This window comes from Gobio gobio (genome assembly GCF_949357685.1).
Source record: "Gobio gobio genome assembly, chromosome: 18".
Taxonomy (NCBI): domain Eukaryota; kingdom Metazoa; phylum Chordata; class Actinopteri; order Cypriniformes; family Gobionidae; genus Gobio; species Gobio gobio.
Genome location: NC_137111.1, coordinates 20,453,015 through 20,741,372, shown reverse-complemented (window position 1 = coordinate 20,741,372; position 288,358 = coordinate 20,453,015). Strand labels below are relative to the sequence as shown.

The following is a 288,358-nucleotide window of genomic DNA, read 5'->3' as shown; positions in this document are numbered from 1 at the left end:
GCATTCATAATTTGTGATTTATGAGAGATGATTTTACAAGTCGATGAAGCTATAACTTCAACCCCATTTCCCTACAGTATACACACACGTACCAAAATGGCAGGACTAATAAAACAACAAGCTTGTATAAATGATTTTCATAAGTGAGGGTCTTGTAAATAATATATGGTCAATTCATATTATAAATGTTAGAAAGTCATGTTGTATGGCACAGCAACTCCAGGTGTCTTGATAAAGTCACATTGATGGTTAATTAATGTGCAAGTGCAACATTTACTAGGCTGTGATTAAACGGCTCATTTCGCGGTTTAACAGCAAATGCCAGGTGACAAAATCTTTTATCCATCCTAAAAAACTCATAATCAGTATAATGGCATTGTAAAATTTAAAGATGCGTCTATTTATAAACCTATGCATGTTTATCTGCATGAACAGTGTCCCCTTTTTATTTCTAGATTTTACAGGGCTCAACAATAAGGATGGTCCAGGGCCAATGTGAGAGAGTTTTGACAAGCCAGCAGAGACGTGTTTGTAGAGTTGTAATAGTTAGCATTTTTCTGCGAGTTTGACTTGTATTATAGTTGTATTATAGCTGAATTTCCAGGAATAATTCTTTACAAATCTGAACTACAGTAAAAAAATTATCTTATTGTTGAGTCCTGTTATATCCATTTTTACTACCGTAACACATTGTACATTTTAAAATAACAAACCTGAGATGTTTCCCCGGGTATAGTTCCCAAGGAAAAAATCTGTTCTTCCCAAACTGTGACTATTTAAGGCATTAGTACTTTATGTAACATCTAATTATTACTGTAACTTGGTTAGATACTTAAAGTGCAAGAAACAGCTGGTAATGACTAATTATGTTGTGTTTACTGAGTACCAGACTGCCAAACAGTTAATTGAGAGTGAGCTGGCAAGAAGGATAGCAAGCACATTTAGTGTCTTTTTTAAAAAGACTCAAAGGTTCCGTCTCTTTCAGAATGGCTGTAATGGCCGTTCACAAAGCTCTCAATCACAGAGCTTGAAATACACATCGTTACAGCTCAGCAAGGTTAATGTACCTCCCATGAACACAGGGGTTGGATGAGCACTCATCAATGTTTCTCTCACAGTGATAGCCCATGAAACCTCTGGAGCACACACACTGGTAACCATTAAGACTGTCGATGCACCTCCCGTTGTTTCGGCATGGATTGGATTTGCACTCATCAACGTTCAGCTCGCACCATTTACCTTTGGGGAGAACAAAATCAAAGCCATATAAATACATTACGTTTAGAATTTAGAAATGTTGATGGAAATCAATGTGATGGATTTATTTAATGCCATGTTGGAAATCAAGAAATTAAAAAAAGGTACTATATAAATAATATTTTTTTGCAAAACCCAGACTGAACTGCTGAAAACTCCATGTGAAAAGCAAAACAGGTAAGGCTTTAAAACAGTTATACAATTTTGAATAAGGTTAAAAAGCACATTTACGAAGAAAGCTCTATTAACCTTTAAATTAACTAGCAGGAATGTGGTTTTCCTACGTAAACCATAACCCTAATTCTATTTCCGATCCAAAATTCAACCTTTGTAACTATTTAATGAGACATTCATGGACCTTGACATTGGTAGCACCATGTTCCAGCAGTCGAGCTACAGGAAAACCTTAAAATGTCTACAACAAAATTAATATTTGTTTTTATTTAGTATTTGGATATTTCTCATAGTGACTCTATAATTGCGGGTAGATATGGGGCCAGATTTACTTACAGTTTGCGCTAGCGCAAACCGTCTTTTGCCGTTAAAAAACGACTGTCAGGATTTACTAAAGACCCGCTGTGATAAATTAGAGCTGAATAGCATTGGATTAAGTTATTTTTGCTGACCTTATTGCATATGTATTTGTAGGAGTTTCCCTTTAAGGTGAAACATTTATGGGAGGAGAGTACTTAAATTAATCACAAGATTTACAAAGGTTTGCACATGTAAATTTACTGGTGTTTGCAGCATTATTTACTGCCCAAAAAAAGCGCATCTTAAACCAGATGCTAACGGGTAGATTGCGTTGGTTATTATGGTAATGATCTGGCTGTGTTCGTGTTCTTTAATTTGCGCATGGTCAGTAGATCACATGCAGAACTGTCCACTCCATTCGGCACTTTTATGGAATTGCACTCTCATGCTATTTTGCCCTGTTTAGTAAATCTAGCCCATGGTGTTCAAAGTCTTTTTTTCTGCTTTTTTAAAATGGTTATAGTTTTTATTATTTTAATAATTTGTCACTCTTTGTCATTGATCACAAGATGTTAAAAGCCATAACAATATAATATTTTATATTAGTCATTTTCCTAATTCTACAACATGAAATTGTTTAAAAATAACTTTTATCCATAAATCTTGCGTCAATTTTGTTACCGTACCATACTTTGCCTTTAAATTGGTGGAGTTATTTCCTACATCTATGTAAGATACAGGAAAGTATGTCACTTTCCCTCACTGATAAGATCTGAAGCACTGAAAGGAATGTGTGATCTCTCTGAGAAAATATTTTAATCTAAAAAGTTCTTACACCCAAGAGTTATTTTGTAAAATGTCAAAATTGCTACTACAATATCAAGAGGAAAACAGAATTTATCACTGATCACACAGTGGCTTGTTTAAAAGCGAGTGGAGTTCCCTTTCAAGGGAACTCGCGCTGCGTCAGCGCTCTGGGAACGCCTCTTCGTGATTGCGTCGTGAAGCACGTATGTCATCAGTCCAATAGAGAGACGGAACGTCATAGGCGGGTGACGTCATAGACCCGGAAGCTCTAAAGCACACCGGCAAACATACGCCGTTAGCTTCTGTTGCCTTCAACAAAAAAAGTATGACGAGCGAACAGAGTTACAGACGTAGTGTGTTCCTCCCTGCTCACGCTACATCACGAGCGGGGATACACACTTGATGTGCGTTGTTTGTTTGGGAGAGCAGCACGCGCAGTCGGCACTCGAGGGTGCCGGCTGCGAGCATTGTGAGGCTCTGCCTCTTCGCGTGCTGCGATCCCGCCGGGCGCTCTTCGAGGAGGGCGTCCCGGCTAGCGCTCCCCACGGCACGGGTCCCGCTGCTGCTGAGGCTCAGCGGCGACTCATGTCGTGGGGTTCCCAAAAGGATCTGACGGAGGGGATGGAGACAGGGCCCCGCCCTATCTCTTCCTTCACCCGCCAGATCCAGCGCTGCCTCTCTGGGATCGGGAGCCCGCTCTGCGGCTTCTCCCGCCCGGGGAGCGGCCGCGATGCTGCTGCTATCTTCCTCCGAGGAGGTTGATGTCTGTAGCATCGATGCAGGGGGTGGAGACTCGTCACTTCATTCCCCTGCAAGTGAGGAGCTCATGGAGGTGCTGAGCAGAGCGGTGGCCAGACTACACATTGACTGGCCACATGAACATCATGAGCGAGCTGCCGTAAAAAGCAGACTCGACGAGCGCTTTCTCCCCGCGCGCTCTGTTCAGCCTCCTCGTAGGAGTCTGCCGTTTTTCCCGGACCTCCACACCGAGGTGTCGAGGTCTTGGAAGCGGCCCGTGTCTGCACATTTTCACCCCGCAGACGTCAGTTTATTGTAATATCTCGGGGTGGAAAAGACACGGTTACGGTCAGCTGCCTCAGGTTGAACAGGCGCTTGCGAGCCATCTGTCACCCGAGTCTGCGTCGACCGTAAAGGCTCCGACTTTGCCCACAAAACCTCTTAAAGTGACATCATCTTTTGTGGGCAAAGCATACTCGGCAGCAGGTCAAGCCGCCGCGTGTCTGCACACGATGTCTATCGTGCAGGCATACCAGGCTGATCTGCTAAGGGACCTGGGGGAAAGCCATGAGATCGGAGTCGATACTATTAATGAACTTCGATCGACTGCCGATCTCGCTCTCCGTGCCACCAAGGAGACGGCCCGATGCGTCGGCCGTTCTATGGCAGCCCTGGTGGCCACGGAGAAGCATTTATGGCTGAACCTTACGGATATCAAGGAAAGGGACAAGAGCTTTTTGCTTGATGCGCCGCTGTCTCCGGAGGGCCTGTTCGGTGACGCCGTCACCACGGTTACCGACAGGTTCCTGGAGGCGAAAAAACAGGCAGCGGCGCTCAAGCAGTTCCATCCCCGTAAGCCCCAGGTCTCGTCTGCTGCTGGGCGGGAGCAGCAGACGCCGAGTACGAGCTCCTCGCACAGGGCGCAGCAGAAAGTGAGTGTCGCCACTCGTACACCCCCGCAGAAAGGGTCGTCGGGTGCGCGGCGCTCACAGGCGCAGCCTTCTAACCCCAGGGCTGATCTGAGGACAGTCATTGTGGCGAGGAAGGCTGCGTCAAAGAAGTCCTGACGCCTCTGGGCCCAGGACAGTGAGGGTGATCCCCTCCGCGGGCGCACGGTGCTTACCGCTGTACACGGTACCCGTGCGTCCGCGGTACCCTCACGGGGTCAGTCCGCCAACCCCGCCCGAGTGCCGGGGCGCGGAGGGGCCCCGCAGGTCATTCGAGGATGGCCCGCACCCTCTTCGGAGGAAAATTATGCCGTCGAGTCAGTCGTTCCCTGCCGGTTCGCCGCTTCAGGGCGCTGCACTCGCGGTGCAGAGTACATCAGAGACCAGCCTCGAGAGACTGGTTCCCTTAGTAGATTTTGTGTCAGAGTGGGAAAATCTGCCTCACATATCTCGTTGGGTCCTGTGATGTGTAAAGTTGGGGTACGCGATTCAGTTCAGATGCCGTCCCCCCAGCTTCAACGGGGTCCTCTCCACTGTGGTGGACCCGGTGCAGGCTCTGGTGATGACTCAAGAAGTACAGACTCTGCTGCAAAAGGGGGCTATAGAGAGGGCCCCCCCCCCCCGGACAGGGAGTCAGGCTTTTACAGCCGGTACTTCATAGTGCCAAAGAAGGATGGTGGGCTGCGCCCCATCTTGGATCTTCGCGTCCTGAACCGAGCCGTGGCAAAGCTCAAGTTCAGGATGCTGACACTCAAACAGATCGTGTCTTAGATCAGGTCCAAGGACTGGTTTGTCACGATAGATCTCAAAGATGCATATTTCGATGTCTCCATCCTTCCGCAGCACAGGAAGTTCCTGAGGTTCGCTTTCAGGGGAGAAGCGTACCAATATCGAGTGCTTCCTTTCGGTTTAGCCCTTTCACCCCGCACGTTCACAAAGTGTGTGGACGCTGCTCTGGTCCCCTTGCGTTTGCAGGGGATCCGCATTCTCAATTACATCGACGACTGGCTGATACTAGCACAGTCAGCGCGTCTCGCGGTTCAGCATCGAGATGTTGTTCTCGCGCATATGAGGAGGTTGGGGCTAAGGCTCAACTCCAAGAAGAGTGTTCTCTCTCCTGTGCAGAAGATCACTTATCTTGGGGTGAGTTGGGATTCGGTCGCTATGCAGGCTCGTCTGTCAGAGCCTCGCGTGGGGTCGATCCTCTCAGCCGTGAAAGGGGTGAAGCTAGACCAGCCGCTCACTGTAAAGCAGTTTCAGAGACTGTTGGGTCTGATGGCAGCCGTGTCCAACGTTATTCCTTCGGGCCTGCTGTTCATGAGGCCGCTACAGTGGTGGCTCAAGACCAGGGGTTTTTCCCCGAGGGGGAACCCCTTTCGCGTAATCAAGGCAACGCGGCGGTGTCTCCGCACCTTGGTTATGTGGAAGGACCCCCGGTTCCTGACCCAGGGCCCGTCGCTGGGGGCACCGTGTCAGCGTACTTCTCTGACCACGGATGCCTCCCTGACGGGCTGGGGGGCGACCATGAGTGGTCGCTCGGCCCAGGGTCTGTGGCAGGAGCACCAGCGTTTGTGGCATATAAATTGCCTGGAAATGTTGGCGGTGTTTCAGGCTCTGAAGCACTTCCTGCCGCATCTCAGGGGCCATCATGTGCTTGTGCGCACAGACAGCACATCGGTGGTCTCCTACATCAACCATCAGGGGGGTTTGAGGTCCCGTCGCTTATACAAGCTGGCGCGCCTTATCCTCCTCTGGGCTCAGGGAAAATTGCTGTCAGTCAGGGCTATGTACATTCCTGGGCGGTTGAACGTGGAAGCAGATATCCTGTCGAGGCAGGGGCCAAGGCCCGGGGAGTGGAGACTCCACACCGATGTGGTGGAGCTCCTTTGGGAGAAGTTCGGCAGGGCCCAAGTGGACCTGTTCGCCACTCACGAGAACTCTCATTGTCGTCTGTGGTTCTCCCTGTCGCCTCCAGCTCCTCTCGGACTGGATGCGATGGTACAGGAGTGGCAGAGGCTGCCCCTGTACGCTTTCCCCCCGATCGCTCTGCTTCTGGGAGTTCTAGAGAGAGTGCGCCGGGACGGGGCCAGTCTCCTGCTAGTAGCCCCGTTCTGGCCGGGCTGGGTATGGTTCTCGGATCTGGTGTCTCTTCTCGACGGCTCTCCCCTGGAGATCCCGTTCAGGAGGGACCTTCTCTCTCAGGCGGCCGGAGTTTTTGTTCACCCCCGCCCGGAGTTGTGGAAACTGTGGGCTTGGCCTCTGAGGGGGCCCAACTCATAAGTTCCAGTCTCTCAACTGAAGTTGTTGAGACCATTCTACACTCCAGAGCTCCTTCTACGAGGAAACTTTACTACCTAAAGTGGAGACTCTTCACCTTATGGTGTCGAGATCACCTGCGGGATCCAGTTAACTGCCCTGCGAGCGTGGTGCTGGAGTTCCTGCAGGAGAGAGTGTCTGCTGGGTTAGCCCCCTCCACACTAAAGGTGTACGTGGCGGCCATAGCTGCTTACCACACTCCTTTGAGTGGAGTTTCATTAGGGCGACACCCTCTAGTAACTCGTTTCCTCCGTGGAACCTTGAGGCTGAGACCTGTGACACGCACCAGGGTGCCGGCCTGGGACTTATCCATCGTCCTTCAAGGCCTTTCCGAGGCTCCCTTCGAGCCGCTCGAGGAAGTTTCTGAAAAATTTCTCACTTTCAAAACTATTTTTCTTCTTGCTATTTCTTCTCTTAAAAGAATTGGGGACTTGCAAGCCCTCTCTGTCGCACCCTCGTGCTTGGAGTTTGCCCCGGGTATGGCTAAGGCCTTTCTCTCTCCGAGGCCCGGGTATATTCCTAAGGTCCTCACTAATCCTGTGAGACCTATTGTGCTCCAGGCCTTCTCTCCTCCTCCCTTTGTGACGTCAGACCAGGAAAAGTTAAATCTGCTTTGTCCAGTTCGCGCTTTAGACGCCTATGTCCACAGAGCTGCCCTGTGGAGGAAAACTGATCAGTTATTTGTTTGCTACGGAACTCCATCCCGTGGGGGTCCGGTGTCAAAGCAGAGGATGAGCAAGTGGGTAGTCGAGGCTATCTCACTGGCTTATGTGGCGGCCGGACAGCCCTCTCCTTTGGCTGTTCGGTCCCACTCCACTAGGAGTATGGCTGCTTCTCAAGCTCTCTTGGCAGGGGCCTCCCTGCAGGAAGTGTGTGATGCGGCGGGGTGGTCCTCGCCGCATACTTTTGTCAGGTTCTATGAACTAGATGTTTCTGCTACTCCGGGGTCTCAGGTGCTCGCCTCGTAGCTGTCTCAGGCGGGCATCCAGACTCGCATGGGGACGTGGGTATTCTCGTTCCCAGAGCGGTGACGCATCGCGAGTTCCCTTGAAAGGGAATGTCTCGGTTACGACTGTAACCTTAGTTCCCTGATAGGGAACGAGACGCTGCGTCACCCGGCCATACTCCTCGCATGCCCGCAAGCGCCTTGTTTCAGGCCTTCTTCAGAAGCTAACGGCGTGTGTTTGCCGGTGTGCTTTATAGCTTCCTGGACTATGACGTCTCTCTATTGGACTGATGACATACGTGCTTCACGACGCAATCACGCAGAGGCGTTCCCAGAGCGGTGACGCAGCGTCTCGTTCCCTATCAGGGAACTAAGGTTACAGTCGTAACCGAGACGTTTTTGGCTAAAAAGTTTAAAAATGTAAATTCTGTTACTGTCAAACTCTGTTATCAATGTTATTTCTACACATTGCATAATTTATCTGTAACAGAGTTGAAAAACAATGCTATAAAGAAATTAAATTTCGTTAAAAGTAAAAAAAAAAGGAAGTAACTTAAAGATACTGGAAAGAATTTCTGTTGGTGAACAGATTTTTTCCTTAACTTCTTGAAATGCAAAAAGCATCTCCAATTATAGAATCATTCATACACTCGTGTTAAGGCGTGTTTTTTTCAATTTATGCTCTATTTTCAAGTCTTCTTAAGACATACAATAGTTTTGTGTGAAAAACAAACCACAATTAAATTTGATAATTGATAAATATGATAATTTCCCCTTTAATTTTGATTTGTTTCAGTGGAGTGTTTTAGAGATTTGTACTTAAATTTGCAGCATATTTTTTAATGTTGCTATGTGACCAGGTAACATAGGGTGCAGTATTCTCTAACCTAGATTTATGACCAAGTTGAATAACGTAAAATCCACTACAAAAAGGTTCAGTAACAAACCCCCTAATAGGTCATAATTTACCTGGAACAAAGCTGTAAATTCAATAAGTTGAGAAGAGCCAGTAAAATCCAGAAGCGAGTAAGACTCCGTAGACACCCAGGGACAGGTTGACAAATGACGGAGATAAAAACGAGAGCCAAAGAGCTGCGATACTAAAGAGCAGACAGCCATTATTCTTCCTCCCTGTAACTACACAAACAAATGGAACCATTTCCAAAAGCCCCGAGACATCTAAATAAAGAGCAAAAGCGATCTCTACAACATTATGAATCATATTACAGGAATGTAAACTTAATTCGCGCTTGACTACACAAATAATTCAGTCACTTCGGGCGAAAGCGACGCCATCAGCCGCAGTTCAGGTCATGCACTGTCAATAAATTAAAGCTTTATTTCAATTACACAGTGCTAAAAATGCAGCCAGTGAGAAAACAAACATCCAGCCTTGGTGTTTTCTCACTAAAGAAGTTTCAACCTTTCTTCACGCTGAAGTGTTTTGGTCTCGAAGGCAACGTGGATAAATAAAAGGAACTAAAACATAATAATGAGGCAGATCATTAACATCTTCTAATTAAAGTGTCTTCCCAATTGCTCATTCACGGACTGTTGTTAATTCCCTTCATATTGACCTCCTGGTTAAGCCATAATGAATTTATTTCCCTGCGGATAGTCATCCACAAACACAACAAAGTGTCAGTGTATCGACTGGGTATGAATTGACTGTAAAAATCGTATTAACCCCAAAACACGAACCATGGTTTTTGATATGCTGTTTATAGTCAGCCATCAATCAAGTACTTCATATCTCACTGCTTCGTACGATAGTATTAAGACTGTAGATTGTAAGGAAGTGCACACCAGCCTCGCTTCATTGACAATGCTTTTACACTGTCAGCGCTCTTAATGAGATTATACAAAACCCTCTTAATCGGCATTTCCTTGTCTGATTTGACAAATAATGTGCTGTCCTATCAGAATTTGTAGAATATGAGAAGCCAAGCAGGGGAGAGATTATAAAGCTGTTGGGTTAATCCTAATGTTGGCTTTCTTAAGGGTGCTCACTGTTCTCATCTGAGAGGAGAAAAAAGACCACATAATCTTCTCCTCCACTCCTCAATTACTCCTCTCTGCAGGAACTTCTCAAACCCACAGCGAGTTATCAGATTTTCTATCCCAGAGACCAAAAAAAGAGGAAGAACTAAAGGAAAGCAAAGAAAGCCAGAAAAGGAAAACGACTGAAAAAAGATAAATAAACACCACAGAGGTTGATATAGTGACGCCTAGGGGTGCCTTTAATGTGACGCGAAAGGCACTTGACCATGCTTCAAATTTTGACGCCTTGGGAGTGAGAATGGGTTGTAATTAAATTATAATTTAACGGACAGACATTGTATTAACTTTATTTGCCTTTTTTCATGCAAAGCTGCTGATCACCATTAAAGAGAAACCAACTAGATCCCAAAAAGATAAAGAACGTAACTTGACTGAAAGAGGCACATTATATGGCGTGCCTGAGCAACACACCATTTCCCAATTTAAAAATCATTTCGCTGCAGATCAGCCATAGAGACACCACGGATGGCAAGTTGCCGCATATTGCCTTTTGTATCTTTGATTCCGCCTTCTCAAGAAATTGCGATCCCGTTACATGTCTTATTAGGGCAAATATTTCCTCTGAGCCCCAGTTGGTTGAACCAATCCAGAATATATCCTCCAGCCTGAGCTCTCGGGGGATGCGTCCGATTCCTCAGATGAGCTCAGAGCTGAGAGGAAAGTAATGACTGGTGCAAGGCAGAGTGGGGCCTGATAATAAAAGAGGTTTCTCTGGGAATTAGGGCCTGTGTGTCAGGCTGAGCTCTCCCAGGAATTTCTGTGCCTCTGAGATTTCCTTCTTTCCCCTTGGCAGGATGAGGATAAATTGATGATACAGTACAATAGACAAATGAAATTAATCTTCAAGCCGGCTGATAGCGATCGAGATTACACATTTAAAAAAAAACAAAAAACATTGATAAGTGGGCTAGCAGCGCAATGTCCTTAGAATTCTTAGGTGTTTGTCCGTAAAATGAGGTTTTAAATAGGTCCAGAAACATACAACGTCTATGTATTGACGGTATCTAAACCGTCAATAGTCTTGTACATACAACTTCAGAGATGTGCAAATGTTTACAAATCTTTGAGAATAGTTTCATTGTATTGCATTTTTATAAAAGAACATGATTAAATATGTGTAAAGACTGTTGGAACAATTGTTGGAACATTTCTCAAAGAGTCTGAAAACGGCTCGCTCGAAGATTCAGTCTCTCTAAGCCCTGCCTTTATGAGAGCTACTCTGTTCTGATTGGTCAGTTGGCCCAGTCTGTTGTGATTGGTCAGCCGCTTACGTTGCGTATTATTACAATAACTGAATTTCAGGTCCGGAGGCTTCCTAAATCCTCAGCGATTGCACACTGTAAAGACAGTAACGATGGCGTACATGTTACCAAATCAATTTGAGAGCGATTCCAATGATGAAACATTGGAAAACCAGTTATTTAACCCGAACATACATTGCAAAGATGACTTGACCAGGACATTTCTCAGTGGTAAGTTTTTCTTGACATGTACACAACAGAAACCAACTACAGTGTTTTTGGGGGGGCGGGTCAAAGTAGTTGTTTTTCACAGGCAGTCAATGAAGACCATGGGCTGGCATTGTGAAACTGTGTTACATTGTTACGCATGAATGTTACGAAGTAAGACTGGAATTGACCTATCGGTAAGCCCCTCCTCTCGAACGCAGATGAGCCAATAGCAGTTGAGTATCAGTTGCGCTGGGACCGGAACTCGGACATCTTTAGGTGTCCGCGCCATAGAGAAACATTGGAAAATCCGAAGCTCTCATCGATTTGATGGTGTTTATGCTACAAAAATGCAAAAATGTCGTGCCTGAGGTACTGTAACACTGATTCCAGGGATCCTGAGAGGATTTTCTGTTTGTCACACTCTCGTTAAGTTACGATTAAAGTCCCTACTAACATACAAACCGAAATAACTAACTGTTCTCACGTCATGTAACGGTGTAGGTCAAAAACATGAAGGTCTACATTTCAGTGCCTCTCCATATTAAACTGGTTATATGTAAATTAATTAAATTTTAGATATGTTTAAAGTCTACATTATCTGTCCTACTAAGGAGGACTCCTATTTTGATGGGAATTATAGTGAAAGGGAGAGCTCACACTCGCAGTATATCGGAGTTGTTTTGCAGATACAAAGTTTACGTTACCAGTTATTAACTGCACCCTCGAAAAGGCATACGCTCTGTGTATATGTTTGTTTACTGTTAGTTGTATTTGTGTAATTTGCTGTGTATGTTAATGGTAATGCAACGGAGAGATAGTTTGTGAATGAGACGTTAATGCGCACTTCTTATGCTTTGTTTGTTCAGCTCTTACGATGATTTTTTTGGAGTGAAAAATTACATAATAAACTTGATAAACCATCAGTAAAGTTTGGCCATCATTCGGATGGGATATACGCTACATTCTGTGTCCAAAAACAGTAGTTTTCACACTTACAACTGTCATTGTAAGATATAGCATCTCCGTTTGTTTGTCCGCGTTAGCAACAGTAACTAAGGGGGGCGGGGCATACCGATAGGTCAATTACTCGTTTAGACTCGATTCCTTCTTTTGGGAGACAATAACTTTATTTGTCATGCACTTTGATCTTTAAAACTTTGCAGACCTTTTACATTCACAAACATCTATATTACACACTGCATGAATGGTAAAATCTGAAAACAATTTAAAACACCTGTTTTTTTATACATTTACATTTTAAAATGCTACTTTTTCCATCAGTGGAAAAGCTGAATTTTCAGCAGCCATTACTTCAGTTGTCAGTGTCATATGATCCTTCAGATATCATTCTAATATGCTGATTTGGTCCTTTAATACTTTGCTGATTAAAATAATTATTCGTTATAATTAAGCTTGTTGACCCTAAACTTTTGATCTCTTGAACATTGTGTATGTTAATTAAATGTATTGATTCACTGAAAAACAAATGGGCTAACATCTAAATGATCAGTTATCTGATATCAGTTATCTAAATTATCACAGTTCTCTGTGTCTCGAGGCTGATGGAGGCTCCCTGGGGTGATCCCAATTCGTCGGTGACATCCGACGTACGTCGAACGTGACCGACTGAAAGGGAACCAAGTTTTTTTTAGCATATTGATTACTATATGTTTAACCATACATTAATTTGTGGTTACCATGGTTAAACTACAATAACCATGTAGTTACCAAAGAAATTTTTTGTAGTAAAACTATGGTCAATTTTCATAAGGGAGTTCTACATTTATGTTTTACATTAATTATGCACCTCTATATAGTACTCCTTAGGAGTTAATCAGAATTTCTTGATTGGCAATAGTTACTAGATATTAATTATGTACTGAATTATATGTACTTGAGTACCATTATCAAAGTGTTACTGGAAATTCTAAAGAGGATGATGTAGCTTACAAGAAATGTCGTCCTTCGGATGAGACGTTAAAACCGAGGTCCTGACTTTCTGTGGTCATAAAAAATCCCAGGATGTCCTTCGTTAAAAGAGTAGGGGTGTAAATCCGGTATCCTGGCCAAATTTGCCCATTGGCTTCTGTCCATCATGGCCTCCTAATCATCCCCATATACTGTTTGGCTTCATCACTCTGTCTCCTCTCCACCAATAAGCTGGTGTGTGGTGGGCGTTCTGGCGCAATATGGCTGCCGTCGCATCATCCAGGTGGATGCTGCACATTGGTGGTGGTTGAGGAGATTCTCCCCTTCTATATGTAAAGCGCTTTGAGTAACCAGAAAAGCACTATATAAATGTAACTAATTATTATTTGTATTATTATTATTAAATGAAGACGTAGAAACTCAAGAAAATAATCAGTCAAAATAATATTCTAAATCAACCTCAACACATTAGGCTACACCAACAAAGCTAAACTTAAAGGGATAGTTTACCCCAAAATAAAAAGTCTGTCATCATTTAGTCACCCTCAAGTTATTCCAAACCTGTATGAATTTCTGTCTTCTGTTGAACATAAAATAAGTTATTTTGAAGAATGTCGATAACCAAACAGTTGATGGACCCCATTGACTTCCATGTTATTATTTTTTTTTATACTATGGAAGTCAATGGGAAATGGGAAACCCATATTCAAAATATCTTCTTTTATGTTCAGCAGAAGGGTTTTTTTAAGGGTTAGATCAGGTACAAATATCTCCTTAAAGGATTAGTTCCCCTCAAAATGAAAATTTCCTGATAATTTACTCATCCTAATACCATCCAAGATGTCCATGTCTTTCTTTGGCGTGACCTTTTCAACGTACGTTACGTAATGCCTGACTCGTTGCAGGCCAGCACAAGACGATCAATTGTGGTTAAAATGTATATACATTTGATTTTTTTTTTTTTAAATGACCGATCGTTTTGCTAGATAAGACCCTATTCCTCAGCTGGGATCGCGCAGTACCATTTGATTCAAAGCCCTTTGAAACTGCATTGATGTTGACGTTCAACATTTTGGTTGCAATTGAAGTCCATTGTGTGGAGAAAAATCCTGAAATGTTTTCCTTAAAAACCTTAATTTCTTTTCCACTGAAGAAAGAAAGACATAGACATCTTGGATGGCATTGGGGTGAGTAAATTATCAGGAAATGTTCATTTTTGAGGTGAATTAATCCTTTAAGGAACTATTTACAATATATTATGAGTGCAAAAAACTTTTGTTCATCCCATCTGGATTTCATTTATAACGTCATTTGTCTTATTGTTTTTAATGCCCCATCCTTTACTAATAAACCAGAGCCTGGATATAGGTTTGTTTCTGAGTAATAAACTTACTCGCCTGTAAGATCAGTTCTAAAAGTTTTCAGGAGATTCGTAAAGATACGTTGGTAAATTGTTTGCATGTTAGATGCTGTCAATATGTTGATATTGTTTAATTCAGTGCCTATCCAAACATAAAAAAAAGGAATACCCAATGAATAAGGATGAGATCCCTCTGGGGAAATAGGAAAATAGTGAATGAAAAAAAAAAAGAACTGAGGAGGAGACAAGGAAGTACTTGATTAAAATGCAGAGGATGAGGGTGTTTTGTTAACTCAAGGTGAATCTGTGTATGTGAGAGTGTGTGTGCAGATTTTGGTGGGAGTGTGTGATCTAATTAAAGTGGTAAATGTGCCAAGGACCTATTTGTGTGTTCTTTCCACTGAGAATCTATCAAAATGGGGGAACGTGGCCCTTGTAGACATGGTAAGCCTTGGTTTCTCCCATTGATTTTGTGTCTCTGGCTCTGGCCGAAGGGGACGTACCTGAGAAGCCAGCACGGCAGACACATATGAATCCCCCGGGTTTGTTGATGCACACAGAGTCATGGAGGCAGGGGGAAGCTTCACATTCATTTATGTCCAGGTTGCAAAGCGTTCCGAAATATCCAGGGACACAGTTACACTGGAAACTGGAAATGCAAAAAGGAACATTCTTAGCCAAATCTTCTTTCTGACTGCACAATTTAAATCGCTGTGTCACAGATGTTTGCCAAACGAACCGTGCCACATCTGCATGGAGAGTTTTTAAGAAAACTGACTGACAGCAAAAAGTCTGATTGACAGCAGAAAGATCTGAAGTGTGTGTGTGTGTGTGTTAATCATGACTTTGGCTGCTGCTATCATTGGACAGAATGACTGACAAGCTGATTCCATTTCAAATATCCTGTCACCTGTCTAAACGGTGAGGACTTGGCCAGTTCAGTGGTTCTGTGATGGAAGGAGTCTCTCGTAGAATATACTCACACTTTAATAGAACATTTTGTTTCTCACTGCGATTTTTTGCTGGATTTGTTTTCTTCACTTCAGTGTTCTTTTTTTCTCTTAATTCGGTGCAGGATGTTCTGATGGGCTTGGTACAGTATGTCTTTAAAGAGGTGATATTATGACAAATGGATATTCCCATGATCGTTTGAAAGAAAATTGTTTGATGTACTATAAAAAACATGCTGTAATTTTAAGATCTCTTCCTTTTCAGTCAAAAAGACCATTTATTGAAACCTATAGGCTCTTTTCTAGCCAAAATAGCTTGAATGTACTTCTGTAAATATGACAGATTTTTTTGAAATGATACAAAATGTCACAAATAGCCTTTGCATGCCTTTTGCAGCCTTTGCGTGTTTTATTTTCAGAAGACAGGGCAGCAGCATATATCAAATCTGACAGCAAACTGCAACCCAAGTAAGCATGGCAAAACACTGTCAGTGCCCGCTTACACAGGACACGTTCTGTGTTGGTCTCTATCATGGATCCAAAGCTTTGTCAACTGAGGCTCTTTGACCTAAATTATTGACTTGAAGTACCCCCTGAGAGAATACTTTTAAACAATTTAAAACCACATTTGCATGTTCACAGATCTCTGATGTTATGTAATAGTCACATGACATGCAGGTAAACAAACTATTTTATCTTTTTATTAAGTTTTTTAGTTTGATTGCTTTTATTTGAAATGTATTAATTTGTTTAAATGTTATGTTTTCATTTATTAGCTTTTTATCAACTCATGGGCATCCTACAGTTCCCACAAAAAAGTCCCAGGGGTTTGTGAACCCCAGTTTGGGAAACCCTGGTCTATAACAACATGCGCTACAGTTGTGGTCAGAATTGTTGGCACCCCTAGTAAATATGATCAAAGATGGCAGTAAAAGTAAATCTGACGCCTTGATTATCCTTTTGATCGTTCATTAAAAAAATGTGCAAAAATTTAACCTTTCATTGAAGTAAAAGAATTGAGAGTGGCTGTGGGGGAGGGGGGTGACATTATGAAATAAATGTTTTTCTCCAAAACATGTTGGCCACAATTATTGGCAGATTTACTCATACATTTTTAAGTAAAATATCTCTGAAAAAAAAACTTCTGGATAATACGTTTCAGTGCTCTGCAAGTGCACTGCACTGCTACAGCAAATGCTGACCAAGTATTTGAAAATTGAGAAGCAAGCCCATTGGCTACTGATACAGCAGGAACCAATCAGCTGTGCCCTATAAAGAACGATGTCATTGCAAGCAAATTAAGGAACTCTCAGTCTGCACCATCTAGAGTTTCATGACAGAACTTTGTATTCACAATTTTAAGAGCCCTCGGGCACAAATCTGAAACATTAACTATAACATAATGAAATATTAGAGATTTATACGTTGCATACACATTAGCCACTTTTCCACAATTGGGCCAAACCATTCTCGTTGCTTAACCGTTCCATTCTGTGCCGATCCGGCCCCAGCCGGTGCGGATATTGTTTAATTTTACACCGTGGGTCTGAAAACAGAGCTTTTTGGAATTGAATATAGATGCTATTTACACTAAGTGCAAATAGCGATAGATACTTACATCAAGTGTAAAAAGCAAAACTAGATTCTACAGGTGCTGGTCATATAATTAGAATATCATCAAAAAGTTGATTTATCAGAAGCGTCTCGCCTGTGCTAAAGACAAAAAGGAAAAAAAGTGGTCCAAAGTTATGTTCTCGGTTGAAAGTAGCATTTCCTTTGGAAATCAGGGTCCCACAGTCTGAAGGAAGAGAGGAGAGGCACACAACCCACGTTGCTTGAGGTCCAGTGTAAAGTTTCCACAGTCAGTGATGGTTTGGGATGCCATGTCATCTGCTGGTGTTGGTCCACTGTGTTTTCTGAGGTCCAGCCGTATACCAGGAAGTATTAGAGCACTTCATGCTTCCTACTGCTGACCAACTTTATGGAGATGCAGATTTCATTTTCCAACAGGACTTGGCACCTGCACACAGTGCCAAAGCAACCATTACCTGGTTTAAGGACCATGGTATCCCTCTTCTTAATTGGCCAGCAAACTCGCCTGACCTTAACCCCATAGAAAATCTATGGGGTATTGTGAAGACGAAGATGCGAAATGCCAGACCCAACAATGCAGAAGAGCCGAAGGCCACTATCAGAGCAACCTGGGCTCTCATAACACCTGAGCAGTGCCACAGACTGATTGACTCCATGCCACGCCGCATTGCTGCAGTAATTCAGGCAAAAGTAGCCCCAACTAAGTACTGAGTGCTGGACATGCTCATACTTTTCATGTTCATACTTTTCAGTTGGCCAAGATTTCTAAAAATCCTTTCTTTGTATTGGTCTTAAGTAATATTCTAATTTTATGAGATATTGAATTTGGGATTTTCCTTAGTTGTCTGTTATAATCATCAAAATGTAAAGAAAAAAACTATTAAAATATATCAGTCTGTGTGTAATGAAGGAATATAATATACAAGTTTCACTTTTTGAATGGAATTAGTGAAATAAATCAACTTTTTGATGATATTCTAATAATATGACCAGCACCTGTATTTACACTAAGTGAATAACATATTTTCTTAGCGATAGACAATATTTACATTAAGGGCAAATAGCTGTAGATGCTATTTACTAAGTGAAATAGCATACTAAGTGAAAATATTCTATTTACACCATGTAAAAGAAGCAGTTCTTTGCAATATGTGTAAATAATAATTAGATGCTATTCATACTCTATTTTGACAGATACATACATACTATTTGCACTTCAGTATTGTTGTACATTAACAAGATGTAATAATAACAGAGTGTAAATTATTATATTTAGTAAAATTATTAAATGGATGCCGCCTTAATGGGACAATAAAAGCCTTCCCTACACCTACCCCTCACCCTACCCAATAAAAGCTTTTATTATTATTTAACATTTAGTTAGGCAATTTATTTCCACTTTTAGAACATTTTCTTCATTTTTATTGAAAGTAAATGCCTTTCCGATGTGATATGTGATGGGAAAATGGAAAAAGGAGAAGAGCGAGCTCAGGAAAAGGCTGATTTGAACCCGGGATGATCGTGTCAAAAACTAGTTCCACCATCCTTATGCTCTACTGACTACGCCACTGAAGACATTGAAATGTGCACATCTTTTTTTAATCTTGTTTGGCCCAAACAGGCATTGTTAGGCGGAGCTAGTGTGAATAGCACTTGCAAACAAGGCACGCTATTTGCACTTGGTGTAAATAGACACTCCGTTGAATAAATATTGTATGCGTCAGTCGTTGGCTTGGTAATGCCTAGAATTTACAGGCGTTATGGAGGATGATCTGATGTTTTTTAATTTTATTATTAACTTGCGTTAACGTTGCTCAAATAGTACGCTTGGCCTGCCACAAAGAAACTGGCAACCAGGCAACAAACAAGTGACAAATCCTGAGTGGCGAAAACACTACATGCATTCTACCAGCACAGTTAGCCATCCGGGCCGAGAACAGTTTGTAATCAAGCTCTAGTGGAAATATAACCGTAACCATTCCTTACCAATCTTAGAACCGTTCGGTGGAAAAGTGGCTATTATTTTTAACTTTATTTAATTTTTGCAGCCAGATGGTGTAGTAACAATATCTACCAACAGAGGGCCATGCTAACTATACTGGGCCATGCTAACTATACCTAAGCCTGACCTCCTGGGCCCCGAATAAAATCATGTTTACTGTAACATACAAAGGTTATCAAAGCAAACATCTGTAAACTACTGTTGCCAGTAAACTGCATACAAACAGACCAACTTCTGACAGGACAAGGTAAAAGAGCTCCGCTGAGAATGATCTCCTTTAAAACAAGCCCTGCCGTGTCAAAAGAGCACTTGTGTGGAGGAGAATAAGTTGTAAGCAAACGGAAACACCTGAAGTGAAATCCCTCAGACGGAAGCAATTCCAGAGGAACGCTGGGAGCAGATGATCACAGGGGAGCCCGTACATGATAGGAGACAAAGTAGAGACAAACCATTTAGGACTCAAATTGGCCTCGGGATTTCTCTGCCCATATGTCGGACTGAACCAAGAGCGGCCCTGAGGCGCCTATTAAAGCACAATGAGGAGAAGATCTAGTAGAGAAAAGCCAATATAGAGTCGTGATGCGAACCTGCTGAACTATTCTCACTTGAGTTTAGACCAGCAGCTTATATATGTCAAGGATGAAAAAAGACCGTTGTTATAAGCCACAGCACTTTAGACAATAATACCAGCATCTCTCAAACGTGTCTCATTTCTAGACTGTCTAGTAAAAACAAACAGTTCAGAGACGATACTTGGGCTCCTACATCATAATCAATTTATGGGGGTTGCGGTATGGAGTGGAAAACGTGCAATTCGATGTTGCCATGGCACTTACCCGTTCACAAGGTCTTGGCAGACACCACTGTTCTGACAAGGGTTGGATGCGCACTCATTGATGTCTTCCTCGCAGTGTTGGCCAGAGAAACCTGGCTTGCAGAAACAGCTGCATAGGGAGGATCATTTTACAGTTGTGAAAAAAACTCCATTGTTTATCTGGAGTTCTGGACCTGAAAAGGAATTTTACGTTGCCATATCTTTGTAACTACATGACATGACAATGAATAATTGTCATAAAATAATAAATGTGAAATTCAACCATATATTTGCTTAATTGCAATGAGAGAAAACTTTTATGACTTTCAGTTTTGAAAAAAATAAGAAATCTTATTCAATATATTACACTAAAACATTAATATTGTGAAATATTATTACAATATAAAAAAACAGTTTTCTTTTAATTTATTCCTGTGACGGCAAAGCTGAATTTTCAGCATCTTTACCCCAGACTTCAGTCACATAATCCTTCCATTTTTTTTAGCATTATCAATGTTGAAAACAGTTGTGCTGCTTAAAGGAACATGCCAACTTTTTTGGACTTTAGCTTATTCACCGTATCCCCCACAGTTAGATAAGTCCATACATACCATTCTCATCTCCGTGCGTGCCATAACTCTGTCTGACGCACCCACCGCTAGCCTAGCTTAGCACAAAGACTGGAGGTAAACGGCCCCAGCTAGCCTACTGCTCAATAAGTGACAAAATAACACCAACATTTTCCATGTTGTGATGTGTATAGATATCCCGTGTACGAAGACCGATGGAAAATGAACATGTGCGATTTTCTAGACCGATATGGCTAGGAACTATACTCTCATTCCTGCGTAATAATCCAGGAACTTTGCTGCCGTACCATGGATGCAGCGGCACAATGATAGTACATAGCGCGTGAAAATAGTCCCCAGCACGCTCTCTGTGCAAGCAGGTTGTCACGTTGGTTATGTTGACGAAGTTAGCCTATTTTCAGGCATTGTGTAATATCAATGCGCCGCTGCACCCATGGTATGGCAGCAAAGTTCCTTGATTATTATGCTGGAATGAGAGAATAGTTCCTAGCCATATCGGCCTAGAAAATCTCAACTTTTGGTCTTAGTACACAATGTAACTATACACATCACAACATGCAAATAGGAAAATGTTGGTGTTATTTTGTCACTTATTGAGCAGTAAGCTAGCTGGAGCCATTTACCTTCAGTCTTTGTGCTAAGCTAGGCTAGCTGTGGGTGCGTCAGACAGAGTTATGGCACACACAGAGATGAGAATGGTATGTATGGACTTATCTATCTCTGGGGTATACGGTGAATAAGCTAAAGTCCCAAAAAGACGGGGTGTTCCTTTAATATTTTTGTGAAAACCATGACAACTTTTTTTGAAGGATCCTTTGATGAATAGAAAGTTCAAAAGAACATAATTTATTTGAAATAAATATTTTGTAACCTTATACATGTAATCGATCAATTTAATGTGTTAATACTTCTTGAACAAAAGTATAAATTTCTTTAAAAAAAAAATCAGTAACACTTTCTATGAAGTCCATGCTTATAATGAATTATAGCCCCATTTATAATTATTTATAAGCAAATATTGCTATTCTATAAATATATTTATAAAGACTCATCAAGAAACATACTGTATTATACGAACAGTTATAATTACATTCATATTATTTTTTAATAATTACTTATAAGTCATGCATTTGCTTTTTCAACGTGCATGCTCATAATCCATGATACACTGGTTAAGTAATAATTAGTCAATCGTATGATTCCATGAATGTATTTATAAAGATGCAGCCTGCATTGCTATAAACATTTGTAAATGTAATGAACAATAATTCCCGTAATAAAATAATGAAAAAAAAAAAACTGAAATCATTAATACAGACACTTGAAAATCTTTTTTAAATGTTGCATACTAGCAAAACACTGCAACATTATTGTTTAAAGTATAATTTCAAACTGCTATAAACAATACCATGCATGGCTGAGGAGATTTTAACAAATTAAAATTACCATTCATGGAACCATACAACTGACTAATTAATACTTAAAAATCAGTGTATAATGGATTATGAGTATGTGCATTGAAAAAGCAAATGCATGACTTGTAATTAATAAAAATATAACTGTAACTAACTGTTATAATGTAGTATGGGTCCTATTATGCCCCAAGATGTAAAATGAGTCTCTGATGTCCCCAGAGTGTGTATATGAAGTTTTAGCTCAAAATACCCCACAGATAATTTTTTATAGCATGTTAAAATTGTTACTTTTTGAGCAAAAATTAGTGTTTTTGTGTGTCCGTTTAAATGCAAATCATGCAGCTCCGATTGCCTCATGCAGACATGCAATGAAAGATCAGAAACTGTTCAGCCTTTTATGTTCAAACCGGAGTCGGACAATGATTGAGAGACTCACAAAGAAGTGACAACATGTAGAATGCAACAGGACGTTTCTGAATGTTTAGTTGATGAATTTATGTAGCTGATGTGGAGTTAACTATCTTCAAGTCCTCTATTATCATATTCTCTTATGATAATCTATAAATCGCTCATGTGGGAACTGTTGTGAGATGTCTACAGAGTCAGAGAATATATGCTGCATGAAGATGTATACAGGTATAGTTTAGTTTAATTACAGTTATAACTTATGTTGTCATCTTGCTTTATGACATGCTATTGCATTTGTGTCACGTACTGTATTGCAATAAATGTGAAAAGACTGATGCGACAACTTGAGCAGACTCCCAAATGTCCTCTTCTACAACAACTCTCCCTCTTCTCTAAAGCAGCCCTCTTTATTGTGTGTTTCCGGGGGTATGGTTTATGTACATTTTAGGGTTAGTGATGTCACCAACCCGTAAAGAAGCTTGTTGTAGTCCCTACCAGCCGTTTGTTGTAGTCCTTAAAAAGTGATTTCTTTGCAGATGTTGTTTATGCTCAAACAGCTACATTACACACTCACTAAAGTAAAAAAAGTGAAATCATAATCAAAGACCCCTTTAATGATTCATTCTAAATATATTATACGTATAAGTATAATAATTCATTATAAGCATGGGATTCATAGTGTTACCAAAAAATCTTACTGACCCCACATTTTTGAATGGTAGTGCATATGACGAGTGCATGAGAATCTACTGCTTATTAAGAGTGACTTAACAAAATGTGAAGGTACCACAGAGGAAACCACTGACTGTTCTTCAATAAATAAATAAATGACTGCCATCTATATTGTGCTCAAACACCTGGATTTCTAAAGTACTACAAAAGGGAAAAAATGTGGACATACAAGCCAAAAAGTGGACCTTTCTGATAAATATAAAACCATATTATATCTGGAAAACGGCAAACCTTGAAAGAGGCTGTGGAGGAAGCAAATTGTCTGCTTTGGGTAGAACAACAACTGAGCTGCAAAAGCAGAAGTCAAGTCAGAGTTTTGACCTCAATCTAATTGAAATGTGATGCCAAGATCTGAAATGGGCCATTTCAGCAACATGCACAAAAAACCTTTAAAATCCATATGGAACAGTTGCTCTTTTAAATAACATTGATTGTTTTAATTTGGTATTACTGCATGTATATTTATTATTAATATTATAATAATCATTACTATTATAAAGAATAGTTTATTAATAAATAGTTTATTTTGTTTAATTTAAAATGTGTCTTCTAATGATTTAATAAGACAGATTTTTTTAAAGAACAGATTATTTCAAATATATATTTAAACAAATGTTTCTCACTGTGTGTTGACATTGTCTTATGAGGTCTTAAAGGGATAGTTTACCCAAGGATAACACTTCTGTCATGCTTTATAGACTGTTTGCACATTCTGTTGGATTTTTATGGTGTTGTTTGTTCACATATTCACAAATGTGAACTGTATTTTTATGGGGGGAAAAAAGTTTTGTGTTCCAAAAGGGTAAAAAAAACAAACACCATATGACTTTTAAACGGCGTGGGGGTGACTAAATAATGACAGAATTTTCATTTTTGTTTTGGGTGAAACGTCCCTTTAACACAAAATGGTGCCAGAGGGCAACATAACTGCTGAAAGACAAACAAACACAATATAGAAGTTAAATTAGAAATAAAAGGCAATAAAACCTGTAACTGTTGACCCCATCCACACAATGGCCTTGGTTCTGGCAAGGTCTGGAGACACAGTCATCGCTATCAATTTCACAGCGCGTTCCCTGAAACCCTGCAAGACAGATGAGATGGTCATGGATCAGTAAGTCTCACTGCTCCCTGAAAGCGTTAGGATCAATGATAACAAAGGCCCTCGGTGAATGCCATCTTAATGGGACTGTGCACCTCCCTATAGCCCATCTCAACTGCCAGGCCTCGCGCTCCTAGCATCTCCTCCAAGGACTCTTACTACTCTAATAATACCTCAGTGCCTCCACAGATTAGACTGAGGTCTCATGGTGGAAGTATGGAGAGGATCTCGTTAAGATGGGAGGGAGACGGAGGAGGTGAAGTTCAGGGGCTCTTTGCTCGTGTTCATTACGAGGATGAAGGAGAGGAGGGAGTGTAATCAGCTCAGGGCTCTTGTTGGGGAAAAGGTCCTGGGAGACGTGAATATTCAGGTTTTTGTCAGCGCAATGTCGCTATAAGCTCATCCTCTGCTCAGCAAGACCATTTGTGCCTGAGAATAATGCTTTAAAGTCAGCAAGAAACCTTTTTACTTTAACACATTTCTGGTCTGTGAAAGATTAATTGTTGCATGATATTTTGAAGGGAAAAAAATATTTGTGCTGTGACCTTAAATTGCTTCTTCCTCTGAAAGAACTTTACTTTTCGGGTTACATACAGTAGGCCACACAGGCTATTAGATAATGCAACATTCAGATGTATAGATGTATATATGTAGATTTATTTATTTTAAAGAACTGGCTTTTTTAGTTTTTTATACTGTTGTCTGAGGTCAACTTATGACATTTGCAGGGTGTTTACATTCAAAAACATCATAATGAATAAGTAATATTTTCTGCCCTGGTTTTGAGGCTCTCTCAAGAAACGCTCGTTTTTATGGGCGTGCCGCACTGAAGACTTTGATAAGATTGGATATGATTTGCATATTTAATGAGCTTCAGCTCCCCTGTCAGTACATGTGGGAATTGTTTTGAAAGCGTGTGGGAAAATGGCAACCGGAATGAATCGCCCACAGGGCTCGCAAAATATCTTTATCAAACAAACACAATGATTCATCTCCCATCCACCAGCGATTGATTGGAATGTTATGTTTTTATTACTTTGCCCGCCCGATCGGTGAATATAACCGTGAACCGCACACACACACACACACACACACACACACACACACACACACACACACACACACACACACACACACACACACACACACACACACACACACACACACACACACACACACACACACACACACACACACACACACACACACACACACACACACACACACACACACACACACACACACACACACACACGGAATCACAGAATCAGGCGTTGTTCTTCTTCTGTTGAGGCGGTGTTTCACCACACGATGACTTCACAGCTTGGCATATTCTGAGATCGATCATTTGCTGGGCCTGGTGTCAATAAAAGCTTTTCTTTGACTAACAAGGAAGTTTTCAGCTCTGAAACTTACAGGATATTTGTATATTACCATGACCTTTTATATATCAAAAGCTCAAGAGAAAGTTGATTTCTCAATTCATTAACTCTTTAAGGTGTCTTTGTTACAGTGTAATTATACATTTAAGTACTGAGTAATATTAAGTTTCTACATGTACTTACTATAGGGTTAGGATTAGGTTTGGTTTAAATTTAGTTGCATGTAATTATGCATTTACAGTTATTACTATATTAACTGTGTGTAACATATGTAACATTGACACTGTAAAATAAAGTGCTATCTATTTTTAAGTTTCATACCAAGTCTCCTTTTATTTGATCAAAAATACAGTAAAAACAATAATAATGAGAATAATTTTTACAATTTAGAAAAAAATCCTTTTTATTTGAATATATTGTGTATACATACATACATGCAGTTTGGTCAAAAGTTTAAAAACATTACTATTTTTAATGTTTTTGAAAGAAGTCTCTCATGCTCATCAATCCTGCATTCATCTTATCAAAAAAAAAAAAAAAAAAAACAGTACAACAAAGCAGCATATTAGAATGATTTCTGAAAGATCATGTGACACAGAAGACTGGAGTAATGGCTGATAAAAATTCAGCTTTGCATCACAGAAATAAATTATATTTTTTTAAGTATATTAAAATATAAAACCATTATTTTAAACTGTAATAATATTTCACAATATTACTGTATTTTTGATCAAATAAATCAAATAAATGCAGGCTTGATCGAGCATAAGAGACTTCTTTCAAAAACATTAAAAAAAGTACAACCTTTTGACCGGTACTACACACAAACACACACAAACGTTTAAAACAGTGGGTAATATATACTCTACATATACAACGATCAGGCATAACATTATGACCACCATCCTAATATTGTGTTGATCCCCCTTTTGCTGCCAAAACAGCCCTGACCCGTCGAGGCATGGACTCCACTAGACCCATGAAGGTGTGCTGTGGTATCTGGCACTAAGATATTAACAGCAGATATTTTAAGTCCTGTAAGTTGCGAGGTGGGGCCTCCATGGATCTGACTTGTTTGTTCAGCACATCCCACAGATGCTTGATTGGATTGAGGTCTGGGGAATTTGGAGGCCAAGTCAACACCTCAAAATCATTGTTGTGCTCCTCAAACAGTTCCTGAACCATTTTTGCTTTGTGGCAGGGCGCATTATCCTGCTGAAAGAGGCCGCAGCCACTAGGGAACACCATTTTCATGAAAGGGCCTACATGGTCTGCAACAATGCTTAGGTAGGTGGTACATGTCAAAGTAAAATCCACATGGAGGATCCAAGATTTCCTAGCAGAACATTGCCCAAAGCATCACACTGCCTCAGCCAGCTTGCCTTCTTCCCATAGTGCATCCTGGTGCCATGTGTTCCCCAGGTAACCAACTCACACATACCCGGATATCCACTTGATGTAAAATAAAAAGTGATTCATCAGACCAGGCCACCTTCTTCCATTGCTCCGTGGTCCAGTTCTGATGCTCAGGTGCCCACTGTTGGTGCTTTCGGAGGTGGACATGGGTCAGCGGCTATGCAGACCCATACGCAACAAACTGCGATGCACTGTGTATTCTGACACCTTTCTATCAAAGCCAGCATTAACTTTTGTTTAAAATGGCAACCGTTGAAAAGAAAAAAGAAAAAAAAACTCCCTTTAAAAGACATTCTTATACGTATATAACGATTTCACAAATCTTCTTGCTTTTAGCATTCTTGCGAGCTTATTGTCTAATTGGCTTAGTGTTGAGAGCAGATGTTGCACAACAGTGAGTGGAAAGACAAAAAAGAAACCTCCTGCATTGCTCATGTCTTCAGAAACGTAATAAGCTTGAGTCACCAATGAATATTTTTACAGTTCCAGTAAGCACACTTTATTTTCTAACACATGCAGCAGAACATCTACTGTACCTTATCTTCTCTGAAGCGTTTCAAATCACAGGCTGGTTTCACACATTAGAAATGACTCATAACAGCAACAACTGAAAGCCAAATGAGTATAAGCTCTATCTGCATTTATGCATGCCATGAATTATTCCCTCGAGTGTAAGAAGCATCTACAGGAGGGTTTGTTAAGGTCAAGTTTGACTAAACAGAATATCATTACCCAGTGATACATTTTTCAAGGTTTTGACAGTGAATATTGGCTAAAAATGAGCTTTTTTGGAGCACAATTCTACCTGTAAACTCATCAATACAGGATTTCTGACTGGAAGTGTACAACTTTTTCCAATGATTTTCAGAGTTGGCTGATTTGAACTGGCATCAACCCCCAATTTCATTCCAGATATCATCCTTCTATTAGATTCTAGCAAACATAAATCGAGTATTGGGTCTCTGCCACTATGGATGCACAGTACAATATCTGCTGTATTATATACAGCTGGCACCAGCCCATGTTAAACTGTCAATCACAGCCTTGCCTGATGTCTCTAGGGACAATTTGCAGTGTCAACATTAATGCATCTGCAGCAAGAACACACAGTGAGACTGGAGTCGTAGAGCTCCAAAACATAGAGCAAGATACCTGTGGCTTGCACAAATGTTCCATCATTCTTTCCCAGCATCCTCTGTGCGCCCCACAAAGCTGTGCAGGTAATCCCTGGGACAACTCATCCATCCAAAGTAAATATGAGACTAGTTTGAAATGTAACCATGTCAACACAGCCATGTGTCTTGGTGTTTGAAGTTCACTGTTAGTCTTGAGACATTGAGAAACAAGTAAGTCTAAGACAAATCTGTGTAGATGCATATACTACTACTACTACTACTACTACTACTACTAATAATAATACATTATACAGTGTGTGTATATATATATATATATATATATATATATATATATATATATATATATATATATATATATATATATATATATATATATATATATATATGAACTTTCTTCATATATATATATATATATATATATATATATTCATTATTTAAATATTATTTATTATTTATGTAAATAAATACATTTAGCTTCATATGACCAAGAATTGCTGGTCAATGTGAGTTCACCATGCACAAACAAGCTAATTCTTTAAGCTTTAAACAAGAGTCATTAACTAGCTTGATAAATTTATCAAGGTGAACTACAGTCATTCCTATTATTAACAATCTTTATAAATAACTAAGATTTATGAATGCAGTCTTAAAGCAACAGCATACTGGTAATTAGCCTTGGCCCATGATCATCAATCTGAAAGACATGAGCAAAACAGGGCCAAAGCTAAATATTTATAATAACCGGTGAACATATACAAAGCAGGATGCACTAAGTGAGAGATTCCAGCTCAAAGGCTAATTGTGATGAAAAACACACACACACACACACACAAAATTATTTATCTGAATCTAATAAAAGGACAAATTGGTTTGACTCAAAAAAAGGCATTGTTCACAAGTTTGAAGTACGCTCTTCCTGACCTGGAAAAGCATTGACAAGTGAGAACGTTGTTTGTAGGGAGCAATTATATATTTTTTCCTCTGCCTATTATTTCGAACTATCATTAATTGTGTATTTGAGACTGGACTAATACAATGGCTCTGTTCCAAAGCCTTTTGAACTTCTAAGGCCGCATAGTAACTGAAATGGAACTTCAGATTTAGAACTTTCTTCATAGTTATTAACTCCCTATGTCACACAAATAACGTTGAACACCGAATCACACTGAAAACTCGACTCTTTACTGTTTTAATAACACTTTAAGAAAGGTACAACTTTGTACCTTAATCTATTCCTTAAAGGTGTAGTACCTTATGCTACTACTATAAACCTTTAAGCATTGTTTATACTTTCGCCTGGCTCCGCAGCGCGAGCCTCCACTGACTGCACACGCTCTTCCCCAAACGGACGAGGCGTTTATACTTGACACGCTCGCCGTTGTGCTATTCTTTGAAACGACAGAGGGCGACTCGGAGTAATTGTTTTATAAACCATCAGGAAAAAGCGTTGAGAAGAAGTGGGCTAATGTACAGGTGATGATATTTTTTTTAGTACACTTCACCGAAAACCACACTACAAAATAATTGTGTAAAACTCAGTAAACCTTGATATTATTACTTGTGACATGAGAACAAAACATATGCACACATGTATACAACTAAATTAACGATCTCTTAAATATTTCCTAATTTCACTAAACATTTTCATTTCATTTCGTGAATTTTTTTGATTAAACATTGATCGTTATTTAAAAGGGCTTATTTCTGCTTTTGTAGGCTCATTTTGTAAATATAAGCAACTAATTTGTACGTGTAAACTGGGTGCCGGTGTGATGAGTCATCATGCTCGGTTAGATTCGCCTAGAACTCGTTCATCTTCGGAGCCGCGCGCGCTGTTACAAAAAAAGGCGAAATGGGGTCTTGCGCACCCAACACGCACGAACGCCCACTCCGCGTTGACGTCATTTTTGCCGTGCGCACCCTTGCTCTTGTGCAGACGCGTCGAGTATAAACAAGGCTATAAAGTGTCCCTATTATGCTTTTTTCAGATATTACCTTTCATGCAGTGTTTAATATAGCTGTTTGTGGAAGTAAAAGGTCTTTTAGATCAAAGTGCACAACAAATACATTTTACGGCAATATCATACACCCGGCACAATGCGACGCCAGGCGCGACACAAGTGTTTTCATTTTCATGTTCAACGCCATGTTGTTTAAATAGCAAATGCACTCGCGCACATCTGTTCGCCCATGGGCATGCAGGTCTGAAAAGGTGTGTTCAACTTCAGGCACATTGTTGGCGCGTTGCTATTTTGAGGCAACTGAAAAGACTGCGCCATTGACCAACAAAAACCACGAGCTGCAAGCGACCAATCACAACAGACTGGGCCATCTGACTAATCAGAGCAGAAGAGGCTCTCAGAAAGGAGGGAGTTTAGAGTCTTCAAACTGACTCTTTTAGAAATTAAGTGATGTGCAATTTATATTATGAGAAAATAAAAGTGTAAATAAAAGTAAGCCTATTGTAGGAGACCTCATAAACAAAATTATGAACCTTTAAAAAAAAGAAGAAAAAAGATTCAATTAGGCCATGTACACACTGCAGCTAAATTCGGTTGTCAGGTCACCTTTTAGTGTTTAATCCTGTTCTGTTCACACACAGCTCAGTAATTTACAGGAGTGACAACCACATTTACAAAAAAATCTATGCAGTGTGTACAGAACCAAAATGAACAACTAGTTGTTAATGATGTAATTTAACATGCATTAGAAATGTTACTCGCTTTTTTAGGTACGGTGCAAGAAATCACAAGGAAAGAGGTACGAGCCTTGACTCATTTGTGTTGCCAGATCTTGCTAAAAAAAACAGCGAATAACAAGCACACAATAAAACGAAATAAATCCAAATGCGTTATGCTGAAAATAATTCCAAAATATCACAACATGCACCTGCTCACTTTAATAACTCCGTAAACTCGATCGCTTTATGAGGCCCAAAAAAGCCTTTCCAAGAATAAGCAAAACACGACGCCTCCGTCAACTGTATTTTAGTTAAAATAGCTAAACATAACTCTTTTGTCGCTGTAATATTTTTGTTTGATCAGAATAGCGGATATTAAACACACGGAATGCCAGAACGTTGTTATGATTACCACGGTGTCAATCATTGCAGTTTTGGGAGTGAATGTGTTCTGTACACACATGGAACGATAATTTGCGGGACTCTCTCCCACATTTAAAAGCGGTTGTCACTCCTGAAACTTTACAGTGGGTAAAGTGGCCTCAGTGCCATTTCTCAGGTCTAGCTTTCTCAATAATGGATGCCACATTCATGCACCTTTTGCACTGGTGTCCTACATGTATGCTCACTTAACATACATGATTCATAGCAGCCATATGTACAGCAGGATAAAGCTCTGAGTAAGACTCACTGCAGTGGGAAGAAATCTAGGTAAGTTCACTCTTACAAATAACCAGTTCTTGCAGATATCCATTTGCCTGGGCTGTGGATTCTTTAGAAATCCTGAAATTTAGAGATCCTGACATTGTTGCATCAAGGTCAATAAGATGAATGACTTCAGCGCAGTCATTTCTGTACTGAATGTCATTGTTTGGTAAATAGACTGTCTGCTACTACATGTCCTGTCATGCACTACTCACATAGTCCCTTTGAGTATCTGAGGTTGGATAACCGATCAATCCGTTGCTGCCATCCAATTATAAAGTATGAAGTCATAACTTCTATTTTATTCTTCTCAGAATCTCACTTCACCACATTCGCATTGATAACAGGGACTGTTTTCTATTGAAATTACCTTGTCACACAAAGAGAAAAATAACAAAAGGATGTACTTGCAACCACACATGTCCAGCCGCACATACTTTTTGCAATGCATTGCAATATAGGAGCAAAGATATAATCATGCAGCAAAGAAGATAAGGCCAAATGCAGAGGGAAGCCGTTTACTGAATGGTTGGAATGGGATACAATCTCAATCTAATGCAGAAAGGAGTGCAAAAAAAGCTGTGTAGGGAGGGAAGAAATGAAAAGACGGAATAAAAAGGAAACAAGAAACACGCCAGAAAATGAAAAGCTTACGTTCTGTGTATGGGATTCCTCTGAGATTTTGCCCAAAAAGCTGAACCACCAGCTGCAAATTGTACTGATGCACAGAGAAGGAACCATTAATGTAGCGGACCAGTGCACACTGTTAAACATTTCTGTAATTTGTACAGTAATTTAGTATATATCACCCAATATAATACAGCTAATTCTTTTTACAGTAAATAACTGTGGTTCCTTTTGCATCACGGGACTTGTATGTGACATCAAACACCACATACAGAGATTTACTGTATTTTTAACAATGGCTGTATATTACTGTATTTGCAGTAAAGGTCTCGCACGGGTATATTTGTGACATTGTATGGGTCAAAATGATTGATTTTTCTTTTATGCCAAAAATTATTAGGATATTAAGTAAAGACCATGTTCCATGAATATATTTTGTAAATTTCCTACCATAGCTATATAAAACATTGGTAACACTTTACAATAAGGTTCATTAGTTAACTTAATTAGTTAACATAAACTAATAATGAACTGCACTTATAAAGTTTCAACATTTACTAATACTTTATTAAAATCTTGTTAACATTAGTCAATGCACTGTGAAATAACAGGAATAGACCATGAACAGATGTATTTTTATTAGCTAACGTTAACAAAGATGAACAAATACAGTAACTAATGTATTGCTTATGGTTAGTTCATGTTAGTTTATACATTAACTAATGTTAACTAATGGAACTTTATTGTAAAGTGCTACCAAAACCTTTATTACTAGTAGTAATATGCATTGCTAAGGACTTCATTTTAAAGGCGATTTTCTCAATATTTAGATTTTTTTTGCACCCTCAGATTCCAGATTTTCAGATCTCAGCTTATTTATGCAGCTTTCAGATGATGTATATGTTTCAATGTAAAAAATTTGACCCTTATGACTGGTTTTGTGGTCCATGTTCACATATGACAGATTTGACAAAAGCTTGACTTGACAGTAGGACTACATTGAGTTGTGTAAATTTAATACACAAACAGTAACTTAAAAAATTAACCTAATTTTAAAGAGTAAAATGTACAACCCCAAATCAGAAAAAGTTGGGACAGTATGGAAAACGCAAAAAAAAAAAAAAAAGAAGTGATTTCTAAATTTTCTTTTTGACTTGTATTTCATTGCAGACAATATGAACACAAAATATTTCATGTTTTGTCTGGTCAACTTCATGTCATTTGTAAATATTAGGGGTTTAACGATTCATCTACTACATCGATGTATCGATTTATTTTCCTATGATCTAACTACATCGATCTGTGCTCGGCAAGATGGCCTTCCGGACGACATATATCGATCTAACATCGTTTTAAAAGGTAATCAATCGATTGTATCGATCATGGGAAATAACGCATTGGATTTAAGCACGTCAGACTTTATATGGATATTTTTTCTTAGCACTTTTAATGATAAAGCCGTTAAACGTTACTCGATTAAGTCTGCCTATCTGTGACATCATTGCCACGCACCAGCAGCAGCGCTAAGAAAACAAAACATAGCATGGCGGATGACAGAGAAGCCAACGTGCGAGAAATTATCAAGCCACTAGGAGAAAGAGCTAAGTTAGTAACGTTTTACCTGTACTTTCAACCCTTGCTAAATGTTACCTGTGAATTCCTGACACCAGTGTGCCTGCAGAGCGAGTTTTTGCACAGAGAAGCGTTCTGCGGTCAGATCATGTTGATATTTTTGAAAAAGAAATCTGTAGAGTCATTGAAGAGTAGTTGGTTACATTTTATCTTTGTTAAATATTGTTTGTTTATTAAACTGAGAGTAGTAGCAGGTTCAGCCAGTTTATTCAACCTGAAGAAATGTTGGTTGCATTTTATTTTTGATATTACTATTGTATTTGTATTATTTTAATGTTGTAAAACAACAGCAAAAGTAGCAGGTAAACCTACTATTAATTAAACCTGAAGAGTAGTTAGTTGCACTTTATCTTTTATACTAATATTGTAATATTTTTATGTTGGAAAACAAAAGCAGAAGTAGCAGGTTAACCTACGGTTGAAATGTTGGTTGCACTTACTGTGCTTTTATTGAAAATGTATTGAAAATTGAAAATGAGAGCAGAAAAGGTTAACTTCCTTTTAATTCAACCTAAACTGTTGGTTGCACTTTATTCAAATAAAATTTGAATGCATTTGCCATTAATTGTTGTTTACTTGTTTGTTTATATCCATAATTAATTGATACCTGATTCCCTTACAAGAAACAACAGGAATCTAGGAAACATCACCTGCATTGAGCAGTATCCAGATATTTATTTCAGTCACACAATTTTTGGCTAAAAAGTTACTGAATCGATTTCAAGTCACTGAATCGTTTCGGATCGTATCTTTCTAAATTAACCAATATCGTCCTTGAATCGTATCGACAACCTCAAATCGTGATACGAATCGAAACGTTGTTAAAACGAATCGTTACACCCCTAGTAAATATGCATCCTTTACTGTCATTCAGACCTGCAACACATTTAAAAAAAAGTTGGGAAAGGAGCAATTTAGGGCTAGTAATGAGGTAAAATGGTTAAATAATTATGTGATTTGAAACAGGTGATGTCAAAAGGTGTTTGTAATTATGATTTGGTACAAAAGCAGCATCCAAGAAAGGTCTAATCCTTTAGGAGCAAAGATGGGCCGAGGATTGCCAGTTTGCCAACAAATACGTGAGAAAATTATTGAAATGTTTAAAAACAATGTTCCTCAAAGAAAGATAGGAAGAGATTTGGATATTTCACATTAAACAGTGCATAACATAATTAAAAGATTCAAGGAATCTGGAGGAATTTCAGTGCGTTAAGGACAAGGGTGCAAGCCTAAGCTGAACAACCGTGATCTCCGATCCCTCAGGCGGCACAACATCAAGAATCGTCATTCATCTATAAGCAATATCACCACATGGGCTCAGGACTACTTTGGCAAACCTTTGTCAAGTACCACAATATGTAGTTACATCCACAAATGCCAGTTAAAACTGTACTGTGCCAAAAGGAAGCCCTATGTTAACAGTGTCCAGAAGCGCCGTCGACTTCTCTGGGCTCGGAGGCATCTGGGATGGACCATCACACAGTGGAAACGTGTACTGTGGTCAGATGAATCAGTATTTGAGGTATTTTTTGGGAGGAATGGACGCCGTGTGCTCCGGACCAAAGAAGAAAAGGATCATCCAGACTGTTACCAGCAACAAGTCCAAAAGCCAGGGTCTGTCATGGTATGGGGTTGTGTCAGTGCCCTTGGCAAAGGTAACTTGCACTTCTGTGAAGGCACCATTAATGCTGAAAAGTACATAGAGATTTTGGAGCATAATATACTGCCTTCAAGAAGACATCTTTTCCAGGGACGTCCATGCATATTTCAACAAGACAATGCAAAACCACATTCTACACACATTACAAAGTCCTGGCTACGGAGGAAGAGGGTATGGGTACTTGACTGGCCTGCCTGCAGTCCCGACCTGTCTCCAATAGAGAATGTGTGGCGCATTTTGAAGCGCAAAATGCGACAACGAAGACCCCGTACTGTTGCCCACCTTAAGACTTGTTTGCAGGAAGAATGTTACAAAATTACACCTGTAACACTTCATCACTTGGTGTCTTCAGTCCCTAAACGTCTTTTAAGTGTTGCGAAAAGGAATGGCAACATTACAAAGAGGTAAATGCTTTACTGTCCCAACTTTTTTTGAAATGTGTTGCAGGTCTGAATGACAGGAAAGGATGCATATTTACAAATGACATGAAGTTGACCAGACAAAACATGAAATATTTTGTGTTCATATTATCTGCAATGAAATACAAGTCAAAGTAAATTTAGAAATCACTTCTTTTTTCTTTTTTTTTGCGTTTTCCATACTGTCCCAACTTTTTCTGATTTGGGATTGTAATTGTTCTTACTTTAGTTAGAACTCTACTCTAATTTAAATTAACCAATAGTCTTTCATTGTATCATACATTTAGATTACCACAGGTAAAAACACACATGGTACCTCACTACCATGGTACAAAAGTAACACTATTGTTTCTATGGCATCTAGAATGGATTTATGGTAGGCTGTTTAGTCTATAAACATTTGATATAAATACAAATGCACAAAACTGCTAACTAAAATTATGTTATTTGGCCTCTACTCATTTAATGCCTTTAATATGTCTACATTAATAATATAATAAAATTTGATATTAATATCCCACATTTCTGCCGCAATACCACGGTTACAGTTAGTGTTACCACAGTAAATCCATGGTAAATGTTAGTGAATTGGGGGTAAAGTATTCTAACTGGATTGTTGTGGCTTGATATTTCGCCTGAATTCTGCATCAGTGTCTAGTTTAAATTACATTTGATGTTATCTGAGATTTCTGTGATGAACTCGAACGCTTCTCACTGGATATCACTGTTTAGTGGTCAAGTGACTGAGACCGGTCAGTGAGTAAACGCAGGCTGTGTCCGAAATCGCCCCTCTACCCTTAAATAGGGCACTATTTGAGGGTACAGCCATTTGTAGTGGTGTCTGAAATCACTATCGACATTATCGAGTGCACACTTTTCAATCCCACAATGCACCGCAACGAGTGTACAACCGATGTGCGCTCAGCAGCTAGAGAATACCCATAATGCACTGAGTCGCATCACGCGGCGAATGAAGTCTTGCGACTGACTAGAAGATGGCGCCACAGCTGAATCATCCATCCATCCATTAATTTTACAAACCGTTGGTCCATTGTGGCAACAGTGTAATGTCATACAGGTATAAATTCCTTTTTTAATTGATTAAATAGTTTAATTGAGGTTTATACATGCTAGTTTCCATGGCATAGTTCAAGGTAAATATTTTCACTACTACTGGAGCTGCAAGTTTGTTACGTTTTAAATGACTATAAAATAGCAAGCAGAAACTATGCAAAAGCGGCAAATGGTGGTCTAGTGGGTTAAACCACTGAACTGATAAAAGGTTGCTGGTTTGATCCCAGCAGTTGCCACCAGTGTGTCCTTGAGCAAGGCACTTTACTCCATGTTATTAATGTTATTTACTCCAAATATTAATGTACCATAAGATGGACGATCTTAGAGCCAGGATAAGTTTTCAGCGGGACATGAGAGACTGCAACATCTATTGTCTGTCCGAAACATGGCTCACGCCAGCGGTCCCGGATACAGCTGTGACGCCGTCCGAGAACTTCTCTGTTTTTCGGATGGACAGAACAGCCGAGGCCGGGAAATCTAAAGGCGGTGGAGTGTGTTTCATGATAAACAAGAAATGGTGCGATCCTAGGAACATCTCCATTCTTTCGCGATCCTGCTCGCCTCACTTGGAACATTTAACTCTCATGTGCCGGCCTTTCTACCTACCGAGGGAGTTTTCCTCGGTCATCGCCACTGCCGTTTATATTCCACCACAGGCAGACACGGGGCTGGCTTTATCTGCCCTCCATGATGTGACCAGCGGCTTCATAAACAAACACCCCGACGCTGCTTTCATCGTCGCGGGTGATTTTAACAAAGCTAACCTAAAGAAAGTATTGCCAAACTTTCACCAGCATGTCTCCTGTCCCACACGAGGAGCAAACACACTGGATCATTGCTACTCTCCGTTTAAGAACGCCTACAAAGCTCGTTCACAGCCAGCTTTTGGCAAATCGGACCATGCCGCCATTTTCCTCACACCGGAATATAAACAAAGGCTCGTTCAAGAGCCCCCGGTGAGGAGGGAAGTCAAACGCTGGTCATCCCATTCAGAGATCACACTACAGGCAGCTCTTGATGACGTCGACTGGGACATGTTCCGCGCGAGTTCTGAAGACGTCAGCGAGTTCACAGAAGTGGCGCTCTGCTTTATTAACACACTGACAGAACAAGCCACACAAACAATAACTATAACGTCCTTCCCTAATCAGAAACCGTGGGTGGACAGTTCAATTCGCACTGCAGTAAACTCGCGCACCACCGCTTACAATGCCGGTCTCCAAACGGGGGATATGAGGGAGTACAAAGCTTCATGTTACGCCCTCCGGCGCGCCGTTAAAGCCGCAAAACTCCGCTATAAAGACAGAGTGGAATCTCATTTCCAACTCAACGACTCCCGGCGGATGTGGCAGGGACTGAGAACCATCTGTGCTTTTGGAACTAAATCCTCTGCAGAGGTGAGAGCTGATCCGTTGCTGGTGAACGAGTTAAACTCTTTCTACGCTCGCTTTGATGGTAATCGCGGCAGCGCGACTCCGGCGAGTGACGCGTCAGAGAGAGTCCCTCAGAGCAGCAACGGTCACGTGATCTCTGTCTCGGAGGACGAGGTTCGGAGGGCACTCAAACGTGTGGATGTCAGGAAAGCTGCTGGGCCGGATGGTATTTCAGGTCGTGTTCTGCGGTCCTGTGCTGATCAGCTCGCAGGGCTCTTTACATCCATATTCAACGAGTCCCTTGCTACATCTGTTGTCCCCACCTCCTTCAAACGATCCTCCATCATCCCTGTACCTAAGATCAGTAAACCCTTTTGCCTAAATGACTATCGTCCAGTGGCTCTCACATCTTTAGTCATGAAGGTCTTTGAGAGACTCATTAAAAACAACATTTGCTCCTCCATTCCTGACACTTTGGACCCTCTTCAGTTTGCCTATCGTCCCAATAGATCGACTGAAGATGCCATTTCTCACGTCCTTCACTCCTGCCTCACTCACATCGACAGCAAAAGTGGGAACTATGTCAGGCTGCTATTTATTGACTATAGCTCAGCCTTTAACACCATAGTTCCCATTAAACTAACACACAAACTCCTGGATCTAGGCCTGAATTCTTCTCTCTGCCTCTGGATTGAAGATTTCCTCACTGGCAGACCCCAGGCGGTGAGAGTAGGCCAGTTCACCTCCACCTCCATCACCCTGAGTGTTGGAGCTCCACAGGGCTGTGTGCTGAGTCCCCTGCTCTACTCTCTCTACACCCATGACTGTTTGTCCACTCACAGCTCCACCTCTATCATCAAGTTTGCTGATGATACTGTTGTCCTGGGTCTCATCTCCAACAACAATGAGACGGCATACTTGGACGAAGTGGAGCAACTGACATCATGGTGCCAGGACAACTGTCTCTCTCTGAATGTTAACAAGACCAAAGAACTGATTGTGGACTTCAGGAAGAGACAGCATCGGTCATACTCCCCTCTCATGATCAGCGGGACACCGGTAGAGAGAGTGAGCAGCTTCAAATACCTGGGTGTGAACATCTCCGAGGATCTGACCTGGACTACACACATCCAGACACAGGTGAAAAAAGCCAGGCAAAGACTGTCCCACCTGCGCCAGCTGAGGAAATTCAGGGTTTCACCAGCCATCCTGAAAACTTTCTATCGAGGGGCGATAGAAAGTGTCCTGACTCAGTGCATCACAGCGTGGTACGGGAACAGCACCAGTCACGATGGCAAAGCCCTGCAAAGAGTGGTGCGCTTATCCGAGCGCATCTCAGGCTCAGCTCTCCCGTCTCTGCAGGACATCTACACCAAACGCTGCAGAGGTAGAGCTACCAAAATCATCAGAGACATTAATCACCCTGCAAACTCTCACTTCACCCTGCTGCCATCTGGTAAGCGCTTCCGTAGCCTGATGGCAAAGACTGAAAGACTCAGGAGGAGTTTCTTCCCCCAGGCCATCAGACTCCTGAACTCAGTCACGTGACTTCACTTCACCCCGCACACGCATAAACATACAGTTTAAACATTAACATCCACATACTGCAATTGCACTGCACTTTACGTTCCTATTGTTACTGCGTAACAACCTGTAATAAACCTTGCACATTATACTTCTTTATATATACATATATATATATTTTATGTTAACCACTTATTTTTAAGTCTACAGTTTATCTCACTTATCATATCCACATATTTTTTTTATTTTTATTTTATCTTATTTCCTATTTTTATCTTTTACTTGATTTATTTATAATTCTACTTATGTTAATACTTTTTATTCTAATTTTATTCTATTTCTATTTTAATTTCTTGTAACTGTTATTTGCACTGTCCATGGAGCGGACCTGTTTACATTTCACTGCCAGTTGTATATTGTGTATATAACTGTGTATGTGACAAATAAAACTCTTGAATCTTGAATCTTGAATCTTGAATCCATGTTGCTCCAGGGGGATTGTCCCTTAATATTAGTTAATAAGTGTCCCTGTAATAAGTTTTTATCCAAAGTAAGTCGATTTGGATAAAAGCGTCTGCCAAATGCATAAATGTAAATATAAACAACCTGTTCTCACTCCCAAGGTGTCAAAATCCGAAGCATGGTCAAGTGCCTTCCGCGTCACAATGAAGACACTAAAGTTACCCCTAGGTATAATTTTTTGATGCGCTAGGTGCTGCATTAATTTCAATGAGAAACCTTTGGCGTCATACACAGACGCGTTGGGCATGGGAATGTTATCGTCATGATGATCATAAATTGGGTTATAATTTTGCCATTATGACATGTTGGTGTGTGATTCTCAATTTAATCAGCCAGCATAATTTTATTTACGCTATTTAGACATGTTTTAACATGTAACCTAACCACATCCCATCCCTAAACCTACCCCTTTGTCTGTTATATGATATAAAACACATATATAAAAGGCAGATACGACTGCATGCAAAATTTATTCAAAAAGTACAAATATTCCAAGTGTTCCGAGGCCAAACGATTGATTTGTGTGAAGGAAATCCCCAAAAGCGATCAACGTCTCCATCCGCCGAAGATCATGAACACATAAAATTAAAAAAATTGCCGCCCGTTACGTCAGTTTTCATAATGAAATTGCATTGGCTCTCGTATGTCTCGTGACCAATTGCGTCATTACGTCAGCTTTGATTGTAAAATGTAATTAGCTCTCATGTGTCTTGTGACCGATTGCGTCATGCTTAAGAGTCGTGTGTATTATTTGAATGAAATATTAATGAGTGCTTTCACGGAGCGGCGGGATCATCTCAGTGATTAAAACATTAAGATCAACTCTGTTCTTTACATGAAGACATCGTATGACTTAAAAAGACTTGGAATGCAACACAAGTTAATACTTTTATACTGTTTTTGGTCAGTTTTTGCAATAAATACCTGTGACTGTACTTGTATTTGCCTGTTACGTGTTTTATATTGTTCAGAAGTGGGTTGGTTTAAGTAGCCTTTAAATAATAATAAAATATTAATAAAATCATGTCTGCTTTTACAAATGCAAAGAATAAAATGCGTCTTGATCTGACGCATTAGTAAACAGCCTAAATGAAAGGAGCACCCAGTGCGTCAATATAGTGACGTCTAGGGTTACCTTTAGCGTCTTCATTTTGACGCAGAAGGCACTTGACCATGCTTCAGAATTTGACGCATGGGTTGTGAGAATGGGTTGATGTCCGTGCAGCACGGTTCAAATGAGTAGAGCTGTTTCGTTCCGCTTTTGCCGCGTTTAATGTGTCCCTGGCATAAAATGTATTGCTGTCACCTTGTGTTGTCATTGTGAGACTACACGATTTGTAAATTATGTGTGGCAGGCCACATATAATGTATTTTAATAGACAGGCCAGCTTCAGGCCAGACTTTGGACACCCCTGCCTTACACCATGTCTACAACGCCACAGCAGCTTAAGGCTGTATACATTGGACACGTCAAAGCAACTGTTGCAAAATGCAAATCCACTTGTCCGTGTCAGAAATATAACGGGGCTTCAGTTTACTGCCAAGCCGCATCCAATGTAGACAGTATCACTGATTATAATGGGTTATATTGTCTTTTGTTGTGTTGTTCGCACTCGGGGTAGCACGGAAGCGCCGCGGTCCATGGGTTTCACCTGGGGATTGAGCGTCCGAAAACTTACACAGTTGACTTGTTGCCTCACTACCCTGTCAGAAAACTAATTTTGGACAGGCTTCTGAGGCAATGTAATGGTTTAATGATCTACAAGAAAGTAGAGAGAACTTTGGTGATATAACTTAGTGAATATTTAATTACCACAATAGTAATTTCTCACCAGAAGTAACATCAAAAGTGGAAAACGTTGGTCAAAACTATTTTTTAGCTCCAGTGTCAAGGAATGGAACGCACAGGATTGTGGGATATCAAAGGCAGTGAAGAATAAATCTATGTTGTCAAAAATTTATCACATGAATATATCTCAGAGGACACGAAGTGAAGCTAGCACCGGATTCAGAAGCCGAATTCAGACACAGCCTATATTTCAGCAGGGGTAATGGGAGCCTTTGAAATGACAAGGGATGGAAATGAAAACATACTGAAACCAAACTCATGTGTCTCTTCTCATGTCCCTCATCATCACGACATCACTTATGTAGCTGATTTGACTGCTTAGTGACTTGTACAGCAAGTCTCTCTCATCATTCATACACGTCTGCCCTCGGGTGAGGGGTGTTAATGCTGGCCCGTCCTGTTCTTGCTGTACTGTACAACTATTTAAAAGCAAGCTGCTGCGTAAACACAAAAGGTTTGTGCCTGCTCAGCTGAACAAGAGGCAGGGTGTGATCTTATGGCTCAACACCTGTATCTCAATAAATGTTGCATGAAAACATCATTTGCATGGAGAGATATGTGCTGTTTCCTGACGTCTCCTATCTCCTTGCCTCAGCTGCTCATTACTGTCACATACTTGTGTCAACCAACAAGTCTAGTCCAAGAGTAATGCATTTTAAGCTGTAAATAAGAATAGATCAAAGCAAGGACACAGTGTTGAATTTTCCAAGAGGGCATCAGAATAACACTGCTGTTTGAGTGCTGTGGTACATTCAGTGAGAGGTGGGATTAATCATGTGCTCTAAACCTTCGATGTGCAAAAACAATCTAGAATGAAAATTATTTACCTCACCCTCTTGGCGTGCCAAACCCATATGCTGTTATTTTTCTCTGTGGTACAAAAAGAGAAATTTGGAACAATATACATACACAAACACACTTAAAAAAAAGAACCATTAAAGTAGTCCTTCTAACGTGTGCTGTATTACAAATCAGTTGAATTCATATTACACGTTTGAGTGATGAACACTCGAATGTTCAACTCTGTCAAACTAGTGCACTGAGTTTGGTTTCAAAATGTGATTTTCTGGTGAAACACATCTACCAAAAAAAAATAAAAAAAAATAATAATAATTATAATAGGCCTACACAATATTAACTTATTTATTCAATTGTTGTAAATCAATATAAAATTTGCACTTGTGCTATTCAGAACAAAAACAGCACTGTGATATTGCAGTCGTTGCTCGTGTGATATTGTTTAACTATATCATATGATAGAAATATGAGGCAAAATACTAAAAAAATGTTTAGCCCAGATATCTTGAATTTTAGGGGCATTCTAAATTAATTCTATAGACTCCATCACACAGTGAGTTGTTGACCTGCTTCATGTTCATTACCAATCAATTACAATGATAGTACAATGAATAGTACAATGAACTATACAGTTCTGAAGCGGGGCGGGGTTGATTGCATTAAAAATCATTTTAAAATGGCATTATTTTTGCATAACTAATTATTTAATTTAACGGAGTAAATCGAAAGCCATGTGTTACATTTCGTTACGTTGGGGTCAGTAATGCTGCGCTCACACCAAACGCGAATAGAGCGTCAAAATCGTGTCTACCGTGTCTAGTTTGACGCGTGAACATTTTGAATCCATTCGCGCGTCCACAGTGAATTAGACGTGCGTATAAATTGAGCATTTGAAGCTAAATAGACGTGCGTTCAAGGCGCTCCAGGAGAAATATGTCATAAAACACCTCTGCCTCTTTTCATTTTCATTAAAAATATTATCTTCACTGCATGTATATTTAAATATCTTTAAAAAGTAAAGTTATGAAACTTCTCTTTGCCCTCAGTCAAAACGATTTGACAGACAACAAATTATAGATTCATGACACCAAAGATCTCCCGTTAGATCCACACAAGACAAACCACTAAAGGACATCACAGCCAGCGGCAAACGTCAGTGGGACTAGCCGAGGAAAGGCTGCTCTTGCTGGGTTAATGAGCGCTGAGTGCCCAGTGATCGCCTGGATTTCACAACTCCAAAAACACAAGATTATTTTTTTTAAATAGGCGCTCTCTTTATAAATAAATCACAGATTTGAGCTTTAAACAACTACGTTCTCACCTGAAAAAGTCTTAAAACTACATTTTGTGACACAATAGTAGTATTTTTAAATTATGCAGGGTTTCTCATTGTAGTAAGGTATGTAGGTTCAGGGAAGCAGGAGGCGGGAACTGGCAAACGGTCAACAACAAACTTTAATAAAATAAATGAACAAAGTGAAAGGAAAGCCCCTCACGGACGACTGCCGCGCACATACATAAACAAAACGAAAACAAAACACAAATTATAATCCAGGCCTGGTCCTCTCTCGTCCTTCACTGTCGTCGCTCCTACTTTATACTCCCGTCACTCCTCCGTGAGACACGAGGCCGACGGCACACAGCTGGCGATTATCATCACTAATGACCGTGGCCTCGTCCCGCTCTCATGGTCCCTCAGCCTCGCTGCCCGCCACACTCATCACGTCACTTTACCACGTGACAGCAGCAAGCAGGCTCCTGATTGGTTAACGCGGCGCGAATTGACGCCAAAGTTCAGATTTTTTAACTCAGGCGTCAGACGCGAATTCGCTTCAAACGCGTGAATGCACAAAAAGCACCACTCACGCATATCACACAAGACGCTCAATTCGTGTCCCTTCGCGTGAATGAGGCGGAATCGTGTCCATCGCGCTGCGCGAAACACGTCTATCACGCCGCAGGACCTCCAAATGTGCGTCAACGCGCCTTTCCAATGACTTAACATTGAAATCACTCGCTCCTGAAGCTCTATTCGCGTTTGGTGTGAACACAGCATAAAGTTTTTTTTGGAAAAATAATACATTTTATTCAGCAATACATGTTGCAAAAGATCAAGTCAATATGCAATTAATTAGTTATTTTTTTATCGATTGAAAGCACTAAAAAAATATAATATTAATAAATCAAAATATAACAAAAGTTATTTTAAATTTTAATAGTATTTTATATTTCACTATTTCTTTTCGATCAAATAAATGCAGCCTTGGTGAGCTTAAGATACATTTTTTCAAAAACAAAAAAAAACTTAAAATTATAATAGTTTTTAAATTGTTTCCATTGAATTTTTTGTAAACTACAGAATTGTTTAGAGAACTGCAAAAGACTATAAACAAGGTAAAAAATACAGCAACTTTGGGGAAAGTCATTTTTGAAGGAATGCTTGATTTCAATGCACGGGTTATGTGCAATAATACACAGTGTATCTGCCAGGCGACTATGTACTAAGATATGAAGAGTGGGCTGAGAATGGCTGTGAGTCAGAGAGTGCGTAGAATGAGAGAGAAAGAGAGATAGTGAGAGAGAAGGAAATAAAGAGAAAAGGAGGTGGCATGTGAGCCTACGCACATCTCTAACTCAGTAATGCATGCAGCAGTAGATGCTAATTTCCTATTTCTCTCCCCAGAAAAGAAATCCGTGGATTACCAAAGCACTCTATTTTTATCCCTCCCAAACATCCTTTTCATTTCCTCCCTGATAGTGTTACAACACCGCAATACAAAAAAAGTCATATTCACTGACTGGCCTCTTGCCTCTCTTATCCCCACAGACTTCATATCATTCAGATGCACACAGCAAAAAAACGGATGCCAGTCTGGTTTGATTGCATTTCGCAGGTCACACCAATGCCATTGAAAGGGGTCCGATGTAAAACACGGAAAAAAAGCATTCAGCCACATCATAGTTCAAAACCACCAGATGCAATCTAGACAGGAGCATAAACACGATTATCTGATTTAAGAGTCATACTGTAACATGGGCTTTCTCTCTGTGGATTGATAAAAGTGATGAGTCAGACTGTTTCATCTTATAATTTCCTACAGCAGAAGGGTAAAGTACTTCAGGGTAGCCACTAGGGATGCGCATTTTGTTAACTGTGACAGATAAATTCAGCAGAATGCTTGGGGTGGGATGATGGGAAAAGGCGTCTCATAAATGCAGCATTTAAAAGCTAATTCACACTGTTTCATCAACTACTGTTAACATTTCAAATATTCACATTAAAAAAACTAAATCTAAAAAAAAAAAAAAAAAAATACAAAATCGAGTTTCAGGACCAATGGCCCATACCCACTCTGTTCCATTCCATTAGCGTCTAGGTATTGCTGAAAGCTACATATTCTGTGTATTGAACACAAGCTACAATTTACATTCAGCTGCTGTTCCAGCTCTAACCAATATAACTGCAAGGTACCACCCAATAAGTAATAATAGTAAATTATAACTGAAATGTAAGCAACTGGAAAAAAAAAAAAAAAATTAAGGCTTTGCAAATAGGCTAATTTTGAAAAATAGAACCCAAACCTAAATGGGTTGTAAAAAAAAAAAAAAAAAAAATCATAAAGAGAAGATAGAAAACGTGCATAATATATAAAGGGTTCATGTTTTTCATTGTATATATACAGGTGCTGGTCAAATAATTAGAATATCATCAAAAAGTTGATTTATTTCACTAATTCCATTCAAAAAGTGAAACTTGTATATTATATTCATTCATTACACAGAGACTGATATATTTCAAATGTTTATTTCTTTTAATTTTTTATGATTATAACTGATAAATAATGAAAATCCCAAATTTGGTATCTCATAAAATTTGACTATTGTGAAAAGGAAGACACCTGGTGCCACACTCTAATCAGCTAATTAACTCAAAACACCTGTAAAGGCCTTTAAATGGTCTCTCAGTCTAGTTCTTTAGGCTACTCAATCATGGGGAAGACTGCTGACTTGACTGTTGTCCAAAAGACGACCATTGACACCTTGCACAAGGAGGTCATTGCAAAAGAGGCTGGCTGTTCACAGAGCTCTGTGTCCAAGCACATTAATAGAGAGGCAAAGGAAAGGAAAAGATGTGGTAGAAAAAAGTGTACAAGCAATAGGTATAACCGCACCCTGGAGAGGATTGTGAAACAAAACCTCAGAAGCGTCTCGCCTGGGCTAAAGACAAAAAGGACTGGACTGCTGCTGAGTGGTCCAAAGTTATGTTCTCTGATAAAAGTAAACTTTGCATTTTCTTTGGAAATCAGGGTCCCAGAGTCTGGAGGAAGAGAGGAGAGGCACACAATCCACGTTGCTTGAGGTCCAGTGTAAAGTTTCCACAGTCAGTGATGGTTTGGGGTGCCATGTCATCTGCTGGTGTTGGTCCACTGTGTTTTCTGAGGTCCAAGGTCAACACAACCGTATACCAGGAAGTTTTAGAGCACTTCATGCTTCCTGCTGCTGACCAACTTTATGGATATGCAGATTTCATTTTCCAAGAGGACTTGGCACCTGCACACAGTGGCCAGCAAACTCGCCTGACCTTAACCCCATAGAAAATCTATGGGGTATTGTGAAGAGGAAGATGCGATATGCCAGACCCAACAATGCAGAAGAGCTGAAGGCCATAAGGCTGCAGGAATAAAGATCTGAGCGACTTTGACAATGGCCAAATTGTTATGGCAAGACAACTGGGTCTGAGTATGTCTGAAACGGCAAGGCTTGTGGATTGTCCCGGGTCAGCAGTGGTGCCAACAGTTGTCCGAGGAGGGACAAACCACAAACTGGCGACAGGGTGTTGGGTGCCCAAGTCTCATCTATGCACGTCCTGTGTGGTCTGAGCCAACAGAAGGTCTACTGTGGCACAAGTTACGCACAATTTTAATGATGGTTATGGGAGGAATATGTCAACACACAATTACACTCTGCTACATATATGGGGCTGTGTAGCTACAGACCAATCAGAGTGACTATGATGACCTCTGTCCCCCGTAGAAAGCACCTACAATGGGTACACGAGCGTCAGAACTGGACCTTGGAGCAGTGGAAGAAGGTTGCCTGGTCCAATGTATTATGTGGACGGCCGTGTACGCATACGCCATTTACCTGGGAAAGTGAAGGCACCAGGATGCACTGTGGAAGGACAAGCCGGTGGAGGGAGTGTGATGCTCCAGGCAATGTTCTGCTGGAAAATCCTGGGTCCGGCCATTCATGTGGACATAAATTTGACACGTGCCACCAACCTAAAAATTGTTGCAGACCAGGTCCACCCCTTCGTGACAACAGTGTTCCCTGGTGGAAGTGGCCTATTTCAACAGGATAATGCACCCAACCACACAGCACATATTGTTCAGGAATGGTTTGAGGAACATGACGAAGAGTTCAAGGTGTTGCTCTGGCCACCACGCAGATCTTAATCTATTTGAGAATCTGTGCGATGATGTGCTGGACAAACACGTTCGATCCATGGCAGCTTCACCTCGCAACCTTGAGGAATCTATATCTGTTCTATATTTGTATTATCGAGGTTCTGATGTGACTAACTGAGTACATCTATTGGTTTGGAACATGCTACTGGTCTGCCAAGCACTTTAATTATCTTCAAGTAAAGTAAAGCTGTTTTTACAGTCACTGTACAGGCACAACCAGATATAATGACAGCAAATTTGACCACAAAGTACTGCCATTGTAACCAATTATGGTCCTGAAAAAGTTGCTGTCATTGTTGTCACTTCCAAGCACTCATCCCTAGTAACCACACAGTGAGATAGACCTCTGCATTATACAGTAGCACAGCATTGTGGTATTCACAACTCTTGAATGAGTAATAGCATCTGAATCGCTATGGAGACACATCAGATTCCCTGTGAAACTGTGGAGTGATCAGCTGAATACAAATGTGCAAAATTTTAAGTCGGGGCAATCTGTGCCGAGACACAGCAGACATGTATTATGAGTAAGTGATCTGGTCTCAACGAGCATAATAATATCAGGAGGGTTTCATATGACAGATGAGCGCGTGCATGTGCATGCGCGAGAGAGTATGCTTCACTGTGATTAAAGAGATTGTGCAGAAACCTCTTTTGCACCCCCTGTTCTGTGCATTCAGCAGACAGGGCTCGTCTTCCTTTTGATGGAAACCTACAGCCAAAATGTAATGAAACACTTGGAACTTGTTCTTTGGCAGAAGTGATAGGGTCTGTTGTGTCTCTGCAGAGAAAGTCATAAATAGGAAAGTGAAGAAAATGGAAAAATCATTGGAAGGGTAAGACACCGTTTAACAAGGAACAAAGTATGATTCAAGCGGTTACAATGGCTTCAAATCAGTGTGTGATCCTTAATAATTCTCTTCCATGCTGAAGACATCAATAGACAAATACTGCAGGGGAGAGCTGGCAGAACAAAACTAGAAAGTCATGCATATCCAGAGAGCCACAGTTTCCTCTCATCAGCCACAGTTTTCTTCTACAGCAATGTGGAGTATTTTGGCATATTTGAAGGTTAGTTGAGCATAATGTTTATCAGAGTGATGCTAGATATGCATTTCAAATCATTGTAAACAAGGAGGAATATAAACATGACTGTCTCTCAACTCATTTATCCTCCCTAACATTCAATTTTTTTTACCTAAAACACATAAACTCTTTCCCCACCAGCATTTAAAAAAAAAAGTTGTCAGCCACCGCCAGGGTTTTTGATCAATTTCAAAACAATTTAATGACCCATAGAATATTTTGTTGTATGAATATCTGAGCTTGTAATATATAAAAAGAAAGAGCAGACAAAAGACATTTATACTAGCATCATGCATTCCTTTTTCAATACTTAAATATGGATGAATTTCACAAAAAAGCAACATTTTGAACAAAAAGCTGAGAAAAAACAAAAAAAAGTTTTTGACAAAGACAACATCACGATCAGAAGACAACATCACGATCAGATTAAGAACAATTATCAAACACAGATGGAGTAGATCGAGTCCATCAATACCCCTTATGCTTGCACAGTCCTATAGCTCATCCTGGGTCGACATTTAATTAAGTAACATTAGGCAGTTTTGATTTATATGATGTTTAAATGTTGATGATCACGTTATTTTAAATATGCATCTGCTTACATGCGATCGCTTGTTTTTTTTGCGACTTCTTCACCTGTGTTTCGATCAGGAGATTCTGTAGTCATTCAGAAGATGCATAATAGCACCCCCAAGCGTCTAACAGTGAAAACACGGAAAACCGGAAAATTCTGTGTTTGGCGGTAGTGTTGTCAAAAATATCAATATTTCGATATGTATCAATACTGAAATATCTGAAACGATATGATACTCATTTTCTACATTATCGATACCAGCTGCGTTCTTCTCGCTCTTGCTCTTCCGACCGACAGCGAGTTGACACGCACCCGCCTCCTCTCATTCAGTCCAGTTAACCCTCTAAACATGGCGAACGCGCGTTCTGCTGGATTTTTCCTTATGACAGCATAAGTTTTGGTGTGACCGGTCTGAATTTTGCTTGGGGTTGCACATAACGATAATTCTACTAATTCCCACGGATTTCGCGCTCGCATCTGAAGCGCACACACAAACCGTAATAAAGCTGCCTCTGACATACAAGTGCAAAAATTAGCTCCTTTTTCCAGCTTATTAATGGTCAAATACACTCAAAAAATGTCTCAATGCCCATCTCGGTGAGTATTAACATAAACACAGTCGTAACCAGCTCACAGGAACAGTGTTTGGGATCCATGCGTGCGTCAGGTCTTAAAGGGACAGAAGTTCACTTACGCTTTAAGTTCAAACGATCACTTACTGCTCTTGACTGATTAACTTGTGTAACTTTAATGGATTAATCTACATTTCATTTTTTACAAGGAAGATTATCCAATGTTATTTTAATTTGCTTGCTTTGTAGTTTTAAATTCAGTTTCTTACCTGAATACTGTTAGACCTACCTGAAAAAATAAAGCAGTCTATTTCATTTGTATCTTTATTCTATTGCATTTATTTGTGCTATTGTTTGTAATTTGTTTATTTGTTCTTATTTTATCACTGTTTACTCGTCTTTTTAAATTCAATTTAATCAAGCTTCCTTGTGCTGTATGTAAGCTATTGCAACACAATTAGTTAGCAAATATCTGTGAGATAATTGTAATGATAATTGATCAACGTTTATATATGAGAAAAAAGCTTTATCATATAAAGGGATCTCTTCAGAAGAAATTTTTAAATGCCTAGACTTTCAATAGATGGACAAAAAAAAATTATATTAAAAATATCTATTTGACAGTATATGCAGCGTTTCCCCGTGGTATCGAAAATGGTATCGAATATCGATACTTTTTTAGGTATCGTATCGAAGTTAGAAATTCCAGTATCATGACAACACTATTTGGCGGGGAAGCGTTTTCTCACAAATAACGGAAAATGCTGTGTTTGGCGGGGAGGAGTTAAAGAGGGCCATTTAATGCAATCAACTAAGTTTCATTGATATTATTGAATAAAAGAGATGCACTGTGAACATAGAGTACTATAACCATTGCTGTATGGTTTGTTAGGATAGGACAATATTGGCCAAGATTTTAAAATTTGGAATGTGAGGGTCCAAAAAATATTGAGAAAATCACCTTTAAAGTTGTCCAAATTAAGTCCTTATAGCAATACATTTTTACTACTAATAATACATTTTTGATATATTTACGGTAGGGAATTTACAAAATATCTTCATGGAATATGATCTTTACTTAACCCTCTCGAGTCGGCGGTCGCTTTTTTTCTTATCAGTGCCAAAAAGACTCAAATAACTGTCGTTTTTTTATCATTCAGGCAAGTGTTATACATCATTATAATCTGTTAAGTTTCTATTTTTTTGTGTACAGTCACAATAAAAACAAATTGTTGTGCTTTTTGCAAAATAAAGAAAACACACATGATGCGCGATCTGCAGCCTCTCTCTCAAAGACGTTCATTCAGATAGTCTTCAGAAAATGACCTCTAGCTTAGTGAATACTTGTCTCACAAACATGAGACATATGTCTAAAGAAACGCTGAAATGTCAGGTTTTAAACACTGTAAACCAAATCAAAAACAAATATTCTGTGTTTATGTAATCTGTTTGAAAGCAGAGGGATGTTAGTCGTTCCTGAGCGGCTCATTACACACTAATGTGACCACGCCCACAGAGCACGCGCTCTATTGTGATTCAAATACTGAGGTTTCCGGAGTCGACGCCCACACACACATCAACTCAAACAAACACATCAAGTACTGCATTCCTACTACAACTACATCATTCTGAGACGCGTTTAATAATCCTGGAATAATTCTACATGAAAAACTGTTCATTTCTGAAAGCAACAATCCCCCACTGTGTGTAAATAGGCTAAATTTACTCTGTAAGCATCTGGATGCACTGAAGCTTTCTTTGTTTAAATTAGCTAAAAATTACTGTCAGATGTAAGTAATTACCTTGACAAACTATACATCATTTAAAACATCTAAGACTATTCATTAGATATCACGCCTCCTCGCATACGGGCTTTGTGAAGAAAAACTGTCTTACAAATTTTAAATCAGTGTATTGTTTTATGTGAATGAGTAGGCTCAATGATTCTCACATCAGTTTAAAGAAAAAACTCTATGCAAATACACATTGGAGTCAAAAGCCTTGTGAACACATAACTACTGTTTTGAGGCCTTATAAAACATTTTTTTTTAGTTTTTTCAAAAACCGTGCATAAACATTTTTCTCTCAAAAATACAAGCATGTACATACATGTTGCTCACATATTATGGTTTGTGCTGAATACAGTGTAATTACACTTTTGCCATTAATGTATTTATAAGCAACTGAAAAAAAACACGAATGTCAGAGCATGTCAAAACTTCTAAAGGGCTCCAAAAGAGCTCAGACTCCAGAGGGTTATATTCTAATGATTTTTGGCATAAGAGAAAAATCGATAATTTTGACCCATACAATTTATTGTTGGCTATTGCCACAAATATACCCATGCTATATATATATATATAGAACCTTCATTTTCAACAGTAAAAATATTTCACAATATTACTGTTTTTACTGTATTTTGATCAAATAAATGCAGCCTTGGTGAGCATAAGAGACAACCATTAAAAATATTTCCAACTCCAAACTTTTGAACAGTTGTGTAAATTCTAAACCAAAGTCAACTGCCAGGAAGGCAACTATGCTCATTGGTATACGACCAAAGCAGTGGTGTTTTTATTGCAGGGTTTTTCTATGACCTTCAACAAATTTCCATGACCTACCCATGGAAAATAGATAAGGGCTTGTAGAACTAATTTCACATAAATTGCTATATGAATTTCCTATTCTACATAAGGTACCAGTCTTTTGAATTAATAACAGAATTAAATAATCATACTTATTAGTTTACAGAATTATAGCAACCCTTTTGTAAGTTACTGTATGACGTTAGAGAAACCAGTCCGGTTCCGTTCACACAGCAGGGCTTTGCAGAGAATGTGGTTTTGTATGAGTTTGGTTACAGAATGCAGTTGTCACTGCTGTAATCTCCCATGGATAAAAAATATTATTTTTGTGCAGCCAGTTGTCCCCTCCCCAGTGTAGGCCCCTAGGCTTCAAACCATCAAAGCATGTGCGTTAATGCTTTTTTATCACAATAAAAAAAATTTTTTAGCATTGGAACCTATTTATTCTGGACTCAAATTTGCATTTAGCAAAAAAAATACATGATTTTAACAACTCAATGGAAGGCGAATGAATTAAAATCTGCAGAAGTGCGAGCATAAAACTACAAATCAGGAAGCCCCTCAGCAAGTGGCTGGGTCAGTAGGTAGGATGCAGTTGGGTTGCTATATCTCACCGACTTGGCAAACGCAGAGGGCGGTTCCATCTGACTGGGCACGGCAAGTAGAGTTGTGCAGGCAGGGGTTATGCCGCAGGTCACAGGGGTCATAGAGCTGTTCACAGAGGAGGCCGGTGAAGAAGGGTGGGCAGGTGCAGGAAAACTCCCCTGGGAGGTCAGACTCCACACAATGTGCCCCGTTCAGGCAGGGAGAAGAAGAACATTCCTTCACATCCTCTCCACAGTCTAGACCTGTCCATCCATGAGGACATGTACACCTATGAGGCAGAGAGGGGATTTTAGTTTTCATTGTTTCCTCACCCTCATGTCATTTCAAGCTTGTATGACTAACTTTTTTGATAAATATCCTGGTTGCTCTTTTTCGCATTAAAAACAATAGTGAATGGTGACCAATGGATATCAAGCTAAAAAAAAAACACTATAAAAGTATAATAAAATTAATCCATATGAATTGTACACTACAGTTCAAAAGTTGAGCTGGGAAGATTTAAATGTTTTTGAAAGTAATATCTCATGCTCACCAACAAGGCTGCAATTATTTGACCAAAAATACAGTAAAAACTAACATTATGAAATGTATTTAAAATGTAATTTATTTCTGTGATGGCAAAGCTGAATTTTCAGCATCAGTACTCCAGTCTTCATTACTCCTATAATTTAGGGAACATTTCATGTCCACTGATGATGATTATATTTTTTTAACACTTTTCTTCAGAAATATCATTAAGAGAATGCATACTATTGTCATGGGTACGTGCAGGCAGGAAGACGAATACAGGTGAGTCAAGTTCAAAACGTTGTTTATTCTCAAAATAAACTAAAGACAGGCAACAGCACAACACATCTATCATAACAGAGATTGGACAGAGACTGAAAGAACGGGAGAAACTTACTATATAGTGAACACAATGAGGATAATGATGACACAGCTGACACAGATTAACTAATATCGATTGTAACCTGGGAGATAGATGAGTGGAGGGAAATGGAACATGTGACAGATACAAACAAACTGAAAGTCCAATCAAACTGAAACTAATGTGACTGTGACAAAATGCCCCCTCCCGGTAGGCACGTCCTCGCGCCGTGGAGACGACGATGATGAGGGGATGGCAAAGGGATGGTTAAGGAGGCTAGCGAAGGTAAGCACAGACTGGTGGACGGACAACCGGGAGGAGGATGAACAACAGAGTCCAGGGTGGTGATGAAGGTAGAGTGAGCCCAGGGTTGGCCTTGAGCAGGGGATGATGGCTGTTCATTCAGGCCACAGCCAGAGTGGTGCCGCACTGGAACCATGGAGGAATACTGATGAGGGCCGCCATGGGGCTGCCTGGAGACGATGGTGAGGGTGGAGCCCACCGCGCAGCCGATGAGCCGAGGTGGTGGAGAGATGGTGAAGATCTTGGAGGCCGCGACAGAGCCGCAGCGACGACCTCCTGAGAGCGAGGTGGGGATCCGGAGGTCTGAGGTGGAGTTGGAGCGATCGAGGGCGGAGGTGGAGCCTGAGGTAGGGCAAAGCAAGCTGTAGCAGAAAGGGTGAAGGACCAGAGAGCAGCGGACAGTCCGCAGCGGAGGTGAAGCGATGTCGAAGGGCCAAGGGAGCACGGCGAGACCGAACGGCCGATGGTCCACGCCGAAGTCGAGGGTGGAAGGAGCGCAGGTGTGGGAGCCAGGGCGACAGGTCGAGGCAGAGTGTAGTGCACCGAGGCTGCAGGCGGAGCCTCGGGCTCCTCATGCCCAGGAGAAGATGGCTCCAGACAGGCCCGAGGTGGTACCACGCTACTGAGAGGCAGAGGTGGTGGAAAGGGACTGAAGGGTGACAGATGACTGGGTGGCACAGATGGCTGGAGACTGGGGGAGAGACTGAAGTCCAATGTAGAAACCCAAAAAAATAGGGGATAATAGGGATAGTTTGGAGAGGCTGGGCTGAGCTAGCTGGGCAACAAAACAGGAGCTAGACAAATCTCCTCTCCAAACTCAAAATTAAAAAAGTGTTCTTGCCAGAAAGGCACTCTCAGTATCTGGGGGGTGGGCGGATCTCTCTTCCGAACCCCCGACAAGTGTTAATTTCGTTGACAAATAATGTCCGTCATAATTTTCGTCAACAACCTTTTTTCACTGACGAAAACGAGACGATAACTAAATAAAAACTAGTGTTAGATGACAAAAACTATGACGAAAACTTACTGTCATTTTCGTCAACAAATAAAAACGAGACGAAAATGTTAGGGAGGGACGATTAGGGAAGAGATCCAGTCAAAACTGATATCCTGTGTAACCGATGCGCACATTTGATTTGAACGTGCTGATCTAACCGCTAGAAAAGGAAAACACGCTTTAGCTTTAGCTTAACCTGATATGGCCTACTTACTAAAACAGAAATACAATGTTATAAAAACTATATAGATGTTTTTAAAAAAAACAAACAAAAAAGTGAATTGTGCTCTCTTTCGTTTTTAATGTCAAAAACAAAATGATGTCAAAATGTCAGTTCAAATGACAGTCGGTAAAGTAATACTTAAATACTTAATGTATTACAATTGAACTAAACTCATTATTAGATTTTAGGAGACTAAATCTACTGTAGATTTAGTCGACTAAAATGTTATGATATTTAGTCGACTAAAACTAGACTAAAACTAAAAACCATTCAAGACTATGACTAAAACTAAATCAAAATATGCTGTCAAAATTAACACTGCCCCCGATGTCCACCAGCACTCCCTCGGTGATGGATGGCTCGCTGCTTGGGCTCTGTGGCGATGTGGTCCTTGGTCACTCTTGTGGGCGAGGGCTCACATATCGCGGCGGTCTCCGTTGTGCTACCTGCGGTGGATTCAGGTCATCAATCCTCGCCGTCCTGGTGGTTCTGGCTGGGCACTGAATGGGGAATGGGGCTGGCGGCATCCGCAACGGTGAACGCAGATCTGCAGGACACCAGCACCCACTCCACTAATGACGCGAAGCTCCCTCGAGAACCCTCCCCGGATAACTGGAGGGGTTGAGTCCGACATCCAGGAACGTGCACAGGCAGTTATCGGGAAGGTGGTCTGATGGGCGAGATCCAGAAATTTGTCTCAAGGCACATGAGTTTAACTGCCGGAAAGTCCATGGTTCAAGCAGGGGTGAAAACGGATCAAAAACATTGAACACAAAAACTGGAAAAAAACAATATTGTACAAACGCGTTCACTTGTTTGGTCCGATCTTCTGTCACGGGTGCGTGCAGGCAGGAAGACAAATACAGATGAGTCAAGTTCAAAACGTTGTTTAATCTCAAAATAAACTAAAGACAGGCAACAGCACAACACATCTATCATAACGGAGATTGGACAGAGACTGAACAAACGGAAGGAACTTATATAGTCTAATCAAACTGAAACTAAACGTGACTGTGACAACTATAATCTCACACCAATATTTCATGCACCCTGTTTTTCAGTTTACTTAAAATTGCCTTTATGCCAGATTTATTAAACAGAGCAAATTAGAGTGAAAGCATCTGGTTTAGGACATGCTTTTTTTGGGTCTTAAATAATGGCGCAAATACCATTAAATTGATGAGCGTAAACCTTAGTAAAATCACCCTGTATAATTCATTTAAATATTCTCCTCCCATGAATTTTGCGCCTGAAAGGGAAACTCCTACAAATGCATATACAATAAGGTCAGCCGCAAAAATAACTCTGTCTACGCCTTTTCAGCGCTAATTTTTCAATGTGTCTTTAGTAAATCCTGACAGCCTTTTTTAATGCCAAAAGAGGGTTTGCGTTGGCACAAGCTATTAGTAAATATGGCCCTATGTTTTTACATGTAAAATATCTAGACTGCTGCTTATGATATTATTTTAGGGTATTATAATTTACATCCATATGGACTGGTGTTTTGCATGACATTCTTAAAATGATCAGAATGATCTTTAAAATAGATTTATGATAAAAAAAATATTGTCCTTAGTGACCGTGCTGAGAATTTTGCACTAATATCTGTAAAAAAGTATTTTAAAAATAATCACTGTACATATGGCAGAATAGACCAAAGAAACATTGAATATTTGAGTCACTTAAAGTGATGGTGTTTGTTTAATGATTAAACTTTGCAACTAGTATACACTGATAAAATAGAAACTGAAACCAAAGCATTCTGTTTTTACACGTTTGTGCTTATGTGAAATGTAAATTATAGAATGATTCATAGTTGTGAATGTGTTTGTGGAAACTGTGACACATTTGATCAGGATTCTTGAAATAGAAAGTTCAAAAGAACAGCATTTATTTGAAATATAAATATTTAGTAACATTATCAAAGTCTTTACTGACACTTTTGATCAATTTCATGCATGCTTGCTGAATAAAAGAATTAATTGCTTTTTTTCTTTTAAAAAAAAGGAAAACAATGTCACACTTATTCATGCTGCCAAGATTCGTGTGATTTAAATTATACTGTTATATTCTCCATGTAAACTACAAAAAAATTTGAATTTGTGAAAGTGGTGATGACATGTGAATAGTTTCTTTACAAAGTGACATCACCGACTATTTGCCAGGTATGTGTAATACAGCATTTTTAGTCGTTTTCGCAAATCCGTGTGAACTGGGATCGTTTTAACAGCATTGTGAAAAACTTTAAGGTCTTTTTTAATACATTGTTGTGTAAATGCCCTACGTTAAAACCGTTTAAGTTTCAGGGAAGACAAATTCATACAGTTTTGAAAGAACATGAGACCGTGATGACAGAATTTTCATTTTCAGGTTGACTATCTCTTTAAGACACAAGAATAGCGTCTTGAAATCTTTTGGAATTCCATTGTGTGAAATTACTGGGGATAATGATATTGTACTGTTAAAATATTCATTCATGTACAGACCGACTGACAGTCCTGGCACACATTGACCTTGTACCATAAAAGCAAATTCCCCCAGGGGCAGACTCCGATTTGGCTTAGCCCTGTGGTGCTTTTCACTAATGAATGTCATACGTCTCTGAAAATCCCTTTTTGTTCATTTTAGACTAGGATTACAATGTGTGCCATGAACTAAACTCTTATAAATTAAACCTTCAACTTAATTTCAGGGAGCGAAAAACCCATACAATAGCTATTTTAAATAGGCCAGACATGCTATTCCTACAGGTGTTATTAGAATAAAATGAGCAATGAGTCTACATGTATCCCATGAAATACCGTATATTATTAACACAAAATATAAGAAAACGACATTGGAGTTCATCCTATCTTAAACGCCCCTTTAAAATAGCTTGACATGCACAATTTTCTGTCCAGTTGATGTATTTCCTGTCAAAACAGGAAACCAAGACAGGGCATATCAAATAGATCTCTCTCTCTCTCTCTCTCTCTCTCTCTCTCTCTCTCTCTCTCTCTCTCTCTCTCTCTCTCTCTCTCTCTCTCTCTCTCTCTCTCTCTCCCTCTCTCCCTCTCTCCCTCTCTCTCTCTCTCTCTCTCTCTCTCTCTTTTAAATTAGTCAAATCGCCTTTATTTATATAGCGCTTTATACAATACAGATTGTTTAAAAGCAGTTTTTCGTTGTAAAGATCATCAGTTATTAAATTAGTTCCTTTCATCTATAAAGCAGTTCTGCAAAAAAAAAAAAAAATCTTCCAGCTCAATTCAGTTCTCATACAACAGCGTCAGTACAGTTAGATCAACGGTGTTGAATATTAAATGGGTCATATGATGGTTCTAAAAAGAACATTATTTTGTGTATTTGGTTTAATGCAATGTGTTTACGGTTTCTGACAGAAATGCCACGCTTCTTACCATGTTTGGAACATCAGCTCCCAAAGCAAAGCAATATTGACAGATAATAATGTCGGTCCTACCTTATCAATTCGAGCCAGAATCTGATCTGGATGATGCAGATGACCAAGCTGATCGATCAACATTGTCAGCGTGACTGGACCAGAAAGTATCAGATTGGTAAGTTTGCATTTGTTATCGTAGAAACGACAAAGACGTAGATACGGTCTGTTTCCTTTCCAGGTGTTAGAAACAGTCCTCCGAAAAATGTGCAGCACATTATAAGATTTGGGTTGTACGGTTCTGGAACAGTGTTGTAACTAAAGCTTAGCCACTGTTTTCTAATTCTCCCCTCTTTTGGAAGGCCAAACAAAATAGTTTGGCTTTCGCAACAAAAAACACAGCGTCTCCACTACATGGCGGCGCCGGCGACAACAATACTAAAGTTAGAATAAAAGTTACGCCCTCTTTCTTTGCGTATACATTTGGGCAGTGTTATGATACTCTAACCCTACATACCGACGTAGAAATGTGGGGGTGTGTTTGAACGAAGCTTTTTAGGAAGGTGTGGCTGAAACTTAATTTTTACAAAGAATATCCCTTTGGGTTTGAGACTTTGAGCTTTGTAACTCTGCAGATCTTATAAATGCACAAACAGCTAAGTAACACTAAAGAGAAAGGAAAATAAGAAATTGCCTGATATGACCCCTTTAAGTCAATAAACTTAGTTTACATCAAGTATGAAATACATTAGCAATGCTTACAAACATGGACTATAAGCCAGAAATCTCCAAATGTTTTCTTTAAAAGCTGTGCAAACTTTGAACAAAACACAGTTTTACTTTGTTTTGGCATTCATAGCCAAAACTGAATCACTGTTGGGAGATTTCTGGACAGCTGAGGAGATTTATAGGTTAATTGCACTATTGGTCTGAGAAGCATTAAATCCCAGACAGCTGGAAGTAGGACACTGGGAGGTTAGAGCAGTGAGCTGGGATTATATTTACCAGAGTGAATCCCAGAGAGTGCCGGAGGTATCTGCATTCCACTTGGTGGCAGTGATCTAACAGCCGTGCTGCCAATCCGTCTTGAACACATCCTCTACTCTCGCTCTTTCCTTTCAGTCTATTTTCTTCCCTCTGTCTCTGTCTCTCTCCTCCCTCCGCTGCCCTTAGCAAGGGGGCACATTAGGTAATACAGAAGCAGCAGCTTTTTTCTCAAGAGAGTCACCGATTGAGAGAAACCTCCTCCTGCTGTGCTCCATTGATTGATTCATTTGTTTTACCTGCCATCTGCAATTCATTATCTCTCACATTTGTGAGAGCACAGTCTGTCTCTACGTGATGAGAGAATAGGTGACTAAACACAGTGCTACTTTTTATATAGCTTTCAACTAGTCAGAGGGATTCCTGAACAACCATCAGTCAGGTTCACATGATCCTGATCGGACGCATATAACGCAGTCTTGTATTCAAAAATAGGACAATACTGGAATTAGTCAGAATGCAGAACACATTTTTTTGAACTACCGTTAATATGACATACCGTACTACAAGCACAAAAATACACTAAATCTCTGTTAAAATGTAATATCAATATCAACATTTTGGAGATGACCTCAAAGCTGACACACTATGGGCCCTATTTTAACGATCTGAGCTCATGGTCTGAAACACATGGCGCAGGCCACTTGGGGCATTTTCTAATCCACTTTTGCTAGACCGGAAAAAAACGGTCCAAAAGGGTTGTAACTAGTCTCTTAATGAGTCATGTGTGTGTTTTGGGTGTAATGTGCACATTACAATTGGTTTATTGCATATCTCCCATTCCCTTTAAAAGCCATTTGCGCTTGCACAATGGTGGATTTGCTATTTGCATTGGCGGAATTTGCAAGCAGAAAAAGTGTATTGCTAACGTGCCCTTTAAATAACACAAAAAAAAAAACACTGCATAGTCGTTTTCAGTTGCCTCAAAATAGCAACACGGCAACAATGCGCCTGAACACACCTTGTTTTCAGACCAACATGCCATGGGCGAGTGCATTTGCTACTTAAAGGTCCCATGGCATGGCATTTTTCTATTATTTTATAATGTTTCCTGAGGTGTACTTATATTGTTAGTATGATTTTTACATCATAAAATGTCATAATTTAGAAATAAAAGGCATTTTTTCAAAACTGATGTTTGCCCTGTGGCTGAATGCCCTGTTTCAAGAGGCGTGTCTATTGTGAGACTTCAGTAAAAACGCCCACTGTTGTGATTGGCTGACATCTTTGCATTTTAAATGAGCGGAGGGGGCGTGGCGTGGTTTAACGAGGTCTACGAGGCACGAGCTGCTGCCAGAGAGATGGATGGACCTGAGTTCACTTCACATCAGTTCTGTCAGTCTCAGTTCAGTGAACGGTTGTAGTTACAGCATATACTTCAGGTTATTAGTCTATTTCTAATTGGAGGGACTGTCACTCATGTCAGAAAGTTAGTAACTTTAGTAAATTATGGATCAGCGCTGACTGGAGACGCGAACCGTTTAGAACGATTCAGTCCGATTTGGTGAACTGATTCGGTTCACTTAAAAGAACCGGTTCAAAAGAAAGATCGTTCGCGAACCGGACATCACTAATGTACCAGAGACTGAGCTCAGCGATTGCTAACAAAGTTATTTATAGTAACTACTGAGTTGTGAGAGCGCTGTCAGTCAGCGCGAGTTTATTGTGTTTGTATCTCAGAGTTCTGAATAAACACGAGTCCCAGTCACACCGAGTCCGTCTTCATCATTATTACCAACTTTGTAACACATGCAATGTACCATTACAGCTGTCGAGATGAACGAGTTACGAGTAAGTGTTGATAATAGCATTATTTTTAGATATGTTCCTATTAAATGAAAAGCGTCAGTGACGCGCACTGAGTACACAGCGCAAACAAAGACACAACAGCATTAATCAAATGTAATCCAGTTTATTGTGGTGATAGCTGGCTAGCCTAGCCGGATACCCTCACGCTTACCCCCCTTCTGCTTAATCTCTGGCTGCGTTTGGTGCCTCCGCTGTGGGCCAGATGCAGTACTGGGGGTCGGGGATGTTGAAGGCCGACCGGTCAGTGTAGCCCGAGCTTCGGCGTGTGTGAGGTTTATCTCTAAAGATGTTACTCTGCTGATGTTGAGCAGAAACGACTGTATGCACATTTTAGAACAGATAGACGCGACGAGGACGTACAAAAACATTGACTCACAAGATAGAAAACACGAAAACACTGTTCTGTCGGGAGAGAGAGAAGCCGCAGTGTGTGCACGAATAATAAATAATTAGCTACACATAAGAAATCACTGATCACAGATCAGAAGGAACTGAAAAAAGACTTCTGTTTTCATTTGTACATCTAAACACTGAGAAACTGCCAGCGTTCACTCGTTCACAAGCAATGATCTCTCGAGCGTTTGCATGGGCGTGCCAGATTCTCTGGGTGGAGGAAAATGAGGTAACTGTTCCTGCTTGGACGTCAAACCAGGAGACTTCAGGATTGGCTAGTCTGGCCTGTCATTTTCTCAAAGGCAGAGAAAGACAGCCAGAACTCGGGTTTACACCGATCAACATTTCTATCCACTTGGGGACAATATTCAGGCTAGGGGAACTCATATTAATGTTGAAAAAACCTCATAAAATGAAAATTTCATGCCATGGGACCTTTAAACAACGTGGTGCTGGATGTGAAAATAACTGCGTCGGGCTGAAACTAGTAAAAAACTTGCGTCGCGCCTGGCATTGCATTGCACTGGGTGTATGATAGGGCCCATGGACCAAAGGCCTCAAAACTCTTTAATGTATTTCAGCTGGCTTTTCACACATGAAATTGTTAACCCATGGTCAGTCCTAATCCAGGTCTAGTGTTCACTAATCCTGTGTTGTCAAGTTTCATGAACTCGCACTGCATATTTGTAAACCCTGGCTTAACAAACTTATTTACATATTTATTAGGTCAGTAAAATAGACAACAACATTCTTATTTGGACCGTGATGTAGAAAGCACATGAATATTTAATCAGGCAAGGATTGTTCATTTTCTGATTGGTTGTCTGTATAGCCATTACATTTTAGTATCATATCGTTTCACATTACACTCTTCTGGCACCCCAATCCTCCTTACTAACCAACTCCAAATTAAAATTTGAAACCTAGAGATACGAGTCTTAAAATTTAAATATAACTCAGGGTTGAGCGCTATGTGAAAAACCCTACAGATGCAACTATGAGTTTATATTTAAATCACATTTATTCATTTAGCAGACAATTTTATCCAAAGTAACCTACAAATGAGGAAAACAGCAAAGCAATAACATTAGAACTGCTAACAATACAAGGCCTAAAACATTGTCTAGAATAGTGTTTAAAGTAAATGGAAGAATTTATTTTCTTTAAAAGAGTCAGCTCTAGCAAATAATGGGAAGAGGTGTTTTTAGCCATTAAATAAATAAAATAACCGGGCAACATCATTAATCAACATGTAGGTTGTTGTTTGAACAACTAGTCAACCACGTGACACATCTCAGCATGTCAGAACCCACCTGTAAGCGTTGAGGAGGTCTGTACAGCTGCCATTGTTTTTACAGGGGTTTGATGAACATTCATCGGTCTCCCATTGACAGAACTCCCCCTCCCAGCCGGGTAGACAGAGGCAGTTGTAACTCTGAAATGCAAATAAAGACAGCCAATGAAAACATAATAAACAGCGGTGTAACTGTTTTATCTAACCCTTGCCTTGACATAGATAAATACAGCATATTCTGCCAACGATCACACGGTTCACCTGAAAATGTCTTCATTAAAAACATTAATTGTAAATGAACAGAACAACAGATGCCAGCAAAGCATTGTGGTGTTAAAGCAATAATAAAAATGTTAATATTCTTATGACAACTCGCGATAATTTGTAGGAGATGCCGAAAATACTTGGCTAGTGTGAAAATGCACATCTACAAATACTATATATACACTGTACACTACCATTCAAATGTGCAGGGTCAGTAAGATTTTTTAAGGATGTATTAAATTATAATGCTACAAAAGATTTCAATTTCAAATAAATGATGTTCTTTTAAACTTTTTATTCAAATAATTCCGAAAGAAATGTACCACAAAAATACTAAGCACAACTGTTTTCAACATCGATAATAACAATAAATGTTTTTTGAGCATCACATTTGCATATTAGAATGATTTCTGAAGGATCATGTGACACTGAATACTGGAGTAATGATGCTAAAAATTCAACTTCAAAAATAAAAATCATACTGTATGTTTTTTTTTAATGAAAAGAAAGATATCTAATATCAGATCTAATAACGAAAGCATAAAAATATAAAATAAATTACATGTTTCTGTATGTACGTGTAGTGTTTTGTACTAACCTTCACTATGGGGATTATTATACTGTATGTGCAGTTTCCAATCCATCTCTCTTTCTCTACAAAATTTGCCTTGTATGTATGCATTTATTCAGTTTAGGTGTATGTTATAATTTGTACTGAGGCCATTCTGTGGGCAGCTTCAACTCTCAACCCACCCACTATTAACTCCAAATGTATTTAGCATGGTTTTCAAAGTTGTTATCTTTACGGAAGAGCAACCATTGCTATGCAAATGCCTCTCACAACCACCCACCACTGTGCATCAGATATTCAGGCATGTCTTTAAAGGCATGCAAACTATTAATTTTGGCATAAATTACTAAAGAAATCTGCATGAGCCACACATTTCAAAGAGAAATATTCAGAATTACACACCATGCTTAGAAATAAACAGCACTTGAAGTGGATGAATGCATTCTTCCTACTTAGTGCTCAAGCAGAAGATACAACTGTAAATGCATTTTCTCCTTTTTTCTTCAGACATGCTGTCCTTTCCGTCTCGGTGAGTTTACGAACGGCTCTCCCCTCCACTTTGCCATTAAAGTTTTCATTATGAAGATTAATCACAGCGGGTGGTTTGTTGTCTGATGTTTTGCATGGCAAAGGTTTATTCGGCCTCATCCCATGCAATGGAAATGAGTGCAGGTTTGCAGAGTCAAGGCATGGTTAGAGTTCTTCATCATGGCTGCCCTGAGGGTTGATCCTGGAGTGCATGCTAATCTGTGCTTCATCCAGACGCAGACACAGTGTTAAGCTCTGCCTAATGTAATTTGAGCACCGCAGGCCTTATTCATAAGACAGAAGAAGCTATGCAGACATGGTGTGATAGATCAGATGCCTCCAGAAGACTTCTGTTTTTCACCCCTGGCTAAGGATAGTATAATCTTATTTAGGCTGCTAAATCATCAGCTGGGATCGTGGCTCTCCCGAGAAACCCGGGGTTATGAGGGGTATTTTTATTTTAACAGAAGTAAATAAATAACTGCATAAACACTGCCAGGAAGTAAACTGCAATCTGTGAGAGGGATTTCCACATTGATCCAGCGTTTTGGGAGAAACAGACACCCTTGCTTTTTCATGTGTACAGCCAATCCGTATATTTTGTGAAACAGTGATGTCATCACACCACGTCCTGCATGGTAAAGACTAGAAGGGATACAACTATGGGCACTGGGAATGCGCATATCAATATTGAGTCATTTAATTACTGTATTTGCATTATTGTAAGGGTAGGTTAAGGGTTGGGGTAGGTGTAGGCTTTAATAAAAATCTGCTAAGTAGCAAATTTATTTATTGTTATTTTAACGTGAGATTTTGCCTCAGTTCCTACCATTGCTGTACCCCTTCTAGCCACAACTCTTCTTCTGCGTTTTTAGTGTATTTCTGTGGTAGAATCACAGTGCCACATACTGGTCTGGCATGTATACTACATAGTTTTGAGTCGGTTTCAGTGGTTTCGTGTGTACGCAGATATTTCTTGAGACGAGGGGAAAAAAAGATTGTTTAGGGAAAGCTCTGGCTTCGTGTGGATGTGGAAAAAAAAAAAAAAATGGGAGGTTGTCCCCAGAAGCTGCTGCTGTTCCCAGTCTTGGCTTTTCATGGAGCTCATGAAAAGGATGGGGAATTTACAACAGAGCCATATTGTCAAATGTACATTTTGCTAAATATGCCAATAAAACAGTTTACTAAGAGTTTGTCTATGGTGTTTTTGACTTAAAGGGTTAGTTCACCCAAAAATGAAAATTCTGTAATTAATTACTCACCCTCATGTCGTTCGACACATATTCGAAACACAAATGAAGATATTTTTGTTGAAAGCTGATGGCTGAGAAAGGCTTCAGATAGGCCTCCATTGGCATTCAGTACATTTACACTCCCAAGACCCATAAAAGGCACTTAAAACGTTGTTACAAAGTCCATCTCACCACAGTGACTCTACAATAATTTTACGATGCGACGACAATAGTTTTTGTGCGCAAAAAAAAATCTAAATAACACCTTTATCTAGTGGTGCAACGGATCACAAAACTCATGGTTCGGATCGAACAACGGATCATTTTTCGGATCAGAATTAAAGGGGGAGGAGACTATTTTTATTTGCTTTCCATTTATTACATGAAAACTTTTGGTGTTAACATAACCTATATGGTTTATAGGTTACCAAGAAACTTTTGGTGTTAACAAAAATAAAAGAAATATATAACCATCTGAATAAATCAAATTTGACTAAAAACAACCTGAGATGTGAAAATGGGCCTGAGCTGCTTCTTTTTTTTTTTTTTTAAGAGATTATGATGTTAACATTCTCAGGGGAGAAAGTAGACCTCTCACACTTGTCAGCATTGCAATTCTCTTTGTAGGCCTATACACTATTTTATAGATATCTTGTTTAAACGCACTACACTTAAACAACGTTTTATTGAATTCAATACTTTGTATTTATATAGCCTAATACCTACTTTAGATGTCTATATTACGTTGCTCATGCAAATTGCAAAACAGACAATAGACTATGTTAAAATAACAAACATTTTAAATTAATTTACGCTTTTCTTTCGTTTTTAAATCTTTTTACAAGAAATCCTGCAGGTCATAAAGAACTATTTTTTTACACCTCCAAGAAAGGACAGGTGCTCTCCCTTATTTATCTTTGTTTACTTAAAGGCCGTTTTCCTTGCTTTACTCGAGGCAAAAAGCCATGTGATGACTTTGAAACCGAGTGGACTTTACATTATATGCATCTGTGGTGGAATCACTAGATTTTCGCATCGATACATGTTTGTTTTCGTGCGGATGCGCTGTCACTTTAATTCAGCGCCAGCATATCAAAAAATAGACTCTGTGCGGAAACGATCGAAGCACAGCTGTATGGCCACGCGCTCCTGAAACGCACTGACGGACTGAAGCCGCGTGTGAAAGCTGTATCCGTTAACAAGGGTACGGAAAAAATACGCACCGCATACGCACGGCAAACGGAGTGTGAAACGGGCGTCAGCAGGTGCCATGCTCGATGTATGCGCCACTTTCATACGGCTTTCTCGTGCCACAGTGCCTACCTACATACTGTTAGAGTTTTGTCCACCACCCTTCTTCCGTCATCATTATATTTTACGGGGAAGCCAAAATGCTCCCATACATGCGATTTGAATGATGCGGGAGGCTTTTCAAGTTCTTCTACTTCTCCGTTAGCCACTGTTGACTGATGAACATGCCCTATTCACGTGAACACATGTGTTTCTCTGAAACTCAGCATCGAGTTTAAAGGAACGAAATCACTTAAAAGCAATATTGGCAGAAAAACTGTCTTTTAGTCTGCGATCGCTAAACAAATCAGATTAATCCACAAGTTTAAAAAAATGCACAATAAATCCGCGGGTCACGTGCGTGCCGAACCGTGGGTCGTGATCCGTACGGATCACAGATCAACTGCGATCCGTTACACCCCTACAGGGTTTTTCCTGGGTCAAAAATGGTCTTCGGTGGTGCCTGACAGACATGGTCATCCATACACACACACGCACGCACAGTAAAAAAGTACCCTACCCACGTGATCTGCAAGCGCAATACTGACAATACATTTGAAATAAATTCAAAGAAAGTTTGTAACTTTTGCTTTTCTTATTTTGATCCCACATAAAAAAAATACTATATTATATTATAGTATATTATAGTAAAAATACTATATTATATTATAGTATATTATAGTAAAATAACTAATAGTAAATACTATAGTGTTTTGAACCGTACTATAGTAAATATACTACAGTAAATTAACAAAGTAAATACTACAATATACTACTATTTACTGTAGTACTTATAGCATGGTTCAAAAACACTAAGTATTTACTAGAGTAATTTTACTATAATATACTATAGTATTTTTTTCATGTGGGATACCTTGATGTTTGTTTTTGTTCATTTTTACACTATTTACTGATAATTGTTTTGGTATATAATCATATCAATATTAAAAAGTAGTATTAAAAAAATTAACAAATAGCCTAATTTTCTGCCATATACAATTTCATAAAATTATCAGCTAACTAATAACAACTTTGTTCTGGGTTCACCTCACTCCAGTCTAAACTAAATGATTTTAGGCCATTTATTTTACTACACATTGTCCACATAAATAAGCTGAAAGACTGTGGATAATTCAAACTAATTCTTACTATCCACTCTTGCTAAATTGTGTAAGCACACTTGTGTTCTCATTTCAGATGTTCAGAGTAAATTATTAAACTGATTGGTGATTTCAGTGTTGGACAGATCAGTTGTTCGTTCAAATGATTCGGTTCAAATGAGTCATTAGGTGGCGAATCGGACATTAGCAGACGCGTTGTGTGTGAATCCCGTCTGTTAGAACATCGCGAAAGATTTGTCAACACACAGAAAACACTTCATAACCGGACAGGATTTGTTTCCCGTTTATTGAAAGTATGGTTTGCCAGCTGGTCAGAGAATCAGTCAACGTTTTTTGAGCGCATTTCACAGCCAGCGGTAATTAAAGGAAAACATCGTCTGATAGCGCCACGTGCAACATGGATTCGGTCTTCCGACCTTTTGATTTTGATTAACGTAATATGTGAAATATTAGAAAGCTAAGAATGCTCATTTTGAAGACAGAGAGCGTGTGAGCGGGGGAGGAGCTCTCTGATCGTTCTCTCTGACACTCAGTCACAAGCGCAGCATCTATTCTACATCATTCATAAATCACAATAACTCATCAAATAAAGCTTTGGCGGGACACAAATTTGTTTTGGCGGCCGCCAAAAAAATTTCAATGTAGGAAAAACCCTGCCCTACCTTTATCCAACTTGTTCTTGTCTTCCTTGTGTGCCTCCACGATGCATGCGCGAGAATATGACGTAGCGCCGGGGTTCGGTAATCCATGAAATGTACACTTTAACCCCATTTTTAGAACTACGCTGAGACCTAAAGCACGATCAATGTAGAATTCAACAGCTTAGATACGCGCGTCTTCCTCTGCTTGTAAACAAATCGCTTCTGGGTCATATGTCCGAACGCCGGATCTGCGTCATATTCTCGCGCATGCGTCGTGGAGGCACACACGGAAGACAAGAACAAGTTGGATAAAGGTGTTATTTTGATTTTTTTTGCGCACAAAAACTATTGTTGTCGCATCGTAAAATTATTGTAGAGTCACTGTGGTGAGATGGACTTTGTAACGACGTTTTAAGTGCCTTTTATGGGTCTTGGGAGTGTAAATGTACTGAATGCCAATGGAGGCCTATCTGAAGCCTTTCTAAGCCATCAGCTTTCAACAAAAATATCTTCATTTGTGTTCCGAATATGAACGGAGGTCTTACGGGTGTCGAACGACATGAGGGTGAGTAATTAATGACAGAATTTTTGGGTGAACTAACCCTTTAAGTGGCCCTGACTGAAATTGAGTAAGAAGTCAAATGGGCTGTTAAAATAAATCACTGAACTGCAAACAGATCATTTGAAAAAAACAACTATTGAGTTCATTGGAATTCCAAGAAGCACCTACTAAATATTACAAAAATAACGATTAGTAATAGTAACAATAATTAACTCGATTTCTGAAGTAGTCCCTTAATTTACTTAAAAACAGCATTATATTATGCATGTTATCTTAAACTATTATTGAACGTGACAAAAGTTGTTGGCAATAAGTCAAAAGGCAGAACCATATTAATTTCTCATGCCCCGACACATGCTGGGGTGACAGTAAACAAAACTATGGAAGAAAAAGAATCCCAAATGTATTTGAAACAAAAAAGCTTGTTGAATTGCAATAATTGAAAAAAAAAAAAATGCATTGCTTGCTCCATTTCTGTAAATCTGTTTTTGTGACTCTCTATATCCATTGCTCTGGTCTTCGTCAACAGCCGCTTGCACCACCTGCTGGTGAGGTCGACTTAAGCTGAAAGTATACTTTATTATGCAAGCATATGCGCACAGTTGAACGCACAGCCTTGCAAAGTATACTTCTTGTACACAGGCGTTTGCCGCATGCGCAGTTTTGAGCAATCTCTCGCCATGAGTTCCAACCCATGTAAATACTGCAAGAAAAATTAAATGTGCAACCTGCGCGTACAAAGTAGATTATAACATTTCCGGCGAGCATGTTGCTGACCCTCGCATACGGGTAAAAAGTGAAGTATTATTTGTCCTTAACAGCAGATGGAGATTAAATATCAGGGTCGCACTTTATATTAGGTGGCCTTAACTACTACTAATTTGATACAATGCACTTATTGTGTACATACATGCTTTTACATTGTAATTGTAATTTTTAAAAATACCTGCATGTACATCTGTAATTAATTTCTGTAATTACAAGTATAATTACACTGTTGACCCTTCCCTTACACCTAACCCTACCCTTAAACCACCACACCTGTCCCTAACATTACCCGTATCCCACCTCAATATCAGCAAATGTGTTTTGCAATACAATATGAACTTATACTTATACTTTGATGTAAGTAACTTGTAGTTCAGGCCACCTAATATAAATATCGTCCAAGATCGGTACTCTATTGCCCTTTCTGCAGTTCCCCGATGTGAAAAGTTGAATTTTCAGTCGAATTTGAACCACTGAATTTGTGGAAGCGAATTTGTAAAGCGAAATACAATGGACCGAAAATTGCCTGTCGAATATTATAGGTTATATTTAAAAAAAAAACCAAAATGAATATTTTAGTTCAATCTGAAAGGTGAATATGGATTATTGAAAATATGAAAATATGTGTGAAATGTTTGGAAATGAAATATAAGTCCTAAAAATACAATGCAATAACCCTTGTGCATCTTATTTATAATTTTGCCTGTGTTAATGCCAGTTGCATATATTTAGGCACAGGTGTGTAATTTTTCTTCCTTTAATACATCTATTTTGCACTAGGTACACAAAATAGTTCCTGTCAGGAACTTTTGGACAAAAATGTTCCCATTGATACCCATTAAAACTACATTTTTAATCCCAGTTCCATTTAAATATAAAATGTTGCAATCTTTGTTAATAGGCTTTCATTCTGTTTGCAAGGCTTCAACGTTTAAATTTGTACTTTTTTACCTATAGAGCAATTAATCACTTTATTCCTGTTTTCTGCTTATGCATAGATCCAATTGGATAAAGTATGCAGCTATAATTGTGTGGGTGTGTTGGTATGGATGTCAGAGTGTGGTCTGTATGTGTGTGATAAAAAAGAATGTGTGTGTGTGTGTGTGTGTGTGTGTGTGTGTGTGCGTGTGTGTGTGTGCTTGTAATATTTGAGAGAGAAAAACTTAACAGCAAATCCCAAATCCAAGCACTGTGTGTACCAGTTGAGCTTTGCTGGCATCTAATGAGGAAAATTTGGCACTGCGCCCAAACAAAATCTTACTGAAAGCTCATTTTTTGAGATATCAACCTCAAACTTTTAACACAACTTGTTTAAATGTATGGCTTTGATTTTCTAGCAGTTTTAGAGTTCAACATGATTCATAAAATATATATTTTATATAAAATAATGTTCATAAATCATTTTCATAAACTTATACCTCTATAACTTTATAACTTTTTTTACTTCAACAATAATCTGCCAAGGGTCTTCTTTAAACTTAAAACTGTGCTCACAATATAAATTTTTATCAGTTTTTTGACATGGACATTTTTGTCCTCTATATGGACCTATGTCTAACTTTTTTTAATTGATGCACAAGGGTTAAAATGCAAGCACGGTTAATGCAATGCTTATTTTTTCAAATAGAGTAAATCAACAAGCTTTTTTGTTTCAAATACATTTGGCATTATTTTACTTCCATATAAAACTGAACCCCAAAACCATAGCTGAAATGATTATGAAGGTACATTTAAAACTCATTTGAACAACAACAACAACAACAACAACAACAAAAAACAGCCTTATGTATTATTGAAAAGTGCTTATTTTGATCATGTTTTATTGGAACTACCTATCATAGCATCTATATTATTTATGAAATTATATTGTGGCGAGCAGCGAGGCTGAGGGACCGTGAGAGCGGGACGAGGCCGCGGTCATTATTATGATGATGAGCGCCAGCTGCGTGCCGCATTGGCCTCGTCTCTCGCGGAGGAGTGACGGGAGTATAAAGGAGGAGCGACGACAGTGAAGGACGAGAGAGGACCAGGCCTGGATTTTAATTTGTGTTTTATTTACGTTTTGTTTATTTATGTGTGCGGCAGTCGTCCGTGAGGGGCTGCCGCTTTTACTTTCACTTTGTTTGTTTATTTTATTAAAGTTTATTGTTTATTGTTCGCCGGTTCCCGCCTCCTTCTTCCCACACGAACTAAACTCGTTACAGATATACTGTAGTGCAAACTGATAATCACAAACAAACAATAAATATAAAATTAAACTAATTTATACTAAAACTATTACTATAACTCAACATCAGCTAACCAAATGTAAAAAAAGAGCATTTCATACAAGCAAATACATCCTAATGAACAACTCCTGTAAAATGCCTCAATATGTGAAAAATGTAGGAGAAAATTGGAAGATTGCCAATGTTCTAGGGTTAAGGAAGATGTTATCAGTGAATTTGACCATTTTAAAAAGATGGAGTGAATACAGCAAACTGTAGATGAGCAGAGGGGACCAGGATTGAGGTGTACAAATGGAGTGATTTGTTATGTCTTAAGAGAACACAGAGGACATTGGGCCATTACACACACTTCACAACACCATTATGCTCATGGGGAATGTTGCAACAGCCCTTTCAACAAAGACACGGTCAGAAAAAAAGGTGCTATGGGGATATAAAACAGAGTGTTGTGTTGAGGTTGTGAAGTGAAAAGAGTGAGGAATGATCTAATGTCTCAAGATCCTCTTCCTATAGCTCCACTGATGCCATGATCCTGGATTCGATTGCCAGGGATCATGTGTACTGAAAAAATGTAAAAGGGATAAAAGTGTCAGCTAAATTAATAATTGTCATATATTGTCATATAGTACATCTATGTTAAAGGAATCAAATCACCCTTGATCTTAGATAAGAGTTAATTGAACTATACTATGGAATATTTGCAATGAAGCTGCTTAGTACATCTGGAAAGTATTCACAGCGCTTTCTTTTTCCATATTTTGTTATGTTATATCCTTATTCCAAAATGGATTCAATTAATAATTTCCTCAAAATTCTACAAACAATACCCCATAATGACAATGTGAAAGAAGTTTGTTTGAAATCTTTGAAAATTTATTAAAAAATAAATAAATAAAAACCACATGTACATAAGTATTTAAAGCATTTGCTCAATACTTTGTTGAAGAACCTTTGGCACAAATTACAGCCTCAAGTCTTTTTGAGTATGATGCTACAAGCTTGGCTCACCTATTTTTGGGCAGTTTCTCCCATTCTTCTTTGCAGGACCCTTTCAAGCTCCATCAGGTTGCATCAGTGCACAGCCATTTTCAGATCTCTCCAGAGATGGTCAATCAGGTTCAAGTCTGGGCTCTGACTGGGTCACTCAAGGACATTCACAGAGTTGTCCCGTAGTCACTCTGAGGTCCAGAGTGCTATGGAGCAGGTTTTCATCAAGGATGTCTCTGTACATTGCTACATTCATCTTTCCCTCTATTCTGACTAGTCTCCCAGTTCTTGCAGCTGAAAAACATCCCCACAGCATGATGCTGCCACCACCATGCTTCACTGTAGGGATGGTACTGGCCAGGTGATGAGTGATGCCTGGTTTCCTCCAGACATGACGCTTGCCAACTCAAGAGTTCAATCTTTGTTTCGTCAGACCAGAGAATTTTGTTTCTCATGGCATGAGAGTCCTTCAGGTGCCTTTTTGGCAAACTACAGACGGGCTGTCATGTGCCTTTTACTGAGGAGTGGCTTCCGTCTGGCTTACCATATAGGCCTGATTGGTGGAGTGCTACAGAGATGGTTGTTCTACAGGAAGGTCCTCCTCTCTCCACAGAGAATTGCTGGATTCTGGGTCACCTCTCTGACTAAGGCCCTTCTCCCCCGTTCACTAAGATTGGCCGGGCGGCCAGCTCTAGGAAGAGTCCTGATGGTTCCAAACTTCTTCCTTTTACGGGTGATGGAGGCCACTTTGCTCACTGGGACCTTCAATGCTGCAGAAATTTTTCTGTACCCTTCCCACAGATCTGTGCCTCGATACAATCCTGTCTCCGAGGTCTACAGACAATTCCTTGGACTTAATGGCTTGGTTTGTGCTCTGACAACTGTGGAACCTTATATAGACAGGTGTGTGCCTTTCCAAATCATGTCCAATCAACTGAATTGACCACAGGTGGACAGAAGTTGTAGAAACATCTCAAAGAGGATAATTGGAAACAGGATGCGTCTGAGCTCAATTTTGAGTGTCATGGCAAAGGCTGTAAATACTTATGTACATGTGATTTTTCAGTTTTTTATTTTTAATAAATTGTCAAAGATTTCAAACAAACTTCTTTCACATTGTCATTATGGAGTATCGTTTGTAGAATGTTGAGGAAAATAATACATTTAATCCAGTTTGGAATAAGGCTGTAACATAACAAAATGTCGAAAAAGTAAAGCGCTGTGAATACTTTCCAGATGCACTGTATTATTGAAGGATGAGGCAGTTAAAAACAATATTGGACACAACAGCAAACCTGTCACCCACTAACAAGTTTAGCACAGCTTTGTATCTCATCAAATGCAAAGAGGGTGTTTAGGGGTCGCAAAAGGTCAAAACTAAATGATGGCTGTATAAATGAACAATAAAATAATAAACAATGAAATATATGTACTACACACAATACCATTCAAAAGTTGGGGTCAGTGAGATTTTTAAAATATTTGTGTGTTTTTGAAATAAGTATCTTATGATTTTATATTTGAAAGAAAGAAAAAAAGAAAGAAAGACCACCACAGAGTGGAACCATAAAAGCTGCAGAACTACTTTGAAAAATGTCCCCACATCACCACGGCTCTCCACATGCTTCTGAATTCAATCAATTTAACAAAGTTCACAAATATTCAAAGCAAGATGATTTGCATCAGATAAGAGTGCCCTAGCTCTGTTGTCTATCATGTTTGTCCTTCCAGAGACCAACGTAACGGGCAGGTGGAGACTCCTGTTGGCAAACCAGCATGACAAAACCCGCACTTTCCCACAGATGAAGAAAGGTCAATCTAATTTACTGACTGTATGGAAGTAAAGCACTCCCAAGTGACATTCTGCACCCACCCTCTCTCCCTGTCCCACGTCCTCTGCTATATTATCAGCACGTGGAAATGTAGAATTTAAGAGCTCAATTACATGGTGGCTAAACCGTTTCCCAATCAGTGATTTCATACCTGTGACAGTAGAACAATCTTTTGAAGCGCTCATGCGGTGACCCTACCATTGAGCATATCGAGGCTATTAACACATTGATGCTATTCTAAAACTTTATTGCAGGCCGTAAACACGTCAGATGACAATTGCTCCATATTTCTTTTAAACCGCTTCCTTTATATTTGTACGGAATTTTAAATATTTGTCTTTACTTTTGAGTGTGACGTGGCTTTGAATGGGCTGTCATGATGACTGCAGTCACCTCATAAGCCTTGCATGAATTTTCTATCTTATGTTTCTATCCTAAATTGCAATTTTAACCTATACACAAAATTGTAAAAATTGCATTTAAAATAATAAAGCACCAAATAAAGCACAGTTCCCATTCAGTCGGTCACGTTCGACGTACGTCGGACGTACCGACGAATTGGGATCACTTCAGGGAGCCCCTATCAGCTTCGAGATATAGAGAACAGGCCAATGGGCCATTGGCGTGCGAGATTTGCATCTCGCGCTCCACCCCGCGCCACGGGTATAAACAGGAAGCGAGAGCGAATGCACGCTGTCATTCACTTCGGAGCCGAACGGCGTTGATGAAGCAAGACTCTTTTCTAAAAGAGAGCCTATCTGCAAGAGAGATGCTCCAGAGAACGAGAAGGACGCTCTGTGTTGGCGAAAAGGCACAATCAGCGCGACCGCATGTTCACCGCTGCATCAGCATAACAAACTGCTGTTCTCACAGCAACTGTCGGTTTTGGTGAGGGCGTTTGTTTCAGTGAGTGCAAACACAGGACTGCACTTACCACCTGTGTGTTGCCGCGGTCTTCCCCTGTGTGCTTCAGCACTGTTTAAAGAGCGTTTCCTCACAAAAGAGCAACACGGTGCGACACTGCGTCTTTTTCAAGACGTCATTCCACTCGTGCGTTTTTGGATGCGGTTGTTTCCTGTCCTGACGGCCACGATCCCTCTCGCATAAACATGTTGAGACTGTGTTCGTGGGTGATCCATGTTCTCTCAGGGGAACGGGATCACGTCGACGCGCTGGTCATCTCGCCTTCCGCGTGAGGGTTTGAGTGATCAGCGCGCCGTGTGCCGTCTGGCTGCCGGGTGACAGCGCGGATTGCCACGGCAACTCTGCGCGCGGCACTCGGCGCCTCCGATGCGCGGTCGAGACTATGATACCTCAAACGGGGTTGAGTCCCGTCGCTTATACCCCGATCTAGTCTCTTTTCTGGTGCACCAGAGGGGGGACTATTTTGGCTGATAAGCCTGGGTGGCCTGAGGATTACAGTGAGGCTTCCCCGCCGCGTACATCTCTGTGGGCCCCTCACTCCTCTATCGCATCACAAGCATGTTGAGACTGTGTTCGTGGGTGGTCTATGCTCTCTCATGAGAGCATAGCCACGTCGGCGCGCTGTTCCTCTTGCCTTTTTCATAGGGGCTTGAGTGTTCAGCGCGCCGTGTGCCATCTCACGGCCATGCCCACTGTCTCACGTGTCTGCTGGTAGCTTACAGATGGGATTGCTGGTCCTTGAAAGGGGACCTAGCGTTTCATTTGGGGCTCTAGCAGAGGACAGATGTCAATCGCTGCATCGGAGAGAGGGCTGTTATGTGTTGAAAATGATGGTGCTGAGATTCCCACCGTAATAGTGGGCGCTCGTGCTGAATCAGATTCATACTTGACAGCCATGCTTTCCCGGATGGCTGAGGCATAGTGCAATGCGTAAATCGCCTTGCCTGCCCCTTGCCTTTTCTCGGATGTGCATTGGAAGGCTTTGGCATTGTGGAACTATTGGTGCCAAAATATGGAACACCAATAGGGCCATAATCTGTATAAAGTTTTCCTCTCTCTCACTACCCTCATCGGTGGGGTGGCAGTGCCACTGGCAGGCCACCTCCGCCCTGCTTAGTGCACGAGGGTAGTTCTGAGCCGAGGTTGAGCTGTGCACAGCGCTGGCCCTTGGCTAGACGATGTCCACCCTGGTCCAGAAACACCATTGACTCGGATTTGGCCTGGAACTGTTCTTCCCCGGAGGAGGGCCGGGTGGAAAACCATTAGTAATTCTGTTCCGCCACTGATGTTAAAAACAGCCCGTGGTACCCAAAAAAAAAAAAAAAAAAAAGAGCAGTTCCAATACCTCTGGGTCTCGGGAGTTCAGGAATGGCAGCGTGTGACGCTACAAAGCCTCGCCGCTTTCATTCCCCTCCCCACAAGAGGGCGAGAATGGCAGTGTGTGACGCTACAAAGCCTCGCCACTCTCATTCCCCTCTTCTCAGCGGTGCGTGGACAACAGTGCACGACGCTATGCCTCGCCACTCTTGTTCCCCGCTGAGGAAGGAGGTGAGGCAGGCCGTGCGCAACGCCACAAAGCCTTGCCACGCTCAGCCCCTCCTTCAGTTGGGAGCGCGCTTGGCGGTGGTCGGCTCCCATGCCTCGCCACCCTCAGACGCCTCTCCCTTCGCCAGCAGGGGGCGCCGGCTGTGGGAACGCACTCTAGCAGCCTCCCCACACTCGCACGCCCCCTCCGCGGACGCAGGTAAGTGTTGCACAACACACTCAGATCCCACTTCGGGCCGCTCCATGCCGTCCGAGTTGGATCCCTGCATTCCGCGTCGCTGCCCCGCTGCGGGTACGTCTGTGGTTAATCCCCTTGCTCTGTGTCTGGAAGCCTGGCTAGAGCTTCCCAGCCCGTCTCGGGGCCGTACCATCAGACTCGGCTATGCGATTCAGTTCGCCCGGCGTCCCCCTAAGTTTGGGGGCGTTCACTTCCCAGTAGCGAAGGAGAACGCCCCCGTGCTCCGGGCGGAGATCGCAGTCCTACTGGCGAAGGACGCTATGGAGCCGGTCCCTCCAGCCGATATGAGGTACGGGTTCTACAGCCCGTACTTCATTGTACCCAAGAAAGGCGGCGGGTTATGGCCGGTCTTGGACCTGCGATTCCTGAACCGGTCCCTTCACAGGCTGCCATTCAGAATGCTAACGCAGAAGCACATCTTCAGGTGCGTCCGTCCCCAAGATTGGTTTGCAGCGATCGACCTGAAGGACGCTTACTTTCATTCTCGGTCGCCATGACAGCGCGCCTCACCGAGGAGTGCGTCCAGTCAGTGTTGAACTGCTTGAATTCGTTCAAAGGCAGGACAGCGGTACCACTGAAACATTTTCAGAGACTCCTGGAGCATATGGCATCCACAGCCGCAGTAACACCGCTCGGATTGCTTCATATGAGACCGCTTCAACGCTGGCTACACGATCGAGTCCCGAGATGGGCGTGGCACAGCGGTTCCCTCCGTGTCCAAGTGACTCCGAGGTGCCGCCAAACCTTCGGCCCATGGTCGGACCCTTTGTTTCTACGGGCGGGAGTTCCCCTAGAACAAGTGTCCAGGCACTCCGTTGTCTCCACGGATGCCTCATCCACGGGTTGGGGTGCCACGTACAACGGGCTTGCAGTTTCGGGTCTGTGGACGGGGCCTCAACTGCAATTGCATTGCCTCGAGTTGTTAGCAGTCCGTCTTGCACTCAGCCGCTTCAAAGTTCCGCTCAGAGGCAAGCACGTTCTGGTCCGTACGGACAACACTGCGACCGTTGCGTACGTCAAAAAAACAGGGTGGTCTACGCTCCCGTCGCATGTCACAACTCGCCCGCCATCTCCCCTTATGGAGTCAGAAGCATCTGAGGTCGCTTCGTGCCATTCACATTCCGGGCCTGCTCAATCGTGCAGCCGACGAGCTGTCACGTCAGCCGGTGCTTCCGGGAGAATGGCGACTCCATCCCCAGGCAGCTGGCCCCGGGAAGAACGCAAGTATGCGTTTCCCCCAGTGAGCCTTCTTGCGCAGACACTGTGCAAAGTCAGGGAGGACGAGGAGCAAGTCCTGTTGGTCGCTCTATATTGGCCCAACCGGACTTGGTTCCCGGAACTAGTGCTCCTTGCGACAGCACCTCCCTGGCCCATTCCTCTGAGGAAGGACCTTCTGACTCAGAGACGGGGCACCCTATGGCACCCGCGTCCAGACCTCTGGAAAATCCATGTCTGGTCCCTGGAGGTTCTAGGTGACCTACCGCAAGCGGTAGTTGACACCATCACTTCCGCTAGAGGTGTTTGGGTTAAGAGCCCACTCCACTAGGGGTGTTGGCTCTTCCTGGGCGCTGGCTCGTGGCGCCTCGCTGACAGATATTGTAGAGCTGCGGGCAGGGCGACACCTAACACGTTCGCTAGATTCTATAGCCTCCGTGTAGAGCCGGTATCTTCCTGTGTGCTCACTTCCCATAGTCAGTAACACCGAAATGCCTGTTCTAGTGTCGGCTTGCTGCGCCATTCCCTCCCCTATGGTAGACAGATGCGTGCGCTTATTCTGCTCCAGTCGAGTTCCCCGGATCGGCGAACCCTTTTGAGTCCTCCGCAACCCACGGCAGTCGGACGTGGGGGAGCGTTCGACGCCAGGTCTAACACTCGTATGCATTGGTGGAACTTGTGTTAGGCTGGGTTCCATATGTAGTGACCCCCATGGTGGTCCCATATGTGTATTCTTCCACGGTACGGCTCCCTACGGCGAGCCCGTGTCTTTCCCTCGGCAGAGTCTCCTCTGCCGTCCCAGGTACGTGTTGTCCCCCTCCACTAATTGGCCGGGGCCACCCCTGGGACTTCCGTATGTTGTGCAGCCCATACATGTATTCTCCACATGGTAACTCCCTCTGGGCATGATGTGGCTTCCGCAGCGGCCTTCACAGACACGCTTTCCCAGCGTTATCCAATACAGTCAGCTGAATGGGCTTTTGCGGAACAGCAGCTTGGACTCTCCCTGCATGAATTCCCCGCCCGCATCAGATCGGGGTCTGAGGGGCTCATCGCTGGGCGCTGGAAGTGGTAGTAACTATGGCGTTTTCCATAAGGGATCCCAATTCGTCGGTACGTCCGACGTACGTCGAACGTGACCGACTGAATGGGAACGTCTCGGTTACGTATGGTAACCCACGTTCCCTGAAGGAGGGAACGGAGACGTACATCCCGTCGCCACAGTTGCTGTACCATCACTGCAGGTTGAGCCACTAAGTTCGGCTCCTCAGTGAAAAACAGCGTGCATTCGCTCTCGCTTCCTGTTTATACCCGCGGCGCGGGGTGGAGCGCGAGATGCAAATCTCGCACGCCAATGGCCCATTGGCCTGTTCTCTATATCTCGAAGCTGATAGGGGCTCCCTGAAGTGATCCCAATTCGTCGGTACGTCCGACGTACGTCTCCGTTCCCTCCTTCAGGGAACGTGGGTTACCATACGTAACCGAGACGTTTCCATCCCATGTGTAGTTGGGGAAACCACTGTGGATCTTTTCTCGTACATAATAAATTACTTGCGTCTTAAAGCGTGCAGACACAAACTCATCTTGCATTCGGAGGCGAATTCCTGGTGTTTGGGAAACGCGTGAGACAGTTCTGGGAGGTAATTATACCCAACCATTTTGATGACATGACTTTGGCTCAGTCATTTCAGAATGACCAAACCAACATTTGAGATGTTGTGCAATGAAATTGGTTCGCTGTTTAGTCTGGCTATCCAATCATATTAACCGTTGAGGCAGTCATGTGAGATTGTTTGTGATTTTGAGGGATTTTTTTTGGTAAAAGCATTTATATCATAGTTTATACGCATGTCTTCTTATCGGATATAAAACAATTTTGAATTTATGCGCATATCGTGGTGTTTCCATTCCAGCGTTTTAATGCAATAATCCAAAATGTGCATACCATAGATAGATGGAAACAACTAATGATAGCGAGAAGCAAAGAAATGCATGTTGTGGACCCAAAATGTAAACGATCCCATAATTTACTTACCCTCAAGCCAACGTGTATATGACATTCTTCTTTCAGACCATACAATTGGAGTTATATTAAAACATTTCCTGACTCTTCAAAGCTTTATAATGGCAGTGAAATGGCAGCCCAAAATTTGAAGACCAAAAAATTGCATCCATCCATTATAAAAGTACTAAAGAAGAGCGAAAAAACAGATTCAGGATGTTCCTTATTTTTTATTTAATTCACCTTATTTAACCAATAGCGTCTCTGCAACAAAGTGGAGTCAAAAGGGTCTAACTCTGTGCCACCTCATAACTATAGAGGTGTTAAAAAATTATGAGAATATATATACATATATTTCCGAGTCCTGATCGGGAGGTACCGTCCGATTCCGATAAAGTCTGAAATCACGTGATCGGGCCCGATTTCCGATCACGTGATCGGATCTGGACATCCCTATTATAAAGTAAAATGTCTAGCTTCCTGCGGGCCACCTTCCATATTCAACTTGCGTAGAAAGTGTAATGCCTCTCGCAGTTCAAAATGTTTACGCTACGTCCAACGTTGAAAAAGTTGAATATGGAAGGCAGTCAGACAGAAGCTAGATTTTTTACTTTATAATGATCTAAATATGGATATCTCACAAAAACCAATCGATTTGCTTGAAAAAGGCCTTTTATTAACACCCCGGAGCCGTGTGGAGTACTTTTATAATGGAAAGATGCACTTTTTTGGTCTTCAAATTTTGGGCTCCCATTTACTGCCATTATAATGCTTGGAAGAGCCAGGACATATTTTAATTAGTGCTGTCAGTTAAACGCGTTATTAACGACGTTAACGCAAACCTATTTTAACGGCGTCAATTTTTTTATCGCGAGATTAACGTTCTTTTTGGTCTAACAAACTTTGTAGTTTTTTCACATGCTGTTGCAGCAACTAGTAACGTTAGAAAAACTACAACACCACTCCGGATGTAGCTAGACCGGAAACAAAACATCAGGCACGCTGCGGCTGCCCAGACTTGTTTGGGCCATTAAAAGAGTAGACGTGGATGGCAAGCGTGAGACGCCGAAATGAGAAACGTATTATGCCATGGTTTAACTCAGGGGTCTTCAACTAAAAGTGCTTGTCTTGAGCGCTGCTTTCTGCTCTGATGGTGCATTCACACCGGACGCGAATGAAGCGTTTTGCGCGAGTGATTTAAGTCAATGCAAAGACGCAAATAGACATTCTGCGGCGCGAATTAAGCGGCGTGCATGTCGCGTCATTCGCGTCCGGTGCACCTGCATGCTTGACCGCGCGTCTGGGTCTGAACGCAACAGTGAGCATTGCAACGTTAACTGTTTCATTAGCCTACGTCAAAAGGCTTCGCGGTCCGGATTTGGACCGGAGTCCGCTAGTTGGCGACCCCTGGTTTAACTGCATTATAGGCGGAGTCCTAGTTTACCTTGCATGTGCACTTTGTAATTTTATTTTGTATCACCCTGTTTTGATCCCTTAGAAAGGGCTGTTGAAGGGGCTGTTTGTGCAACAAAGTATTTTTTTCACCCTTTTATTGATGGACAGTGTTACATTGTGTGAGCGATTATTTGCTCCAAGTGTGAATGACTGCTTCAAGTGAGAATGTTGGTGTGAAATCGAACACTACAGTATGCCAATGTTGTTTTCAATAAAACAAACATTTGAACAAAGCAAGCCGATCCACTTTTCTATGTTGATAAGAGCATTAAAATAAGAAAAAATAATGGGACAAAAAGAAATCAAGGGACATTTAGAATAAATAAAAATGTGCGATTAATTGTGATTAATTGCGAGTTAACTATGGCATTAATGCGATTAATCGCGATTAAATATTTTAATCGTTTGACAGCACTAATTTTAATACAACTCCAAATGTATTCGTCTGAAAGAAGAATGTCATTTACACCTAGGCTTGAAGGTGAGTAAATCATGGGGTAATTTTCAGTTTTGAGTGAACTATCCCTTTAACAAAAAGCTGGTCAAATCAAATGTGTTTTTCTCGATTTGTCAATACCAAAGACATTGGATCATCTTTTGTCAAGGTTACTCTCTATGCATCTCTGAGATGATCTCATCCCCTTATGCAAAATTGCTGCTCAAATCATTAATTAACCCAGCATGAAAGAGGGCTAATATCCCCGCCTGCATCTCTGTCCACAGGACAGCAGCCTACAAACCGCCCACCTCTAGGTTTCGAGGGATGCCGTGAATAGCCCAATTGCATTCTCCATTCAGAAACCATGTCCCTGGGTTGCATTATTCATCATGAATAAATGATAAACTATTTTTGCCCTTCTGCTCTGTTCAGAGAGCTCCTGGAATAAAAATAGAGGAAAAGAAGAGAAAGTCTGTGAGATAAATAAGAAGAGAAAGGCTGGGGAGGGGCAGAAGAGTGTGAAATGAGAGCACAGAGGCTGGTATCTCTCTTTCTGGCTGTATTAGAGTGGGTTTGCTGAAGGGAAGGAAAAGCCGATTTGGGATCAGCGCCAAACAACTGCATGTCACACAGACTTCTGAGCCACTGATTGCTCTCATTGCCCCTCTCTTTGTTCTCAGAGATTGTGAGGTAACACAAGCTTAATCTACAGAACAAAACTGCAACTCAAAGAATAAAGACCCTGGACTTTTTGTCCAGACTGATATGACAGTGTCTGCAATAATAATAATACTAATAATAAAAAAGGATACTAATAATGTTGCACACGGTTATATGTTAGATTTTTTTTTTGAAAGACAACTTGAAATGACATTTACAACATATTCATGTTCAGTAATGCAGCGGATTACCAAGTATCACCAAGATTTGATTGGATTGTGAAAATATGGAACATAAGATTTACACATTATTGCATAATATTATTTTTCCTCATAAATGTGGTTATATTAGCAAAAAATAATAAATGCTTTATATGTGGAGAAAGTACTCAGCACTTTAGGTTTATTGACAGAAATGCAATATAATATACTTGACTGTTTTCGGTGGTGTATAAAGACCTTACATAATGAACCGTTAATGAGCCATTTCTATCTCCATACACAGCGGGTCCCCTTACAACGAAGTCACCATTTTGCGCCACCATGTTTCTACAGTAGCCCTGAACGGACAAACTGCTCTACAGAGCGTTAGCTATTCCCTGCTGTCTCAGACGATGACATCCTTGTCAGCCACCGTAGTTTCTCTATGCGCTCCGAAAGGGAGGGGTGAGAGGTGGGCGGTTGCAATTCGCAACCTCACTGCTAGATGCCGCAAAAATTTACAATGCACCTTTATACAACCATTAAAAACTTTTCTCTACTGATCTTAAAATGTAATTTAAAATCGGACAAAAACACAAAGGTACAGATTGCTTTAATGAGGGAAAGAACTACAATACCATAAAGCTATGTGAATGACAATCAAATTAAACGGGTCATAAATTGAGAAACCAAATTTTTGACATATGAGAGGGCATTGCATTATAAAATATCCTGCAAGTTTCAGAACTCAAAACTTCCTCATTAGTCCAAAAACTGCTTTTATTGAAACCAAGCTCAGGAAACGACTTGACGAAAGACCGCCTCTGAGGAAGATTAACGAATACTTCTACATCATTGCCTCTTTTGCCCCGCCCACCGATTTGTGCATGTCATGTAGTAGTAAATACGAAAGAGACACAAACACAGGATTACTGCAGCAACAAAACCATAGAAATGCCTCTGAGGATTACAAGATGTTTTGAAGTGCCAAGTTGTGGAAAAACACTTTGCATTGCCATCCTTGTGATCCTAACATTAAGAAAGTGTGGATGAACTTTATTTTTAATGAAGTTCCAGTCAGATCGCATCAGTAATACAATGTTTGCTTGTTCACTTCATTTTACTGCAGATACATTTTCAAACAACGCAGGCTTTTCAGAGAGATAAAAGATGATGCAATACCAACTATATTGAATCCGACTGTATTGTTAGGTGTTTTTTTTTTCTGCATTTAGAAGGGTTAATAAGAGAGGTTCCCGAATACAGAAGAAAGCACATATTTTATTTTAACACTGCAATTAACAATGTATACGTTTTTCACTTTGTCGAAAATGGATGAACTATGAATAGCCTATAAGAACATCAATGTGACCAACAATGGAGCATTCATTCATAATTCTGTTTACACAAAGTCTTCCTTTTGTGATATCTCCAAGTACTTAAACTTTATTTGGCACAACTTATAAAGCATAAGCAATATGCATAAATGTTTCACATTGTTGGCAAATGTTTAAACTATTTACAAGATATTTTTCAACATCTGAGGTTTTCAAAACAATTCCACACATGTAATGGCGGGGACGTTGAATAATCATAGCAGTTAATGTTTACTTCTTAGTCTTGAATGTGGCATGTCTATTAAATGTAGTGTTTGAAAGAAAGAGTCAAAAACAGGACAGACAAAAGCTTATTACTTCTAAATTAGGGTGTTTTTTTATGTAAAATCTTGAACATTATAAGAGGATCTCAGAGAACATACCATTTAAAAATACAGGTCATGACCCGTTTAAAAGTGGAAGATAAATATACAACTAATTTAAAGCTGTTATTGCTGATTGATTCTCAGATTGCTGATTTGCTTTTCTTTGCAGAATCATGGCTAATGTAGTTTTTCCACCAGGAATTCCACTGTTAAACGAGGTTTGAGTTATCTTTGAAAATCTGTTCCCCTATTACGAAGACCCTAAAGGGACCATTGCAAAAATAAAAAATGTACAGACTTTCTTTTACGGACGAGAACCTTTAGCATGTGCAAGAGAAACTCATCAATTACAATTTATGTTTTATGCATACTGTCTATATTATATTTGCTTTGTGCGTCACTGACATTTTACTATGAAGAAAACGAGAGTATGGATGCGCATGAATTATTAAAGATTGGCTTTCGTTAAGGCAGAATACAGCTAATATCATAGCCTTATGTCCGCTTTAAAGCATTCTCTGTGATGGAAGAGGAGGCAGGCTGTGAAATGGGTGAATGGCACAATATGGCTGTGTGCAATGTCCTATTTGCCAAGTTCAAAAAAAGGCTGAAACAGGAAGAAATTCTTCAAAATTTGGCTTTTGTTAGGGCAGTGTGTTAGATTTCAAGGCCTTATGTCCACTTTAACTCTGTGGAGGTTGAGAAACCGCGCCGCGAAATGGGCTCAGTGTGCATTGTCATATGCCAAGTTTAATGGTTCATGAAAAAACATTGGTAGCCTACAGTAAAAACAAATGATAAAAATGTGGATTTCTGGCAGTATATTTATATTTTCCCATATAAAAATTATTGGAATAGTACAATTAAGTATTTAACAAGATCAAAACCCCCTTTATTAAACCACTTTGTTGGATTTAAAAGGTCCTAAATTATGATTTCACTTTTTTAACTTTAGTTAATGTGTAAAGTTGCTTTTTGAGCATAAACATCATCTGCAAAGTTATGACGCTCAAACTTCAATGCAAAGGGAGATATTGCTAGAGCAGCAACATGTCTGCAACATTATAACTGTTTATATACTCTACTCTACTGTTTATATGTTATAACTCTTTTTAGGCATCTGAGCCACTGAGGATAAAGTGGATTTATTACATTTGTGAAGGCAATTGTGCCCAAGAAATGAGCTAAATTCATGTTTGTGTGAATTATTGTACACTGGACTGCTTTGCAAACAAGGGTCAGCAAATGCAGGATTTGCACAAAAGTTGCTTCTCAAAGATGGATCAAATCCAACTCTTTGAGATCCAACTTCATATCCAGAACACGCAAGTACTGTACTTTATAATGTGTGTTTGCAAATCGCCTTTCTAAATGTGCTAATGTGGCTAAAGCTACCATTGTCAGAGCTTGTTTTAACCCGATAATTCTCACCTCTAGTACAATTCAGAAGCGCACTTTTATTACTTCTTAAAAATAAAACGATTGACATAGGTCTAGCTCTGATCTCTGTGAATACAGAGACAATGGTAACTTTAGCCACTGTATAATGTCCTAACCAGCACATTCACAAAGGTGATTTGCATACATTCACGTTCTGAAAATAAAGTTATTTATGAAGTATTTATCCATCTATGCGAATTCTACTCACAGTGTGAGGTTCTCCACGCTCCAGTTGTTGTCGTTTATCCAAACTAGCATGAGCTGTAAAGGCTCTGAAAAGGGGGCGGCAGCATTTAAAGAGACACACACGAAAACAGTTTGTTTTTGCTGCCACCCAAATAGGGGCTTTCAAAACATCCTATAATAAATAACCCATGGTGTATTTTGAGCTGAAACTTCGCAGACACATTCTGGGGACACCTGAGATTTATATTACATCTTGTGAAAAGGGCATTATAGGACCCCTTTAACGCAATCTTACAGGTGGTGGAGAAATGCTTATTTTCTTCATTCTATTCTAACAGCACTTATTGTGAGTAGAGCCATGGACATAAAGGATTTGAGATATAATGGGGAGGCTCATGCTTCAAAAAAATGACAATGAAAAATCCTCGTACTAGATGAACTGCTTTAACGAAATCCAAAATTTGATTTTTTTTTTCATAAGCCCAATGGACACAGCCTATTTCATGGCGCAGTTTCACGGCCGCCACAGAGGATGCGTTAAAGGGGACATAAGGCCCTGATATTAGAGGTATACTGGACCTTTGAACTTGGCTTTATGGACCCTTGAACTTGGCAAATAGGACAATGCACACAGCCGTATTGCGCAATCAGCCCATTTCACGCCGTGGTTTCTTGGCCGTCACAGAGGATGCGTTAAAATGGACATAATGCTTTGATATTAGAGTTAAGCCTTATACTGCTCTAACGAAAGCCAAATTTGGACAAATGCAGCTTTATTAATTCATTAATTCAGTATGCATCCATACTTTTGTTTTCTTTATAGTAAAAGGGCATAGACACACAAAATACATTTGTTATAGTATACATAAACTGGAAATTCTCATGCACACACTAAAGTCTGTATATTTTTTATTTTTGCAAAAGTCCCTTTAGGCCGGGGCTCCATACCCTATGGAGAAAATAAATCGAATTTTTACTCTCAGTCCCGACTGTTGCACTCTGGATGCCAGAAAAAAAAGACCAAATCACAATTCAGTATGCAAAACAGCTATAAGAAGACACATAACATACCTACGACTGAAATTATATATAAACAGTCTGAAAAGAATGTCTACATTAAATGGTCATATTTTATGGTATATTTTAAATAATTAAAAATATGGAATTATTAAAAATAATTAATTGCAGAAGTTTGTGGAGAAAAACAGCATGGCTACAATAGGCCAATATGTTTTTTGTACTATGCCAGATATGTAATTTCTCAGGTGGGCCAAGGAATGATTTAAATTTTATTAATTGCTTTGCACAGAGAACAATAATCGTTTAACAACAGATGTTATGCCCCTTTAGTGGTGGTTATACATAGTTCCCATATGAATTATTCTAAGAGCTGCTGTTGTTCTTTCATTAAGAGCTGTATATGGAAACTAAGTTAGTTGAAGATTAATTGTCCTTACCAGATGGAGGTCCACACAAGTCGAATTGTTTTCACACATGTTGCTAGCACAGTCATTGATGTCCTGCTCACATCTTATTCCAGCGTAACCAGGGTTACACAAGCAGTAAAATCCATCCACAGCTGTAGCAGGAAACACAAAGAGACAGAAGAATCAGCTTACAGAAGGTATGAAATAGAGTTTCCTGTTTTAGAAACATTTAACAAACATTTACAGACACAATGGCATGTTCTTACTAACTTTGCATTACAAACACTATACTTCAAGTACAATGTTATTATTTGGCATCTTTTTCAGGGGTGGTTATGAAATGTTGGTGCACTGAATAAAAACATCCACTAAAAAATACAGTAAAAAAATACAGTAAAACAGTAATACTGTAAATTATTCTTACAATTTATTATTGCACTTACAATTATTCTTACAATTTACTCTTACAACTTATCATTTTAATATAGCTTTTATTCTTGTGATGGCAAAAATTACTTCAATCTTCAGTGTTACATGATCCTTCAGAAATCAATTTAATATGCTAATTTTTAAATAATTATCAATTTTTTGGAAATTTAAGAATTTATTTGAAATAGTAATCTTCTATAATAGTATAAATTCACATTTGTGGTCACATTTGATTCATTTATTTAATTAAAAAAACGCACCGATCCCTCTACATTTTGAACGGTTGTGCAAAGTGTCTCCAATGTTTCACATCTTACAGGGGATATTTGGGCACTTTTAGCATCCCTAGCACAGTTAGCTAACCTGCAACTATGATATTTTTGTGATATGTAAATCTATAATAATGTGATGACAATAATCTATCCATGAGCAGAAAACGTGGGATGACATACAGTACATATTGAACAATTGAAAAGTGGAATACCTTGCATAGAACAATCACTTTGCATATGTAAAAATTACTTAGTCAGATTTTTAGACATGACACCTTGACATTTTAAGCACTTGAGACCAGAGGCAGACTTAAACATTAGGGCAACCGCCTTGGGCCCCCGAAAGCCAAGGACCCCCTAAAATGCAAACGTGCTTCTTGTAGAAAATGCAGGGTCCTATGATATCCGTGATTCAGAAAACGCGGACAGGATTGCGGAATCCATTTATAAAAACGGAATTTACTGTGTAATGCAGAATGCCACGTAATGAATGGTGCAGACGTGCGGTTTTGTTTACTACTGAAACACACTCGATGCTCACGGTGTTCGTCTGCCCAATTCATTCACACAGCTATGGGACAAGGTCATGCAGCAGCAAGCATCACAACAGTGAAAGGAGCATCAAGGTTGTAAATGTGTGCAATTGCATATGGCCCCATTCCTCTATTTTGCCTGGGGCCCCCAAATCACTAAATCCACCCCTGCTTAAGACATTCAATTTGTTGAGTTAATTTTTTAAGCTCTACAAACGCCTAATTTTGTACACTATATTTCCCTCCACAGCCCACTGAAGTCAAAAGACTTATATTCTCATCATATTCTTGCTTAAACCTTTGTTTCTAAAAGCTTATCAGTAAAATTGACTTTCTCTGCCTGTGAAATTCCGTGGTCGTTTATATTCATTCCAGCAGCTGGAAACAGTGTGTCCAATTAAATGTAAAATGTGTGTTTGTGTAGCGATCTCTTTTACAAATGCTACAAGAGTGTTGCTGTCCGCCGTCTTTTGCGTTGCATCTGACTAACCCGAAACCTAATGACCCATTCCACAAGTCTTAAATCATTAATGGCGTTGAGGAGAAATGCATCCCCTGGCTTTCTGCTGCAAAACAGCAGCCTGTGACAGAGGTAATTGTGGGTTCTTACAGCTGCAAATTTATTACGAGGCCTGCGCCGAGTCCCAGGATTCTTCATTATCCCTTAGATTTACCACGTAATCTATGCTGCCACTCTGTCTTTGTGCGTGTACTCGCGATTACTCTCATTAAATGCTTGGGGTCCGGAGTGGCACCCGTATTACTCACACCAGCTGCTCAAGAGATACACCTTGCTCTCTCACTCTCTTCCCACACAAAAACAGCAGATCGCAGACCTCCTATATGCCAGACAGGCCTTGAGGGACTACATGTGTGGAGCGGCTTTTGCTGGTGCAGTCTGGGAGGAAGTAAACAAGTAAACTTTGTCTGACAGGGCTTGTTGGAATTGGAGATGATGGTAGACAAGACAAAGTGGCTGCAGGTCGGACTTCAAGTGGTGGATGAGGAATACTTGGTTGCCTGGTTACAAAATCGTCCTTCATCTGTCACCATCTTACCTCAGAGCATAGAACTTAACTGCAGGTTGCTCTGGGAGAGCAATTATTGAACTACATGTCGGTTTGGATAAAAAGCATCTGCTTAATGGCAAGTAATTAGAAGTATAGTTAGTCAGGCTATATGCAAGTGTCAATATTCTAATGTTATTTTCGTAATGTAACAAAATAAAAAGTCTCTCACCTCAGAAAAACCATCCTTGTCCTGTCAGACTTTGCTCATGGCAAGCTGTATATCACTTCACTAAAGAGCAAATTGTCTGTATCTTCTGACTTGGTTTAAAGAAATACATGTTATCTTAACATTTTTGAGAAATAATTTGGTTCAAAATCTTTTGGGTCGTGGCCTAATGACCATGAGAAAATGTGGGTCCCATAGATAAACCAGTTGAGAACACTGGCATTGGAAAACACTGGGAAACCTGTAAAATGCTTATGAAAATGTTGCATTCATGCATTAAAAGTTAGACTCATTGGTAGCACTTTTGAAAAATGTCTTTAAAATGATGTACACTCACACGAGATAAAGTCTTTAGCCAGTATATGGACAAGCACTTTTATATAGAACACACTGAGTTCAGCATGAAACCTAAGATTATTGTTTTACTGCTTGGGGTTTCTGCTTTATAAATGATGCTCTTATTTTCATTATCACTGCTAGTTTTGTGTGGTGTGGTGGTTGATTGATGTTGATTGATGTTCATTGACTCTTACATTACGTTTTCAAGAGGTCTTCTGCTTCAGAGACAAGCAGCATGCCTTACCAAGCAGTCATTTAAAACTGCATTATGAAGACAAATGAACATTTCAAGTATTGCTAATTGAAAATTTGCTGAACAACAGATCTGCAGTTGCCATTACAAGAGCTTGTACTGACTGAAGGAGACATTTAGCATTTAACAAATGCAAGTTGGCTAACAATTACTCTTGTTGAGAGAATCAAGGACATTAAAGAAGCATGCTGCCTTAATTTTCTCGACTTTATTTATTTTTGATTATTTTCATTTTCTGCAGTGCAAAGATAAAAAGTTTAGTTGTCTGAGGCACTTTTACAAATTGAGAGTTCAATGTGTCAAGATCTTTTTTCAAACTATTGTTTAGTCTAAAAAAGTACATTATGTACAGTAAAATTACCTTCAAGATGCACTCATAATTGTACAACATTTCAAACAAACATACCACTTAATTCTTTACTAAAACTACAAAGAACAGATTAATCTGACTGCTAGTGGTTGTCAACCTTTTCGACTTCAAGACCACCAATCGTCAGACAATATTCAAAATTATTTTTTACTTTATTACCAATCTTATCCATCTAATTTAATACCAATTACCTATCTTCTAGATGGTTATTAGCAATTTCTACCCTATACAATATTTTAGAGCTCGACATAACTAGAAAAAATTAATATTCTTGTCCAAAATTTTATCAAATTTATTGACTTTTCCACATCTAGAAATCACACTTTTAAAATGATCTTATTCATACAGACTTTCCAATACAACTACAGCTTATATCCAAATTGTTGTAGCTGTTTTTGCTTACTTTTGTCTTTTAAATCATTAAGTTATGTAGCCCCCCTTGGAAGTTTTTCTGAGGTCCCTTAGTGGGTCCCGGCCCCGAGTTGAGAACCACTGCTCTAAAGATCACTGCAAAAACTTCTGGAGAACAGTAAAACTTTAGAACGGAAGCATTAAAGTCTGTTTATTACAATCCTGCAATGATCAAACGTAACACAGGGTGGTTAGCAAGTTGATAGCAAGAGTATTTAGACAAAAAGGATACTGGACAACATTTGGAAGTGTTTTCTGTTAGTTTGAGGGGACAATTTATAGCCTATTTTAACTGTAAAATCGTGAAAGTCAAGGTTGTCTTTCTCTCACTGCAATGACATTCACCATGAAAATAAAACTTTATCGGCCAAATAAATTACTGTCAACTGGAAAACATCTTTTATGCCTCATTTTAAAGGCCTTTTGCTATATACATCATGTCTTAAATGTGAAGTTGTAAGTGCCTTATGCAATTACAAAGACTGTTTTCAAACAGGTTTCCCGAACACTGTCCGCCATTGGTTAGACGGTTGTGTGCAATAAACAATAATTTAGCCTACACATACAACACCATCAATTGAGTTACAGCTTCCAATTTTAAACTACGTCATTGCAAAGACCTATTTAGTGCGTTGCAATCTGTAATCCTTAACTGACAACATGTATTTGATCTATGGCTTTTGTAATGATTTATGCAGGAGATGCAACACAAAAGGGCAAAAAACTGCTTATTGGATTGCTGAGGGAGAACAACACCCTGCCTTGGGCTTTGATTGTATTAACTCTGTCATTTATCATCCATTATTCAAATTACAAAGCAGCATTTATGCCTTACGGATCCACGCTCACAGCTGGAGCAAGACACTTGTCAAGAGCACCGAAGCAACTGTGGCCTGGTCATACTGAATTGAGTAACTTATATCTAAGAAAACTGTTTATTAAACTAAGTCACGCCAAGACTGTCAAAGGGGTAAACCAACAGTGCATTTGCTACAAAAAGAGTGCTAATGAGAGTGAAGGGAAATGTTTTAAATTCAGGCTGAGAAATAACTAGAGCATTTACCGTCGTAACAGAAGCCGTGCAGACAGGGGTTGGAGCTGCACTCGTCTATGTTGATCTCACAGCGGGCCCCCGTGAAACCCTGGCAACAATGGCACCGGAAGCCCAGAGGGAAGAGGACGGGATCAGCCTCCTCCACGCACTCTGCCCCGTTATCACACGGATTAACGGCCTCACAGGGCAGCAACTCGCAGTTAATCCCTGAAATTCCAAATACAGCATGAGAAATACAATTCCATCCACAACAAAAACAAGAACAACGGAAAATATTCAACTGTTTATTGTTTACTCAACAAATTTTCATGATTAATTACTTAAAAGGCCTCTGTTCTCACATTTAAATTAAAAGCAGCCCAGTCACCTCTAATTAAGCAATTAATATCCATGCCTTTTCCAAAACGGAGGCACAAAAACCCATTGTTTGCTTCCAAAGGAGTTGCAATGTGTTATTTTGATGTACACACACACACACACACATATATATATATATATATATATATATATATATATATATATATATATATATATATATATATATATATATATATATATATATATATAAAAATAAGAATAAGAATTCTTATAAAATAAGAAAATTAGCCAATTTTGTTTAAATGAAGGATTGAAGAAATGTAATGTTCAACAAATGTATAATATTCTAGTATTCTAGTATGTTCTCCATAATTTTAAGTATATTGCTCTGACCCTTCTTGGCACGGAGTGTACAAATTCATGACAAATTGTCACATCTGTCCTGTTTAACTCCTCAATGATGACCTCCTTAAATGCCCTAATCTTTAATAGAAAGTGTTGCTCAACTCGTCTTTACAGAATCCCCCACAGGTGCTCAAAAGTGTTAGGATTGGGTGAAATACATGTCCACAGTAGGTTTTTCACCTTGAAAGAATGCATATCGTCCATTAAAGCCCAACAACGCAGGGAATGAGGAGAGGGTAACATCTTTCAAGTTTTTGTATTACATCACACAGTGGTGTGTGAATTAATGACAGCAATTCCCTCACACCTTCAGCACTCATACATATAAGAGTTGTATTGCTTAACTTCACTGCGGGAACCAGGCACTTCTCACTGTGCTCCTCCTCTAGCAACATCAGAACATTTTGGCTGCTGTAAGATTCAAAATGTTTGACTTGGTCTCATGAGACCAGAATAGAAATACCCAGAAGTCCATATTTTGTAAATTTGGGCCTTGGAAAAGGCTAATTGCCTTTACTGAGCTTTGGCTACAGTAGGTAGTTCCAGTGTGGACAACAACCCTGCATATCACTTCTGCAGGCTCGATCTTACTTTGTGAGATAAACAGTCACTCTTTTCACAGCTTTTGCTGGCTCTGAGACACTCACTTGGTATTTCTCCTGCTCTTTGTCTAGCAAAAAAATCACTTATTACTAAATGTAAGCTTAAAACGAGGCCTGATTATTTCAGGGTCCTTATCACAAGTCCATTTTTTTAATTTCTGCGTTACTTTTGCTATAATTTCACACTTAAAAACAATGATCTGGTAATCCTCTTCACTGACCTCTTTTGTGCGAAGAAATAAGTCTCCTGACAGTTCTCTCCCAAATGGTTCCATTTTTGTCATGAATGATTTAGAATGATTCAGTGGGCTTTATAACACTTTTAAATGTAAGAAATTACTTCTCTTTGTCTTGGTATGCTGAGGCATTAAGAGTTCCTTTCACTGGAACTAAAGGGCCAAGCCCAACCCCTGAAAAACAACCCCACACCATAATCCCCCCCTCCACCAAAATTGACACTTGGCACAATGCAGTCAGGTAAGTACCCTTCTCCTGGCAACTGCCAAACCCAGAAATTTGGAGGTCTGTAGCTATTGACACTGCAGAAAGTTGGCGACTTTTGTTTTTATGTGATTGCTGTTGTTCCAAATTGCTTCCACTTTGTTATAATACCACTAACAGTTGACCGTGGAATATTTGGTAGTGAGGAAATTTCACGAATGGACTTATTGTACAGTTCTACAAAATAGCTTTTTAAAATTTGTATTAAACAGTGGTTTACTGAAAAAAAATGTCTGTCCTTAAATGAATTAAATTATAACTAAAAGTTTATTGAAGATTGCACATTAATATTAAAGGTTAACAACAGAGCCCAAACTATTAGCCTAAATTCAGTTGCTATTTATTTTTAGGTATATAAATACTCAAATAACATAGTACGCAAACATGTAAACTTCACATTAGGCAGTTTTTGCAATAACTTCTAAATCTAATTATAAAATAGTTTCTCCAATTCATTGTTGAACCATAATCATTTATACACAGTGTCTGTCATTTTCATGACAGGTTTATTTAAACATACATGCAATAATAAAGACATCACTAACAGGTTAAGTAGAATATAATGAATATATAGGCTAATATAGAGCATTTAGTAAAGAGTTGATTTCTCTAGTGAATAAAATTCTGTAAACACTGAATGACTGCCTGAGGTAAATGAGATGCTACATGACATTGTTTAGTTTACAAGCAGTTATATTGAAGTCTTTCCGCCGTTGAAACACTGAATGAGCGATTACACCACATATGATACGTGACAGTAAGTTGTAATGTATCCTCAACATACCTTCAGATGTTCATTCATGTTTATTCTTTAGGGAGATGATCGATCGCGTTCACTGATGATTGCGTTCACGCGGGTGCGCGTCGCCCCGGCCGCTTGAACTGTGATCAGTGATCAGTCACGCCACATTAAAGGCATTTATCGTTTGAATTTCATATTAAAATGGACTGAATACTTATGGTGTTCCGCGCTTAAAACAAGCCTTCTGTTAAGTGATAAAGATTGCATTCGGAAACCTGTGTACCGAACCGAAGGCCCTGTACCGAAACGGTTCGGTAAGAATACGTGTACCGTTACACCCATAATATATATATATATATATATATATATAAGAAAAATCTAAATAATTAAAATGAAAATACTTTGTGAACTACATTTTATTGAATCTGATCAATCACAATAATGACGCTTTTTTTCAGTCACAAAAAAACAAAAACTAGTTTGTCTCATCTGGTTTTAGATGAGCAATCTTGATCTGCTTCCAAAATCTTGATCTGCTTCCAAAAATGCTGCTAAGAACTCTTAGAATTTTAATTAACACACGTATAGACTGCACACTGTATTTTAGCCACAGTCTAGACACTAGATCAGTTAGTAAAGGATAGCTGTGTAAAGGCTAGGTTAATGTTCCCAGAATCCCCCCACATAAACACTATGCATGTGTGTCTCAACAGAGCAAGCGAGGCTGTTGGTGCCTTTCTTCCTCGATTTCAATACAGAATAACCGATATCATCATTATCCCTGACAACCTAATTTGCGCGTCTAATGGAAGTGTGATCCGTGCTCTCTGTTTGAATATAAGCAGCGATGACTGAGCCACCTGATCGATTTTAGATGAGCTGCATTCTGTGTCCGGAATTGACCAGCTGAGCATCATGCATGCACAAAAAAAAAAAAAAAAAAAAAAAAGGAGAAAACCTAATAATGCACATAATATAGCAGTGTAAAACAGGTGTATACACAAAGCAGACAGATTTCAGCAGCTCCTGATCTGAATAACATAGTCAAAGAGCACAGCACACTATAGAGGGATTTTATACTGACATTTGGGTCTGATTTGATCCACCTCTGAACTGAACAATTATACCATCATGTGTGTGTATGGGTGCCGGGCTTACTACAAAATTATCCTCATCAAAATGTTTAAAAGGAAATCAATTTTGAGGTTAACATTATCATTGTTATAAATGAAAAAAGGGTGAAATGCATTGAAGAGAGTCTTATTTTACCTGCCAAAAATGCCATCAAAAAGTAGACTAAAAAGCAACTTGCTGAAACCAGATTAAGTCAAGTGTTTCTTTTACAGAATTGTATTTTCTATTTTACAATTTATTTCATATTATTTCGTTCCAAATATATCTTACATTAGACATTTTACTGGACATTAGTACAATTCATTTTAATTTACCAATTTTGTGGACAACGAAGATGTCTTGATGTGTCAATGCTGAGTTCAGACAGGTGAGAGGAATGCTCTCTGAAGTTAATTAACTTTGCTTTTCTTCACCCTTCACCCCACTCCCTCAGTCATCATTACCTTTGAATGGAGCCACACATCGGCAGTAGTAATTACCCGGTTGGTCAATGCAGGTGCCTCCATTCGTACAGGGATATGAGACACACTCATTGATGTCCAGTGAGCACTCAGGACCTTTAATGCACAATATAAAAAAGAAAAATCAAAGTTATCGTGCAAGTGAGATCGTTGAAGGAAGCTCATATCTCTCCAAGAAACCTGAGAGACAGTTTTCCTATCTATAAAACATAAATGACCAAAATAAGACAACACATTCACATTCATTCACATTCAACGGGGCTTGGGCCCCTTGAGAGCAATAGAAAACCAATGGAGAATAATCAATTTGATAATGTACTAAAAAACATTAGACACACCAGAGAAACCTGAAGGGCAAATGCATTTAAAGCCATCTGAGAGGTCCAAACACGTGCCATTGTTCAAGCATGGTGATGACTGACATTCATCAATGTTTATTTCACATAAACTGCCTGAAAAATGAGAGAAAAAGAGAAAGGCACACATAAAGAGGGAAATAAGAATGAGCGTTGTCATAGAAATCCCCATGCCAACCAATTATAAACTCAAGTTTTCACTGCACAAAGAATCTGGAATAAAGGTAAAAACAAATCCAAAATCCCTTTTAAGCCTTCGAGCAATACACCTCCTGGTTTGAAATGAAAGTAGATGAATTTACATTCTGTTGGGCAGAAAGTTCCTAAAATATACTGAGAGCTTGAGTTGACTCATACCGCCAAATGAGCCTATTTCCTTTCCAATTTGCATGAACATGAAAGAATTAAGTGGAAATTACTCTTGAAATAGAAACGTAATGTGGTTGGGTAAGAAATAAAAGTGCCCCCCTGTTTTAAAGAGGAGTTTGTAAACTAAACATGACACACTAAATGATCATAACTCTTCAAGCTGAAGTGTTCATTTTTTCAATATTAAAATATTTCTATCCCAGTTAAAAGTGCAGAGACAACTAGAAGTAAGCCATTTGCAGGCTAACTTTCCTGTGACAATTTAAAAAACATTGCTCTATTTGTTTGAATAGTCTGTCAATTTCTGGCTCAACCAGACGCTTTTCACAAATTCATACTCTGATGATGCATAATTGACAGTTATTAACATTGTATACTTTCATTTTCAAATGTAATGTAATTTATACTAGTTTTTTTCTGGACAAGAAATTGCACACTTTCATAAGTTTAACGTATAAGTTTAACTACTACTACTACTACTACTACTAGTAGTAGTAGTACAACTAATACAACTTCAATATTATAAATAAAAAAATAAATACAAAAACACCCATGTTCCTTGTTTAAAGGGGTCATGAACTGCATTGTTTTATTGTTTTATAATGTTTCCTGGGATGCACTTTTAATGCTAGTACGATTTGTACATCAAAAATTGCCATCATTTTGAAATAAAAAGCTTTTTGAAGGGATGTGTCTGATGTGAGACTTCCGTTTAAATGCCCACTGCTTGGATTGGCTGACATATTTTTATATGAAATAGCTAAGTATAACATGTTCATCATACTAAGATAAACAATGTGAAGCTGATTGTTTAGTCACTGGTTTGATTTGCTGACATATAGACAAAGAACATCTGACTCTACATGAATCATTACATATCAGAAATCACTGATCACAGATCAGGCATTAGAATTAACATGGTTACTTACATGTTGTCGCATTACATGTTGTCGTAAAAGTCTGTTTACAAAGCCTGTGTCTAAATTGCGACTGATTTACCAAAGAATCCACAGTGAAATGTACTGAATACAAATAAATAGTGCTCAACTGAGACGTTCACATTGTTGAAAAAAAAAAACATTAGGATGCTTTGGAAGGTAATGTTATTTGTAGTCCATCTGTATCTCTGTCCCCTCGTCATCTCACTAACACACCAGTGGGCGGGGCCAAAGTTTCAATGATGAAACAGGCATTTATTTTTTTCTATTCTATTACAGATAGGCACATGTCACAATGGGCTTGGTAACAATAAAAAAATGGGACTAACAAGGAAGTTATCAGTTCTGAAACTTACAGGATAGTCTTATACAGTAGTATGATGACCTCTTTCATGTCAAAAGCTCAAGGAAATTTTTATTTTTCAGTTCATGGCCCCTTTAAGACTGCAAGAGGCCATAATATTGCTATGGTTATTACAATTGCAGGCTCAGGTGTGACTCCTAGTTTACAGTCTGTAAACTCCCGGAAATATAATTTAAAGGATGTAATCCCACACTTAAATGCGGTTGTCAATTTCAAAACGTAACTGTGTGGCCTATGTAACCCAAATTCAGCCTGTGAAACTCTGATGACAGGAAGGAATTATGTACCTGTGGTCCCGGCAGGGCAGAGACAGCTGTAGGAGTTAAGCTCATCTGAGCAGGAAGCTCCATTCTGACAGGGTTGACTAAGACACTCATTTACTTCAATCTCACAGTTATTACCTTGAAAAGAGGGGCAAAGGTTCATTTCATTAAGGATTTCATTGCAAATACAGGGGCCGTGATGCCGCTTCAAATAAAATAACCCACAGCTAATGATGAGTTGCGATGGAAGAGAAAAAAAAACCCAACCCTATCTCCTTGGTCAAATGGATGCCAGAAAATGTGATGGCAGGGTTATGAGGCTTAGGAAATTCTCCTTGATAAGCAGACGGTCAACTAATGTCTTACAATACAGGAGCAGATTTGAGGCCACAGGGCTTTTAAACACAGCTCAACAGAGGGGAATTGAATGTTAGAAAACTGGGCAAAGGAAAAAATGCTCTAGGAAATTGCTTGTGGTGAACTTACCAATGAACCCAGGTGCACAGAAACAGTCGTAGGCATTGATACCATCTTTACAGAAACTGAGTGCACCACAGGGCTTATCCAGACAGTCATCAATGTTTACCTCACAGAATCGTCCTTGCAACCCTGAGAAGAAATGAAAATAGGGTGATGGTTAAATGGATGCTTTAGTGAAAGTGTGGACAGAGGGACTGGCAGGAAACAGACTGTAAGAAATCACTCTTACCAGGCAAACATTCACACACGAAGCCCAGAGGGAGATCCACACACTTTGATCCGTGATGACACAATCCCTCGACGCAGTGACTGATGGAAGTTTCACAAAACAGGCCCGTATAGCCATAATGACACGTGCATTTGAAACTGCCCCGCCGCTCTTCGCACATGGAAGTGCCCTCCGTATCACACGGGTTGGAAGTGCAGCCCGTAGCCGGCATGGAGCAGTCATGTCCTGTGAATCCTGTGTGAAATGGGATGAAAGCGTTGATTGATGTGGACTGGGTTCAATGGAGACACTTCAGCGTTAGTTATTCAGCTGACACTGTTGCCAAATGCTACTTCATGCATTTACATCCTCTAGAAGTGGTATAAACAGACATAAAAAACAAACATAATGCCAGTCAATTAACATACAATAGAAAAAAGAAACGCTGCAGGATGCAGGTTACATTCACTCAAAATTCAACTCAACTGCTCAATTCAAACAGGATATTTTGTATTTTGGGACCTTGACAGCAAACGGATACATCCTGCCAATAAACGTAATGAAGTAAACCCAATAAAACTTAAGTCAACCTCACTAGTAAACCGGTTTACACAAAAATCGAAATCTGTGATATAGTGACCGTATTTCACCTGGTGGCCATTTTCAATAGGTCTGTCCTCTCACGGACTTTAGCAGGTATGGGCAGACCTTATCCAGAGATGTGCAATCAGTGTCAGCCGTGGAACACTTCTTATCTTGGAGAGGCAGCAGATAAAAACCACAACAACTCAAGAGATGCAGAGGTCACAACCAAAGAACACGTCCTGTCATCAAAGTTCCAATCAAGTGGCATGTAATTGACATTGCTAATCTGAGACAGCCAACAACTGAAGAGTAAACAACACCTTGGATTGGAAGTGTTTACTTCTTTATTAGTCTTTTTATTGCATCCTATTTTCCCTCCCTCTCTCTACAATGCTTGATATAGACTAAAGTAGTTCATGTCAAAAAAGCAACCATAATTGGGGGGGAAATATTGATAAATTCAATAAAAATGGTGTAAATGAAAAACTAAACTAAACAAACAAACATACATAAATACAAACAGACTTTTTGTAATTTCACATTTGGGAAATTCACAAAAACAATATATGAATATGATTATTCCCCATGTTTTATCTTTCTCAACATCAATATTTTACATTTATCATCTTCATTTAAATAGTCCTTAAATGTGAAAAATGTATTTTACAAATGCTCCCTGTAGTCCTTTTAATTAATATGATGCCATAAAAAGTGCATGTACAGTAGTGGCCAAAAGTGATGTCCGGAGGCGATATTTGTTAATATCTTTAATATATTTTATCTTAAAAATATTTTAAATATGAGGGGAAAACAAAGCATGAAACATGGTTGAGGTATTTATCTGACAAAATTATTTAGCAAAAAAGGAAACTACAGATACAGGTTTTATTCTGTGATGAAAAAAAAGCATAGAAAACAACATCAGTTATGGTTCTCTCTTATTTTTGTATGTATTCATAATTTCTTTGTCTGGCAGCCTGGACAAAAATTATGTGCGCACAATTTGGCATTCATTGTGTTATAACAAAAAACTAAACAAAAAAACAATTGACTCCAAGCATAACTATACAATATGTTATGTTTTTCATTTTTCCAGCCGGACATCACTTTTGCCCATTACTGTATAATGTTAAAAATAGGAAGTCATACAAATACCCAGAATGACCCATATATTTTTTGTTTACGCTCACTTTATTTTTACTTTTACTTATGTTTTTCATTTAAATTATTATATAGTTACATAAATCAAAGACTGTAATATCAATATTGTTTTTACACATGTAGAGATACAACTCCCAAAAATTTGTGATCATGCCCTCAAGGGCTTTCAAAGGATATACTAATACTAATACTAATGTTCAAACTTCTCTTCTGTTTGAGTGGGGCAATGACATTGAGGCAGTTGTTTAGAAAAGAGAAGGACTGTGAATCTTTCAGTACAATCAATGGGACATCTGAACTGCCAACATCCCTCTTTCAAAGCATGTTGCAGAGACATTGATGTCTATTTAAATGTAAAGAGGGATTGCTATGCTGGCACTATTTAGAGTTTAATCTATGCTCCTCTTTTAAAAGCCTCTGGTATTCTCCTGTGTGTTAACTTGTACTGGTAACTAAGGCGATTCTGGACAATACATCTGCAAAAATTACAACCCTGAAAAAGATCTTGGGTCCATAGACTCTTTAAAAAGATCACAGGTTTGTCTAAATGTTGACAGAAAACTGTATGATGCCTTATAACTCCAGCCTTATAACTTACAATGCCTCATGATGTCCCAAGATAATAATAATAATAATAATAATAATAATAATAATAATAATAATAATAATAATAATAATAATAATAACAATAATAATAATAATAATAATAATAATAATAATAAAGTATCTCCTAAAATTCCTTAGGAGAAACGAAACGAAACATAAAATACAACTGTTGTAATACAGTGGATTTCCTAAAAAGAACTAAAAGACAAATGATTACTGCAGTATTGTGTCAGAAGAAAAATCGGAAAAGCAGCAAGTCTAAAACGTATCCCCCTTCAATATAATGTAGAAGCAACTGAGATGTAAAAGATCTCATTATGATTTTTCCAATTACCCAAATTAACAGCTATTCTAGTCATGCAAGTACACATCAACAAGGAAAAGTCCAAAATCTCCAAAACTGTGTGTTCCTGTAAAAAAAGTTCCTGGTACAAATTGGTCCGGGTAATTTCGGTGGGAACGGGGCTATTGACAGCCTTAGTGATTTCATAGGAAATCTCACTTTCTGTTTACAACCCATATACAATTTGATGGGGGAAAAAAATGATATAATGTATGTCAAAATAGATGCGTATTAAGTCTTAGGGCCCTATCATACACCCAGCGCAATGCGGACCCAGCATTTGTGCGGATCCAGCACAAGTGTTTTTTGCTAGTTTCAGCCCGACGCAGTTATCATTTTCACATCCTGCATCACGTTGTTTAAATAGCAAATGCATTTGCGCCAATGGGCGTGCTGGTCTGAAAATGAGGTGTGTTCAGGCGCATTGTTGGCACGTTTCTATTTTGAGGCAACTGAAATCGACTGCGCCATTGATCAACAAAAACCTGGTCTAAAGTCAATGCCGCAATGTTTTTTGTGTTATTTGAAGAACGCGTTATTAATATGCGCCTATAGGCAGGTCCACAATGCGCATACACTGTTCTTGTTACACACACATGCACAGCAGCACATAAACATTTTTTAATATTAAAAATAAAAGGAATCCTCTCTGGAGAAGCGTTCAGTTTTTACACTTGCAAATTCCACCATGTAAATAATGAACCTGCCATGGCCCAAGCTCAACTGGCTTTTAAATGAAATAGGAGATGAGACTCTGATTGGTTTATTGCATGTTACGCCCAAAACACACCCATGACTCATTAAGAAAATGGGGACAACCCTTTTAGACCATGTGCCGGGCGCGCCAACCATTTTTTCCATTAGCAAAAGTGGATTCGGACATGCCCCCTAGTGCACTTACGCCATGCAGTTTAGACCATGCACTTAGATTGTTAAAATAGGGCCCTTAAAGTGTAAATGCTAACTAATAGTCAAGACCTGCCACTTGTTCTATGTAATGGGTATGTGTTTTTTTGTTTTTTTTGTTCCTTATTTTATAAAAAAAAAAAATTCCTAAAAAGAACTAAAAGACAAATGATTACTGCAGTATTGTGTCAGAAGAAAAATCGGAAAAGCAGCAAGTCTAAAACGTATCCCCCTTCAATATAATGTAGAAGCAACTGAGATGTAAAAGATCTCGTTATGATTTTTCCAATTACCCAAATTAACAGCTATTCTAGTCATGCAAGTACACATCAACAAGGAAAAGTCCAAAATCTCCAAAACTATGTGACAGACACTTCCATTACAGTAATGATCAAATCAACAATTAAATTTTGCCTATTCAGGTCAAATCATACACAAAAAAAGAAAAAGATGTGTGTTGAAGAGTTAACACTACTGTAAAGATGTGATGGCTTTGCCAATAAGAGAATTGGCTTTTTTTTAATTGAAAGGTGAGAGTTCATTTTCTTCAGCCACCATGAGTAGTGTTGTCAAAAGTACCAGTACTTCTGTACCAAATCAGTACTGAAGTTTTTAAAAAATTTGACTATACCAGAATTTCTGCAGCACCTAGTACAGATTACTGAATATATTCGGTACCCGCTGATAGGCGGCTGCTTTCAAACACTCCTATGTGTATCTGTGTAAGTGTTGCATTCCGAAATGAATGAAGTTCCAGGCATGCTTAATTTGATGGGTTGGTTTTATGTTGTTCACTGTTTATATTTATTCGCAGTACACCAAAATCTCTGTGTGCCTTCACAACCATAGCCAAAACTACTGCTTCTCTGCCACGCCCGCACCTTTTTTCCGTGGGCGCCTTCTCCTGTAAGGTCACTAAAACAACATGTCTGCTTGAGCATTACTCACAATAATTTAAGCAGGATTTTATGCATTTACAACAACATTTTATGCATTAACCCCATCATTAGTTTGGAACACATAACTATCCAAATGAACTATACAAAATAAAAGCATATGGGGGATGAGGGCTACTCTCGGTATAAACCTTACCTTTAAAATTTGCAGGGAATGTCATTATGAACCCCATATAAGCGCTCTGTGAAGAGTGTGTATATGCAACATGCTTTTGAGGTGCTGATAATTGCAGCCAATCACAGATATATCTGTTGAACGCATGAACGCAATGGCCAATCAGAGGTGTTTAAGTTAGTCAGAATCCGCTCAAAACAACAGTTTTCATTCACTGCGTGCTTTAGAGTTCTCCACACTCGCAAATCCTTTCATTATTACCAACATAGTGTAAATAAAATGTAAAAAAGAGATTCATTGTGCAGTGTAGATGGCTTTTTTGATTATAGCGGGAGTTTCGCAGGACTGTAGATCTCAGAGAGAAGGCGCTCACAGTGATTAGCCGCGTTTCCACTGCAAGAACTTTCCCCAGGAACTAGGAACCTTGGGGTGGTACTTGGTGTGTTTCGATTGCAGGAACCAGGGTCTAAATTAAGTTCCAAAGTTTCAACCGGCATTTTTAAAAGTCTTGCAAGGTTGGTTCTGCGTTCAGTAAATATAAGTCTTGCTCTTTCTGTCCGATGGCACGCGTTGTCTCAGCAATCGCACGGTCAATGTTCGTAATAGCTGATTATAATACACGTTGTCTTATTTTAAATCTAGCTTTCAGAATACGCTTTAGTATCAGTGCTCATCTCTTTTCCGCCGTTTTGTTAATTACATCTTTAGTAAACCAATACATAACTAGCAAAAGCAGCGCAGCTTGCATCTCCTCCATACTTGTTATTGTTGCAGACAGTATCGCACAAAAAATTATTACTGTCTGTCGCTGACAGGGAGGAACTGTTGCGCGCAGTCCCACGTCTCTGGACTAATTTGCCTAATCTTCACAGTACTTTAGACCGCAGTGGAAACGCAGTCAGTATAAGGTCTGGGGGGAAAAAAGTTCCTGTAAAAAAAGTTCCTGGTACAAATTGGTCCGGGTAATTTCGGTGGGAACGGGGCTATTGACAGCCTTAGTGATTTTATAGGAAATCTCACTTTCTGTTTACAACCCATATACAATTTGATGGGGAAAAAAAATGATATAATGTATGTCAAAATAGATGCGTATTAAGTCTTAGGGCCCTATCATACACCCAGCGCAATGCGGACCCAGCATTTGTGCGGATCCAGCACAAGTGTTTTTTGCTAGCTTCAGCCCGACGCAGTTATCATTTTCACGTCCTGCATCACGTTGTTTAAATAGCAAATGCATTTGCGCCAATGGGCGTGCTGGTCTGAAAATGAGATGTGTTCAGGCGCATTGTTGGCACGTTTCTATTTTGAGGCAACTGAAATCGACTGCGCCATTGATCAACAAAAACCTGGTCTAAAGTCAATGCCGCAATGTTTTTTGTGTTATTTGAAGAACGCGTTATTAATATGCGCCTATAGGCGGGTCCACAATGCGCATACACTGTTCTTGTTACACACACATGCACAGCAGCACATAAACATTTTTTAATATTAAAAATAAAAGGAATCCTCTCTGGAGAAGCGTTCAGTTTTTACACTTGCAAATTCCACCATGTAAATAATGAACCTGCCATGGCCCAAGCTCAACTGGCTTTTAAATGAAATAGGAGATGAGACTCTGATTGGTTTATTGCATGTTACGCCCAAAACACACCCATGACTCATTAAGAAAATAGGGACAACCCTTTTAGACCATGTGCCGGGCGCGCCAACCATATTTTCCATTAGCAAAAGTGGATTCGGACATGCCCCCTAGTGCACTTACGCCATGCACTTTAGACCATGCACTTAGATTGTTTAAATAGGGCCCTTAAAGTGTAAATGCTAACTAATAGACCTGCCACTTGTTCTATGTAATGGGTATGTGTTTTTTTTGTTCCTTATTTTATAAAAAAAAAAAAAGTGCTTCTTTTTATAACAATGTTTAATTATAAACATTTGAAGACTACATGCTGTTTAAATATATTATTTATTATGAAATTAGCTTATTGTTCATGATGATAATAATTATATTTTAATTTAAAAAATAGTTCAATAAAAGAGTAGTTCGAACAGTTTTTGCTATGGTACCGGAATTGGCACAGAGAACTGTGAAATTTTTTCTGTTATTGGTCTCGACTACTAGAATCTTGGTACCGTGACAACCCTAGATTATCCTGAAATATTTTATGTTTATCTATGTATTAGGGCTGTCACTTATTCGATATTCGAATATGCATTCGAACATGACGTGAAATATCCATAATCGAACTATAAATAAACTATCCGGTTTTTAAAGTGCCATGCAGAGTCCTGCACGGGTGCGGGTACCCGCGAATATTGCTGAAACAGGTGAAAAACATCCTAACTGTGACGGATACGGGTGCGGGTCGGGTCGGACAAGGGAGAACATGGGTCTAAACACGGGTTTTAAACAGTCACGTGCAAACGAATATATATAAAAAATATATGCATGTATATTGTAGATGTACAAAATCAACTACAATACATATGCCTTGCCTGTATTTCAAGATGATTGGGACGCTCGTGGATATTCGAATATATTCAAATACATTGCTTGATATTTGATATCCGTTCGAATTAGATTTTTCTCAAAAATGACAGCCCTACTATGTATCATCTTTTACTCTTTTAATTCCTTTTATAACCGTTTTAATTTTCCTTACTTTTATTTTGTGATTATTTTAATTCCCTTTTCTGTGTAAAGCACTTTGAATTACACTCTAAAAAAAAAAGGTTCTATATGGCATCAAAAATGGTTCTTGGCTCGTAATCATAGGGGAACCTTTTTTAGTGCTATATAGCACCAATTTTGGTGCTTCAGTGGTTCTTCAGCGGTTCTTCAGAGGTGCTATATAGCACCTTAGTCAAAGAACCGGTGAAGAACCTCTGAAGAACCGCTGAAGAACCACTGAAGCACCAAAATTGGTGCTATATAGCACTAAAAAAGGTTCCCCTATGATTACGAGCCAAGAACCATTTTTGTACCACAGTGTATGAAATGTGCTATATAAATAAACTTGCTTTGCCTTGCCTAATGGTGAGGGCTCCAATTTTCCCCCATTCTCTCCTTATTCTGCCTGTTATTATTCCAAAAGGATTTCAGTGTAGAAATACAATGAGAAGGCATGTGCTATAGGGGAGGGATCAACTGAAGTTCACCAGATAATTTTACTATAGAATAAAAACATTATTTCCCTGCAAGTTGCTGGACACTAGGGTTGGGAACCGAGAACCGGTTCTTATGCAGAACCGAAACTGATTTTTGAAAAATACCAGAACCGCGCGAAATTCCTAAGTTTCGGTTCCGAAAACGGTTCTGGTGCAATGTGTGTGCGAAGCGCTGGAAGCGTATCCTTTCATAGCGAGTGACAGCCAGTGTTGCCAACTCCGTGATTTTCCCGTTTTCCACTGTTGCCGCGGGCTGTGTTTCATGTCCGCGGGTTGAAACGATTGTGCAATTGTGCGGGTTTTGTTGTGAAAACCTGGCAACCCTGGCTCACCTCATCATGAATATTAATTACGTTGCCTGCCGCTTCCAGGAGTGCAGCAGTTCAGCACTGAAAGACCTCGCGCTACACATTTACGGTTTTGCGTCAGATATTTTCTCGTTGACCACCAGCATGGCGAAGAGAAAGTCACAAGTATGGATTCATTTCCAAAGAATGAATGATAATGAAGCAAAATGTAACACGTGAAAAGTTAATAACATGCAAAGGAGGCTGCACTAGCAATTTGACAAAACATTTGCTACAGCACAGAATGCCACAGGGCTTATACCAGATTTATAGTGAAAGGCCTATATATATATATATATATATATATATATATATATATATATATATATATATATATATATATATATATTTGTCAACCGTTGAGTCACCATGGTTTAGGTAAGCGTTTAGGCACAATTAGGCTACCTTTGTAATGCTGAATTGCAATTTATTATTTACAAGTTCACTGAATAACTGAATTACTATTAAATTAATATATAACTAATTAATAAATATAACTAATAAATATAATTTATAACTTGGTTTTATTCAGAGACAGAGAGATAAAATGTAATAAGACAATTTCAGAGGTGTTCATTTGAAAAAAAATGTTTTGCAAGAATGGCTTAATTAATACTGTAATATATGTACAGTACAGGACTTTTTTGACATTGCCAACCTGTAAATACATTTTAGAGCAAGTAATAAACACAAAATGGATTGTTTGAGTTGCGTATTGTGCCTTTTTCCTTTACCACTATTTGTTTAATAATTTTAATGGAACCGGAATCGGAACCGGAATCGTTAGGCGGAACCGGAACCGGAACCGGAAAATTTCTCACGATTCCCAACCCTACTGGACACAACGTGCTAATTCTCTTGCGTTCAAATATTTGCATTTCAAATAATACCATTAATGATGTGACTCAACACTGAGTTAACAAATTTCCTCTAGGAGATGGGCATATTTTTAGATCTTTGTTGTTTTGCTTCTTGCACTCTAACAAGCCACATACAGTATTGATTAGTTTGGGTCGCAGTAACATAATAGGAAAATCTGAATAAATCAAAACATTCTTTACAACAGCTACTTAGCAAAGAATCCCCGAGGGCACATGCATGCATAACCCCCCTGCTAGATCAATGAAAGTAAAATTATTGGTGCAGAAGACAGAACCACAGTGAATATGCTCACTTCACAGTAGGTGCCCTTAAAACTTACAGAACATTTGAATGACATGAAGTAAATATATCAGCCCCTCTGTAAACCAGACACCCCGCTGGTACACTACATGCACAGAAGTAGAAGCGAACCCTTTTAAATTAGTGCGTTTAGCTATTCCAGACCCTTTTCGTTGTACACGCAGACACCGAACTGACAATCTCAATGGCTTTTATGATAGTTTGCAAGGTCATAAAATGCCTAGAGGAAAGTCAAAATTCCAGCCCTTTCTTGGGTAACTGAAGGTGTTATTGCAAAGAAAACATTTTCAGGATTAACAGCGGTTCAGCTATGAAGTGGTGAACCACACCAAACGTACATGATCCCCGACTACTGAAACATGTAAGATTGCAAACAGTGTTAGTATACAACGCTGAGCACCTAGAAGCAAAATCAGCTCAACAACTGTTCATGGGAAACTACATGAAATGAGTTTCAACAGCTGTGCAGCCACAAACCAGCTCATGTGTGGGCTGTAGAAGTGCGAAGCTCACCATTACTGGACTCTTGAGCGGTTAAAATCCATTCTCTGGAGTGATGGATCACTCATCACCATCTGCCAGCCTGAAGGATGAATATGGATTTGCCAGGAAAACTCTACCTGCCCAAAATCACAGTACCAGCTGTACAGTTTGGAGAAGTAGAAATAATTTTTCATTAAGGCAATTCCCTTAAGATTTACATAGAGGAAATCTTAAAATTATTCTAAGAAAAAAAGTTTGAAAAGAAAAAGCATTCTGGTTGCTCTTTTTCTATTTAAAAAAAGGTTTGTTATGTCTATGAATGCCCTGACCTCAACCCCATGAAGCATATTTGGATGCAACTGGATTCTCTCAATGTCAGTGCCAAACATCAGAATTGCTTGCAGCTAAATGGAGGAAAAAATGAGACATACTGGCTCTGTACCAAAACCTCCTGAGCGGCCTCGCTGTCCACACTAGAAGTCATCATAATCGAAGTGGAACATCTTAAAAGGTGCTTAGAGTAACTTTCACATCACACCTAATATGTCCCAACTACCTGACATGTATCATTGCATTGGGTGTCCTGAGGTATCACATATCTCTATGACAGTCCAAGATTTGAAAAAGAAAACGTTTAATTAGAGTGGCTAAATTTATCAGACATTAAATTTTTTATGTTCAGGTTTACTGACTGTCTTGAATAGCTAGGCTTTGGAGAGAGTGTGTGTGTGGTAAAAAGTTAGCAAAAGTCAGATGCTATCAAAACAACTAACAACACTTAAAGCACCTATACGTCATTTAAAACAATATTTATATGTAGCAGCCATTATGCTGCCTTCAAGTGCACTTCAAGTGCAGCTTGTACCTGCAAGCCATTTTTTATTACAACAGGTCACGTGTTCAAATCAGAAAACAAAAAAACACAGAAGGGGCAGAGCAGTCTGGTGCAGTCTGGTGCAGCCGCTCTAGAGAAACTGCACCGGCTGTATTAGCCGACTGCTCTCGAATCGCTCTCGTGGTACTTTGATGCCATACGTCACTGTCACATTGCATCGGCGCCGTCTTAAAGGGTTAGTTCACCCAAAAATGAAAATTCTGTCATTAATTACTCACTCTCATGTCGTTCGACACCTGTAAGACCTCCGTTCATATTCGGAACACAAATGAAGATATTTTTGTTGAAAGCTGATGGCTGAGAAAGGCTTCAGATAGGCCTCCATTGGCATTCAGTACATTCACACTTCCAAGATCCATAAAAGGCACTTAAAACGTCGTTACAAAGTCCATCTCACCACAGGGGCTCTACAATAATTTTACGATGCAACGACAATAGTTTTTGTGCGCAAAAGAAATCAAAATAACACCTTTATCCAACTTGTTCTTGTCTTCCGTGTGTGCCTCCACGACGCATGTGCGAGAATATGACATAGCGCCGGGGTTCGAGAATCCATGAAAAGCATACTCTAACCCCATTTTGAGAACTACGCCGAAACCTAAAGCAAGATCAATGTAGAATTCAACAGCTTAGATACGCGCGTCTTCCTCTGCTTGTAAACAAATCGCTTCTGGGTCATGTGTCCGAACGCCGGATCTGCGTCATATTCTCGCGCATGCATCGTGGAGGCACACACGGAAGACAAGAACAAGTTGGATAAAGGTGTTATTTTGATTTTTTTTTTCGCACAAAAACTATTGTCGTCGCATCGTAAAATTATTGTAGAGTCACTGTGGTGAGATGGACTTTGTAATGACGTTTTAAGTGCCTTTTATGGATCTTGGAAGTGTGAATGTACTTAATGCCAATGGAGGCCTATCTGAAGCCTTTCTCAGCCATCAGCTTTCAACAAAAATATCTTCATTTGTGTTCCGAATATGAACGGAGGTCTTACGGGTGTCGAACGACATGAGGGTGAGTAATTAATGACAGAATTTTCATTTTTGGGTGAACTAACCCTTTAAGTCGGACACAATTTCTAACCGGCATGCACTGCTTCAAGTCAGCCGGCGATCGGTCTGCGCAATGCTGCATCAAGTTGAACAAGCCTCTCATGTGTTCTGTTCTCATTGGTTGTTTTAGTCATGTGGGTTCTTAGTTCAGTCCTGTCATTGGTTCATTGTCTTGATTGTTCATAGGTGTGTCTTGTTTAGTCATTATTCTCTGTGTATTTAAGCTCTCATGTTTGCCTTGTTCCCTTTGTCGAGTATTGTTCCCTGTAACCACTGTTGGTGAGTGTTTCTTCATGTGTCAAGTCTGTTCCAAGTCAAGACTGTTCCAGTCAAGTTCCAGTCAAGTTCCAGTCCTTATTTTGTATCACTTCATGTTTATCAATAAAACTGCACTTGGGTTCATCACTACAACGTCTCTACAGTGGATTACCGTTACAATCATACTCCTGGCGCAATGCGACACCAGGTGCAACGCAAGTGTTTTTTGCTAGTTTCAGCTCGACGCAGTTATCATTTTCACGACCAGCGCCCCTTTGTTTAAATAGCAAATGCACTCACGTCCATCTGTTCGCCCATGGGCATGCTGGTCTGAAAACGAGGTTTGTTCAGGCGCATTGTTGGCGCGTCGCTATTTTGAGGCAACTGAAAACGATTGCACCATTGATCAACAAAAGCCTGGTCTGAAGTCAAATGGCGGGTGCACGATGCGCCTACACTTATTACACATGCAGGGACACACAGCAGCACACATATAAAAAATAAAAGAATTTCTCTCTGGAGAAGCGTTCAGTCTTTCCACTCGCAAATTCCTCCATGTAAATAACGAATCCACCATAGTGCAAGTGCAACTGGCTTTTAAAAGGAATGGGAGATGAGACTCTGATTGGTTTATTGCACGTTACACCCAAAACACACCACACCCATGACTCATTAAGAGACCAGATACAATTCTTTGGACCATGCACCTAGCGTGCCGACCGCTTTTTTTTTTTTCATCGCTAAACTAGCAAAAGTTGATTCTAAGCGCACATGCGCCATGTGCTTAGATCGTTAAAATAGGACCCCTGATGTTCGCATTTAGCTAAGCTAGCCTGATAGTCAAATAAGAAAATAAAAACACTGCAGACTAGGTGAAATTACACATGTTCATTACATTAGGGACCATCTCTTATCAATACTTTTCTCTTTTTGAAATCTGCATTTGACTACTGCCTAAAAATTATAACCCAGATTGATTTTGGGATATGTTCTACGTTTAATGCTAGCATATGAGGAACATTTGAAACAGCTGATTAACATGTTTTCATTAAACACATCTTATTCTGAATTATTCTGCACATAGCTTATATATGTATTTTTTTTTTTTTTAAAAAGGTAGAAAAGCTAAAAGGCGTGAAGTGGAGGAAAGTGCAGGACTCAAATTTTCTGACATTTTATGCAGCCATAAATGCTTTCCAGCGCATGGTCACGCTACAAAATGACTATCATTAGCTCTGTCACAGGCTAAGGCTGCAAGAGGCCCGTGACTAATGCTGGGCCATCAGCACCATCGGTGTGGGCAAATTCTCATCATTCCTCAAACTGACCATGGAACCAATTTCTACCTCTCCTCATGTCATAAAATCTGACAATTATCCTGACTTCATTAATAATGCATAGCAGTCCTCGCCCGCAATCAAGGTTTAATCAGCAATGTGTCTCACAGGTAGGGCATTGACTGAGCCAAGAAATTATTGGCAAATTGTAAGGATTTATTTCCCCCCTCAACTTAATGATATAAATGACTTGGGGTAATTTAGTTGGTTTAACAAGCAGGACGACGTTATCAAACCAGAGACGCTGTTTGCATATGGGGCTGCTGCCATGGCAACAATGCAATTAATCAGCATTATTGATTTTTGGGTGCATTCAGATTCAATCAGGCAACACAAGAAAACAAAAACACATAGCTAATAAACTAAATAAATAAAAGAATGAGAATAGAATTAAATTACTAAATGGATTAGCTACTGGTGGTGTTGTGTGTAATTTCTTCCGATGTTAAGATATTTTCTCCTGTCCCATCTTAATATGCTTAATTTTTAGGAAAGATTTTCCCTGATTTCCACTGTGGTCCTATCAAAACATTGCTTAATTGACCATTCCCATACCTGACATACCTTGCTTAACTAATGTCTTGATGTCTTGTAGGGCGGGACTATATCCTTGTCCGACCAATTTGTTAGCTCTGTTTGGTGCCACTATAGGCACATAAATTTCACACTTCACCTTTAAAAGGACAAACTTGTCTTACATTGAAACAGAAACGGTACTATATTTCGTACTCGTGTATAATTTAAAATCATGATTCCTTGCAAATAGTGCCCAATTCATCAATTTTTTTCCACATGGATTCAACTCACACTAAATCAAATCTAACTAGTTTGATTACATTTCTGTGAATGTTAAGCTCCTTTATAATAATTTAACTAGCAGAGGGCTTCATTCAGTCAGTGTTGTTTGACTAAGAGTAATACGGCGGAGCAATTGTGCAAATTACTCATTGTGCAAATTAAATGTTTAATCGCTGTCACTGCAACAGCACTTTTATGACACCACAACCAGATCTGCACCATAACATCCAAATGAAAAAAAGATTGATTTTACCGACTAGAAACTGCATTGCATCTCATCGGACACACACAAAAGACAGTAATACATTGCATTGGACATCATATTAAGAGTCACCTGTACATGTTCTGCTCTCCACACAGTTACATTCTAGCAGAACCTGATTTATATCTCTTTTGATTTATCTCATAGAGATGGCTGCCAAAGCGTGCACAGCAGAACAGAGTCATTACTACAGTCCCCTTGGTTAGTTTAATCCCACAGGCAATTAGGATTTGTAGGACTTTGTTTTCCACTCAAAAGAAGCTTTACAGGGTTGTTATTGATTCTGAAAGCTCCGCGGGCACACACGGACTCAACCCACTGGATCATTTAATCATGTTTAATAAGAGGCAGTCATTGCCTCTCTGATTTATTGCATTAAGCAAGCCAGTGACAAATCCAAGCACAGCCCAGGTCAAAGCAAAATCATCTTCACATTGATACACATGCATTCAGATTGCACCACACACACGCACACACGCACACACACACACACACACACACACACACACACACACACACACACACACACACACACACACACACACACACACACACACACACACACACACACACACACACACACACACACACACACACACACACACACACACACAAACAAGGCCATCTAAAATCTATCTATGCGACAGATAAGGTTTGGGGTCAATACAAATTTTTGGGGGGATTTGCAAAAAGTTTATACTTTACTTTTATACTTTAAATTGATCAAAAGTGATGGTATAAACATGTATAGTGCTACTACAAATGCTTTTCTTTTCAACTTTCTATTAATCAAAGAATCCTGAAAAAAATCATCACAGTAGCAGCAAAACCATTTTGAACACTTTTATAAGAACAAGTGAGCAGCAAATCAGCATATTAGAATTATTTCTAAAGGATCATGTGATACTTAAAACAACAGTTTTCTATTTTACTAAATTTTAAAGTAATATTTGACTTACTGTATTACTGTATTTTAATCAAATAAATGCAGCCTTCACAATCTGTCAGGTTTTGTAGTAGAGTATTTGCTCATTTTCTGTATATTCTGAATACAGTAGGCGTAAAGTCCCCGGATGACGTACTACTTCCGCCAAGATTCTGAAGTGTGCATTCAATAGACATTTGCTGCATCCAAAATCTAATACTTTCCTACTATATAGTATGCGAAAAACAGCGCCACAAAGTAGTATGTCCGAATTAGGGATGGCGAAAACTAAAAATTTTCTTGACCGACCACCCAGCCTCATTAGCCGGTTGAAACCGGTTAACCGATTAGTTTAAAATATGCTGCGCTATTTGAAATAACAGCCGTGAGCCGTGCCTGCAATTTCACAACTCTGTCGCATCTCTCTGCCGCTCTGCCTCCCGCTCTCACACACACACTGTCTCGGCGCCGCCGCCTCCCTTCCACTCACGTCACTTTTTTAAAATCCCCTACAGCGCGAAACATGAGTCCCGCAAACGCGGTGCCAAGGAGCTTGTTTGTAATCAGAGGACAAATGGCTCCTTAGTTTCGAAATGGTTTGGGTACAAGGTGATCGCGTTGAAAATAAAGGCATTTGTCTAGCGTTAGAAGCTCATTTGAAACATTGCCGCGGCTCATTTAAGAAAATGACAGCTCCGAAGAGACGCCGCTTTAGTTCGAGGTAGTGCTAACAATAATAAAGAAAGATGATGATCAACACCTTATGTGTTACCACTGAAATGTAGATGTAATATATTTCCAAATGTAAGCCCATCTTATGCGGAAGGTTTTCTAATAGACTGCAACACGATAAAACCAATGGATAAAACAGGCACCTTCAGAATGCGTAAAAGACGCACCGGCCAAGGCAGGTCTAACTCACTGTGTGCCTTCTAATTAAGCACTGTATCACACAAGTTGCAACTTACATCTGTGTCGTTCTTTTTGGTGAAATGGTCCCACACACTACTTTTCTTTGCACGCTTCATACTGTCGTCTGCCCTGGCTCTAACCTCGAGTGTTTTAGCCTGTTTACTTTTTGCAAACCTTGTGAGCGCGCAAACCCAAACGCTGTGACCTCGAGCCAAATGTTTTTATTGGTTTATTAAGTACAAACAGGCGAGTTATGAAAAATTGAGTGTGAGGGATTTGTTCACTTCACACAAAAAGATTTTGGAATGAGATGGCTAACTGTAGTAGCGTTTAGTCCACTGTCTATAATAGCCTAATTTAGAGATCACTTTTTTTTTTTAACCGACAACCGACAACTTTGATCGGTTAACGTTGATACGGTCAACCATCGGTCAAGCGGTCATCGGTTAGCATCCCTAGTCCGAATTCAATAGTATTCGAAAAACAGTAGGCGAAAAGTACTCTGATGATCTACTACTTCTGGCAAGATTCTAAAGTGTGCATACGATGGACACTTTACTATTCCATGAGGCCACAGGAAAGGATTTATGAATGGAGGTGAAGGGACGCAACTGACGCTGGTAGGTTATGTGATAATGACAACATGGCGGATGTAGTATATCCGGATTACATTCATACTATATAGAACGCACTTTTTTAACGGAGACACAAAGTTCAAATTCAAATTTAGTACCTACTTGCATAGTACGAAATTTCAGACACAGCAATTTACTATGAGGCCACAGGAGAGGATTTATGAATGGCAGTGAAGCGATGCAACTGGCACTGGTAAATCACGTGACAGAAACAACATGCCGGATGTAGTATGTCCGCATTTCATTCATACAACCCATTTTCATCCAATAGAGGGTATGCACGTGACGTCACCTTCAGCTGGAATGACTGCGGTTACACCACATTGAGTGGCAAAATGACTGAGAGGCAGCATTGGTTTACAGCATGAATGCCACGAAAAACCAACAAAACAAGGCCCGGCTTGGCCACAGACCCCATGGACATCCCTGAGCCCCCCTCCGGCCCGAGGGAGATCCGGACTTGATAATAGCGTGTCATTTTCACACTCAAACCACTGCCCAGGCAGTGTACTGGCACTCAGGATTACTGCTTCGGCGTATTGCTTTTAGAGGGAAAAGCTGCCCAACACTGCTGATCTAGGATCTGTAATCCACTGTAAGAAATTGTAATAATTGCATCTTATTAGCGATGATTTGGTAAAAGAGCCAGTGCGTTTCTGTATTTGCACTCGTCAAATGATTACATTTCCAACGTGTTTGCCCTTCGGTGAGTAATGTAGCCAATCACAGACATGTTTATTGATTTCTAAAAAACGCAATGGCAGGTGTTGAAGTTAGAATCCACTCACCGTTCGAGTTGTTGTCCAGTACTGCATACGCGCTAATCCTCTCTAATAAAGTGTAGACATGTAAATAAGATTCATTGTGCCGTCAGCTTCACTGATTAATATAACGGAACTTTGTGAGGTCGCGTTCATTGAATGAGTGACAGCTTTTAGTGATTATAAAGGGAGCACTATTTGCGCGCTGTCCAGGCGATATATAAAAAATATATTAATAGGCCTATAATATATTCAGAATTTGAATAAAACTTTTGTTTTCCATTCTTGACAAGCGGCCACAAACAAATTTTAATACATAGACCCATATCCGCATATACATGCGGGATTCATTCTCGAAATTGTGATGACTGACAGTAATATTTATGTATCGAAATCAGGCTCAAATAAATGTCAGGAAAACACGATTTCTGGCTGCATGTCAATATTCATGGATCACTGGATCTTTGCCAAGTTGTAAGGAACACTATATCGAGTCCAACCTTTAGTTTAAACTGATAACTGTTTGTTTTACTCACGGTTTCCCCTATTAACTCCAGTCACGCAGCAGCTCTACTGCCACTCAGTCCCGGCTGAGGGGGCGTGTTCCGGCGGGAAAGTGAAGTCGATGCATACCCTCTATATAGAACATACTCTTTTTAATGGTCGCAAAGTAAATTCAAATGTAGCATTTAGAAACAAATACATTTGATAAATGGCATATAACTATAGCGATACGCTCTGCCCATAGCAACAACTTTTAGAAAGTCAGACACAAGTCAGAGGGCTCATTGTTAAAAACCTTTGTGTATCTTCTTTAACCATGAAGAAATGTGATCCCATTAGAGCTCTGCAGGAGATCCAGCATGTTATACAGAGAGGACTTTGTCATTCCACCCAGAGATCTGTCATGACTGAGAAACCTAACAACACCGTCACCACGGCTCTGGAAGCAATACGAGGGATTACTGAACAGCCAGAGGGCCCTTCGTTATTGTCAGTGTGTTTTAGATAACAGGTGTAAACATCGTGTAAGAAGGTTCACCCTCAGGATTACAACCTTTACAGATGAGGACAGATGGTTTCTTTGGAAAGCCATCTATGACAATACAACTGATTCAAGATGCTTCATCAAAGTCCTTTTAAAGGCAAAACAGTCATCTCGCTAGCCATCTTACTAACATCCCAGCTATTTTCTATGCAGGCATACGAATAAGAAAAATATCCAAAACTGTTCGTCAAGATAGGTTTCAATAATACACTTCAAATCAGGGGGAGAAAAAATACTTAAAATACTATATAAAACTAGGTTCTATATATACCCTTAAAAATAAAGGTGCCAGGAAGAACCAAAAAGGGGTTTTCACAGTGATGCCATAGAAGAACCATTTTTGGTTCCCTGAAGAACTGTTTTATGAAAGGTTCTTCGAGGAAGAACCATTTTTTTCGAACCATTTTATAGTCTAAATAACCTTTCTGCGCTACAAAGAACCTTATGTGCAATGGAAAGGTTCTTTGGATATTAAAGATTCTTCATGAAACCATACACCCCGCCAAAGAACCATTTAAGACCCTGTATTTTTAAGAGTGTAGATCATTGAAGGGTTCTGTCAGGCACTTCATATATAAAGCCTTTTAGAACCATCATATTTAGAACCATCATGGGATCAGTTTATGGATTTTGTTTGAATTAATTTTCCTTTTATTTTTTTGATCAGTGTATCGAAAAGGCTCACAACTCCAATTTATTCAGCTGCCATATTAGGGGGTGCAGTTTCTTCCATTCATTTTTCCCACGAATGGTCCATCTACTCCAACTTACACTGTCTCTATACACACAATTAATCATGACACAAGTGATGACAATCATCAAGATTTGAGGTAAACAGCCTTTAGCTGATACATTATCAAGCCAGTCACCTCGTTGTAATTTTTTTTTTAATTGGCTTAAAACGAAACTATCATGTAATTTAAAATAATTTAAAGTAGTATAAATTCTGCATCTGTCATAGATTTGTGTAACACTAAAACATCATAATGGCTAGAAGCATCCTGAAACGTCTACACCTCTGTCGTCCTTGAAGAAGTGTAAATGAGGTTCTCATTTGCATAGGACATCACTAGCAATCTCTCATTTAGACATGTCAAGAATAAGTGGCTGTAGACTAATGAAGATGTGCTTATTGATATAGTGGCATGAAACGCTGTAAAATCATCAGCCACAGATGAAATTCACACTAGCTGCATAGAATAATGATGCAAGGTAGCTCAGCTCTTTAATCTCTGGCACTTGTGGAAAACACCACTGTGGTGCAGGCAGTTCAGACAGTCAAGGGAAATAATTTGTTTGAAACTTTTGCTATTAATATAAAGGAGACAAACTTTGTCTCGTAGTGCGCACTCTTCAATTAAACACGCAAATGTGGAGGCGCGCACTATATAGGCTATACCTTCATTATGAATAAAGTGCAAAATAAATTATGAGCTTGCATAGTTATGAAATTACCAAGAAGTACCAATAAATTACGGAACTGGTACTTCGTGTGTTAGCTGTGAAGGATTTGCAAGCAGGTATTCATTCTATTCATCAGGAGCAAATATGTTTCATTAACAGTTCATGTTAGTATAATGTATATTTACCATGTAACTACAAAATCCTTCCCATAAACTACAAAACTCCAACTATGGCACGAGACAGAAAGTGAAACAAAATTCCAAAGGCAAAACAGTTGAGAATCACTGATATAATATAATATAATATAATATAATATAATATAATATAATATAATATAATATAATATAATATAATATAATATAATATAATATAATATAATATAATTAATATAATATAATTAATATAATTATTCAATAAATGTAAAATAATATACTGTTCAAAAGTGTTCAGCATGATAATTATTATTATTTTTTAAATTCAAATAAATGCTGTTCTTTCTAATTTTTTATTATCAAATAATCCTAATGTACAATGGTTTCCAAAAAAATATTACGCAGCACAACTGTTTTCAACATTGATAATGTAAAATGTTTGAGTACCAAATCAGCATATTATAATGATTTATGAAGGATCATGTGACACTGAAGAATGGAGTAATGATGCTGAAAATTCAGCTTTGCATCACAGGAATACATTTTAAAATACATAAGATAAATATAAAATAAATATTAAAAATTTTTGTTTAAATAATAATTTCACAAATTACGTAGTTTGACTATTTTGTATTAAATAAATGCAGTCTATGAGATAATAGGCATATAATATAATATAATTAATATAATATAATATAATATAATATAATAAAATAAAATAAAATAAAATAAAATAAAATAAAATAAAATAAAATAAAATAAAATAAAATAAAATAAAATAAAATAAAATAAAATAAAATAAAATAAAATATAATATAATATAATATAATATAATATAATATAATATAATATAATATAATATAATTTAATAATGGCAGGTATTATTATTTGGTATTGTTCTAAACATTGAAACTGACCTTTCTTACAAATGCAGATGATATTCTTTCTATTCTATATATCCCCACATTTCAGAGTGTTTCTGGCTCGGCTGTAGTTCACTGAGGTCCACGTCCCCTGGGCAAACCTTCCCCTCACAGAAGCCTGAAATCAGGACAGATTAAGACTCCCAGAGATGCATTTCACTTTCTTTTTTTCAACAGCAATGCCAAACAGAACAATATTGCACTCCCTTTATAGGCACAACTTTGAAAAATTTCTTAAAGATTGTTAGCCGAACTGCAAAACGGCACATTTTCAGAGGATGTTAATGGCTTTTATATGCTTTGTGAGGAGAAGACACCCTTCCTGACTCAGATTTATGAAGCCATCGATTCCTCTGGCAGACTACCTGCTGGCCTGTATGCTAATAGACTGAATCTGCACATAAAGCCCTGTTGTGCCGATCTATATCACATTTGTCTGCTGGTGCAGATACAGTGTCCACATGCCACTGATAGATGAGCATGTCGATAACCTTTGTTATAAATAAAACACACCCACATGCAGTAACTAATATTTGATCAATACCTGCTGAAAACGTGGCCAACTGATGCACAGTGCCAATAATTAAACAAATTACAGCTTTAATAACCTCACCTGGCAATGCGCGTCAATGAACATGTTTACATACCAATACGCTCCCAAAAATCACAAGTGGTGCTCACTGCAGTGTCAAATGCCATCCAGCTCCTCCTCTCTGGACGTCTAATAGGGGTGGAGGGATAGAGTTATGGGTAGGGTGATGCTGCTTTCACACAAAAACGCGAATAGAGCGTCATAATCGCGTCTACCGCGTCTAGTTGGACGCTTGAACATTTTGAATCTATTCGCGCATCCACAGTGAATTAGACGTGCGTATAAATTGAGCTTTTGATGTGAAATAGACGTGCGTTCAAGGCGCTCCAGGAGAAATATGTCATAAAACACCACTCTGCCTCTTTTCATTTTCATTACAAATATATATTAATCATTAATAGCCACACAAATGTGGTCCAGGCAACTCCTACATTATCTTCACTGCATGTATATTAAAATATCCTTAAAAAATGAAGTTATGAAACTTCTCTTTGCCCTCAGTCAAAACGATTTGGCAGACAACCACATGACACCAAAGATTGCCCGTTAGATCCACACAAGATGAACCACTACAGGACATCAGAGCCAGTGGCAGATGTCAGAAGGACTGGCAGAGGAAAGGCTGCTCTTGCTGGGTTAATGAGCGCTGAGTGCCCAGTGATCGCCTGGATCTCACAACTCCAAAAACACAAGATTGTTTTTTTTAAATAGGCGCTCTCTTTATAAATAAACCACAGATTTGAGCTTTAAACAACTACATTCTCACCTGAAAAAGTCTTAAAACTACATTTTGTGACACAATAGTAGTATTTTTAAATAATGCAGGGTTTCTCATCACGTCATTTTACCACGTGACAGCAGCAAGCAGGCTCCTGATTGGTTAACGCGGAGCGAATTGACGCCAAAGTTCCAATTTTTCAACTCTGGCGTCAGACGCGAATTCGCTTCAAACGCGTGAATGCACAAAAAGCACCACTCGCGCATAATGCGCATATCACGCAAGACGCTCAATTCGCGTCCAATTCGCGTCATTCGCACGTTGACGCGCGTCTGGAGGTCCTGCGGTTCGCACGCCGCGATGGACGCGATTCCGCCTCATTCGCGCGTCAACACGCCTTTCCATTGACTTAACATGGAAATCACTCGCGCCAGACGCTCTATTCGTGTTCGGTGTGAACGCAGCATTAGGGTGTGGTTAGATATTCCATTCATTAGGCTCAAATTACATTTGAATGGGTGGAAGTTAAATGTATAGCTCCCCCTCGCTGGACGTCTAGTGAGGGGGAGCTAGATGTAAGCTCTACCCATGGCTCTGTAGTGAGCAGCCTCTCATCTTATTGAATTAACTCATTGTTCCAGATGACATGGAAACCAATAACCCAGCAACACAAGTAAACCGCGATTACAAGTCTTTATTAATAAATCCGTTTTTTCCCCCGGTAGTGATGTCAAAACCTAATTTGTTTTTGACAATTGTTGTCATGTACCGTAATTTGGTTAATTATTACTTCTACTTTGACTGCATGAGATAAGAAAACATTTTTATAATTTCTTTGGTCAAGAAAAAGTCCTCCCCACAAAGAAATGCTCACTCTGTCTGGGTACGCCTAAATCCGCAGTAAAGGTGCGATTACATTTATCGTTGCGCAGCGAAAATTGTGGGTGAAATCCAGTCATTTCAATTGGAATCCGTGCGTGTGCGAGTGAAAAAGTTCTGGAAAGATCTCGGGTCATCACGTAAAATCGTCGCTCTGAGCAAAAGAAAGCTGCTGGTTTTAAAAGTGACGTCTTTGAGATACATCGCTACACTATAGAAAATGGACCTTATTTGCCCTCATAATTTCACTGGAATATAGCTGTGATGCAAGGACACTTTCCTTTCACATAGCCAGACATGCACACTTCAAGCTGACAGAAAGCAGGTTAATGTGTCTTCATGCTGGGCGAAATCGGGGTAATGGGCAAAAATCTAGATGTGTCGAATTAGAGGTTGACCAATATATCGGTCGGACGATATATCGGACCGATATTTGTCGTTTTTTAATATATCGGCATTGGGCGATTACCATGTTTAGTAGCACCGACTTAAAGTCAGGCACGTCCGCAGGCAGCCCGGTGTTATTGGTGCAGCAGTGGAACTGTCTTAATGCTACACTTGGTTGAAGGTTCGCTTACTTGCAGTTAACTTTAAAGGTCCCATGGCATGAAATTTTCATTTTATGAGGTATTTCAACATTAATATGAGTTCCCCTAGCCTGAATATTGTCCCCAAGTGGATAGAAATGTTGATCGTTGTAAAATCGAGTTCTGGCTGTCTTTCTCTGCCTTTGAGAAAATGACAAGCCAGACGAGCCAATCCTGAAGTCTCCTGTTTTGACGTCCACACAGGAACGGTTACCTCCCTTTCCTCCACCCAGAGAATCTGGCACGCCCATGCAAGTGCTCGAGAGATCATGGCTTGTGAACGAGTGAATGCTGGCAGTTTCTCAGTGTTTGGATGTACAAATGAAAACAGAAGTCTTTTTTCAGTTCCTTCTGATCTGTGATCAGTGATTTCTTATGTGTAGCTAATTATTTATTATTCGTGCACACACTGCGGCTTCTCTCTTTCCCGACAGAACAGTGTTTTCGTGTTTTCTATCTTGTGAGTCAGTGTTTTTGTACGTCCTCGTCGTGTCTATCTGTTCTACAATGTGCATACAGTCATGAGTTTCTGCTCAACATCGGCAGACTCACATCTCTTTAGAGATAAACCTCACGCACGCCGAAGCTCAGGCTGCACTGACCGGTCGGCCTTCAACATCCCCGACCCCCAGTACTGCATCTGGCCCACAGCGGAGGCACCAAACGCGGCGCGAGATTAAGCAGAAGGGGGGTAAGCGTGAGGGTATCCGGCTAGGCTAGCCAGCTATCCCCACAATAAACTGGATTACATTCGATTACTGCTGTTGTGTCTTTGTTTGCGCTGTGTACTCAATGCGCGTCACTGACGCTTTTCATTTGATTGGAACATATCTAAAAATAATGCTATAATCAACACTTACAAACTCGTTCATCTCGCTGTAATGGTACATTGCATGTGTTACAAAGTTGGTAGAATAATAATGAAGACGGGCTCGGCGTGACTGGGACTCGTGTTTATTCAGAACTCTCAGATACAAACACAATAAACTCGCGCTGACAGACCGCGCTCTCACAACTCAGTAGTTACTATAAATAACTTTGTTAGCAATCGCTCCGTCTCCGTGATGTCCGGTTCACGAACGAATCATTCTTTTGAATCGGTTCTTTTTAGTGAACCGAACCAGTTCACCAAACGGTTCGCGTCTCGAGTCAGCGCCGATCCATAATTTACTAAAGTTACTAACTTTCTGACATGAGTGACAGCCCCTCCGACTAGAAATAGACTAATAACCTGAAGTATATGCTGTAGCTACAACAGTTCACTGAACTGAGACATGCTGAGAACTGATGTGAAGTGAACTCCGGTCCATCCATCTCTCTGGCAGCAGCTTGTGCCTCGTAGACCTCGTTAAATGACGCCCCCTCCGCTCATTTCAAATGCAAAGATGTCAGCCAATCACAACAGTGGGCTTTTTTACTGAAGTCTCACAGCAGACTCACCTCTTGAAACAGGGCATTCAGCCACAGGGCAAAAAGCAGTATAGAAAAAATGCCTTTTATTTCTAAATTATGACATTTTATGATGTAAAAATCATACTAACAATATAAGTACACCTCAGGAAACATTATAAAATAATAGAAAAATGCCATGCCATGGGACCTTTAAGGACTGTAGTCGAAAACTATCAGCAGTTTGCTTGCTAACATATTAGCCCCAATGTTAAACGGTACGGTACGTTTTGTTTTATTTTTCCTGTATCGGAGTCGGAGAATTTCACTCTGTGCGTGGGGTAGAGAAGGCGGCAGCTCTCACAAACACTGCAGCGTAATTGAGGGCTATGCTACTCACACACCGTTCTCAGAGACACAGAGCTGTCCTGGAGCAGCCCAGAACAGTGTATGACATTTGTTCGGAAGTATGGTTTGATGCAGGCCCAGTTCTACGGGGGTGCTAAGCACCCTCAAACGCACGCGAAACAGATTGGGCAGATTTGCACATTTGTGTTCGCGCTCTGGAAAGCGCCAAATGCATCTATTTACAGTGTGTTTTTGCAGCGGTGAGTAATGTAAAATCACAGATTTGTTGATCTCTTGAACGAGATCAGCATCTCACCGCTCAAAATGGCAGAGTTTTTATTCAGTGCTGAGTTAATGCAGGCTCGCGAAACTCAAGGCTATACAGTCTATAAAATCTATTGAATAAAAACATTGATTTTCATGCTGCTAAGAGGACTGACTGCATACTGCAGTCAGTATGGCTAATGCACTGCATACTGCGCAGTTTCGGAAGTGAAATCTAAATATAAATGCTGGATTCACTCTGCACAAGATCGACAGAAATATCCTCCCATAATTACACATATTTTTAAATTATATATTGTCCCAAAAACACATTACTATGCAAATTAGATATAGTGTATAAATGCATTGCACATTGATGGCCATGTTTATCATTAATACTACCTGGTAAGTTTATTGATTTGTTTGGTTAACTTTGGATAAATATTTTATTCTAAAACCATGCAGTGCACAAAATTAAGATTCGAGAGATGGTGCAAGTCAGTGTTCAATAAATGATGATGTTAAGTTTAAAAATGTTGTGCATCCACTAATTATTAGTGTGACATTTTAGCATGCAAATGAAGGGGACAACTTCAAAATATCAGCCCTAAAAATTGGCAGCACATATCGGCCATCGGCTGACCCTGACCTCTAAACATTGGCATCGGCATCGGTTAGAAAAACCCATATCGGTCGATCTCTAGTGTCGATCAGTGTATGCATTAGCCATTTATGACTATACTCCGATAAAGGAAAAGGGGTTAATGGGTTTACATGACCACACGCGTTGTCATCTTATTAAGCATAATTGGGTTAAGAAAGTAAGAAAGATGTTCCCATGCGTTCAATCATTATCAAAGCGGAGGAAATGAGAGACACCATGGAAACACCCCAGGTAATATGTGCCCTTCTATGCAGATGATAGCATCAGTTTCTCCAACCCGAACCCCAAGCATGACTCATCTGAAGTGAAGTTAGATCAGATCAAAAAAGACAAGCACTGTCACAGGTACAAGATGTTCTGAAAATCATTATAAATCCTACGCGTGCGGATGCATAAATCAACCTAACAATCTCTTCAACTGCCACATGTTTGGAAAAGAGTCATTAATGGACAGCCAGCACTTCTGCCAAACCACGTAAGCGGTATTTAACAACCAATTGTGCGTGCAATTCACAGAGAAGTTAATGTAGCATGAAGGAATGTCACACGTACAGTGCTGCCTTTTCCAAATGGGATTTCTGACACATTCCAGGGCTGTGAGCTATTCTCACTCCTACGAAGCATCTAAGTGCCAAACACTCAAAAAATACCCACTTTTTAAAAAAAGCCCACTTCAAGGTGGTCCAAACTACAGCCCATGGGTCATGTGCTGCACCTGTTCTGATTCAGCCTGTGAGATTAATGTAACAGAATTTAGAATTTCGCTACTAAAAAAATAGTAGTCTGAAAACTAGATGTACAACCAAATCTCACAATGAACCACCTCCACTAGTGCATTCTCTTCGAATAGCTCAAATTAGCAGTCGCCACCATCTTCATCCACATCCACAAACTCCTAAAAGGAAATCAGAAATCCACTGAAGTGCCAAACGAAAAGAATGATGCTTTTGTTATAGGGATGCAGGTACTGCCTCAAAAAGCATCCAATCATTTCAGTTTTATAATTATTCGAATATTTCATTTTATTTAGTTTTGTTTGATCAAATTTTACGCTGCTATTAGATCTGTTTGCCTCTCGTTGTTTTCCTACCTGACCTGAAACAGGTTTGAGTTGGTATGATTATTTTTGTTTTTGCAAGAAGCCTCGTGCATTCGCTAAGGCTACAAAAATACAGTAGAAACAATAACAGAAGCAGTAATTTTTTTAAATGTTCACATTTACAAGTTTTCTATTTTAATATATTTTATCACATGATCCTTCATTATTATCATTCTAATTTCGGTAACACTTTCTATGAAGACCATGCTTATAATCAATTTTAGCTCCATTTATACCTATGTATAAGTAAGTATTACTATTTTTCATAAACATATTTATAAAAACTCATTAAAACATAATACTGCATTATAAGAACAGCTATAGATATGTTTATATTATTTATATATTATTATATATTATTTATATATTTATATATTTTAAGTCATGCATTTGCTTTTTCAATGCGCATGTTCATAATCCATTATACACTGATTTATAAGTATTAATTAGTCGTATGATTCCATGAATGTATTAATAAAGATGTAACCTGCATTGCTATAATGTTATTATTATATTATAGTTACAATTATTTTTTAATAATTCAGATTTATTTCTGTCAAATAACTGAATATATTGTTATTAATAGCCGTGTTTTTATAAATACTTTGTGAGTAATAATACAGTTACTAATCTATAAATATAGCCTACTCTATAAATGCATCATTGATGGCTTTGTGAGAACATAGGATGCAGTTTTTCTAAAGCAAATCTTAAAGATGTGCTCATTATACATTTTATGTTGTTTATTTGTAAATGTAACTAATGAACAATAATTCCTGTAATAAGATAATGAAGAAACACAGAATTAATACAAACAGTTACGTACTAGCAAAAAACTGCAACAATATGTCCCTTTAAAGGCAATTATGAGATTAGTTTCTAAACACATTACAGTATAAATGATAGAAATGTATTGCTGAAACACGTTACAAAGACTGTGAACTGTGTAGTACAGAATTGTGGATTTAGACCATTTAGACCGTTAAACAGTTTCTCATTATTCCTGTGTTCAGGATTTTTTGGGCGGGGCTAAAACGGTGGCTCGATGACGCACTGGAGCCACTGAGCCTGGCCCCTCCCCCAACACTATCATAACTAGAGCACATTCGCGTCAGTTCGCCTGCTCGATCGCGAGTTACTGTCAATACAGTTTAACTACAGCCTACAACTTACAAAACAGCTTTCAAAACAAAAACGATGATATCAAGAAGAGGTGGATTCATTTTTTGAACAGCTACCTTGAAGGAGAGCTGAGGATCACGACCAACACCTGCCTCTGCAGTGACTTTACACCGGATAGTTTTACAAACTTTCATCGGAGACAACTAGGATTCACTGATAATCCACTGCAGAATGGGGCGAACCGATTATCTCCCGCACCGACCTTCATCCTCCCGTCCCGCGGACAATGACATCTGGTGCCTTGGTAAACTTTACTGTACGTGAGTGTTGTCTTGTGTGCTAACGTCAGCTTTCCCACGAGTGGGCGTGGTTTCAGCGCCGACACAGACACGCCCCCAGCGTTTGAGAGCAGAGAATGCTGCTTATTTTTTAAGATTTTGATAAGCTATTTTATTTACTTACTAGATTTTTTTATGATTCAAATTTGGATGGGTGGTTAATAACACATTTGTCTGTGGTGTTACATACTCAGAACATATTTAATTTTAACTTTACAGGGACTTTAAAGTATAATTCCAAACTGCTATAAGCAATACGATGCATATGGCTGAGGAGATAGATTATAACAAATGTACCATTTATTCAAAATGACCATTCATGACCGCTAATGCAAACCATATTAGCCATTAAAGACATTGATAATTGATAACTAATTACATCAAAGTGTCTCTGGAACTATTTTATATTTGATAAGTTATAAATCAGTGTAGGCTATAATAGATTATGACATGCACATTGAAAAAGCAAATGCATGACTTATAAGTAATTATAAAAAAATAATATAAATGTAACTATAACTGTTCTTATAATGCAGTATAGGTCTTAATGAGTCTTTAAATATATTTATTGAATTGATAATTGATAACTAATTACATCGAAGTGTCTCTGGAACTATTTTATATTTGATAAGTTATAAATCAGTGTAGGCTATAATAGATTATGACATGCACATTGAAAAAGCAAATGCATGACTTATAAGTAATTAAAAAAAATAATATAAATGTAACTATAACTGTTCTTATAATGCAGTATAGGTCTTAATGAGTCTTTAAATATATTTATCGAATAGTAATACTTAATTATAAATAAGCATAAATGGGGCTATAATTCATTAGAAGCATGGGCTTCATAGAAAGTGTTACCCTAATTTCCTATCATCAAAGTTGAATACAATTTGCTTAATTTTTTTGTGGAAACATGTGATACATTTTTCAGGGTTCTTTAATGAATAAAAAGCTCAATAGAAATCTTTTGTAACAAATCAAATGTCTTTATACGGTCACATTTGATTATTACTTTTATTCAGCAAGGAGGCATTAAGGCAATTTCTTATAGTGTATATAAAAATTATTATATAACATATCTAAAAAATCTATGAGGCAAGTAATGACAAATACCTTTAAGACTGATGTTAAAGGGTACACTGGGTGCCTTTGAGTGGACTGTCTTGAGTGTCAGGCTGTTGTTCCCTAAAAGGTACATTTATTTTATTTCCTGACAGAATAAAGCACAAAATATAATTAAAACGCAGATATTAAGCATTTTAAAAACTACTACATTCGGTATCTGCCATTATGATTAACTTCCTTGGTATTTAACTACTCTATAAGAGAGAATACATGTTTCAGTGACTTTCAATGCATTTTGCAACAGAACGTAGACACAGACAAGTAGCTCACCTATTGAGGCAGTATTCTGAGAAACCAATATTTTAATCCACACCGGATGACAAAGCCCATTAAAATATAATTACATGCATAGCTCCATACACATACAGGTCTGCTGAAGGATTATAAGAACAAGTATTTGTATTTATTGGCTTTCTGAACCGTGAGGGTAATGAGAACACGTTCGCTCTCAGGGGCGAGCGGTATGCCAAGAGAATATAGATGTGAAATAATTAAACGAAAGACCTGACATTGCAGTTCACAGAGGATGCCAGTAATAAAATGTCACACTGCACTCATAGGAGAGAGACACAAAAATTATATAGAACACAAATAGTAGATATAAAGCTATAAACATATACAATTAAATCACAAATAGGCTTAACAGAAAGGAAAAAAAACTGAAAACATCAGGCTAGCAGGGAGTCATTCAATGTTTTATACATAGTGCATTCAAGAACAAGACGGCAAAATCTCCCGCTATTCTCAAATGTATGTGGAAACGCTGAGAGTAATGGTTTAGAAAATGACGCTTTGGTATGATCACACTGTAGCATCATGAACAGACTCCTCATGCGTCCTTTCAGACAATTTCGGTTTAAATATAATCTGCCATTATGTGAATCTGAAGTTGTTCTCGGTACTGTGAGTAACTCTTACCACCAAATAACGTCATCAAATAACCATACTCTCATGACTACCTCTTATCTAGGAATCATTCGTTTCCGCAGCAGGGTGGCAGCTTATATCCTTTTATTTTCCTGGGGGCTATGATTCAAACACTTGCTGAGGGATTATTGAGACTGTACTTATTTCCTGTCATTTTCTGATATGCAATATGCATACTTGTCAGCTTTGTAGGAGGATGCAGAGACTAAAACTAGCTCCATTTTTGCCAGAAAGCCCACTCAGTTCACCCAACCTGTTGCACATCAACGGCCCAGCAGACAGGACTGAGATGAAAAATATGTGTGAGTGAGAGTGTGGCACATTTTATAATCTGCATTCATGTTAAAGGGAGAGTTCACCCAAAATTGAAAATTGGCCCATGATTTACTCACCCTCAAGTCATCCGAGGTGTTTATGACATTCTTCTTTCAGACGAATAAAATCTGAGTTATATTAAAAATGTTCTGGTTAATCCAAGCATTATAATAGCATTAATAGTTGCTCTGTGTTTGAAGTCCATAAAAAATGCATCTGTCCATCAAATAACGTGCTCCACGCGGCTCCAGGGTGGTAATAAAGGCCTTCTGAAGCGAATCGATGCGTTTGTGTAAGAAAAATATCCATATTTAAAAAGGTATTTCATATTTTTGTATGGCTCTGCATCAGCCGTTCCTGCGCCATCACTTCCGGCGAATAAGGTCAAAATACATGCAAAATACCGGGTTGATCATAGATATATACATAGATTCCTCATTAGTGCCTGCGCGGATCGGTCGAATGAGGCATCTATTATATATCTTTGATCACGCCAGTATTTTGACCTTATTCGCCGGAAGTTATGGCGCTGGGAATACTAGATGACGTTCGTCTGATAAGAGGTAAAAAAATAACATAAATACTGTTCGGTTTCTCACAGAAACCGATCGTTTCGTGTCTTAAGACATCAATGGTTCGCCACGAGCCGCATGGTGTAATAAGGTTTTGCATGTCTGTGTTTTTACTCTCATTGCTCTCATACTCTAAAATATCCCCATTGACATGCATTATACGACTATCACACTGCAACGGTTGGAGTTAAAAATCTTCATTTGTGTTCTACTGAAGAAACAGAGACACCTACATCTTGGATGCCCTGGGGGTAAGCAGATAAACATAACAAATTTGTTTTTGGGTGAACTATCCCTTTAAGGTTCTTACTAAATTGTGTTGTGCTACACGGTTTTGTAATTCATTGTTCTGTCCTAAAAAAATACTTCAGTGATTTGTGTTATATTGACTTGACTTACCATGAGTTACTGCTAATATAAAAAAACACACACACAATATAATAGATAATCATCGTCATATTCTATTATTTCATCGATTTAACTAATATAATATTTGGCAGATTTATTACATTTTAAAATAAATGTAAATGCTAATCAATAAAATTGCTTTGTTATCAGAGTTCGTATTCACCATAATAGATTATATGGAATTTATGTAATTATATGGATTAAACCATCAAAAAGTCAAAAGTAAAAGTCAAAAGCAAAAGTCATAGTTATTAGTTAGTTAAAAGCAGAGGTGGACAGTAGTAAAGAATGTTTTACTCTGCTCAAGTACATTTTCACTTCGCAACATTCTAAAGCATGATGTCGTACTTTTTACTGCACTACATTTCATATTGAATTTCAGTTAATACTGAATTACATTATAAATCTAGTACTCAACTAAGAGTACAATTAAGAAAGTACTACATTTTTTATGTACTTAAGCATTAAAGGTAAAAAAACCCACAAACTTTTATTTACAAAATGTAGTGCAGTAAAAAATACGACATTATGCTTTAGAATGTAGTGAAGTAAAAGTTTTCCAAAGAAAAACACTTAACACTGATAAAATACTTTTAACATTTACTTTAATAAAGTACAAATATTTAATTACTGTCCACCTCTAGTTAAAAGTGAGAGTTGGACCATAATCTATAACCAAGTCAAGTATAACTCCAAGCACAAATACACAATATGCTTACAAAATCTTTTTTTTTAAAAGAAAGGGGTGAAGATGTCAATTTTCCTAGGCTGCACATAACTTTTGGCCATACAGTATATAAGTGTCTATGGCAGTTGCAGCCTTGGTAGTTGGTACTCCTGGGATGCGAAAATAGGATTTCTGGAAAGAAACCTGCAACCCTTTAAAAAATGAAATGCTGAGATTTTCAGGCATTGTTTCCTGAGAACAGGCCTTCGAAAATGGCTTCCCATCACTTATTATTTTAAGATTCAATCTCGAATGTTGAATTTTCGAAATCTAAATGAATTTTTAAGGTTCTAACCTGATCACATCCTCCAACACCACACCATCTCCCGTAAGAACCGTGCCCTCTAATGAGACCTGTCCTGACAAGATGGAGGTCTGTTTTCTGTCACCATCATGTTTGAGAGAATTAAAGAGAGACCGTTTTAATAAACACTAGAAAATTTACACTGATGGATTCTCTTCCCCTTGGGCTGGTAGATTATCTTGAAAACAGGGAGCATGAGTCACACAAGACATGTTTCTTGGGACCCAATAAAGCTTCACATCTACAGATGCATGTGAGCTGCGGTGATAAGATCTTCACTAAAGTCTAGATGGTCTAAAGTCTAGATAATTGCCTACATGGACCTGTGGCTCCTTCCCAAGAACAATGATATTTTTCAACATAATCTGTACTATATATCAAGTTCTTTAAATCATACATGGTGTAGCACAGCTGACTGCTCTCAGCTCAGGATGTATTTGTTGTTTTGGAACAGTGTGCTAAGACTTTACTTACCGAGTGGACAGATACAAATGTAGTAATTGACCAGATCAATGCAGGTGCCACCATTAAGGCAGGGTCTGGACCAGCACTCATTCATATTCTCGGAGCATGTTCGACCTGCATGATGGACATTAACACAGACAAGAAGTCTGTCTCATATCATGTTATACTTGTAATTGTGTAATTTTGTTGAAGTCAATATGAATTACCATTTGAAACATATTTTACTTCTATAATGATGAGAAAAACAAAAGTAGGACGACCACAGGAACATTTTATTCATTGAGAATTGGAAAAAGAAATGAATAAAGTCTTGCTTATAATTTTCATATAAATTTAAATATAATTATTATAATTTAAAATGATAATTTAGATTTTTTATTTTTTTCAAATAACAAATCATGATTACTTGCCACATTTTCTTTTAATCTTAGGGTTAGTTCACCCAAAAATGAATCGTTCATCTTCAGAACACGAATTTGTCACACCACGGTCTGTCCAGCAGAGGGAAACCAAGAGCACGAGATCTTCCTAATTCATTGCTCGTTATTGGTTCAATGATATCACCTGTACCTAGCTTGTTAGAGGGTTAACAGGTGTATATTTAAAGACTTGCATTTTTTTGTACCTTTGCTCAGTCTTGAAGTTTTTCTTGCCTAGCCTACGTTTTTGTGTATACCCTTTTGGTCCACCCTAAAAGACTTTTGCTCAGACATTTTTGACCAGCTTCTCTGGTAATCTTTGTGTTATGTTTTGGACTCTTTTGCCTGCATCATCCAGTGTGGATATGAATCTTGCCCTACCAAGCTCTGATGCTAGATCTTTTGTGTTCGCTCAAGATTACAAGAATTACAAGAATAATAAGTAAAGACTTTCAGTTTTCCTTCTAAACCTGCCTCTTGTAATTATCTGCCAATTGGGTCCACACTGCCCCAATAGAACAGTGGTTAGAACCTTGGGTTTTCCAGCAACACACTCTGGGTTCGAATCCGGACCTGACAGAATTAAGATTTTTTTTTTTATTAAATCTGAGAGTTCTCTGTCCCTTCCATAGACCGCAAAGTAAATTGTTAAAATCATCCATGTGACTCCAGTGGTTCAACCTTAATTTTATGAAGCGACGAGTATACTTTTTGTGCACAAAAAACTAGCAAAAATAACGACTTTATTGACACAGTGTAAACAGTTCCGAAGATGAACGAAGGTCTTACGGGTTTGGCACGACATGAGGGTGAGGAATAAATGACAGAATTTTCATTTTTGGGTGAACTAACCCGGAGTTCAATGTTGCTATTGAAAGTCAATGCCTAACAAAGGGCCAAAGACTGTCAGTGGCCACTGAGTAAAACATTTAGCTTACCCTTAAATCCTGGAGCACACAGGCATTGGTATCCTGCCACCAGATCAATGCAAGTGGCACTGTTGGCACAGGGTGCACTTTTACATTCATCTGTCTCAAGCTCACAGAACATTCCCTCATATCCCAGCATGCAGTGACAGGTGTAGTTGTGCTGTTGGTCCAGACAGACGGCGTGTTCTGAACACTGATGCCCAGAGCAGAAGTCAATGTCAAGTTCGCAGTGGACTCCAGTGTATCCGTGACCACAAAGGCAACTTGGAATGCATAAAACAGTATCTCTTAAATGGAATCACAAACAAAACAGCCGGACACAGTATGAAAATAAATGGCTGAGTCATGGGGGAGGACGATGTAATTTGCTTTGCTTTCTATCACAGGAACATGCTATTTGTTTTTGCAGCTATGGGTGGTTTAATTCTAGAATGAGAAGCAAACAGCTGCTGAACCTGAACAGAATATCAATTTTAATTCTATACTGCTAAGAGAAGCATCCTGTTTAAAATGGTTAAATCCATCTCAATCACTCTTTTGGGGGAAAAAAGCAGCACATTAGGACAACAACATGCTATAATTAATCTTAAAATTAAAACTTTGTCATTTACTCACCCTCATGTAATTTCTGAACCCTTATGCTGTTAGTGTATCTATGAAACACACAACACTTTTTCCATGAGCAGACACTACAAAATAATATAAAATTTACAATTATTTTCATTTATTTTGTTCATTTATTTTTATTTTCTCAACTGCAGTTTGGAAATCTAATTTAGGGCCTATGGCAGTACTTAGACGCAATGACATTTGGGTAGAAGAGAACAAAAATCATCGTTTGATGCTTTTGACATTCAAACTGCACCAGGTGCCATATTTGATTTGAGGAGTATATGTGAGGGTTATCAACGAATAATGACTACATTTTACCCTGTTTCTAACACCAAGCTATCGTATGGCTTCAGAAGATTTAAAAACATAGAACATGTGTCATATGAAATAATTTTTGAGTGTCCATTTAGGGTGTGCAAGAGTGTCTTTTTTTGTAGCCTGACAGTAGTCAAAACAAACTGTCAGTTTAAGGGGGAAAATCTAGTTCTTTAAGTTTTTGTTCAGTAGAGAAACAAAGCATACAAGTTTGCCACAACATGAGGATGAGTAAAACATTACAGCTTTTTTATTCTGGGGTAAACAATCCTATGGTGTTCATTTTAGGACATCCTCAGACCTCAGTCTGATGAAAATGCCTCATGCCTCAGGCTAAAAGGCTCAGTCATTAGACAAAACGGCATCGCACCTCAGACTAAAATGCTTCAGGTCTCAGGAAAAACATCCTCAGGTGTCAGGTCTCGTACAATTAGGCATCGGACGAAAAGGAGTCAGACTAAAAGGCATCGGACGAAAAAGTCTGCCTTTTAGTCTAATTCCTTTTCGTCCGATGCCTTTTAGTCTGACTCCTTTTCATCCGATGCCTTTTAGTCTGACTCCTTTTCATCCGATGCCTTTTAGTCTGACTCCTTTTCGTCCGACGCCTTTTAGTCTAACTCTTTTTCGTCCGATGCCTTTTAGTCTGACTCCTTTTCGTCCGATGCCTTTTATACCCCTTTTCCACCAAGGCAGTGCTAGAGCTAGATCGGAGCCAGAGCCTAGTTTCAAATCGGTTCTTTGTGTTTCCACACCCAAAGCCCCAGCTCCGAGCCAGGAAAAGTGGTTCTGAAGTAGCACCAAAACATTGCTGGGCTAGAACAGGGCTAGAAGTAAGAACCGATTACGTCAGGCGCTAGGGGGCGGGGTCAACAAGACCAACACAAACTTGAGATCAGATTGTTGAAATAGCAGCTAATAGAGCTAACAGCTGCTGCTCGTTTGTAGTCTATACAAATTACGGCAAACTGCATGAATGCGTTGGATTCGCTGTGTTTTCGTTGTGTTTTGATGCCGATGTAAGATCGTAAAGCCATGTGAATCAATAGTAACGCAACATTTGCATTGTTGATGGAAGGCTTGTCCGCAGCGGTGCTGTGCAGAGACCGATCGCCGTATGATAACTAGTCCAGCAAGAGCATATGACTCCTTATGCTTTTGATTCACTCATGCGGTTTTTAATATATATATCATACGTGGATCGGTCTGCGCAGCGCCGATGCATCTCGAACAAGCCTGGTGTGTTTATGTTTCCTGCTGCCCAGGGTTGCCAGGTTTTCACAACAAAATCCACCCAATTGCTACTCAAAACAAGCCCAATTGCGTTTCAGGGGGGCTTCCCCGGTAAAAATCACATTTGGGGGTAAAATATATGTTTTTTTGGCATGGTTGCCTACTAAAATTTGCATTCCCGGGGCTAAATATCACATAATTGGGGTCGCTTCAACCCGCGGACATGAAAAACAGCCCGCGGCAACAGTGATGAAGTAGCCCAATTCTGCGGGAAAACCGCGGACTTGGCAACACTGCCGCTACCTCGCTAGTGTTTCTGAGAAAGATGAGACATATACAGTGACGTAAGACCTGGCTCTGTTGTGTCTCTCAGCCCGTGGAAAAGCAAACGGTTCTTAGAAGGCTCCTCAGTCGTACCAACTATGAACTGGGACTAGCTCTGGCTCTGAACTAGCTCTAGCACTGCCTTGGTGGAAAAGGGGTATTAGTCTGAGACTTTTTCGTCCGATGCCTTTTAGTCTGACTCCTTTTCGTCCGATGCCTTTTAGTCTGAGACTTTTTCGTCCGATGCCTTTTAGTCTGACTCCTTTTCGTCCGATGCCTTTTAGTCTGACTCCTTTTCGTCCGATGCCTTTTAGTCTGAGACTTTTCCGTCCGATGCCTTTTAGTCTGACTCCTTTTCGTCCGATGCCTTTTAGTCTGAGACTTTTCCGTCCGATGCCTTTTAGTCTGACTCCTTTTAGTCTGAGACCTTTTCATCCGATGCCTTTTAGTCTGACGCCTTTTCGTCCGATGCCTTTTAGTCTGACTCCTTTTCGTCCAATGCCTTTTAGTCTGAGACTTTTTCGTCCAATGCCTTTTAGTCTGACTCCTTTTCGTCCGATGCCTTTTAGTCTGACTCCTTTTCGTCCGATGCCTATTAGTCTGAGACTTTTTCGTCCGATGCCTTTTAGTCTGACTCCTTTTCGTCCGCTGCCTTTTAGTCTGAGACTTTTTCGTCCGATGCCTTTTAGTCTGACTCCTTTTTCGTCCGATGCCTTTTAGTCTGAGACCTTTTCGTCCAATGCCTTTTAGTCTGACTCCTTTTCGTCCGATGCCTTTTAGTCTGACTCCTTTTCGTCTGATGCCTTTTAGTCTGACTCCTTTTCGTCCGATGCCTTTTAGTCTGAGACCTTTTCGTCCGATGCCTTTTAGTCTGACTCCTTTTCGTCCAAATCCTTTTAGTCTGACTCCTTTTCGTCCGATGCCTTTTAGTCTGAGACCTTTTCGTCTGATGCCTTTTAGTCTGATACCTTTTCGTCCGATGCCTTTTAGTCTGACTCCTTTTCGTCCAATGCCTTTTAGTCTGACTCCTTTTCGTCCAATGCCTTTTAGTCTGAGACTTTTTCGTCCGATGCCTTTTAGTCTGACTCCTTTTCGTCCGATGCCGTTTAGTCTGACTCCTTTTCATCCGATGCCTTTTAGTCTGAGACTTTTTCGTCCGATGCCTTTTAGTCTGACTCCTTTTCGTCCAATGCCTTTTAGTCTGAGACTTTTTCGTCCGATGCCTTTTAGTCTGACTCCTTTTCGTCCGATGCCTTTTAGTCTGAGACCTTTTCGTCCGATGCCTTTTAGTCTGACTCCTTTTCGTCCGATGCCTTTTAGTCTGAGACTTTTTTTCGTCCGATGCCTTTTAGTCTGAGACTTTTTTTCGTCCGATGCCTTTTAGTCTGACTCCTTTTCGTCCGATGCCTTTTAGTCTGACTCCTTTTCGTCCGATGCCTTTTAGTCGTCCGATGCCTTTTAGTCTGACTCCTTTTCGTCCGATGCCTTTTAGTCTGACTCCTTTTCGTCCGATGCCTTTTAGTCTGAGACTTTTTTTCGTCCGATGCCTTTTAGTCTGACTCCTTTTCGTCCGATGCCTTTTAGTCTGGCTCCTTTTCGTCCGATGCCTTTTAGTCTGACTCCTTTTAGTCCGATGCCTTTTAGTCTGACTCCTTTTCGTAAAATGCCTTTTAGTCTGAGACTTTTTCGTCCGATGCCTAATTGTACGAGACCTGACACCTGACACCTGAGGATGTCTTTCCTGAGACCTGAAGCCTTTCAGTCTGAGGTGCGGTGCTGTTTTGTCTAATGAATGAAGCCTTTTAATCTGAGGCATGACGCCTTTTCATCATATGACTGAGGTCTGAGGATGTCCTAAAATGAACACCGTACAATCCCTTTTTATTGCTCATTTTGTTTGCATTATATATAACCACCTTTGCATTAACTAAACAGAATCCTATTTGAATCCACTTAATTTCTAAGCAAGTAATTTGCTGTATTCTAAGCAAACCAATATATATACTGTATATAAAACTTCTCACCCAGACTCACCTGTACCCACCATCCTCATCCACGCAGGTGGCTCCGTTCTGACACCTGTGCTGGACACACTCATTTATGTTGACCAAGCAGGTCGGCCCAGTCCATCCAGGTGCACAAACACAACCGTAACTGGTGATGTTGTAAAGAACACAATGTCCTCCATTGGCACATGGCTGTCAAAATGAAAATCAACCATTATTCCAGAACAATCCTTCATTTAAATACGTGTGTAAAGGTAATTCTGGTCTTTTGTAAACAGGATTGCTTGGTCCCGATGTTAAATAAAACATGCTGGTTAATGAAGGAAAGCTAATGCATTTTAATTGCAATTTACGTTGGTGATTATCAACACAAGTAAAACAAATACGAATGATCAAGCATGTTCAAAAGGGACATGCAATTTGCCTTTGGTATAGTTCAGAGACAAAGCATGAAAACAGCGTCACACATCTTCAAAAGAATATGGTGTGCTAAAAACATAATTTTTTTAACCTGCTCTTTTCATGTGCTTTAAAGGAAATGGAAGAGGGTGGTGAATGCATTTTAAATGAGTGCATGCACTAAAAAAAGTGCATATGCCTTAATAACTGTTTATACTGGATCTGACTTAAGTTTTTTTTTTTTTTTTGTCTGTAAGTCTGGTAAAATAGTTTAGTTGACTGGGAGTTCGTTGGTGAAATCATTTGCCCAAAATCAATTGGTCATTTTCAATTCCGTGCAAGCTTTGTCACCACTGATGTCATCATGGTTTGATTTGCGAATTTCTGATCAGCGGCCATCTTTTGCAGCATGAAGACCACGGCTAACATGCAATTCTATAAAATCAGTGCATAATTATACAACTAAGTTTGAGTTTATTGTTACTACAGTTGATATTACATGATATTAAAGTTTAAGTAAACCGATTAATGCATGCATTATGTCAAACGTTCATTTAATTTTTAAAGACAGATCAGAGATATTGGAACTTTCCAGTTTATCAGTAAATTATATTTTTACATGTGTAGTCTTTTAATTACAAAAAAATGGTTTAATACCTGTAAACGTCTGTATTTTTTTTTTTACTTCCCATCACTAGATTTTTTTTATGAATTTGAACATGAGACAGTCCAGTTTGCTTGTTTGTTTGTTTGTTTTTTATTTAATTTATTGTTACTTTTTTGGAATTATTGTAAAAATTGTGTTAATGCGCATAAAATCACATTTCCTAATTTACAGTAATAGTTCAGAACATTGCAATGGAAATTTTTTGAATTAAGACGGACTAGAAGGCGCTGACCAATTCTGACCTACCTGTAGATCACGAGGGCACTGAGTGTGACATGCATGGAGCTGGTCACCTGGCAAATCCACACAGAATGTTCCAGGAGGACAGGTGACATTGGAAAATGCGCAGGCATTTATGTCAATCTCACAGTCAATCCCAGCGTATCCTGCAAAGGGAGGTGAGGAACGCAAAACAATTTGAAGAATTGCTTAGCCTTTTCCATGGTTGCCTCCTTGATTGGGAACCAAAGGAAATCTTGTGCAAAACTAGAATTTAAAAGATTAAACAAGATTGAAACGCCTCCGCTCTTGTTAATGCCTTTGAGAACGCACTGCACATATTCGTTGTGTCATTGTGCCTCAATCAATAAGGTCAATCAATGAACGTGATGCAAGCTGGAAATCAAATTTCTTCCCCCGACACCTTTGTTTCTTGGAAAAAGAAAGAAAAAGAAAATGGCAATCAATTTTTGAAAGCTTATTCAAAGCCTAAAATCCAGTCAGTGCAAGTGAAAAGAACAAAATTGTAAAGGTCAGAAAGAGGCCAGGCTAGTTTGTTCAAGGGCTTTTCGAGTGAGAGAAAAAAAAAGAAAAAACCTTGCTTACTTGCATTTGGTTTACATAATGAAAACCAATAATTTCAAAATACATTCATATGGAGGCTTAAGCAGGAAGATCACACTTATGAAAATTAAGGATGGGGTCGACTATGGTCGATTAGAGACGTCAACTAGGTTTGAGATTTGGAATGGCATGGCATAATTTGCATTTTTTGGTGAACTATACCTTACATATTTTACATTTACAACAATTTCCCACACTCAAATTACATTATATCCACTATTTCACATTGGCCTTGACAAGTTTTTTATTATTAAAAAAGAAAAACAGCATCTTTAGTCCTTTTATGAGGAAGTCCTTCAAATGATTCTCCGTTTTGCATGTCTTTCTCGGAGCGGTGAGCATGCGTGGGCAGGTTTAGGGAGGGGGCGTTTGGGACTCTGGGTCTTCTACTCATCGAGCGGAAGGGAGCAGCTGGCAGAGAAGCATGCTTGTAACCCCGCCAGTGAGTTGCCAATCTCTAGGGTGAGCCATCAGGTTGCATCAGTGAATGCAAATCATGCCTCAGAAAGAGTGAGCAGAACCAACAATTACGGGAGGAAACCATATCAATGCGGTGGCCTCAAAAGAGAAGAGCATTTCATAACACAATATTGACACAATTCTGCAGTACTAATGAGCTCTGGCAGTGTGAGAACGGGAGTGATTTGTTCAGCTGTCAGTCAGAGCCGCTGGTGCTGGCACGGTGGGGATTTGTGGCACAGACAAAAAAAAAAGTTCATTCTCACGAGTAAGAGAAACTCATACCTGAAGGACAGGCGCAGTTGTAGTATCCAACAAAGTCAGTGCATGTTCCCTGGTGCTGACAGGGACTGGAATCGCACTCATTTACTTCAGCCTCACAGTAGTGTCCTGCAGGAAGACATGGGTGTGAATGGAGTGTTAGTTAAGCTTTTACGCTCTGTCTCCCCTAAAGATATTGACTTCACTTTTGACATTTGGGATTTAGAAGCAAATTTGGAAACTTTTTTCCCCCTATGGCTCACCGTGTGGTGCACGTCACAGAGAAGACAGGCCAAATCATATTTCTGTCAGGACCACTGTCGTCAAAAATGATTGATTGACTATTAGCATATAGTTTGGATTGCCAGTATGGTTCTGTTCTGGGCAAGAACTCCCTGCGCAGAATCAACATAATGTATGCAGATATCATTAATGTCATATTAAATGTACAAAATAATTCAAGAATTTAGTCTGATTCAAGGGGAATTAGAATACCAAATCCTGACTGGACAAGATGAGGAGCTGGGGGTGGAGGAGGGTAAATGAGCTCTGGAGAAATGCGATAGCTGCTGCTAATACTGTATATGTATACTGTGATAGACGTCGTATTCCTATAGGTAGACATGATTAGCTGACAGTCAGCTGATGCAAGCTTAACGTTACCTGCCAGAACTGACGCTATATGCTTGATTTTACATACTGAAACACCCACAAGAAACAAATTTAGCAACTGTTCAAAGTGTAATTTAGTCAGAGTTCAGACAGTTAACACAGACAGAAAGTATGCAAAATGATGGAACATATGGAACTAAGAGAGATGCCAAAGAGGGGCAATATATAAGTCACTCAATGTTTATGTGAAGAAGAAAAAAAAAAGAAGTGAGGAGGCAAAGCTGTCAGACTAAATAAATAGTTAAGTCTAAAAGGTGAAAATTGCATTGCTAACTCAAGCTCATATTCCAAACTGGCATGATTTTCTTAGTGTTGATATTTTATTTTTAGTGTTCATAAATTAATAGGGCCAGAGCACCGATGGTATGAATTCCCTTGAAATTGCTGTTTATTAAAAAAAATTGCTCATTGAAATAAAGCTGAATTAAATAAAATATAACTGATGAAGACAAGATGAAGAACTTAAAGGTTGGGTAGGCCATTTTGGGAGAGGTTAGCAATAGCGAGTTAGCTCTGAAAGCATAAGATCCCACCCACCCATGTCCAAAGCCACGCCTCCTTCAAAACAAATGAACATGTACAGCAGGGGGCAAACAAGAGTGTCACAAGAGACACTATCTCATGTCTCAAAGCACATAACATTACAATAATAACGAACATAAACAACTTACAGAGCTCTTACTTGTACAACCTGACTGTTGCAGATTGATTTCGGCATTGATAGTGTTGCCATTGAAACACATACATTCGAGTCAAGGTCTATTGTACTTATGAAGTAATCAATTTAAACTCTTTGCAAATATGTTATTTTTAAATTGGCACCCATTCACTCTTATTTGTATGTCCAATATGTAGAGTTCCCTTTCGTTCAGTCACTACGATGTACGTTAGTGACTAACGAATGGGTGTTTCGCCTAGAAGTCAATTACCTTCGAGGTGTTTAACAGCGCCCAATGGCGTGCCAATGCCATGGGCATGCGTAATTTGCATGCGTAACTCCGCCCCACCTCGTGGGTATATAAGGAAGTACGCTAACAACATCGCATTATGTTTCTGCTTTGGAGCCAAGAGTATCTCTTCACTCCTTCAAGCCTGCTAACTGAGTCTTTGTCAGCCTTCGAGACGAACAGCTTTCCAGAGGCGTTGGTGTCTACGGCGCGTTCCAGTGATCGCATACTGCCTGCCTGCTGATCTGCGCAGTGGTCCGTCTGACAGCTGGTGTGTGGTCCCTGGGCGCTTCAGCGTTCTCTGCGAAGCTTCCTCTCCTAAAAGAGCTTACACGTGGCACGTCCTTTTCAGGATGTCTCGCCTGTGTACTTCTGGGTGTGGCCGGTCGTTGACTTCTTCTGATGGGCACAATCTCTGCTTGGTATGCTTGGGCGTTCAGCATGCTCAAGCAGCGTTTGTGGATGAGTCATGTTCCCACTGGGGACCCCGATCTACCGTTCCCCCCGTGGGCGGTACTTCGGCTGGTGGTCAGGGTGATCTGAGGGTGACGGTGTGGAACAAAGCCCCGACGCTCATGCCTCGGGCCACACCCCCCTCTAGCACTCCGCAACCCGCGAGTGTCCAGGCTGAAATCGCGGGGCCTGCTCCGGCACCCCCGCGCATTTCGTTTGGCGCTCCAGAGGATGATGCGATGTCGGTCACCGCATCGCAAGGTGGGCTCGAGTCCTCTGAGGATGATGACTCAGCTGTGCTGCCGCCTTCGGGCGCGCCAGTATTGCCCGAGTCGGACCCAGAGCTGACAGCCATGTTGTCTCGGGCAGCCGCGAGTCTAGGGTTAGAGTGGAACCCTCCACCCTGTCCCGAACGCTCGCGGCTCGACGATTGGTTTTTGGGGACCCGCGCTGACTCACGTCAGTCCCCGCCCCCAATACCTTTCTTTCCCGAGCTGCATGAGGAGATTGCCCAGTCCTGGAAGTCCCCGTTGTCTTCCCGTGACCGGTCTGCAACCTCCTCCGCCTTCTCCACCCTTGATGGGGCCGCGGCCAAAGGGTACACTGGGGTCCCCCCAGTTGAACATTCTGTTGCGATGCAACTGTGTCCGCAGAGCTTTAACATGGCGTGGTGATCCTAAGCACCCCTCCAAAGCCTATCGATTCACATCAACCTTGGTGGCGAAATCGCACAGAGCTGCGGGGCAGGCTGCTGCCTCTTTGCATGCCATTGGGCGACGAAGGTGACCGCACGCTCCCTGGGTCAAGTGATGTCCACAAATGTGGTCCAGGAGCGACACGTGTGGCTAAACCTGGCCGATATGCGGGACAGCGAGTGGACACGTTTCCTCGATGCCCCCATATCCCAGGCTGGCCTCTTCGGCGGCGCGGTTCAAAACTTCGCCCAACAGTTTTCAACCGCCCAGAAGCAGACTGAGGCTATCAAACACATACTGCCCCGGCGGCCAGCTGCTGCCTCCACCCAGCCACCGGCACAGTCGCCTCAGCCTGCTGTTTGCCGCCGAGGACCCCCTCCTAAGGCTCCCGCCCCTCCCGCCCGGCCCAAGCAGCAGCCATCACCCGGGCCGGGTCGCGGAGGAAGCCATAGGAAGGCGTCCCAGTCCCCTCAGGTCGCACAGCGCCCCGCTAAATGCCAGGCCAAGCGGCGTTCCTGACACGGACAGCTCAGGGATGGGAAATTCTTTCCAGGAGATGGTAGCAGGACCACTCCTTCCCCCGGTGGAGGGCCGGGGGAGAATTCTTTGTTCAGCTGCTGGCCCCCGGGTCAGCAGCACCCTAATTTGGTCAAAGAAAGAATTAACACTCCCATCCCAGAGCCCCCAGAGATCGGTGATGACGGTGCGCGCCACCCACGGGTCCCGCCACTCGCATCCCTCTCTGTCGCCAGCCCCCTGGCAGAGCAGACCCCAGTGGAACGTGCGTCCTTCCCTGGTCTCCTCTGTCAGGACGCAGCCGTTAACCGCACCCCCACACCGGGACGCCCAACAGCTTCCCTTGTCCGGGTCGGTAATGCTGCATCGCTGCCCCACACCGGGTACGTCTGTAGTCCAAATGACCCCGCTGGTGCAGTTCCTGGGAGCCTGGCTTCAGATTCCAGGGCTGTCCCGCTGGGTCGCGAAGACAATCAGGCGGTGACGCCGCTCGGATTGCTACATCTGAGACCGCTTCAGCACTGGCTACGCGATCGAGTCCCGAGATGGGCATGGCGGTCTGGCACGCTCCGGGTCCAAGTGACTCGGGCCTGCTTACAGACACTCACCCCGTGGTCGAACCTCAGTTTTCTACGGACCGGTGTGTCCTTAGAACGAGCTTCCAGGCATATTGTTGTATCAACAGATGCCTCCAGCACGGGCTGGGGTGCCATGTGCAATGGACAAGCAGCCGCGGGCTCCTGGACAGGACCCCAGCGCCTTCTGCATGTCAATTGCCTCGAGTTGCTGGCAGTACGGTTCGCCCTGCACCGCTTCCGAGCGTTGCTGAGGGGTCAACACGTACTTGTCCGGACAGACAACACGGCCACTGTAGTGTACATCAACCACCAGGGCGGTCAACGCTCCCGCCGTATGTCTCAACTCGCCCGCCATCTCGTTTTATGGAGTCAGAAGCACCTGAGGTCCCTTCGTGCTGTCCACATCCCGGGAGAACTGAACCGTGCAGCCGACGAGCTCTCACGGATTCAGCCACTTCCTGGAGAATGGAGACTCCATCCCCAGACGGTCCAGCTGATTTGGGAACAGTTCAGCGACTCACAGGTAGATCTGTTTGCTTCCCACGACTCTTCCCACTGCAGCCTGTACTATTCCCTGACCAAGGGCACGCTCGGCACGGATGCACTGGCGCACAGCTGGCCGCAGGGCCTGCGCTTATATGCATTCCCCCCAGTGAGCCTTCTCGCACGAGTACTGTGCAAGATCAGGGAGGACAAGGAGCAGGTCATGTTGGTCGCCCCGTATTGGCACGGCCAGACCTGGTTCCCAGAACTGCTACTCCTTGCGACAGCGCCTCCCTGGCCTATCCCTCTGAGACCGGACCTCCTCTCTCAGAGACGGGGTACTCTATGGCACCCGCGTCCAGCGCTCTTGAAGCTCCACGGGTGGCTTCTGGACGGGACGCGGCAGGTTTCGGTGGCCTCCCACCTGCGGTGGTCGCCACCATCACTTCTGCTAGGGCAGAGTCTACACGACACCTCTATGCGTTGAAGTGGAACCTCTTCGTCACCTGGTGCTCTTCCCGCCAAGAAGACCCCTGGAAATGCCCGATCGGGTCCGTGCTTTCGTTCCTCCAGGAGGGATTGGAGCGAAGGCTGTCTCCCTCCACCCTGAAAGTGTATGTGGCCGCAATATCTGCCCATCACGACCTCTTGGGGGACAAGAAGGTAAGTCAGCACGACCTGATCATCAGGTTCCTGAGGGGGGCGAGGAGACTGAATCCTCCTCGCTCTCCTCCCGTACCCTCTTGGGACCTCTCAGTAGTCTTAAGTGCTCTGCAGAGGCCTCCCTTTGAGCCTTTGTGGTCGGTCGAAATTAAGTTCCTGCCGATGAAGACGGCTCTGCTGACCGCATTGGCCTCCCTTAAGAGGGTCGGGGACCTGCAGGTATTTTCGGTTGACGAAGTGTGCCTAGAATTCGGGCCGGCTAACTCTCACGTGTTCCTGAGACCCTGGCCTGGATATGTGCCCAAGGTTCTTACCACTCCCTTCAGAGATCAGGTAGTGAACCTGCAAGCGCTGCCTTTGAAGGAGGCAGACCCAGCCTTGGCATTGCTCTGTCCAGTACGCGCTCTCCGCGCTTCCGTAGACATGACGCAGTGTTTCAGGACCTCAGACCAGCTCTTTGTCTGTTATGGTGGAGAGCGGAAGGGAAGAGCTCTCTCAAAGCAGAGGTTGTCTCACTGGATAGTGGACACCATTGTTTTGGCTTACCAGCAGCAAGGTCGACCATGTCCCCTTGGTGTGAGGGCACACTCCACTCGGAGTGTGGCCTCCTCTTGGGCTTTACTGCATGGCGCCTCGCTAACAGACATCTGCAGAGCTGCAGGCTGGGCCACACCTAACACATTCGCCAGATTCTACAATCTCCGAGTGGAGCCAGTGTCCGACTATGTACTCGCCCCCCCGAGGAGCCGGTAATGGACCAGGCTCTGGTGTCTTCGCTTGCTCGCCACTCCACTCCACGGACTGGATACCTGCGATATTCTCCTCAGGTGAGCTCCCCGAGAGCCCTGAGCTCCTCCAGCACTGTCGACGCCGACATCAGTTCAGTCTGCCCTTTCGAGCCCAGACCCTCATGTCCGGCCAGGTGCCCCGTGTGCATGTTTGCCCTCCGGCGACCCCCACACCAGTATTTCCACCGTAAGCCTCCTCAGTGAGCAGGTGTCTTTCCCTTGGCAAGCCCCTGCCACCCCTAGGGTTAAAAATCCACCTTCGGCTGGTACCCTAGAGTTTCCCATATGCAGCCCACAGCGGGTCATATGTGTACTCTTAAGTCCTGCCCACGGGTAGGCATCTTGGCTCCCTCACTGGGATATGCTTCCCAGTGTACCTTGGTAATCCTGTGTTAAGTGGGAGTCCTACAGCCTTAAGTGGCGGGATCTCACACTTACGCAGGGCACTGGATGACAGCTGAGTGGCGCGGTTATATTGGAACCCCCATTCGTTAGTCACTAACGTACGTCGTAGTGACTGAACGAAAGGGAACGTCTCGGTTACGTATGTAACCCTCGTTCCCTGAGGAGGGAACGGAGACGTACGTTCCTCTGCCATGTCAGCTGTGCTGCTGGAACGCGGAGTTCAGATCTTGGCTCCGCAGCAGATACGTAATGCGATGTTGCTAGCGTACTTCCTTATATACCCACGAGGTGGGGCGGAGTTACGCATGCAAATTCCGCATGCCCATGGCATTGGCACGCCATTGGGCGCTGTTAAACACCTCGAAGGTAATTGGCTTCTAGGCGAAACCCCCATTCGTTAGTCACTAACATACGTCTCCGTTCCCTCCTCAATTAACGAGGGTTACATACGTAACCGAGACGTTTAGATTCTCTACCCGAGCCCAAAGGTCGGGCCGATATTTCCCGGCACTATCCTCGGGCCGGGCCCTTGATCAAGCATTTGTGGGGTTTTTTATCATTACTTTATTAGCCTAATTGGGTGGGCAGAAATCTATGCCATAATCAGAAATAATATATATATATATATATATATATATATATATATATATATATATATATATATATATATATATATATATATTATTTCTGATGAAATAATATTCCGATCGGTCGATAATCGCTTTGGGATGATCTCATGAACCGATCGCATGCTGACGACACATAAAACCCGCACCTGCCGTGAGAGCTAGGGCATGATATGCAGCGACACCGTCTCATTCTCTTTCCAGCGCGGGTAAAATAATTATAATGCTGAAGGTGAGGTACAATTCATATTTCTATATTAAATAACTTACGCAGTCATTTGAAAACTTTCTGTGGGACGTAAGTTCACAAACAGCGCGCGTGAATCACCGCGTGCGTGCACTCTGTCTCTCCCTTTCAAAATGCTTAAATGGCTTCACATCAGCGCATCGCATGTGCACTAAAATCGAGCTGCACAGTTGACACAGGATTTGCCACTTTGCACAATCGAGGCAGTGTCGCATCGTCACTAAAGTTTATCATTTGCATTTAATTTTAAGTCTTGCCAGTGTTCAAACCACTCAGCACTCGTGCGCACGGTCTGGAGACACACACACACACACACACACACACACACACAGGCCATCTCACAAAAAGCTTGCGAGTACAAATTGCACTGAAATGGTCAGATACACACAAATGTATGTACTAAATTACAGTCTTGACGAGTGTGCACGTAAACCACGTCGTGACTCGCGAGTGAACGTTTGTGCAACTGCATGTAACCGTATCCGTGTTTGCTCTTAAAGTGACAGCTGTCGAATAAACTGCTGCTGTCTCTGAGTTTCTCTTTGTCTTGTGTTGTTTGATGAACCTTTAAGACACTCACTGCTCTTGAATGACTAACTTTTGCAACCTTAAGTGTAAGGATTAATCTAATTTAATTTATTCAGGGAAGACCAATATTAATTTACATTTGATTTCTTATTAAATGTCTTTAGTATTTCTTACCTCAATACTAATGTTAGACCTACCTGAAAAATTGTTTTTAAAAACAAAAATGCACTGCATGATCAAATATTTAGGTGAGATAATTATATACATTTATTGTATACATTTATTTGGGAAAGATGGCCTACAGTAGCCTTAAGTTATCTCATTTTCAAAAATAAACACTTGGTGGTTCTTCAAGATCTTGAATCAGTTAATTTAGAGAGTTAGAGTTAGTTTCATTTCTACAAATGGTGCAAACTCTGCAAGATTATAGATAAAAGATTGCCATTCCCCTGCCATTCTGTGATCGGCAGTGATCGGCAATCGGCAGATCATGATCTTGGTGATCGGTAACCGGTGATCGGCCCCAAAAATGCTGATCGGAGCATCTCTATATATATATATATATATATATATATATATATATATATATATATATATATATATATATATATATATATATATATATATATATATATATATATATAATTAGCAAAATAAGAACTAATACTACAACTAAGAAACAAAGGTGTAAAAAGTTGCACAAGTCAGGATTAGTCTAAAAATGCGTGTTAAACTCACAGCACATGCAGTGATGAAGTGTAGCATTCTGAACAGAACTGCCAGTCATGAGCTGCGCATTGCTTAACTAGCCTATTTCTTTTCGTTTCGAATTGTTTCGTTTAAAAGGGGACATTTCAAGCTTTCTATACACATATTTCTCATGTCTGTGAGGCAAGTAGCCTGCTGAGTTTTGGTTTATTTATGAGACAGAAAGTGATCACTCCGGCGCCTTCATGTCACGATTATTGTCTGCTATAGTCTATTTGCTTCTTATTTATTAAATACAGGCAATTGGCTGACAAAATCTTGATTAAAATAAAGATACAATTTATACAAAATGAAATTCACTTTAAAGAAAACTTCTTCTACAAAACAAAACTTTATATTAAACAAAATATAATAACCACCAAAATCATTTCTGACCCACTCGCATCTTTGGACTTTTCATAATCAGATGAAATTTAAAAATAACATTATAATATTTAAACATAAATATGAACCAAAATACATTGTTTAATGGCTACAACAAGTCACTCTAAAAAATGCTGGGTTAAAAATAACCCAAGTTGGGTTGAAAATGGACTAACCCAGCACTTGGGTTGTTTTAACCCAGAATTTGGAATGTTTTAACCCAGCGGTTGGGTTAAATGTTTGCTTAAAACAACCCAATTGCTGGGTTAAAACAACCCAATCACTGGGTTAAAACAACCCAATTGCTGGGTTAGTCCATTTTCAACCCAACTTGGGTTATTTTTAACCCAGCATTTTTTAGAGTGAGTAGGCTGCTACAGTACAGATATATATCATGTCTGAGTGGGATTTGAGTGAACGTCATTTTACCGGTGAGGGTTCATGAGTGGAGCGCTGGCATAGAGCGGATTATTGAGCTGGGCGTCACACCGGTCCGCTTCGCTCATCACAGGCTCGTTCTCGTCAGAACACACACGTATTAAAAAATGGTCGGGTTTAAATTGGGCACAACGTGCACGGGCTCGGGTAGGGTCGGGCTTGATTTTTTTGAGCCCGATCTAAGCTCTACTAATATGTCAAAAACGTTTCTTGTCTCGCCGCATTCCATTATGAATTACACAAGTCATGTAAATGATGGCGAATTTTCATTTCAAAATGGTGAAATTTCATGAAAAAAGTATTTTACATCTGGATATTACTGTCAGTCGTTGAACATTTATGTTGTAAAACAGTTATTTACATCTACTTGCAACTTACCACACACTCCTTCACTGCAAAAACAAAAACGACATGTTGAAAGGGACTTTGGAATTCGCACTCGTCTTCTGTGAACAGTAAGCCCTGCCTTCTTTGATTTGATTGGTCATCTCAAACATTTTGACATCAATGAGTGCTGTTCGACTGCCATGCTAACAACAAACAGAGCAGTGCGTAATGGAGTGCAGCAGAGAAACATCAAGAATATCAAATATTGAAGTCTTTGGTAACACTTTACATTAAGGTTCCCTTTGTAAAGGGTTTATAAAGGTGTTAGTTAATGACTAATAACTCATTTACAAATACATTATAAATCGTTGATAAACAGTTATAACAGCATGAATAAAAAGAGTGACTTATGCCGAGTTCACACTGCCCGATTTTAGCCCCGATTTTGACTCGCCGACAGGTTTTGCAGAATCGCCGACAAATGCCCGAAATCGGCAAAACGGTGCTCGTGCATGTCAGTGACAATCACGCAGTGTGAATCAAAGACGCGATCAGAGAGAATCGCAGATGAGTCGCCGACGCCCGTGAGATATTTGGCATGCTAAATATCTGGACCTATCGGCGATTCAAACTCCTTCTGTGTGAAATGTGTTCTGACTGAAAAATACATCGGCGATGACCGACAGCCAATGAGAGAGTAAGATACAGGGCATGAGTTATAGACCAGAATGTCAGTCTTTTAAAATATATATTTAATTTATATCAAACAGAAACAAAGCTCAAACATTTGATTGACCAGCCACAACAGCAGCACATTGCAAAACTATGTATTTACCTCAACTCTCTTTGCAGAACACAATCCTTGCTCCCTGTGTCTCCCCAACCATTTCCTCTGCCATAATCTTTTTTTCTTTTCTCCTTTTCGGTGCAAATCAGTGCACAGACAATTTGGATCTCAAACTTTCCGCAGTCTATATTTTTAATAACAATTCGCGAGATTTGCACGTGATCTGATGCACGTGTGATCTCGCATTGTTTCCTTGTCACTTCTCGCGTATGTTTGGTTGTGAAACGTAGTTAGCGGACGGGACAGAGCTGTCGGCAATTCTCCCTCTTATACAGTCATGCAATGTGAAACCCCCTGTCACCGATCCATTGTGTAGTGTGAACACCGCAGCAACTGAATGCTGAATGCCCAGATAGTCATGCAGTATGAAAAGAGCAGTGATCCGACGAGTTTGAAAATCGTTCAGTCTAAACTCGGCATTAAACTCAATACCTGCTAAAGGTGAGCCATTTTTACCTTACACGTTATACATGCTTAATAAATGTATTTATTCACTATTTTTGCTGTATAATGAAATAAATCAGGAATCTGGTTTTGAGTAAAACATTTGTGTGAGACTGAAGGGTGTTGTATTTGTGGTTCTCATTAATATCGCATGACTCCCACTTTTTTTTACCTTACCAATGATACTCTGCAAAAAGTTCACGATGCCTATACACAGTAATGTGTTGTTTATCAAGATGAAATTATGGAACTTCATTTTTTTTTGTTAATATTTCACTTTCACAGGTCCTTAACGTTAATTACTCATGAATAAATGGTTCACAGGTGTCCACCCTACTGGAATTACATTTTTCATTATTAATATCTCATCAGTTATGCTCCTATGTTTTTGTTTTTTTTTTGGTTTTCAAAATAAATTTTGAATTTCATCTTGATAAACAAGAAGTCGGTTTATATACATTGCTGTGGGAAGGCATCATGACCTTTTTTGTGCAGAGTATCATGGGTAACTTCTGGTAAGCAACATAGTAAGAAAAGTGGCAGTCATGAGATATTAATGAGAAAACCACAAACACAGCACAGCCATATTCAGCCTCAGTATTTTTGCTGAATCTTCTGGTTTTGAGTTAAATAAGTGTGAATAAATACATTTATTAACATTTATAACGGGAGTTAAAATGGCTCACTATTTAGCAGATATTGCGTTTAAGTCGCCCTTTTTATTCATACTGTTATAACTGCTTATCAATGATTTACAATGCATTTGTAAATTAGTTATTAGTCATTAACTACCATCTTTATAAACCCTTTTGTTACATTCCATGTGTGTCTTGTATTGTTTTGGGGGTTTCTCTTATCTTTCTTTCTGTTTCATAAGTTATTTGGGATCATCGGACTAACACGGCTGTTAACACTCCTTTGGGTTTAATCACCGTTGATGTGTAATTGTTTCACTATTTCGGCCTGAGAGAATGCGTGCTCATCTCCCGTGGCTTTGGTCAGTCCTTTAAATCCAGATCACCACACTTGTATGTAAAACGTTTGCGTAGTGGTTTCCGAGTTAACACTCCTTTGGGTTTGTTCATCGTTGATGTGTTATTGTTACACTAGTTCGGAATGAGAGAATGCGTGCTTACGCTAGCTTTATACTGCATGCAGGTGTGTGTGTGTACGATTGACGTGCCATGCACTGATGTTCAGAGACAAACGCGGCGTGTTAACTACTCTGCAATGTTTTGAACCCTCTTGCTTAATTGTCCGTTGTTGTTTTGAGTCTTTTTGTTTTGTGCCATTTTGTTAATCTTACTGATCAATTGGAAACAGCTTTGCTGGTTGAGCTTGTAAGCTTTGTCTAATCATGGTAGATAATCTTTTCAATGTTAGTTAGTTAAAGAGTGATCACCCTCAATTGTATTTTGTTTACTGTAGTCAGTGTAGTTTATTTAAGGCGTCGTATATGCTGAAGATCTCGGTTTTGTTTCTGCATTTTTGTTTGTTAGTTAGTTTAGTAGCCTAGAAATCTAGACACACCCTAGCGGCAGAAAATGTATTTTGTCGCGAGTGTAGTCTAGAAACTCTCTGTAGACCTGAGAGCTGGAAAAACCAAACTCTAGTCAGGCCAATCACAGCATGTGTAGAGTCGGTGGGCGGGCTTAACATAATGACGGCACGTCACGGCAGAGTTGCAGAGGTTCTGCGTGCTACTCGTAAACAAAGCTGACGAACAGCGGTCTTTTGAATCGGCTTTGGCCGTGACTCTGGAAGACTTGGAGTTAAGCTTTTCTTTGAGAAAAGAACAAAGAACGACACTGAAGTCATTCTTAAGAAAAGAAGATATGTTCGAAGTTTTGCCTACCGGATACAGCGAAAGTCTATCAACTAACGTTAGCTGGGCTTCACCTTCTTCTTCGCTCTGGTTGTGGCGCTCATGGCGCTATCCAATTGCATGCAGAGGGAATTTGAAAGACAACCATTTATCCCGCCCCTCAGATTGAGCCCTGTCAATGGTGAGCTTCCAGACCCAACATCTTGATGTGGGTCTGGCTTGTCAGGCTATTAGTTTAGAGGTCTGGGTTAACAATCATTGGGTTTTGTTTTGATTATTTCACTGATTTGGGCGACCCTCTTGCTTTCATTGTTTTTGGTTTTCCTTATCTTTTCATATGTTCATGTTTCTGAGATTTGTTTTGTAAATTCCTTACACTTACTTTAATAAATGAACTAAACGTTAGCTGTACATTGTTTGTTGGTTGTTTCTGTTACCTGCACACACCGCAACAGTTATATCTCACCTAAATGTTGCGTCATCATCCCTTTTACATCTTTAAGCACGTAACACCTTTACAAAAGAAACCTTAATGTAAAGTGTTACCAAGTCTTTTTATGGTACTTCTATGATTTTTTGTTGTTGTCTAAAATGAGCTTGAAATACATGGTTAAGATTGTTAACCAAGATTCCACAGAAGAAAAACGAAAGCATATGTAATGAATACATATGTATATAATAATGTATCTTAACCATTCTTTTAAGAAACTTTTTTGAACTAAATGTACTTGAATATTATGGATGGCAGCATATTATAAATTAAGCTGCATATGTACTGCAGTTAGTAATCAGCAGCAGCTCAAGAACTGCTCTGAAGGCCGTATTCCCAACTGATTGGCAGATCTGAATCTAACTTCTGAATCTGTTGTTCATCCACACACTGTTTCATAACAATTAACGTAACATGGAGTCAAATCAATCAAATCGTTGCATGGAAAAAGCAAGGCAAGCTGTAGAAGAAAAAAAAAAGATTTGAATGTCTTATCCAGTGCAAGATCTGCTTCACCGACGCTTTTCTCTGCTGGAGAAGTCACATAATCTTCCCTCAACATGTCGTCTGACTTTTGGAGGAAGATTATAATGAAAGCACTTGACATTTCACATTGGCCTTCTGGCAATACTGTGGTGAGAAATGGGACAGGGACGGTCGTTTTTAAGTCTCTGGGGTCATTAATCGATAGAGATATCGCTAGAATCATCCAGATGTCTAAATAAAACATTGAGGTTTGAGCTGTGACATGTTTTCTCCTAGTAGTATACTAATCTATTATACAGCCCTGAGAGAGGCAGAAATCATCAGGTGCCTTTTGTCGCTGACAATTGGGATGTGGAAAGATGGATTTCTTCATCTGCTAAGAAGGGAAATAGAGCCATCAAGGAGACTGAGAGGTGATAACAAGGACACAGAAGCATTGGCGATTATCCCGTTGACAATATGAGATCTGCCATGTAATACTAAAAGAAATCTCTCAGGGAGGGCATTTTTCAGACAATATAACATTATACTGTTTATAGGTGTCATGAAATGTAGATCATCTATAATTCATGTAAACTGCCTATAAAAGACTTTGCATTCGTATTCATATTTTCCTATGCAAGAGCATTGAACTGCAACGCATATCAACGAGATCAACATGTCATGACTGATGAAATCCAGTAAATCATTTCTCATTTGTTTATTTGTTTCTGGGTTGTTTAGGCAAATAGCTCCTCCTGTGCTCATGCGCTGGTGGCCAAGCTAATGAAAGATCTTGCTTTCCCAGTTAGATTTACCGATTAAGTGTTCTCCAACCTCTATTTGCCCTTCATTTAGCAGGCATGATGAAACAAATTACAGAATAATCCAGTTAGGAGGGCAATGTGCAAAGATGAGTTACGGTAAAGAGATGCCTCAGGGCAAGGGGACTCGTCTCTGTGGGACACACACTCTGAGTCACATTACAGCGGATGATATAGATGTTGGACATGAAACTGTGTCATTCAGGCTAGGGCAAAACTCAGAACTGGCTCCTTTTCAAATTCGTGAGTTGGAATTTGAATAGAACTGGCCATGCCCACAGGATGTTGAATGACAAGAAGAGTAATTTACTGAACTGCAATTCCAAGCATTAGCCTAACACAAAACATTTTTGTATTAAAACATAATTACATAATTCATTTTGACTAAATTTGCCTATTTTTTCCCCTGATAGGTAGAAATTGTCCAAAAAAAGAACAACCATTTAATGCCGTTTTTTTACTGCATGATATGGCTTGGTACGGCTCACTTTTGGGGGGCTTTTGCACTGTGTACAGTACCTAGTACCTGGTACTTGTTTTTTGTACAACCTAGGTTGAGGTTTCAAGTGAGCCATACCGATACTAAAATATGACGTGTAAACACTGTAGATCACCGATTGGTCATTGAGAATCGTCACTACTAGTATCACTGGATTTGCGACACGAGAAACTGCCCTTTGTCACCGGATCTGTTCATAATTTTTATGGACAGAATTTCTAGGCGCAGCCAAGGGCCGGAGAGTGTCCGGTTTGGGGACCACGCGATTTCGTCACTGCTTTTTGCGGATGATGTTGTCGTGTTGGCCTCCTCAAGCCAGGACCTTCAGCGTGCACTGGGACGGTTTGCGGATGAGTGTGAAGCGGCTGGGATGAGAATCAGCACCTCCAAGTCCGAGGCCATGGTTATCAGTCGGAAAAGGGTGGCTTGCCCGCTTCAGGTGGGTGGAGAGTTCCTGCCTCAAGTGGAGGAGTTCAGGTATCTTGGGGTCTTGTTCACGAGTGAGGGAAGGATGGAACGGGAGATTGACAGACGGATCGGTGCAGCTTCTGCAGTAATGCGGTCGGTGTACCGGTCTGTAAAGAAGGAGCTGAGCTGCAAGGCAAAGCTCTCGATTTACCGGTCAATCTACGTTCCTACTCTCACCTATGGTCATGAGCTGTGGGTCATGACCCAAAGGACAAGATCCCGGATACAGGCGGCCGAAATGAGCTTTCTCCGTAGGGTGGCTGGGCGCTCCCTTAGAGATAGGGTGAGGAGCTCAGTCACTCGGGAGGAACTCGGAGTAGAGCCGCTGCTCCTCCACATCGAGAGGAGCCAGCTGAGGTGGCTCGGGCATCTATTTCGGATGCCTCCTGGACGCCTTCCCAGGGAGGTGTTCCAGGCACGTCCCACCGGGAGGAGGCCCCGGGGAAGACCTAGGACACGCTGGAGGGACTATGTCTCCCGGGTGGCCTGGGAACGCCTCAGGGTTCCCCCGGAAGAGCTGAAGGAAGTGGCCAGGGAGAGGGAAGTCTGGGCGTCTCTGCTTAGACTGTTGCCCCCGCGACCCGGCCCCGGATAAGCGTAAGATGATGGATGGATGGCAACTGACAACTGCTTTTAAATGACCGTCGCACGCAACTTGAAAAAAGCAATGGCTGTATTGTGGTCAGTAGACGAGGTGGCGGCACAACTATAACAATCAGTCTATAATCCCATCCACTTTAAAGCAGTACTACTGCAGTGGAAAAGCAAAGCAAGCCGAGTTGTGCCGGGTCGTACCACGCAGTGGAAAACTGGCTTAAAGGGATAGATTAAAATTACCCCATGATGTACTCACCCTCAAGCCATCCTAGGTGTATATGACATTCGTCTTTCAGACGAATACAACTGGAGTTATATTAAAAAATGTCCTGGCTAATCCAAGCTTTATAATAGCAGTGAATGGGAGCTCAAAATTTGAGGCGCAAAAAAGTGCATCCATCCATTATAAAAGTAATCCACATGATTCCGGAGGGTTAATAAAGGCCTTCTGAAGTGAAGCAATGCGTTTGTGTAAGAAAAATTTAATAAAGTAAAATATCTAGCTTTGGCCAGACCACCTTCCATATTCAACTAACGAAAAAAGCGTAACTGGCGCGATGTATGACGTCAGATGTAGCATAAGGGTTTTGAACTGTGAGACGTGGTACACTTTATAAAGTTTGAAATATGGATATTTTCAAATTTTGGGCTCCCATTAACTGCAATTATAATGCTTGGATTAGCCAGGACATTTTTTTAAATAATAACTCTGAGTGCATTGGTCTGAAAGAAGAATGTCATTTACACCTAGGAAGGCTTGAGGGAGAGTAAATCGTGGGGTAATTAAATTTTTTTTGTGAACTATCCCTTTAAATAGTAAATAGTTATTTGTCAAACAGCACTATTAAATGTACACACTTTGTAAAAATATGCACTGATTATATATTGATGGTTGGCTTCATTTTGAAAAGTTTTGAGAGCATTCAGAGAAATGAATTGTCCTTCCAGTATATTAAAATAATATTTCTGGAAGTTTCCTTTCATTCAAATCAAATTCTTAATCCAGTTTGCTACCTTAATTCAAATTTTGCATTCAGTTTTGAATGGTGTTCAAGTATGAGTGTCATGTAACTTTCTCAAAAATGTCACCAGCAGAACACATACACTAGCTGACAGAAATATTTGATATGCTACATTCAGAATTATACTGATATAGCTGATATATAAGAACATTTTTGCTATATGCAATCTCCGAGACTGCATGAAAACGTGACAATAATTCCCCTCTCCAATTCTACTGTAGAAAAACAGAAAATCAATCTGAGAGTGGCTTTAAAAAGCTTCTGCTGCCAAACTCTGTGCAAACTTGAACATAAATCAGGATAACATATTCCGGAGTTTGTTGATATAGTTTTCTTTTAACCTGTGTATCCAGGGAGACAGGTGCACATATAGTGCGGGGGTGCAGTTGGCTGACTCATACTGATGCAAGTAGCTCCATTCAAGCATCTGTTTGGATAGGCTAAGCATGCGTTATCCAAGTACTGACAAAACTCCCCCGTCCATCCTGGTGCACAGAGACACTGTGGGGGGAAGGGAAAAAAAAGATTTAGAAATTAACCTTAATTATTAGATATTCAATCAATCAACAAAACACTAAATACTTCTACAATCATGTTTAAAATTATATATACAGTGCAATCCCCTGCTGTTCTTATAGTTCCGTTTAACAAGCATTCAAGCTTTTGATGAAAAGGTAATTATACTTTCTAATCCCCTATGGTTACAAAGTGAAGTTTTACTAAATATCCTTAAATCAAAAATCTTAGCTAATTCAGTCCTTGGCAAATTCTAAGGATCATTACTCAGAAGGCAATTAGAGTTAAGGAAGATTAAAGGGGGAGAAAAGAAGTTTGAGGAAAGAAAAATGTTGCTGATGACCAACAAATTCATCACCAATTTGCTAATGAAAAAATGTAGCCTGTTTCCTGGACTATGTCAAAGTTTTAATTAAGGATGTGACAGATAAGAAATTAAACAACCAGATGTCTCCAAACAGCATGTTAACCAAATCAGCTTTTATAATAACTAATGTTTACATACATCACAGAAACTACTGCAGAAAAACGGGCTTTTAAAATTCCAACGCGCAACAGTAACCATGCAGTTTTTCAAGTTTCAGATTTGTTTTCAGGAAAACCATATATAGCATCCATAAAGTCTTCAAGAACACAGTTTGAGCTTACCAGAATGTTATCAGCTCACTGTGACATAAAATAGAGAACTTTTTTTTATTTTTTTTTTACATCTTTCAGAGTTAATGCTGACACACTCAAAAACTATTTTTTCCCTTCATTTTTGAGAATGTGGATATTTTTCAGGTCTCATTTTGTTCTTTTTATACCTGTAAAATAAATATTTGAATATATTGTTTAATGGAAGGGTTCAACTAAAAATGTTTTAATTGTGTCATTATTCATTCACCTGCATGTCGTTCCAAACCTGAATTTTATATTTTTCCATGGAACACCAAAAGGAGAAAGTATCAATCATACAGTAGGTCATTCACTCAATGTAAGACAACGCTTCAAAAATATTTTTGCATTATATCAGAAGAGCATTTAAATTCATACATTTTACATAACTGTGACATATCCCCATGTATGAACGACCCAATTTGATAGTTTAACAAATTGCACTTGAAGTAAATCAATTTATGTGAAGCACATATTCTAGAGCACTTCATAACAAAAACAGATGCGACTACATCAATCGACAGTGTATAACTGTGACACATCACTCAAAGTGCAGATCTGTTGATGGGAGTGACAGAAAGATGATATTGAAATAGAAGAGGGTGGCTGAAACCTTGAGACACAAGCATAAATCAAGGATGCTATAATGTGACTGCGAAACTGATAAAATAAAATAAACGATTATAAATTAATAGATGTACATTAGCCACTGGGGCGGGGAGAGATTTTTGGTGGATGTTGGGATGATTGTTTGTCATTTCACGGCTGTATTTGCATTACCATTTTGGGTAGGAAATCAGGAACACAGGAACACAATCTGATATATACACTATATATATATATATATATATATATATATATATATATATATATATATATATATATATATATATATATATATATATATATATATATATATATATGAATACAAGCCAAGAACCACTTTTAGTGCCATATAGCAAAAAAAATTTTAGAGTGTATATATATATATATATATATATATATATATATATATATATATATATATATATATATATATATATATATATATATATATATACTATATGGCATATATGGCACTAAAAGTGGTTATTGGCTCGTAATCATAGGGGAACCACTTTAAGTGCTGTATAGCACCAATCTTGGTGCTTCAGTGGTTCTTCACCGGTTCTTTGGCTGAGGTGATATAGTACCGCTACCATATCCAGAACATGTTAAGATATGGTGCTAGCTCCAAAAGTGGTTCCCCTATGATTACGACCAAGAGCCACTTTTAGTGCCATATAGCACAATTTTTTTAGAGTGTATATATATTTACACTCATCTGCAACTTTATTAGGTACAACTGCTCGTTAAAGCAAATATCTAATCAGGCATTCACATGGCAGATATGGTCAAGACTGTCTGCTTAAGTTCAAACTGAGCATCACAATGAGGAAGAAATATGATTTAAGTGACTTTGGATGGGACATGGAGTGTTTCAGAAACTGCTGATCTGCGGGGATTTTAAAGAACAACCATCTGTTACAGAGAAAATATCCTGTGAGGGGTAGTTTCGTGGGCGAAAATGCCTTGTTGATGCCAAAGGTCAGAGGAGAATGGCCAGACTGGTTCTTAGCTGATAGAAAGGCAACAATAACTCAAATAACCACTCGTTACAACCGAGGTCTGCAGAAGAGCGTCTCTGAATGCACAACACGTCGAACCTTGAAGCAGATGGGCTGCAGCAGCAGAAGAACACTAATCCTGTCAGTTAAGAATATGAAAACTAAGGCCAGAATTTGCACAGGCTTTCCAAGATTGGACCATAGAAAAATCAAACGTTTGGACAAACGTTGGCTGGTCTGATGAGTCTCAATTTCCCTGTTGAAAAAAACAGCTGGTTTAAGCTGGTCAAGTGCCGGTCCTAAGATGGTCCTAAGCAACTAGCCCCAGCTCAGGACCAGCTTAAACCAGCTCATGACCAACTAAGGACCAGCATAAACCAGCTCAAACCAGTTGCCATGCTTTAAAACATACCTAACCAGCATATGATTTTTCAACAGGGTTCAGAATTTGGCATAAATATCATTAAATCATGGATTCATCCTGCCTTGTATCAATGGTTCAGGCTGCTGGTGGTTTAATGGTGTGGGGGATATTTTCCTGTCACACTTTGGACCCCTTAGCACCAATTCACCCTTTGCCGGGAGTTTGATTGACAGGCAATCTGACCAATTATAATTCACCATCCGCCAAATCCACCATTTTTGTCCGGCAAAGCAGTTAAGAGAGTTCGTAGATTAACGTCAGTGGACTTGAACTTAAAAAAACGTGTATTGGCATCTTTTCGCGGTTGAAACAACAGTCCTGAGGTTTATTTATGTTTATTTGATACTATAAATTAACTAGAAGGAAGAGATGATGGGTTCACGAGCAGCTTTAACTGAGGCGCTACAGTGACCTGTCACCACTCACACTGTAAAAAATGTATAATCTTCCCAACTCAAAATTTTCTAGTGACTGGTCACATCTAAAGTTTTCAATCGGCCCAAGTGAAATTCTGTAAATGTAATTTTATCAATTGTGGCAACAGCCTGTTAACATGGGCTCAATTAGAAATAATATGTTGAGCCAATGGAAAAATGTAATTTACCAAAACTGTAAAAAATGTCAGACCTCTCCAATTAAAAATTTTCTAGTGACCGATCACATCTAAATTTTTCAATTTGGCCAACAAAATTTTTTAGATGTGATCAGTCACTAGAAAATTTTGAATTGGAGAAATGTTTTACAGTGAAACTGTGTGGTTGGTCCAATTAAATATTTTAAATTGTAGTAACAATTGTTTATTTCTCACTGTCCCAAAAGACAAAAATGACTAAAAACATAAATATATTAAGCAAAATACAGAAACAGACAACAGGGTTGACATTTTGTCACATTACTTTATTAACAAGTAAATTCCAACACAGGATATTTGGGTAAAAATACCTTATTTTCAATAAGGAAAAACTGAATACATTCTTCTGCATAACAGGATGTCTTGTTGTGGTGAAGAAAACGCGGCACTGCAAGCTAAAAACCTGCAAATAAAAATAAAAACTAACATTAATGACAAAGCTCCCCTGCATCACATCTGGCAAGAGACAGAACAGAAGTTTCTTCATTATATAAACAGGATGAGACGAATGAATGGACATCAGAAAATCACGAGCTTGACGTGTTTGATATTAAAAGGCAATAACTAAAGCCCTGAAAGAGGCCGACGCCAAACGCACCGTGTTCAACAGTCGCATGCCGCACATATCACACAAATGACTTAATTTCCTTATTACCTATTGTTTTAGACATATAAGACATGAGGAAAATAAAACTATTGGCTACCATTAGATAATTATGTGGTAAACGAGAACACACTCATGAAACAAATGAATGCATGAACTCGTGATTCTACAAAATGTCTTTTAAACTTCATACCTGGTCATAAAGCAAAACTCTGGAGAATAATTTCAGTGCTAAATACTCACCAACGTCTTTGTGAGATGAAAATCTCTCTATTCTCTTGGGAATGTCTGTTTCGGTCTTCAGCACCTGCTGGTTCGGCTCCGCTCGCGCTGCCGCTCCCGCGTCTCCGCATTTGAAATCTCCACAGGAACGATTTTCTTCAAGGTCATTTTGCGCATGCGTATACTGTTTTTCGGACGTAGGACTTGTTCAGCCAACATGGATTTTTCACTTCGACTTCATAGATTGACTGAGCACAATTAAATATGTTCGGTGAATATACAATTTTAATTTTGAGTGAAGACCTTAAGCTATGATTAGTACAATGCATCTTTTTGCATGGCGATAATTATTTGGAAGTCATTTATTGGGCCAATATGTAATGATCAATTTACACAATTTTTCCCCCCAATTTTTTTTACAGTGCATTAAAGAGCCACAAACGGTATTTATTGTTTACATTTCTTAAAAAAATGACAAAATTTTAGAGTTGAGACTTTGTTTCATATTAAAAGTAACCTGCTCTGTCCTGTCTGGCAGTGCATTGTCAGTATCCTCTTTGCTCTGCGATGTGTTTTCACTGTGTGAGAACATGAGTGTGGTGTGAGAGCGCGGCTTGTCAGACATAGCAACAGTAACTAAAGGGGGCGGGTCTTTGTGAACAGTCAATTGAGCATCATTTAAGCGCCACAGCCTGCCTGAGTATTGTTGCTGACCATGTTCATGTCCATTTATGACCACAGTGTACCCATTTTCTGATGGCTACTTCCAGCAGGATAACTTGATATGTCACAAAGCTCAAATCATCTCAAACTGGTTTCTTGAACATGACAAGTTCACTATACTTAAATGGCCTCCACACTCACCAGACCTCAATCCAATGGAGCACCGTTGGGATGTGGTTGAACGGGAGATTCGCAACATGGATGCGAGTCGACAAATCTGCAGCAACTGCACGATGCTATCATGTCAATATGGACCAAAATCTCTGAGGAATGTTTAGAGTACCTTGTTGAAGCTATGCCATGAATAATTAAGGCAGTTAACAAGGCAAAAGGGGGCTCAACCTGGTACTAGCAAGGTGTTCCTAATAAAGTGGCCGGTGAGTGTATATAGACAATATTTCTCCAACTTCTTAACATCACAGCATACACATCTTCTCGTATTTAGCTTCTCTTTAATGGAGAGATATAACAATATAACAAATGTATGCTTATCTAAAATAATTTTTTTATGTGCAAATAAACAACTGCAAAAATTAGGTTACTTACATTATGTCCTCCAACTAGGCTGAGACACAATCCCTCATTCAGGCAGTTAATACTCAGCAGCTTGCAGAAGTCAATTATTTCTTCACAGTTCTTTCCAGAAAAACCTTGCCGGCATCTACAGGAAGATGACATTAAATTTAGCCACATATAAAAATACACTTCCAAGAGGAAAAATATGGCCCAGAGTAACAATCAGGATTGATGAAATGCAGGCAATTTACTGCTGTTTTTAGATGTCATTTGGTGTGTCGATGACCATTATTACTCCTTGGTGACATTTGTGGAGAATTAAAAGACCCGTAAGCAAACGCATGACAAGACTGTCTGTTAAATGTTCAACCTCTGGCACATATGCTTCATATATCCTCTTGTTTCCTTGGCCTCAGTCAGATCTTTGCCTTCTTTCTGCTGTGATAAGACTTCAATGATATTATTCTGACACAAAGGCAAGATCACTCAATTATTAACACAGACTCCCAGGTGACCAACTGCTATTGCTTTTATCTGCCCTTCTCTTTACACATACACTATCATACTCTAGTCGTTCTTCTTTTCAATTCTAAATTAATTTCCCCCCCTTTCAATCTCTATCTTATCTTCCGTTTGTCATTTAGTCAGAGGGGCCATCAAATGTATTGATTCAAGTGATCTTTGCTAATAAAAACTAGAAAGATGAACAGGAGAAAGAGAAGACATAGCTGTGAACCCCCCAAGGACTGGAAGAACTCATAAGGCAGCCGAAACTTTAGCGGAATCCCTCATTATCAGCAGGAAGTAATTCAAAAACTGTCACAGGCTGAATATTAAACCTTACATCTGGAAATTTAATGAACATTTCAGTGTCTACAGACTGTATTCCTATTTTTGGCCAGTATAATCACATTCTAAGAAACACACACAATCACAGCATACATGACATTCAGCATTTCAAAATGTGAGTTTCAAAACAAAGCAATTTGTCGAAAGCATGTCAAATGAATACATTTAATTAACACACACTATGAACAGGTACTGTACACAGACATGTCAACAAACCCAAATGCACAAGATGATTCACAAGAAAAGCAATTTGTTAAAAAAAGTTGGATTGTAATCTATTTTTTTTTTCACTTGTACGTTTTGATGAATCGACCATAACCATAAAAAATAAGAACCAGAAAGAAATACTATACTGTAAAAAATGTTATACTACGGGGCCGTTGAATGCTTGAATCTGATTGGCTGATGAACGTTCTGAGGTGTGCAGTTATTTTCTGGGAGACGCACAGCGAACGTAGTTCCAGGCAGTTCTCTTGACCGCATTACAGTTCCATATCACTGCGCATAGTTAACTGTAATAACGGAAATTACAGGACTAAAAAACAACAATATGACAGACGATTTTCCTAAAGTAAATCTTAATATTTACGGTGAATATAAAACGTTCAACAACTGGGCGGCAGCAGTATTAGACAGTCCAGATGAAAAACAACAAAGGCAAGCTTTTCTGTCTCATTACTGAAATCACACATGCTCGCACACGCACTACAGTTTGCACAAAAAGCTGTCAGCGCTGCCCTGACGATTTGATCAGTTCGCCTATATAGTGGAGCAACTTAAAGGCTACACGTGACATTTTTTCACTAGCGAGGTAATAACAGCGCTGTTTAGAGATGCACAGAGGGAGCCTAGTTCACACAAGCGCTCTTTCTTTCTCTCTCTCTCTCTCTCTCTCTCTCTCTCTCTGTCGCTCTCATTCTCTTTCTAATAACTTTATTAATAACTGCAGTAGAATGCTATCAACGGCTCAAGCCTTCGTTAACAGCTTTAAAATGACGTTTCGGAACTAGCAAAAGAGCTGTTGGATGAGACGCGGAAGAAATAGTCCTACTCACAATAGCGATTTAAGTACAAAAACCGGACGAATCCCATTAAATATATAATGGGATCGATGTCTTGAGGTGTGGTAACCGTAGTATAAGCGGAATAATTGACTCCGGGCCGTTCAATTATTAGAATGATAATGCACACCCGAGGTGTAACGGCCACTCCGCTTCGCGTCGTGACCGCATCACCACCTCGGGTGTGCATTATCATTCTAATAATTGAACGGCCCGTCGTCAATTATTCCTTACTCAACCTATTTCAACAAGTTCAGTTGCTGCCTTAAATTTTTAAGTAAAAGCTACTTAACAGTATGTCATTTCAATTTAGATTACATTAAACTGACTTACAATTTTAAGTTAAATCTTGTATAACTTAAATTAAAGTTGAAATTGCTTAACTTATTTTGATGAGTTAAATTAACTTAAAAACATGTGTTGTCATAACTTATTGATCCTATAAATTTTTACAGTGAAAAAAGAAAGAAAAAAATTATTTGTGTGCAAAAGCAGAGAACAGCAGCCATGAACACAGAGCTATAGCCTAATAATATTCTTCGATCTAGCCTATGTGACGTGGTTGTGTAGGATTTGGCAATACGGGACAGCCTATATGCTGGTCAAAATCGGCCCACTCACCACATTTTTTAAACATGTTTAGCACTGTTTCCACCTAAATTACCCGGAACAATTTGTCCCAGGAACTTTTTCCCCCTAGACCTGTTGCTGTCTGTGTTTCCATTGCAGTCTAAAGTACCGCAAAGATTAGTCCGGTGATGTAGAGCTGCGTGCGACTTTCCAGTTCCCACTGGATTTCATCTTCCGTATATCAGCCTAATAAAGCCTGTACCTCGTCGTCGGTCCATTGGTCTTATTTTTTAAACACCATTGTTGATTCGAATAGCAAACAACTCTTACTGCATACACCGCAACAGACTTTTAAAAATGGTGGTTGAAATAAAATGCTGCGTGGAGTCAACCAATCAAAATGCTGCGTGAACTCAACCAATCAGCATGTTCAGTGCCCAAGTTCCACCACCGAAAATTTCCTGAACTTTGAAAAAGTACTACCTCACGAGCAGGGACTTTTTGAGGGGGATTTTTTTACCCGGAACTTCATTTAGACCCAGGGGCGATTCTAGGATTTTCATTTTAGGGTCCAATTCTCACTATTAACTAGTATCTTATTAGTATGCATATTAGGATATTGGCTGTTTATTATTACTTATAAAGCAAATATTAATGCCTTATTCTGCATGACCATATTGTACATCCCTTAATCATACAATGTAGGCAGGTTTGTAATCACTGAAGTCCCAAATGTGAGGTAGTTAGGGGGGGGGGGTTCGGGGGCTTGCTCCCCCGAGAATTACATATGTGCATTTCAAGATGTTCTGAACGCCAAAACATTTGATAACAATAGCTTGAAAACCATGTCAGTGAAGACAGTAAACATATGTTTAACTGATATTTATATGTTTTTTAATCATTTTCAAAGACATGTTGATTTCCTAACGGGAAAGCTAGGTAACTAAATGTATTAAATTAATTCACAATATGCACACATTCATTAGGCTACTAATCCTATGCCCAATACAGGCTGAAAAAAGATGAGCTTTTTTATTTACTGAATGCTACAAATGGAATTATATTAATTTACAATATGCACACATTAATTGCTATTAATCTTATGCCTAATCTGAAGAAAACAGCTCTGTTATTATTTCTTGTTTGTTAATTATATTATAAATTACATTTCATTTATTTATTATTTCAATTCAAAAGGGCGAAATTAGAGAAAAGTTTATTAATTTGCCCAAATATTTTTGTCGTTTGTTTAACATTTCTGACTTAAAGAAGCAGCTGTCAAATATGAAATGTTTAGTTTAGCTACTAACATATCTCGCACGTCGAGTCATGCTGCTAAAATTCGCGCTAAGCCTCAGCAGCTGTGCATAAAGCCCGCCTAACGTTACTCTGATTTTATTGGTTTTCTCAAATATTTTGACATTGACGAGCAGTGACCGACCAATGAGGCTCCTCAGATCAACGCACACGCATCTGCTTCTGACGTGCGCTCTGCTTGACGCCACTGCAGATTGAACACTGATTAAAAGACGGGCGGAAGCCAAAACCGAAGCCTCCCGCCAGTTTCATATGTTATAAAGGTTAATCACACATTTTTTAGGGGGGCTGGGCAGAAGTTTAGCCCCCTAAAAAGGGCCTATTGACGCTCATGTTTAGACCATTGTCCCTGTGGTCGAAACACACTGAGTACCACCCCAAAGTCCCTAGTTCCTGGGGAAAGTTCCTGTGGTGGAAATTTGGCATTTTAAAATTATCGGGAGGTGCTCTTAATATACTCTGCTCGTCTAGTAATTCCTCTCACACTGTGAAAAAAAAGTTCAAAAAATCGCACCATGTACGCCCGGCTTTAGGAAACCTCCGGACAGAGCTGAAGTTCTGTTATGGTAATGGCCGTTTAGCTTCTGAAACACGCACTGTAAGTAGTAGACTGGGCCATCTGGCCAATCAGAGCAGATTAGCAGGATTTAGATGGACTGATTCATCCGTCGAGTCGTTTAAGAATCAATAAAAAATGTGGTAGCTACTATATATATGTGCAATGTATATTATGAGAAAAATTAACTTTTTGTTTTGACTTTTGGTGCATGTAAACCTGTTATAGGAGACAAAGTCAATAGCCTTTAAAATAGCATAATAGGGTCACTTTAATAGCAAAAAAGGTTCAAACATTCACTGTTTAGTTGTGTTCATGGATTTTCAGTTTGTTTTCATTTGTCACGTTTCTTTGTTCAGTTTCCCGCCACTCGTCTGTCTTCATGGTTACCGTCATTATGAGTTCATTTAGTTCGGCTGTCTCTGTTTAATCTAGTTTGTGTCCACCATTTATTTTGTTCCTTCTCCTGCACTCTTTGTCCGGTCAACGTTATGTTAGATGTGTTGTTCTATTGCCTGTCTGTCTGTTTTGAGATTAACTGTAATTAAACTACGTTTGGAATTTATTCTGTCTTCGTCTTCCTGCCTGCACACACCCATGACAAAGAGCATAGCCTATATTGTTTAAGATCACATTTTTCATTTAGTACTTTCCTTCAGAAACTATTGAAGATATTTACATGTTTCCCATAACAAAAGACTAAATAAGTAAAATGTATCTTGATCTTCAAATTCAAAAAGTTTACGACCCCTGATTCTAAATGCATCATGTTTTCTTCTGGAGCATGTTCCAAATGTTCTCACCTTTTGTATTATAGTTATGTATGAGTCCCTCAATTGTCCTAAGTGTGAAAAGATGGATCTCAGAATCATACAGTCAGTGCTTGAGAGGGTTCAAATATGCAAATTGGAAAACGGAAAACGGAATAATTTGTGCCTCTTGGAGGATTTTTCTGAAGAATGCAGCGCAGTTTAACTGCTCAGGACAAACAAGGGACTCAATAAAATCAACAAAAAAATTAAATAATATATTTTCATCCAATTAACGGCACGCTGTATCAAACAAAGTTTGTGTAAACTTTTGAACAGGGTCATTTTAATAAATTCAACTTATATATTTGTCTTGTGGACAATATGTAAACATATTTTAGGTAAAATATCTTATTCAGGACAGTACTTAATAAAAAATAGCATGCATTTTTGTATAATCCCTCTTATTTAAATCCCTCAAATTGGAACATTTTGTAAAATACAATAAAATCAAGAATCTGTGATTTTTTTTCATTCTTTTTCAACGTTATTTAACTAACAAAAGTACAAAGATTATTTTCACCAAACAACTTAATTGTATTTAGTCAATATGAATACAATTTTATTTTTAATGGCTGTAACACACTCCAAAAAAAGTCGTAAAAGAGGCATGTTTACAACTTTGTCATATCAGCTTCCCTTTTAATTACACATTTTAATCGTTTTGGAATTGAGGATACTAATTGTTGCATTTTTGCAAGTTGATTTATTTGCCCAATCTCACCTGATACAAGACAGCTGCTCAACAGTCCATGGTCGTCGTTGTCTGATTCTCCTTCATGATGGGCTAAATATTCAATAAGAGACAAATCTGGACTGCAGGTGTAGAGTGTCTATGAAACCACTCTGTTTTAGCAAGTACAGAATGAGGCCTGGCATTGTCTTGCTCCCCAGGAAAGATGTCATCTTTATGCCATTAAATGTCTCTGTACAATCCCTATATATGTCTCCATGTCAGTTGTACCTTCACACACATGCAAGTCACCCATGCCGTTTGCACTGATGCACCACCATACCATGACAGATGTTTGCTTTTGCACCTGTCACTGATAAAAGTCTGGATGGTGCCTTTCGTCTTGATGTCCGTGTGGACTCATCTGACCGCAGCACACATTTCCACTGTTTTTGGATCATCTGAGATCAGCTCGGGCACAGAGAACTCGCCGGCATCTCTGCATAGACTGATGTATAGCTTTCTTCTTGCATAGCAGAGATTCAAGTGGCCTTCCTTGATGCAGCAGCAGACTGTGTTGAGTGACAACGGTTTTCCAAAGTACTCCCGAGCCCATGTGGCTATATTTAACACAGTAGCATGACAGTTTCTCATGCAATGCAGTCTGAGGGCTCAAATAGCATGTACATTCAAAAGAGGTTTTGCTGAGGCCTGAGATTTCTCTGGATTCCCTGATTTTTATTTTTACAATATTAGGTATGGTAGATGGTGAAAGACTTGCATTTAGAAAAGTGATCTTTGAATTGTTTGAAAATTCTATCATAATATCTGGCACAATGTGAGGAGCCATTGCTTGCAAAGACTGAGGTGCTCCTTTTACACTCAATCGCAATACCCTCACCTATTACCAATTCACACACTGTACTTATTGCGGGCTGTTTCAAAAGAGTTGTTCTATAAGCTTTTCACTTTTACTCTGTCCTAGCTTTTTTGGAGTGTGTAGCAGCCATAGAAATTTGTTTATATTTACAAATAAAATTAAGTTGTTCAGTGAAAACATTGGAAATCTTTTCTTTGTACTTTTTTCAGTTAGTTGAAAGAGAATTAACAAATAACAGATTTTAGATTGTATTACATTTTACAAAATGTCCCAACTTTTCTTGATTTGGTGTTGTATACACACACACACACACACACGTTGTGTTTTCATGTTTTATGGGGACTTTCCATAGGCGCAATGGTTTTTATACCGTACATACTGTATATTCTATCCCCCTACACTGCCCCTGCCCCTGCCCCTAAACCTACCCATCACAGGAGACATTCTGCATTTTTACATTTTCAAAAAACATCACTTAGTCTGATTTATAAGATGTTTTCCTCATGGGGACCAAAAAATGTCCCCAGAAGGACGAGGATTGCGGAAATTGCCATCTTTGTGGGGACATTTTGTCCCCATAACGTAGGGATTACCAGTCGACACATACACAAACACAAACACACACAGGTGTGTTAGACTCGACTGCAATTTGCTGCCAACAGTCAGGGCGGACAGTTTCCCATTGTGTTTGCTTTCATCACAGTCAAATTGGATTTAATGCAATATTTGTCAAATAAACGGGCATTTCAGACATTTGTAGCAACCAGAAACACTTTTCATTCAATAGTTTATGTCCTGCTTGACAGAGTGCCTGTATGTACAAAAATAAAGTTCTAAATTAGTCTATATTATTTAAATATCAATAAAGCTGGGTCTATATTTTTTTATTTGTAGTTAACACAACATAATAGAGCATGAACAATTGTGTGATATTGTAAAAACACAGATTTGTGAGCATAAGGGGGAACTAAAGATATCAGAATAAACATGGAAGTCTGGCCAATCGTGAAATAGCTGTCATCATCAGAGCTTGTACAGCCGCTCTGGAGAAGCTGCGCTGACTGAGCTGTACTTTAATGGCATACATCAGTAACGTCGTGAAGACGCTGTGTCAAGTCGGATAAAATTTCGAACTGACATGCACTGCTGCAAATCAGATGCAGATCGGTCTGCGCAGCGCAGCATGAAGTTGAATACACAACACACACCACACACGCAAGACAAATGGGTTAGTCTAATTAACAACATACACCTAGAATCAATGAAGGGAGCAAACCCTAAACATTGAGCAAGATATCAAACTTCAAAATAAAAGCAAAACATGGACATGGAAACAGAATAGCACAACTCTGACATCGGAATAGCAGGCACTCAAGGATAATTAAAACATAATTTAAGGAATACTTCATTAAAAAGTTCCCTCCAAGTCAATATTGACTTTAAGCATGCAAAATTACTTTAGACTATAGACCTTCAAATTAAAAGCATCCCTAAAGTTTTCTTTAGGCTGTGACAGAAGAGAAATGATAAATAGAATGGCTTTATCAGAAATGCTAATGCTGTTGGCCTGAGCTAATGAGTCATGAGTATTCTCAATTCTCTTACCTGCAATGATACTGGCCATTCTGAACTATACAGATGCCACCGTTGAGACAGGGCAAAGTGCCACACACCTCCGCCTGCTCCCAGCATACCGGGTTTACACAAATGCATGTGGAATTCTGTATAAAAGAAACAGAACACCCCAAGGAGGGTTAGTTACATGTCAATTGGAGAAACATGCTGAAATCTAAATCACACAATAAGGTAAGCTTGAACACCATTATATTTGCATCACCTAACACTTTTTCACCAAGTGCTGTTGGTGCTTGGCCAGAGCTGGGGCTTGGCCCAGGGGATCTGCAAACTCACATTACCACTAATTTGAAAGCCAAACAATGTAACTGGCTATATAACCCAGCCGCAAACAATGTAACTGGCTATGTAACACAGCCGCTAACAAGCATAATGCATCATAGTCGTTGTTAGTACTTTTGAGAACTGGGCTGTATGACGGTATATATCGTTATGACGGTATAAAATGTCTATCGTTATAGATTTTGGTACGTGTAGCAAAATACTATTGACACTTTAGAGAGATGAAACGCATGAATGAGACAATAGCGTGTTCGTTAAAATAGTTATTCAGCGCAATAAGTGGTGAAAAAGAATTCAGTGACTGCTCGACTGACACACTGCACACACGGAAAGCTGCCTCTCTCAGAAGGCGATTGCAAATTTGGGATGTGCTTGATGTTAAAAATAGTTATTAAGCTGTGAAAAAAAAGAACTCAATGCAGTGATCACTGCTCACGGTGACTGACACACAGCTGAAGGGCGCGCGCAGAAAGTTCTCTTTCACATCTTATTGCCCTTGAATGGTCGAATACACACACAATTATGTCTAAATGCCCATTGTGTAGAGTTTTCATGTTCCTAGTCGGATATGTCTCAAGTGAAAGTAAACAGTTGGGTGTAAAACGGATGTGTATCGGATAATAAAATAAACCTGATTTGACATGTCTGTACCAATCAAACTAAAACTTTCTAACTACATGTTAAATAGCCCTATTGTATCTGAAACTTAACTAGGTTAATTCATATTTTTGTTATATTGAATTTGTCATTGTTTGTAATTTGCTTCTTTGTTCTTATCTTTAAAGGGTTAGTTCACCCAAAAATGAAAATTCTGTCATTAATTAATCAAAACACAGCATCATGAAGCTTCGAAGCGTTATGAATCAGCGAGTCGAATCATGATTCGGATCGCGTGTCAAACCGCCAAACTGCTGAAATCACGTGACTTTAGCGATCCAAACCGCTGAATCGACTCACTGATTCATAACGCTTCGAAGCTTCATGATGCTGTGTTTTGAAATCGGTCATCACTATATAAGTCGTTATTTAGGGGGTTTTTTTGCGCACAAAAAATATTCTCGTTGCTTCATAAAGTTATTGTAGAACCACTGTAGTGAGATGGACTTTGTAACGACATCTTTAGTACCTTTTAAGGGTCTTGAGAGTGAACCGTGCATTGTGCCAATGGAGGCCTTTCTGAGCCATCGGATTTCAACTAAAATATCTTCATTTGTGTTCCGAAGATGAACGGAGGTCTTACAGGTGTCAAACAACATGAGGGTAAGTAATTAATGACAGAATTTTCATTTTTGGGTGAACTAACCCTTAAATTACAAAAATAGAATAACAAATTGCTATTGCTAATTACTATTGCTCCAACATACCAGCTCACTTTCAGCAGTTATTATGTCTATGGGTCGTAACATTTATTACATATTATTCAAACTGGCAAGCATTAAAACACATACAATTGACAAAGTTTAGTAAAGACGCGAGTGAAAGTGACCTGGCTTCAGGGCTCGAGCGTTGTCAGAGACACGGCTCGGCTCTCTGTTTCACAGAAAATCACTTGTGAGCACTGAAGTCTGATGTTTTCCATATTGTTCTTGAATGGTGTCAAATCGCTTGAATGTTCAAACTGGCAAGCCTTTAAACACATACAATTGACAAACTTTCGTGAGGACGCAAGCGAAAGTGTTCGCCTCCATGTTACTTCCATGCTGCTGACTGACTGGACGGGGCGGAGTCATGTGACACACATGAGTAGTATATTTTTAAGGGGAAAGTATAATACAGGATAAAAAAAAAAAAAAAAAAACTGAAATAACCAACAGGGAAAATTACGTCGATTTAGAAGTTCTTAATTTTGGTTACTTTTCGATTAATCGTCCAGCCATAATCGTGAAATAAAATTTCTCATATCGTGAAATTGGATTTTGGTCATGTCACCCACCCCTATATAATTCAAAGCAATTTTATTTGTTTTATGCCATCACATGTTGGCCTTGATGTAATGGTCAGATATAAAATAAAAGTGATAAAAAAATTCTGATGTTATATTTGCAAAATAAATCATTAAATAAAATAAACCGACTGGAGTAGCTGTACTGTACAGCGAGACAAAAAAGTAACACTGAATGTGCATCACTTCCAGCTGGGCTGGTTACATAAACTGCTAAGACTAATCGTACAAGACTCTTTAAGACTGTTCATAACTTAAAGTCAGTTACATAAAAACGTAGATTGGTCTAATTTGATACCGAAAACTGATTACCCCTAACTAACTGCTTTATTAATTAACTGCTTTAAGATTTGCTTGATTAAACTACCTGCAATTTATTATTATTATTATTATTTTTAGTTGTTTCAAAAACTTGTTGAGGACATTATCCTGTCCCATGACCACTGATGTTATTGCTTCCTGGTTTGAGACCAGCAGAAACACCTTTATTTCAGAGGAAACGTGCAGAACGGGGCCAGATTGGACACCGGCTCTGGCACTAGCACAGACACCCTGTTGGTAACCTTGGATTGCCTACAGGACAAACAAAATTAGTGACTTAGAACATAAAAATGTTTTGGAGCTGATCATGACAAACCAGGGAAATAACCAGCATTGGAGAATCCAGGGCTGAAAAAGCAGTACAATAGACAAGTCATTAGCTGGTTTTGCTCTCCGGCTTTCACTAACCGATCCTGACATCAATAATATTTCTGACTCAGTCATTCAAAGAAGAGTAATAGAAGCCAAGAACAATCCCAGATGAAAGTAATACGGAGACTCCCACTGATATAAGCATCGGTGCAGTTCTGGAGCGGCGTGAAGGATTATTTCATTTTCATACAGATGAGCTCTCTTAGGAGAATGTCTCAGACAGACCAAATCAATGTCAAACAAATCAATTTAATGTGTCTGAGTGTGTGTATGTGTGTTAGAGAAAGATTAAAGTCTATCTTTACTGGCCATGCTCTCAAATGACTAAGGTACCTCATGAGAATCTTCTTCGGACAGGCCCATGTGCTGAATTCCACTACCAAGTAAATGAAGGTCACACAAGACAATTAGTCTGCCACTGGCCTACTTTCTTCTAAATTCATCTCTTCATTACAGTAATGGATCATGAACAGCAGACTGTAACTGTAACAATCTGGGGAAACATTTCTAAGTGAACATGGCACAAATGTGCCATAATTTCATTTTTTGAGCTATAATGAATATGCAACAACTTGCTCAAGCTCAATAAAAAAAAAATATTACATATGACATGCCCATTCTGCTATCAAAACAATTATTAATGGTTATTGTAACCTTCAACGTGACACAGGCTGATCCGCTTCAGGTGTGTCACAGAAATTTGCATGTGGCATTTCAAATTAATCACATTCTCTCGGGCAAAAAAACAGCATTAGGAGCAATGTAGAAAAAAGAAAAAAAAAGAAAAGGCCTCACAAGTTTGTCTATGGCGCAGACTTCGTCCAATTGACATCCGTTAGACTTGCAGAAGCTGTCAACCTCAGTGGTGGTCTCACAGTTGAGACCTGTGAAACCCCCTGGGCATGTGCAAACATATCCATTTGCAGTCTCCTCACAGCGACCGTCATTCCAACACGGGTTTGAATCACAGAGGAGCCTCTTTCGATCACAGTAAGTACCTGCAATGCGAATGAATAGATATTTAATGATCATCATTAAAATGAATGAAAACACATGCTTCTTTGATGATGAAATCATGATATATCAGATATATTTGCAAACTTAGGGTGAAATTTAGAACCAATTTAAACTACATGCAATGATTGAAGCTGTAATATAAAATAAAAATTTTATATACTGTAAATATTTAAAATAATTTAAAAAAAAATTAAAAACAAGTGCAATACAATGCATTGTTTATTTACCAGTTCTTCCTGTTATTTACATTTTTACAATAGTTATCCAGCCACACAAAATGATCAAACCTGATCAAACATTGTTACTTTTTTCATTATAGCAACAACTCACCTCACCTGTGGAAAAACTTTTAGAGTAGTGTAGATACTAAAAAAATATACTGGAAATTATGTTTTGGGCTTTGTTGGATTTATGTACTTTGACTTGAGCTTTTCTTTACTTTTGCTTCAACTTTATTATGTTTGTCTTTACCTACACTGGGTTTGTGTCAACGATTAAATTAAATCATAATGGGATTTACAACAGCACATTCCCTCTATGGATCTTTTGCATAAGTGAAGATGTTTATTCATTTATGTTCTTCTGTTTACCAGAGCATATTCAAATTATTAATAATAATTACAAAAAAACAATTGTAGAAAGAATCATGTTCAAATGTATGATTTAAGACTTCTTGTAAGCTTCTAACTGCTTAGTGAGAACAAATGTTCAAACTTTACGACTGCAATGACAGCGGACAATTACTCCAGCATATCAATAGTACTGAGAGTCTCAGCGTGGCGTCCCATGGCTCTCATTTTGTCTGATGAAAAATGAGAACATAAAACTCATATCGCCCTCCCACTTCTCAGAATGCTTCACTAATGTGGAGGTTCAAGGGCCCAAATTATAGCCTCGTCGTCCGTAAACCGAACAACCCGATCATACTGGCTGAAGGTTTTGGACCGAGAACATCTAGGCTGCAGGTTCCTCTAAGGTAACTCTGGATTGGAACATCAGTCTGATTTCCGCTCCACGCAGGTTAAATTTAGACTTGACTATGCAGCACTGTAGGTTCAAGGTGAACATGATTTGATTTTATTCCCTAGTGGTTCTCTGTTTGCTTTTGCTTTTTTTTTTCTCCCCTCCATGTTCCTCAGCAAGAGCTAACTCATTTATCTTCCTTGTTACTGCGTTTTCCTTTTGTCGTTCAGTTTTTTAAAGCATATTCCAGTGTGTTAAGCTCACAGGATGATACAAAGGTCATCAGTCCCAGAAGCACCCAGCTGCTTTTGAGGACACACCACTGGGTGTCAATCTAAGTGTATGTCTCTCTGCAGTGTTTCTCAGGGATCTACAGAGGGAAATTGAAAATAAAAAGCTCTTGACATTATAAAACACAAAGCTTGATATATTCTTTTATTCTTCTACAATAACTAACTCTGATTGGCAGCAATCCCTTGTAGGAGGTCTTTGAAATAATAATGCGCATCATATAGTTACATGATTCAATGTTTGATAAATGTTGAGGACTTCATGAAGGTTGATAAATCATAAAAGCACTAAAGCAGTGATATGAAACAGATAGTGCCACCCTGCTGTGCACTACCTTGATATATATATATATATATATATATATATATATATATATATATATATATATATATATATACCCATCCAAATCAGAAGCCAACCTTGCTATTAAAACCACTCAGAAACGAAGACAATTACCGGATTTGAATTTCCACAAAAACCATGGGGCAGGTGAATAGCAAAATTAATAGTGTACCCAATAGGGCATATCCTATTAATTTCCTAACACGCGGATACAAAAACCCTGGCAGTCTGAATGAGGTACACAGGAGAGTGGAATCAAAAGAAAATCTCATTTGAAGTGTCCCACGAGTGGGCCTCATTATTATGTGTGTGTAGGCTCTGGTCCGTGAGGGCAGTCGGAACCGGGCCAGCCGTTAACTTCACTATGATTAATGGGGTGACAGCTTGGGCAAAGTCAGAGCGCTGCTGGCTCCACAGGGTGCCCAAACAGAGCAGAACTGGAGACCAGTTACTTTCAGTTCCTCACAAGGTGCTCCAAGAATATGGAATGAGAGACTGCGCTGATGTACAGAAGTCACAGGGCAACAGATCTTGTGGTTATCTGCCATCTAGTTGAGCTGAATCATTACTAATATGTGACTGCAATAAAGGAAAATCAGACACAAATATTTTATTTTCAAAACCTTACCAACAATTACCTTCATAGATGCTTGTGGAACAAGATTTTTAGGATTAATCTCCAACAGTCCAACATGGAGCTTCTTGTCACATCTCACTGCAGTCCTGGACTTTTAAGCCGTATTAAACAAAATAATATTATATATATTCTATAATCAAACTATATATACACCGATCAGGCATAACATTATGACAGGTGAAGTGAATAACACTGATATCACGGCACCTGTTAGTGGGTGGGATATATTACACAGCAAGTGAAGGTTTTTGACCTGAAAGTTGATGTGTTAGAAGCAGGAAAAATGGGCAAGCGTAAGGAGTTGAGTGAGTTTGACAAGGGCCAAATTGTGAAGGCTAGACGACTGGGTCCTAGCATCTCAAAAACTGTGTTCCCGGTCTGCAGTGGTCAGTATCTATCAAAAGTGGTCCAAGGAAGCAACAGCGTTGAACTGGCGACAGGGTCAAGGCGCATTGATACACGTGTGGAGCGAAGGCTGGCCCGTGTGGTCCGATCAAACAGACAAGCTACTGTAGCTCAAATTGCGCAAAACGTTAATGCTGGTTCTGATTGAAAGGTGTCCGAATACACAGTGCATCACAGTTTGTTGTGTATGGGGCTGCATAGCAACAGACCAGTCAGGGTGCCCATGCACACATGCCGAAAACGCCAACTGTGGACACATGAGCATCAGAACTGGAACACAGAGCAATGGAAAAGGTGGCCTGGTCTGATGATTCACATTTAGAGTTCTTTATTCACGCCTTTTTGTTTTTCAAATCTGTAACTGTCAAAGTCACCTCATTACTGATTATCTGGAGCTCAGCTACAACTACACATAACTATAATCAAATGGTAGAGACTAAACTCAATTGTGTATGTCAGATGCTGTCACGTACCATAACCTCATCATCTGCAGAGAAAAACTGCCACTCAGAATACACACATAATGATGGATGTACAGTAAAGACATCATAGAGGATTGTGAAGATATTTCACTGGAACTTGGTCTTCATCTATAGCATGTTCGATGTAAATTGTTATTTATTAATGTATTCAGCTAACAACTGTTGTTAGAGCACTGTCATTTTTCTACAATTTTCCATGTCAATAAAAGTACCTAATTGAAACAACATGCTGGGTTTTATTTAATCTAATTATGTTTTTTAAAAATCCAAATAGAGGCAACAAGATATTATGAGAAAAGGCAGATAAAGGACCAAAAATACGAATACATAACATATAAAACCCTAATTTGGTACTGTTTAGAATAATTTTTCTTAAGAGTATATATAGGTAAATTCAGAAAAAAACCTCCCGGTCCTGCAAATTCTTTCGTTTTCAGCATATTTTGCATATTTTCAGACATTCACTGATGCTCCAGAAGGAATCATGATGCATTAAGAGCCGGTGGGTGAAAACTTTTTGAATTCGAAGATTAAGGTAAATTGTACTTTTAATTGTCTTCTGGGAAACATGCAAGTATCTTCTGTTGCTTCTAAAATGCAGTACTAAGTGAAAAAAAAAATTCAAACAAAATAAGAAAAATGTATGCTTAATGCATCATGTTTCCTTTTGGAGCATAAGTGCATGTCTGAACCTTTTTTAATAGTTGTGTTTGAGTCCCTCAATTGTCCTTCATACAGTTACTGCTAGAGAGGGTTCAAATATGCTAAAGATGCTGGAAAACTGAAGAATGTGCAGGACCTGGAGGATTTTTCTGAAGAACATTGGTCAGTTTAACTGTTCAGGACAAACAAGAGACTCAAGAACAACCATAAAAAAAACACACACAAAAATAGCCTTGGATATACAGGTAAAGACACACTGTATTAAGAATCAGTGGTTCATAAACTTTTGAATGGGGTCATTTTTTATAAATTCAGCATTTATTTTGTCTTGTGGACTACATGTATACAAAAAAGTAAAATGTCTTATCCAGGACAGCACTAAATAAAAAAATAAAAAAAGCTTTTTGTTTGATATCTCTTGTTTTGTTAAAATTATTCACATTTTCACAGATTCTGCAGAATCTTTTTTTTTTTTTTTTTTTTTTACAAAAAACTAAAAGGATTTGAGTAAGATGCTGCCTTTTTTTTAAACACCGAATGTTGTAGTATTCTCAAAAGAGGCCAGTTTTCATGGGATTGAGTGTTTAATCTCAAGTGAAAATTTATCATTGTCCTAAATCTGTTAGACATTTTTCTTGCGCATTAAAGCTGACATGACATTAGAGGCTGCTATCTGCTTGAACAAACAGCAGTTACACAAAAGTCAATTAATCAACAAGCAAAGGCCACCTGGACCTCAGACTGGAGACTTTATCATGATGTTATTATCGGGAACACCCAAGGGACCGTGCGACTTTTGTTACACATTTATGGGTGAGATGCTCATTAGCCTAGCAATGGTTTTACAGAAGCAAATGAGACTCATTACTTTCCAAAAGCCTGCCTCATAAACAGACTGGGAAGGACTCCTGAGCATAAATTGTTTATTTCCAATGCTTTTCTAAAGGAAAGGCCTCATTCATGAGTTTTATCAAACTAAGCATATCACTCAAATGAAGCCACAGCTAAAGCCTTTATTAAATAATTGGCAATTTATGCACCAAGAATCTTCTAAAGACTTTCTTATATGAAGGCTTCAATTGTTCCATTTTTCAAATCCGCTTCATCACTTAGGAAAGACTGCTTAATGCGCGTAGAGATAAAAAAAAAAAAAGCCTCACTCAGATTTGAGTTTGCATAATTGCGCTGCCATTGTGAAGGCACCCAAAATGACCCATCATTAATCACATGACTCATTATCAAAACACAATGAGTCAAATGAAGCCAAACAGTAAAAAATTAAACATGCATTACTGGACCTCAGAAGAAATATCACTCTTTTGTGAAGTGCATAATACACAGTGGCTTTCTAAAAATGATTCTGATTTTAAGCAAAAACTGTAACCGTACTTACCTGTATATCCTGTGAAACATTCACATCTGTAGGAAGTTGTTGAGACCTGTACACAAGCTCCTTCTTTGCACCATTTGCTGCAATTTTGATGCCCAGTAATTTCGGAGCAGTTGACACCTATGGTGTGAAAATATAATATTGAATCCATGCATAATATTCAGTACATGCAATTTCTGTCTTTCTGATTTCAATAATTCCCTATCTCTTTCTTCAGTGATATAGAACTACACTAATATTGACTTTACTAAACTTCACATAATGCAATATGGTTTGAACTTTGCAAAAATTGTAAATATCACCAAATATTAAAGAAAAAACCTATCCAGTGCAGTATTATTTTCCTGTCATTGTATTTGCGATTCAAGGAAAGTGGATGCTTTTTTGAAAAGCCAAACTCTAAAAAAAGACAAGTAATCCATGAAAAGATGAGAAATTTCACAAGCCTTTTTAAATAAATTGCTTTCTGTGAGGAGCAGAGTGAAATGTAAGCCATTATTCAAGTTACTATATCGTCGTGTTTAAATATATCAAATTCCAGCATTGCGTTTTTAAAGCGTGCACCGACGCGATTGGTCATGTGAAACGAGACAACCCAATAGTGTCGGGCGTCAATGACGTCAACGTACAGCGATGTTCCAAAGGTGCCATTTTTTAATTGAACCTGACAGCGGATAATTTGTAAGCAACATTCGAAAATATGTCCCAAATCATAGAATGTTGAAATGAGTATTCCAAAGATATCTGGATGGTCTACTATTTCCGGTCAGAATCTGAAGTAATAATTTGTGCATGGCTGTACTAACAAGAAAAACGAATAAATAAACAGACATTCAGAAAAATATCCATTTCATAGCACAAGACAAGTTTTATGACTATTTTAAAATGTTAAATGTATGTAATACATCATTTAAATACATTAAATTCAGGAACACTGAATAAAACGTCTTTATTGAAAAGTGATTTATGAAGTAGGCATGTCATGTAATATGGGGGAGCAGCATGTATTTTGAAGAGAAAATTACACCTCTGGCCATTGTGTTGGGTCGTTTGTACAGTCACAGATAGTTTACGGACAATCCGACACAATACGGATCAGTTTTTCTATGTATGCTCTGTCCAGCTGCAGAAGTGATTCTATAGGCTATACTGGGTTAATGCCATGCTTTTCCCCCATGCCAACTCTGCCCCACGCCACGCCCCCAGCTATGACACGACACCGACCAAGTCTATAACCCCACCCACCCAATATTTTTTTTTATTTTGACCATTAAAACTGGTTGAATGTTACCCTTTGTGTATCTGGAAAATAGTGTGTCTTGTGGAGTCCTTGCTTCGGTGGGTCAGGGCTGTTTTGACAGCAAAAGGGGGACCAACACAATATTAGGACAATAATGTTATGCCTGATTGGTGTATATATATATATATATATATATATATACCCGCACCAACTGTGATCAGTTTGAGTTCTCTGCTTTAATCTGACTCAGATCACACTGGCCTAGTTGTACATAGTACCCAGTGGTCTCTAGGGAATGCCTCCAGTAGTACTTCTCACAGAAGTACAATGAATTATTCAGCAGACATAAAAACAAACCACATTAGCTAGTATGACAACATTACACCACTTTGAATATTCTATTCTCCTTGTTGCTCACCAAGAGACCAACATTTAAACAACATTTGGATGCCGATTTTATTGACAAGCAAGACAGGGAAAAGAAAATCAAATGGTAGGAGGAGGAAAACTATTGAATATCATGCAATTAAAGAATGCTTTCAGGTGGCACAAAAACATATGAGAATAATTAGCATGATTAGGGGGGGGGGGGGTAAAATCATTTCAAAAACACCTATTCAAAAAAATGGTCCATGGGGGCTCTGGTTTTGAAATAATTGCACAGTGCTAAATGTGGAGCGCTTGCAATTATGACCGATAAATAATAAATACGCGTCTTCAAAAAAACTAGGCTATTCTGTGTAGGTGGGTGGACACCCATTAAACCTCCCCCCATCCATTATGATTGAAAGGTCAGCATGGATTCATAATGGACTCTGCATTAAAGGGATGTTAAGCTTACGTTAACCTCAGTCGACAGCATTTGTGGCATAATTTTGATTACAACAGAATATGATTTAAACTTAAATAAAAATGTCAGGTTGTATGTCATTTACTATGGAAGTAAACTGCAGGGAAAAGTTTTGCTTTATGCAATAAATGCTGCAAGTTGAGCTTCACTTGTATTGAGCCTGCACATTTCTTTTAAGTTATGAAAATGATATTTACTAAACAACAGACAAATGCTCACTTCTGCAGAGTAAACTAGAGTTCCTCACCTGTAAATGGAGCAAGACAAAGACATTCGTAAGGTGGGAGATCTGTGTAGGTAGTTCTCTTGTTCACGCAGGTGCCTCCGTTTAAACAGGGCTGTTCATAGCATCCATCAACGTTCTCGCAATATTGCCCTGAAAATTGTTTGTGGCACTGACAGCTAAATGAATCGTCTTTAAATGTTGTTATACATTGACCTTTACCCGAACACAGGCGAAGAAGAGGTGAGCTCTGGCAGTGCTGAGGCTTTACCAGAAGTGCAATGCGTAGGCCAAGCCTACACAGATGACTACTGCCTCTATGAACGACCGTGAAGTAATTCATACCAGATGCCAGCCACTTCGATTCCACTTGCAAAGTACCATTAATACTGTTGGCAAACACCAACTGCTCCTTTCTTGGCTCTAAAATCAAGCAGTTTTCAAACTCCTCTTTGGAGACATTGATTAGGTGGATACCATATTGTTGCAGCTTTCTGTCAGCAGAAACAAGCATCACATCTCCAAGCTGGAGGTCCAGTGGGCAAAGCTGAGGAAATTGATATGGCCCGGTTGTCCACAAGTATCCATTTGTTTCTGTTTGTCTGTTCCAGCACTGGGTCAAGCTGCTGCAGGTGTTCTCCATGAGGGTCCACCTCACGCTGATGTTCTTTGGGTGAGGGTGCCATTCACGAGACGTGGCTCTGCGGCAGGTTATCTGGCCATAGATGGTGCCATTTATTACACAGCTGAGCAGGAAGCCAATGATAACTATGTCTGGGTTTCTCATGTTTGTCGTTCTTCAACCTTGACAGTTTCTTTATTTATCCACTTGATGCTTTTCTTCAGTCTGCAGTTTGTCTGTAAGCAAATACATTCAATTCAAATTCATTAACAGCATGATTACAGCCTTTAAAATTAATAATTGAAACATAAATGTATCTAAGAAACATAGCATATTTTCTAGCATTTTTCATTCATTCACTCACTCTGTTGTTTTTTGAAGTATTGGTATGCTTCTGTCATACAATCGCCATTAGGGCTTGGTGTCGATACAGATTGTCTGATTCGATTCAAATACTGATTAATAAACTCTCAATAAGATTCTGGTACATTTGGCCACACTTCTGGCCATTGCACTGTTGCACAGTATGATTCACTTGATTCAATAAACAGCTCATAATTTGTTCACAAATTGGACTACACTGTTCGCACTCTAGGTTTTTGCAATGAAAGCAGTGAGGACTCACTCCAGTTGTTATGTCTGATGTCACCGTTTGCCAAAATATCCCAAAAGCAAACTACAAACGATGCTAATATACACTCAAATCACCTTTATATGTAACAAAATCTCAGCTGGCCAGACAGTGATTCATCTTTTCTGAAACACAAAATAAATTCACATTCAATATAGACTGCAAAATCACATTCACAACTCCAGTCATAAGTGGCACGGGTAGATATGTTGCAATAGCCAACAATACATTGTATGGGTCAAAATTATAAATTTTTCTTTATGCCAAAAATCATTAGGACATAAGGGGAAGGGGGGGGGGGGGGGGGGGGGGTCTAATGCTATTTCATGCATTCTGACTTTTTACACTGTAAAAGTGTTCTCATGCAAGATTCTAAAATGTCAAAAAGTGAGTTGGACGTATGACAGAGTATTTCTGTGCCAAATATGCTGGCACCACGAAATCAACAATGTCACTAAAGAAGTGTGTTTCTGGTTTTGAGGGAAAGATAACCTTGTTCATCTTCCCAAATAACCCAGCGTTAAACAGCGGATGCAGTTCCGGAGCAGCAACAGAGTTCTCAAGTGTGTTTGTTTGTTCCCTGTCAGGAGTCGAAACCGGTGAGCGAAACTGCATCAAATGTCTATGTTTTGTTGGCTATCGGTGTGTAAGTGCATATCATGTAAACAACACAAACGTATATTGAATAGAAAGTTATCCAGGGAGGGATAATGCCAAGAATGTATTAGTCGTGTGTGTGTGTGTGCGCTCTCGACTGTTTTCGGGGGAAAAAACGGTACAGTGCATCTGTCTTTTATAAATATTTTAAGTAGCCCTTTAAGTAAAGATCATGTTCCATGAAGATATTTTGTAAATTTCCTACCGTAAATATATCAAAATTATAATTAGTAGTAATATGCATTGCTAAGGACTTCATTTGGACAACTTTAAAGGCCATTTTCTCAATATTTAGTTTTTTTTGCACCCTCAGATTCCAGATTTTCAAATAGTTGTATCTCGGCTAGATATTGTCCTATCCTAACAAACCATACATCAATGGAAAGCTTATTTATTCATCTTATCAGCAAGCAACCTTAGCTAACTTGTAAATTATGACACTATTATGATTAAAAATTAACAATAGGACCCAAACTGTGCACTTAAGTGAGTTAGTTCAACAGAAATGCAATCACATCAGGATGAGAACAGAATGAGTTTGAAAAACACTGTTACTATGAACTGTTGTTGTATTGACAAGAGCTTTGGGGCAATTAAATTTTTTTTTTGTTTTTTTTTTCTGTTTTTGTCTTCCACAGAAAAAAAATAGCAACATGCAAGTTTGGAATACCATGAAGGTGAGTAATGACAGAATTTGTATTATTAATTTAATTGGTAGCTCCTGTGGAGGAATAAACAGCATCTGAAATAGTTGTGGAACTGGATAAATAAGGAACTCATGCATAGAATACAAAATGAGAAAACCTCCAGCCAGTATGACATACATTGAGTGGCTCAAGCTTTAAATGTAGTTTCAGGGCTCCTTCACAACCCTGCAGAACCATGGATTTCTCCCACAGCTTGGCATCGTTCTGCCCCCGGGGAATCAACTTCAGTAAAATGGCCAGCTCTCTGCTCTACCTGCCTGCATGAGGCTAGTCAAACTAATGAGCAGTCACATTTGACTCTCCTTTCCTGTGTGCTCTCAATCTTGGACTGCTTGCCTGGAAGAAACATTGCCCTCAAATCTCTCACCACGAGTGGCAAGGAGGGCAGTAACTGGCTGCTCCACTTGTCATAGTCACCTGAGGTTTTTGTCATGTGTTGCACCCACTTTTGCTAGTTGTGTAGACTGAAATTAAATTGCATTTGCCTTCAAATTCTTGCATTTTAACATTTGTAGCCAGTTTTGGTGTCTTTGGTGTTGGGTTTTGACTGCCATTGTATGGACATTTATCAGATATCTTCTTTTATGTTCCTCAGAAGAAAGTCATACCTATTTTGAAACAACATAAGGGTGAGTAAATGATGGCAGAATTTTGTTGTTGTTGAGTAATCTATCCCAGTTTAACGTAACAATGAGCACTTGAGCTATAGATCAGATAGCCCCCACTAAAAGTATTGACGTCTGTAGCTCAATCTTAGAAAGGACTTTAATGGCCTCTTACCACAGGAAGACAATTTCCACTTTTGATTTGCCATTACAGGATCTACAGTCTATACCTTTAATGGAATCTAAATTGGTCTGAATTAAAGTATGTCAATAGCAAAGACCTTTCAAAATAAACGCAAGTCCACTCATCTAATCTAACTACATGTATTAATGTGTGCTATTACTGTAGGTACTGTATATGTATAACCAATAATACAGTCACTTATCTCTTATCTGGTGTCGCGCTACAGAAATCTGATCACACCTTAACAAAGGACAATGTTTCCATAAACCCAGGTATCTTGAAACTGGTGTGGTATGTTGTAGCCTTGTGATAAAGCCACCGCCTAAATGACCTGACTCATATAGTGCAGTCAAAAAGTAAATATTTAAATATGTCCTTTTTCAACTTAAATAAGCATATCAAAACTGAAAGTCTGAAAGTTAGGACAGTATTCATGGCAGAAGGTCATATGATTTAGAAATATTTCCTTCAACAAGATGGTTCAGTTGTGCGCTGCGGAAGAAAATAAGCACACACCTACATTTAGTACCTGATATTTGCCCCTTTGGCATGAATATCTTCCAAACTCATAAACCTCAGTTACATTCCTTTTGATGGGCTCAGACAGCTGTTTTGATCTTGGCATGATGGTACCATACTGTATACTTCAATGCTGCTTATGTCCAAACTAACCCAGTTTAATGAGGCTCTACTTAATTTTATTAATTGGTGCATCTAATTCTAATTTTACACTACCAACATTTTCCACATAAGGTATGAGCCTTTCTATTATTTTACAGTGTACAAATCATTACAAAATGTACATTTGTTAAATTAAATTATATTGCATTTTATCTGTTGACTCTTGTGAAATGCCACTCCAATTTCTGTATGTCCAGATATGTTGAACTTAACTTTTTTTTTAATTGTTTGTTCTTAGTTTTTTCACCTCACAGGAAACACTATAAAATGTCAAAGAGCTTGTCCCTATTTTTTAATGCCCATTACTACATTGCAACTGTGAACCATTAGTTGAAACTTGTTATTGCTTGTGACTACACTCTAAAACCGGATAAGTTGAGTTTACTTAAAAAATTTGAGAAAAGTGGTTGCCCTAAAAAATTTAAGTAATGATTACTTGATAAACTTGAGTTAAATTTATTTAAAGATATTAGTCGTTCTAATAACTATTTTAAGTTGAATAGACTAAATACTTTAATTAATACCGCTGTTTAATTACTTCACTTATCTTTTTAATTGCATTAAGTTGTTCTTACTTAAACCGTTTAAGTTTTGTCAACTTAATTCTATCTGGGATCTGAGGAAGTGTACTCCCAGAGTGCATTGTGGCATGAATAAATTAATTGCTTCTTTTTACTATTTTTGCCTTTATTTTACTATTTGTCTTTTGTCAGTATAACCCCAATAATGACAGCAAGTAAAATAGTAAAGGTCGTATTAATAATAAAAAAAAAAAAAAAAAAATTTTTTAAATCCTTGTTACCATTGTTGTGTTTTGCATGCTGAATGTTGAAGTGTGTGTGTGACACACTCGAGCATGGTCAAATGATATTGTGACAAACATAGAGGGATTATATCAACTCAATTAAAAGGTTATGCCATAAATATTAGCAAAACAAATGTTAAAAGGTCATTATTTGACATGAAAAATAGTTATGTTCTATATCATTAATGGACAAATATTACATATATATATATATATATATATATATATATATATATATATATATATATATATATATATATATATATATATATATATATATATATATATATATATATATATATATATTACTTCCCTTGTTTTGAAATCAATTTCTTGTTGCATTGCTGCATGAATAGGAAGTTAATTACTATAATATGAATGAAGTTCCAAGTGTCCAACCAAAGGGAACACTAATCACAATTATGGTGAGAAGAAGTGGAGGAAATGAGTGATAAGTCTAGAAAAAATTGCCCCGCCTCAAAAACACTTTGCCCGTCCGCCCGTCCATCCGCTTGTTTTTTTGCTTTGGCAAAATGGTACTCAAACCAGTCAATTAATGTTTACTTGAGTTTTCTAAGTAACGAAGGCATAGCATGCAAATAGTTCAGATTACTTACTTGTTTTAAGTAAGGTCAACAAATTATTGGACATTAAGTAAAGTTTACTAAAAAAGTCTTAGTAAGAACAACTGTTGGATTTTACAGTGTAGTGCTATTAGGAGGAGGGATATTCTCATTCGAGAGTCTGATTTGGGGAAATAAATCAAACACGCCCTTTAGTGCAAGATGAGTCTTCAGTATTTTTGGTCCGTTTAGGAGTAATTTAGAAAATAGAAGGATTCAACTGCAAAAACCTGTTGAGGTTTTCATCTACTTCTTTTTTTTTATTCTTGCATTTATTCTCTCATATCTCACATCTGACCACGTGTGATGTAAGCAAAGCTGGAGCTTCCCTAAGGTAAAAACAGCAAGTGACAGTGCTAAATAAAATATTCCCTTTCTGTTTCACACACTTTCTGCAACCTGATTCCTCCATGTCATCCACAAACAGGAGTTAAATCAGACCGAGTCTCCCCACTCCCTCAGGTCCTGCTCAGGCTTGTAAGACAGATAAAAGAATAGTGTTATGTAGATATCTCTGCAGCTTGAAAATTCCCATGTCTTCATCTGTGAATGTTGGTAAAAAAAGAATGAATAAATGATGACTCGTTTTCATTGGATGTGATGTGAAACATTCTCATTGGATAAGCTGAATAACAGAGGAGGGGCTAAGAGGTTTGTGATTGACAGTAACATCCTGATGCTGTGCAAACAGCGAGAACTCTTCTGATTGGCTGTGATTTGTGACTGTGCTGCAACATGCACCATTTTTGTGTTTGGTTTGGACAGACAAATCTGTTAAGCCTGGTTAGACTTATGCTGCGTTCACACCAAACGCGAATAGAGCGTCAAAATCTACCGTGTCTAGTTGGACGCTTGAACATTTTGAATCCATTCGTGCGTCCACAGCGAATTGGACGTGCGTATAAATCAAGCGATATAAATCAAGCAAAATAGATTGGCGTTCAAGGCGCTCCAGGAGAAAATGTCATAAAACACCACTCTGCCTCTTTTTATATTCATTATAAATATATATTAAACTTTAATAGTCACACAAATGTGGTCCAGGCAACTCCTACATTATCTTCACTGCATGTATATTTAAATATCCTAAAAAATAAAGTTATGAAACTTCTCTTTGCCCTCAGTCAAAACAATTTGGCAGACAACAAATTATAGATTCATGACACCAAAGATCGCCCATTAGATTCACACAAGACGAACCACTACAGGACATCAGAGCCAGCGGCAGATGTCAGAAGGACTGGCCGAGGAAAGGCTGCTCGTGCTGGGTTAATGAGCGCTGAGTGCCCGGTGATCCACTGGAGCTAACAACTCCAGAAACACAAGATAATTTTTTTTAAATAGGTGCTCTCTTTATAAATAAACCACAGATTTGAGATTTAAACAACTACATTCTCACCTGAAAAAGTCTTAAAACTACATTTTGTGACACAATAGTAGTATTTTTTAATTATGCAGGGTTTCTCATCACGTCATTTTACCACGTGACAGCAGCAAGCAGGCTCTTGATTGGTTAATGCGGCGCGAATTGACTGCAAATTTCAGATTTTTAAACTCTGGCGTCAGACACGAATTCCCTTCAAACGCGTGAATGCACAAAAAGCACCACTTGCGCATAACGCGCGTATCGCGCAAGACGAAATGGACGTGCGAATGAGGCGGAATCGCGTCCATCGCGCCACGTGAACCGCGTCTATCGCGCCACAGGACCTCCAGACGCACGCCAACGCGCCTTTCCATTTACTTAACATGGAAATCACTCGCGCCAGACGCTCTATTCGCGTTTGGTGTGAACGCAGCATTACACATTATCTGGTTTGACAGACACATAGGCCCGGTTTCACAGATAGGGCTTATATTAAGCCAGGATTAGGTCTTAGTTTAATTAGGACATTTAAGTAGCTTTTATAAACGTGTCTTAGAAAAAAGAAAAAAAAAATCTTTGAATCTTGAAACAAAACAATGGCAGTGACATATTTTAAGATATACCAGTGCAAGTTGCTTCCAGTTAAACAGATCAAACATGCATTTTAGCATGGGACTATATTAAGCCTTGTCTGTGAAACCAGGGGAAAGTGTCTGAACCGGTTTATCTTAAGTTTGAATTGTACATTAGGGGGTTGCAATGGGATTGGGGCCCCACGGAACGCAACGCAAATCTTGTGGGAGCGGGCGGTTTCAACTTTGCTGTGGATGGAAATGGGTGGTCAAAAAATTTTGCAGGGTCCCTGGGATTTGCTCAACAAATGAAGAAAAGAAAATTGAAGTGCCATGAATTGTGGATGTTCAACAGAGAGCGCTTTCCTGTGCTTTCAAAACTTCATTTTGAGTATCCCTGCATATCCCAAGATATTCTCCATTCATTGAAACTATTAAAAAAATCGATTGAGATTTGGGAACCTCTATGATTAGTGGATCTCACATCAGGTCCCGGTGGGTCATAATACACACAATTTTAGCATTAAATTTAGCATACACAGCTTAACAACCTGACAATGATAAATTGCATTTTAAGAAATTTACTGCAAAATCATTGGGTATATCTGTTAGACTTGTCAAGTCGAGTCAAATACATTACCAACCTAACAAAACTCTGTCCATGAGTATTGTCGAATTCCTGAGACTCTAATAACTTTGATTTAAAAGTTGGATTTTTATAAGGTAATGGTCAGAAATTCTGTGAAATGCTTTGTGAATGTCATTTGTGAAATGATTTGCTTTAAAAGTGTGTGCTAGGTCTATTTCTTTCTCTCTCTCTCTTTAAAAAAAAAAAAAAAGCCACTTGGTTTGACATTTTGTAATCTGAGCGAAGCTAAAGTGTCAAATTCTCCCTGGAGCCACTGTACTGTGTGTATCCTGACCATGGCAGAGAGAGGAGGCTAATCTTTCGAATCAGATTCATTCTATTTAAATACAAATTGACACAAGATTAGCACTGATTGTTTATTGAGCGGATCTGCATGTCAAACCCTTCTCTTGCCCCTGCATTTAACTCCCAACTTTTTTTTTTTAATATCTGTCAAGGAACTGTGTGTCCCCTTGACAGAGAAGCGATATCTATCCCAGAGCTGTGTGATCAAAGCGTATAGATGGAAGGCTGACAGATATAGAGAACTGAGAGTCTTCCTGTGCGTGGAGCCAGAGGCAAGACTGCACTATCACCACGTCGTCTACTGGCAGATGGATGCCACAGGGACACGAGAAAGCTCAGATTCAGCAGTTCAAAGCCAAGACACAATGAAAACAGCTTGAACACTGATGGTAGGAATGATGACATTATGCTCCAACTCAACAAAGGCAAGTGGAATGAGGCAACACACTAAAGCAAGACTATGAAGTAATGGACACTGAACGAAATCGGTCAACTTCCGATTTCTAATTATGTTCCTTCGAGCTTTGGCATTTCAAAGTGTATCAGAAATTAACAGCCACTGCTGTGTAATGTAATTATGCAAATATCTCATCTTCTCCGAAAGTATGTGACTTTAATTAGAGCACAGGGTCTCCCGCCGAAGAGCGGACATGCTGGTTGGACACATCCTTAATCTGTTTGGACAGATATTATCTCACTGTACAGAAAGCATATTTTTCTTTGGAGCTTGGACCAGTCGCTCCGGAAATGGGGATGTTAATCATAGCGCAATCAGAAGCTAATTATTTCTGCTGCGAAGGAAAAAGGGAGACCTGAAAAAGGGCACTTCTTTGCCAAAAGAGTGAAGTGTTGCTTTACACTGAGAGGCTAAATGCAAAAGCAAACTTAGAATTTTTTTTTTTTTTTTTTTTTTTTTACATACTCCAAAGTATGCGAAGCTGTTAAAAATAACCTGATTGATTGAGGCAGGATTGTTTGGGGTGGGCTAACACGAGCTACAAAGAGCCCTAATGGTCTCACACAAATACAGGCTGCCTGAGTGGCCAATGATTCAGCATTCAGCCTAGATAACAAGGAAGCTGCTCACATGCACGAAATAGACAACAATCAATAGATACATCGAAACCAGACCCTCATAACCTACAATACCATTTATTAGTTAGGCCTACGTAAGAGACGGCTTAAACAGTCCATAACATAGACTGTAAAAAAAGATGGACGACGCACTTTTCCGAAAATGTCTGTTGCTGCCTCAGTGACCACTTCCCTCAGAGAAGCTGTCAATCTCAGCTGTCAATCATAACGTCACACCTTCGTTTTTAAAGCATCAAATAACTAACTAAAACCTAAATTATTTAAAGAACAAACACTTGAACTAAAATCAGCGTGATGAAAACTGCCTAAAATGACAGAATGTATGGAAAATGGAAAACATTTATTTGAAGTGTAATTTGATTGTTTAGATCGTCTAACGTCCCATTACATTACATGGAGAGGGGCGATCAAGACGCTTTGGCTTCACTTTTCAGGACTCGTGTGGCACGCTTGGTCCATAAAATCACAATGTTAAGAAAGACAACAAGGTTTGTAATGAACTGTAGCCGTACCTTTCAGATCTACAGTTTAAAAGTTGGTATGTAGGATGCAAAATTAAAAAAAAAGTAAAGTAATAGACTATTTCAGACAAGAAATAGTCTTATTAGAGCTTTTAAGCTATATACAAAAACTCAACTCAGTACTTCAGGTACTTTTTAATGTCTTAACTGAATCAAAATGAAAGCCTGTTTTTATCTAAGAATAAAAAATAAAGGTAATTGTACATTTATGTCTTGTAATTTAGATTTTTGTATGTCACAATGTGACTATTATTGTGACTTTGTTTTTATTATAGTGATTTTCCCCTTCACAATTTCAGCTATACATCGTGCATACGGGACTTTCCCCCCATAATTGCAAATGTGTGTCTAACTGAATCTGACCTTATTTGTTATTTTTTTATTTATCTCATGCATCCCTGTTTTATTCATTTATTTATTTTTACTCTGAGGTGCACAGGCCTTTTCTTTCTAACTCTTAATGGTGTATATTTGGTTTCACCTCTAAAATGTCTGTATTTCACCTCTGTTCGCTTGTTTGCTGAAGGTTTCTTTCTAAACCTAGAATACTATGGATATTGTGGGTTTTATGGGAGATTAATTGTGATGTTTCTAATTTATACTGCAAGTCGCTTGGAATAAAAGCCTCTGCTAAATGTAAATGTATAGATGAGTGGTTCTCAAATAAGTGATGTATCATTTGACACTCATTTCAGGACATGGTGCGCTCTACTAAGAGGAAGATTAGCTAAATCTGTTGGGGGGGCCTCCAGAAACAGGGGTGAAAATCATTGGTAGAGATCTTTAAGTAAATTATAAATACATTTAAAACGGACTCTCATCAGAATATTGCTGTTCAAATTCAGTGCTCATTTCTCTGCTCTGAGAAATCCTCAGTGCTCCCATTTTGTGTCCAGTGATCAAACCAGAAAGAAGAGCCTTGGCAAGTCAGAAAGAATGAATGCCACAAAGGTCCTAAAGATAAATCATGATTAACCTGCTATTTGAACAGCCTTGCAGCACTGGCAGTCTAAGCCCCTTTCAAGAGCTAAGTAGTAACCTTTTGACTAGATATAGACATGGATGGTGTTTTTGACACAAGTCCATTAAATTCAATACATGTGATGTATTGTAATTCATTTATGTGGGCCTTCTCATCCAGATGGTTTGCCTGGCCAACCATATGCATTTTATACAGGGCTCTATTCAGATAATACACTATCTGAAATGTTTTGAGCAAAATATCACATGCTGGGTTAATTCAAAAACCCATTTGCAAAACCTTGACTGACAGTTCATAAAGAAATTGCTATCAGCATTTTGATAGCAACAGAGAAGCCAATATCTGGGCGCTCTTTTACCACCTGATGTTCAAGCTAAACTGTGATAATCACATTTTCAGCCGGTATAAAATCACATTCCACATTAGCATGCGGCCGAATATTGCTTCAGCCCAAATTCTTAAGAGACTGAATCAGCAAAAACGTTACCTGGACCTTAAGAATGAGAGAAAGATTGCAGGTTAAAAAGGGGCTGAGGAGAACATGATGAAGTAGCTGTTAATGGCTATTCATGTGATCACACTATCGATTTGTGAATCAATCCAATTATCCAAATGCTTTTATATATGGTTAATCATTTCTTGAAGCACTCAAACTTGTGAATTTATTGTGCGCCTTCACACTATGTCCGGAGTAATGTTGAGGGTAAGCATATGCTTTAGGACTCCAATTCAAGCAATTCTTTGTTAAAAAAAGAAATCATGGCTATAAAGCCACTTCCTGCACAAAAATATTGACCCACATATTGCATGTTTTATAAAAGGCCTAGGCCAGGAATATGAGCTTTTCAGTTAATTCAGTGAATTTATCTTTCCCACTGACAGCCCATCAGCTCTATAAATATGATATATGACATGAGCGCAGTATTGATAAATCCACTCGGCACTCTGTAAAGATGCTAAATGATTCTGATGACTATTTTTAGTATTATTCACAATTTATGACTAACCTTTTAAGCTGATATCGGCCCTCAGCCATTGATTATAACGAGACACATCTTCTCTATCAAATGAAATCTCTGAATGAATGCTTATTCTAGAATCCATTTGATGGGCATGACAAAAATAGAGATATCACAAAGAAGCCATTAACTTACTTTACAAAGTTCCACTTCAGTCTAGAAGGATTTTGTTTGTCCCGGTGGGTTTTTGAACAGCACTCCAGGTGAATTCAAAGCACTGAAACTCGTTTAACATCTTTCCCTGACTGTCACAGTCCCGTCACGGCTTTGCGTGCTTAATCTGACTACTGAAGCGACCATCTGTTCTTTATTGTCTGTTCCCAGAACGACAAGTGCCTGCGCCTTAAGTTCATGCTGCAGACCAATGCTCGACATAAAAAGGTTAATAAATCCACGCAAACATTTTATGTAAACGATGTTGTAACAAACTGGGGTGTTTATTGTGATGTTTACCGGTGGGCGGAGGTTTTGCAGCATCAGCAGCATAAGTTGAGTCTGTTTCTATGGTTACCTGACGCTCCTGATGATGCAGCTCTGCGTTTTCAGTGGTTCTATGCATGAGAGGAGGCTAGACCTTTAAAACCCCTTTGCTGTGAAATGCAAATGCTTGCTGTAACTACAAATAAAACAACTAAATAATATTACATAACAGAAAAGCATGCACTGACTGTTGTATTAAAACTTTTTCAAATGATTCATTCCCTTCAGAAAAGTTGTGTGGTGCATGAATGTTGCTAATAATACTTTAAAGTAAACCCTAATGTTCTGTGTTTTGTTTATTGACATTTTTATGATTTTTTGTTTTATTGAGTAGCGTGGTTTGGAAATACAAATGTCTCCACTAAATGTTCTAGTTTTGTGAGTGGAACAAATCGACTAGTCAAGTTTTAGAATAATATTGTTCCCAATGCTTCTTATTGCTTAGTTGGTGAAACTTTTTCGAGTTCTGATCGAATCTGCCAGTTCCGCTCACTGGGCAGTAAATGTTACCAAATAATGGGGATTTATGAGGCTATGTAAATTGTTTTATTTAAGTTTAATTTAAAATCAATAGGGGCATTGGCTCTCTTTAGTGTTGTTTGTATTGTTTTGTTGTAAATTGTTATATGTTGCTGTTGGTGAACGTGGTGCACCCTGTGCATTTCAATTCAATTTTCTCTTTGCATAGGCAAATATTTTGCAGAAGATTAGATATTGTCCTTTAAAGTTTAGGTCTTGTACTATAATAATAAACTACTTGTCATATGTGCACTCTGCAAGCAGCTCCTCTCACACCCTGAGTGCTAATAAGACATCTGCCGCTCATTAACTGGGTGTTTGGACTCACATATAAGCACAGCATAGTCAGTCAGTCAGGCTGTGTTTGAAATCTCCCCCTATACCCTTAAATATAGGGCTATTTGAGGGGACAGCCATGGGCCGTTTCTAAAAACCAAGTACGCAATCTTCTGACTTCCGTCCATGGTAGTTCAGACTTGCCAAGTTTGACTTGGGAGAACAAACTCCCGAGGACGGGAGGACACAAGTCCGGTAATTCTGGCAATGGAACAGCAGCGTTCTTGGTAGCATCACTCAGCTCGCTCTCACTCCTGTATGTATATTTTAGGCAACAATAAAACAAAATATATGTCATAAAACACTACTCTGTCTCTTTTAATTTTTTAAAATATTAATCATATAGCCACACAAATGTGGTTCAGGCAACGCATACCATGATTATCTTCACAGCATGTATATAAAACCAAATATAAAACACAACCCTGCCTCTTTTCATTTACATTTAAATGAAATGTAATAAAAAATAATGTAATGTCTAGTGCTTTGGTTTTGTTTCATGTTCATGTTCACTGTCATGTTTCCTGGTTTTGTCATGTGTTCCTGTTTGTCATGTGATTCTCTTGTGCCCTCATGTGATCATGTGATCACTTTTGTAATATAACTCTGATTTTATTCGTCTGAAAGAAGAATGTCATATACATCTCGGATGACTTGAGGGTGAGTAAATTATGGGGTAATTTTAATTTTTGGGTGAACTATCCCTTTAAGGCTTGCTCGGTTAGAAATTTTGTCCGACTTGAGACAGCCACCTGACAGTGACGTATGTCAACAAGTGCCGCGAGAGCGATTCGAGAGCAGCCGGCTAATACAGCCAGTACAGTTTCTCTAGAGCGGCTGCACGAGGCTGCACGGACTCTGATGACGACACAGCTGTTCCACGATTGGCCGGATTCACCGCATGACAGCGAACACGCGTGTTTCGTGTTTATTCTAGAACTTTCAGTTCCGCTAATGCGCACAAATCTGTTTTTTATAACAGTAAAACCTCCTTTCATGTAGTCGCGCTGTTATACTGTTATGTTTATCAAAATAAAACGTAGACCCCACTTCATTGGTAGTGTAGGCTTATATGTTAAACTTTATTCTACAAACACACGCTGTATTAAGCAGTGCATAAAGTATTACATGACAATAATGTCTCTGAAACATCCGTGTATTGCCAAATATGCAAACACTACGGGACGCAGAAAGTGTCCAGGTGCTGATCCACTTGTCCGTGCAACACTTCTGTCGTGCCGCACTCCACTTTATTCCAAGTGTGACGTCAAGCAACTTTATCATGCCCGCAAAGCATTCCGGGAAGGTGGCGCTGCATTTGAACAAATGCCGTGCGTAAAAAAAGCTGGCCGAAGCTCAACTTTATGCAAATGAATCCGTTGAACGCGACGCAACTATCCAATAGAAGTAGAGCACATGGAGACGGAGGGAAGTCTCTCGCTGGTCCTTTGTTTTTCATTCCCCGCTGGCTCAAACGCACGCCCATAGCGGTAAACTTGAGGAACGCCCATCAACATACACATGAGGGGAAGCGTCACAACACCATGCTTCAGTCGTGTTGCAAAAGTGGATCTGTATCGTCCGACTTCACGTCTCTGTTTGCAGCTCCTCCCCGCCTGCATGCGGCTACTCTCGCCGATTGGTTGCATCCGGCCGCAGCCGATGTCGAACATACCTCTTGTCATGTGTTCTTATGCCGCGTTCCAGGCAACCCGTAACCCGTGTTTTTCCAACCTTCTACCGGTGAAAGTGGACTGGAACGGCAGTCAAACCTGTGACTTCCCACCCGTGAACTCGTACTAGATCGATGTACTCCCAGTTACGAGTTTTGACGTCACATAGCCCGCGAAGCAACAATGGCAGCCCCCTCCGGATGCAGTGTTTATGAAATAAATATACAAATAATGTAAAATAAAAGGTATAACAGCTTTTCTTGCCGTCTGCGCTGTTTTTCTCCTTCGTTTCCCTCAAACAAGCAAGGAGTAAGCACCTTTGGCAATAGAAATGATTGTAAATGAGCATACACCCCGCACGGTCGGCCATGCTTTGTTTACATCTAGCTACCACACAATTCCTTGCGCTCAGGCAGTTTGGCGTGACTTTGCCTGGAACACTACAAAGTCGTGAGTCGTGGTTTGAAGTTGTAATTTACGGGCTCAAAAACCTGCCTGGAACGCAGCATTAGTTCAGTTCTGTCATTAGTTCATTGTCTTGATTGTTCACAGGTGTGTCTTGTTTAGTCATTAGTCTTTGTGTATTTATACCCTCATGTTTGCCATGGTCCTTGTCGAGTATTGTTACCTGTAACCACTGTGGTGAGTTCTCTGTCAAGTGTGTTTTCAAGTCAAGTTTGTTATAGTCAAGTCTGTTCCTGGTTCAAGTTATCGTCAGTTTTGTATCTGTTTTGCACCTCCTTTAAATAAACTACACTTGGGTTCATCATTACAACTTGCCTCTAGTGGACTAACGTTACAATTAAATATGACATAAAACACAACCCAGTCTCTTTTTGTTAAATGTCAGTTTGTGTGATCAATAATAGCCATTATAAAAGTATAAGTAAAAGATATAAGAAGCTATACAATAAATAAAGCAAACAATTCAGTCAAACAAATTCAGCGCTAGTAGGCTACAACGGTAAAGTTAAAAAGCCTAAAAATATAAAGTTATGAAACTTCACTTTACCTTCAGCCAAAACGCAGGGCAGGGAATAAATTATAGATTCATGAGACCAAAGATCGCCCATCAGAGCTACACAAGACGAATTATATCTCATGTTTAACCACTACAGAGACATCAGAGCCAGCGGCAAACGTCAGAAGGACTAGCCGAGGAAAGTCTGCTCTCAGCGGGGTTAACAAGCGCTGATCACCCACTGATCGACTAGATCTCACAACTCTGAAAATGGAAGATTTTCTAATAGGCACTCTCCTTATAAATAAACCACAGATTTAAGCTTTAAACACCTACATTCTCGTCTGAAAAAGTATTAACTACATTTTGTGAAATAAAAATAGTAGTATTTTTAATTAATTAGGCAGGGTTTCTCATCCGCTATTGATGCTTGCTTGTTGGTGCAAGATTAATTCTGGGATACCAGTCTGTCTAAAGTCCACACAAGTCACCTCTCGATGCATCCTTGATAAAAGGGCCGGATCAAGGACACATTCAGGGATTTGAACTGTACTTGACTAGATGTGAACTTTGAATTGGAACAGTACTTGGGCAGCGACTGATGACGTTTGACAAGTCCAGGAGAACACAAGTACAGACAAGAACGCATATTGAGAAACGGCCATTGTGGTGTCCGATACCATAGTGCACTCATTCAATCCCATAATGCACCGCAATAAAGAGTGTATAACCGATGCACGCTCAGTGCCTAGAGAATACCCACAATGTGCTGTGAGAGTTGTGCGCTAAATTAATTTGCGCGTCTCACAAGAAGATGGCGCCCACTGCTGAATCATCCATCCATTTTTCAAGCCACTGGTCCAATGTGGCTACTGCACAATATCATACAGGTGTAAATTCCTTTTTAATTGATTATTAAATTGTTTAATTAAAAGGTTTATACATTGTTTATACATAATTTCAGCTTACTACTGGAGCTGATAGTTTGCTTCAAGGTTCAAATGATTAGCTATTAAACAGCAAACTTACAGTAAACTATGCAAAAGCAGCAGACCTTCGGCGCACTCAGTGTACGAATTCACTCACTAACTTTTTATTCAAGTGGGCTATATTAGTGGAGTAATGTAGAGAATAGTGAATGAGGATAGGGGCGATTTCGGACACAGCTTCAGTGTCTAGCCATTGTGTATGTTTTAAGGACTCACCTTCTTACCTGCGTTAATGCTTACCTGTCTTATATAATTGCTCTGGGGACTTTTGTTGGACCTTTATCTGGATCTCAACCTGTGGATTTACTTTGTATGGGCCGATTTAAAAAAAGGACTTCAGTTTGACATCAAGTTAAGTGATTGTTTGATTACCTTAGTTATTCAACGTTTGAGACTGTTTGAGTTCAACTCTTTTAAAAAGCTATGTTTGAGTTTGATACCTGAGGTCCTGAACGATCATTCTTCCTCTGCTGTCATACTTAACTGAAGATGTATCTTTTGTTCTCACTGTATCGAGAGGTTCATTGATAAAGAAAAAAGGAGGCGGGAACTTGCAAACGATCAACATAACTTTAATATCATAAAACAAACAAACAACACAATGAAAGTAAAGCAGCAGCCCCTCACGAACGACTGTCGCATAAATATAAACAAACTATAACATAAATAGTCAAGGCCTGGTCCTCTCTTGTCCTTCACTGTTGTCATTCCTGTCACAGTCTCTCCTTTTGTCGAGGCTCAGCATTCGTGCCACCAGCCTCGCTCCCTTCCCGCAGCTTCCCTTCCTGCTTGCCACATACCCCCATCGCTCCTCGCATGCCAGGAAGGATGAGAAGAGACAGAGATGAGAGAGGGGAGAGAGGAAAACAATTCTTGCCTGGCGGTTGAGCTGGATAGCCCTTGGTGGAAGGCCCTCTAACTCCTCCGATGCCTGGTGGACAGCGATGGTAAGAGAGTCCCCCATTCCTTGCACCTCCCCATAATGTCGGACGGCAGCAGGCTCCAGCCTATGGCGAGCGGTGGCAACTCCTCTGCTTCCTCTCGGACGGCAGCTGCCCCTCCAGAACCCAGGCGATCGGCAGTGAGTTTGTCACTTCAGCCCACCGCCTCGAGCGTCTATGTCGGTATAGTTTGCTCAGCTTGATGGCACCGCAGATTTCCCACAGCAGTGCTCTCTTTTCGGCACCAGTGTAACGAGTTTCGTTGATAAGCGAAAAAGGAGGCGGGAACCGGCAACTGATCAAAGAAACATTAATATAATAAAACAAACAAACAACAAAAGTAAAGCGGCAGACCCGCACGGACGACTGCCACAAAAACATAAGAAAAACACACTGTAAACAGTCCAGGCCTGGTCCTCTCTCGTCCTTCACGGTCATCACTCTATCCTTCTGGACCTCCTACATGAGACTCATTAGCATTTATGCCACCGGCCTCGCTCCATTACGATGGCTCTCGACCCCACCCTGCTTGCCACACTCACCAATACAAGTTTTGTCATGAAACTCTAGATGGCGAGGGCTAATAAGTCCTTAACTTAACCTGCTTGCAATCCCACCATTCTCTATAGGGCACAGCTGATTGGTTCCTGCTATGTCAGTAACCAATGAGCTTGCATGCTCAACTTTCAAATACTTAGTTAGTATTTGCTGTAGCAGTGCAGGCTGCAGCATGCTTTCAGAAACCCTCCACCTTCCGCAGCTCCACCTGGATAGATCTGCTACTGGTAATTCATGTACACTATTTAGTACAGCATCAGCATGTCTTACTTGCTCCTAGCAGTGTGTTGTGTATTATCAGTACCAAGTGCCGTACCTGCTTTGCAGCAGCAGCAATAAGTACAGTAGAAGCAATAACAGCAGCAGCATAGCAGGTCTATTCCGCCCAGACCAAATATATCAACATTGTCATACCCATTACCATACCAAACACTCCAAGAGTTGTCATGACAGAACAGTATTTACCTGCCTGCTCCCGGTTGAGAATTACACCTGCAATACTCACCTGCAATACTTAGCAGTTATGATTCCTGTGTTCTTCAAGAAGGCTTGACAGACTTACCTGTGATACTTTTCTACTGGAGGAATTCATCTTCATTTTCTGTTAAGATTAATTTAATTCCTATCGTTTGACGACTTAAAGCCAGCAGCCCTTTCACCCAGTAGCACAGGACTGGTTGCCCACTGAAACTAAGCAGGGTTGAGCCTGGTCAGTACCTGGATGGGACACCTCCTGGGAAAAACTAGGTAGCTGCTGGAAGAGGTGTTAGTGAGGCCAGCAGAAGGTGCTCACCCTGTGGTCTGTGCAGGTCCTGACACCCCAGTATAGTGATATGTTTAACCAAGGTCCTGACTCTCTGTATTCATAAAAAAATCCCAGGATGGGATTAATCGTGATTAATCGCACGCTTATCATGAAATGAAGCATACGCCATTTATCTTATTAAACACAATCATTTTGTCATAGTTTGCAATATCCAAAGTAACAATCAGATTGAAGGGTGATTCTCACAAAACTGTATTTTCTGTAAGCTTCAAGGATAATTGGAGACTTCAAAAAGATATATACTGATTGTCTCAAAAATAGCAAATATACTAGTAGCCTGGTCAATACCTGGATCGGAGACCTCCTGGGAAAACTAGGCTGTTGAAAGAAGTGTTAGTGTAAGGGTGGTTTGCCTACAGTTGTTCAGGCTGCAGGGTTGCCGAATGACTAAAGAAACGTTATCAGCAAGATTGTAGAAAACGTCTCGGTTACGGATGTAACCCACGTTGCCTGAGGAGGGAACGGAGACGTAACGTTAGTGACTAACGAATGGGGGTTTCGCTTAGAAGCCAATCAACTTCGAGTTTAGAGAAAACGCCCAATGGCGTGCCAATGCCATGGGGCATGCGGAATTTGCATACGTAACTCCGCCTCACTGCGTGAGTATATAAGGAAGTACGAGGCAATACCGCATTATGTTACCTGCTTGAGGAGCCAAGACTGAACTCCTGCGTTCCAGGTAGCACAGCTGATGTGGCAAGGGGACGTTACGTCTCCGTTCCCTCCTCAGGGAACGAGGGTTACATCCGTAACCGAGACGTTCCCTTTCGTTCAGTCACTACGACGTAACGTTAGTGACTAACGAATGGGGGTCCCAATATAATCCCGCCACTCAGCTGTCTTCCAGCGCCCTGCGTAAGTGTGAGTACCCTGTCGTAAGACTAATACGGACGAAGGACTCCCACTTAACACAGGAATACCAAGGTACACTGGGAAGCATATCCCAGTGAGGGAATGCCAAAATGCCTACCCGTGGGGAGGACTTAAGAGACACATATGACCCGCTAAGGGCTGCATATGGAAGATCTCTAGGGTACCAGCCGAAGGTGGATTTTTAACCCTAGGGGTGGCGGGGACACGCCAAGGGAAGAAACCCGCTCACTGCAGAGACTTACGGTGAAATACACATGTGGGGGTCGCCGGAGGGAACCATGCACATGGGGCACCTGGCCGGACATGAGGGTCTGGGCTCGAAAGGGCAGACAGAACTGATGTCGGCGTCGACAGTGCTGGAGGAGCTCAGGGCTCTCGGGGAGCTCACCTGAGGAAATATCGCACGTATCCAGTCCGTGGAGTGGAGTGGCGAGCAAGCGAAGACACCTGAGCCTGGCCCATCACCGGCCCCTCGGGGGGGCGAGTACATAGTCGGACACTGGCTCCACTCGGAGATTGTAGAATCTGGCGAATGTGTTGGGTGTCGCCCAGCCTGCAGCTCTGCAGATGTCTGCTAGCGAGGCGCCATGCGCTAGAGCCCAAGAGGAGGCCACACTCCGGGTGGAGTTTGCCTTCACACCAAGGGGACATGGTCGACCTTGCTGCTGGTAAGCCAAAGCAATGGTGTCCACTATCCAGTGAGACAGCCTTTGCTTTGAGAGAGCACTTCCCTTCCGCTCTCCACCATAACAGACAAAGAGCTGGTCTGAGGTCCTGAAACACTGCGTCATGTCTACGTAGGCGCGGAGGGCGCGTACTGGACAGAGCAATGCCAAGGCTGGGTGTGCCTCCTCCAAAGGCAGCGCTTGCAGGTTCACCACCTGGTCCTTAAACGGAGTGGTGGGAACCTTGGGCACATATCCAGGCCGGGGTCTCAGGATCACGTGAGAGTTAGCCGGCCCGAATTCCAGGCACGCTTTGTCAACCGAAAATGCCTGCAGGTCCCCGACCCTCTTAACTGAGGCCAATGCGGTCAGCAGAGCCGTCTTCATAGACAGGAACTTAATATCAACCGACCGCAAAGGCTCAAAGGGAGGTCTCTGCAGAGCAGTTAACACTACTGCGAGGTCTCAAGAGGGTACGAGAGGAGAGCGAGGAGGATTCAGTCTCCTGGCTCCCCTCAGGAACCTGATGACCAGGTCGTGCTGACTTACCTTTTTGCTCTCCAAGAGATCGTGGTGGGCAGATATTGCGGCCACATATACTTTGAGGGTGGAGGGAGACAGCCTTCGCTCCAGCCCCTCTTGGAGAAACTCAAGCACGGATCCGATCGGGCATTTTCAGGGGTCTTCTTGGCGGGAAGAGCACCAGGTGACAAAGAGGTTCCACTTCAACGCATAGGCATGCCGAGTGGACTCTGCCCTAGCGGAAGTGATGGTGGCGACCACCGTAGGTGGTAGGCCACTCAAACCTGCCGCGTCCCGTCTAGGAGCCACACGAGGAGGTTCCAGAGGTCGGGACGCGGGTGCCATAGGGTGCCCCGTCTCTGAGTAAGGAGGTCCGGTCTCAGAGGAATAGGCCAGGGAGGGGCTGTCGCAAGGAGTACGAGTTCGGGGAACCAGGTCCGGCCGTGCCAGTACGGGGCGACCAAAAGGACCTGCTCCTTGTCCTCCCTGATCTTGCACAGGAGCTGTGCGAGTAGGCTCACTGGGGGGAACGCATATTTGCCTAGGCCCCGCGGCCAGCTGTGCGCCAGTGCATCCGTGCCGAGCGTTCCCTCGGTCAGGGAATAGTACAGGCTGCAGTGGGAAGAGTCGTGGGAGGCAAACAGATCTACCTGTGCGTCGCCGAACTGTTCCCAAATCAGCTGAACCGTCTGGGGATGGAGTCTCCATTCTCTCGGGAGAGGCTGAAACCGCGAGAGCTCGTCGGCTGTGTGGTTCAGGACTCCCGGAATATGGACAGCACGAAGGGACCTCAGGCGCTTCTGACTCCATAGAATGAGATGGCGGGCGAGTTGAGACATACGGCGGGAGCGTAGACCGCCCTGGTGGTTGATGTACGCTACTACGGCCGTGTTGTCTGTCCGGACAAGCACATGTTGGTCCCTCAGCAGCGCTCGGAAGCGGTGCAGGGCAAACCGTACTGCCAGCAACTCGAGGCAATTGACATGCAGGAGGCGCTGGGGTCCTGTCCAGGAGCCCGCGGCTGCTTGTCCATTGCATATGGCACCCCAGCCCGTGGCAGAGGCATCCGTCGATACGACAACATGCCTGGAAACTCGTTCTAAGGGCACACCGGCCCGAAGAAAACTGAGGTTCGACCACGGGGTGAGCGTCTGTAAGCAGGCCCGAGTCACTTGGATCCGGAGCGTGCCAGACTGCCATGCCCATCTCGGGACTCGATCGCGAAGCCAGTGCTGAAGCGGTCTCATATGAAGCAATCCGAGCGGCGTTACCGCGGCTGCAGATGCCATATGCCCCAAGGGCTGCCTCGGCGATCTTCGTGAAGACGCGAGGGGACAGAGATAGCCCGAATGGGAGAACCGCGTACTGATATGCCCGCCCCTCGAAAGCAAACCGTAGGAACGGTCTGTGTCGAGGAAGGATGGAGACATGGAAGTAGGCGTCCTTCAGGTCGATTGCTGCAAACCAATCGTAAGGACGAACGCATTGGAAAAGGCGTTTCGCAGTCAAAATCTTGAACGGAAGCCGGTGAAGGGATCGGTTCAAGATGCGAAGGTCCAGGATTGGTCGTAACCCACCGGTTTTCTTGGGTACAATGAAGTAGGGGCTGTAGAACCCCGACCTCATTTCGGCTGGAGGGACAGGCTCGATCGCACCCTTCGCCAGTAGAGTGGCAATCTCCGCACGCATGACGGGGGCATGGGCCCCGGTCACGGTATAGCGGACTCCCCTGTAACGAGGAGGAGCCTGCGCGAACTGAATCGCGTAGCCGAGCCTGACGGTCCGGGCAACCCAGCGGGACAGCCCCGGAAGCTGAAGCCAAGCTTCCAGAGACTGCACCAACGGGGTCATACGGACGGCAGACGTACCCTGGGTGGGGCAGCGAGGCAGCGTTACCGGCCCGGACAGGGGAGGCTGTTGGGCGTCCCGGGGTCGGGGCACGGTTAACGGCTGCGCCCTGACAGAGGAGACCAGGGAAGGACTCGCGTTCCGCTGGGGTCTGCTCTGCCAGGGGGCTGGCGACAGAGAGGGACGAGAGTGGCGAGACCCGAGAGTGGCGCACACTGCCGTCACCTGACCCGGGGGCCAGCAGCTGAACAAAAGATTCTACCCATGAGCTGCGGCTCCATCGAGGGAGGTGAAGGCGGAAGAGTTCGCCAAACGTTCATGGGAAGACAACGGGGACTTCCAGGAATGCGCAACCTCTTCATGCACCTCGGGGAAGAAAGGTATTGGAGGAGCGGCCGGACGGGGGTCCGGGCGCGCCGCCCCCAAAAACCAATCATCCAACCGCAAACGCTCGGGCTGAGGCGGAGGGTTCCACTCCAGTCCAAGCGCTGCGGCGGCCCGAGACAGCATGGCTGTCAATTCTGGGTCCGACTCGGGCAATGCTGGCGCACCCGAAGGTGGCAGCACAGCCGAATCATCATCCTCAGATGACTCCAGCCCACCTTGTGATGCGGCGATAGACATCACTTCCTCTACCGCCGTGCCAAGGAGCGGCCCTGCCGCCGTCTCCTGGAAAGAACTGCCCATCCCTGAGCCGTCCGCATCAGGAGCGCCGCTTAGCCTGGCGTTTCTTCGCGGGCTGCGGGGCTGGAGCGGACGGGGACGCCTTCCTGCGGCTGCCTCTGTGCGGCCCGGGTGGAGGCTGCTGCTTGGGTGGCGCAGAGGTAGAGGGAGCCGCAGGAGGGCGTCCTCGGCGGCGAGCAGGCTGAGGCACCTGCGCGGGCGGTTGGGTGGAGGCAGCAGCTGACCGCCGGGGCAGGATATGTTTTATAGCCTCAGTCTGCTTCTGAGCGGCCGAGAACTGTTGGGCGAAGCTCTCGACCGCTCCGCCGAATAGCCCATCCTGGGATATGGGGGCGTTGAGGAAACGGGTTCGCTCAGCGTCGCGCATATCGGCCAGGGTGAGCCATAGGTGTCGCTCCTGGACCACATTTGTGGACATCACCTGACCCAGGGAGCGTGCGGTCACCTTCGTCGCCCGGAGAGCGAGGTCGGTGGCGGCACGCAACTCATTGCTGAGTCCTGGATCAGCCCCCCCCTCGTGCATATCACACAGCAACTTGGCTTGGTAAGCCTGAAGAGTTGCCATGGTATGCAAAGAAGCGGCGGCCTGCCCCGCAGCTCTATAGGACTTCGCCACCAGGGATGACGAAAACCTACAGGCTTTGGAGGGGTGCTTTGGGTCACCACGCCAGGACGAAGCGCTCTGTGGACACAGTTGCATCGCAACAGAACGTTCGACTGGGGGGACCCCAGTGTACCCATGAGCTGCGGCTCCATCGAGGGAGGTGAAGGCGGAAGAGTTCGCCAAACGTTCATGGGAAGACAACGGGGACTTCCAGGAATGCGCAACCTCTTCATGCACCTCGGGGAAGAAAGGTATTGGAGGAGCGGCCGGACGGGGGTCCGGGCGCGCCGCCCCCAAAAACCAATCATCCAACCGCAAACGCTCGGGCTGAGGCGGAGGGTTCCACTCCAGTCCAAGCGCTGCGGCGGCCCGAGACAGCATGGCTGTCAATTCTGGGTCCGACTCGGGCAATGCTGGCGCACCCGAAGGTGGCAGCACAGCCGAATCATCATCCTCAGATGACTCCAGCCCACCTTGTGATGCGGCGATAGACATCACTTCCTCTACCGCCGTGCCAAGCGCCACAGTCGGGACAGCAGGAGCCGGCCCCGATGTAGACGCCTGAGCACGGGCCGGGTCAGGTGCTTGAGAGGGGGGTGTGGGCCGAGGAACTAGCGTCGGAGCTTTGTTCCACACCGTCACCCTCAGATCACCCTGGCCACCAGCCAAAGTGCCGCCTCCGGGGGAGACCGCAGATTGGGGGGTGGCAGAGGGGACTCTCGTTCCGGCATCAGCACGAAACTCACGGAGTCTTGATCGAAGCACCGAGATGGCCAGGTTCCCGCAGAGGGAACATGAGTCATCCACAAGCGCTGCCTGATCGTGCTGAAAGCCCAAACACGTCACGCAGCGCTCATGCCCGTCGAAAGAAAAAAGGGATCTACCGCACCCAGAAGTGCACGGACGAAACATCCTGAAAAGGACGTGTCACGTGCAAGCTCTTTTTGTGAGAGGAAACTTTTGCAGTCGATGCCGAAGCGCCCAGGGAAACACACACCAGCTGTCAGGCGGACCACTGCACAGATCAGCAGGCAGGAAGTATGCGATCACTGGAACGCGCCGTCACACCAACACCGACTGGAAAGCTGCTCGTCTCGAAGAAGCTGACAGAGTCTCAGAAGGCTGTAGGAGTGAAGAGGTAGGTACTCTTGGCTCCGAAAGCAGAAACATAATGCGATATTGCCTCGTACTTCCTTATATACTCACGCAGTGAGGCGGAGTTACGTATGCAAATTCTGCATGCCCCATGGCATTGGCACGCCATTGGGCGTTTTCTCTAAACTCGAAGTTGATAGGCTTCTAAGCGAAACCCCCATTCGTTAGTCACTAACGTTACGTCGTAGTGACTGAACGAAAGGGAACTGTAAATTTCTCGTCTTTTATCACCCACTGCTACTTATACCAACGACGGAAATAAGTGCAGTTACAATAGCAAAATATGTGGGAGAGCATTGCAATAGTGTGTCGATATTGTATTGCAATAGTTAGCACTTTAAAGTTAATACTGAATCAAAACTAGTTAGCACATCCTTTATAATTTAAAGAATTTAATGACAAAATCTGGTTATGGTCACACTTAATATAATTACAAAATAGATGTATGAAATGCTAAAAAGCCTATACCATTAATCATATACCCAGCATGTATAGAAGGGTTTATATATCCTAAGAGTTAGGAAGGGAGAGAAAATAGAAGAGACGAGCCCCAGGAAGAGCGAGAGCCAGAGCATAACAGAGAGAAGCCAAAGAGCAGGCCCCAAGAAAAGTCTGAGAATAACAGAGCCAGAGCAACAGTTGCAATATTCTTTTATCCCTTCCTGGACCATGTGACTGAAACCCAAATGTGAGACATTCAATCTGACCAATCAGATAATTTCAAATTCCCCCACTGTAGGTGTGACACACATTTTGGCCTTGAGGACTATCACCACCTCTGTCTTCAGAAATTCCAAATGGCCCTTGTGGGAGTTGAAAAATTAAATTAAATGTCTTTGTTCATTTTCAAATATCTTTGATTATTTTCAACCCTACATTAGTGAGGCCAGCAGGGGCTCACCCTATGGTCTGTGTAGGTCCTAACACCCCAGTATAGTGATGGGGACACTATACTGTCAAAAAAAAAAAAAAAAAAACACTGTCCTTCGAATGAGACTTTAAACCGAGATCCTGACTATCCGTCGACATTAAAAATCCCAGATGTCCTTCAAAAAAGAGTAGGGGAGTAACCTCAGTATTCTGGCCACATTTTTTTATTTGCCCATTGGCCTCTGTCCACCATCATGGCCTCCAAATAATTCCCATATTTACAGCTCTGGAAAAAATTAAGAGACTACTTGACATTGATTTCTCAATGTTAAGTGGTATCTTAATTTTTTCCAGATCTGTATATTGGCTTTATCACTCTGACTGAATAAGCTGGTGTGTTGTGGACATTCTGGCACAATATGGCTGCCGTCACATCATTCAGGTGGATGTTGCACATTGGTGGTGGTTGAGGAGATTCAAATGTAACAAATTATTATTATTTATTTTAGTAAAAAAAACAGTGCTATAGTGCCTTGGTGCCATAGTTTGCTGTTTTTTCTGTGTTGTGGCCCACATTGTGTAGAAGCAGGAAAATGTCAGCTCCCTATACTGCATTTTATAGGGAGAGATTATAATGTCTGGCCTCATGTAGCTGCAAAGGTCATATTTGTTGATTTGTCAGAAGTGATCATCTTGGAATCTAGAACAGGCATAAAACTGAGCATGCAGACATCATGTTGAAATGGGGAGAGATCATGTTTTTTTACAATTATATCTGGTCTTATAATATTCAGCACTGTTGTTTTTATACGGTAAGAGAATGTATAATTTAATGAGTGATTTAACAATGACATTCAAACTTCCAATCTGACTTTCTGAATTCTCTTATGAATAATGGCATAACAAATGAAAATACAAATGAAGTAGCTGTAACAATCAAAATGCATGGCGAGGACTTCTCCTTGATTATTGCTTCTGCTTGCTGTGAGATTTCATTTAATAGCACTTCTAATATTCTTGTGAAAACTCTCAGTTTATCAAGACTGACATGTCCAGAATGTAATGGGATTTGCCTAAATTTAAGTCTCTTTACAATCTCCTTCATCTCTGTCTGCTCCTTTGAACAATCACCTTCATGCTACCTTAAGCCTAACAATGACTGAATCAATAAAATGAAAACTGATTAACTGAGGTCATGTCCTAATAAAAAAAGTCTCTATATTATAGATCAGGCTCTGACTAATACCAACCATTCTATCTGTAAGGTCTCGATAAAGATCGAGAGAGAGGGAGAGAGAGAAAACAATATATATATATATATACTCACCTAAAGGATTACTAGGAACACCATACTAATACTGTGTTTGACCCCCTTTTGCCTTCAGAACTGCCTTAATTCTACGTGGCATTGATTCAACAAGGTGCTGAAAGCATTCTTTAGAAATGTTGGCCCATATTGATAGGATAGCATCTTGCAGTTGATGGAGATTTGTGGGATGCACATCCAGGGCACGAAGCTCCCGTTCCACCACATCCCAAAGATGCTCTATTGGGTTGAGATCTGGTGACTGTGGGGGCCATTTTAGTACAGTGAACTCATTGTCATGTTCAAGAAACCAATTTGAAATGATTCGAGCTTCTGACATGGTGCATTATCCTGCTGGAAGTAGCCATCAGAGGATGGGTACATGGTGGTCATAAAGGGATGGACATGGTCAGAAGCAATGCTCAGGTAGGCCGTGGCATTTAAACTATGCCCAATTGGCACTAAGGGGCCTAAAGTGTGCCAAGAAAACATCCCCCACACCATTACACCACCACCACCAGCCTGCACAGTGGTAACAAGGCATGATGGATCCATGTTCTCATTCTGTTTACGCCAAATTCTGACTCTACCATCTGAATGTCTCAACAGAAATCGAGACTCATCAGACCAGGCAACTTTTTTCCAGTCTTCAACTGTCCAATTTTGGTGAGCCCGTGCAAATTGTAGCCTCTTTTTCCTATTTGTAGTGGAGATGAGTGGTACCCGGTGGGGTCTTCTGCTGTTGTAGCCCATCCGCCTCAAGGTTGTGCATGTTGTGGCTTCACAAATGCTGCATACCTCGGTTGTAACGAGGCTCTTCCATCAGCTTGAATCAGTCGGCCCATTCTCCTCTGACCTCTAGCATCAACAAGGCATTATCGCCCACAGGACTGCCGCATACTGGATGTTTTTCCCTTTTCACACCATTCTTTGTAAACCCTAGAAATGGTTGTGCATTAAAATCCCAGTAACTGAGCAGATTGTGAAATACTCAGACTGGCCCGTCTGGCACCAACAACCATGCCACGCTCAAAATTGTTTAAATCACCTTTCTTTCCCATTCTGACATTCAGTTTGGAGTTCAGGAGATTGTCTTGACCAGGACTACACCCCTAAATGCATTGAAGCAACTGCCATGTGATTGGTTGATTAGTTAATTGCATTAATGAGAAATTGAACAGGTGTTCCTAATAATCCTTTAGGTGAGTGTATATACAGTGGATCCGGAATTCCCAGCACTTCACTTTTTCCACATTTTGCTATGTTACAGCCTTATTCCAAAATTGATTAAATTCATTAAATTAAATTGAATGATTTTTTTCCTCAATTCATTGCACAGACATTGTCAGTTCTCTCCAGAGATGTTCAATCGGGTTCAAGTCTGGGGTCTGGCTGGGCAACTCAAGGACATTCACAGAGTTGTCCCTAAGCCACTCCTTTGTTATTGTGGCTGTGTTCTTAGGGTCATTGTCCTGTTGGAAGATGAACCTTCACCCAGTCTGAGGTCCAGAGCGCTCTGGAGCAGGTTTACATCACGGATGTCTCCGTACATTGCTGCACTCATCTGTCCCTAGATCTTGACTACTCTCCCAGTTCATGCCTCTGAAAGACATCCCCACAGCATGATGCTGCCACCACCATGCTTCACTGTATGGATGGTATTAGCCAGATGATGAGCGGTGCCTGGTTTCCTCCAGACATGATGCTTGTCATTCAGGCCAAAGAGTTCAATCTTTGTTTCATCAGACCAGAGAATTTTGTTTTTCATGGTCTGAGAGTCCTTCAGATGACTTTTGGCAAACTCCAGGTGGGCTGTCATGTGTCGTCTGGCCACTCTACCATACAGGCCTGATTGGTGGAGTGCTGCAGAGATGGTTGCTCTTCTGGAAGGTTCTCCTCTCTCCACAGAGAAAAGCTGGAGCTCTGTCTGAGTGACCATCGGGTTCTTGGTCACCTCCCTGACTAAGGCCCTTCTCCCCCGATCGATCAGTTTGGCTGGGCAGCCAGCTCTAGGAGTCCTGGTGGTTCCAAACTTCTTCCATTTACAGATGATGAAGGCCACTGTGCCCATTGGGACCTTCAATGCTGCAGACATTTTTCTGTACCCTTCCCCAGATCTGTGCCTTGATACAACCCTTTCTCGAAGGTTAATAACCATAGACTTAAAGGCTTGGTTTGGGCTCTGACATACACTGTTAACTGTGGGACCTTATATAGACAGGTGTGTGCCTTTCCAAATCATGTCAAATCAACTGAATTTACCAGAGGTGGACTCAAATCAAGTTGTAGAAACATCTCAAGCATGATCAGAGGAAACAGGATGCACCTGAGCTAAATTTCAGTGTCATGGCAAAGGGTGTGAATATTTATGTACATGTGATTTTTCCGTTTTTTATTTTTAATAAATTTTCAAAGATTTCAAACAAACTTCTTTCACGTTGTCATTATGGGGTATTGGAGCTAGATGACATCTCCAAAACTGCAGCTCTTGTTGGGTGTTCCCGGTCTGCAGTGGTCAGTATCTATCAAAAGTGGTCCAAGGAAGAAACAGTGGTGAACCGGTGAAAGGGTCATGGGTGGCCAAGGCTCATTAATGCATGTGGGGAGTGAAGGCTGGCCCGTCTGTTCCGATCAAACAGACGAGCTTCTGTAGCTCAAATTGCTCAAGAAGTTAATGCTGGTTCTGATAGAAAGGTGTCAGAATACACAGTGCATTACAGTATGTTGCATATGCTGTCCATGCAGACCAGTCAGGGTGTCCATGCTGACCCCTGTCCACCACCGAAAGTGGCAACAGTAAGCATCAGAACTGGACCACGGACCAATGGAAGAAGGTGGCCCGGTATGCTGAATCACGTTTTCTTTTACATCACATGGATGGCAGGGTACATGTGAATCGCCTACCTGGGCAATGTTCTGCTGGGAAACCTTGGGTCCTGCAATCCATGTGAATGTTACTTTGACACGTAACACCTACCTAAGCATTGTTGCAGACCATGTACACCCTTTCATGGAAACAGTATTCTCTGGTGGTTGTGGCCTCTTTCAGCAGGATAATGTGCCCTGCCACAAAGCAAAAATGGTTCAGGAATGGTTTGAGGAGCACAACAATGAGTTTGAGGTGTTGACTTGGCCTCCAAACTCCCCAAATCTCAAACCAATCGAGCATCTGTGGGATGTGCTGAACAAACAAGTCCAATCCATGGAGGCCCCACCTCGCAACTTCCTGCAACAGGAAACACTAGAACTACCAAGGCGGTCATTTTGACTATTTTTTTAATTTTGCGATGTAATAACTTTGTTGAAATTAAACTAGCTATAGAACCATGACTATTCCTAAATGTGTGTATATTTTGTTGTAATATTGCTATTTTATTATAATTACCAAAGTCAGAAGAGTTCTGAGTATTTCTACCTAGAATGGCCATAACAGTCAAATTGACTGTTACGCATTACAGACGGCGTATGCCACGTATTATTTCTGATTTGCTAGTTTTCCCCGCCAGTGAAGATGCGCATCACTGATGCCTAGCAACTTTCTAGTTGTTTTTATATTCTATTGCTAAGATAAAACGTAACTTTACCTTTGAAATGTCAACAAGAAAGATATTGTCTGGCGCAAAGGTTTTAGCCATGCTTCAGAGCCTTGATGATGCTGGTGGCTGCATAGGATTGTTTTCGATTCGTGTGATCCAAACATTTCCAATAACTCCAGAGCGTTGTAAAGTCCAAAAGTCAAAATTTATTGAAAAAAGATAGATCCAATGATTTCCATAATTCAGAACATATTTTTATCTAACAAAATATTGTTCTTTAATCCATATTTGTTGGCATTTAGAAAATATTTTCATTGCGGTGAAAATCTTTGCTCTCCCGCTGCCACACACAAAGCGAGGCATGTACTTGGGGCGTGGTCTAATAGCTCTTACACAAATATATATATAAAGTATATATATATTATATGTATTATATATATATAAAGTACAGTAAGATCTCTTGTCATTGTAAACAAGTTGATGCCTATCTAGAGCTGAACAACTCTGTCTTTAACTGGACTTACTAACAAGCAGACCTGTGAAGAACAGCAAATTAGCAACTGCACTGACTGTGAACATTGGGTACCCCAAGCGCTCCAGAAAGTACTCACTGTTCACACATGACTGTTCAACCAATTATAGCAGTAACTGCATAATTACATAATGTAATTACGTTTACTGTGATTGGACTAACAACTGAAAATAATCAAGCTCCATATAGAGCCAATGTGAAGGTTTTGATTGAATGTGGGCTCAGCAGCAAACTGTCCCTGAATGACAATAAATACTAGAGAACACATGCATAGGCCTACTTAATAATTTAATTTAATAATAATTTGTTACATTTATATAGCGCTTTTCTAGGCACTCAAAGCGCTTTACATAGAAGGGGGGAATCTCCTCAACCTCCACCAATGTGCAGCATCCACCTGGATGATGCGACGGCAGCCATATTGCGCCAGTACGCCCACCACACACCAGCTGATTGGTGGAGAGGAGACTGAGGGAGTCTTAACAAAATATTTATTAAGTATACATTTTTTTCTTTAAAGTAACGTAATATGTTTTACCCTTAGCTAATTCCTTTTCTTTTTGAGGGCTCTTGAAATCATAAAATGAACAAAAAATAATAATAATTTGCTGTGTTACACACACACACACACACACTCGGTTTCGCTATCTTTGTGGGGACTCTCCATAAGCATCATGGTTTTTCTATCCGCTTACACTAACTAAACCTACCCATCACACAAAATTAAAAAAAAACAAATAGAATACATAATCTCAAATTGGTCAAAACAAATATTTATACCATAAACCCAGAGATGGTGTTTTCAAGTCACAGAGGAATAAAATGAGTTTAATTAAATTAATTGCCCAATCACCGAATTGCCCAATTTGACACAGTTTACGTGTCAATTTATCTGTTTCATTCATCCATGCAAGAATCTCAGATATATTTCAAGATGTTTAATTCTTTGAGGTGGCCCCAAATGTGCAGTAGAGCTTGTAATCACATCGAGAAAAAAAAAAAATATATATATATATATATACACTGTATATTGCTCCTCGTTTATGCAACTAATATTGTGTACAATGTACTTGTTTCTTTTGTATATCTCTTTTGGTTATATAGGTTACATCAGTGATTTACACAGATTATTTGAAAACACTCCTCAAACCTAGTGAATGCGATTCCAGTAAACACATGTGTACACAATAGAAAGAATATAGGCTGGGTTTGCTGTGGAAAGCCAGTCAGTGGACCAGCACAGCCGACAGGCATCAATTTGTTTCTCGATGTGATTACAAGCTCTACTGCACATTTGGGGCCACCTCAAAGAATTAAACATCTTGAAATATATCTGAGATTCTTGCATGGATGAATGAAACAGATAAATTGACACGTAAACTGTGTCAAATTGGGCAATTCGGTGATTGGGCAATTAATTTAATGAAACTCATTTTATTCCTCTGTGACTTGAAAACACCATCTCTGGGTTTATGGTGTAAATATTTGTTTTGACCAATTTGAGATTATGTATTCTATTTGATCATGTTATTTGCAGTCGTGTTCACATTTGTTTGTTTATTGGAGCGCTGGGATAAACAACATTTCTGATTGCAAACGCTCCTTTAACCAGCATGGGGGAGGGTTTCGTTTTACAGAGCATGTAAAAAATAAATAACTTTATTTCTAGGGCACTTGGCAATGCTCAGCTTTAGCACTATGGGTTTTCCTTCAGTTTTAGTCTAGATTAACGAGTTGCCCTTTTGCTTTGAACGTTACCCATATTTCTAATCCCTGCAGCATGGGGAATCTTCATTAGAGAGAGAAATACTGACCTTCAAGTGTCTTTATGAGAATGTATAGCAGTGTAAAGTAAACATTTATCCATGTGACTCCTCAAACTAGCATCATCATTTGGACCTTAATATGCCTCTTACCACCTTTTTCATCATATCAGAGTTCAGGTACCGGAGCTCTGCTAGAATGGAGGCAGATGCTAAATGTCAGGCCTACAAGGATATTGGTATATTCTCAACAGAGTTGGAGTGTAATTGGTCTCAGCCTCAGACACCATCCACACGGACCGCCTTCACTCTGTTTGCTAAAATGTCCGATGCACATGGCACACAAAAATTAAAACATTTTCATGAAAGCAAAAGTCTGATTGACTACAGGTTTTTCTTGGAGCCTAGTGTGTTTTTGTGTTTTTAAAAAAGGCACAGAAATGTCAAGAACTCAAGCGTTTTGTTTTAAGCACTTAGTTGATTTTCAAAGAGACGTGTTCTCGTGTTTACCAACGGGATACGGGGAAATAATTATTTTCCGCGCTTGGCCAACCCTTTGGATTTCCAAGTGATCCAATTTTATTAGTTGTGTGTGTCCTCTCATATCTAAAATGGACGACCAGGTAAAATACTTTATTGAGAAGGGAATATCTGCAGCATATGTAAACATGAAAATATAGACTCTTATAGCACAGGGTCTGTTATTGTTATTGAACGTGCCTCTAAACATGATGTTGAACTGTGATTGGCCACTTTACATGACAGTCAGATGGCCTCTTCCTGACTAATTGGGCGGTCCTCGGCCAATTGCAGTGGCTATATGATAAGTTCAAATCATGTCCGAAAGAGTGTATTTACGAGTTAAATGGAAGATTGGGATTTTCTTTAAGCCCAGAGTTTACACATTTACAGTGGATTCATAAATGCATTTAAAATATAAAAAAAGCAAAAGACACAGATTCAGATTCTTAGTTCTTCATTTTCTACACTGTAAACTCTAATGCTCAAAATAATTATTTTTTATGAGTATGTTTAACCTTCTTTTGAGTTCACAAAACTGACACATTTTAAGTAATCTGAATTTCAATCTGAGTTTCATTGTTTTGGGTTTTATTAATTTATTTCATTCAATTTAGACAAACTTAAATTTTACTGAATCTGGGGCCTATACCATGAAGCCGGTTTAGCTGGCTATCTAGATATGTTTAAGCTTAGTTTGTGCCAATCCTGGGTTTTAGGTACCATTAAAGTGGTTTGGCTTTTAGCAGTGTTCATCTCCATAGTAACTTACCCTCCACAGCTAACCTGCTCCAGGGCAGGTTATGTTCTGGATAAGAGATCTCAAACTGAAATTAGACCAATCAGCTGTGAGCAAAGTGACACATATCTGATGCAATAAAGTCACTCCCCCTTTTTCTTCTCCAAATTAAAGGTCACTACATAGCAAATGGCTATTAAAGACTTAAGCCTCTGGCTTTTAACAATGCTTATTTATAATAATAATAATTTTGAATTATTTAAAAATAATTTATGTAATTATTATACCCTTAATCAATTACACATGTATAATTTTAATAAATCAATCATTAATATGCATTTTGTTAATATTAAAATAAATAGCCTATATAAAGGTCATACAAATAAGCTTTAAATTCAATAACTAAATCTATAAAAAATTACATGTGAGCATAAATGTTCAATTCTCTCTATATATCAACTAAATTAACTTCATAACTTTTACTTGCATTGACGTATAAGATTTTTCTTAAAGGGGTGGTAAAACACATTCTTTTGAAGGCTTGACTGTGTTTGTGGGGTGCACTGTAACATGTGTTCATGCTTCGTTTTAAAAAAAGTTGCCTTATTTTTCATATATTTGACCTTTATTCTACACTGCTCTGTCCCTCCTTGTAAAACGGTCTGATGCTTTCCGGGTTGTATGAAGCCAGTCCCTCAAAAATACGCAGTGGGCTCTTATTGGTTAACTGGCCCAGTGTGTTGTGATTCGCTAACCGCAGTGTACGGTTGTCGGAAACGTCACGCCCCTTACCTGGAGGCTGTGCTTAAACAACGGCGTCAATAAAACCATCTGAGCCCGAATCAGACCCAGAACATTTGAGTGAAGATGATCAAGCAGAACCTGTTCAGTCCTCAAGAGTAAAGACTGCGGATCTATAATGATCGCTACTGAATGGCACTTTAACTTTTGTATTTTTAGAACGATTATAGCCAAATATCTGTCGCAAGAACTATTAACCCAAAACGAACACTAAGCACTGACTTTACTATAGTAGCCAAATCACACACAGAACCATGTTTAGCATGCCTGAAGATAAATAATACATAAAAGCTCTAATCAAAGAATCATTTACACTAATGCCAAGTTCGCTGTTGAGATTTTAACGTTAGTGTTTGTAACGTTAGGTGTTCGTCGGATAACGTTAAGTATGAATAAGCATTTAACAGACTGGTTTGCAGAACAGCGCTGTCATCTGTTTACTTCCTTGCTACAACCTATTACAGGAAAACACATCGATGAAATATAAATCAGACTTACAGGTTGTGGCCCGTGAACAGCTTCTGTTTGTAAATCCAGCTTTCAGGACAAGCCGTTGTGCATATCCTGTATTGAACTCGCGAAGTTTGTGGAAGTTTGTGTTGTCCTCCGTGAAATGTGCAGCGCGCGCGTCGTGCATCCACGCACCGGCAGTGTTTTTTTCACGCAGCTGACGTTGTGCAAATCTGGCATTGAACTCGCGAAGTTTGTGGAAGTTTGTGTTGTCCTCCGTGAAATGTGCAGCGCGCGCGTCGTGCATCCACGCACTGGCAGTGTTTTTTTCACGCAGCTGAAGTTGTGCAAATCCGGCATTGAAAGCGCGAAGACGGTGGATGTTTTCCTCTGTTAGATGTGCTGCAGAGAGCCCTGCGCGCCTGATTCCCCGCTGACTCAAACACACGTGCATATAACATGCTGTATGTTAAACGCTCTGCAACGCACCCCCGTCCCAAGGAAGGCTGAACAGAGCAAGTACCCCAGACCTGCAATCCGGATGGAAATAACAGCGTTTCCTCGGCATCGCGGCAACAACACTCCAGCCTAACTAACTTATACCACAACAGCGCCGCAATACAAAATGGCCTCACCCTCCCTTATTTAATATTCTCGGAGGAGGGGTTTATGTAAATATTGAGCCTGTTGATGTCACCAACCCTGGAGGAATGTGTGTAGTCGCCTACTGGCCGTTTGCTGTAGTTCTTAGAAACTGATTTCTTTAAAAGCAAATATCTCCCTTTGCTTTAAACTTTGAACGTTGTAACTTTGCAGATGTTGTTTATGCTCAAGCAGCAACATTACACGCTAGCTAAAGTTAGAATAGTGAAATCGTGGTTTACCACCCCTTTAAAGTTGTCCTCGACAGCTCTTTTCTGCTGTGTAAATTTTTTTCAATTCTTAATATTTTTCAATCATGTATATTCTGCAGAAGAGTGAAGTGAATCACACTGCTTCTCTCGTGAGAAGTGAATCTCAGTTTTACTGATCCACAGCATGTGATTGGCTGTTCACTGCTGATGTCACAGCTAAACTCCTAAACTCAGGATCAAAGCCTGAGTTGACAGAGAAAGCTGATGATCAGCATCATGGGACCAACAAAGCCTGAATAGATTGGTTTGGTTTTGTCAACTCGAAACTAATCCTGTAACCCTGAGTTTGTTAAACTACCATCATGGTACAGGCCCCTGGGCTGGGATTTCTATTTCCCAGCATGTTTTGCCATGGCACTCTAAAGGGAGAGTAAAGGTCCTTTCACACTTGACACGATTTTGACACGTGAATAATTTGCGCGATGGTTTTATTTTTTGATCAGCTCTTTGTGTAATGAGTGCTTCCACACCGAACGCAAATGTGCTACATCAAAAAAAACGATGTTTATTTTTTTCGTTTTGATGTTGATTTTTTTAGCACTCGCAGCGACAGAAAAGGCTTAAACCAAACACATACAAGGAAACAAAGGTCATCAAATGTCCAGTTGATGTCATTAGCTATTCAATCAACATTAACCTTTGCCAGGTATCACATTTCTCACGAGATCACAGCTGCAGCTGTGTTTGCCCACTGTAGGCTACAGACAACGATATCATAACCTTTTGAGTTAAAACTCTTAGATTTTTTTCTAATCTAATTGTGTCCGCGAATAAAAAAGTGAATGTGTTTCCATCAGTACGACTGTGGCACTTAAATATTTACATTGTGACTCAACTGGAAACATAGCTGGAAACATAGCTGCTCCAGATCGATTGGTTCCTGAAGTGTGTGGTTCATCTCGTCAGATGCGGTGCTACTGTCTCTGGAGGAGCTCCTCAAATTGTCCCACGGACATTAGAAAACAAGTGCGGAACCGGCCATGATAAAGTTTTAGCTCATGTACAAGATTAGCATACTCCCCTTCAGACTCCCTGTTCTTTAAGACTGGGTGCACCCAATACCTTCTTCTCGGTCTGTTAAATAAAATGAAAAGCTCTTCTTCACTTGATGAGGAAGTGTCCGTGTTTTCTCAGCTGTCGCTGCGAATGTTTGCATCGCGGCTGATGTGAATGGTTTTGACGTGAACTATTCGCACACAAAATATTCGTTTTTCCGCTTCGCTTTTTCGTTGCGCGTCCGGTGTGAAAGGGCCTTAAGGCTGTGTGTCCACCAAAGCATTTTTTCACGCGGCTGGCTGGCGTATCCAATTGTTTTCAATGGGAGCGGTGCGTTTTTAGAACGCCATGTGCGTAACGAGGCGCTGAGCGAGTATTTCACGCTCAAGCGCTGAGCGCTCTGCGTTTTTTACCGTTCACCAACAGTTGAAGAATGTTCAACTTTGAATAAAACGCAGTGCTCATCACTGTCACTTTTCACCCAGCCGTCCAATCACAGTGGAGGAGGGGCGGGACAAACACAACACCAACCAACCGGCAGTCTGCTTGTACAGCGTCAACAGATGACAAGCATAATAATGGAAGAAAATTATTTAAAACAAGAGCCAGAGCAAATACTTCACATTGTATCTGTATTTTTATATAGAATACATAAACAAACTATCTGTGAAATGAGAGACTAGTAACACTTCCGCGGATATTCGGTATCATAACAAGCAAAACTGCCAAAATGCTCTCAAGCGCCACAGCTAGACGTTTTCAGCAAAGTGCCTAGCGTTTAGTTCTGGATAAAAACGCTTTGGTGGACGCAACCTAAATGCTAAAATTATGCATGTTATATAATGTTGTTTTTTTGTGCAAGATTAATGTTAAGTTGGAGATTTAGTAATGTTTAATATTTAGCTATGCTAATTTATAAAAGTTTCTGTTGGGGGTTACCATCATGGTGAGAAGTGGAGCATGATCTTAATTTGAGAACAGGTATGTTGAATGTTCTGCAGTAAATGAATGCGGTACTCATTAAACAATTGCTATGCTATGCTAATGTTGTCAAAGCATTGCTACCAACTAGTATGTTTGCATTTATTGAATTATCTAGATAAAGCTAGCCAAGTTTCCACTACTAAAAATATTTAATTTGATATTACATGATCATTTTAAGTGAGTTTTGAGTTAGCTGACTTAAATATTTTGAGTTAAGAACAATTAAAATGTACATAAAATTTACTTTGATGTAACTGATTGCCTCAAATGTTTCGAGTTTGCCAACTTATTCAGGTTTACAGTGTAGAAGTAGAGTTAAGAGAAGTTACACCACCAACTTGCCAAAGTGACTTAAATGCACCTGATGTTGTAAACACAACTTCCCTCTTTATAAATACAAACTTCTTTAGAGGACTTGAACGCACCAATAGAGCCCAGACCTTATGTCGAGGTAATATACAAATGCTTGCCTAAAATCTCCACCTCCATATTAGATCGTTATAATTGTACAAAATTAATATTACTATTTAATATAGTTTCTAAAATCACCTGTTCTACTATATTATATATTATGGTGTTTATAGCTTAATAAGTAGTTACATTTATCTGCCCAAGTATGCTGATTAATGCTGTCACACTAATTGAAATCCCGTGACATTTAATTTAATCTCCTTATTTTATTTTATTTTATGTTGAAAACTGTTGTTGTTTGCTTACAGTGTTAATTAATCAAAAACATGTTCAGATATCTGCGAATGTATTCAAATGTTCATTATCACTTAAAACCATAGAGAGACATATTCTGGCAAAACAAGGCAAGAATGATCCAGAAGGGATACTTAGAAACCCAAGCCTATTATCTGCAATAGTTTTTATACATTTAATTAAGAAAATAACAGAATAGCTTGTGAGTTGTATATTGCCATCAGCGGCAACGCCAATCCTTTTGAGAGACAAGATTTTAATAAATCAAGTGGTCAATCTTTTAGTCAATCAAGTTGACCTGAAGCATTTCAAAATCTTTTTTTCATGTCTTTTCAGTTGATGGCAGGTGGCATCTGGGGAATTTCTGGTTGCTGCATTATGTATTTAATTAATAATAATAAAATCAACATGTAAATGAGCTGTCTCGGATATTAGAAGGCCTGCAATCCTACAGAGAGTGATACTAAGCTTCATCGGTTGTTTAATTTTCTCACCACACTATTTCTTATATTAGTTTGAAAATGTTAAAATCACATTAATGTTTATTGCTGTGCATCCAGGCAATTAATGTATGCTGACATGAAATGCTGAGGAACTGCGATAAACCAGTACAATTACCCATAATATCAGTGACTACTATCATGATGCTCGAAGGACACTGTCATCTTCTTTTAAAATTCATAAGGCAGAGTGATTTCATCCCTGAACCTCCCACATACATGGAAAAGATTGTGGACAATTTAATGTTCTTGAAACACTTACTGAATATTGCTCATAATGGCCGAGGGAATTTGAATGCAGAACACAGTTACTTAGAATTGTCCTTCCTGGCAAATCATGATTGATCTAATTGTCTTGCATTATAGTGTGCAATAAACCCATAAAAGATTTTGCAGTTCCATCCCAGCAATAAAATGGTCAGTGTGAACAATTTCCCCACTAAACAGATATTGTGTGAGATACTCTGCTGACCCTTTTATTGTACCTTGTAATTAGCACAATGCTAAGTGTATATTAAATTGTCAACATATGATGATTAATTAGCAGAAGGTTAAACATAACATTGCTTGACTTTACTATTAATGCTAATAAGATTACTTCTTTGTGGCATGATCCGTGTTTATGAGAGAATGAAATGACCATCTGTCTCAACGCAGACCTGCTTAAGTATTTGACAATTCCTAGTGAACAGATCACCTGGGAATTCTATCAGACAAATTCTCCTAATTTTTTTAGGGCTTTCAATCGATTTAATTTAAATATCGTATCATAATTGCTGAGAAAAGCTGCCAAATTTAAGATACTTTTATGTTACTGTGGCAGATGAAAGCATTGAATAAGCATTGCAAAAGTGATTTTAAAAGTAAATATACATGTATTGTTTGTTTTATTTCATCGAAAAGTTGGCACACTGCTTGCAGGCACACTTTTTATTCTCACCAAACAGAAAAAATAAATAAAATAAAAAGCCTGACAGTCTGTAGACATTATGTGTGTGTTTTTAAGATAACCCTTTCTTTTATACCGTTTTATACCTTTATTTCCATATAACCGAACATACGCCTGTCACTTCATGGGCTACAGTTCACAGCAATTGATTTTGCAATCAAGACTTTGTATTTCCAACCCAGGACCCACCCCAAGCAAAGTTTGGATTTGAGGCCTCAGCCCACCCTTACGCAACAAAAATATTTTGTCTCCATATATTGTGAAATTTACATAGTAATATATCATATGATATATAGCAATATATTATATATGTAAGTTATATATTGCAATATATGAGACAATACTGCAATTATTGCCGTTTTCATATATTGAATAAATACATATACTATTTAATATATTATGTATATTGAAATATATCCCTCATTATATGAAATTATATAATGGAAGAGCCATTGTATATATATATATATATATATATATGTAAATATATATGTAAAATTATATGTGATAACATACCTCAATGTACAAGATAATATAATCAGATTTATATGGGAACATATGTCTTAAATATATTGCTTTATATTACATAATAAATTAAATATAATTATCATATATATTGTATACAAGGTAAATATGAAATAATCTAATGTAAAATGTCTGTCATATATTTTAAAATATAATAGATTGAATAAGACATCGATATAGTTCACAGTAACTGAATGAGGTTTATTTCAAAAGCAGCAGCTGAATGTTACGTCTGGTGAGAGGAAAAAGGCAGAAGATCCAATAGCGAGTTCAATAACAGGTATTTATTATACTCAGGTTCACAGTAGAGTTAGGACAGATCGCTGGACAAAGCACAAACGAATGAAGCAGGACTGAAGCAGGACTGAAGCAGGCAAAGGCAGGCCGAAGAGAACACCACTCAGAACAGCGACGCAGGGACGTAATGGGCAAACCGAACCAGCAGGATCCAGAAATCCGGAACGAAGAGCCACGACCAGGAACACACGAAACAGACAGGAACTTCCAGACAAACTGCAACAATATGACAACAAGGCTGAGTGAGACACACGTATAAATAGCCCAGGTGATGAGTGCAGCAGGTGGAAGGGATCAAAGTGTTCAGCAATCAGAAACCACGCCTCCAACACAACCACACACATAGAGAAGGTGAGACGATGTATTCATGAACCGTGACACTGAAGGGACAGTGACCTGAGAGGACTGAAATGTCATGTTGATGATGAAATGTCATGTAAAGGAATAAAAAGTGGACTCAATTTTTTTTTTTTGTAATTGCTGCTGTTAATGATAATTTAATTTATAATACTCTCATCTCCATTTTACAATATATGAATCAATACATAGCCATATATGGTCCATCCATATGGCTATATAATGTAAAATATAATGAAAGTCATGCAAATTTTGATTTGGACTATTGTTAATCAACCTCTCTTAAAACCTATGCATGAGCTTGCTTAACTCATAAAAAACTTTGCTTCAATAAACATACATGCAATAATGTAATACAGTTTTGTTTGTATATCAATGTATTTTAATATATGAATCAATATATAGCAATAGGTTGTCCATCCATATATTGCTATATATTTTCAAATATATGAGGAAGTTTCTGATACATTGAAATATATTTTCTAATGTATTGCAATATAAATTCTAGTATATTGCAATATATTTTTGTTTCGTAAGGGCAAAGTGCTGGGCCATCAGAAAAGATGGTTTGATCATTTAATTGTTACAACTGTGGAGTTTTGTTGGAAGATTTGGTATTACAACAGGTGCAACTTCTTCTTTGGCTGGGTCAAGGAAATCTTTCTCAAAGGACATTTCATTTTTGAAGGCAAAAAAACTGATACACTTGAACAAATGTGGCATTGTGTGCTATAATAAATACTGATGCCACTTATGACAATTGCTTGTGGTGTTCCTCTTTCAATCACCACCAAGATATGCACTTCATTGCTGTTTCTTTCTTGCCCTAACTGAATGCATCAATGGAGTTAATCACTGGCAGAGTTGTGGTTAAAGCTACTGTTCCCACCACTGCTGTCCAAATGTAGTAGGACACGCTCCCTAAAAAGACAGAATCCCATACTTTAAGATGAAGATTATAAGGGGCCCACTTTACCAGCTGTCCCACTTGTGTTCACCCCACAAAGATTTCAAGACCCCATGAACTGGGTTGATGAGCAGGTTTCTTTCCTTTGTTGATGTATTTGTAACTGAAAAAGTAGGTTAAATGGGCTTAAAGCACATGGATCATTGTATAGGGTGCATCTCAATCAGCTCTCTAGTTCAGTAGACAGGGCACTGATCAGGGAGTCGGCCTTTTAAAGAGCTGTCTCAATTACAAAATCCTTCCAGTGCACTGAAAAGTTCACTCCCTAAAAAGTCACACAATGCAGTGAAATCCATGGAGCATCGATGCCCACTATGTTCCCTTAACGGAAGCTCTGAAGCGTGAAACATAAATCACGTGAGTCACTACACTTAAATGACACTCGATAGATGTTTTAAAAAATCAAACAAACCATTATTTAATTATATTTCAGCACAAACATACACTGTCACAACAAAAGTGCTAAAATTATACCTTTAGGGTACAACTTGTCATTGGGGCAGTACCCTTAAAAGGACATCTTTGTACCTTTTTTTTACCCCTAAAAGGTTCATAGTAGTACCTTAAGGTACGTATTGCTACTGTAGTATTTGCTTGTGGGTGTTCTCGGGGCTTCAATCCTAAAGTAACTGTAATTATGAAAATAAAACCAACGGACACGAACGAGCTCTTTTCTCAACCTCCCGCTCTCTTTATTCACCTCTCTCCTCTCACTTCCTTCTGCCCTTCCTTACCGTCCACACGTCATAATAAAAGTCCTCACAACAACATCCACTTTAACATGTAGATACTGTTGAATTAACATTCAAATATAACTTTAACTCTTACACTACTTCCCCCTTATGAAAAGAAACGTCCTCGTTTCCTGAAATACAAACAGAAAAATACATCTGTAACAAAAATATGCATTCCAGACATTAGAAAAACAAATTGTCAGGTACAAAACACAATTCAAAATGTGAACATGAATCTTTCACAAAATACCAATAGCACAAAAATGTCAGTTTTTTTTTTTTTTTTTTTTTTTTACTAATTTGACATTACCGTTTTCAACAATACATTACACAATCCCATACTCAGGAATTAAATTGCATATGAACAAAAAAAAAATATATATGTGTGAAGATGGATACTAAGACATTATACGTCCCTAAACCGTAATGGGGGACGCACAGAACGTCCTGACCTTGTTCTCGTGCCATTTACTGGCTGTATCGTAGGGGGTTCTACATAGGCTTCAGCTCTTGGACCCCCAGAAATTTCAACCTGAGCCTGAAAAGGAGGTAATGTACCACCTCCCTCTTGAATCTGTTGAGGTGGCCTTACAGACTTGGGTACCGCAGATTCATGAAAAACGTAAGGCCTGGAGCCTGATAGTGCTGTAAGTGGAGGGCGTCCTCTTCGAGGGGATGTCAGAACTGGATGTGGATCAGGTGACCACACAGAGCGGTAAGGTTTCAGCTGATTATAATGAATCACTTTAGGCTTTGATCTAGAGTCAAGCATATCTTTCACTTCATATGTCACTCCAATGTCACCTGCCGGTGAGTCCAATCTGCTCAAGACCTTGTATGGACCAGTCCATTTTGGAGAGAGTTTGTGTCTCGACATAGCTGGAAGATCAACCCATACGAGATCATCAGGTTTATAAGCAACATGACGGATATTACGGTCGTAGTAACGCTTTTGCTGTTCTCCAGCTGTCTGGATGTTCTCTGCAACGGTGGTAAAAGCAGAGCGTAATCGTCCCAGCATAGATTGTGCATATTCGTTTGGGGTTCCGGGTGTAGCCCTGGAAATTGCTGGGGGTACACCAAGGAGAAAATCAGCAGGTAGGCGCGCTTCTCTGCCATGTGCCAAGAAGAAAGGTGTATGTTTGGTTGAGGAATGAACACTTGTATTGTAGGCAAATTCAACTTGCTTTAGGTGGTCATCCCATTCCCCACCTTTGGCATACAGATATTTGGCAAGCTGATCTTTAATGGACCTATTGGCACGTTCAACCATACCGTCTGACATGGCATGATATGGGGATGTCCGTGTTTTACGAATTCCAAGCTGGGAACACAGTTCTTTCACCAAATCAGAATCAAACTGTCGGCCTTGGTCAGTGTGCAAACTCTGGGGCACACCATGTTGGCTCACATAGTCTTCAAACAAGCACTTGGCGACGGTCATTGCACGTTGATCAGTAACTGCATAGAGATTGAGGTATTTGGTAAAGTAGTCCATTACTACAAGAACATACCGATTCCCTTTCTGTGTAATGGGCAACTCCGTTAGATCAGCAGCAACTTTTTCAAAAGGCATGGCCGTGACTATGTTTTGCATTGGAGCCTGCTGATGAGGTGTTTGTGATCTCCTTGATTCACAAGCTTGACATTGGGCACACCATAGCGTAATGTCCCTAGACATTTGGGGCCAGTAGCATCTCACTAGAGCACGTTGCAAGGTCTTTTGGCCGCTGAAATGTCCAGAGAGTGAATGACTGTGCAAAGTCTCAAACACAATACGCTGTAGCGCCGGAGGAACTACAACCTGCAGAATCTGTTCACCTGGTGGAGGTCTGACTGTACGACAAAGGACTGAATCTACAAAGGTAAGCCTTGGGAACTCTTTCCACAAATGCCTAAATCCGTTAGCAGTACCTTTGAGGGTTGCATATGGGGGTCTCTTTTTAGTTAACACCCATTCAGAGACAATACTCAAAACGGGGTCACCTTTCTGAGCCTGTAGTATATCTTCATTATCTATACTCAGACATGCAACATCGGAAAAGGTAGAGAGAGCAGAGTTTGAAGGCTCAAATCCAAAAACTGCACCAGAAGAAACAGGCTGTGCAGAAGCAGGGTGTGATTCGGCTACCTCAGTCTACGTCGCAGCAGTAATGAAATGGACAGGCTTGATCTCCAAGGCATTGGAAATGTTTCTCTCACTGTCAGGTCGACGAGACATGGCATCAGCATTGGCGTGTTTGTGACCATGTCGGTACTCAATGGTCCAGTCATAAAGATCAATCTCTAGAGCCCACCTTGCTCTGCGCCCCGTTGGATCACCATCCAAAACCATTCGTCTCAGACTAAGCAAGGGCTTGTGATCAGTGATGATTCGAAACGAATGACCCATTAGATACTGACGGAAATGACGAATGGACCAAACAATAGCCCACAACTCTCTGTCGTATGTTGACCATCGTTTTTCAGTAGGTGTCAGGATGTGACTACCATAAGCGATGACACTCTCTTTATCATCAACATTCATCTGGGACAGAACACATCCGATAGCTATGTTGGAAGCATCAGTGAAGAGCAAAAACTCCTTCGAAAAGTCTGGATAGGAAAGAATTGGAGCATTGGTAAGTGCATACCGTGAAGAATTGAAAGCTTCCTGTTCTACTTCGGTCCACACAAACAATTTCCCTTTCTGTGTTAGAGCATGCAGTGGCTGTGACATTTGAGCAAAGCAATGAATGAAACGCCTGTAATATGAGCACAAGCCTAAGAAGGCTCGAACTTCCGTAGGATTTCCAGGAGTAGGCCATTCCTTAACCTTCTGAATGTTTTTCTCATCAGGCTGAAGACCGGCAGAAGATACAACATGGCCCAGAAATGTCACTTGCTGTTGGGCAAAAGAACATTTAGCTGGTTTCAGCTTCAAGTTTGCTGCTCTCAAACGCTGGAAGACCTCTCTCAAGTGTTGAATGTGGTCGGCAAAACTCTTGCTGTAGACGATGATGTCGTCTAAATACACAAGACATGTCTTCCAAGACAAACCCTGCAGTACTAACTGCATCAAATGTTGAAAGGTGGGCGGAGCATTGACAAGACCCATTGCCATCACTGTAAACTGATATAAAGAACGGCCAGTAGTGAAAGCTGTTTTTGGTTTGTCTGCCTCATGAAGCTGCACTTGCCAATAACCAGATGAGAGATCCATGGTACTGAATATAGAGGAACCTCCAAGTGCGTCCAAGGTGTCATCTGTTCTGGGTAAAGGATGGGCGTCCTTAGTGGTAACAGAATTAAGGCCTCTATAATCTACGTAAAAGCGCCAGGTGCCATCTTTTTTCCGTACCATGACGACAGGTTCAGCCCAAGGGCTATGACTGACTTCCACAATACCTTTTGCCAACATGTCGTCCACCTGTGACTGAATCACCTCTTGCATCTGAGGAGAAGAACGATAGGCCCGTTTTCTAATGGGAATTGCATTGTCAGTCTTGATTCTGTGTTCGACTATGTTCGTTCTACCAAAATCTGTAGGGCTCTTACTAAACACATCACAATACTCATGCAACAATGAGTGTAGTTCATTCACCTGGGGGTCAGACAGATTCCCTCTTTGAACCTCAAATGGAACAGGTGGCACCTGTGTAGAAGGGGTGGAAATATTACATACAGAATCTGAATGCTGAATGACATCATCTTGGTGTATTGGAGTGAACTCCCCCAACTGCATACCTGGTTGCAGTACAAAAGGGCTGTTTGTTGGATTCATGACACGCACTACAGTTTGACCATTTTCAGCTACTGTAAGGGTGCGTGCAATTACAATACCATCCACTTTAGATGGGTGTGGCTCGAGCAACCCACTGTAACCGTCTGCTAAACCTGCATTAACTGCAAACGGGATAAGTTGAGCCGTACAGTGCATCTCACATTGGGGAGGAATGGTAGTGGCCACAGTAATTTGAGCTGTGCACAGTACAGGGGCAAGTTGAGATGTGCTTAACAATGGTAAAGTCTGATCATAAAGGCAGCACAGTCCCTTACCCATATTCAAGATTACCTCATGCTTCTGGAGAAAATCCCACCCAAGAATGATACCCTGACTCACATTTCTGATGACCTGCATGTCATGTTGTATTGTCAGTGCACATAATCTCAGGTTAACATTCACAGTTCCCAGAGTATCTAGATTTTGACCAGTTACAGACTTTGACAGAATGAAATTACTTTTCAATGGTCTTTTGCACAATGAAGGAATTGCCATACGGGTAGTTTCATTAATGAATGAAAGGCTAGAACCAGTGTCTATCATGATGTGCATGTCAGTACCTTCAACAATACCACCGATGTGTGCTGTGCAACTGTCTGTAGCAGGAAAGTGTTCAGTCTCTGGATGGCCAGTGTCTGTGGTTGTCATCCGTACAGTGTCGTTTGGGGCTGGGGGTGAAACAGCTGATGTGCGCCCCGCCGCATCAGCTAGTGGAAGTTTCCCTGATGACGGGTGTGATGGTCTGGGTAGGCGCCACCAGGACCACTCTGACGATCCAGGCTGTTCTGCTGAGGTCTATAATGGTAGTCTTTGTGTTCCTCAAAGGTGACATGCTTGTGATGAGGGCTTGGACTGCGTCGTTGAAAAGACGAGCTGTTGTAAGACATGGTGTCATTCCGTTGTCCACGTCTGTCATCCTCGTAGTAGTCAGTGCAGCCTGCAGTGGAGTATTTTGGAGAATAGCGTTCCTTAAACCTCTCCCTGCGATGAGGCGAAAAATCCACTCTGTCATTATGCTGGTATGTGTTGTTGCGCCGTCTGCGAAGGTCTCTGTGATGGCTGGGAGATATGCTGTAGCTGTCAGGTGAAGGAGAACGAGCATCTGAATGTCTGGTTGGTGAATGTCCATAAGGTGCACTCCATGCCATGGCATATCTCGTTGGGCTGCGCCGATGTGGTGATGGAGTCTGCCGAGATTGACTGCGTTGATCACGTAATTGCAGTTTCAATGCTGACACATCCTTACTTAAGTCTTTAACTGTGTTAGTTAAATCAACAACGTCTCGGTTACGTATGGTAACCCTCGTTCCCTGAAGGAGGGAACGGAGACGTACGTCGGTAATACCGACGAATTGGGATCACTTTAGAGAGCCCCTATCAGCTTCGAGATTTAGAGAACAGGCCAATGGGCCTTGGCGTGCGAGATTTGCATCTCGCGCTCCGCCCCGCGCCGCGGGTATAAACAGGAAGCGAGAGCATCGCACTGACGTTTTTCACTGAGGAGCCGAACTAGTGACTCGGCCATGCAGTGATGGTAAGGAACTGTGGCGACGGGACGTACGTCTCCGTTCCCTCCTTCAGGGAACGAGGGTTACCATACGTAACCGAGACGTTCCCTTTCAGTCGGTCACTACGACGTACGTCGGTAATACCGACGAATTGGGATCCCTATGGAAAACGCCACAGTTACTACCACTTCCAGCGCCCAGCGAGAGCCCCTCAGACCCCGATCTGAAGCGGGCGGGAAGATTCACGCCAGAAGAGTCATACTGCTGTTCCGCAAGACCCATTCAGCAGACTTGATTGGATAACGCTGGGAAAGCATGCCCGAAGGACGCTGCGGGAGCCACATCATGCCCAGAGGGAGTTACCATGTGGAAAGAATACGTATGGGCTGGCCGTGGGCAGCTCAACATACGAAGTCCCAGGGGAGGCCCCGGCCTAATGCAGGCGGGGGACGACACCGTACTGAGACGGCAGAGGAATTCTGCCAAGGGAAAGACACGAGCTCGCCGTAGGGAGCTGTACCGTGGAGAATACACGTATGGGACCGCCGTAGGAGTCACGACATACGGAACCCAGCCTGACACAAGTTCCACCAATGCATACGAGTGCCAGACCTGGCGTCGGACGCTCCGCAACATCCGACTGCCGAGGGGTGCGGAGGACTCAACAGGGTTCGCCAATCCTGGGGAACTCGACTGGAGAAAATAAGCGCACGTATCCGTTCCAGGGGAAGGGAATGGCGCAGCAAGCCGACACTAGAACGGCACTTCAGTGAAGCTGACTATGGGAAGCGAGCACACGAGAAGCCACCGGCTCTACACGCAGGCTATAAAACCTAGCGAACGTGTTGGGTGTCGCCCAGCCCGCAGCTCTACAAATGTCTGTCAGCGAGGCGCCACGAGCCAGCGCCCAGGAAAAAGCTACACCCCAGGTGGAGTGAGCTCTAACCCCGAGCGGGCAGGGCACGTCTTGGGATTCATACGCCAAGACGATGGCATCCACTATCCAGTGGGCCATCCTCTGCTTGGAGACAGCCTTTCCCTTCTGCTGTCCTCCGTAACAGACGAAGAGCTGCTCTGAGGTCCTGAAGCTTTGCGTTCTGTCCACGTAAGTCCGGAGAGCACGGACGGGACAGAGCAAAGCTAGGGCTGGGTCTGCCTCCTCCGAAGGCAGCGCTTGCAGGCTCACCACTTGGTCCCGGAAGGGAGTAGTGGGAACCTTGGGCACATATCCAGGCCAGGGTCTCAGGGTCACCTGAGAATCACCAGGCCCGAATTCCAGGCACGATTCGTCGACCGAAAATGCCTGCAGGTCCCCTACCCTCTTAACTGAGGCCAATGCAATCAGGAGTATTGTCTTTAGAGACAAGATCTTAAGCTCTACTGACTGTAAAGGCTCGAAGGGCGCCCTCTGCAGTGCGGTCAGCACCAGAGACAAGTCCCAAGAGGGTATAGAAGAAGGGCGAGGAGGATTTAGTCTCCTCGCTCCCCTTAGGAACCTGACGATCAGATCATGCTTGCCTAAGGACTCACCATTAATGAGGTCATGGCTTGCGGCGATGGCGGCAACATATACCTTGAGGGTGGAGGGAGACAGCCTTCGCTCCAACCCGTCTTGAAGAAAAGATAGCACAGATCCGATCGAACACTTCCGGGGGTCTTCTCGGCGAGAAGAGCACCAGTCGACGAACAGGTTCCACTTCAACGCATAAAGCCGTCTCGTAGAGGGGGCTCTGGCGGAAGCGATGGTGTCGACTACCGCTTGCGGTAGGTCACCTAGAACCTCCGCGTCCCGTCCAGGGACCAGACATGGAGTTTCCAGAGGTCTGGACGCGGGTGCCATAGGGTGCCCCGTCTCTGAGACAGCCTCAGAGGAATGGGCCAAGGAGGTGCTGTCGCGAGGAGCACTAGTTCCGGAACCACGTCCTGTTGGGCCAGTACAGAGCTACCAAGAGGAGATGCTCCTCGTCCTCCCTGACCTTGCACAGTGTCTGTGCAAGAAGGCTCATTGGGGGAAACGCATATTTGCGTAGAGCCCGGGGCCAGCTGTGTGCCAGTGCATCCGTGCCGAGGGTCCCCTCGGACATGGAATAAAACAACTGGCAGTGGGTCGTGTCGTGGGCGGCAAACAGATCGATCTGTGCGGCCCCAAAGCGACTCCAAATCAGCTGGACCACCTGGGGGTGGAGTCGCCACTCTCCGGGAAGCACTGGCAACCGTGACAGCTCGTCGGCCGCACGATTGAGCAGGCCCGGAATGTGGATAGCACGAAGGGACCTCAGATGCTTCTGACTCCACAGGAGGAGATGGCGGGCGAGTTGGGACAAACGGCGGGAGCGTAGACCACCTTGTTTGTTGATGTACGCAACGGCCGTCGTACTGTCCGTCCGGACCAGAACGTGCTTGTCTTTGAGCGACCCTTTGAGGCGGCTGAGAGCAAGACGAACTGCCAGCAACTCTAGGCAATTGATATGCCATTGCAGTTGGGGCCCCGTCCACAGACCCGATACTGCAAGGCCGTTGTACGTGGCCCCCCAACCCGTGGGTGAGGCATCCGTGGAGACAACATGATGCCTGGACACTTGTTCTAGAGGCACTCCTGCCCGTAGAAATGAAGGGTCCGACCACGGGGTGAGGGTTTGGCGGCATCTCGGCGTCACTTGGACACGGAGGGACCCGCTGTGCCACGCCCATCTCGGGACTCGGTCGTGTAGCCAGTGCTGAAGCGGTCTCATATGGAGCAGCCCTAGAGGCGTTACTGCGGCTGCTGCTGCCATATGCCCCAGGAGCCTCTGAAAATGTTTCAGTGGAACCGCTGTACTGCGTTTGAGCGTACTCAAGCAGCTAAGCACCGACTGGACGCACTCCTCTGTGAGGCGCGCAGTCATGGCGACCGAGTCGATCTCCATCCCGAGAAAAGAGATCCTCTGTACGGGACAGAGTTTGCTCTTCTCCCAGTTGACCCGAAGACCCAACTGGCTGAGGTGCCGGAGCACCATGTCCCTGTGTTCGCACAACTGCTCCCGTGACTGGGCAAGAATCAGCCAGTCGTCGAGATAGTTGAGGATGCGAACACCACGCTCTCTCATGGGAGCAATGGCCGCCTCCGCGACTTTCGTGAAGACACGGGGCGACAGGGACAGCCCGAAGGGCAGGACTTTGTACTGGTATGCCCGTCCGTCGAAAGCAAAGCGTAGAAACGGTCTGTGTCGAGGGAGAATCGAGACATGAAAGTACGCGTCCTTCAGGTCGATCGCTGCAAACCAATCCTGGGGACGGATGCATCTGAAGATGCGTTTCTGGGTTAACATTCGGAACGGCATCCTGTGGAGGGAGCGGTTCAGGTAACGCAGGTCCAGGATCGGTCGTAACCCGCCACCTTTCTTGGGTACAATGAAGTACGGGCTGTAGAACCCGGACTTCATATCGGCTGGAGGGACCGGCTTTATCGCGTCCTTCGCCAGTAGGACAGCGATCTCCGCCCGAAGCACGGGGGCATCCACCCACGCAATAGACGTGAAGTGAACGCCCCCGAACTTGGGCGGACGCCGGGCGAACTGAATCGCAAGCCGAGTCTGATGGTCCAGATGACCCAGCGAGACGGGCTGGGGAGCGCTAGCCAGGCCCCCAGAGACCGAACAAGCGGGGTCATCGGTACCACAGACGTACCCGCAGCAGGGCAGCGAGGCGGAATGCAGGGACCCCAGGACGACATGGGAGTGGTCCGTGTAGGGGTCTGGGTCTGACACACGACCTGCATCCGCTGAGGGGGTGCGCGAGTGTGGGAAGGCCGCTTGAGTGCGTTCCCACAGCCGGCACCCCCTGCTGGCGATTTGGAGAGGCACCAGAGGCTGACAAGGCATGGGAGCGTTGTACACCGCCCAGCGCGCTCTCCAAATGAAGGAGGGGCTGAGCGTGGCAAGGCTTTGTGGCGTTGCACACGGTCTGCCTCACCTCCTTCCTCAGCGGGGAACAAGAGCGGCGAGGCATAGCGTCGCGCACTGTCGTCCACACACCGCTGAGAAGAGGGGAATGAGAGTGGCGAGGCTTGTAGCGTCACACACTGCCATTCTCGCCCTCTTGTGGGGAGGGGAATGAGGGCGGCGAGGCTTGTAGCGTCACACGCTGCCATTCCTGAACTCCCGAGACCCAGAGATATTGGAACCGTTCTTCTCTTTTTTTTAATTTTTTTATATATATATATTTGGGTACCACTGGCTGTTTTTAACCCCAGTGGCGGAACAGAATTACTAATGGTTTTTACCCGGCCCTCCTCCGGGGGAAGAACAGTCCCGAACCAAATCCGGGTCAATGGTGTTTCTGGACATCGTCTAGCCAAGGGCCAGCGCTGTGCGTAGCTCAACCTCGGCTGAGAACTACCCTCATGCCCTAAGCAGGGCGGAGGTGGCCTGCCAGTGGCACTGCCACCCCACCGATGAGGGTAGTGAGAGAGAGGAAAACTTTATGCAGATTATGGCCCTATTGGTGTTCCATATTTTGGCACCAATAGTTCCATAATGCAAAAGCCTTCCAACGCACATCCGGGAAAGGCAAGGGGCAGGCAAGGCGATTTATGCGTTGCACTATGCCTCAGCCACCCAGGAAAGCATGGCTGTCGAGCATGAATCGGATTCAGCACGAGCGCCCACTATTATAGTGGGAATCTCAGTATCATCTTCATTTTCAACACATAACAGCCCTCTCTCCGATGCAGCGACTGACATCTGTCCTCTGCTAGAGCCCCAAATTTAACGCTAGGTCCTTTTTTTTTGTTATTTTATTTATTTATTTATTTATTTATTTTTTAGGACCAGCAATCCCATCTGTAAGCTACCAGCAGACATGTGAGACAGTGGGCGTGGCCGTGAGACACTCAAGCCCTTATGAAAAAGGCAAGACGAACAGCGCGCCGACGTGGCTATGCTCTCATTAGAGAGCATAGACCACCCACAAACACAGTCTCAACATGCGTAGCCGGCGAGTGACGCGCGCTGAGCTGCCGTGGCAACCCGCGCTGTCACTCGGCAGCTAGACGGCACACGGCGCGCTGAACACTCAAACACTCAAACCCTCACGCGGAAGGCGAGATGACCAGCGCGTCGACGTAATCACGTTCCCCTGAGAGAACATGGATCACCCACGAACACAGTCTCAACATGTTTATGCGAGAGGGATCGTGGCCGTCAGGACAGGAAACAACCGCATCCAGAAACGCACGAGTGGAATGACGTCTTGAAAAAGACGCAGTGTCACACCCGTGTTGCTCTTTTGAAAGGAAACGCTCTTTAAACAGTGCTGAAGCACCCAGGGGAAGACCGCGGCAACACACAGGTGGTAAGTGCAGTCCTGTGGTGCACTCACTGAAACAAACGCCCTCACCAGACCGACAGATGCTGTGAGAACAGCAGTTTGTTATGCTGATGCAGCGGTGAACATGCGGTCGCACTGATTGTGCCTTTTCGCCAACACAGAGCGTCCTTCTCGTTCTCTGGAGCATCTCTCTTGCAGATAGGCTTTCTTTTAGAAAAGCAGGCTTGCTTCATCAACGCCGTTCGGCTCCGAAGTGAATGACGTCAGTGCGATGCTCTCGCTTCCTGTTTATACCCGCGGCGCGGGGCGGAGCGCGAGATGCAAATCTCGCACGCCAATGGCCCATTGGCCTGTTCTCTAAATCTCGAAGCTGATAGGGGCTCTCTAAAGTGATCCCAATTCGTCGGTATTACCGACGTACGTCGTAGTGACCGACTGAAAGGGAACTGCTTGTTTCAGATAAAAAGTGTCAGTGTCAGAAATAACATTCACTGTCTGTGCTGCCGAATTGTCTCTCACCACAGACGAAACCGGCTGTATCAGTCTGGCGGCCTGTCGTGCCCGTTCAGCTTGAGTAGCGACTTGGAAGGCATCTTTGAATGTTTTCACACCCCTCTCATGGCACTTAATCTGGAGTTCTTGATCTAAACCAGCCAGAAATCTCGACAGTTTCATGTATTCCGACGCGTTCTGTTCAAAATCTGGAAAAGCTTCTTTGACCAGTCTACATATGTCTGCTGCATACACTTCCATTGGTTCATTAGGCAATTTGTGGCGTGAATTAGAAAATGTTTGAAAAGACGCAATTACATCCTTCTGGCCAAAAGCATCTTGTAAGTGTTTTTTCGCTGAAGTAAAAGAGTGCCGAATTTCGGATGGAAAATTGTCCCAAACAATAAACAGTTCAGGTGGCAATCTAGTGGGCAACTCTGCTGCTAACACTACATCCAAATCAACACCGCTATCTTTATAGCGAGCTTCCTGAATTACCTCATAACGACGGGCCCACAGCTGAAAAGACTCGGAACCATCGTTGCAAAATGGCGGCGGTAAAGGAATGTCCTTTGGGGTAGTTTGTGCGCGGCGCCCCCGCGAGGAATGAGCACTGACCTCCCGCGGCACTTGTGCTTCCTCATCGGACATCGTTGAAGTTTATTCAGAACGCACCAATATTCAGTGCGTCGCGCTAAAATCAGAGTCACGTACAGACTGTGTTCGCTCGAGGCGTCAGCGAGAGAACAAAAACATGTATATGAAAAGAAACTCGAATATCCGACGAAAAACACCGCTGCCACCAGTGTAGTATTTGCTTGTGGGTGTTCTCTGGGCTTCAATCCTAAAGTAACTGTAATTATGAAAATAAAACCAACGGACACGGACAAGCTCTTTTCTCAACCTCCCGCTCTCTTTATTCACCTCTCTCCTCTCACTTCCTTCCGCCCTTCCTTACCGTCCACATGTCATAATAAAAGTCCTCACAACAACATCCACTTTAACATGTAGATACTGTTGAATTAACATTCAAATATAACTTTAACTCTTACACTACTTTAAAGCCCGGGATACACTGCATGATTTTAGCAATCCTATAAGATCATTACAAATCACACTATGTGACATGGATCTATTAAACTTGGGTACGACATGTATGTAGACTGTACGATGATGACACCTATTGACTCGTAGGCTACCATGCAAGTTTCTATAGAAGAATAAAACGTAATTAGCGTGTGCTAGCGGTAAACAGAAAGACCATGATGAATAGGGTTGGGAACCGAGAACCGGTTCTTATGCAGAACCGAAACTGATTTTTGAAAAATACCAGAACCGCGCGAAATTCCTAAGTTTCGGTTCCGAAAACGGTTCTGGTGCAATGTGTGTGTGAAGCGCTGGAAGCGTATCCTTTAATAGCGAGTGACAGCCAGTGTTGCCAACTCCGTGATTTTCCCGCTTTCCCGTTTTCCACTGTTGCCGCGGGCTGTGTTTCATGTCCGCGGGTTGAAACGATTGTGCAATTGTGCGGGTTTTGTTGTGAAAACCTGGCAACCCTGGCTCACCTCATCATGAATATTAATGACGTTGCCTGCCGCTTCCAGGAGTGCAGCAGTTCAGCCTGAAAGCTCTCGCGCTACACATTTACGGTTTAGCGTCAGATATTTTCTCGTTGACCACCAGCATAGCGAAGAGAAAGTCACAAGTATGGATTCATTTCCAAAGAATGAATGATAATGAAGCAAAATGTAACACGTGAAAAGTTAATAACATGCAAAGGAGGCTGCACTAGCAATTTGACAAAACATTTGCTACAGCACAGAGTGCCTCAGGGCTTATACCAGATCTATAGTGAAAGGCCTATATATATATATATATATATATATATATATATATATATATATATATATATATATATATATATATATATATATTTGTCAACCGTTGAGTCACCATGGTTTAGGTAAGCGTTTAGGCACAATTAGGCTACCTTTGTAATGCTGAATTGCAATTTATTATTTACAAGTTCACTGAATAACTGAATTACTATTAAATTAATATATAACTAATTAATAAATATAACTAATAAATATAATTTATAACTTGGTTTTATTCAGAGACAGAGAGATAAAATGTAATAAGACAATTTCAGAGGTGTTCATTTGAAAAAAAATGTGTTGCAAGAATGGCTTAATTAATACTGTAATATATGTACAGTTCAGGACTTTTTTGACATTGCCAACCTGTAAATAAATTTTAGAGCAAGTAAAAAACACAAAATGGATTGTTTGAGTTGCGTATTGTGCCTTTTTCCTTTACCACTATTTGTTTAATAATTTTAATGGAACCGGAATCGGAACCGGAATCGTTAGGCGGAAGCGGAACCGGAACCGGAACCGGAAAATTTCTCACGATTCCCAACCCTAATGATGAATCACACTTTGGCTATTATAGTTTTTATGTGTGCTTAAAAAAAGAGGACTCGATGAAAGAGGAAGGGAAAAGAGCTTGAGGTAAGCAGTTTTAAGTTTTAGCGCCATGTCGCATTGATTTCATGTCACATTTTTATTTGCTGGTCAGTAGACGTAGGTTGTGGCAGCAAACACACTGTGCGGTGATCATGCTGAATTTCTGACACTGTTGCAAAATTGTCGTAGGCTATCATTGGTCTCAAGACCATGACAACGGCCGTCTTTGAAACTCTCTCACTGTACGACATAGGACCAACGATTAGGAACCACGATCAGAGAAATCTGGGAGACAGCTGAAAATCGTGCAGTGTATCCTGGGCTTTAGATACTAATATGCAACTTTTAAAGGAACACTCCACTTTTTTTTAAAAAAAAATTAAAAGTTGCGATTTTCTAAACCTATATGGCTAGGAACTACTTTCTCATTCCTGCGTAATAGTCGCGTATCTTCGAGGCAGTACCATGGCTGAAGCAGCGCAATGATATTACAGCGCCTGAAAGTAGCCCCCAGCTAGGTAACTTTCAATGTGACCGGCTCTAAGTTTGTGTTGTTGCAGAGAGAGTTTCAGGCTTGCAGCCGACAAATTGTGTTGTGGATTTACCTGTGTGATTAGCCATGGTTCTGTGTGTTGTAAAGGGCTGTGATAGTAAGTCGAAGGTGTATACTACCACCATGTTTCACAGCATACCAACGAATCATTGCGCCGCTGCAGCCATGGTACGGCCGCGAAGATCCGCGACTATTACGCAGGAATGAGAAAGTAGTTCCTAGCCATATAGGTGTAGAAAATCGCAACTTTTCATTTTCAGTTTGTCTTAGCACACGATGTAACTGTAGAAGAGTCAAGTTTTAAATAGGAAAAATATTGAAAGTGTCTTTGATCATTTTTTGAATGAGATGCTAATGGACTGATTAGAATCAATGATGTATGCTAAGCTATGCTAAAAGTGCTACCGCCAGATACAAAGATCGGTGAATGGATTCAAAAACGGTAAAACTCAAGGGGACTTGTGAAATGAGCCTTTTTTCTAGTGGAGTGTTCCTTTAAGAGTACAAAATATACAAAGATGTCCTTTTCAGGGTACTGCCCCAGTGACAAGCTGCTGTACCCCTAAAGGTACAATTAAAAAAAAAACATTTTGAGAGTGTATATCGCTAGAAAGGTATGCTGTGAAACATGGTGGTAGTATACACCTGAAAAAACCTATTACTGAACACAATCTAGCTAACATTTCAAATTAATTTATGCACGAGATGTTGCAGGTATATGTAACAATCAAAGTATTACAACAATTCTATTATTTATTATACAAATTATTATAAAAAAGTATAATAAAAATGATTATAAATGGCAGAAAAATATAAGTTCTGCTGTTGTTCATAAATACCAGTAGTGATGTTGACAAGGAGTCTGTTATCATGTCACCATTATGTAGTGAGTATGTAGTGAGCCAGGGTTCTTACTGTCCTTACCAGTGTCAAAATTCATGCACATGATATACTGATTCATGATTATGATTTACCTAATTATATATTCATTATCAATTATATTATACCTAATAATATAATCCTAATAAGTAGGACTTGCGGCAGACTATTGATAGTCAGAGACAGGTGGTAGACATATTAAGGGATATTAAAGCATTTTAGGGGACAACAATTTAGACACTTGACTGCAAGATGAGTCATCAATATTTTTTGTCTGTTTTCCCAGAAGAGAAAGACTCAATTTTAAAGGTGTATTTCACGAGTTCACACTTACATCAAATTAAATAGAGTAAATATTATGCGTATTTGGCGTGCTGTCCGGGGGAGGGCTCCGGGCTCTGAATTTTGCCCGAACCCAGAGTACCCCCCCGTGATGGAATAGTCTAGAACTAGACTACATATATTAATTTGATGTCTTATGTGAGTTTAATTAAGTGAGGAGAAGGGGTGGTGGAGGGATGCTAAGAAACAGTCAACGACAGGAAGGTAAATCGGCTGTCTATATACACCTCCTATCGTTGATTTTTTAATGAGCTCCTCTTGTGTTCAATTAGGTTTAATTATCTGGGTCTGCTCCACTTAACAGTTTTAATTTCCTGAATGTGCTCCTCCCGAAATTTGTTTATAAAACATCAATTCTGGTAGTTTATTCTTAGCAGTACACTTCTACATGCCTTTAAACAAACATGGATTAAACACTGCAATAATGATTTATTGGTACTTTTTATGTCGACTATTTATAACACCAGACATGCATTTTACTGTAACCCCCCCCCAGCACATTTTTCACAAAAGTTAATTTCTGGGCTAGTCCATTTGCAATGCGGTTTAGTGAAAAAGCATTGAAAAGGCTGGTAAAAGAGAAAATGTGAAAACATTACATCAATGCAGCTCATCTGAGCTTCTTACCTGTCTCAGAGAGACTCAGAGGAACCCTTGGGGTAAAGGAGCCGTGAAATATTTATCAAGCAGTGCCTGACTGTGTCATTCCAGTGGTGATGACAGAATGGAAAAGAACGTGCTGTTCTTTCTGCAAACCTTTGCATAAATTACTTGCATATGATGACGTCAAGAATGAAGCATAAAGTTATGAATGGCAGTGAATATAAGTATGTCAAGAGAATTTGATCTGAATACGATGTCAGTGCACATCTGTGTTTCTGGAGAAAGTTTATGGGGGTACTTATAGACATCTCATTGAAATACTTTGTGTAGTGGCCACTAAACTGTCCATGTCAACAGCTCTTAATGCATTTTGTTTCCTTCTGGAGCATCAGTGAATGTTTCAGCCTTTTTTAGTAGTTGTGTTTGAGTCCCTCAATTGTTCTCAGTGTGAAAAGATAGATCTCAAAATCATACAGTCACTGCTGGGGAGGGTTCAAATATGCAAAAGATGCTGGAAAACTGAAGAATGTGCAGGACCTGGAGAATTTTTCTGAAGAACATTGGTCAGTCTAACTGTTCAAGACAAACTAGGGACTCAGGAACAACCATCACAAAACAAAACAAAAAAACAGCCGTGGATCATCTAGGGAACGACACAGAGCATTGAGAATCAATGGCTCATAAACTTTTGAACAGGTTATTTAAATAAATTCAGCTATTTTCTTTGTCCTGTGGACTATATGTAAAAAATTTTTTTATGTAAAATATCTTATTCAGGACAGTACTAAATAAAAAATAACATGCATTATGTATAATCTCTATTATTTAGTTAAAATTATTCACATTTTCACAGATTCTGCAAGAGGTTCACATACTTTTTCTTGCCACTATATATATATATATATATATATATATATATATATATATATATATATATATATATATATATATATATATATATATATATATATATATATATATATATATATATATACAGTATATATACACTAAATTGAGAAAAACTTAGAGGAAAGAGTTTCAAGAGTTTCATTTCTGTGGATGGTATTTGAGAGGTTTTGAACTAGGATGACAGTGGTGTTTGCTGACTAAACACCTTCTTAATGGAACATGTTCTCATAGTTTCCTTCACAGGGTCCTGGGAGAAATTGCTCATGAACAGATATAATTATGTTGTTGTGAGATATGACACTCAAACAGTAATGAGCCCAGTGAACAGAAAACGTGTATGATGAATTTGTTAATAATACTCTTGGTTCCTTTTCAGCGTCATATTCAAACTGAAACCGGAAATCAAACTGGTTCCCATTATATTAGGCCTCACTTGTCCTTTTAATGCTGTTTCATCTGTTTTTTTTCTTCTTCTTTGTGTGTGTGTGTGTGTGTGTGTGTGTGTGTGTGCACACTCGTGCGTGTGGAACTTTAGGAAGCTGTGAATTATCATTCTCATGAATAAATCAGCATATAATTGTGGTATAATTATGGCATATAATTTGGATCCTGCAGTCAAATATTTTTGTATAATGACTGCTAATCTGTATTACTGACCATTGTCCCAGGCAACTGATTCTGTGTATATCGATGCTAGTTTCCTGTTCTTCTCATTAGATACAGGTTTAGACTGAGTCAGATACTTGATTATTGACATAAAGGATTTGGTACAGAAGTTTGAAATAATCCTTTGCAATTAATGCTCTTGGTTTTAAACGGTGACTAAAGTTTTAGAATAATTGAGCTTAATCCTGTACTTCAACCCATCCCTGTATTACACATGTTAAGGTTTTGTCATAATGTCAATTATGCTTCTTTTATGATTATGTTGTAGAAAAAAGTTAACCCTAAAGCCTTCTTCTGGACAAATGAGGGCAATATATATATATATATATATATATATATATATATATATATATATATATATATATATATATATATATATATATATATATATATATATATATATATATATATATATATATATATATATATATATATATATATATATATATATATATATTTAAAAATACTTTCCTTAATCTGAGTGGTACAAGACTTGGCTACTTTTCCTAAGTCTGCCACCTGTACACACACAATTTTCTTTTTACTCAATTCTACAATGTTAAGCCTACAATATATTATTTGACAAATAAAAAACAGTCACTCACACAAACACAAACAAAGGAATTAAATGAACCAATAACTGGGCATTTTTTTTTTAAAAATGTGCCAATCAGCCACTGCACAACACACACACACACACACGCACGCGCACGCACACACGCACGCACGCACGCACGCACGCACGCACGCACGCACGCACGCACGCACGCACACACACACACACACACACACACACACACACACACACACACACACACACACACACACACACACACACACACACACTAAAGTCTACTACTGCAATATTTGTTGATGCTTCCAAACAAAACGTGTTGTAGATTGTTTATTTTTATCTGTTTGATACCATTTACATTTATTGAGTTATTGTTAGGTTTATTGTTTATTCTTACCTGTTTGGTACTTTTTTGAGTTATTGAAATTTGATGTTTTTTCTTAGAAATAAATGATTGCTTTGTCTCCTAATTTGTCTTTTCCTTATAGCATGTTTATATTTGTCTGTAAGCATATTTTGGCATCTTTATATAGTCTCACCCAACACAAATGGTTCTTAAACCATTCTACAATTGTAACTTGTGATAAAATCTAAAACTTAAGAGGTTACAGTTTTTTACAATCGCTATGACAATTTTTTCAACACTTTTAACAAATTTCCTAAACTCTTACGCACCAACACCTACAACACACAATTGGCAAAACGGTTAATTTCATGCCCATAATCACACATTGTAAACTAAAGTCTAACACAAATATTCTAAATAAAATAATACACTAAAACAATACACTACGTCTACCAAAACCCTAACACGTTCTCTTCCAACAGGAACATTTAGCCAATCATAGCACAATGTCATAAAAACACTAACACTAGATGGAATTACAGAAACTGCATTATTTTATGTGTCAGGTCTGCCCTTATACAATAGACAGTACATTTTTGGACAGTACAGTGTCCTTTGAAGCCTCTCCACATTTTTGTTTTGTTGGATTTAGTAAATGCATGCATTTTGTTTATTTTGCTGCAGAAATTCAATACAAAAAAATGAATGACCCATCTCAGAGTAGCTTTATAGAATGCCCTTCAGTTTTATTTCATTATCAGCAATCACCATGTTGACAATAGCAAGTTCCTGTTCTTCATTTTGGAGCTTTCCTCTGCCCCCTGAGGGAGGGAGGTGTTGAATCCTTAGAAATACAGTTACAGTTAGAGACCATAGGCATACAGTCACTGAAATACATGGTCAAAGTATTTACACTTTGCAGGAGAAGCCCTTATACAATGTCATATATGAGATAATAAAATAATTTACTTTAGATTGGGTGCTTTACCTCTTGGTTTCCTCAAAGTTCTGGATAACGGATGCCACTGTGTCCCGGCTGAGATTTGGCTGTACTCGTTCACCAGCCTCTCTGTATGATAGCCTGTGATTTATGACATAGTCTATGATAGTAGCTCTTATTTCATCAATTACCCTAATTCTGGCCCTTCTTTGAGCACCACCATGCATTCTAACTCCTCAATCTCTACCTTGCCCTGATCCAGGCATTCCTCTCCCTTGCCCTGGTACTCATCTTCCTCTCCCTCATGCAGGCATTTTTTGTACTTTCTTTGTGTTGCTCTATATTTATAGTAAATATTCCTTTTTCAAACAAGATAAGCCCAAGATGTCCTCTTTTACTGTGTACCATATGGTCATGTGATTGAAAGAACAACAACACCTGAACAATTCCTAGACGGGAATCAGCTGTGATTTATATATTTGCACAAATTTCTCAGTACCAATGGTACTGAGTACCAATAAAATACAGGGGATATATTTATGTTTCAATTCTCAATATAAACAGCTGTTTACCTTGACTTTACCCTATAAGGTTAGGTTTAGAACATGGTGTTATCTGTTCTGACATACAGTGTTAAAGCATTGGTAAATTTGGCAGTAAAAATCCATTGTTTTGATATTGGTTGAGCTTGTGTGTAAAAGAAGTTCAAGCGTTTTAAATTTGTGTTAACTGTATGCATTTTGTGTAAAAGCAACAACAATGTGTTAATTGTATAGCCTACACAGACAGATGTTGTGCTAACTGCGTTAAGAGTTTAGCAAATTTGTTAAAAGTATTGAAAAAATTGTCATAGCGATTGTTAAAAACTGTAAGGTTGTTAAAACATTGGTTTACAGAGTTCAGCCCATATGCAGCCTTTGAGTTCTATTGCCATCTAGTGGCTATTGATATTTTAGCTTTTTTAATATTTTTATACCATCATATGTCACCAGAGGTCACCAAAGTCACCACATTTTTAGATTTTGGCTCTCTGGACTTACTGGAATGATTTGTTTTACTGAAGTTAAAGAAATATTAAATATAACAAAAAATAAGCATATTTTACATAAACATATGGTACTTTTAGAGCTAAATAAATGCATTAATACGCCAAAAATCACAAAAAAGGCATAAATTGATAGAATTTATTTTATCAAAGATGGCGATATAATATTTATAAATTTTTTTGGGGGGGATCACACCTGAGACCTTCGTGCCCAAATTTGTCCACAAAGGCGGGGTTAAGGGCTGTTATGCGAGGGGGGCTTGATATGGTTCTATATAGAATGATTTTTGACTCCATTTTAAAGAACCCTTTATGCCATAAAGGTTCTATATGTTTATGAGCTGTTAAATTCACAACATTTTATTAAAATAAAAATGGATAAAAAATAAATGATTTAAAGGTCCCATGGCATGAAATTTTCATTTTATGAGGTTTTTTAACATTAACATGAATTCCCTTAGCCTGTATATGGTCCCCAAGTGGCTAGAAATTTTGATGGGTGTAAACCGAGTTCTGGCTGTCTTTCTCTGCGTTTGAGAAAATGACAGCTCAGACGAGCTGATCTTGAATTTTCCTGTTATGACGTCATACCAGGAAAGGTTACCTCCCCTTCCTCTGCTTTGCCCGCCCAGAGCATTCGGAGAAAATGGATTCAGTTTATGTCAGCACAGGCTTTACAAACAGACTTTACGATATGGATTTGACAGCACCGCGACAAACAGTGAATAACAGTGTTCGTTAATGCCTGATCTGTGATCAGTGATTTCTGATGTGTAGCTAATCATTCAAGTTCACTCAGACTTTCTTTCTACATCGTTTAATGATCGCCATCTTGATGCCCTAAGCGTAATGCATCAGTGAATCAAGCCAGTGACTAAAACGATCGTTTCTGTTAGTAGCATGAAACAAATCCTTTTTTTAAGTGATTAAACTACAGAGAGCGATCAAAGAACACTCTTTATAATGTACGGAGCTGTCAATCACACGTTGAGAGTGTATCTGCACACTTGTCCAAACTATTATAATGAATGACGCTGTTATGCAGCACAGCGAAGCTCTTACTGTATTCATATCGACGTCGTGTTTGCTGTTAGTTGTGGTGAAAGCATTTTGTGAGAGAAATAGGAGTATTTTTCAGTATAGAAAAAATGCCTTTTATTTCTAAATTATGACATTTTTTGATGTAAAAATCATACTAATAATATAAGTACACCTCAGGAAACATTATAAAATAATAGAAAAATGCCATGCCATGGGACCTTTAAGACTAAATCCATAAAATGATTACATAATGAGAACCCTTTTAGGTTCTATATAGAACCTTTTCTTCTAAGTCTATAGTGGTAATTTAATGAATTTTTTTCACCTGAGGTCCACTTATAATTTTGCTGCTATTTTATTTATTTTTTTTGCTACTGTATCTTTCACATATGTGGCCTTAAAGCACAACAAATACATATACTACTTTATCTGATTATTTGTAAGTGCGAAATGTCTTGGGGTTACTTGAGGTTACTTCTCAGGTCCTCTTGCCAAAGCCCTGGAGGATGCAACCCCCCTGGTGGAATGAGCCCAAACTCCTAGAGGCGAAGCTTGATGGCATGCCTCATAGACTAGAGCAATGGCATCCCTCACCCAGTGTGAAATTGTTTACTTGGTGGCGGCTGCCCCCCAGTTGCGGCCACCACAGAAAATGAAAAGTTGCTGACTTACATCCACCACACTAGCCAGTGGTGTAAGTCAGGAGAACACAAACTAGATACAGTAGGAGGAGTTTATCCTGCTCCGGCGTAGTAAAGAATAGAAGGCTTCAAAAATGACAGAATGCACTGTCGAAAATGGAATTACTTCTTTCTCTTTAAAGAAGTAATAGCCATGAGAAAAAAGATTGTTTGCGCTGACTCTAGTGGCTCAAAAGGGGTCTTTACTAGCCTCTAAAGGACTACGACTAAGTCCCACGAAGGGACCTTCGCTCTAATGGGAGGCTTCAACCGCCTAGAACAACAGATGAAGCGGGCAATCAGAGGGTGCTTCCCCACTGGAGAACCATCAATCAGGGCATGGCAAGCCGATATGGCGGCCACAAATACCCTGAGAGTAACGGGACATGTGTTAGCTGACAACTTTCCCTGCAGAAACTCCAGCACTGTAACAATCTGGCAGTGAACTCTGCATGGCTTGCAGCACACTATCTTTCAAAGGCAGGCCATTTAAGGTCATAAATTCTTCTAGTGACATCAGCTGGAAACCCAGCATTTCTTAGTTGGCCATCCTCAGTGGCCAAACGTAAAGGTTCCAAAGCACTGGTCGGGGATTAAATATAGTCCCCTGCGCCTGAGACAGGAGGTCCCTCCTGTTCGGAATAGTGCAGGGCAAGCCTTCAAAGAGGGATATTATCTCTGAGAACCAAACTCAGGACGGCCAACAAGGCACTATTAATAAGAAGCACTGCCTTTGGCCTGGAGTCCTGTGAGCAGAGCGATCAGTGGAAAGGCATAAAGATGCAGTCTGGGCCAAGGATGGGCCATGGCATCCAGACTCAGGGGGGCTTGGTAATTCAGAGATAAGTAGAAGGGACATTTTGCTGTCTCCTGTGAGGTGAAGAGGTCCACCTCTTTACCAAATTTGCTTGACCACCTTGGGGTGGAGTTTCCTTTCCTTGTGTGTCACAGCCTGTCTGGACAGTAAGTCTGCTCCCATATTTCAATGCCCAGGAATGTAAATCACCCTGAGGGACAGAAACCTGTCCTGAGCCCAAACTTGCTGTGATAGCCTGTTTAGACAGTGCGAATGCAGTTCACCTGGGCAATTATGTAGGTGACTACCGTAGTGTTTTATCCCCGCACTAGGACATGTTAGCCCCTTAACTGCTGGAGAAAAGCATTTTAGGGCTAGAAATGCAGCCATTAATTTGAGGCAATCTATGTGCCATTCGAGATGATGACCTCCCCAGATCTCTTGGGCTGGACAGTGTAGCAACTGAGACAAACCAGACACAATTATTTGTCCAATTTAACAAGTAATCCATAGAGCTCTGAAGGTCTATGGACCCATCCCCCCAAAAGACCCATAAGAGCAAGGAAGAGGCCTCTGGTTACAGGACACATAGGAACTGATAAGTTTTACGACTTGAAAGAATGTGCAGAAAGCTGTGACACTCAATTATTTTACAAGTAAACCATCTTAAACTCATATAGCCTATATATAACCACTTGAGAAATATATAAACATATATCCATCTCATGATTTGTTTTTATAGGGTTTGGTCTATGTATTAATTCAATCTCGGTTGGATTAATGTTTCAGAATTGCATACTATGGTTTACGGAAATCATGTGTATGGCATGTTTGGTGTCTATGAACTTGTAAATTAAAGATCTGAATGATTGTGTATATGATATATTGATCCTTGTGCAACATATTAGTATTACAAGAATCTTTAATAGTTCCTTCATCAGCAACCAATCTGCAAATGATCTGCTTGAGACAGCAGGCCCAACTCCTCACGGCGTGTGCAAGTTCCTCAACCTTGATGGAGTCAAAACAACCATGTAAGTTCACAGTCATTCCTTTGCTCAACACGGAAGGAAACGATTGCAACTGCAAAACCATCGGACAGAACCATCAAGACTTTCTCCTGCGACCGTATATATGGACGCCTTCCTGGGAAAATGCAAATAATGTACTAAGAAATACAAGTCGCTGTGTAGTTAGTAAAACTGTATACTCCTTTGCTCAGACAAAGGAGCTTATCAGTGATGGTTCTCCCAGGTTTTAGACTCTTTGCATAACTTCATCCATCTGTACTGACCCAGTTCTTCTAACCACTTTAACTTTGCCTCTTGCCATGTATGTTTTGTGTATGTATGTTTAATGTCTGTCTAATCTTGTCCGTGATTTAGTTATTAAAGTTTGTGCACAATATATGTTTGGTTCTGACTCCCTGCCTGCAAACAAATTGTCCCTTAAATTATCAATCTTGTTATGCGCTCTAAGCGTTTATATAAATACATAGGAAGAATCATTTTTCTGTGGCCATGAAAAATATCCTTTTCTTAGAATCAATTAATAATAAATACTGAGCGTTCACAGGATGAACTGATTGATTGATTATAATGTTAATGTAGCTACATCAAGTTAATCTATTTAACTGATTCAAATATTCATAATTAATCATAATGAATAATCATAATAAGTTCTGAATAAATATTAATATTTTCCCTCTAAGCTAATTCGCTACAACATCCATCTAAGACCACACCCCAGTCTGTACAGGAAGTGTCTGTCGTAAGCACCTTGTGACGGCAACGCGCCTAGAGTGGGACCCAAGGTGAGGAACCAGGGTCTGAGCCACATAAAAAGGGTATGCTTTGAGCCACAACTGAAATGGTCTCATGTGCAAAAAGCCCATGGAAGGAGTCTGAGTTGTAAGGATACCAGATTGATCTCCTTGGTGATTTCAAAGGGGCCAATGTACCAGGGACTTAGCTTCTTACAAGGTAGACGTAACCTGATGTTCTTGGTTGAAAGCCATACCTTCTGACCTGGCTGATAGTTTGGAGTGGACGATCTACGGGTGTCAGTGTGTTGTTTCTGTCTCCTTATTGCCCCTTGAAGATGATGATGAGCTGAGTCCCAGACCCTCTCACTCTCCTGGAACCAGTGATTAACTGATGGTACATCTGACGGTTCCCCCGACAATGGAAACATGAGTAGGAAACGGGGTGAGACCTGTGGCTTGTTGACGAAGAGAGTTTTGTGCGTACTCAGCCTAAGCTAAATTCTGACTCCAGGAGTTAGTGGTGGTTATGGCAGAAGGTTGGAGGAAACGGCCAACTTCCTGTACCTTCCGTTCCATCTGCCTGTTGGTCTGAGGGTGGTATCCAGAGGATAGGCTTATGGTCACATCTAGGAGCTTCATGAATACTTTGTAACGACTGAGACAAATCAGACAGTTATTTATTCATTATATTTAATGAATGATCCAACAAACTTACTCTCCCAACAAAGTAGGTGAAACCATCCCCCCAGATGAGCAGGGACGGTCTCTGTTACCATGGCTACCATCAGATAATACTTGGTTTACGACCTTAAGGAATTTCCAGAGAGCTGTGACTCTAAATTGATTATTTTTGAAAGGGGTCCCAATGCCCTTAAAAAGTACTTTCCTGCATTAATGTATAGAAAAACTGTTCTATAAATTAACATGCACTCCAGGACATTGCGTGTACAATTTAAACTGTTTTGTAAAGGGTCTTTTGTATGGTATTTCATTTATGCATGTCTTATGAGCAACTTACTAGTTCACGTAACCTCATATATGTCTTGTCTCCTATCAAATTAATGCTTGTTTCCTGACTTACACTTTAATGTATTTCCCTTCTTCAGAGGATGCAGTGTGTGTTTGTTGTATTAAATGGAGTATAAATGGGCACAGACCCATTGAATCAAGCTTGAAACAAAGAAGCCATAAAATCTCCCACAGAGGAAGGGAAATCCCAACAATCCCATTGGTCAACCCGACCATCGAGGGTGGAATTTCTCTAAGACTCTTAAGAGAGACTCTGGCTGAACTGACGTGTGCATGTGTGGGACAGGAAACCCGATGCCACCACACGGCCGGTGGGCCAGCAGGCCCAACTCCTTACGGCGTGTGAAACTTCCTTCGAAACAACCATGCAAGTTCACCATTGTTCCTTCACTCAACACGGAAGGAAACGAGCGCAACTGCAAAACCATCGGACGGAACAATCAAGACTGTATATCTGGACGCCTTCCTGTTACGATCCCAGGTCTGGGTCTTTTGTTTTGTATGGACTTTTATGTTGAAGTGCTTTCTATTTTCATTGTTTCCATGTTCTTTTCCTGTTTGGTTTCTGTATCTTCATGTTGTCTTATCAGTTGTTATGGTTACCTTCATTGTACACACCTGCAGTCTATTATCTACTCATTGTTTTGTGTATTTAAGGTTTTGGTTTTTCATGTATGGTGGCTAGTCGTTAATTGTAAGTCTGGGTGTTCTGATCTGCTTTTACTGGTCTCTTGTATGGATCACGTTTGTGTTCTGGTTTTGATGTCCCTGTATTGTTCTGAGGAGTCTTGGAATTAAATGTGTGCGTGCAAATGAATTCTCTTTCAGCTTCTTCTCTCAATGATCCGTGACACTTCCAAGGCAAATGCAAGTAACATACTACGAAATACAAATCGCGGTGTAGTTAGTAAAACTTATGTAAATACAAAGGAATGATTATTTATTTATTTCTGTGGCCATGAAATATCCCTTTCTTAGAATTAATTAATAATCAATACTGAGCGTTCACAGGATGAACTGATTGATTGTAATGTTAATGTAGCTACATCAAGTTAATCTATTTAACTGAATCAAATATTCATAATTAATCATAATGAATAATCATAATGAGTTATGAATAATTATTCATATTTCTCCTCTGAGCTAATTCGCTACAGCTTTTCACACTCTGGAAATGAACTGAGGTCCCCTGTCAGACACAATGTCTTCAGGAATCCCAAAGTATCTGAACACATGGTTAAACAAGAGCTCTGCAGTCTGCAGTGGGCAATTCCCTTGAGGGAAACAAGACGACATGATTTAGAAAAAAGATCCACAATTACCAGGAAGCAACTGTCACCTTGGGATGAAGATGTGACCAAGGGCAATTTGGAACAGGCAGAGGAAGGAGCTTGCCAGATGGGAGGTGGCGAGGAGTTTTCGAGATGGCACAATCCGTGCATCCACTCACAAACCTTCTGATGTCCCGTGCCATACTGGATTGATTGGCCCCTGGGTGACCAGTACCAACAGAGGAATGAGCATCCTGAATGAGTTGATTGCGTGGAATGTACTGACGATCTGGTGGGCAACCCGGCGGAGGATTCTCGGGGGCACTGGCTTGGGTTTCCTCGGGATTCCACTGGATGGGACTAATGAAGAGACAGGAATCAAGGATAGACTCTGATTGTTCGATATTCTCGTTGAGTGTGTGAATACGGGATAGTGCATCAATCCTTTATTGCATAAGACTCTCTTCCCTCGAGAAGATAGTCAACATGGAGCGGGGCTAAAACTCCCGATAGTGCATCTTTTGTCCTATACATTATAAATTCACACTCAGTGCCCCCGAGGGCTAGAACATCTTGCTCTTCCCTCATACACATCGGACAAAAATCATGCGGGTCATCCTTAGAGATGGGCTGTGAGCAAGGCAGCATGCATCTCTTAGTAGAATCTCTCAACATGATTATCCTTTTTTTAAAGAGAAAAGGCTGAGCTCCTGCCTATAACAATTCTAACTCCTGACACAGGGATAGAACAGAGAGGTAGCACGCACAGTACACAATGTGGTCTCTGAAGACAAAGAAACCTGTTTCACATCTATTTAAAGTCTCTCACAAGCACGCATTCCAATGATGCATCGTCAGAGGTAAGGGGTGCTTCTCATTTCTTATTTGTGTATCCTCATTTCCTTTTCTCGTGTCTCAGCTCCACCCCCATAGGATTCGAGGAAGGATGCAAAGAAAGAAAATGAGGACAGAGAAATTGAAGGAAACATTATTTGTACATTGGAATATTCTTGATTACTCAAGTGTCACCTTCACAGCATCATCAGCTGTGCTCAAGTGAACTGCCCTTGTGTTGTTGAAGTTTGGTTATTTACTTTCTCTGGAAGCCTCCTCGCGGTGCAATTATAGAACTGAGATGTCTTTCAAGATGGCTAACTTTGATCGGTTTCTGGGTCACAGGCTGGAGGACGGAGGAGCAAGGAAACGAGGAAGCATCAATTTGAGGAAATGAGGAAGCATTAGTCATCAATAAATTATAATTTTTTTGTATACTTGTTACGGCCATAACCAGCAAATAAGGCTCATTAATCAAATTAACTTAAACAGCTGATTCGGACCGAACACATGAGTCAATCACAGACACAAAGTAACGCTTCAAGACGCCATGTACGCCTTCGTTTACTATAAATAATGAACAAGAGAAACAAATACACAACCCAAAAAAAAAGAATACAAATCAGAATCCAAAACAGGTCCTAAACTATTAACACACATAAATCAAACAAGTAATAAACAACAGTAAACTGGTAGGACAACTAAGAAAGCAAACAGAGAACACCTGCCTACGCCTGTACTCAGCAGTTCTTACCTGGCTTCCGACAAAACAAAGACAAGGGAATCTTCCGGGCCTCTGCTTACCTCCATACTCTTTCTAAATAACCATAAAGTGAACTAATGATATAATTCCTACCAGTTACTGAACTTAAGGAAAAGTGAGTAAATAATGCTAAGTCTCAACAAATACTTATACTCAACAAAACTGCTCGGGTTATGTATATAACCCTTGTTCCCTGAGAAGGGGAACGAGCACTGCATCGGAAAGACGCTTTGGGGATGCTCCCTTAGCATCAGCGAATCTGAAACCAGAATGCCAACCAGGCCAATCCGATTGGCGTGCGTGATGACGTAATCGTGACGGCATACCCGGAAGTATAAAAGGGGAGCTGGAACGTAATGGCGTCAGTAATTGCTCTGAAGCATGCGCTCCAGGCGCGCCGAGGTGTGGCGTCGGGATGCAGTGCTCGTTCCCCTTCTCAGGGAACAAGGGTTATATACATAACCCGAGCAGTTCCCTTTCGAGGGAACTCGCACTGCATCGGAACGACGCTTTGGGGAACGAATCCCAACTAGGCCACACCGAAGGGTAGCACCTGCCCTAGTGTGAAGCCGGAGACCGGGCACAACTAGGACTGGAGCACCCTAGCACAAGGCGTTGTAGGGAGATCCAGGCTATAAAACCTGATAAATGTGTGTGGGGTAGCCCACCCAGCCGCCTCGCAGATATCCTGCAAGGGGACCCCAGAAAGAAGGGCCACCGAAGAGGCCATGCCTCTGGGGGAATGAGCCCTCAAGGCCACAGGTGAAGGCAAACTGCGCACCTGGTAGGCCATGGTAATCACCTGGGCCCGGTTTTTCAAAAGGTTTAATCCGGATAAAATTGATCCGGATTTAGTAATCCTTTTTTTTGCGATACGTGATCACGTAATCCAGTTTACTTTTGAGCCAGTTTTTCAAAGCAACATCGGGTTGGATCAATCTGATCCGGATAGGAACTTTTCAGGATCACCAAATCTGGATAACCAGTGCTCAAACAGGATAGGAAATCACAATGTAGAACTATAGATATGTAAAGAGCAACAAGTAGAATAGCCAGTGTGGAGTCAATATAAGTTTATTTTTATTTGAAATGAAACACACACATAAAAATAAAAATAAAAACTAAAAACAAGAAAAACCCCACCCCATCCTCTTCCAGCAGTCCGCTCATCTGAGACCTACAACACAAACACTGTACATTGAGGATATTTATAACAGGTTTCAAATATGTCCTGTATTGTCCTGCACAACATCGCTACTAAGCGCAATGTCCCTCTCTGTGCTGACAATGATGCACCTGAGCCCCTTGGAGACCCTAACCAACCTCCTGCAAAACAGGATGTGCAACAAGGGACGCAATAGTTAGACATAATTTCTGATTTGGATTTGTTTTGGATTTCAAAAATCAGTGATTGCCATTCTTTGCATTTTTTGGGTTATTCTGTAATCATTGCATGCATCACCAATAAATATTCTAAAAACAAAAATATTTTCAATTGTGATGAATATATATATCAATTAGTGACAGAATAAAATGTATTGTTTTTGGTCAATTTTGACAGCTGTTTGGGGGATTATTTTATGAGGCCAAACTCTTTCTACTTTGCTGTAGGCCTATACTGAAAGGCTGAATACGTTAAAGCCTACCTAATCACTGTAGCCTGACGGATGAACAAATACAATTAAAACCTTATGAATAAATAGGATATCTTGTAAGATACTGCATGATCCAAAAATAGTATTATTTGATACATTTTTAAAGTTTTCATTACATTTTGGGCATGAAATCCATGCTGAATCCACCCTTCTGATGGGATCAGTTTAATCCAGATTTTTTGGATCAAAGTGATCCAAATCCTACAAAAAAGTTCTGAAAAACCCAAACTAATGGTTTGATCCAGATCAAAACCAAGATTGGATTACGTGATCTAATCCGATTATGTAATCCGTTTTTTCTTTTGAAAAACCCATTTTCAAGATATGATCCAATCCGTTATCCAAAATCCTAGTGGATTACTTTTGAAAAACCGGGCCCTGGACAATCCAATTACTGATTGTCTGAGTAGACGCAGGCAATCCCTTCTTAGGTGAGCCAAAACACACCAACAGTTGTTGCGATCTCCTCCACTGTGCAGACTTCGCCAGATAAACTCTAAGAGCCCTAACCGGGCAGAGTAGGTGAAGCCTCCCCTCTTCCGCCGTCACGTGAGGCGGAGGATGGAATGCCTGCAGGACCAATGACCTGACCACCCTTGAAGGCACCTTAGGCACGTAGCCCGGCCTAGGGTGTAAGATGGCTTTTACTCCTCCCGGGGCAAACTCCAGGCAGGTTGGCGTTACCGCCAAGGCCTGGAGATCTCCCACTCTCCTGAGAGAGGTAATGGCAAGGAGAAAAGCCACCTTAAGGGTCAGGTCCTTTGGTCCAGCCGACTCCAATGGTTCGAAGGGGGCCTCAGCCAATCCTTCGAGAACCACTGCCAGGTCCCAGGTTGGAACTCTGGACCGAGCCGCAGGCCTCATCCTCCGAGCCCCACGGAGGAATTGTACAACCAGTTGGTGCCTACCCAGAGGCCCATCACCCATAGGAGTGTGGAAAGCCGCAATGGCAGCCACGTACACCTTGAGTGTGGACTGGGTAAGCCCTGCAGAGAAGCGATCTTGGAGGAACTCAAGCACTGAAGCCACCGGGCAGTTAACTGGGTCCACCTCACGCTCCCTGCACCAAGTGGAAAATACATTCCACTTGAGGCTGTACAGTCTCCTCGTAGACCAGGCATGGGAAACTCCAGTCCTCGAGGGCCACTGTCCTGCGGAGTTTAGCTCCAACCCTAATCAAACACACCTGAACCAGCTAATCAGTGTCTCCTGGATTACTAGAAGGCTACAGGCAGGTGAGTTTTATCAGGGTTGGAGCTAAACTCTGCAGGACAGTGGCCCTCGAGGACTGGAGTTGCCCACCCCTGTCATAGACGGAGCCCTGGAACTGAGTAAGGTCTCTATCACCTCCGCCGATAGGCCAGCCTCTAGGTACCTGGTCCCCTCAGGGGCCAGACCCACAGGTTCCAAATCTCCGGGCGGGGGTAAAATATCGTACCCGCCGCCTGAGATAGGAGATCCCTCCTCAGAGGAATCTCCCACGGCTGACCTGTTAGCAGAGCTATGATATCCGAGAACCAAACTCGAGTCGGCCAACGGGGTGCTACCAGAAGTAGACTGACCCCCCTGGACGCTCCCAACACTGGCCCTTGGGACAGAAACCAAGGTTTCTTCCATATGACTAGGGAACGAAGGCCACTGCGCGTTACCCTGATCATACAGAATGGATTTCCCCTCAAGGAAAGCCACCTGGTTTACTTCCATATCAGGACATGGTGGCCGCGGAGGTCCGGGAAAAAGCTCCTCAGAGCTTTGTAGACCGCCAGCATTTCCAGGCAGTAGATGTGCCAGGAGAAATGCCTGGTCTCCCACAGACCTCTCGCAAAGCGGCCGCCATGACCACGTCCCAGCCAGTGAGGGAGGCGTCTGTTGAAACGGATTCCCGGCAACAGAACGCTCCCAACACTGGCCCTTGGGACAGAAACCAAGGTTTCTTCCATATGACTAGGGAACGAAGGCCACTGCGCGTTACCCTGATCATACAGAATGGATTTCCCCTCAAGGAAAGCCACCTGGTTTACTTCCCATAACCACGTCCCAGCCAGTGAGGGAGGCGCCTGTTGAAACGGATTACCGGCAACAGAACGCTCCCAACACTGGCCCCTGGGACAGAAACCAAGGTTTCTTCCATATGACTAGGGAACGAAGGCATCTGCGCGTTACCCTGATCATACAGAATGGTTTTCCCCCCGAGGAAAACCCCTTGATTCCCAGCTACCACTGTAAGGGTCTCATGCAGCAGGCCAAGAGATATTCTGTTGGATGCAGCCGCAATGAGCCCCAGCAGACCTTAAACTGCTTCACAGTGATGCTGTGGCCTAGCTTCATTTTAGAGACCACCGCCCGTATGGACTCGATACGTTCGGGAGACAATTGTGCCCACAACGTAGAGAATCCCATACGACTCCCAGGAACACAGTTCTCTGAGAAGGCGTCAACACGCTACTGCGTGTAGAGTCTCAAAGGGCTAGGCCGCCTGGAAGAACCCGATATTGGTACGCTTTGCCCCAAAAAGCGAACCTCAGGAACTTCCTGTGACACAGAAGGATGGATACAGGGAAGTAAGCGTCCTCTTCAGACCCATCATGACAGACCAGTCCTCAGACTGGATCTGAATCACAATGGAGGAATTGCTAAGCATCTTGAATCTGAATCTCCTCAGAGAACGATTCAAGTACCTCAGGTCTAAAGTTGGATGCAACTCGCCATCCCTCTTAGGAACTATGAAGTACTGGCTGTAGAACCCGGACTCCCTGTCTGGCGGAGGAGCACATTCTGTGGCCTCCTTACCAACAGGGAGTGAACTTCCTGTTCCATTACCCGAACCTGCCCAGGGACCACTGCCGTCCAGACCACCCCACTGAACTTCAGGGGAAGGTAACCGGACTGCAGTCTGTATGCCCCTTTCTACAGTCGCAGGCCCAAAGCTGATATATTCGGAGGCATAACCATGCGCAGAGATAATCTGCTAAGGGAACCAGCCTCTCGAGCCCGGTCTCGGGTGTCAACCGAGCCTCCTCCCCGACCCCCTGAAGCGGCTAACCGGCAGGGCGAAATCGAGGAAGATTTTCGGTGTGCGTACGCGTTTGCTGGACCACCGCAAGTCTTGCTAGAGGCGGCTGGTGCAGCATGCGTGCACGGGGAAACGATGTGGCCCGAAGCGATATAGACGGCGGGAACACAGCATCGATTCCCGAAAACTCCACAGGGGAGACGACCTCGATTGCTCCTACCCGGGAGAGGGGGCTGGCCAGCAGGGGCCTCATCTAAGGGAGCAGCTCAACAGGGCCACAATACTAGAGCGGACACTGCGATTAACAATTGCCTGAAACTGATGTGTCCCGCAGGCCACAAGGCGGCGAGAACGACATCAATTTCAGGAGGGCTCCATCTTAGATGAATATCCAGTTCACAAGTTAAACACGCTTGGGTGACAGAATTAAAGTATCCAACTTATCAAAGTCGGATAACATGACACTCAATTCCTCAGAATTAAATGCCATCATAATCACCAAACCCGTGCAATCTGATCTGAATAATAGGCTGAATAAAAAATATATCTAACTCCTCAAAGTCAGATAATATTTTAATTTAATTCCTCAGAATTAAATGCAGCCACAATAAGGTGAAACATAGTCTGAATGATAGGCTAAATATCTAACTCCTCAAAGTCAGATTATATTTTATTTAATTCCTTAGAATTAAATGTAGCCGTAATTAATCAGACAACACTGTTTTATTTGTATTATACGGACTCATAGACCCCGCGTTGCCTCAGCAACGTGGTTCAAGCCGTCATAATACAATTGGTTTTCATCCCTCGAGAAAAAAGCCAAACAGTGTCACACAATACGATGCACACCGATCGCGTGTGTTCACTTTAATTGCAGACCCATAACCTGCGCGCTGCCTTTTTTTCAGCAATCGCGAGATGGAATCTTGCATATTTAAGAAGTGCTTATAACTTCGACTGCCTCGATGCTGAGCACGTCTAATTCCTCAGAATCAGACCGCTCACACATCGGGTCTTCTGCCCCGGGGGAAGGAGCCGCAGCGCGGGCTTCCACACGGGGAAGGAGAACATCTGAACTGTCAGATAAAGACTGGGAAGATGCCTCAGCAGTCCCAGTCCCGCTGACAGTCCATCCGTGAGCCCCATGACCAGCCTCGCCGCACCGCCTCGGCGGATGCGGGACCGATCCACGGGGCTCACGAGGCTGGCCGGCCTCATCGAGCACGGCCAGCCGAGAGCGGAGCACCCTGAGCGTCAGCTTCTTGTAATGCTCACAAGCTGCTCCCTCGAGAGCCGCTCGAGCATGCTGAACGCCCAGGCAGTGCACACACAGCAGGTGTGTATCCGAGCCCGACATGTAGCGAGGGCAAGGATGCACACACTGCTTAAACTCTCTAGTGTTCTCACACTCCATCATTCACACACTTTTTTACTGACGTACAACAATAAATAGACAGACAGTTTTGTTACACAGAGCGCTATGCTGAAGAGCGATAACTGACGCCATTACGTTCCAGCTCCCCTTTTATACTTCCGGGTATGCCGTCACGATTACGTCATCACGCACGGCAATCGGATTGGCCTAGTTGGCATTCTGGTTTCAGATTCGCTGATGCTAAGGGAGCATCCCCAAAGCGTCGTTTCGATGCAGTGCGAGTTCCCTCGAAAGGGAACCACAAAGAAACACCAATCAACCAAATAAAGAAAGGAGAACGAAAATGCTCCTAAGAGGCGAGGAGAGCGGCAGCCGTGATGTCAACAGGACACGAGATGAGAGAGAGATTCCATGTCGCCGCCAACGCCCTTTTATCCGGTATCCCGGGTGACGTCATGTCTTTGTCACAAGTTGGGGAATTCCCCCGCCACCTATGGACTCAAAACGGTATAAACACAGATACACGTAACAATACTATTAAAAATAAAGCTTCTTTAATGGGATAAATTGTTCCATGAAGAACATTTAACATCCATGGAATCTTTTCAGTGCACAAAAGTAGAAAAAGGTTCTTCAGGTTATTTAAATATTTGGTTACACTTTATTTCGATAGTCCACTTTAAACATTCTACTAACTATAAGTAACTTTGCAACTACATGTCAACTAACTGTCATTAGAGTATTAGTTGACTGTCAGTAGACTGGTAGGTTTAGGTTAGGTGTTAGGGTCCGGGTTAGTAGAATAAGTTGAATTGTAGTTGCCAAGTTACGTATAGTCAGTAGAATGTCTGTTGGGGGACCAACAAAATAAAGTTTTAGTAAATATTAAGCAGACAGTCTACAAATACTCTAATGACAGTTAGTTGACATGTAGTTGCAAAGTTACTTATAGTTAGTAGAACGTCTAAAGTGGACTATCAAAATAAAGTGTTACCTAAAAAAAGAGGATGTTTTGGTTACTGAATGTTAAAGTACACTATTATAGATTGCTGAGAATAGAGAAAGAAAAAAGAAAACAAACAACCCACATACGTCGCGGACGTACCACCCACCTCCTTAAGAACAAACTTCTATAGATCATATAGAATTTGACAAAGGAACACAGTCAAAGAGCTCACACCTCTTCCATCCGGGACGTAACATTTATCAAAAAAAAAATATATATATGTCATCACTGACTCACCCTTATGTGATTCCAATGTTACACTTCACTTTGATAGTCCACTTTAGACATTCTGCTAACTATAAGTAACTTTGCAAATACTGTACATGACAACTCTCATTAATTTGCAACTATGTGTCAACTAACTCTCATTAGATTAATAGTAGACTATTATTTTATAGGGTATGGGTTAGTAGAATAAGTTAACATGTACTTACAAAGTTACTCAGTCAGTAGAATGTCTGACAGGGGAGCATCAAAATAAAGTGTTAGCAGACATTAAGCAGACTGTCTAATAAAATACTCCGATGAGTTGACTTGTAGTTGCTGTAGTTGCACAGTTACTTACCTATAGTTGGTAGAAAGTCTGAAGTAGTGTTAACAATTAAGTGTCATAACAATTCCAAATTCCAATTCTAAAACAGCATAATTTTCTTTTTCATTTGTGCAACACAAAATGAAACTAAGCATTAGAAATGTCATGATAATGTTAAATTCAGAAAGTGTTGGGAAAGCTTTCCTTTGGATATATATTTTTATAAAAATAGTATTACGTAGTTTGTGATTTAGTGCTAATGTTATAGTTTTCTTTTTTCAAAAGGTTTACCCTTGTTTGTGGTATTTGTTTCATTCATGTTTTATCCTGTTGGGAAACAGAGCATAGCCGCGGTGCTTAATAGTGAGTGAAGAGGAAAGGATACACAGCAAGGACACACAGCACGTGCCTCCACGGACCTCTGGGATTAAGATATTAAATGTGAATTATGGCAGATGAGTATATCCGTCACCTTGCCGAAAGCAATGATGTTCCGTTTTTACAGAGCCATCAAAAACCTGCTGTGTCAGAGATCAGCATGATTTCAGGTCTTTGTCACGCTGCAGGAACAATACATCACTTCATTCTTGTCCGGTTCAGCAGCAGAAAAGCCTAGAATCAGCCAGTCAAACCTATGTGAATGATTTGATAAGGATTTTTGATAAGGAGGATGATTTTTTTTACATCAGCATATATGTATCAGGCATGTTCTCCCAAAGCTTCCAAATTAGCCATTGTTAGAGGCTGTTCACAAAGAATGCATTTTTTCATTCCACTAAACTAGTTGTAGTTGTTTGAATACACAGTGTGTAGTAATACAAACATAGTTGTAATATCTTTTTCTGATGCAAGACTTTAATTTTGAAATAAGTGCGTGGATGCTGTTGACATCATGTTGCATCCCAATTCAGAGGCTGGATCCTTCGAAGGACTTGGAATTCAAAAGCCATGCCTTCAAAGGCTGCGAAGGTCGGACTGAGCATTGCTAAAATGGACCGTCTAGCCTACGGAGGACTGTTCTTGTCTTGTAGCAACTCTAACAACTGCCCTTGAGGAGAGGCAGTAACTTTTTATATTCAACTGCCAAAAAACAAAGCAGGGTTCAAAACGTGTCGAAATATGTTCACCTTGGTGCATTTATGTACATAATAAAGAGCATATATAAAATCATATCTTGGTAGGATATAAATCAACATTTAAACTGCTTTATATATAGCCTGTTCATTTTAAATTTGTATCATTAGATACATTAGATTATTTCAGTAAGTTGAAACCCAATACTTACATTTCTCTCGCCGTCACCGCCACGCAATGAATTCTGGGGTTCCATCCATTGTATCCTTCATTGCCCGCAAAATGAAGGACGCATTTGAAGGAGCCTTCGAATTGGGACAGCCTTCGCGGTGACGCTATCGGCCTTCGAATGCGGCCTTCAAAGGATGCAGCCTCTGAATGGTGACGCTATCAGCCTTCGATTGCGGCTTTCAAAGGATGCAGCCTCTGAACTGTCTCTCACCTTAGAAACAAACTTTCCTGTCCTGTTTGACGCTATACTTTGCTCATGCAAATGCGGAGGGGTGTGCTGTATGTCACTTCACTATATAAAGAGCAAAGGGTAAGTCATGAAATTACTAAAAAGTACCAATAAATTATGTAATTGGTATGTTGTGTGTTAGCTGCATGTTTGTATTGTGTATTTACCATGGTAACAGTAGTTTCCATAACCTTAATACCACTTGTGGCATGTTGCCAGCAGCTCATCAAGCGTTGCCTCTGGCAACACACACACATACCAGCTGGGGAGCAATCACCAAGCCCAGCTGATGGCATCTATCTTTCTAGACTAGGATATAAACGCTAGCGGAGACAGAAGAAGTGGAGACTCTTCTCCCAACTGAAACTTACGCTTGTGCTTTTGTTTCTTTGCCAGAGACTTTGACTAACAGGAGGTTGGTGTTTTACGAACTCGCCACCGGCAGATTCACACAGGTTAAACACTGTCTTTCACCCTCGCTCACCCAGACCACAAAGACACTCTTTGGAAGCACCACTTTATGGAGAAACAGACCTGAGGATTACAGTCAAGCATTCACGGGTCTACTCTCCTTGAATTTGCTCACTTGTAAATAAATATACCCTCCGGATTGAATGCATTTCCTTGTGTCCGTTCTCCTTTTTCCCCTCAGGAACCCACTACACACTTTATTTTCACTTTGTGTCATTTTCTATATTTTTGACGACTGTGGTAGCTACTAACTTACTAACTTTAATGTATTAACAAAAACTAGTTTGGAACTGTTATGAATAGCCTCACCGTATACTGTATCTTTTCAGTGTTAAGCTGGGCATACACTGTGTGATGTTCATCCGGTTTCGAGACGAATTCTGACTCATGCAACACTTTTTTTGGGTCGGGACTTTTTTCAGCTTTGTCGTGTGTCGTTTGTTGTGAGGTGTTCGTGCAGTGTACAGAGGGAATGAGAGGCGATCAACCTCTCCCAATCGGATGGTCGGACACATTTCTGGCATGTCAGAAATTCTTGTCGCCCCTTGTGAGGGTATCGCACAGCTGAAGCAGAGCTACGAACTGATTGCCTTATTTCCCCTCACTGCGCCTGCGCGAAAGCAGAAGTTGAACCATTTCATCTTTAATGCAGCAAGAAAGAAAACGAAAAGAGGGAGATCTTTAAGTTCTGTAGGCAGCTATCAAACCAGCAGCAATTTAGCAAACTGTTCCATGCCTCAAGTTTGTGTAGTAAAATGGATAATCTAAGTCTTCCAAACCACCATGTAGCCTATCCAGCACCTCTTTTATTAATTCAGTTACTTGATCATTAATTTACTTGTTTCACTTTTCACTTTATTTACTCATATATTTAGTGTTTAGTTTTATTATCACAGGAAATATGAACCGTTGTACATCATTTGACAATTGGTGAATTGATGTCACGTTGCACTCACAATATTGGAATACATTTTTTTCGTTTTAAATCATGAAGGCGAGTCAGTGGATATCACGTAATGTGCCGAGTAATGTCGGTGAAGTCTCAAACCCCAGTCAATTATTCACTACAGAAAGTGAAAGTAAAATCTGACAAGCTCTCGGCGCATATTCTCACAGAGACATACTTCAACATATGCTGAAAACGTATAACTGTCTTATTTTTTTTTATTAATATTTCTTGTGTGGCCCATATAGCCTATAGTGAAAAAAATTAGAAGAGAAGTAGGCCTATTTCGTGTTGAACAAGTTGTTTTTTAAATAAAGCTGCTCTTACTTTTCATTGAGACTGATTTTAATTAATTTTAATTATAGGTCAATTATAGGTCATTTTAATTATATGCCTATAATTCATTATATAATCGGCCTAAATGTTTTTAAATAATTTTATTTAAATGCGGAGGAAGCCAATCTATCTAATCTTTTAGTATGCCACGTGTCGGTTATGCATTGATACGTAATGAAATTGGTGCAGGCAAATTAAATGTAACATCAATTTAACATTAAAAGTAGGCCTACCCTAATAATAATAATAATAATAATAATAATAATAATAATAATAATAATAATAATAATAATAATAATAACAATTTAATACATCAATTGGAAATGCTAAATCCTCTTGATATCAATAGCTGATGCATGTGATCATAGGCTATGGCTATCTCTCTATAGTAGCCTACACCATATCATATGCTCTATCGGCGCAACCTGGCACAGGGGTTTATTGTGCATAATACACACGTATAGTGTGAGCAGTCAAGTCGCGCTGAACGATCGGACCAGCACATAAATCCTAAGTTCTGGCTTAACATCGCATGCAATCTACTCGTACAGTGTGAGTTGGACAGTACATGAGATTATGTGTCAACCATTTTTTCAAACGACTTTAAATTTGGGTCACGGCTTAATGACCATGCAAAATGTGGGTCCCACAGTCAAACCAGTTGAAAATACTGTGCTAGACAGACACATTTAACCATTGTGCTTGTGTCTTTTGCAGCATCTTTTATGACACAGCGTTCTAAAAACACATTGCTCAAGTTAAAAGAAGTTTAACTTTTAAAAAAAAACATGTTACTACTTTTTGCACGGGATTTCTTCGTTCTAAAATTGCCCTGCTGTTCAAAAGAGACCAAAAGGCACCTCAATGTAGATGCTTGGTTGTGGTTCTGAGTGCGAAAATGAAATAATGTGCTTTAAATTATTATTAAAACATAATCAGTGACAGTCTGGCTCTCACGCTCAGGTCCTTTGAAAAGTTTCAGTGGTTCCAGGATATTTTTTTTTTTTTTACATGATACTCTCCAGCCACAGCTTCCAGACAGCTATAGAGCATGTGGTTTGTATAAACACATCAGAGAAGTGATCGCTCACTGCAATACTAATGATGAGGTTGTTTAGTCTTTAGTCTGACACTTGATTAAATACGGAACACAAAACAATGCCACTCAACTGAAATGCCAGATAAGTCTAAACTGCCTGCCATACATATCAGCAGAAATGAAATTATTGCGCTTTCACAGTTAGCTGTCTACCCTAGATTAAATTTAGTTTGTCATTCACTTGCAAACAAAAGAAAATAAAATTGTGGAGACATTGTATTACATGCACCATTCTGCCTAACAAAGGCAAAACACTAATACTAAAGACTGAAATCGATTCTCTTAAACTATGATCTGTTCTGTAACAGACAGTTTTGGCTCAGTTACTGTATACTCCGATTCAGAGAAAACAGAATTGGAAAAATCAATCATGATTCAGTCAAGCTATTTTTATCAGTTGAAGGGCCGCATTACTTTGTCTTAAGCATAAAATACAGAAATCATACCACTTGTCACAATCACAAGTGAGAGTGCCCCTGTTTACCATCTGAGGGCACTCCACCCCGGACTGTCACTCCATCACAAACTACATTACCCATAATCCTTTGCCCGGACTCATCATCATTCATTGTTTGCACCTGTGTCTCATCACCTCATTACCCCATTACCCCAGCCTATATAAACCATGTTCAGTCTATCATCAACTGCGAAGTCTTGTTTGTTGTATTACTGCATTTCTGAGCGGTTTCCCTGGTTTCTTGTCTTGGTTTTGGATTTCTTGCCTGTTCCGTGGATTACCCGTTTGCCTGTCTCTCCTGTCTTGTTTGCCTTATTGGACTGATTACATGTTATGACCTCTTGCCTGTTTGTTGACTACGAGTGTGGATTACCCTTTAATAAAGCTGCATTTGGATCTTCTACCTTCTGTCTCAGAGCAGTACGTTACAGAAGACTTCGCCAACAATGGATCCAGCAGCAGTATGTCTCGTCCGTCTATGCCAAGGAACTCACTCACTCGAGGACCACATCAGTGACTTTCTGAACTTTGCAAACACCACCAACCTCCCGGACTTTATGTTGATTGACTTTTTTTGCCATGGACTCAATAAACCGTTACAAACCAAACTTGTCCGTGATGGTCCTCGAGGGTCCCTGAGTGGGTTCCTTGATTATGCCCTTCAGGTGAGCGGTTCTGCATTCACTGTGGGAGTTTCAGATGAGGAACACTGCACTCCCGCAGTACCCACCAGTCCAGAGTCTCATCCAGCAACGTCTCCAATCACTGTCCAGGGCCCAGTGACGTTCCCTGTCTCCATCCAGCGTCCAGAGACTGCTCCAGCCACAGACCAGCGTCCAGAGACGGCTCCAGCCACTGACCAGCGTCCAGAGATGGCTCCAGCCACAGAACAGCGTCCAGAGATGGCTCCAGCCACTGAACAGCGTCCAGAGATGGCTCCAGCCACTGACCAGCGTCCAAAGATGGCTCCGGCCACTGACCAGCGTCCAAAGATGGCTCCGGCCACTGACCAGCATCCAGAGATGGCTCCCGCCACTGACCAGCATCCAGAGATGGCTCCCGCCACTGACCAGCGTCCAGAGATGGCTCCTGCCACTGACCAGCGTCCAGAGATGGCTCCCGCCACAGACCTGCGTCCAGAGAGGGCTCCGGCCCGTGTCCCGAGTCCAGTGAGGGCTCCGGCCCGTGTCCCGAGTCCAGTGAGGGCTCCGGCCCGTGTCCCGAGTCCAGTGAGGGCTCCGACCCGTGTCCCGAGTCCAGTGAGGGCTCCGGCCCGTGTCCCGAGTCCAGAGAGGGCTCCGGCCCGTGTCCCAAGTCCAGAAAGGGCTCCGCCTCCAGTCACTCCGCCTCCAGTCACGAGTCCAGAGAGGACTCCGCCTCCAGTCACGAGTCCAGAGAGGGCTCCGCCTCCAGTCACGAGTCCAGAGAGGGCTCCGCCTCCAGTCACGAGTCCAGAGAGGACTCCGACCGTGCCACCTACTGCTCCGCCGTGGGGGTCTTCGAACCCGTCTCCGCTGCTGTGGTGGTCATCTGCTCCGCCATGGGGGTCTTCAACCTCGTCTGCGCTGTGGTGGTCGTCTGCTCGGCCGTGGGGGTCTTCAACTGACCAGCGTCCAGAGATGGCTCCAGCCACAGAACAGCGTCCAGAGATGGCTCCAGCCACTGACCAGCGTCCAGAGATGGCTCCAGCCACTGACCAGCGTCCAAAGATGGCTCCGGCCACTGACCAGCGTCCAAAGATGGCTCCGGCCACTGACCAGCATCCAGAGATGGCTCCCGCCACTGACCAGCGTCAAGAGATGGCTCCCGCCACTGACCAGCATCCAGATATGGCTCCTGCCACTGACCAGCGTCCAGAGATGGCTCCCGCCACAGACCTGCATCCAGAGAGGGCTCCGGCCCGTGTCCCGAGTCCAGTGAGGGCTCCGGCCCGTGTCCCGAGTCCAGTGAGGGCTCCGGCCCATGTCCCGAGTCCAGAGAGGGCTCCGGCCCGTGTCCCGAGTCCAGAAAGGGCTCCGCCTCCAGTCACTCCACCTCCAGTCACGAGTCCAGAGAGGACTCCGCCTCCAGTCACGAGTCCAGAGAGGGCTCCGCCTCCAGTCACGAGTCCAGAGAGGGCTCCGCCTCCAGTCACGAGTCCAGAGAGGGCTCCGCCTCCAGTCACGAGTCCGGAGAGGACTCCGACCGTGCCCCCTACTGTTCCGCCGTGGGGGTCTTCGAACCCGTCTCCGCTGCTGTGGTGGTCATCTGCTCCGCCATGGGGGTCTTCAACCTCGTCTGCGCTGTGGTGGTCGTCTGCTCGGCCGTGGGAGTCTTCAACCTCGTCTGCGCTGCTATGGTGGTCGTCTGCTTCGCCGTGGGGGTCTTCAAACCCGTCTCCGCTGCTGTGGTGGTCATCTGCTCCACCATGGGGGTTTTCAACCTCGTCTGCGCTGTGGTGGTCGTCTGCTCCGTCGTGGGGGTCTTCAAACCCGTCTCCGCTGCTGTGGTGGTCATCTGCTCCGCCATGGGGTCTTCAACCTCGTCTGCACTGCTGTGGTGGTCATCTGCTCCGCCGTGGGGGTTTTCAACCTCGTCTGCGCTGGGGTGGTCGTCTGCTCCGCCCTGGCTGCCTGCGCCACCCTGGTCATCAGTCCAGCCTGCTTCTTCCTGGCGTTCTACGGTGCCTGAGTCTCCAGGCCCTTTTCCGCAACACGGGCCTGGCCCTCCATCCCGCCCCCGGGTCCGCCTCCGCTCCACCTCCCTCCTTGACAATTTTAGGAGCGTCTGGAAGCCGCTCCTTTGAAGGGGGGGGGGGGGGGCGCTATGTCACAATCACAAGTGAGAGTGCCCCTGATTACCACCTGAGGGCACTGCACTCCGGACTGTCACTCCATCACAAACTACATTACCCATAATCCTTTGCCCGGACTCATCATCATTCATTGTTTGCACCTGTGTCTCATCACCTCATTACCCCATTACCACAGCCTATATAAACCATGTTCAGTCTATCATCAACTGCAAAGTCTTGTTTGTTGTATTACTGCATTTCTGAGCGTTTTCCCTGGTTTCTTGTCTTGGTTTTGGATTTCTTGCCTGTTCCGTGGATTACCCGTTTGCCTGTCTCTCCTGTCTTGTTTTAGCCTGGATGCCAGCCGAACTTAGCCCCGCCCACAACATTTTTACTCGGGCAGTTCGGTCTGGACTTGATCGGTAGAGAAGTAATTATGCCCGAACAAAAACTGTTCGGACCAATGAAATTGTCAGGGCGGGCTTTAGACGCTGATGGACAGATGATCAACAGTAACGTAATCATCTACGTCATCAAAGGCGCTTGGGTTGAGTTTGTTTTAATCCTAAACGGAGAACTTGTTCGTATATGCATTCACCTTTACTATTTCTCTCAGAAATGATGATCGTGTTGGTAAGTAAACTCTGTGTATCCTTTTTTTTACAACACCGGCAAAGATCATTTACACTCATATTTTTCTTCTAACGTTAGGCTACTTATTCCAGCGTGCGTGCAGGTACAGGGTTGCCAAGTTTTTACAACAAAACCCGCCCAATTGCTAACGTTCCTCAAAACTAGCCAAAAACAAGCCCAATAGCTTTCCAGGGGGGGTTCCAGGGGGGGTCCGGGAAAAAAGGCATTTGGGGGGTAAAATATGTGTTATTTTGGCAGGGCTGGCAGCTAAAAATCGCATTCCTGGGTCTGTATATCACATAATTGGGGTCGCTTCAACCCGCGGACATGGCAACACAGTGCAGTTGAGTTCTGTTGACATTTGATAACTAACGTTATGCATCGCTCCGTTGCTCTGATTGGTTGTAGGTCTATCCAATTGAGGTCTTTCCTGGTTCGGTTGAAACACGCCCCATAATCACAGCCCAACGGAGCAGTATCAGACTCATATTCTGACTAGAATTGAGTATGACGACGTCAGGCTAGTCTTGTTTGCCTTATTGGACTGATTACATGTTATGACCTCTTGCCTGTTTGTTGACTACGAGTGTGGATTACCCTTTAATAAAGCTGCATTTGGATCTTCTACCTTCTGTCTCAGAGCAGTACGTTACACCACTATTGTGCATCATTCAGAAATAAATAGAGTAAAATTTATTTTAAATGCCAATTAAATTCATGCATTTGAATTGAGGTAGCAAAAGAACACATCATGTTTTTAATAATTTATTTGATTCTATTCTACATTTCAATTTTCCTGCAGTTTAGAGTTTAGGGCAGTATATATTTTAAGGTGAATTTTAATTTTGATATAATCTGGTGGGCATTTTGTGATGCTACGTGGCAAAACTATAATCTTGATGGAACGGTTTAAAGACATTTCTCAGATTGTTTGAGAAGATAATGTAGTCACATATTATACGTATCAGTGAATACATGTCACGGTTGGTTTTGGATTTTGTTTGTTTCATGTCTTTTATTTTGAAGTTTTTATCATTTTCATGGTTCTTTCCTGGTTCTTGTATTCTTCTTCTTCCTTTTTTTTGGTGATTCACATCGATTCCTGGGGTGCTTCTCAATATCCCTCCTCGTTTCCTCGCTCCTCCATCCTCCATCCTATTGCCCGGAAACCGACCAAGCTCAGCCATCTTGTAGGACATCTCAATTCTATAATTGCATCGCGAGGAGGCAAGGATCGAGGAGTGAGGAGGCTTCCTGAGGAGTCATGAGCGAGGATACATGGGTGTATCCTTTGAGGAAGTGTTTTATCGACTAAACGTGACGCACATATTAATTCTCCTCCCCCTTCACATCTTGCCACAGTTTATTAACACAAATGTAGGCCTATGTCAAATAACAACAACTGACAGTTGCAGAATTATATCAAAGCACAAGAAAATGAAAGAAACAAACTGTAATACTATAAATAACAAATAAAAAGCAGTTAATAACTGGGAATAAATAGTTGTTATTAATAACTGGTAATATTAAATAAAATATGGACAAATGTGGTATTTTGTAGGGGTTGAAACTATTACAATATAAATTATTATCTCTAATGCTCAAGAATCCCGATGTGCAAACTAAATCCAGCGGTGTAGAGTCATCATTATTTGACGACGCTTTGAAGTGACGCTAAACGGAGCGAGCATATATCATTTCACTTGATTCAATTTCTCCGTCCTCGCGTCTTTTCCTTGTGTCCTTCCCTCGCATCCTGAAGGGGTGGAGATAAGACGCGAGGAAAGAAAGCTAGGAAAGGAAACGAGGATGCACAAATAAGAATTGAGAAGCACCCCTGGTTCTTGTCAAGTAACCTCCTTGCTTTTATGTGGTCATGTGATTCCCTAGTTTCAAGTGTCTTGTTCTGGTTGGTTCCCTTCTCTATGTGTCATGTTCTCATTGGTTGGCCTAGTCATGTATCCATAGTTCTCATTGGTTCATTTTCTTGTCATGTGGTTGAGTTGTGGCTGTTCATTGGTTGTCATAGTCATGTGTTCCCCTAGTCTCTGTATATATAGGCTGCGTCTGAAACCTGGAAAATGCTGCCTTCGGAGGACACATTTCAAAGCAGGAAGGCACCAAGGCAAGTCCGAATCTAATGTTAGCGTCATGTCCTGACTCCTGAGATCCCTTCATCTGATCGATTTTTGAAGGCAGAATATTTGTATCCTTCGCTTCTTTTGATATCCCACAATACTGTGCTTTCCATTCTGTGACCGTTGAGCTGGAAAAAAAAGATGGCGTCCGAAAGTTGCGTTTGCTTGTCAGTTTGTGTGTAAATGTAAGTTTTTTTTTATCAACACTTTCTACTTCTGATGTCATTTCTAGCGAGAAATTACTAATGCAGTAGTTAAATATTTGTTTAGTTCTCACCAAAGCTCTCTCTATTTTGCTGTAGATCATTAAACTGTTACACTGCCTTAGAAGTCTGTCTGAAATTAGTTTTGTGAGGTGCCTTCATGCACAAACGCTGCCTTACATGCAAGTTTGTGTGTAAATGTATGTTTTTTTTTTTAGCCCGATCTCACGAAAATGCGTATAAATAATACGAGTGTGCAATCTCGTGGAATGTATACGCCAAAATGATTTTTGGCGTGCATATGGTATGCCGTTTTTCGCGTGCATATGATACGCACTTTATGGCACTTTTTGTAATTGACTTATTATTGACATATTGCAGTATATTTATTACAAATGATTTACCCTTGCACATTTGTAATAATAAATTGTAATCATTTTTAATAATAATATTTAGTCAAAATAACTTCACAACATTGATATACAGTACTTCACTATAGAGAAGAAAAGACTATCACAACTTCCGCTTCATTCTGACTTTAATGAGACTTTAAGACTTTATGAAATCCCTCTGTTGTATGAATGTTGACGTTTTTTGAAATGCAATTTTCCTGTCATTCTAGTTTAAATTCCAATTCAACATCTTGGCCATGAATATCAAAACAGTTTATGTATTAATCACATACAGTATATACCATAGTTTATGTGAGATAAACTACAGTATGTACGTAATGCGTTGAAAGCTGATTCATAAGATTCGATTTAAAATTTTTTTTGACACAAAGTAGTTTTCAATTAACAAACTTTTTTAAAAACTTTTTGTATTGCTATCTTTGGGTTCTGTGCCCAATTCTGATGAGCCTGTGATTCTTTCCTGCAACACATGTAGATTGGTGGTAACATGTTCAGTAGTGACATATTAGGAAAATAAACAGGTGCACACATTCACAATACAATTTCACTGTTGATAAAAAGTAAAAGAAAAAAACAGAATTGGAGAAAAATAGCTCTAGCATACAGTATATGAGGCAATGTTGACCAATCAGGTCAGTGTAGTATTAGGATTTAACAGTAGACGACAGCATACTCTGCAGAGAAAAGCACAGAAAATCACGCAGGAAAGTGAGTAGTAGCTCTAGGCTAATAATATGGGATTAGCAGTGGGAGTTAAGAGCTCTGCCTGCACTGGAGAAGAAACTGCTCTGAAATCCGCTGGTCTTTGAGAACGTCTTCCTGTAGGGAGGCTGGAAGAACTAACGGGCTGGTGAGAAGAATCAGACCATCTTTAACCCTTAAACAGGCACGACTGGAAAATGATCAGCAAAAAATAATTTCATGTCACTTTCATCTGGACTCAAGTAAAACATATCCAAAGGAATTTGTTAAATATTTGATATTGCTTTGATTTTATGAGTTGTAACTCATAAAAGGATTATCCACTGTACTGACAATGAATGGTGTTTCAAGGTAAACTGGGCTCCCTGTACTGGTCATTGCATTATTCAAATTCTGGGGTGACGAGTGAGGGGTCGGTTGTGGATGGCGGGAGGGTCAGTAGAAATCTCGTTCCAGAACCGGGGCCCTAATGGAAGACCCTTATAGGCCCTCCAGGCCTCTGGGCCCACTGTACACAGTCCCCCAAAGATAATCACAAGTCTGTGACACAGAAGGACCACCTCTCGTCGAGGAGCATGCAAGTGGGACTTAAATATATAAAAGATTTTAAAATAAATATGGTGGGAGATTAATTTGGAAGCGATGGTTTACAGATCACAATGCAAATGGAGAAGCCTCATGTTACGGTCGTCACAATCGCAGATGACAGCATCCAGGATCAAACTGTTCATATACCGCAGGGTAAGATTCAATTAATTTACATTTAACCAGTTTAATATTAAGAGGCACTGAAATGTATACCTTTGTTTATGTGTTTTTGACCTACACCGTTACATGACATGAGAACAGTTAGCTAGTTATTCGGTTTGTACGTTAGCAGGGACTTTAACCGTGACTTAATGAGAGTATGACAACCAGAAAATCCTCTCAGGATACCTGGAATCAGTGTTACAGTACCCCAGACACATCGTTAGACCATTTTTGTAGCATAAACACCATCGTTAGACCATTTTTGTAGCATAAACACCATCAAACCGATGAGAGCTTTGGATTTTCCAATGTTTCTCTATGGCGCTGAAATGGTTTAGGTGAAGGGTTAGGGGTAGGTAATTCATACGAATCCATACGAATTGGACAACTCATAAAATATAAACGATTTAGCAAAAATCTTATGAATTTGTACTAATGAGGTTGTACAAATTCGTACGAATTAGCCACCCTGTAAAATTCGTACAAACTTACAGAAAAATATCCATATTTAAAACTTTATTGACTAAAATAATTAGCTTCCGGCGGTCAGCGGTACGCAAGTCGACTTACGGCAAAAGAGTGACGCAATGTACAGGAGCATCGTAAGCTTTGCAAATAGGGCTGGGCAACAAAATAATGCCCCTCTTCTCTTATATCGAAATCCTCCACCATTTCTCTTTAATTTCTCTTTAATTACCCTGTACATGCTACCACTGGGAGATATCATTAGGAAGCATGGCGTTAGTTTTCATTGTTATGCTGACGATACTCAGCTCTATATTTCTTCACGCCCTGAAGAAACTTAGCAATTCACAAGATTAACGGAATGCATAGCTGAAATAAAACATTGGATGACCAGAAATTTCCTGCAACTCAATTCAGAAAAAAATAAATTTTTAATTATTGGACAAAAAAGCTCCACAAGTAGTAACCTAGAACAGTGTTTCCCAACCTTTTTTCAGTCATGGCACCCATTGAAAATTTTCTCCATTTTGTGGCACCCCCTCGCATACGTTACGCTTGGGGTATAATGGTACAGTTTGCTCACGGTTCGGTTTGTATCACGGTTTTAGGTTCACGGTTTCGGGTACGGTTCAGTATTTGCTATGTTCAGGGAAAAAAGGACTACTGTCAAATAAAAATAAAGAAAATAATAAGAACAATTAATTAAAATACAAGCAGCAGCACAAATAAATACTATTGAGCAAAGATACTAATAAAATACTAATTCTGGTACGTCTAACATTAGTTTTCAGGTACAGAAATTGATCAAATGTAAAATAACATTGCATATTTGACTGTATAAATTAAAGATTAATCCTATAAAACTTACAAAAGCTATTCAATCAAGAGCAGTGAGTGATGTCCTTGTCTTTTGTTGTTTGACATTAAACAGACAGCAGTAAAGGCTACAGCCCCTTTAAGACCTAATGCATGGATTTGCGTCGTCTTTCTCGACTGTATAAAGTTTACTTAAGGCATATACAGACTATGGGCCCTATTTTAACGATCTGAAACGCAAGTGTCAAAGCGCGAAGCGCAAGTAACTTTGTGGGCGGGTCTCGGCGCTGTTGCTATTTTCCCGGCGGGATAAATGGCTCTTGCGCCCGGCGCAAATCTAAAATGGGTTGGTCTGAAGTAGCTTCATTATTCATAGGTGTGGTTTGGGCGTAACGTGAATAAACCAATCCGAGCGTCATCCAACATTCCCTTTAAAAGCAGGTGCGCAAGTTCCATTATGGATTGCTATTATTATGGCGTATTTACCAGGCGCACGCCAGGAGCGGTTCACAGCCGAGGAGACTGATGTTCTTGTAAGAGCAGTGAAAGACAGAGAAGTGAAGTTGTAATGTTGTACATTATGGTAAAGGTGATTTCACAGTCTTTTTTTTTTTTCAGTCTTTCAGTTTTTTCAGTTTTTCAGTCGATTTTTTTTTTTCCTGGTTCTTGACGGACAAACCAATTTGTCAGATGTCCTTATATACATATATTTCTTGCCCCTATTGGGCAAACAGGTCTTATCCTTAATTATTACAATTAGCCTGAATCATTTGTAAGCTAGATTTATGCCTATTTTTTCACATCTTCGTGGCACACCACAATGATTTCCGTCATCTCATGTGTTAATATTTTTTTAGTGTAACAATTTATGATTTGCAAAAATAACTGTTGCATCTGTGTAGATTACATGAGCAAAGTGTATGCGCGTTGTGCACGCTATACATTATGGTCAAGCATGCGCCCTTAAAATAGCATAATGAACAACGCGCAACGCGCCACTGACTTTAGACTAGGTTTTTTCTGGTCAGTGGCGCAATTGTTTAATGGAACAGCAAAATAGCACCAGGGATTGTTTGCGCCGGAACACGCCTCCTTTTTTGCGCTGAACCGCCCAGGTAGCGCAAGTTCATTCACTAGTTTAGCGACGTGCTTCTGTGGAGGGAAAAGCGCGCTTTGCGCGGTTGCAAAATAGGAATGACACATGCGTCGGTGTACAAAGTCAATTGCGCTGGGTGCAAGATAGGGCCCTATGTCTGCTAGAATACTCATCACGATGGACATGTTGACATACTTTTTGTGTGAGTTTGTCCGTTCAAGAGCAAGACTTGAAAGAGAACTTAATATTTGCGCGCTGTGAGACATGTGCGCGCTTTCGGATGAATGCGCCAGAGACAAATTTTCTCACAGCGCGCGCAACTTCTCATTCGCGTCTTCTGGCACTACTACACCCGGGTGAGGACGGCGAAAATGACTGGTCATATTCGAACATACAGCAGCACTCGCGTGCATTGAACAAAACTTACTAAGAGAGAATTATTTGAAAAATTTGAACAAAATAAATTATTTGAAGGACTTTTACAGGGCACCCCTGCTCTCAACAGGCGGCACCCCGGTTGGGAAAAACTCACCTAGAATACTGTCTAATACTTGATGGCTGCTCTGTCAAGTCCTCGTCGTCAGTGAGGAACCTGGGTGTGCTCTTTGATACCAATCTTTCGTTTGAAAGCCACGTTTCTAGCATCTGTAAAACTCCATTCTACCATCTTAAAAATATATCTAAATTACGGCACATGCACTCAATGCAAAATGCTGAACAGTTAGTTCATGCGTTCATGATCTCAAGGTTAAATTATTGTAATGCTCTACTGGGTGGTTGCCCTGCTCGCTTAATAAATAAACTCCAGCTGGTCCAAAACGCAGCAGCTCGAGTTCTTACTAGAACCAGGAAGTATGACCATATTAGCCCAGTTCTGTCAACACAGCACTTGCTGCCTATTAAACATCACATACATTTTAAAATCTTGCTTATTACTCACAAAGCACTAAATGGTTTAGCTCCCCAATACTTGAGCGAGCTCTTAACATATTATACTCCATCACGTCTACTGCGGTCTCAAAATTCTGGCTAGTTGATGATACCAAGAATATCCAAATCAACTGCAGGCGGTTGATCCTTTTCCTATTTAGCACCTAAACTCTGGAACAGTCTTCCTAACATTGTACGGAGAGCAGACACACTCTGTCAGTTTAAATCTAAACTAAAAACACATCTCTTTACTATGGCATACACATAAAACACTTTTTCAATGAAATGATTGTTAGGCTGCATTAACTAGGTCAGCCGGAACCAGGAACACTTTCCATAACACCTGATGTACTAGTTCCATCATCAGAAGAATGGCATCTATGCTAATGATAGTCTCTCTGTTTTATCCCGAGGTTTACTGCAGTCAGCCGGATCCGGGCCGTATCCAGATCAGATGGTGGACCTGCGCCCAGAGAAGACCAACGCATGACCCTGAAGTGTCTGCAGAGACCGTGTCAATTAGACTCCCCCTGAAATTGCCTCGTCGACACGGCATCCTCAATAAACCCGTCTCCGGCGTGATGACACCGATTGTCGAATATTACAATTTAATAATACTTAAATCGATATGTCATCCTCAATAAACCTGTCTCCAGCGTGTTGCCTCCGATCTTTCGAATATTGCACTTCAATAATTATTTAATCAACATATCAGCCTCAATAAACCCGTCTCCGGCATGTTGCCTCCGATCCTTCGAATATTCCGATCTATTATGACCTCTGACCTGTAAAGTTTCCAAAATAATAATCATACACTGCTTGTTAATTGGCCAGAGGAGAACTGGCACCCCGACTGAGCCTGGTTTCTCCCAAGGTTTATTTTTCTCCAATAGGTCACCTGATGGGGTTTTGGTTTCCTTGCCACTGTTGCCTCTGGCTTGGCGTGCTCAGTTGGGGACACTAAATTTTTCTAAATTTTTCAACTAAATATCCGGACCCACTTTATATTAGGTGGCCTTAACTACTATGTACTAACATTTTAGTTAATCATTTGATACAATGCACTTATTGTGTACATACATGTTTTTACATTGTACTTACATTTTAAAAAATACCTCCATGTAATTACGTCTGTAATTAATTTCTGTAGTTACATTTGTAATTACACAGTTGACACTTCCCTTAAACCTAACCCTACCCTTAAACTTACCCATACCAATACACCTGTCCCTAACTCTACCCGTATCCCACCTCAATATCAGCAAAGGTGTTTTGCAATACAATTTGAACACAGTAAGTACATTGTACTTAATTTTTGATGTAAGTACATAGTACTTAAGGCCACCTAATATAAAGTGGGGCCAAATATCCAAATAAATCTAATTATTAAACTAAATTAACCATATAAACTAAATTACTGATCTATTTACTGATCTAAAGCCCACACTGTCACTGTATGATAATTGAAATGAACTGATGACATAACCGTTTTTTCCAGAATGGCTAGACGGCTGAATAAAATTATGCTGCATTATTTTCCTGTTTAACACTGTAAAGCTGCTTTGAAACAATCTGCATTGTTAAAAGCGCTATATAAATAAAGTTGACTTGACTTGACTTTAACAATTCTCATTTTAGACTTCTAATTCATGACCGGTGTTTTGTTTTGCTTTATCCTCTGCGCTTCTGCATTCGTCAATACACATGTGTCAAGGGGTCAAGGGTTACTCTTTCACCGTAAGTCGACTTGTGTACCGCTGACCGCTGGAAGCTAGTTATTTTAGTCTATAAATGTTTAAATATGGATATTTTTCTTACACAAACGTGCCACTTTGCTACAGAAGGCATTTTATTAACCCCCCGGAGCCAGGTGGAGCAGTTAAATGATAGATATATGCACTTTTATGGACTTCAAAAATTACCCAACAAGTCACTGCCATTATAAAGCTTGTAAGAGCCAGGACATTTTTTATATAACTCAGATTTTATTCTTCTGAAAGAAGAATGTCATATACACCTAGGATGACTTGAGGGCGAGTAAATCATGGTCTAATTTTCATTTTTTGAGTGAACTAACTCTTTAAATATACTGGGGACTTAATCTGTATATCCTAAAATATCTGTATATCATATTTAAAACTTTTCTGAGAAGTTTGAAACATGGAGACAAAATTAGAAAAACAATGGCTTGTTTGCAGTTGTTTCTTGAATAGCATTTGCATAATTGTTAGCAAAATCTTTTAATTTGGCGAGTTTGACCTCCCCAGAACAGTACTGGGAGAAGTTGCATCTGATTATTCTGCAGGAATATATTATAAACCACAGAAAGAAAACAACAGCGAAGATTTGCATTAAACTCTTGGTTTGTACACCACATGGAAAGAGTGATGGTACATTCCCCTGCAGTATTCAAGTTGAACCCTCTTTACAGCGGTTTACAATGTTATCCTTGATTTAATGAAATATCCTCCTACTTGAACTTAGAGGTCATAGCCGAAGCTATTTATTTACATCACCCTGAGTGTTGAATCTGACTGCACATGTTTTAAATGCCACATCTAGCCTCGGGATTAGATATATGTTGCGATAGAGATTATTAAACTTCTTTTTTATTCAAACAAATTGGTTTAGAAACCTTCAAATACAGCATTCATAATCCCTAATGAAAACAGAGCTGCAAAGTGAGCCCTTAACATGCTGGGAACATTTCCCTTATTCAATTAGCATATTTTACAGGCCTATCAAGAATGCAAACACCGGGTGTCAGATGAGGAGGAGGAAAATGGAAAACATAAAGAGCAATGTTAAATGGAGGGCGAATGTAAAGTTAGCTATGCATTTAACTTGAGCTAATGCATCATATATTGACCACTGACATAATAGGACATGAGGTTACAGTACCTGCTGAAATATATTACTTGTAATAAAGCTATCCCAAGTAAGCGCTCAGGACACATACAGAAAGCTTGACACAAAAACACAATTTTAGACTTCAATTTTAAAGTGAGTGGTCCTTTAAAAAGCAAGAATGCCCAAATTATTTCCTTAGTTTTTTGTCTTATGTCCAATTTCTTTGGGATACATATTTTAAACAGTTCAGATTAGCCTAATTTTAAATATCCAGTGAAGGAATGTATTAGTAGTGAATACATTCAATCAATAGCACTATTCATATGGTAATGTTTCTCAGGATGACGTCTGTACAAGAGTGTTTGCATGGCTCCTCTGTGTTCTCGGTTCTCTGAAACATGCATTCTTTGTGCCAAATGTCCAAATTCTCATTACCTGCAAAAGTGGCAAATACCAGCCATCTGGACCTTAGCCGTGGTCACCAAAAATATTCACAATGTTTGGGCCAATTCCTTAATTTAAACTCAGAGATGAATTGAATGAATTACCACAAAACCTTGAAATTAAAAACAGCAGGCCATTTGAATATACATTTTCTCCAGCAAAAACAGCAACATTTCCTATATGTATATGCATATTAGAAAGGGGGGGGGGAATTTCTCCATAAACCATTTGGGTTTTTGCAAAAAGTGATGGCATGTTTCAGTGTACACGGTGGCAGAAAATGACAGTTCTCATAATAAACATTGCACATCACCACATTTTTCAATGATTCTCAAATGATTCGTCCAAAGATTCAGTCTCTCTAAATCCTCCTCTCCGCGAGCCTACTCTTCTCTGACTGGTCAGTTGGCCCAGTCTGTTGTGATATGGTCTCCTGCTTACAGCGCGTATCAGAAACGAAATACCCATTACCATAAACTTCAGCTCCGGAGGCTTCCTAAAGCTCAGCGATTGTACACTCTGTGAAGACAGAAACTAACGTATTGATTTTACAATATCAATCTGAGCGTGGCTCCGATGATGATACATTGGAAGAACTAGTTATTCAACCCAAACCTTCAATGCAAGGACAACTTGAGCAAGGCGTTTATCTGTGATACGCTACTCAGTTTGAGGTACATTATGAAATGTCGCAACTGTAATTCCTCACCATCAGCATTAACAAGTGTATGTTTATCAACAAACCAATATGTATATTTCTAATTTATTGTGGTGCACATGTGGGAACTGTATCAATAGCTGAGCACTAACGTGAATGACTGATGTAACATTAAAGTTTGTAAAACAAATCTTGCTCAATACCTTCATCATTACTCAAAGCAGTAAGAACGACAGACAATCTTCATTAATGGACACAATTTTACAGTAGGTAATAGTGTCCCACAGCTGATTAGCAGAAGTATTTAGAAGACAGTAATAGCGTTAGCCAGTTAGCTGGAAACTAACACAATATAAAACAAACTACATATTTTTAACATCCGGTAGAAACTATACACCAATTAATTATACTTACAGGTTGCGATTCTGAAGAGCAAGTTGGTCCAAATAAAGTGAGTTCTGTCCCATCTTGAATGGATAAGTGTTTTGTAAATCCCATTTATATCTAGAAGCAATCATCAAAGTGATGTTTTATTAACACATTTCGGGAGGAACACGTTCAGATAATTAAACCTAATTAAACACAAGTGGAGGACGTCAGATAATTAAACACAAGTGGAGCAAGTCAGATAATTAAACCTAATTAAACACGAGTGGAGCACATTAAGCTAATCAATTTAATCAACGATAAGAGCTGTATACTGCAGATTTACCTTCTTTCATTGACCGTTTTTATTTAACATCCCTCCACCACCCCATCTCTTCACTTTGATTTAATAAACTCTCATTAGATGCAACACAATCCATAATACAATACAGTCTAGTTCTAGACTATCTTTATCACGGCCCCCCTGATACTCTGGGTTCGGGCCAAAATTCCTCCCCCGGAGCCCTCCCCCGGACAGCACACCAAATACACATAATCTTTACTCTACTTAATTTGATGTTACTGTGAAAGGTTATACTGCTGTTCTATCGCGGTGGTCATTTTAAGCACTGACTCTTCACATCTTCATCCTTTGGAAATGTTTACAAAGATTTATTTTTTATTTTTTGCAGAGAAGAAAACAGAGTCTTCTTGACATGTACACAACACAATCCAGCTACAGTGTTCGAGGGTCGGTCTCAAACACTGTACTGGGTCTACTTTGACCCACCCTCAAACACTGTAGCTGGGTTGTGTTGTGTACATGTCAAGAAGATATGTCTGTTTTCTTCTCTGCAGCCAATGAAGACCATAGGCGGGCTTTATGCAAATGTGTTACCGCATTACGTATGCAGGTCACTGAACACTGGAATTCCTAACGAATCGTTTAGGCTATTCAAAGTCGATTCTTTCGTTTTAGAGACAATAACATTATTTATCTTACACTTTCTACTTTACAACTGCAGACTGTTTACATTCACAGATATATGTATAAAAGGTTATATTAAAAAAAAGAATATTAGGGGACTTTTAGATGCGTTTTAGTGGACTGGATCACAAGTGGACGATGCTAAATATAGGCTTAATTGTAGTCTAAAGTCCTGTTTGCCCTGGTATTAAGATGTGTTTTAGTCGAACGTATCACAAGTGTATGACGCTAAATACAGGTCTAAATATGGGGTCTAAAATGTTTTGAACCTGACCACTTTCTACCACTTCCAGAGGTAGTCGAAAATTGACCAGATTGCTTTTGTAGTGTAGGCGCTATGTTCGAACAGCGACAAACGACCGCCTACTCTCCACTACTAGCCAGACAGGATTTACATTTTGTCGGTTGAAGACTCTAGTTTGGTTTGAAGAGGAAAAATTTGCCAAGCACAATGTTCTCTCACCAGTCCTGATTTCTTAAACATAAGGTAGAGCGG

General features: G+C 40.7%; 1 protein-coding gene across 1 annotated transcript; it reads right to left on the bottom strand.

The window, feature by feature from the left end:
• Positions 1–51,594: 51,594 nt before the first annotated feature.
• LOC307142660 (protein eyes shut homolog) lies at positions 51,595–198,834 on the bottom strand. The gene is made up of 21 exons (XM_079843687.1): positions 198,697–198,834; positions 186,582–187,415; positions 184,248–184,364; positions 178,850–179,052; positions 175,108–175,223; positions 166,818–166,932; positions 161,229–161,388; positions 143,934–144,038; positions 142,593–142,732; positions 141,309–141,472; positions 136,803–137,056; positions 135,455–135,559; positions 101,404–101,637; positions 101,181–101,303; positions 100,719–100,832; positions 98,743–98,856; positions 98,387–98,500; positions 94,251–94,448; positions 89,375–89,496; positions 63,907–64,028; positions 51,595–53,848 (listed from the first exon to the last, which is right to left on the bottom strand). Exons 2-21 carry the CDS (start codon positions 187,342–187,344, stop codon positions 53,578–53,580), a joined length of 3,654 nt encoding a protein of 1,217 aa, XP_079699813.1. The 5' UTR covers positions 187,345–187,415; positions 198,697–198,834; the 3' UTR covers positions 51,595–53,577.
• Between the last annotated feature and the right edge of the window lie 89,524 nt (positions 198,835–288,358).

Coding starts and splice junctions, on each gene's coding strand:
- LOC307142660 (XM_079843687.1), bottom strand. CDS start 187,344: ATGAGAAACCCAGACATAGTTATCATTGGCTTCCTGCTCAGCTGTGTA. Junction 141,473..142,592: donor AGTGCCCTCGTGATCTACAG/GTAGGTCAGAAT, acceptor TCATTTTGACAG/CCATGTGCCAATGGAGGACA. Junction 100,833..101,180: donor CTGTGCACCTGGGTTCATTG/GTAAGTTCACCA, acceptor CCTCTTTTCAAG/GTAATAACTGTGAGATTGAA.